Consider the following 288,358-nt stretch of genomic DNA (forward strand, 5'->3'; position numbering starts at 1 on the left):
CTGGCTCCTTTGTGAGCTTCACAAGCAATTGTGTGGCGGTGGCTTTAGGTCGGCCTCTGGTTGAGCCATGTGGGCAGCCCTTTGACATGTCTGCGTTGCTTTTCCTGCTCCACCCGGTTTTGTTTTGATTCTCTTTTGAGCTTCCTAAATACGCAGCCTTGCTCTGCAGATTCCCTGGGACAGTTTCATTCATGGGTACTGACAAGGACTGCGGTTTTGCCAGGGCGCATGGATCCATTCTTACAGTGGTGCTGTGTGTTACATTAGCCGACAGCTGCTTTTGGCAAGTTTTTTTCTTAAGAAATCCTCTTAGAGAAGGGAGGAGAGTGATCTCTGGATAGCAGAGCTTTCAATCTTCAAAATAAACCACGCCAGGTTGTTGGAGAATTTATAACCACTTGTGAGCCTCCCTGGCACAATAATGCCTAGTGTGTTCCTCCTGCCCTCTTTAAACAGCTGATGCCTGGCTTTTGTCTTCTAGGTATATTTATGGTAAAAAAAAAAAGCTGGAAATTCTTTTCTTACTTCCCTGGGTATTGAGTGATCCGAAAATGTGTTTTTAGCCTGATTTACATGAATGCAATCATAGCAGATGTTTTGCCACCAAGATTGTGCCAGCTTGTTGCATTTGGCGTAGGAAAGCGGTACAAGGGTGCAGGATACCTTGGCTTCTGCTCCCCGGATCCTCTGGGCAGTTTGGGCACCGTGCTCCAGACACATGCTCTTGCTCCTATCACTGCGAGTGACCGAGAGGTGACCACCAGCTGAGCTGCTCCTGAGCTTGTCCAGCCACGGTTGGTGTGGGCGAGGAGACGGGCAGGTGGGGAAGATGCACGTCCCCGCTGGGAAGGCAAGGACGACCGAGCTCGGTCCTCTCCTTCCATATCCTTATGCCGTATGAAGAAACTCACCTGTGTTGTATGCATTCATGACATATGGAGAAGAGGGTCCCTGTCTCCTCCTGGTGACCAGCAGGAGGAGGCTGCGCTGTGAGCGGTACATCATGGAGATGTGTGCTGGGCAGTACAGACCTAAATCACCAAAAGATGTGTTCAGGAGAGATCTGTTGGCTAAAAGAGTATGGAGTGAGCAGGGAGGATGGAGTAGTATGGAACTGGTTGTTTGGACAAATTGGATGACGCTGAGAACAGTTTACAAGTCAGGAAGCTGAGCTGTTTTGGAACAAAGTAGTTCACGTTAATTACAATTAGGAAAAAGCTTGGCTAAAATCAGTGTTTAAAGAGGAGACCATGGCTGAAGCATATTTAAAGAGAGGATCTGGAGACCGTGGCATTACTGCATTTAGTAAGCTGGCTTTCTTTGGCATGAAAAGACATAGAGACTCAATACAAATACAGAAAGAGAGGGTGTGCATGCGATAAGACAGAGGGAGGAGCCTGTGTATCTAGCAAAATAACAGCAGTATCAGAAACATCAAAAAGCACTACAGTACTATTGAGAAATCCAAAATAATACACTGGGGAAGACAACAGTCCGAGTACAGTATATCTGATCTTGTAATGCCAGTGGAAAGGAAGAACAAAGTAATTGGTTCATTTGCAGCTAACAAGTTGAAGGAAGAGCTATTACCAGACTCTTTCCATGTGATGATAGATTCCCCAAAGTGCTTTATCAGTTAAGCATCTCTAAAGCCATCACAGCTGTTTCTTTGCAGAGTGGAGCCACCGCTGGTGTGAGATACATGCAGCAGAGTGTGTCAGCATGCCCAGCAATGGAAATGTTATCAGGCAAATGGAGATGCTCCCCCACTCCTCGGTTCCCTCCCACCAGCACAGAGTTTGGTTTCACATTGCTTTTGCTTTCTAAATTGATCTAACTAATGTAATCAGTCAGAAACACCCGGTTCCCATGTCACTAATGCCTTCCAAACTAGATGGCCTAATTAAGGACACTAATTTCATTGACTAAGACAATTTCTTGAGAGATATCTAAGTGGATACAAGAATAGGTCATATGATTCTGTGAAACAATTAGCAGAGAAAGGCTTAAGAAAACACCCATGTCAACTGGAAAAAAAAGTCTTTGGGTGTTCAAATATTACAGACAGTGAACAGATAATTACAAAAGATGAAGAGTAAGGTGAGAACAGAGAAAGCCTATTCCCAGAACTGAACCTATTGCCAGACTCAGAACCTATGGGCAAATCAACGGTTTGCCCAAAGACAACAATTCATGGCGAAACGACTAAATGGGATGATGCTCTTTTTTTTTTTTTGCTGTTTTGGAGCCTACATCTGGTTGCTGGAAGATAAAGCAGATCAAAGAAGAAACAGTACTGATCTGTATTAATGGGCCACAATGGAGGAGGTGTCCTGTCACTCCCTAAGCCTATTCACTTGCCTCAAGATGAGCTTCACAAAAGGGAGGAGGTGAAACGTAGGGTGGGATCTCTGGGGTTGCAGTTAAACCACCATAAAGCACTATGCCCAGGGGCAAAGTAAAAGCCGGATGAATGCTTCATATCTTGAACTATGTTGGTTAGAATCAGCTGAGAATATCATCTTCACCTTTGCAAAAGCAGTAGCCATCTGAAATATGAAGGTACCAAGAAATCTTGCTGGGGTAAAAAATATTCAGAATAAGTAGAAGTCTCAGCACTAGTAAAAGCTCTTCTTAAGAAAACCTCAGGCACATTAACTGATCTTATATGGCCTCATATAAAGAGGTAATGACTGAAGTGGTCATGCTGTAGTTGGAGATATGTGAGTGACGTCTGGCCAAGGGCTGCTTCTTGGGCTGCTGCTGCCTATCGTTTATAGCTGGTAGGGCATGGCAATGCAGGAGACTCAGCTGAGGCATAACCTTCTTTAATCACGTCCAGTCTGCCTTGGTCACTGGCAGAGGTAGGAGTTGTGCAGGTGCAGGAGATCTCCATGAATGTTTGGTGACCTGGGAGAAAGGAGTGTGTCAGCCCTCAGGAGGTCCCGTGGGAATCCTTCTGGTACTGACCGTCTGATTTGGAGAGGTAAAAGATGTATGGGATTTGAGTCACACTGGCTGAAAACCTTCAGTGGGACACATGGGAATAAAGACAAGCAGAGGGCAAGATAAGCAAGAGGACATTAGATAGATCTAATAATTTCTGTAATGCATAAATTGGTTATGGTATCATGTTTGAAATACTAAGGATCCAATGCATCTTTGCTACCTACTATTTAGCAGCATTCATATTGATAATAACAATGTGTAGTAGGGCTTGAACAAAACCAGTTTAAGATGGAGAGACTGAAAGAAATGCAAAAACTTCTAGACCATCTCACAAACACAGAATCATCTTTGTCCCACATGGCAAGACCAGGTATCAAACAACAAACTAACACTTAGTACATAGCTATGACTTTTTTCGTGCCGCCATTCACCATCATGATGAGATTTATGGATGCAAATAAACGGAACAGCTTGTGAAATGCCTGCTTGTGAAAGTGAGGGCGGAGGTGACCCAAGCCACCAGATGACTTGGGTCACCAGGAAGATTTCATAGTATCATTGACCACACTTGGAGTTTGTTTCCAGGCAGTTTATAGCCACCAAAGTACACTATATTTCAATCCCTTACTTTATCCAAGTTAGTTGTGTCGCAAAACTATAAGTTGAATCTCTGGACATTTGTAATGAAATCTGTCCTCTCTCTGAACTCAAAAAGCAATTCTCTGACATATTGTACTACAGCCAGCTTTGAGATAGATATCTGGCTGGTATAGAATACTGAATATCCAGGACATCCTAAATTTATGTTAATGGTAAACTGGATCGTTTCATTTTCTTCTGTGGGTGTGTAACTCTGGCCATCTTGATAAAGTTTTCATATTAGTGCTAAAGTTAGAAACCCAATACAGGCAACTGCTCAGTTCCAACAGCAGCGTCCAGGTCAGGATCAGTTAGACTCTCAAAATATATCTAATTAAGACAGTGGTAGGAGTGGCTTCCAGGGATAATGAGCTATACATTGCATGGCCCTAAGTTTGCTAAGAAAGTTAATGCCAAAGCTGTGTTAGTAATGAGGAGTTTTTGCAAGAACGGTGTATTGTAAATGACCCCATGACTTACATTTTAACTGAACATACAGGCAGCTCAGTCTTAGGAGAAATGCTTGTTAATTAGTCTTTGTGCAATTATTTTCTGAAATTTTGTATTATTTGCATAAAGTTCACTAATTCATGATCTTTGGCTCTGATAATTTCATGTCACCTGCACCAGCAGAAACATTACCAGAAACATCACTTCCATCTATACAACACAGGACAAGAGTTCTCTCTGTACCACCAAAAGGGTATATAAAGGGAAAAAATATAGGAAGTATTATGAACAGATCAGAGAAAAGGCCAACAGTCCTTCCTACCCCCAAATGTCTCAGATCTTGCGACTAACCTGACCTTAAACATTTCAATATAACTTTTTAAAAAGCTGCTGCAGTCTTAAGTATTTCTTTGGCTTTCATTAATTTCCAGCATACCCCAAATAACACAGCACTTTATTTCCACCATAAAGCACCCTAAAATATGAGCTTATTTTTATCTTACAAAACTGCCAAAGATGCTTTGAAGCATTCATTTTGTAACCATGACTGACCCTTTTTTCAATTATGTCATAAGAAAAACTTCTGAGAGCACTTCAAAAATGTCTTCAGACTTTTTAGATGTTCTTTGCGCCTACAAGACCCAGCCAAGAACACTCTCACACTCTCAGTGTATGTCAGTAGCTTTATTTTGCATTAAGATTTTTTACCAATCAATCAGACTGGTAAGTGAAAATGTGCTGCTTTGCATGCTTGAACATAGACATGACTTTTAGCAAATCTGAGATCACTCTTGCCAATAACCCTGTTAAATTGTTTTTATCAGTCTGGTTGACTGGAATGTTTGAGTATTTACAATAGACTCAAGAGTATTAGGCTGAAAGTCTTTCTAATGTACTACCAAATTAGACATGGCTAAACAGTTGCATAGCAATTTTTAGCTGCTTCCTCCAAAATAAAAAATTAAGACTTAAAGTGTGATGAAAAAAGTCTTAAAAAATATATTTTAATTGAGAATCTCCAGGATTTTCCCCTCCCTTTTTCTTTCCTGTCAGTGTTCTGAGAAAAGAGAGAAAGAAGCAAGTCATTAAGTCATGTGGAGCCCTGATTTAAGTCATCTTAAATCTACTCCTTTCTTTGGAGACTAAGCTGCTTTTGGTAAACCAGTACTTATTGAGGAATAAGAGCATGTAGCTGAGCTATTCCCGTGGCTTGCTGCTGTGCTGCAATGGTGGCGTGTTCATACACCCATCCATCCACCCGTCCATCCGCCCGTCCATCCCTTTAGTGTTGAAGGCACACATCTGGTTCTGTGCACTGGGTTTGTCATTTATTCTCCCATAACAGGATGGTTCCCAGAAGCAACAGAGGAAAAAGCTAAACTGGAATGGGGAAAAAAACAAGTGCATGAATTTGTTGGGGGAAAAAAAAACTTACAGCATTTAAACAGGAAAAGATAAAGGATGGTTAAATAACACGTTGCAAGTGATTGAAATTGGAGGAACAGAGGACCAACCAGGTGAACTGATTGGTCAGATGATGTAAGAAAAGACTGAGTCAGGAATGGGGTTTGACATCTGGAATTTGTTGGGTTTACTCTCAGGGCTTGTCTACATAAGACAATTGGAAGTTCAGAAAAGGTCTAACTAAAAAAGCTGAAGTAATATTTGGGATTCACTCCATATAAATAGATAGATAGATAGATAGATACATATGGTACATAAGAAATCTCTTTTTTCCTTCAGGCTAGGGTATGATCTGGGGAAAAAGCCCTCTCATTTCAGCCCAGGACAAATGGCATGCCACTATTCCAAAATATTCCCAATTGCACCCTCAGGTGCACAGAGGTAGATCTGTTCTGCAGCTGGGGCAGCGGTGGCTGATCACACCGTAGGTGGCACAGCTACACACGGTTTCCATTACCTCGCCTAAGATGCTGCTGCAATTAGCAGTGTAAATTAGAGTAGCTTTTAGTCTGCTCTTCCGTCTTTCTTTTGAGCTACATCCACTTTTGCTTCCAAGTGGCATCTTTGGTTTACACTCCGATAGGAACTGTCAGTGACTGGCTTGCAGCCTTAGGTTACGGACTAGGACAAGGGCTTGGCAGAAGGGTACTGCCCAGACGACTGTGTGGTCTTGCTATAACAATATTAAACCTCTTGGTCAAGTCAGTACACTGGACACTTCATTTGTCGGTAGTTTGAGGAGGGGGGAGGAAGGATCGTGTCTACTTTTGAGTATTACCTGGCCGTGGGCCAGTTCCTCAGAACTTGGCAGGAGGAGCCCAGCTTCTGACCAGCTTGAATCTCGCAGCCATTTCTCACAGCGATTACATTTTGAGCCCGGACTGGTGAGGAAATAGAGAGCTTTTAGGAGGGTCTGCACTTATTCAGCCAGCAGCGGCTGCGCAGGAGGAGGGCGCGCGCTTCTCGTGCAGCTCTTCACGCAGAGAAGCGTGAAGTTGCAGCTTGCATCAGCTTGCAATTAGCTTGCACGTAAGATTTGACTCACCAATACTGCTTAGCTTCAGATCTGGCATGGCAGGATACTGTTTCTTAGTTCTCTTTGCAGAGACTGCTCGGGAAGCACCTGAGCTCGAGTTCCTGCGGTGCGAGGATGGGAGCTTTTCCCTATTTTCTATGGAGTCGGGAATTTCTCCGTCCGACGACGCCTGGGTGTTGGGGCTTGCTAACGGACAGAGCACCGTGCTCTGCCCCTGAGCCTCCCCCTTGATGTGGTGGGTGGGGGAAGACGTGTGTGGGAGTTGCCTGGCATTTTTGTGCTGCAGGTGGTGCTTTAGTTTGGGCGGCATTTGTTTCCTGGCTTGTTCTTTTGTGTACGTCAAATCTTCATGAAAGGGCGCAGCGCTCTCTCAAGTAGGGCAAGCAAAAGAAACATAAACACGTGAAAACAACAAGTTGAAAGAAATATGGGCACGTACTGAGGCCTGAAGCCACCAGGCTTTTGCTCCACTGGTTTGCTTTGCTAGGGGAAGAGGCATCTCTGGAGGGGGAAGACAACCTCCCCAGTCCCACCGCAGCCCTGCCTCCCCTTCTGCACCCTCCGTCCACGCCAGCAGGCAGCTGCCGCAGCACTCACCAGGCTTCCCAAATCCCGTCCAATGCTGACCACGGGGTCTGGATCCTACAGACCTCGTCCGAATCCAGCACCGCAGCTTTCTCCGTTGTTTTTACCATCATTTGAGCAAGACCTAAAGCCGAGCGATCCTCTAGGTGGTATCACCCCACATATGCTGCTCATGGAGATGGTTGCTAGCCAGAATATGGTATAGAGTGATTTAGATATGCTTTGGGTAAATACAAGTCATCAGGCTCAATACAGGGGAGACTAGATGAAATTTTATGGCCTGACTCGTGCTGGAGGTTGGACCAGATGATATAATGGTTCCTTCTGGCTTTAAAATCCACACATGCAGGAAAAAATGCTTACGCTAATCTTGACAATCTTATGTTTTTCTTTCACTTGTGCTGGCACCGTGAGTGTGTTACAGAGCTGCTGGGAGGCTCTGCCCTGAAGGAGGTGTGCATCTGTAGAAACTGAATTTTGGACTCTGCTGGCTTTAGCCATTTATAGAGTTCAGTTTTTCATTCTGTTTCTCAATGCAAATCTCTGCAACAGCCATGCTGAGCTTATCCAGTCTGGGGCTAGGAACAGCCTCATGCAACTCATCTGTCTGGTCATAACCGAACTAATAGCTTTTTCTGCTAACCTGCAGGAGTGAAAAATGTAGAGGAAAAAACAACAACCCCAAACTACAAGATAAATCTAAATAATGAATAAATTTGGGGAAATGGCGATCTGTTCATGGAAGAGCCATGAGCAGAAAAACAAGCTAAATTAGTCAGATGATTTATTCATTGTGAATGATTCATTCCATTACTGGCTGCTTCCTCCACAGTCCGTAGAAGCTAATATATAAACTGATAGAGGAAGGGTGGGATCGATAGAGAGCAACCTCTCCTTCCTCTCCAAGGAAAATAGGTCACCTGTCCCTGCTACTCTGCTCTCTGGGCGCAGGGCACATCTCAATAGACCACGCATTCATTTTCAGCTAATGAAGTTTGGTTTTTTTCAGGGCAAAATTTTCCTGAGGAGTGTTTCCTTTCTTTCCATCGGCTCTCGAGCCCGCGCTCGCAGTTTGGCCGGCTCCCTTCCCCCGTCCTGACAGCTCTCATTGTTCCCAGATGATGGCTGTTTGCCGGCCTATGCAAAAAAAAAAAAAATAAAAAAAAATTTGTGGTCTAAATTCGGTGTCCCTTACACAGCTTGTGCTGCCGAGGAAGGAAACCTCCCGGCACCCTCCGGAGGAGTTCAGCGCGCGACTGGCTGCGTGCTCCTCAAGTGAACCAGGATGGAGGTGGCCCCTCCAGGTTCTGGGGTGGGACTGGGTGGCAGGGGCGCAGGGATGCTCTGCAGGGCTCCCCGTGTGGCCATACAGACTTGCACCCCATTGCTGTGGGATGCGGGTTTTCCTCCTCGCTCCACATCCCGTGCCAGCCCCGGTACCACCCCAGGCGCCGGGAAGCCCGGCAGGGAGATCTGCTGTGGTCCTGCCTGCGCAGGAGGGTACCGATCTGCAGAAAGCTGCCACGCTGGGAAACATTTCTGAGGCCCCTTTTAGCTCCTAATAAGCAATGATATACTCTGTGGCGACATCTCTGCTGAATTTTCTTGCACACAGCACAACCCACTATTTATCATGTGACTATTTATAAACTGCTGCTGAAGCTTCATAAATAGTTTTTGCTCGTCGCACAAATTGGAGCTGAACAGCTGGAAACTGTATTGCAAGTACAGCCCGAGCTGAGTCTACGCAGAAATTATGCACAAAACTCCTGTGGATGGTATTTATTAGGGAGTTGGTGGAGAAGAGTTGCCAGCTCTGGATGCTGAACGCATTGAAAACTTGGGAGTGTGGGGTTTATTTGCCAGTTCATCTTTAATTAATTACAGAGGACAAACAATTATGGGAAGAGGCTGCCGGCTGGACTACCTGACTCATAGGGCAGCTAACGTGCTAATGGAGATGTTTGCTTCTGTGCTGCTGGTCTGAGCCCATGCCAGGCACGGGATGCCATTCCCCTGCCATGACTCTTCTGTGGCCCACGCGAGGTCAGGCAGCTGGGTCCAGCTTTTAGCAGACAAGTTAAAAACCCCCAAACCAAAACACAAAGCAGTTGGCGCAGCAGGCAGCGGCCATTTCAGGTAGGGAGCTGAAGAGTGGATGGGGTTGGAGGTGGCACGCTCCCGGCAGTGGTTCCTCCACGTGCCCCAAAGGGAGTTTTGCAGTGTTGTGTACTCCTGGTAGAGTTGTTTGTGAGTGAACGTCAGCCTTTATGCTTCTGCTAACCTGATGGTTTCTGAGCAATATACTTGTAAAAGAAAAAAAAATATTAAAAGGGTGCAAACCAGGTTAGTGTATACTCAACCTTAAGTGGTCAGGGATAAAGAGCTCTGGTTTTGCAGATTTAAGAGCTTTTTCAGTCTGAAGAAAAGAATTTCAAAGATTCTGTTTTTCAAAAAGAGGTAGGAATGGATGAAAGGAAGGAAACATTACAATCATTTTGTAGTTGACCATAGCTTCCCAGGCAGCTCTGGTATGTACAACATGGTCTCACAGGTTCTCGAGCAAAGAGAAGACCTCTACATGAAAGAAGAGAGTGTGTTGGGTCAATACATTGGTTGTGGAGTCAGATCTTAAGAGCTAATGTTGTACAAATACACAACCACATTTGATGGCCACACCTCAGCTGCTAGAGGACTTTTGTCATTATTAAACCATGATTCAAGTTGAGTTTGGTTCAGGAGACCCAGGGTAGATGTACTAAAGCCTTCTGCTGAAATTCAGGAGAAAGGACTTATCTGTTACAAGGAGCTTGAATCATGCTCAGCTTGAATGAGATCCAGACCCAAACCAATAGCCTACCTCCCATCTTTTGGGAAAATTTAAATCCAGAGCCATGCCTCAATTTTGTGGCCCACATCATATTCACACTTAAAAGATTTCTGCAAATACCTCCAAAACCTACTCCAAAAATCTATCTATTAAAACATAATCACTTCCCGCAAATTTGGGTCAAACTGTAAAGAAACAGACAAACCAAAGGCAGAACCCATAATGCACATCAGGATTTTGTTTTCTTCGGTTTAACCAAATTCTTACTATGTAGTTAAGTAAAGCAGATGGTAGTCACCAGGTGCACTGAGCCAAAACACGCCACATGGGCAGATCAGCACAGCTCATAGCCAGCTCTTGAAGTCCCCAAGCCCCTACTTGCTCCCACGCAGTGACCTGGTCTGGGTGTGCACCACGGTATTGAGGATCCTCGGTCTGGGGGGGGGAGAGAAAGAAGCAGGAAAATGGTCAATAGACATGTTTTTTTCCTCTATTCTTCCTTCCTTTTTTAAAAACCCTAACATTAGAATAAGTTGCGTGGGCAGAATAGGAATATACAGTTATAATACATGACAACGCAGCAAAATCCTGGACTATGTCAATTACTGTGGTACTGTGTATTTTCATTTTATTCCATTGGGGAAATATATCATTCAAGTAACAAATCATTTGGACAATGCAACTACATGGAGAATATCCAATGCATGAAGACACTCCTTTGCAATGAACTGCACACAGAGTGATATGGAAAACAGTATTTTTGAGGCAAAATTTCCTGGTCTAATTGGTGATACAGTGCTGCCAAATGAGTGTCTCTCTAGAACACACTTGTTGGCATAAGTCACCTTCAGAGATCACTGCTGATATTTGAAGTTGCAAGGGACACAGCTGACTCTTTTCCTAGTAACAGTACTCTGAAGCAGTGGAAAAAAAAAATCCATCACACCAGCCAAATTGAGTTGGGTAGCAGAAAGCCTAGCGCCTGGGAGGAGGATCTGCTCGGGGAAGTATGGGGCAAGGCTGAAAACCACCTCCAAATTACTTCCTTCAATACTAGAAGAGCTGCCCAGTTACATGTGCTAGGCAGCCTTGAACAGATCAGAGCAAACTGTTTTTGAAAGGAGGACATTAGCCGAAAAATGCATTTTGGTTACCTTGCAGTGACTTCAAAATTAAGATTCAATTATTTTGAATTGTCTGGTTGGAGGTTTTTGAGTGAGTTGGTAGAGAAAAAAGAAGAAATAAATAAGGAAGCGAGGGATGGCTTGTCAAGTCGGTTTTTTGTTTTACTCACTAGCCCAAACACGGAGCCAGGGAAGGGAGACCCCAATTCCCTCCTCTCCCTGGGGGACGTGGACCTCTGGGCTTCGCTCCTGGGGGACCTTCTGAGCCCAAGGGCTGGGACAAGGGCTGCTCCCACCGACCTCTTCCCATGCGGGTCTGTTTTGCATAAGTGATTAAACATCTCTGGATGCAGGGAGCTGGATAGGGCTCTTAGGCAGACTCTTCCCTGTGGATAGGTTAGTCTAAGATGGGGCTTTCACCTTGTCGACGACGCTTGTTTTGTACGGGATACTGAGCCAATGTTTAGCAATGGGGGAAAAAAATAATAATCCCCAAGTAGTGGGATATTAGGCTTGAGGATTTCATTTTGGGTGGATGACACTTTTCTTCCTCCGCTGACACTGCCAAGAAAGGATCAGTCAATTCCCATAATTCCTTTAACAATTTTGGCCTTCCATCTCCATTTACCTTCATCTCTTTTTATTAAAAAATAGGCACTGTAATAACTTTTGTTTCTTGAGAGATACTTATGAATTGTGAATTACTGAGTTTAATATAGCACAATCGTCTAAGTCTGTCCATGCTTTCAGGACTTGGTATCCAGGTCTGTATGCAACATGTCAGTTATTTTGCCCTTTCAGTATCTACTTTTTTTTTCCTTTGGCTTGTGCAATATATTATTAAAAATTGGGAATGAAATTAATCTATTTTGCAGGCAATAAATTAAACAGAGATGACTCTGGAGAAAATGTTGCGCATTATTTTAACCGCAAAATAAATCCCAATGAAGATGACATGTTTTCATATTCAGGCATGTAGACCAGTCAGTGTATCTAAAAATACACCCAATATTTTAATTATATCTAGGCTTTGAGTAGTCATTTCTCTAATGGTAATCAAAATGTTTCCACATGCAGAAAGAAAGGCTTGCACCTTTAAAAAAATATTTTTCTTTGAAAAACTAGTTAACCAGCTAACCTGCATCCTCAGATAACTGACGGAAAATGAGCAGCAGGGGCAGGGGCTGGCTGTGGGAGAAGCAGGGGCTGTGGGTGAGGGTCGGGGCTGGGCAGCTCTTTGCAAAGGGAGGACTAGGAGGTAAAGTTTCCCTTGTCCCCTTTGCATATGCATGTGATGGACCTGGCTGTGGAATCACAGTTTTGCTTTGCTTTCTTCCCAGATTTCACTGGGTTAATTACTTGGAAAATTTGGTAGCAGTGTATGTAGCATATATCCAAACTCTTCCCTTCTAATAAATTAATAATTCCTTTAAAAGCCCCAATATTTTGTCATTTTCAAGAGAAGGCTCAAAGGTAAATGTTGATTTTATATACGGTTGTGGCGATTCTCCTGTAAGTTTTGCGGGTAGAATACCAACGTGTCTTTCAATGAATACTTATGAGCTATTGATTAAAAAAAAGTAGTTGCAGAGCTTGTGGTGCAAGATATGCCTTGCATTTGGGAAGCTGTATAGACATCTTTATATTAAACGTATTCACACCACCTGAAAAGATCAAGCTGGAACTGTAAATTGTAGCCCTCTAGCAAAAGTTTAATGTTTATTTAAAGGGGGCATCTTTCTATTACATTGTTTGAACAGATCTCCTCAGACAATGATCATAACCTCGTTCCCTTTTCCTTCACACATAGGTTGTGATATCTATACTCTTCTTATCGCACGTGACTTCACTTTTATGAGCTATCTCTGGCTCTCACCTGATTTTACGCTCGAAGTCAATAGGGATAACGCGAAGCCCTGAACAAAATGACAGCCTCAGATTTTTGAGAACTACTTGCAATGGTCAAACGTTTGAGCCTGGGCTTTTTTTTTTTTTTTTTTTTTTTTCTTTTTTTTTTGAGGCACAGTGGCTGCAACCCAGGCGGGTGGAGGGGGGGGAGCTGGAAGGTCCCTGCTCGGTGTCAGCACTGCCCCGCGTTAACGCGGTGCCACTCGTGCCGGGGGGGATGGGGTCCGTGTGCCCCCGCGTCCGGGGGCTGGTGGGACCTTTGTTTCTGGGGGTGGGATGGCCGCCGCGCTATGTACGAGGCTTGTGCTCTATTGCTGGGCTGCACGACCCCGTTAGGCTGGGGTCTAATTCGCTTCCCCTGCTCTACGCCTGATCCTGCAAACGGTCCCATCTAAACAGGCTTGTATTGCTGTTGCTCAGGCAGCCCACGTGCTGCCGAAGTGAATTACGCTCGATACAAAGCTGCCTGTACAAAGAGGCATATTTTTCCATGCGGAAATGTAAGTCCACGCTGATTTTTCATGCACGGTTTAGAATCTTTGCCTTTGAAAACGTGACTTGCAGCTCACTAATGTAAATACTCATATTTTTTCACTCTAGGTCTAAAAGCAGACATTTTTCAAAATACCATTGGGCAGAAAAGCCTCATCTCTGATTTGCATGTCAGATTTTTTTAATTGACAATGTCCTTTAGATCTGCAATTGCCTACAACTTCTACATATTATGGAAAGGAGGCTGAAATCTGCATCTAAGCTGTGTGTATTAACAAAGATGAGCCCACCAAAATAATTCAGCAAAAAGTTCAGACATTAAGTTGGTCACCAAATAGCTGTTCCAGCCTATGTAAAACAGCTGCTATCCACTGTATGACCAAGAAAAAAAAAATCTCTCCAGCATCCCAATAAACAGATTTTAATACCTAAGGTATTAAAAATTAATAGTGCTACCTTTTAGAAATATTTAGGAACATATAAGCAGGTTTTTACAGAACGCATATTCGGACAAGAAGAAATGCCTCAGCAAGGAGGTAAAAAAGATCTCAGTCTGTACATCTTTGTGTGTATGGGAAAGGCACGTAGGACCTGGTTCCCAAGCCCAGCAATTCCCTCTCACTCACTGTGCATTTGGTGAACCTGCAAGGGCAGCAATAACAATCCTGTACTACAGAGATTTCAAATCCTCTTCTATCTAGGTTCTCGTGCTGTGCTCTCATCACTGGGGTTTTGCACCTAGGAAGGGCTAATAGGTACTAATTATGATTATAGCAGCAGCTATTTTTGCTATACTTAGTATGGTCCCATATGCTTAGGATTCTAGAAGACAAAGGGGACAAATTGAATGATTTTGGATGTGAAATTCATTTGCAGTGCTTTAATTCCTTAATCTAAGACTAAAGGGTGTGTTGGATATGCTGGCCTAAGAGTGAATATGCACTGAGCCTCCTGGGGATTTTGTCTTACATGAACTGCCCCCAAAACCTCAGAAAATAGAAGAAACAAGATTTTTCTTTTCTTTTTGTTTCCTTTTTTTTTGCAGCAGAGTTAAATATAATTGTGCAATCTATTCTGTATACATAAGGAACTGAGGGGCATGCGTAATGTTATTGCACATTTGAAAAATGCACACAGTACTGAAGAATCAAATTCTCCACTGAAATAATTCCACTGATTTCAGTGGAGTTAGGCCAGTAGGGAATTTGATCCTTAACAAACTTGTTCAAAGCCTACTGAAGTTTCATGCTGGAACATATTCACAAACATCTAGCGTGCCTTACAAATGAAAAATTTATTAATTTGATTAAAATGCTTATATACTGTGCTTTCCGTAGATATAATTTCATATGTTCTATAAAGAATTTAGTATAAATTCTTGAAAATTCTTTGGCAATTGTCTAAAGGCTTTTAAATAAGAATGGAATACTGCTTCAAGCTGGAAAAGAAATGAGTTAAAAATCTAGAATTAATGTGACTAATTCCAAATAAAGGGATACTTTAAAAATATATCTTGCCAGGATAAAACTAAGCTAAGGTTCCATCATACTTGTGCACAGTTTCAATTTTTCTCTCCCCTTTTTTTTGCTGCAGGCTCAAGCATAATCTTATAATACCAATAAATGAAAAATATGCGTTGAGGGAATCAATATACTGATTGTATGATTTTTTTGAACGAGGTTCATTTTGCGGTGGCAGATTAATTTGTGTTTTACTTAACATAAAATTGTCTTTAGCCTTAATTCAGAAGTAAATTGCTCTTTTAAGACTTTCGATTTTGTTTTTAAATAATTAACAGAGAAAAAGGAACTTTGAAACAGTTCAATTAATTTAACAACAATAGCCTTTTGAGGTATAAATACAACCGCTTGCTCCATTCAAGCAATAAAATTAGCAATAAACGTACAATGTGAAATAGATTTTAGTATATATCTCAACCGAGGGACATGCCGTCCTCACTGCAGCAGGAAAACGCTTACACTTTCAAAGACTAACTAAATCCCAAGAATATTCAGGTTTCCTCAAAAGCCTGTGTTCCTGAGCAATAATTTAAATTACAAGTAGCTATTAAAAAATAGCAAATGAAATGTGGAGATTCCTCCACTTAGGCATGAGGGGAACAGCGTTTTAAAGTTTCCTTTTCTAAACCAGGTTTTCTTTACCTTCCCCTCGTCCCCCCCATAGCCTTCCTATGGAATATATGCATCACAGCTACTTAAAAGTTCGACAGTAAGAGCACAAATGTCAACCAAAGGGCATTATTCAGCATGAAACATCTGCAGCAAGTTGTGAAATCATGGTAATACTATAAGGAATAAGCTGAGCAAAAATTCCTGTGTCTAATATTGTTACACAATTTTATGTGATAAATAGCCAGAACAAATGCTCGTCAGAATTACGTTTTTGTTCTATCTTATTCTGCAAAACTAATTTGTGAATGACCTCAAAGATAGATGATTTGTTAATTTGCAGATGTCTCTCCACTTTCCTCTCTGTCCCTGGCTGTTTCAGGAGATTGCACATTTACAAACTGTATGTGCATGTATAAAATATCTCTCTCTTAGGCATTTCTCAATCACTCATCGTACCATGTTTAAGTGCTAAATATATGTATTAGGCACACACATGCCCACCCACAAATATGAGATACATATACATATCTACTAGCTAGACATTCAATTAAATATGTATTGTTAAAGGCATAAGTGATTCCAAAGATTTGAAGACAACCGTGATGACAGTATATATTACTGTTAAATTCACCAAGGCACATCTGCAAAACAGACTAGGGACTTATCTGTAAATCTTTTCTAGGAAGCTAAAGGTAAACATTATTTGTTTGCCAGAACAGTGTGGAAAAAATATTTATGATTTTGAGAAACAGTTAGTGAAACATTTGCTGGGGGAGTATTACATTTGCTTTTTAAATGAATTCATCTCAAGTAATCAGGATTTAGTTAAATGGACTAATGCCACTGAACATTTCAGACTGTCATTTGGGGTGTGAACACTGGCACTCAGAGGATACCTTTTAAGCACAATGCATTTATGAACTCATTTTTTTTTCCCTGAGGATTAAAAAAAATAATTTTTATGCACAGTATCAGTGGCCTTGTTTAATAATTTCCTCACTGCTGCAGCTCACCTTTAGAAAGGATGGAGACTTTAACCACATATGGTAAAAGTTTTAGCCTGGGGGGTTTATTATAGCAATATTCCTTTTCAATGCACTGTCCACCATAACGGGTCTTAACCTTTCCTCGCTAGACAGACAAGCAGAGAAGTACAAAAATGAAACAAGCTATGTTTAGCAGAATTTTTACATACCATAATCTCTTTACCATGGTCAGGCAAGGCTGGAATTTTCGAGATGATCTGTTATGGCACGAATCCATTGCAGGACAGAGCTGATTTACAGCTTAGCACCATTCTCCACTCTTCACTGAGAGTAAGTTAAATGACCCAAGAATAACATTAATATGTACTATAACTAGATAGAATGGTGGTCTAAAGGGTGGTCTAAGGCATTAGCTTTCACCCAAGGAAACTTAAGCTCATATATTGCCCAGAAATACTAATAAGGGTCAAGTATCATTACTATTTTAAGAGGTCGACAATGCAGTGAGTTATGGGGTATGATAGTGAAGCAGGGCTCTTCTCCTGCCTTCTATCAGCCCTCTTGTCTCCCCACTGCAATGTTTTGAACAAATCTTGGCTAAACTCGGACTCGTTATTTTGCATGCTATTTCGTGGCTAACCTGGTTTAAAAATACCTGCTGACCAATTTTTTTTGCTTGGTTGGGCCGATCTGATTAACCTCAGCTGAGTCCCACAACAAACTTTTTCTTCTTTTTCTCCCTTTTCTCCCTTTCATTAGGACAGTGGCTTCAGAATAAAAAAAAAAACCCAAAACCCAACTTGGGGGAAACTGAAGCTGCAAGTTTAAAATCAAGTTAGTAGGGGCACTAAAATATTTCCCCAGTAACAAGAGAGATCTGACAAAACAATAAATAGAAAAGTAAGACGTTGAAATTATTTTAAGACAGATGCCTTTTTAAACTGTATTAAGAACACCTATCATGGAGCCTGATTCCAGCAGTTCCTCACACAGGAGGTATTTTATCTTCACAACATCTGGCACTGTCAAGGAGGTACAGTTGTAGACCTTACCAGATGCAGACACTCCATACATAAAAGTACACTAACAAATCATACCATTAATACCAGCACAACACAAGTGTTTCTTATACATCCATGAAGAGAGCTATTCCGTGGCTATGGGAAAGCTTAAAGAAAAAAAGCCACAAAAAGCCCCACGACCCCTAACAGAAATTTCTTGCAATTCCTAAAACATAAAAATAAGTCTGAGAGCTTTATTTTCAGCTTTTTTATAGATGACTGACAAGAAAGCTTCTTTCTTCAGGGTGAAAAACTCCTTGTCCCATAAATCTGTGTGGTTGACATATCTAGGTAAATTTGTATCCTTGCTCAAAGGGATCACTGGTTTTATTCTCTATGGATTTTTCACTCACTCTATTGTGGAAAGTGAGTTGAGGCAGAAAAAAAATTGCTTGATATTTGAAGAAAGGTTTACATTATTTTATATCATCCACACTGTTCTGTTGTCACTTGGCTTCTTTTATGAACTGTTTAAAACATGATACTATACTACATAAACCTTGCCCATTTTTGAGTATGTAGTTTGTTCCATACCCTGAAGGTCTTGAGCCTGATACTCCTCTCTCATCCTCGTTTGTTAGTTAGACATAACTACATTCATCCCAACATAAAACATGAAGGTATTTGGAAGTTAGGTATTATATTTATATAAAACACATGCTATGTTGCCTATTTTAATATTTTATCTTTTTTTTTTTTTTAATCAAGGTGTCTCTGATATTCTCTCTAATACAAATGAGCAGTCCTCTGTGTTTCAAGTAAGCCTCCCTTGAAGGTAAATATGAACATCAGTGGCATTAACATAGTTGCCACAAACCAAGGATTTAGTTTGCACATGTGTCACTTGATCCTTCCCCTTTATATTTCACCAGCAATAATCAATATGCTATAGGACTCGTCAGTACTATGCATAGGACTTATATGAGAGGCAGAATTTCTATTTGTCTATTTTGTTTCTCCTCTTGTGAACAAAGTCCCCCCCCCTTTTATTAAATGGTTAAGTACAATAAATAGGTCCTAGCCAAATACTCCTTTAAGATCAAAGCGGTGCTCGATGTTTTGTATGATATTATCATAACAAAATGCACAGAACAGCAGCAAGCCGCAGTCCCAGGGAATTCTTTTAGTATATATAATACCGCTCCTCACAAAGCTGGAGTCATAACATGTTGTCAAGACTATGTTTTCTATTTCTGCAACATGCTTTAAAATTTAATTTTCTCCAAAACCTGTGCTGCTGCTTGGAACCGAAGTGATTTTAAGTGCATGTGCTGTGTTATGACAGCAGCGATGGTGGTGGTGCACGCTTGGCAGAGGGATTAGATATGGGTCAAATGTTTAACCATCTGGATTTACCATGAGCTAAACCTTATTTTTGATACCTCTGTTTAGACTAACTGGAAAGTGATTCCCCCTTCGTCCTTTCAGAAGTTTTTCTGCTCCTCTCTGTGTGCTGGTGGGGATGTGGAGCCGCACTACTTCTACCACCCTGTGGCAATCTCATGCCATGACAGACGTTCCGCTCCGCCTGGGCTTCTGGCAGCCAGCTCCTGTGCAAAGTTATTTGTCTTCTTGGGATTAATTCTAGGAACAATTAAAGTTTGGTTTGTCTTGATGCAAATAATACAGACGTAGGTGCAGAGTGATAAGATGAGAGAATTCTTCTGTAAAAGAGATTACTACTGCTAAACTGTTTTGGGTGCGTAACTCAAACCGTATTAAAATAACTCTTAAACCAGGAATAGACTCTGGTTTTGTACCTGAACTATTAATATATTACAGAGATAGGAGATCTTAAAGAAAATAACTGGATAGTACATTACGCACGTCTATTTGCTTTACTTAACGTGTCAGGAGATGATGAATACAAAATGTTATCTTGATCCAAAAAGAAAGGTTAATACAATTAAAATTTTCTCGCTGCATGCACATTTCACAAATTCTCTGAATTTTATATGTAGCAGATGGCGTTCAGACAAATCAAGAAGCTGAAGCTAAAAAAAACACACCAATGGAGAAACTCATATATATCTTCAAACGATAAGATGAACTGCAGATGTTTGTTGAAGAGCACTGCTGACGCAGGCGACCTAAAAAGCAAAGGCTTAAAAAGAAGAGTCCAGTTGTGTTTAGCACTGGCCAACCACACTAGCTGTCACTGCATGATTTATGAAGGTTGCTTGCTAGATTTTATGTCGACAGAGAAATTGCTATTAAAAATAGTCCGACCAGTTACCTATGTTAATAGGGAACACGGCAAAATAATAGCTGCAGCATACCTTGCACCCCACTTGCCAGTTTAGCTTTTCTGCACATACAAAGATATTTAAGCAGCATAACTCACTTCCATCAATCTTTCAAAGTTTTGACCAACGTGCCTTCATGCTTCTGCATTTTGTCCACATGGTTCTCGGTAGTGCTGCTAAAATACTGTGCTTATCTGACACCTGCAGTCAAATTAATCCCAAGTTAAGCCTGACAAAGTCACTAAAAGGGAAACAGTTGTCTGTCTGAGAACTTGGGAATCAGACACAAAGCCAGCTGCTTGATAGATGGTTAAAAATCATTACTGAACATTTAAAAATTGATTTCAAGATTATACTTGATAATGTTTACAAAACCTACAATTAACTCGGTGTTTTACTGGGAGAAAGTCGCACCCTTATGTGTCAGTGTTTCCACTCAGAAAATCACATATTCTTAGAACTTGTTGCAACTTGGCTGTAAATATTTACTCTAGACAGCAGCTTAGTATACAAGGTTACAGCCCAAAAGCAAATATCTCATACCAAGTTTCAAATATATGGATTTTCCCATTTGTAAATGATTCAGGCAGCCTTTCCCCTCCCTTAGAACTGCTAACTCAATCTATAAACATAAATATACCATTTCAGAGGAGAAAGGATGCAAATTACACATCAGTACAGTAGTCCTCAGGGAGTTTATTATGGGGTAATTGGACCAAACAAGGGCCAACTTCTGGCCTGATTTACAGTCTCAACATGTCTGTTGACATCAGCAGAGGTCTAAGGCAAGGAAGAATTTGGCTTTAAGGGGTTGGAAAGAGTTTTAAATTATTCCAGCTTAGCCTCCCTGGGCTAACTTCTGCTCTGAAGGGGCACCATTCTAAACGTGACTCGCGAGCAACTCAACTCGCTGCCTTCAGATGGGTGTAACGCAGAGCAAGGCTCTGCCTCCTGAACGATGCTTACTCATCAATTCTGAATTTGGCTTCTCTAAACGATTATAAACCTCCGCAGATATTGGGTAACTTCACGGAGCATGTGTGGTTTTCTTATGTAATTCCTTGGGCTGGTTGCAAAGCAGAGCTCCAGGCTAGAGGCCAAGTCACACAGAGTATGAGCAGCTTCAGAAATAACCACCATTCAGGTTTGTTTACTGCAAGGAGCTCAAGAGGGAACCATCAGCTTAAGGTAAAAGAAGTAAGTAACCAGTTCGTGTTGGCGTAGTTTTTATAAATCCTTCCTAAGGTCGCTCATGCTTCCGTGGGGTTAGGAAGAGGGTGCGGGGGGCAGATTACTGAGGCTACCAAATCCTGCGTTGCTTGCGGTCTTCTACACGGTGTTTCCGCGCTGCCGTCAGACTAGTCTGCCCATCCCGGAGTGCACTGGAGATGTTATAAAACACACCAAGGAACGGGAGGCCAAGACTGCAATTGTCAGCGGGTGACAGCTCCGTACGGCCGTGGCTGATGCTGGGGACGGCACCGCGCTGCAGGGCTGCAGGGCACCTGGGTATCACTGCGCTCACGTAACCGTGAAAGACCATTTTGTAAGGTTTGCATGGGACTTTTGCACCATCAGTGAACATCTGCCTACCTACAACTCAGACTGGAAGTGACCCAGAGCGACTGTTTCATAGGCCATGGCGAATTGCTTGGAGATTTCAAAGCACATGTCCATATCATTATATCATACATATATCTCAAATCACTGTTTATGTGGTCCCAGAATGGTTAACTGAGACTAAAGCGCAGCAGTGTCTTCATCTCAGGGTTGATATGAAGTAACAAGGGCATGAGGTCTACCTTTATTTTAAATTAATGTGTAGGTCAATGTCTCTGAGCTTACAGGGAGCATTTTTCTCATTTATTCATGTGCCTTAATTGCCCAAGGAATTTCTCCAGTAGCTGCTCCCAGCTGCTCTGTGGTTCTGTGATTTTCACTGAATTTACTGTGGAAACAAACACTGACAAGTTGAGTCTGAGTCAGATTTAGGTTCTGCCAGCCACAGAGTTTATGAATGTACCTAATGACTCAGTTTTCTGCAATTCTTGAGCAGTGTGCCATCAGAAATAAGAGAGAAGTTTACAGTGTAGTTATGGTTATTGTTAAACACAGGAAATATTTGCAAACATGTCTTAAAAACTCAAGGAGGGTGCCTGGATCTACCCTACAGATGGGCTGTTTCTGTCAGTCTGTAGCAACTACGCAAAAGCACAAGTCTGTACTTACCTTCTTTAGATGTTTGGTGGCAGCAGTGGGAGCCATCGGGTGGTGGACTGGCTGCACAGAATTAAATCTGGTGTGCAATGGGACTATCCTACATGCTTTTTGATAAAAGCGAGATCCAGTTAAAAGCTGAAATTCATTCAAAATAGTGCTTCATACGACAGGATTGGAATTTCTCCTGTGTGCACTTAGGCCGTTGCCTGCCTGGAGATTTTCCTTTGCTTTAGTGTGTCCACCTGTGAGTATCTCTTGTGTCTTGTCCTATATCTCTTCAGGGCAAAAGATTTCTTTTTGTTTTCTGTTTGCGTAGGGTTTCAGAAAATGGGATACTGGTCCAGTTAGAAGAAGAGCTCTCAGTTCTCCCAAGGGTATGAGGGATGTTATTGCTAGGGGTTACAGTAATACCAGAAAGGTATAAAACCTCACCTTCAGGGAATGCAAAATCTGCAAAAGTGACTGAGATACAGCTCCAGCTTCAAGTATACTTTCCCCTCTCCTGCTTTCTTTGCTGGAGAACGTGATGCCAAGTTGCTTTTCTGCCCGAGACTGTGTGAATGCTTGTCTTCCACCTACTTCTGTGGGACACGCACATGGCAGAATCTGACTTTACGAACGCTTACCATCCTTGGTAATGTCATTCTTTGATAAGTCACTGCATTAGATACGTTGCCTGCATTTCATATGTCATTAAAACTTTGATTAAGAAAAGTCATAAATATAAATAAAGTATTATGCTATCCCAGCAAGCTGCAACGGCATCTGTTTAGTCCCTGAAAGTGTTCACATAATAAACAGTGCTGTAAAACTATTGTTGGTAATGCCTGTGTTATTCTTGCTCCTGATAAATGCACTATTGAAATAAACTAGCTCTCTTAGCATTAATGATCATTTGATTAAAGAAAACTTTCTAGTTAACATTTTGTAACAATGTAATAAGTAACTTTCAATTAAATTTTTCTATATGTGGAGAAATGTGTAATGAATAAATCAGTAAAGACTACATAATGGAAGCCTATTAGCAGCGTGAATATATTCTTGTAACTCAAATTTCTATACCACTTTAGTATTATCTTCTATCAGAAGAGAAGGTACAATTACCAATTTTATCTTATCTTAGGCTTATTATTAAAGAGTAGTAAAGGAAACTTCATTCCAGAAGCTATAATGTGATTTTTGATTAATGGTGGGATTTTTATGTGACAAGAATATTTCTCCTAGGCAAAGTATGCACATGTATCTTTGCCTGAACTGACTTGTTTCTGGCAGGCTTTTCACTGACAGAAAGTTTTGCTGCTTTATAAACATATGTATTTTTCTGTATGTATAGCAGATTTAAGTGTACAGGATCTAAAACAGTCTGAACAGAATCTATGCTACCTGAAAGGACTTAAGATTTTACTTCACATTTTAATCTATTTAACAGGACTTACTAAACAATATACACCTTCCACTTTATCTTATGAAATGTCAAAGTTGCAAAGGGCAATGTTACAAATATGAGCAAAATTAATCATCACTTGAAGTGTTGTAAGTGGGTCTCACACTTGTAGGTAGGGCCACTAGTTGCTGTTATTGGAATCTATGTGCATATAATGATGGCCAATGGGATGTCCGAGAGAGTATTTAAAATACATTTTCAACCTCTAAAATGTTTTTTACTTTTATTTGTAATTAACGGAAAAGGACATCCATTCAAGATTTGCTGTTCTTCAACTGATGTGCATGATACTTTGAAAAAGGCAAGGTTTGAGTGTGTTAAATGAGAGCTAAATCAAGCTCTTGCTAACATCAGATGAAAGAACCAGGTCAGATTTTCCATTTGCTAAGCCTTAAGATGTTAGCATTTGCTTGCCAAGTTGCAGCTGATATCCACCTGTACGCAAGGGACAGCAAATAGTCCCAGCCTATACTGACAGTAAGCGTAAGGCATGGGAACACATCTGATTAATACATTACCTGCTAAAACCCTTTAGTCATGCACAAATGCATTAAGAAACACAAGAAGGTAGACCAGCAAACCTTCAAGGCAAGCCCTGATTGTCTGTCAGTGCTGCATGCAGCCAAGTCAGCCCGCAGCCTTGGGTTGCCTTCTCAGTCCCACCTTCCAGCACCACTGGACTCCTCTGCAGAGAAAACCAGCTCTGTGTGAGGCGGCAATGGAGAGCCTTGCTCAGTTAAATGTGCTCTGCATCTTATCTGTCCTTGCAAAGAAAGATATTGTGGGCTATTGACCTTGGCGCATACTGCGCTCTTCGCAGTGGAGGACCTTTGGCCAGAAAAGGACTGACTGTAAGTCAGCAAGTCCACTCTGCCTCTTTGGTTCTCAGGGAATGAGAACCAAACCTCCTGTAGATTCATTCCAGTATGTGACTTGACATTTTAGTAATTTTGCCTCTACCATCTTTTTTTCTTTTTTTTTTTAAAGAGGTTGTTTCCATTCCTGGCTTGAACTGCCATTAAAGCACTCAACTTTATTCTTAGCCAAACTTAAGGGAGTTGCACTGGATTTCCATAAAAGAACCAAATTAACTGAATTGGGCATGGCTTCTACTCCAAACCCTCTATTTTCTTTTTTTTAATCAATTTATGTGATTTTTTTTTTTCTGTTAGTGTACACATGGAACCATTTCTCCTGTTCTTTTTACTTCTTCCTTGGACATACCAGATTTCTTTTTCCTAGATTCTCCTTAATTCCAAAGAGCACACAGGTTACTTTGATCTCCCTTTTTATATATTTTGTTTCTACATGTGCATCTGCTTTCATATAAATACATTCTTATGTATTTATATACATGCATTCATATATGTGTTTATGTAGTCAATACATAAATATACATTCATATGTATTTTTTTTCATGCATGTGTATAGGTATTTAGATGATAACTCCAGGTTGGCTCATTTCTAACCAGTAACCAGTAAACTGGTACTGAGTGGTATATTCTTCTTACTCATCCACTTTTAGTCTCCACTGCCAATATAAATTTCATAGGCCACTGAAACTTCATAGGGTCCTGAAGTATGGTGCTGCTGCTATTTACACTGTACTGGATATAAGGTTTAGTTCAAATTGTACAAGTCAGTTGATATTATTCCATGGAAAACGAGTGTTTCTGTCAGTTGAGGCATACATGTAATTCTTTCAATTGTTCAAAACAGGACCGTTTTTGCTGATCACTTCAAATACCAATGGGTTTGCTTTGGAGACAAATCTCAGTCTTCGCAAGAGCCAGTGGGCAGACAATAAGGATCTTAGCAAGTCCATGGTGAATAAAGCTTCCGTACTGTTTGGCAGAAACAGTCACTTGGTTCTGCAGACATAATGTATTCGACCCTTCCCGGGTTTTGTGGAAAACGAGATATGTTTGTTCTCAGAAGAAAAATGTAGGATAAGAGCTTACGGCAGCAGTGCAGTGGGTGTTAAGCGAACATAGCCAGCAGTTTTTGAACATCCGTGTTACTGCATACAAAACTGATGGTGATTCACTAGCTACTCCTGCTCCATTCTCCGCAGTATCTGTAAATATGCACAACATGGGAAACACCTTTGGAAAGACTCTTCCAGCTTGAAGACTTCCTACTGCCACATAAAAACCTGCTGTTGATTCAGATGCGAGATGGACTACCAGCATATTTTCCAGGGCAACCACAGGATTTATGAACTCTGAAAAGTGGAATCTGCCATTCAAGTTTCCAGCAACACTGTGAACCCAGTGCAGATCTTTATAAATCCCTTTTAAAATCAGAAGAAAAAAATGGGCCTTTCAATTAACCCCACATTAGTACAAGAAAGATGATGGCATAATTTTAAATGTGTGTTATCTCACATAAAATATAATGTCTGCACAGAATAATTTCCATCTTCCGCTGCCACTAATCTCTGAACAAACACAAACAAAAAACAGTAGCAGGTCAGAGCCACTGTAATTTATTCATTTCCCTTCCACTGAAACATTTTACAGTCCTTCATTTATTTGTAAATTTTGTTCTAAACCAGAAAGCCTCTTGAGATCTGGCATCTTGTTTGCAAGAGCGTCTGCAGGGAAAACAAGGCTGATGGCAGCCTCGAGAACAAAAAGGCTAAAATGAAACGGAAGATGACATCTTCAGTTGCTGTATAGATGTCTGCAAACGCATTTAACGAGATGCACTCATTTTCTCTTTAAAACCTCACAGAGGCTTTTCCATCAGGCAGTCTTTGCTCTTGCATCCTTGTTGTTTGCCTCCCCCCATCCCCACGGTGCATCCTGCCCATCGGTGTGTACATCTGCCCCATCCCCGTCCGGTGTCTCTGCCGTGCTTGTAATCCAGGCCGATGAACTGTGATTCTAAGCAATACCCAGGCAAGATAGGTATCCCCTCAGTTACCTGCATAAATTACACAAAGGGCAGGCACAGATCGCCTCTTCTTGTCTAAGGGTTCCATGGGAAAAGGGGAGCAATGATTATGATCTTTTAATTAACACTGCGTTTAACATAGCACGAAAGAAAAGTGTTTGTTTGGGGGTTGACAAAACAGTCTCAAACCCAAACCTGAGTTAATAACAGAATTGCAGACTTGTAGTCTGAGAGGAAGGGACATCTAAGTAGGGTCACATTGTTCAAACTCCCTGCACAGGGGTTTGCAAGCACAAAGAAAAGGGTTTAGAAACAACAAAAATGCTACTGAATTTCACTGCTCAGTTGGTGCCCCAGGAGCTAGACCCTCCTTTGCCATCTGCAATTTCACAGAAAGTTTCTGCCAAATGAATCATCTTCAAATAAATGAGAACCAACGACTCCTTGTGTCTTTTCAATATCTTACCATGCTGCCCTTAGCTTCATTAATGTTCAGTTTTTCAACAAATTATGGAATAGATACAAACGCTGCAGTTCCTTATGCTCCATTTTGAGGCCTCATTACTGTGAATTGATGAATCTGGTAATCACGGGACTGGTCCAACGAACTTATACAAAGTCATTTCACCGAATTAAAATTTGAAATGGCTCCTGTTACATTGAGTAAAATGTGGATTCTGGGGACATTCCTCACCCCAGTGAGGGTGCTCATATGTAAAATCTCTGGTTTGGAAATGATGCCTACGCATTTCTTCCTTTCCTTTCCACCCTTACCCCAACACAGCCCAAATTCCAGTAGGAATTTTGCTTGGACTTCCTGTAATGTCAAGTGTTGTGCCACAGACAGCTCATCAGCAACATTTTACAAGTGTGAAAATCTCTGCAGGATTTGGGACTTTCACCACTGTCTGGGCAAAAATAGTGTCCAGTTCAAAAAATTAAAGTGCTTTTAATGAGGTTAGAAAATAAAAGCCGAAACGGTCTGCAGTCCCGTGGTTCAGACCCGTATCTCCTCCCTGCATGCACGGGACCTTGCACACCTGTGGGGTGACAGAAGAAACCTACAACAGCCAAAAGTAATAACACAAGATTTCAAAATAAAATACGAAGGCAGATGTGAAAACAGACCATAAGGCCTGTGAACTATTACACCGGGTGTGATCTTCCTCTAACTTACAACTGGTGTAGATCAATTTACAACTGATGTAGGACTGATATAGACCTGATGTGGCGCAGATTAAACCCCTATTGAAATCAATGGAGTTAGACAGGTATAAAACCTGAGGCAAATGAGTGGAGAACTAATCCGATTATCTTAGAGTTATGAAAACATCATTTATTTGCAGAATTGCCATACTTTGTGGTTTCTGCTGCTTGACTCTTCAAAAGTTCCTTTACACTGAAAATGCACTTAAAAACTTTGAAGATTTATTGCGCAGCCCTCAGCCTGGGTAGGTAGTTAATTGTGATGACTATTTATTTTGGAGCTGCTTTTGTATATTTTTGGAGGAAGAAGGAAGGTTGCTGCCAGGCAAGAAAGAATCTTTGTTTTGCTCCTTTATAATTTGTGGCTATGTCACGGGCTGACGCATGAAGTTATAGCTGCTGTTGCTTTTCCTTTGTGAAAATGCACTGAGCACTTCGTAGTCCTGAGTTTTTTGTTATTTTTTTTCACCTCCCAAGACTTTGGCATCTGTTGCTGTCAGATAATTTGTAGCATGGCCCACTTGACCCTTAGTTCATAGGTCATCAGAATCTATATGAAGGGGGTTATTCTCTGCTATTGTGGAGCAAGGGATTTACATCCTAACTCCTATTAATGCTTGTAAATCTCTCATGCATCAATGACAAGAGGAGGCCTAAATTACAATCATATTTGCTTATCAATACTACCAGAGTACTGACACAATCTGAACAGGCATAAAAATGGAATATTTGAAGAATATGAAGTTTCATGTGAAGTCTAATAGGAATCTGATCCTGCAGCCTTACAGGAGTGCAACTAGTGAGATACTTGGAAATATATTGTTAATTGTTTTGAGAAAAACAAAATGGTTAAGAGAGGTATTGCAACCTCATGGCAACCAAGTCATACACTAGAGAAACAGTTGCCTGACCAGTACGTGCTAGCAGAGTGAATTGCACCAAGTATTAGACCTGCTGAAATCAGGCAGACAGCTACTGAGAGGAACTCATCATCACAGGCAGTTAAGCGGTTCATGATATAGCCTAGGAAAACAAGCAAGGTGAAATCAAATCTGTTATAAATACTATAAACTGGCATTTTGCAGCCCACTTCCTAAGATCTATTTTTTATAATAACCATCTCCAGTCTTGGTTGCAGGCATCTGAAGTAAAACGGATATTTGTTTATGATTATGGGTTTGCACAGCCATAATCACCCATGTCACCTTCCTATGGTTGAGTGCTCCTTGCTACTTACTCGGCTTGTGGTATCTGTCCGAATCTTCTCCAACTTCCAGTTTCAATGGAGAGATTTACCCCCAGTAATGACCTCAGTGCTGTTAAGTGCCAGATTTACTATGAGCACCATGCCAGCTGCCAGATCCCAAACTGTCATCTTGAAATGTGGTGTAGTAGAGTGCTTGTTGCCTGGAAATAACAGAAGGAAATGAGTTTCTCCTTGAGTAGAAAAAGGTACTGTTACAAATGTGCTTAGGACTATCACAGTGGAAGGCTAGGTATATCCTACTCAACTACCTGATAATAAATGTAATTTTACTCCTCTACATAAGTAAATTGGCACATTTCACCTTGATTTACATGAAATCCGATGTACCTGTATATTAAAGGTAGTAAAGGCTGTTGTTACAGGTATTTCTTCAAAGGGGAACAAATCCTATGACAAATCCTTTGTACACTGCCTTTATTCAGTTATCATTAAATCAAAACTCATCTTGATTCCTTAGAGTCTGTATTGAGGAAGGAGCTCAGAATTTGGATGACAAATTGATTATGAGTGATTTAGTCACTCTAAATGCAGAAAAGTTCTTGGTAACCATAGAAAAAAATTATCTCAACACATAACAAGCCAGAATTCAGACTCAAGTCTAAATCTTTTTACTAATTCTGCAGATAATTGTATACATTTGTCTTCCATTTTTTTTTAAATGTCAAAGACAGTACAATCAGTTAACCTGCAATTAAAACCGGCATATACTTACATATTCAACTCTTTCCATGATAAAATTAAGATATCTAATGACTGCACAAATCAGAAGAGAACTCACAATTTTATCTCTGGCTTTATCTTGTCAGAATTATTTACTGCTTTTTTTGTCCTGGAAGAGCACACCTGCACATACTCTACATTTCCCTAGATGGAATATAAAGGACATTCTCCTCAGGTTACTAAATTGAGGCACTAAGGGCCTGAACAAGCAGTCTTGACTCATGCAAGTAGTCCCTTTGACTCGCATGAGTTAGAGTTGCCGGATCAGTCTGTTATATATCACTGCATTCATCGCTACAAAGGTTACAAGTTCAAAAATGGAACAAATTTGAGTAAGCGCTACTTCCTAGAAGTAGTAGTCTATTATTTTAAAGACTCCTTCACAATGGGTTTCTCTTGTGCCTAATAAATGTTTTTTCTTGTGACTGAAAAAGCTGAAATATTATGTAAAAATTTGTTATTTATAATTACTATTTATTTATTAAGGATTTCGTTTCTTTCTTAGAGATTCATGTATAGTTGCTGAGAAATACTTTGATAGCTTGTCCCTTAACTTAGGATCTATCTGTTTCAGTTTAGATGTTCATTATCTGGATGTTTCAAAGAACAAAATGGATGCACCTATCAATGTGAGTAGCAAAGACTGGACCCACTCTGGATGTCTTGTCTTATTCTTGATGTATGGTGAAATATATGTTACCTACATAGGGATGTATGTACATACAGATAATAAATCCTATATCATGTGATACGTGATTAAGCCAGTATAATCACAGAGAAACAAATAACGAATTCAAAGAAACACTTAAAAACCCAGTGCTGTGCAAGATGTGTACATGGGTTTAAGACTCTGTCCATTTTACAGCTACTATGCCCCATCATTTAATCTCCAGGTTAAATATCAGACTGAGTCACTCTTTTGCGGGAAATAATAGAAAAACAAAGAAATGTAACTTAAGCACAATTCAATTAGATGCAAGGGAATTGAGCACCTCAATTCTTAATGAAATTAATGATCTTTTATAATCACAAATGGCCAGACCTTAATTTTACTTGCTATTTAAAAGATGACACCTAGAGTAAAGTCATGTCCCATAAACCATTAAGTGTCTCTGGGATTCAGAAAAGTCTGTCCCTTCCTGGATTAGTAGGAGAGTGTCTTGACACACCTTTAATGCTTCCAATACCAAGACAGCTCAATTATGACTACAAGATTTTGATTAAAAGGTAAGTGGAGCATCCCAAAGCCAAATGAGATCAAGCGAAGGGCACTCATTAGCTTCGGTGGAATATGGCATCTGCCTAAAAGTCTCATCAACAGCCATTGTCATACATGATTGCTTTGAATTTTTACAAATTTGGTTATAGATAAGTGCAAGGAAACAGAGGAGTGATTTTTAGATTGTGTTAAACTTAGATAAATATTAAGAAAATTTTAATAACTGCCTAAGCAAAACCTACACGTTTCTCTACAACACCATTACTTTGTGTTAACCACCTGAAGAATAGCATATTTTACTCCTTTTTCCAGCTATCTTTTATTAATTTTTATGGCTATTAGCTAGCTTATTTAGGGGCTTATCAGAAAAAGTTTGAAATAATATATTGCAATAGTCTGTTCTAGATGTCTTTGAAACAGAAATCTCTCCAGCAACAACCAGCTGAGTTAGCATTGGCTTCCGAAAAAAGACTCTCCCAGTGATAAAGAAAAATAACCTTCCACTACCTGACTAAAATCTGAGAAAGCTATTAAGATGTGAAAGTTGCCCCAAAATTTTAGTTACTGAAGTTGGGAGGACAGGGATTCTTGTGCAATGTAAGATTGCACAAAAGGAAGAGGCCAAATATCCTGGGATTCTGGTTTGACCCAAATAGCTACAGACTGACTTGTGGCATTGACTTCCAAGCTTGTATGAAAGACGTAAAATGAAAAAGTGAATGAAGCAATATTAGAAATGGCAATGTATCACAGGCTGAACAATAGCAATATTCTGGCAAAACTTTTACTGTTACTGAGGAATAATGACTATTTCTTCATACCCCCTCTTTATACCTTTCTTACAAATAGTTCTTGACAGTAGCGTCATTTCCCAAAACTTCTAGAATAGAAAAGATTATATATATTGAGAGACTTTTGTTCTTTCCATGTGACCCTCACATTATAACCATATGGTAAATTACTGCATTTTTCCTCTTAAAGGGCTGGGAAGACGTAGCCCATACTGACTTAATCTGAGGCTGATGAAGTGGTTTGTGTTTGAGACAACAAGATTAGATTATCGCAGTATATTAGTTTAAAGTCTTTCTGACAGTGCCTTGTGTTACCTGGTATTAAACCATGAATCATCTCTGCATGCATACCATGGGCCAGATTCTCCCCTGGCATAAAATGATACAACTCCATTGATGTCCCCGGAGCTGCCCTTGCCAACACCAGCTGAGGATCTGGCCCTTATCACCCAATACGCTATTGAAATGTCAGTCTTTAGAGCAATTCACCAGCTTGATCTACCCCACCAGTCCTGGTTAGTCATGCCCTGGGGGTAGCTGTGATAATCTCCATTCAATCTGTACTTCTGGAATGGAATTGTTTGGAAATAATGCTTTCAGCTGCACACCTTGCATTTGGGAAGTTTGCCAAGAGGCTTCTTGCTCTGTTTTGAAATAAAGGCTCACATCTCTACTGAGATTTTGGCTCTATTCCCTATTGCAGAATTTTCAGTAAGTTATTAGGTGCATCATTACTCCATTTCATTTCCTGGCTGTTCTGACTACCATCCTAGTGCTTATACACTGAAACTGCCAAGATCCTTTCCTCAGCCCTTTCTGTGAGTGCCTGATCCAAATCCCACAGAACTCCATTCAAAGTTTCCCGGCAAACTTACCAGACTCCTAGGAGAAAATAAAGGTAGATATCTAAAGTTTTTGATCATGAAGTCTTCTATGCCGCTGGTTGAGATGCTGAAGTGGAGCACATGGGAGTAACAGGGAGCTGAGATTTTCATTCCCACAATGTCTCCTACAGGTTTTTCCTCTGTCTCTCTACCTGCAGGAAGATAAGCTCTTGGGAAGGACCTAGATATGGACTTTTTTTGGTTTCTTTCAGAGCATACTGCTTCCTGCTGTTAATGAGCAACTGATTTCACTGGAATCTTTCTACAGATTCCTCAGGTTTGTGTTTCTCAAGTAGAGGGAAGACTTTGAAGATGTGAAATAACTACTTGTGGGTCTCAAAGTTTACTGTGGGTGTCTGCAGTTCTTCTATAATATCCCAGAACAGGACATCATGCTGATTCATATTTCTGCATTCTCTGTGTTCAGTGTCATAGAGTGGTGCCTTATTAGGATCAAGAGTGAGAGAAAAGATAAGCACACAGGCAGCTTTCTCTGAATAATGCACACGGTTCCTCCTTTGGATTCAAGCAGCTGCCTAAAAAAATAAGATTCTTCTAGAGAGAAGGAAAAACTGGATGCACTGGGAGCATCTTCCATACAAATTTGCATACTTTTGAAGGCTGATAAAGTCTAATTTTCCTGACCACAAAGAAATCAAACAGTATGAGACATTTCCTTAGCCTATGCCTCGAGTCCACACCTTGAACTCTGGCAAATAATCTCGCTCCTTTTTTCTGGACTTTGTGCTTGACTTCTGCTCTGTCTCTGTATGTCCTCTGCTTCCCTCTCCTCACCCTAACACACCTTTCTATCTACACGATTCACATTCCTGAATGTCCAGGCACTTGCCTTTGCTTTTTGGGTGATGACATGTTTCTTGGGTTTGATTTGGAGACTGCTATAGTTTCATAAGTGACTGTAACTGCTTCTTTACGGCTATCTGAAATGAAGGACAGCTGTTACACCTCGGGCTTCAATAACATTTTGTCTCGCCAACAACAACTTCTTCATCACCTCATTGAGCCAGCACTGGCCCTAAACACTCTCTCTGTTGGCTTGTTCTCTGGACACTAACATGCTTCTGAGTCTGCTGTTTTCCTTTTCTCCAGCTGCTCTGGTATTTCCTTCATCTCATACAGACACAAAAGTGCTCGTGAACAATGTCAGTGAAATCCCCTCCAGAGGTTGCCTTTCCTTTGGGTTGTAAAACTTGACTGTGTTTGGGATGGAGATTGCTGTTGTTTCAGCTGTTTGGTTCCATAAAGGAGCTTTGCTGCTACTTATATTAACTGTTTTAAGTATAGGACAATTATTACTCCCAGAAACTTGAATTTGTTTCAATCTCTTTGCTCATAGAGCCTAACAGCTTGGATGCCTGCTAGTTCCTGAGCAAGAGGTTTCACCAACCTGCCCTGTGTGACACCCTGTGCTTTTTCTAAAGTTATTCTCCTTAACATTAATGGTCTTCAACAGAGAATCCCTGAAGCAAAAATAGGCAAAAGGAGCACTCATAAGAAATCACGTAAGTTTGGTCCATCCAGCTTCATCTTTGCACGTCTGTAAGGCAGCTTGCCTACGTGTGCTGCCTTGTCAGGAGCAGAAGCTCAGGAGCAGAGGTTGGTTGAGCTTTTTGTCTCTGACTTGATAGGGAGCTGTTAGAGGGCACATCAGAGACAAAGAGCAGAAGGATAAGTCAGGAAAATAGTGCTAGAATTCCAACTCTGAAAACTCTTTTTTTGGGGAATAACACTAATTCTTAAAAGAAAGGAATGATGCTTACTTTGCTTACCAGTGTTTGAGAATGTTAATTAGCCAGTCTTTGCCAAATGTTTGAAAATATGTAAGGTGAAGTCTGCTCAACAAGCATTCTCCCTGGGAAGGCAGTGGAGGGTGCGGTTTGAGAGTCAGGAGAGAGTCAAGGAGATATTGCCATCATCGGTGTCTGCACACTCAAGGTAATCTGCAGCGGGGAGGAATACCTCTGGCATCCCTTTAGCTGGCTTAGAGAGACCTGGTGGCAGCTGTGACAGTGTGGTCTTCTGTACGTGGTAACTACTCCAATGGAAGCCCTTGCAGGGACCTCACATACCCTGCGTGGCTGCTAGTGGGGACTGCTGCCCACGTCTGTGCTGTGCCTGCACACACAGCCTTTTGGTCTGCTGGGGGCACAGGAATAGTGGTGCCTCAGGGAGCATGAGCAGAGGCAGAGGTTGTCATATGAGGACCCAGGCTGCACGAAATCTGTTGGTTATTAGTGTCAGGGTGGCTTGGTCACACTTCTTCAGACCCCCTTGATGCTGCAGTATGTCTTTGGCTTTGCAAGGCTTCTTAAAACCACCCCCCCCATGTGCCTAGAGCTTGTAGTAAAATTCCAGATTGATAAATGCAACTGCTTGCCAGCAAATGCAGCTCTGAAAGTGAAGCCAGGGAGAATGATTCTTCAGGTCTCCTTGTGGCTTTGGAGGTTTTAGCTTTTCGCTACCAAAGACTCAGCCCCAGCAAGTCACTTAGGAATCCTCCCACTGACCTCACTGCAATCTAGACCAGATCACAGCAGAGATTTTAAAAGATTTTTCAATAAAGTATCAGAAACAGTTTTGCTTTCAGCCCTAGGAAATGACACACTCGGCACTAACAGACTTAATATTCATCTTGTCATGTGCTAGGTTGCCCTACAGATCTTTGAGCTGCTCATACAAAAAGCTCCCTATCAAGTTACTGCTGAAATCTCTTAAATGCTCAGCAGGATGACCATGCAGTGGAATATCGAGAAGAGTTTTAAAACTGTTCCTTTAGAACAGGAAATGAATTTTTTTCCTCCAAATTTTGATGTGATGTTCATAGATAAAATGGCAGAATGCAGTAAATATATGTTTATACACACAGTATAATGTGTATTGTGTACTTAAAAAAAAATTATCTTGGAAATATGTTACTTAAAAATTCTGAATATCAAAATTAAAAGTTAAATGCTCTTTCTGATTAAAACATACCCCAAATATAAATGAAATGTTGTTATCTATGTATATTTATTTTGCTTGGATGTTGTCAAAACTTCAGCGTATTTAATCAATAATACTTTAGACTTCTAGAAAGCCTAGCAGGCTTCATTAGGGCTTTTTCAAGCTCTTCATAGACATTAATTAAAGCTGTGTGAAACTCTGTCTTCTTCGTACTAGTTACACTGATTTAATACTAGCTCACGTGCCATGTCTAAGGTCAAACAGCAAATCAGTAACAAAATCAGTAGCAGAATTGTGATGCCAGTACTCCTGAGACCTGCCTGGGCTGTTGAATATTATCTTCCACCAGACCATACTATCAGTTATAGAAAATAACTTTTGATCACTCAGAGAACGATCTGGCTGTAGTAGCTATTATTACCATCACTGTAAGGCTGTGTGAACTTCAGCAATTGGTTTTAAGAACAGATAAACCCAGACTGAAGGAAAAAACCCCAAACTTGTGAAAGTGCTGTTGATGGGCAATTTCTTTAAATCTGGTTTCACTTTATTTGGGTTATATATTCCATTTCATAAAAACCTTATCATAAAGATCTAAATCTGTGAAGAATGACATTAAGCAATTCTTTATTACCTCTGCTGGTCCATTAAAATAAATTACATCTATCCCTTCCCCTATTATTTCAGGGAGTGCAAGGACTTTGATATATTTTGACATAATTGCTTTGGTATCCAAGGTTTATTCTGTAATTGCTGTTGTTTAAATGAGACATTTAAGGAGCAATCAGCTTTTTTCTATATGGCCCATCACCACAGTATATAAGCAATGTATTGTCTGCGTATTTTGTAACGTATGAACTTTTCAGCAATTTTATTGGCACCTTTTTGATAAAGACAGATGTCAGACTGCACCCAGTTTATCCATATACTGTAAGATTTTCCCTGGCTTCCTAATTTATTAACAATGGTGGTTCATTACAATGACAACTTCGAAAAACAGATTACTTGGAAGTTATGATGAGGTAATTCTGCTTCTTAGAGCCTCTGTACTGAAACACCATTTTCCCTCCCTCCCTTGACCTAATTTCAAAATCATATACCTGTGTAAAATATTGTGATGAGAATTGTGTCTAATTATCTTCTAACTTTTTCTTTTAATTGCTAGAAGGATGCCCATTCTTGAATGAGGGAGGTATTCATGATGTAATAGTGTTAGAGAGTCCTTGAAATCTAGATTAATTATTAGTTGTGTGGACTTCTGAGAGTTTTTGATGTATTCATTTGCATTCACAAAGATGGCTTTTTAATTAAAGAGAGTTTTTGAACTTATACAAATCAGCCTTTTGCGAATTTCCCTAGAAACGTGAAAAGTGTTAAAAGTGAGAAGAATCGAAGTTTTCCTGAAACATTTCTTCCTGTTACAAACACTGAATGACCAAAACCATTTGAAATACTGGTCCTCACGTCAGCAGCTCTAGCTGATATCTAATATAAAGTAGAATAATTAAAGCTTGCATTTGTTAACTAGAAATGCCTTGCTTTCAAATACCATAGAAATGCTTCTGTAGAAAAAAGCAATATGAGAATATCTGATTTTCATTTGAGCATCCATTACGGTGTATGTTTCTGCCTTTACCTGCATGCTTGTTTCTTCCTCTTTGTAAATTAAAGCCTCTTTTCCAAGGACTCCAATTTTAAATGTTTCCTCATTGTAACTCTTATGATCCCTTGTTGCCACCTGAGACTTCTGGTTTTTTTTTCTTTCTTTTTCTTTCTTTGAGATCAAGAGAACAAACCGAAAGCTCTCAGTCTCCAGGTCTGTTTCACAGATTTATAAATGGTACCATATTTTCTGTATTACAGCCATTCACTTCTTAATGCAGCCTAACATCTAATTTACAATTTTGACTGCTGCTACATATTGAATTCGAGCAGATGTCTTTACTGAGCTGTCCACAGTGATGCCTAAATCATTTCCCTCAGAAATTCACAAGAAATTCAGATTCCAGAAAAGTGGATACATAGTTTAGATTGTAACTTCTAGCATAAATGAATTTGTAAATAAGTGGAATTTCACCTGAGAGAATACTGTCTGATTTCCTCATTTTGTGAGACCTGCCCAGAGGCACTCTACCCAGGCACATCCCTGCCAGGCCTGGCTGCCTAATTTCCGTGTTCATCACATGAATAACACCAGCCCTTCTCCACAACTGTGGTCCCATTCCAGAACCGTGCCATGGTGAGACTGGGACCTTTCAATCTCCTCCACAGTCCTGTCACCTCCACAGTTCCCAGTTACACACAAAGCGGTAATGCAGACTTCTAAGTGTCCTTAATTGGGTCTTTCCACATCTCCTCTTGTTTAAGACTTTGCAAATACCTTAGCTATAGTACAGTAAATCAATTCATTTTTACAAGTGATACCTCTATATTCTCATAGGAGGATTAAAATATACTTATTTGCATTTTTTTTCCTCCTATGTTTTTCTTGAATGTAAACTAGTTCAGGATGCCCAACATTATCTCAGTAGTTTTTTTTGTATGTCTAAACTAGCCATTATAAGTAGCTATCTGGCAAAGTATGACATTACAGCTATTCTGCTTCATGTTTCATTTCCAAAAGACATTTGCATCATTTCTTGGAGAATTAACGTTTGGTCTTAATTTGCCCAAAGCCAACTAAATATTTGACTGGATCAAGGACATTTCCTGTTTGTATTGTTGTTCAGGTATTCTGTTTTCAGGTATTTTGTCTCTGATGATGTCTAAACTTCATGACGTGTACAGGATCACGGCAATGTAGATACTAATCTTTCAGTGTCATGGAAAACGACCTCAAATGCTACTCTGGTTCTCGTCTTTTTTCTATAATTATTCATGTTTTCATTTTTGAAAGTGATCTTCTATTCTGAAGCACTCAATTTATTTCAAGTTCTGTTTACTTTTTTTCCAATTTTCTTGCAGTTCTCAGAGATGGCACCATATATTCCCACCTTCCAGAATCCTTTCCTTCTTGGCCTCACTTAGGTAAGTTTAATTTTCAAATTATATTTCCTTTAGCTTGAATAGATTTTTGAACATGTAGCCACTCACTCACTTCCCCTCCACCCAGTAAAAAAGGTAAAACTCGTGGGTTGAGATAAGAACAGTTTAATAGAACAGAAAGGAAGAAATTAATACTGATAACAATAACAATAATAAAATGACAATACTAATAAAAGGATTGGAATACACAAAACAAGCGATGCACAATGCAATTGCTCACCACTCGCCAACCGATGCCCAGTTACTTCCCAAGCAGCAATCCCTCCCAGCCCCACTCCCCCCAGTTTATATACTGGACATGACACCACATGGTCTGGAATACCCCTTTGGCCAGTTTGGGTCAGCTCTGCTGGCTGTGTCCCCTCCCAACTTCTCGTGCCCCTCCAGCCTTCTCGCTGGCTGGGCATGAGAAGCTGAAAAATCCTTGCCTTAGTCTAAACACTACTTAGCAACAACTGAAAACATCAGTGTGTTATCTACATTCTTCTCATACTGAATCCAAGACATAGCACTATACCAGCTACTAGAAAGAAAATTAACTCTATCCCAGCCAAAACCAGGACACCTGGTAGCTTTCCTGCTCTGTAATTTTACTTGGCAGTGAAATGTGAACACTATCCATGGTTCTGTCAGCATTTCTTTAAACATATTCTGAGTTGATTTCCTTTCCTAAATTTTCCCTTCGCTATATTTCTATGGCAATAAACATTTTAAATTTTTTTCCCCTTTCCTTTTACATGCATACACATCTAGGTATAAACTGCCTAAAAACCATGTCATGCTTATTCATACTACGATCACAGTGCTACTTAGGGTCTCACTTCACGAACAAACTTGTATCCCACAGCAGAGGACTTGTTCTGAGAAGCAGCACCTCATGCCACCCAGTTACTACTTTTCCTGACCATCTTCTAAAGCAATGCTCAACCACCCTAAGCTGGGACACCCAAAGGCATTTGTTCTTTACCAGCCTTTGTGCTTGTCCACCCTCCCCAGTGGCTCCCAATGACCTGCAACGACAGAAGAGCTGCTATTGCAGTTTCTGCTGCTGCTCTCTGTCTTGCTGTGAATTGGGAATTTTACCCGTGTGGTTTCTACGTCATGGTCTGCATGAAGGGGACCTTGAGAACTCTCGAAGTTCTCTGTGAAAAACAAGAGGAAGGAAAACACATGCCTGAATATTTAACAGCCACGTAGTCAGGGCCCAGGAGATGAGACCCAGAGGTTCAAGTTGCAATTGTGTCTGCTTTGGAGGAGCAGCTTGAACCTGCACTTCTGACAGCTGGGTGAAAGCTGCAGTCGACAGACTCTCGTGGAGGCTGTAGTAGAGCTGCCCCTGCTTCTCTTTTTTTTTTGGAATAAAAGTATAAAATGTGAGTGAGTTTATGATCACTGGTGTCTTCACTAATTTCTGTCTCTCTCACTTCCTGGTATTCAAACTGGTATTTTTCCATGAAAGATTTTGCTTTTTACAAACAGACTGAAGTGGGAATGCCAGACGGTCTAAAAATTCCCCCAAACATGCAATTCCACCCAGCCACCTTCTTTTAACCTTGGTTAGTAAATATCTGCACTCAGCTTCAGAAGACATTTTGCTTCCCCATTGGATTGCAGACATTTACCCATCCCTGATTTTAAATATAGATTTTACTCATATGATTAGACCCACAGTTGGTCCTGAACCAAATTACTTGATCTAGCACTTTTATTGTGTACAAAGTTCATCTGGTTTTAACATTTCCCCAAATCTCCAGTTTAAATACATCTTCCCAAAATATCCGTCATCTTCCTTGAAGGCAGTCTGTTTTCATGTTGCTTAAAATGTAAACCATCCGTGCAATGTAAATGTAAACCTCCAGGCAATTCATTTTCTAATTTGTTTTCTCCCGCATTGGAAACTCAAGAACGTGTACTTCATTTACATCTATTATTACTATATTATAGATATTGTTATTGTTATTAACATTATTATTATTATTTACTCTGGGGGTGATATGTACCCTCAGGCAGATACATTGTAAATTGAAACCAGATGTCCAACGAGTTGATGACACATAGATTTCCAAGCAGGACTGAAATCTTTCCCTAAAATTCACATCGCTGCAGACGAACTAACGTGCATCTGTGTGACAAACCGGGAACAGACCATGGCAAGTCTGAAATAATGTCACATATCACCTTGTGATTACACAAAAAAACTTTTCACGGTTTTAATTTTGCTCTTCAAACAAAGAGCGAAAATATAACAAAACAAGCAGGGAAGGTAAGAGGCTACGGTAAGATTAGAAAATAGGGAAGGTACATTCGGAAGCCATTAACAACCCAATGCTACTAACTAAAGCTAGCTTTAAGATAGTCCCTCCAGGGAGGCTACTTCAAAGATACTCAAATAAAAAAGGCAATTTATTGGCTAAGTGATCTTCTTAGAGGCCCCAAATTTCCTACCCAGCCCATTTGTTTTTCATTCCTCTTAAATTTTAAAGTCACCTTTGCAATTGCTCAAGATCTTTAAGGAATTTTTTTTAGAAATTATACTAATTGGCCTATTTTTACTCCCCTCTCTTTGCCCTTATAGACTATGAAGCTTGGTGCCTAAAAATAAGTCGGAGTGAGCTGAAGTCTGTGATCTCCAGATGGCTATCAGCAAGAGAATTTGTTTTACACCCTGTGCTTTGTGTGCGGTTACCTGCGCTCTCGTGCACCAGAAAGTTTAACCATTGCAGCGTTGTGGAGAGCAGTAACACCAGAATGTAGGGCACAAACCAGCCCCTCGCTACGGCTATTTCCTACTGAGACCAAGAGGTCTGAATTCTCCCATTAGCCCCCGTTACTTCGATTTGGTTCAAATCTGCTCTGCAATATGAAATGTTGCAGCAATTTGAAGAAGAACTGAACAAATCCTCCTGCAAAGCTCTCATTGTGAGCCAGGGACTAAAACCAGCATTTAACACCTAAAAGCTATTATTAGTTTTATACTCCATTAGAAATAAAAGCACTGAAAGTGCTGAATCTATAAGGATAGACCTATAATAATGAAGAGATAGGTAGTATCCCAACAAGCTATTGTTACATGCCTTTTAAAATGATATTTTAATTTTCTACAGCATTTTAAAAAATATTGTGACCAGTACTTTGCCATTGAAGGAATATGGCAAATTATATCACGTGAAGCTAAGGGGCTGTCTCCACGCCCCCGCGCTTGGACATTTAGAGATACCCAAAGCAAGCCGATAAGCTGGGTTAGCTGCCGTGCATTTGTGCAGTGCTCTGCCAAGCCAGCCTGTCCTGTTCTGCTGCAAGGGTACGCAGCCTGTGCCAATGGGACTGTGTTGATTTTCTGCTTTCCCTACACGGCCTTGCGCACGGAGGAGCCAAAAAGCATGATCTCCAAGACCTCTAGCTGGCAAGGAGGTGAGAAGCTATATCCAGTAAAGAAATTAAGTGTGTGCTTAATATTAAATATATGAATGTCACTAAATTTGTATGTGTTAAATAGTGACATTTTTATGGGACCGTAGAGCAGGTTTAGAAGCTGAAAGCTCTCAGCATAAACACGGACTTCTGTTCTTCACGGGACTGCTCCTTTGTTCGTATTTCTTAGAACAGAAAATGGAGAAACGTGTTAATTGAACTGTTTAAAATTACTATTTAACACTACAAGTCTGCCAAAACACACAAATGGGCTAAGTTTGAATCATGCGCACTGTTCTAAGTTGAGAATATGTACAAATGTCTGAAAGATATAAATGTAAACCAGGACATTAGGGCATTACTGTACTGTTGAAATCCGGGAAGAGGCTGGCGTTGGCAGGGAATAAAGCGTTCACCTGCCGCCCTTCACCTATATAACACTGTTTTTATTCTCATTAGAGCCTTCTCATGAGCAGGGAGGAATGGGTTATTAAATTATTCAACCAGTATTTTCATTAGCTTGCTATCAAAAGGGGGATTTACACATGATAAGCTAAGACGCTTGTATAGCTGTAGCAAGAGACAGTTTATTGCCACCAAGTGTTAAATCTGTTGTGGATTAAGCCCAGTTTATTTCCTAGATATCAAAGGTCCTTTCTTATTTTTCCCTGTTATGTCCGTAATCTCCTTTATTTATACATTCATGAATTGCTGGAGCCCTCCGTGGATGCTGATTTCTGCCTGCAACACAAGGGCTGTAGGGTCAAGCGCAGCCCCATGCAGACGCCCACCACCGCTGCCGTGCACGGGTGGGTGGATGCCCGAGAGTCGGAGGATTTAGCCCCACTTGACATCATTTAATCTAATTTCTACTGCCTATCTCCTCTTGCAGGTGACTGAGGAGGAGGGGGACAAAGCAGGATCAGTACCAACGTGGTGTCTCCTAGTACCAGTCTATGAGGAAGAATTTAAAATGACATTTCATATGAAGAAGAAAAAGACTCCCCTTGTCTAGCTTGTGCTGAATACTTTTCCCCTATGCTCTTCCTCATGTTTAATTTTTAGTCATTTGCACTCTGATAGAGATCAAAGACTTCTGTCAAAATACGGTTTGCACTGAAGTAGGTATTTTGCAAACATACAGGGAGACATTTTTCTCCTCTGGTGTCTCACAGTTTAAAACTAGTCCAAAAATGATTTGTGAGAGGAATGATTCCTACAGATTTTTGCCTTTTGATTGCTTGCATTTTTAATAGAATTATACTAAAATAGTCTCTTTTCAGTTTATGTGTCTATAAAACACACCTTCTTATAGTCCTTGACTTGCAGAGTAATTTAGCAGCAAGAAGCAAACATAGGAATGCTAATTCATAAACTGTTACAGAAATAATCAGTGAACAGGTTCAAAAGATCTGAGCTATCATTGCACAACGAAATACCGTTCTCCCGCTAGAAGACATTTTATGGGGCAGAGGAATGTTCCATAGCCTTTGATAATTTTATCTGAATGAAATAAGACAGTAAGTTCAAAATTGATTAGGAAACCAGGCAAAAACTCCAAAACAAACACATCTAAGAAAGGCAGAATAGCTTAAAGCACTCAAGAGCAGAGTCTTCAGGTATATCTCTGTATCATTTTATTTGCATGAAGGAAAGATCCCTTGCAAGTTGGCAGGAAGGAATTGTAACCTCAGGAGAAGGGAGTCTCTCCTCTCCCAGTCAAAGAGAAATACCATCTGACGTACTAGCACTTCAAGTCTCTCTGCTTTCTAAATAAGTTAAGATGCTTCCTGTCTGTTTTTTTAATAAGGAAAGGGTAAATCCACTAGGTAAATTTCAAGTCCAAATCAACCTTGGCTGTCCAAGCTAAAAGGAGGATGCGTTTCTGTCAAGATAGCCATCTGTAACACCGATGAAATATTTCAGAGATGCTGCGTGTCCATTTACCAAAACCAACCAAGCATAGGACCAAAGAGGCTCTGCTGTCTCTAAAAGATTTTTCTGTCCAAATTATTTTTCTGTTTGCAGCTAAGGTCACCCTCAAGCCTGTTTCCCCTCTGCTTCTGAGAGACGCCGCCTCTATCCTCCACTGTTGGAGAGGTCCATGAGCCAGAGCAAGATTTTTTCTCCCCTCTCCCGTCTCTGAGCTTAACAACCCATCGCACTGACAGCAAGCGGGATGTCCCCACGGCTGTCACCGACAGCGGCTTGATATCGTCCCGGCAGGGCCGTCAGCAGTGGTGATGCAGGCAGGCTCCTGGCACTGGGAATCCCTGGCAGCCCTCCTCTATCAGAAAGCACCATACCTGCCACTCTTTGTTGCAGCGGTTCCTTCTCAAAAGCTCACACTTATCCCTTGCAAGCACATTTGCCACTTCAAATCTGTTTCCCCATGGGACGCTTTGCTTTATCGTAACAACCTGTTTGCATTTCCTCAATTGTCCAGGCTTCTTTATGCAGCTTGGGGAAAAAACCCTCCACCTTTCCCTTTCAGATTCTTATTTCTCTATCTGAGCTTTCTGCAAAAATTCCCCACGAGGACGTTGCTTTTATTGCTGCTGTATATTTTTATCTTGCCATTTTATACCCAACAAAACGCAGGTCCCCCCCGTGCCACCTGTTCTCACCTCCGGCCAGCACTTCCTTCCATTTTTAATTACCATTTCACTTACCTGTTATGACTCTACGCAGAATCACTGACACTAGAAAACACGCTGCACATTGCTCTCCTGTCATTGAGATGCTGGCTAGACTGGTTGTTGTCTTGGCCATGGGGACAGGATTCCACCCAGAGACCCTAAGCAATTATCTTTCTCATTCCCCTTTGAGGTTGGAGCATAGTATTGGTAATTAAATTCATACTTCTGTTTGTTGTGATTTTTTTTCTATATGTTCCCATTTCCCAGAAACCTTAGGCAAAAGATTTTCTATCGGGATGAGGAAGCAGGATCTGAGGCTGGTTTGGTTTAGCTCTGGAATTCAATCTGGATTTAACAGTTACATGGCGAACCATTACATAATGTTATTTTTTGCAAAAAAAAAAAAAAAAAATGCCCTAGATGTTTTGCCGAGCAGTTGAGAATTTATTAGGTCACATTCACAGTTTGCTACAAGAGGACCTGCCTGGAATGTATTATTTTTAGGGAAAGTTATTCAGAGGCCAAAAATGAACTCCTGGCTAAAACCAGCAAGTAGTGGACAGGGGGAAGGGAAATCCCCTGGGATGGGTCCCCTTGGCTGGAATCATTAACTCTGCTTTCTAGTCAGCCAGGCAGCTGCTCTTTTCTCTTTTGTGTCTCTGGGTCTTGTTTGCTACCGCACGCTACAAAAAACAAGGAAGCAAGTCTCTCTCAGTATTTTCAGGTCATTTGCCAAGCTCCAGCACTGGTAGCTGCCAACCCCTATCTGAGTTTTCCACTGCCCAGGCCCTCTTCTTCCTGCCAGACCATGTTTTTCTATACAGCTGTGCCATCTACCTCCACCACTTCCCAATTTGTTTGTCTCCAAAACTGTTCATTATTTCTCCATTTCATTTCACTGCAGAGGGCTGATCCAAGGCCCATTGAAATGTTTCTGTTGACTTCAATGGGCTTTGAATCAGACCCAGCGTCTTTGTCTCTTCCAGGTGTCCTTAGCTGCCTCTGGGTCAGTCTTTCTTCCCTTTCTACAAGGTCTCTTTTTCCCTCCCCTTTTCATCCAACGATGCAATGTGCCATGAAACCTCCTCTCCTCTGTGTGGCCCACCGGAGCCGGTGAAGGCGATCTGAGGGCCAACGAACGAGAGGAGATGGGCGAGGGTGTAGGCATGGCTGTGCATGAACCTTGGCTGAAGGTAGAATGACCTAAACCTTGGCTGAAGGTAGAGCCACCTTTCAAAAGGCTTGATATTTTCAATTTACTTTTAAGATGGCTGTCATATTTGGCAGTAGTTCTTGGTTTTGCAATGGTTTTATGTCAATGAAACAATTATCAGTTGCATCGAAGATGCTGGGGTTAAAGCAGACCAGACAAGCCGAAGGTACGGTGGTGCATTAGGCTGCTGCTGAAGGATGGGAGTTTCACAAGTATGCTGTGGAAGTGCACAGGCTTGGACAACGCACACCTCCACTGAAATCAAAAAGACTTTGGAGATTTACAGCAGGTAAATATTTGTCCCTGAAAATACAAACATAACTAACTAAATTAAATAAATAACTAGATGTGATTCAGACCTTTGAAAAAAGAAATCCCACTTGCAGTCACGGGCACAGTTGAAATTTCAGCTTATACTGTTTTTTTCTGAATTACACAAAGGATTGTTATATCTCTTTTAGCAAAGTAAAACTCCAGATGCAGGAACTATTTTTGGCCTATCTCCATGAAACATAGTTAAGGATTTTCACTTCTGCTAAATGTCTTTTTCCTACCGTAGACATTTTTCCCCCATGTGGAAGACTTGCCTACCTCTCAAGTATCCTGCCTCTATAGCTGTTTGTTTGTTTTTAACAAGATCGTCTTTTAAGGGCAATGTAAAGCCTTTGTGTTTAAGTCCAGCGTAATCATTTTCCCCTACCTGCTGTGATGACAGCCTTGTACATTATTCAGGTCCAAGCCCATCTCCTTGCTCTCCCACCCCTCTGCAGGCAGGAATGATCTGCATTGCTGGAAGCCGAGGCAAGCACAAGGGCTGGGTGTACTTGTACGATGTATAGCGATACGAGTGGACCATATCAAAGAGCAAACTTCAGCCCTTTTGTAATGCTTTTTCTCTGGTCTAAAAGGTGGAGCTGGTATTTTCACATCACAGAGGCGTTGATAATTTGAAGTGTTAATTTAATCATTCTTGCAAATACTGGGATTGTCTGGGATCCAGTAAACACCCTCCGAGTTTGTGACTGCTCCAAACCCCATTGAAATCAGCAGGAGTCTTTCTGAACTATTGAATTGCAGACTTTCCTCGGGGTTGTGTACAACGCCACAGACTTAATTACCATGTTCCTGGCTGGGATAAATATGCAAATGGACTTTTCAGCTGGAGGGCCTTAAAATACAGGTTGGACACATGGCAACTAATGACTTGATTTGGGCTATATGCAAACATTTGCCAGCCAAAGGCCTTGCGTCTATTCCCATGGAAGCAAAAGGCACAATTATTACCAGCTCCAGGGAGAGCAGGACTCGGATACCTTCTTTAAATAGTGGCCAGTGTTCTCAAGCAGCTCAAATCTGTCAGCAGCCTTTCCTCAGCCTTTCCTCCTTCTCTCCCTGATCCGCTGTGGTAAGAAAACTTCCATGACACAGATTTTATCATAAATGCTAGAGATTTATGCACCTGCAGGTTCACAGCTGCAGGGCAGGCATCTTATTGCAAATGCAGCTCCAGCTATATTCAACATAGGGGTTGTTTGCACAAAGAAATGGGAGCCTTTCCCCAGCAGGAGGAAATCAGCATCTTAAATTTACCAACTTAACCGCTCTCCTCAGCATCTCCAGCGTGATACCACCGCACACTCTCTGTTACGGTGCTGAGCACGAATTCAGGTGCTCTCTCAAATCATTAAAGCTTACTCATATGGCTGGTGGTGAAGGGTAAGAGAAGATTCAGCCCCACAAACCTCGGCTTGCTGACTCAGCTCTGTGGGGCTCCAAGGCCAGCTGTAAGCAGACTTGTTAAATCAGCTTCTGTTACAGGACAAAAACATCTGCTGGAAACCTGATGTCCCTAATAATTCACAATTCCCATACTGTATTTATTGACATTCATAGTCTATTTGTGACTATTTTTTTCTATCAAAGAGCTGCAATCAATAAAGCACCATTTCACTCATATGCTTTTGAGAAGGGTCGTGTCTGGAGACGCAAACCGTGACTGGTGTGTTGCTTAAGCATCTTAATGCCGTATTTTTCATGGGTGCAAGAAAGCCTGGAGTGTGTGCAAGGAATGGTTTCACACTACCTTCTCCCCAAGGGGCACTGCAGCCATGCACAGAGAGGTACAGCGAAATAGCACGAGGAATTAGGATAAAAGGCCACTTTGCTGGCGCCTTGGAGGCTTTGCAGCAATGCGATGGAGGAGTGGGACAGCTGGAGGAGTTGTGGTTGAGAGGTGGGTGGCAGGAATTTCTGGGAAACAAATTTAGCTGGCAGGAGCCTCCATCCCTTCCCAGTTACTGGTGGGACAGTGTCTGCCAGCTCATCACCAAGAGCCCCACAATGTTCTGCGCCGAGACACAGGGCAGAATATGTGGATATCTCCCAGGATTACTGTATTATTATAAACTCTATAAGGTGCAACACTGTGGTTCAAAATGCCCAATTTTGTGCTGATACCTTGTATCTTAATTTTCTGTGTGCCTGCAATCGAACATTGAGCTTTTCTATGTCAGAAAAGTAGCCTTTACTTGGATAATCAAATATGAAAGCTAACGATGCCATTTTTTAGCATGAAGTGAAATACTGTGAGTCCCTTGTGACTGGAAGGTTAAAAAGGACAGGAGTTTGATGGTGCTGCTCCATTCATGTCTGCAAATCAGCAATTAAGTGATAATAATAAAATGCAGAAATAAGTTATTTGTAAGTTGCCTTTTAAATTACTCCAATTTGTATTAGCAAAGACATCTAAAATGGAAGTTTGAAAACATGACAGCAACAATATTACAGCAACAATGCAGTGCACATTCCAAAGAAATGACAAAACCTTGCTGCGGTATTTGACACCACAAAAATACCCTGAAAAAGGTTCAGTAGGCAGAGCAACAAGCAATATGAAGGAATCAAGAAAAGCAACCAATTGACCTGTATTAATTCCACTTTTTTTTTTTTCCTCTCTCCCTCCATACATTTACTCCAGAGCAGCACACAACACTAATCAGACAAAGAGGGGTATTGATAAGCAGAGATGGATGACAGACAAGTGAAATATAATTTATGAGACACACGTAGAGATAAAAGGGAATTAACAGTCTAAGCATAAAGTAATAGTGTGCATATGTGTGTGTCCATGTGTGCATTAGTATGAATGCATGCGTAAATATACAGACATATACGTGTGTATTTGGGCAGTGGTTGAAAGGAGTAAGAACGAAATCTATTGTTGCCTCTTTAATATTATGTTTGTAAAAGAAATTAAATGCAATCATGGCAGTACCTTGGTACTTGGATTGCTAATTCAGCATCTAAAGAACACACTGTCCATAAAAATGGAATACTTTCCTTGTTAATACTGTTGAGAATTAATATACATAGAGAAGGAGAGAGTTTTAGATGAACATAGGAGAATCATATAATGTATATACAGTCAAAGAGAAGACCAGAAGAGGAAAGCTCAAGGTAGTTAGTTAGTGTTGGTGAAAGTTTGTTTTATTTTTGTGAAGTTGTTGAGAACCATACAGGGTGCCTGCCATGCATTAACCTGTTTGGATGAAGATTCACAGCAGGTTGCTTCAGTATATTGGTGTCCTCTGCAAATCATCTGGACAGCTGGGACCATGAAATTTACCCAGACCCAAAAAAAGTTGACCCTCACCAAACCTCAGTGCCCTCTAAGGCCATATGTGCAGACCACTTCACATTTTGCACTTGTTTTGCCACTGTGGAATGACAAAAATGCTCTTGTCAAGTGGACATGAGATTTTCACATCCTTCCACACAGAAAACATGTCAGCAAAACTTGTCAGATGTTTTTTAACTACAGCATTATAGACACATTTTCCCTTTGTTTTTAGTGTCATCTTCTGTACTCTGAAATAAATAAATAAATAAAAGGCAAAAGCCCATGTGACTCAATTTTGTGTTTCTGAACCAAGTATAATCCCATCAGTTTGGTTCCAACATTTGTAGTAAACTATTCACTAATCTAAGACAGGTGCCCCTGGGTGTTAACATTTAGTCTTCTAGTAGAAAAGTGGGTGCAAAGTTAAACCACATGTTCTACTTAAAAATAAGTGAGGTGTGATTAGGCAAGGTCTTTAAAACATGCGCTCAGACACACACATGCACACACGCACGCACAGTTTGCAAGGAAAAGATGCTGACACTTACAGGCTGCGTTGTGTAGTTATGGTCTGCACTTAACTCTTTGCCAGGTGGATCACTCTGTAGAAATCTGCAGGGCAAAAGGTTATGTTGAGCTCATTACTGTGGACAGCTTTTAAAACAAAAGCGATAATATGGACATTCCTAGGATGATGTGTTTCATTAATATTTGCTCACTGCTAGAGTGTGTGAAGAGCTTTGCTCAAAGGAAACCTTACGGCTTATTAGAGTGATATCTGTTGGAACTAGATAAACTACAGTTGCCTTAATGTACCCATTTAAAAATATGTCTGCATCTATTTTTATTTTCATGAGCAATCTCCTTTCAGTTGAATTTTACTTGTTGTTGATAGGAGGACAAAGTCTAGAAAAAGTCCACCAACTCTCTAACAATTGCTTTTAATGTCATTTCAGATAGAAAGGAGCACTTACGAATGCCTAAAATCTGAAGCAAAGACTGCAGAAACCCAGCAAGTCAAGAACTATGTTCACCATATACTCCCTTACTTTTGTACAAAATGATTCTCAAAGGCTTCCAGTTCCGAATTCTGCCTTTTTTTTCTCAAGGGGATCAGAGGTGTTATTGCTGGCGTGGGTTACAGAGCAGTGGAGGCTCATGGCCAACATGGCACAGTGCAACAGCATTTAGGAACCTGCTTCCAAAATACAAAGGGGACAGAGTACTCTTCTTGTGTTTGAACTAATTATTGAATACTTGATTATTTGGAGAAGCAAAGCACCGGAAACATAATCAATTATTTCTGTAAGAATGCATTTGAGGCTTAAGTTGTGAATGACTTGAAAGAAGGTAGGAAAGCAGATATAAAAAAAAATTTAGAACAGTAATTGCAGTACTGCTAGTAGCTTTAAAGTCTGAAAAGATTTAAGTGTCTTCAAACGTTGGCAAACAAGCAATGGAAAATTAATGATGCAGTATTTCAACAGAGATGTTCATATCATCTGTTATTCGAGGATCACAGCATTCTGAATAGCTTACCCCCATTTTACAGACAACGAGACAGGGAGTTTCCTTGACTCTACTACAACCATTCAGCCTCGCGGTGACACCGTCATGGGTAGAGCTGCTTAATATCTGCTTTCATGTCTACCTATACAAGTTCTAGGCACAGAAGAAACTATTATGGCATATCAGAGGCCTTTGAGTGCTGAATTATTTACATCTGTGCTTGAAGCCTTGTTTCAGAATAAAGCCATTAAAATTTAAATGTTCTCTTACTCCACAAAATTGTATACTAAATTTATACTCTGTAAGTGTAAAGAGAAACTTCACTTATTTGTGACCTCAAGTATACGTTCTTATACTGTCTTATTATAAAACAAGAGAGAGTTTGATCTAGGAAAGGAGATGAAGCTGTTTTTTTATCGGTAGTGAATAGGAATATCCTTTAGGAATAACTAAGATATTAAAAATGGAAGATTTCAATGATATTGTACCAGATGTAGCATGTCAGTAATATGCTTCTGGAAAGCTTTACAGATGATGTCGGAAGTAAAATAAAATTGTTAAATCAAAATTGTGGAATAAAAATTGACTAAACCTGATCTTTTTCAGAATTCATTTTCACTGGAAATTGAAAACATATTCGCTTTTGCTCCAAATCTGAGAAACACCTACCAGAAAGTCGAGCCATCTCATGAAATTCAAATTTAGGCATCATTACTTATCCATCCTCACTAAGCACACTGAAGACCTTGGAGCACAAGCACACCTCTGCTTGCCAGAAGAAATATTTCTCCCTCCCTAAATGAGACTACAGTGCACTGCAGTTCACACTATCGCCACTTCCCTTCACTGCACTGAAATGGAGAAGGAATGGGCCACAGGGCTCCATAATAGGGAGAAATTCATTCCGAGAGTGTAAATGAAGTCTAAACAAGACCTATGAAATACGAATCCATTACAGATGGGTGTTTTTTCCAAGTACAGATTCAGATTTTCACCCCTCTCCTCCTCCTATCATATGTTGCTTGTTTTAGTGGTTGGCAGGAGGGAGGGGAAAGGAACTAACAACATGTGTGCCTATCATCACCCTGACCACTGCGCTTGTACATCTAACTCACTCCCCTTTGCTTTGTCTGCTTTCTGTCTTTATCCTGCTCAATGCTGTGAACACTTACGTGTGTAAGTTCTGCTTGCATTGACTTCAGCTGGGCTACTCGTAAGAGTAAAGCTGCAAACATGATGCTCACAGCGCAGAGCCTTTCATTGTTTCTGTAAGGGAGATTTGCCCTGCAATTAGGTTGGTACAAAAAGAACAGAGGCAGAAGCAGCCTTCTGTCCCCTCCAAAAACCCCAACAAACCCATAGCTCTTCCTTCTAGCACATCAGCACAAGAGATATCTCTCCTAGAATACAGGCTTTTTGGAGACAGAGTGGAAGGGAAGAAAGAGAAAATGTGTGAAAGAGCAGAGACTGAAGATAGATTCTCCCTCTTGCAGCTTTGAGGCTTGCTATGGCCAGAAAATGGGGTGGGGAAATAGCTAAAGTGACTCCCTAAATGGCTGGTGCCTTTCCTGGGGATCAGGCTGCCAGCTGTGCAGCGGATACTCGCATCAAATCTGTCTCCTACCTTGGCTCCGAGAGTGAAGTCTTAGCGTCTCCCAGGCTTTCTGCAAGAAAAATGATTCTTACTGTAATTGTCTAACACCTAGCACGATGGATCCATGTGTGGTGGGTTGACCCTGGCTGAACGGCAGGTGCCCACCGAAGCTGCTCTGTCACTGCCCCCCCCCCCCCCCCCCACCTGGACAGGGGAGAGAAAATATAACAAAAGGCTTGTGGGTGGAGATAAGGACAGGGAAAGATCATTCACCAATTACTATCATAGGCAAAACAGATTCAACCTGGGGAAAATTAATTTAATTTATTACCAATCAAATCAGAGTAGGATAATGAGAAAGAAAACCAAATCTTAAAACACCTTCCCCTCACCCCTCCCTTATTCTTGGGCACAACTTCACTCCCAAATTTTCTACCGCCTCCCCATCAGTGGTGCAGAGGGATGGGGAATAGGGGTTGGGGTCAGTTCATCACACGTTGTCTCTGCTGCTCCTTCCTCCTCAGGGAGAGGAGGACTCACCCTCTTCCCCTGCTCCAGCGTGGGGTCATGACACAGTCCTGTACAAACTTCTCCAACATGAGTCCTTCCCATGGGCTGCAGTTCTTCACAAATTGCTCCAGCGTGGGTCCCTTCCCCAGACTGCAGTCCTTCAGGCACAGACTGATCCAGCATGGATTCCCCCACGGGGTCACAAGTCCTGCCAGCAAACCTGCTCCAACCTGGGCTCCTCTCTCCACAGATCCACAGGTCCTGCCAGGAGCCTACTCCAGTGCAGGCTTTCCCATGGAGTCATGGTCTTCTTTGGGCACAGCCACCTGTTCTGGCGTGGGGTCCTCCCTGGGCTGCAGGTGGAGATCTGCTCCCCCGTGGACCTCCCTGGGCTGCAGGGGGACAGCCTGCCTCACCATGGTCTTCACCACGGGCTGCAGGGGAATCTCTGCTCCGGCGCCTGGAGCATCTCCTCCCCTCCTTCTGCACTGACCTGGGGGTCTGCAGGGCTCGTTCTCTTACATGTTCTCACTCCTTTCTCGGGCTGCAATGACTATTGCACAGTTTCCCCCCATCTTCTTAAATCTGTTCTCCCAGAGGCACTACCACCATCACTGATTGGCTCAGCCTTGGCCAGCGGTGGGTCTGTCTTTAGAGCCGGCTGGTATTGGCTCTGTCAGACACAGGGGAAGCTTCTAGCAGCTTCTCACAGAAGCCACCCCTGTAGCCCCCCAGCTACCAAAACCTTGCCGTGCAAATCCAATACACCATGAGACAACACAAGAAATGTTAAAAGTAATATCTATTTCACTGAGACTAAATTGATGTAGTCCTCTCTTAAATTCTAATTTAAAAACCAGTCCACCTGTACAGCCTGTATTAAGGTGCTCATATTAAAGAGGCTAAGGATCAGTTAACGGGCAGGTCCTTTAAAAGTAACTGTAAATGTGCAATTAGCATGTTCTGGGAATGCTTCCACTGAGGCTTAAGAAGCCTTTTCTTAAGCAATACTATTCATTGTCTGGATTACTAAAAACTTTCCAATTTATCTCATTTGTGTAAAAAATTGGGGTTTCACCTAAGTATTTCATCAAAAAAGTGAAAAGAAATGTGAGAAGAAATGACTGCTGGAAAAACAAACACTGAGTCAAAAGTTTTCAGTTTTTATTTTTTTATCCAGAAAAATCTAACTGCTGGTTCAGATGACTATTAACAAGCCCGTGGTTCCTTGCCCTGATTTTCCTTTCCTTTAGTGGTCTACTGTGAAATATTATCAAGGTGGCCACCAGCACCTTCCAGGTAAGTAACTGGGAGGTCTTTCTTGTTCATTAGGACAGGGCAGGACATGTCCTGTGTTCATTAAGAAAGGTGCAACTGGCCAGATGTCTGATTCATGACAGAGAACATAAGAATGTTTGTGCTACATGGGGCTGATCTGGGTTACTTAAATGACACACATTTCAGTAAAATCCAATGCAGGCTGTAAGCACAGGATCAAAAGGCCTAGATCACTCTTACAGAATAAGTCAAAGAATGCAGTGACACTGAAAAAGTCTTCTAAGAAAAGGAAAATAATTCACTGAACTTGAGCTATAAGTGCAGACTCATAGCTAAGATGTCAACATGGTTATTGGATGGAGAGAGGGAGGATGAGGCGATGTAGATTTGGAATTGCTCCACAGGGTAATCATCTGAGGACCTACCTCCACTGGAAACAATGAGGTAATTGTGGATGTCTACCTGCATGATCTCCAAGAGTTTTGTCACTGAACCCCTCAGGAGCTGAATTAAGTGCAGGGTGAGCACACAAGGCCATGGAGAAGTTAGAAGAGAAGCAGAGGACTTGCCATCCCAGCTGTTCTTGCAATTAGACCACAAATACTTTATTGCCTGAGAGACTGAAACTCAAGCGTAACACACACAGCCATCCTAGATGTGTATAAACTTAGGCAGAGAAACAAAACTGGCTGAAGGATTCAACCAGCTAGGGCTAACATACATACCGGTTAGCAAACTGCTGGCAGACATGAAGAAATACGTGGTTATCTTTAAAAGAAAAAAAATGGACTGATGGGGGCTGTCAGCATGCTTTCGAAGAACCATCCTTAATGTGCTCAGGCTGAACTAGTCCAGCATTTTGACTTCCACAAACAGCTCAGCTGTGGAAGCCCACAGCCAAAACCACAGGATTCTGATGCCGTAGCTGTTACATAAAGACCCTATTCCTATAGCACTATAAATGCAAATGATTGTGAAAGGATACTCAGCGAGGTTCAGTAATAATTCAAATCACAAATCCTTTTGCCATGCAACTCATATAATATGATATTTTTTATGGAAGCCCTTCTCCCCCTCCAGAAGGCATTAAATTGTTATTCATATTTCAGATTAAAAAATTCAGGAGGAGTATTAAAAGACAGACAGTGATAGCAAGATAGATTCAAGGCGTGTGTATACGCCTCACGCCTACTATAGCAAGTGCTCCTGCTCTAGAAATATAAAAAGTCAACTGAACGGCATGAAAATGGATGTAAACATGGAATTAAAAAGATCAATCTCCAAAAGTACAATAGCATTTTTAAGGGAAGGGTGTGTAATTTGAACAAACACAGCTGAAGGCAAGAATTAGCACCATGTGCATAATCACATAAATCAAGATAAATAAGGTTGGTAGAATTACACATGATGCTTGTTTGCTCTGACGAACAGTGAAGTAGATAAACAAGGATGTCTCAGGCTTAGCATGAATTGCTATACTGAGTGGCAGCATTGGTGGACTGCTAGTGCTTTTTAAATGCATTACTAAAGAAAATAATCACGGTACAAGAACTGGTGCTACTGAAACTCTGGCTATGGAGCTCCGCTGATAGCCGTCAACGTATGCAGGTGCAAGGGGAGACATATTACTCTTAAACAGCTCATTCATTTTAAGTCTCAGTTCATTTGCTACTGAAAATATGAAAGCAGTACACTGGAGAGAAAAGCTCTGTTAATATGTGTATCCCAGATCTCCAAAAAGCAGACTTCTTTTAAAAGCTTATTCATGTGGTTGGAAAGGTGGTGAAGTTTTATTTTGGATCCTTCACTAGTGTAAAGTAATGTGGTTGGGTTTTTTTTTTTGGTAATGTGCTGGTTACAAAGTTTGTTTTCTTTCACTTGGAAGTTATGGATAATGGAGAATTGGAAAGATCAAGACCATCTAGGTAGGAACATTATAATAATGTTTCTTCCATGTGGCTAATGAGAAAAGACATATGAAAAGATGTGTAAAGCATAAGAGTTGAGGGCAAAACACTGTTGACATTGATAAATCTGAACTGATTTGGCTTTGGTTAGGTCTCCTCCAGCTGTCACAGAACAGCTGCTATTCAGCATGACTGTATTTTCTGCTTTTTTGTAAGTGCGATACCATTAGCTCCGAAGTTCTTTTATTATTCTAGAAAAGTACTGGTTTCATACTCATTAACTAAATCACTGGGACTTTTTAAGGCTACAGTTGCCTCTTCAGAAGAAACTGCCTACGGCATTATTAAATGTTTTCTTGCACCCTTGTGTCCTTGATAAGAATTGAGATATTGGTCCTGTGAAGCTAAACCGCGAAACTTAGCTTTTATCACCTCTAACATTTTTCAGCGGTCGACTGCTTCAGGCAATAGTGCAGGAGCCTCCTTGCAGCGCTCTGGGCTGGGGTCGGAGGAGGCTGGGGTTGGTACAGAGGAGTTCCCTCTGTGTCTTGCTTCCCCTACAATTGTCAGAAATAAAGAGAAAAAAGGAGAGAAAAGACACAGGAGTGCAGAGATAAGAGGCAGAGCTCAGCTTTTCTTTGATCTCCTTCTCTGTTGCAGGCAGAGGAGATCAAAGAAAAGAGGCATAACAGAAAGCACGTGAGACGGGCATGCCTGTAAGAGGTTGTCACTTGGAGCGCCTTGGCTCTGCATTTTGGGAATATGGCTGCCTATGAACACCGCATCTTCTCAAGCGAGAGCTACAGCAGCCTGGCCAGAAAGCAGGAGACCTATTTTCGCTCAGAGAGCACACGGAGTTGCAGCAGCCTTTCCTCCGGCCAACCTTTCAGCTCACTGGCGTACACCAAGAGCGAACGTGACCTTTGCTGCAAGACTGCAGCAGAATTAGTCTCAATTTACACGAGGGTAATTCAGTCCAGGCCCACACTTGGAAGGCCTTGCTGGAATAGAAATATCCTCCCATTACACTGGAAAAGCAACTTGTAGCAACAAAAGTCCACTGCCAGTGCTATAACTTTTCTCAGGCTTGCCAAACAAAGTAGGGTGGAAACGGCGATATGGTATTTTTGCCGGTTTACCTGCAACGACATTGAAAGCTTTTGCTTATGCCAGTCACAGATCGCACCTCATTCTACCCTTGAACGACACAATTATGCCAGAAAAGTCTGCTGTGCAGGCTTAAGAGGGAAAATGTGGTTCCATTTTATCACATTGGAGTTTTCTCATTAAACTTATTTGGACTGGGATTAGGCTATTAGAGAAAATTTAACCCCAAATGATTGGAATGGAGAGAAAACCAAATTAAAATATTCTCATATGTTACAAAGGAAACAGCCCCCAAAGAAATTACAGAAAATATAAAAATGTATAGATTTATAGGGGGGAAAGAGGTAAAATGGTAGAATAATTCAATAAGCTATCCTAGTCAAAATAGCACAACCTGAAAAAAAAAAAAAAGACATTTAAAAAAGATATTTGAAGTACTTCCTGTACTCAGATAATGCTTCTTTTATTGCTAGGACCTCTACTATTCATGTTTAATAATCCAGAAGGTAGAGTCAATAGGCTTGTTTTAAGGTAGTACAACTTAGATTTTAACAAGACACTGTTACTGCATATAAATAAGATTCAAGGTGAAAATGATGTCACTGTACCTGAATTAAATGTATATGTGGGGTTATATTGAATATATAAGTAGTCAGTATGGACTTTCTTTGCATTCTTGGCTCTTAAGTATTTGTATGACTTCAGAGTCCTTGATTATTTAGTATTTTTTGCTACTAATTTCACTAGCTCTTTTAAACTCATTTTTCCCCTCAAACTTTGATTTGTCTTGAATTTTACAGATTTTTTTATATGCTGAGTGCTCTTTAGCACCAGTGATACACTGTTGGCAGAATGGGGATAAAAAAATTAAGACAGTTCTGTAGACACAGACCACCGGCAGTTGGGGTGGCTGAGAGGTCTGGGAGCAGTTAGGAGGCCCCAGGGGATGGCTTCATCAGGGATTTATTGTTTTACTAGTACCTCCTCCTTCCTCATCATCTAGAGCTTTCACTCTCCTTCTCCCCTCCTTCTTACTTCCACACCTCTGTGTTTTCTTTCGATAACTTCTCTTTTCCTTCTTTCACTTTCTTTGCCCCTTCTTAACTCTTTACCCTTTCTTTTTTCTAACCTGTTTTTATCTCACACCTTCTCGCGGCTTCTCCATAACTGCTCCCATCTCCTCACACTATGGTAATTGTGTCTCAGCTTGACTCTTTCTTCCAGCCTTCCCAAATTTGGGATTTGGACTATTTCTAATTCACCAAGCCTGTCTTCTCACCAATGCATGGAATTATTCAGTACACCCTCCCATCAATTCCTAAATTATTTTTGTTAGCGTTCTTCAGTTACTCAGCCTAGACTGGACCAGCCAAAGGTAGGAGAAGAAGGACCTCCCTACACATTCAGCACTCTTACACTCCTGTAACAGAAGCACACTTTACTCCTACCTTTTATCTTTATCCTACCACTTGCCTTTACTCCTGTTTTGCTATCATCATGTTAAGGCAACACAGATCCAACATTTCTCCTCTCCCATCCAGCATGTCAATACACAGATAGGCATCAGCTTTAATTACCTCTATCCAGCAAATGTAACACAAAATGAAACAGCTTATGCCCAGCTTGCGGAATTGCTGAGCACTCGCATCTTGGGCTTGATGTCAAGGTGATGCAGAGGACTGGAGTGGAACAGCAAAAATCAGCCAGTAGCAGGGTCAGGCATAGGATTCACCTCTCCTGGCTCCTACTGTCAAGGTCAAAGTGCAATAACAGCAAAAGTCAATAATTTCATTCACAGTCCAGCCTTGTATCTGGCAATAATGCCTTGTCGGTGACTGGTGGATAGGGCCACGATCTTTCTCTGTGTTACCAACGCTGGTTTCTTCCATTTGGCCACCAGACTTATGGCACATGTATGTTGGACTCCCAGGTATTGTGTGCCGCTCTTGGACTTCAGGGTGCTTAACATTTTTGACAAATCAATCCCATAACATAATGAATTGGACATGCAGCAGAAGCATCTTCTGGCTGGACAAGTTAATCCTTGCTACTATAGAAATGAAAAATACTGCTAACTGAAATAACATATTGGTCAAAAAGAAAAAAAAAAACCCAGAGCTGGAAAGAAATAAATCCAAGCAGCAGAAGTCTTGTGTATTATGGAGCTGTTTAGACACTGTGTTGATTTTTCAAAGAGTATAAACTAGCAGCCCTTTTGGCTTTGAAATGTTTTAAGTAGCTTTTTATATGACAGTACCATGAGATATTCATTTGTCTGCAGCAGGCTGAAGGAAGGAATGACTGGATCTCCCAGACAGGAAGATATAAACAGACCTTGAAGAGGTCAGATGAATTCATGTTTCATAACAGCCTGAAGGGAGCCACTGCGGAGAGGTTAAAGCTGGTTAAGCATTTTTCCCTATGGATCCAGACACAGAAGTTTAAACCTCACTCCAGACTCGTGTCCAAGGTTTCCCTAATCAACCCAGATGTAAATGGCTATTTAGTACTTCAGCCCAGGAAGCCAGAGGCAGGTGGACAGAGCACTAGATATATCGCTGCTCGTGTGTTACTTTCAAAAGAAAGCTGACTTACTAGTCTGATATGTTTGTGTTGATATTTGGCCCCTCACTGAAAAGAGAAGACCAACTCTGAAGCATCAGTGTCATTAGTCAGACCTCCACGGGACTTCTATGGTTATACACAAGGGTGCCTTAGCAACATAAAAGGACACACAACGCTTTAGAGTCTAATCAATATCTCTCATGGCTAGGGAGTGTTTCCCTGGTGTATATTTTAATCAGTCCAGTTCAGTGAGTGATGAAATAATATATTTTTGTAGAATTTATTGCAGGTTGGAAGAGAAAAGACGGTCAACAGTCAGACTGCCAATACTCGTAACAAATCAAATCCACATTTTGGCTTAACATTTAAAAATATTTACGAATACTAGTTTTCCCCCTCTTAACTCTCTAAGAGGTTTCCAAAGAGCAAAAGAAAACTAAATCATCTTATAATGCCAGCAAACAATTGTAACAAATCTTGTCTTGCATAAATACACTCTTTCTGTCTTGCTTCCCGGGACTACTTCAGAGTTTTTCCAACTTAGAGGTTTTATCCATGAAGCAGAAAATACAGACTATTTTGTGGTGAGAAACATGCTAAAGTCAAGCAGCTGTAGCAATTTGAGACTATTTTCAAACACAGTCATTTTGCTGCTGTATGTGCAGTCCAACACATTTGACAATTTAAAGTTCCCTGCTCAACTGACTATGCAATTTGTTTCCTTCACAGCAGCAGCACGATGTACTGGAAACCACCTATTGCATAGTATCCAAAACAAAGTGATACCAAAGACTCAGTCTCGGAGAAGAAATGAATTCCTTCTCATGCAAATACCTCCGGAAAGTCATAGGTCGTCTAACCAAGCCTCCTAATTATTACCACCACTTGATTTTTCACTTTGGTATTGCATAGGCAGTTCAAACTACTGCCAAGTTCAGTAGCCACACAGTGGCTGATAAACTTGTAAATGTGTGCACCAAATTTGGGAAAAAAATTAGATAGTTTCACTGATACTTTCCCTGCATCTGCAGTCCTTATGTTTGTGTTAAAACTAGACTCCAGGCTAAAAGATGAGCATGAAAGGAAATAATTATAAATTATCTGCATAAAATCTGCAACAAATTACCTATAAAACTATAACTATCTAAACAGGATGACATTTACTTTATAGGTTCATGACTTCCTTTCTTTAAAGTTAGCTAAGAAGAGAGTAAAGTAATTACAGTTCTCTTTTGATTGATTAAACATGACATATATGCTAATATGAAAGTAACTTCTGTCCTTTGTTACCCAAGCTTCTGGTTTAAAGCAATTTTGAAGGTAACAGATATAATCTCATCAGTGCTGCCATTTCTAACATATATGCCAAGAATGTAATTCCTCTGCCTTTTTTCTCCAACAGAGAAAGCATATTTTATCCTTCATGTTTTAAATTTTGGATACAGAAGTCAGATGATATTACAGCCATAAATCCTCTGTTTCTTTGCCATTATATGTCAGGAAAGGTCTGTGCCACCAGTAGAATAAATAGTTCTGCCTTTTCACAAAAGTTGTCCCGCTGACGTGAGGGAGATTATTGGACTGAATAAGGTTGATGGGATATAGTCCAGTAGGGAAAAAAGAAACACCTGCTAAATTTCACCTGAAAGTACTACACGCTGCATAACAGTGCCCATCAGATTCACCTTTACTTAGGTCTGGCTCCAGTACCAGGAGACTCTCATTGCAACTGAGGCTTATGGGACTCGGCCTCCATAAAGTTTGTCCCCTCCATGAAGTTTTTCCCTAAAAATAAAGTTTTAGCCATCCTCTAATTCCTTGCCTCGATGCCTTTAGGCATACTAAGTTCTTTCACTTTAATATCAGCATAACACTTGTATTTATAGAGTATGGATGTGTCCCCTCTTTGACACCTCTCCTGTAAATGATAGGGATTCAATTCCCCAAGTTCTCTGAGGCTCACCTTACAGGATAGATCCTCAGCTTTCACATCATCTGCTTGTGTCCCTTCTTTTTATTCTCTAGCTCCATCCTGCCTTTTCTGTAATTGTTGAGACCAAAACAGAGCATGACATTCTAATGCTGAACAAAAATGAACTTCAAACTCTCTGAACTTATAAGAGACATCCCCCAAAATACATTCACCAAATAGATGTGGGGTTTTTTCCCCAACACTGCATCATATTACATACTTAAATTAAACCCAGTGGACCAAATTCCTCCCTGGATTAAGTTTTCTAATGTCTGTGGAGTCAAGTGAGAGAGAAGTTGGACCAATAACTATTAACATTTCCAGTTCCCTCCCTGAAGCAATGCTCTTTTACTGAATATTAATATTTCCTGCAGCTTATTAACTGCATGTAGAAACATGGGAGGAATGCGATCCCAGTATTCAGTTTCCCTAATTCTCCAAACAAACAAACACCACTCCAGCAAAGGTCTCTCCCTTTTTTATCCCACCCTCACATTTCCCCCCTACAACAAAGACGCCTGGCATTCAGGTTAATGCTGAAGCTGCAGCAGATCACCGCTCACACGGAGGGAAAATGGATTCTCTAATAATATTGGTTTTGGAGAGGATGACCCTCAAGGAAAAGTACAACAAGATGCCAGAGATTATTTTCTGTCTTGGATCGCATACGAGCTGTAACACAGGCAAAATGGGCAGTGGGGAGGGCAGCATGTCCTGGGGATGGGGAGGGAGAAAATGGCTGTGGGCATCCTGCCTGCAGCAGCCTCCTGGACCAGGGGGAAAGCAGGGGCTTTCACGGGGCTCTGCTACCAGAGGAGCTATAATGTGCAACCACTTTCTTAGGTACTCCAGCAATTAAATATCTTTGATTTTTTATGATATTTAGAAATTTAAATGAACAGAGACTAGACTCCAACTCAGCCCTACAGCGGAGATTTCATACATGCTGTTAGGGAGGTATCAGAGCAGCTTGCAGTATTTTCGCCTAAAGGCAAGGACAGGATACACAGGGGCTCTCTTTTTGGTTCCTTTCCTCTGTATTTCTGTTTTTCTTGGCTAGCTCTACTAGCATTGCCATGGTTTTCTGCTTGGAGTGTTATACCTGAGAGGTATAACAAAGATGCAGCCTAACTTCATTGCTTGGAGAATTGCAAACTACTGAAAAAGGCTTCCAAGGAATAAAAGCCTGTGGCTTGAAGTAGAGTCTTTCCAGTAGAGTCTGGAAAAGGAGAAAAGAGGTTGATAATGAAGTTATAGAAACACCAATTATGTTGGAGAAAAAAAAGAGTATTTCAGTTTCTATATTTTTCCTATTATTTCCTAAGGTACAAACACACATCACTTAAAATAAATCAGTATTACGCAAACTGCACTATGCACAGGGCACTGTCTTAGGTCAATAGAGAGATTTGTCAACAAAGGGGAAAGCTTTCATAAATAAGAAGAAAATGTTAAATTTCTTTTTGTAGATGATCTACTTTATGCAACCCTTAAGATCTGTAACGGTTTTAAAAGGCACTATAGTAATAGTGGTACAGAAACACAGTGCTGGGTCCTTGACTTTTGTACAGTATTGTATCACCTCAGTTTTTTCTTGGCACAGTGCTAATTTACACTAGTTAAAGATCCAGACCAGAGCAGTTTTCAGGAGGAGATGACTGATTCATGAAGTCTAAGTGACTGAATACAGAAGTAATTCATTAGCTCCATGTTATATATGAAAGCTTGACCAGAGATGACTGCAAACTACAGCATATGTAGACTGAAAAAAAAAAAAAAAGTAAAAGAATAAAATTTAGGAAAGCTCGTAGCTAATTTGCCTTGAGTTTAATAATAGATTCGCAACTTAATTTATTTTGGTGTGACTTTAAGTAATGCAAGAGGAAGAAATGGAACAGCAACATTCTAGCACTGACCATGCATCTTGGTTTTCCGGAAGAAATGTATTTTATACCAAGTTTACTTTTCTTATATACTGTCCAGAAAAACTGTCTCTGTGTAGTGTGCTTGTTTTCAGTTAAGCTCATCTCTGATGCAGAAAACATAGCTGTTTTCTGTGTTTGTATTTTGGGTTTAGCTGTAGCTCCTTTAGACCATGAGTAGCATGGAGAAACTCCTGCTGGAAGGCAAAATCCATAAAAGCCATGATATGTCCCAGGAGAGTTTATGTTGGTTCCAATCTGGGGACATCTGAATGGTACAAATCTCTGCTTCCTCAATCTACATTTAAATTAATATTGGTGCTTTAAATCCAAAGTCTTAGTTATTACATAATTACATAAACCGATAGTACATAAAACGACCTTTCCTTTTTTTAAGTTCTCCAGGCTTCTGGAAATCATTGATTAATTTATTGCACGGATTGATTAGCTCCTCCCTTCTCCATCCAGGTCTGCATTGGTGAAACATCACTTAATCAAATTTTAAATTGTTCATTAGGAGCACCCACAAAAGAAGTTTAGAAGTAACCCACTGTGTAGTGCTAACAGACCTTATGTAGATGAGCCGCTAGTGTCTGATCTTTGAAATAATTTTGCCTCTTTTTCTCCGGCCACTTCTCAAAAGTCTCTTTTCAGAACGTTGTCAAAGGTGTTTTAAATTATTTTTTCTTTCTTTGTGAGCAATGTGCCTGAAAAGCTCTAATAGATTAGGAAGGCATGTTTTTCTTTGCTAGGTAGACACTGTCTTTATTCTATTATGATTCTCATTTATTTATTTTTGTTTCACAATACCCTTGGTATTAAGAAAAGAAATTGGTGTTCAATTCCCAGGATCATCTGTAGCTCTCTTATTAAAGCTAGTCACTGGTGATCAGGCACAGTAGTTGATTTTAATGAGTCTGAATTTTAGGGTTTTTAGCAGTTCAACCATTTCATTCTTAAGCTCCTTTGGAACCCCTGGAAATATACTCTCCTATTTTAATAACTGGTGGTTCTCTAATTTTTTCCTTCTGTTCCAGTATGTCCTCTGTTGATATTGCAGCCTCTGACAGTACCTCATCTTTATTTCCAGAAAAGAGAAGATATGTCATCCAGCATCCTCTGTCATGAAGGCAAAGGCAAAGAAATCATTTAATTTCTCTGCAATGTCTGTATATTCCTTAATTGCTCCCATTAATCCCTGGTAGTCGAACATACACACAAATTTTTTCAATGACTTTCTGGGCAATCTATCAAATCACACTAAAATATCACTTTAGGTAAGAGACACATTATGATTTGACATATGTTTTCACATTTTTCATAAGTAACCCACTGCAATCTAGGTACATAATTTTGCATAGACAGTCTATATGTGATATTTAACTTGGTTTGAAAACAGATCAGGCCCAATTATCTCTTGTCACAAATAATTCTGGATATTCCTGCTATTAGTTATCCCTAATATTTTTCAGTTCGTGATTTCAAAGCTTTTTATGGACGTGGACAGACATTATTTCCAATTTTATAGGTAGGAAAATGAGAGATATGCAAAAGACCCTGACATTACTTATGGCTTGTCCTGTTGATACTGCTGGTAGACCTCTCACCCCTTTCGCTAGACCTACGGTTTCATCTGACCTCCCAGCCTTCAGTCCCAGCCACACTTGCTTACATCATTAGCATAATCTGAAAACACAGCCATGTACTTCTCAAAGATAACTCTTTTGGCAAAATGAAAACAAGTTACGTTGTTTCTTAATAAGTGATAGAATATTTTTTCCCCTAGACAATTATTAAGGGTTTGTAGGCAGCACAGGAAAATGGAAAAGGAAGACTACGCTCTAACTGTGTAGTCATAAATTACATGAAGTACATTTCATTATAAAGCACTACATTTTTTTCTAACCCTTTATGAATTCTCTCCATTTACCCTGGGGGGTTGTAATGTAAACTGACATCTTATTCTCTTCTCAGAAAAATCACCAGTATTCTCTTAGAACGTTTTGCCTAGGAATACAAACAAGGAAATAAAAGCAACACAATGTACAAGAGAAAGACGACTCTTTTTTTAAGGAAAGGAAACCTCTAACATCTGTATGGCAGTGACTGAAAAAGTTCAAGCATCATATGTACAGAAGTAATGATGACTGTCCACCTATCTCTTCAGTTGTCTGAAAAGGAGTATCTAGATGTTATTGTTGATGTGTAACTCCCTTAAAGAATGAGGAATATGCTAGAAGCATTAACTACTTGCTATTCATATGTGATGTGTATTAGTTATCATTTACATTGCCTGACAATGAAATAACACTTTCATTTCCCTTAGCTCAAATCATTGTGAAGAATTTTCATATTTTCTTATTTGAATCAGTTAAACAGCTCAAAGGCAAGTTTTCTTCACTCCTAGTTTTGAATAACACAGAAAACTGGCTTTGTACCCTTGGGCTACTTGGATTTAATATCAAATTCTTACCTTGCACAAGGTCAGAAAAAAAAAATAAAGCTTATAAAATTGGACTCATATGAAGAATGAACTTCTATCTTTTAATACTACCAAACAATCTGCAAATTATTTAAATTAAGACAACCAGCACTCCAACATCTGCAAGCAAAATGCTTAAATGCCAAATGCAACTTTACTGGCATAAGAAAATAATAAGTGGAGTTCAATTTGTGTCAGCATAGCTCAGGAAAATAAGATATCATGTCTTGCTGTCTGCTTGATGTCAGCTTCTCAGATTCAAACCCTAATGCCTCATCTTAGGCTGTCCTTACTGGAGGCTGCCAAATAGCAAGGTTCAGCCAGAGTTCATGCAGCTACTACAAAATAGCTTTTTTTTCCTTCTCCTTTTTCAATCATTATGAACCTTCTGCTTTATATTGTACACACTTGATTATATCTATCCTTGAAATGTATACAACTCTATTAGCCTCTTCTCCTATTCTTTTAACATACTGTAAATTCCTTTCTGTGCTTAGTTTGTTTTATAGCTTACAGAATTAGGCTTTTAAACTTTCACTGCACAGAGAAGATTAAATTGTGTGATTGGCTACAAGAAGAAAACAAAGGAATGGGAATTTATATTAATACAAAAAAGAAACAGAAGTATGAGTACTTTTCCCACTTTGTAGAATCTTACCACTTTTCTACTAAAATACCAGTCACCATGATAATCAGGTCCCAATATAGCTGGAAGCTGGTTCTTCCTAGAAAGGGAAGATTAACACCTCTCTAAAATGCCCATTCTTTTTCATCCCAAGAAGCCTAAATCTCCTTCTGCCTAAAATCTCATCTCTCATTAATATTGATATTTCAAATGAGACATCATGCAAGCTTAAAATGCGCAATTTCAATTGTTTTATATTCTTAAATTGTTTTAAATTGGCTGCATACAAAATTACTCCAAGTGGAAGCTGGGGACAGATAAGCCAAGAATTTTATAATATATGTAGTTTAGTACTGTCAAAATTTCCAGTCATACAATAGCATTTTAGAGAAGTCAGCAAAGCCTGTTGTAATCTGCTTCCAGTAAAAAACCCAACAAACCATGTGTGGGTTGGAGAATTAAAGTCATGATATACTAACACATATATTTTAAAGATAACATGATCCTTCCCTAAAACAGTGGTTGAAATTTTCTGAACACTTCAATCATAATAAACATGCAGACACACAGATGCGTCTATACACATGCGGAAACACATACAGAATGTAAGACATTTCAGTTCATCACAGTGCTGCAAACAGTAGTTTCAGTAATTTTAATTAAACTGATGAGATGTTAAGAAAAGCAGCTGCCTTAATATTTTCTGAAATATGAGGAAAATTTTAAAAAAAATGTTTGGCTTAGTTATATTTTCTTCCATTTCTGACTTGCTGTCCTACTTTAAGGGAAACAAGTTTCTTCACTTAGGCTCATTCATTGTGAAGTTATCTGGTATGAATTACTGAAACAGATTTGCAATATTCAATGTCTGAACAGATGAAACACTTTAATACCTTAGATGGTTCGTTTCTGGAATCAGCTGGAGTGGCATATTCCCCAAACTTTAAAATATTTTTTACAAAATTCAAAGGCAGTCAAGATTAAAATTCCCAAATGTGTATTCTGGATCCCCTCCAAAAACATTCAGTCATTATTGGATATTGTCTTGATTAAAATTCCTGTTGGTTTGTTCTATGGTTAAAGAGTAATCTTGTATCTTAGCTTTTGGAATGTATTCCTATCATGTGACATCTATGAAGTCCGAATAAATATAAAGAGATCTCTCTCACTACCCAGCATGGGAAAAGGTTTAAAATGTTCAGATTTCAGCAAAAGCAGTTCACAGAATGTGTTCTGCACTAACATTACCACCTAGCTACTTCAAAATTTCCTTCAGGAATAGTGAAAAGTTTATTTCTAGAGATTTGCTAGAAACCTTTTGAAAACAGTATAACTGAGAATAGTATGTGTACTAGCCAGTAGTTAAAACAAGAATTATTTCTTTTCTCTTTTGTAGCTACTCTTTCCACAGAACCCTCATTTTTTATAAAGAAGCTATAGCCATTCCTGACTTAACTCAACTGAATCGCTTTGCTTAGTGTTTTAAAATCTTCAAAAAATAATCTAGAAATGCTCCCATTCCCAGAACTTGTTTCCCATGGACTCCAGGACTCCAAAGCTAAAACACTAGATCTGAGCAAGATGTGATTTTCCCACTCTATAAAGCCATGTGAGATTACATTTCCAGTTTCCAAGTACCAGGGGACAAAAAGCAGGAGAGTTTTCCCCATGACTACTAGATTGCATGATCAAGTCCTAGCCCATCTGAGAAGAGGGGATGCTACTGTGCATAGGCCACTTCTAGGAGGAAAGGCCAGGTTGGAGATCCTGCTCTGTCATTCTCACCTCTAAAACTATGCCTTTAAGTACTAGTTAACTATTGAAGTGCTATTTAGTGATTTTAAGGTGATTCTCATTCATCCCTGATATGTGCTCCTTTAACTAACCGAGGAAGAATCTTGAACCTGAGTCTCTGATATTTCATGAAGTACTGCAGAGAGATTTGGTTCTCAGGTCTCCTAGAAATGGAAGTAGAAATTCCTGTTTGGATCCTATGAAGCTGTCCATGGCAAAGTTTCAACACTCACCACCACAAGCTAGCAGTCAGTTTTGAAAAAATTGGCGTTCTTCTCCCCAAAATTTTTGATTTAGAATTCTCTACCCAGATCTCCAAGTCAAAATTACATCCACTTTAGACTTGTTTCCACACAGAAATTAGAAAAAAAAAATTGTTGTAGGACAGGAAAGGGGAAAAAGAAATATTTTCCAATGTCCCTGAGGGACAGTTTTAAGTATATAGACAGCCTGAAGTAATTGACTTGTATGACAAGTTATCTAAAAACTGTAAGAGTCATATTAGAGTGAATTAGAATTAGAATCAGTCTCTGAACTTGCCTACAGAAAATTTGACTTAATCCATGACACAAAAAATACTCTGTCCTTTCTGAGAAGAAGTTCTCATGCTGTATGTTCTTTTCTACAGAAGGAAATAAAACAAAGCAAATGTGTTCTTCCATGATGCTTACAGTTGCCCAGATTTCCCCCCCAATATTGTGTCTACAGCTAACTGTTAGTATTGTGAGTGACGGATAGGTGCCTTCTTGAGAAGAGTACAATATGGAAAGCTAGTTTTGAAATTTGGGATCTATGTAACTTTTTTTTTTTTTTTTCTTCAGATAGCTACATGGCAATATGCAGAACACATGGAAATCCCAAGTACTCTTACCTTGCTTCAGCTATCCTTAAATTTAACGTGCATCCATTTGTCACTCTAAAATGTGACTTGTATATGCCAGAAAAACTGAAAGACAGCAAGTATGTCAAATTCTATGTTTTATAATCTTCTCCTCCTCCCCCTTTAAGTTTTGAGATTGTCTCTTGCCTTTTTGCAGTCTGTCTGCCTATTTATGTAATTACAGTGCTCTGGTTTTGACCACGTCGTGGAAGGCATATTGCCCCAGAGGAGTTTTCCCATTTCTAAAATGTCATGTTCTCAAGGTGAAAGCTCTCAGAGTTTGAGCAGACAGGACTGTCATTTGGGAGGGACAAGGGCTGCATGGAGGAGACAGAATTCCCTCCTCAGCTTTGAAATAATCTTAGAGGCAAGACACTGGGCTATAATGGACCCAGTATAGGCATTTATTTCCATGTCTTTAATTTATGGGGATTTTAGGAATCTTTCATGATTTGTTGACTTACCCAGATCATAATGTGATAAGAATATCATCCCTAAAGCCTTCTGCATTTTAAAGTGAGACTAACCACGTCTCCTTCAGTCTGTAGAGAACTAAGAAACACACAGCAGCAGTGCCCTGTCTGTTTTTTAATAGAGTATATGCTTGGCCAGTAGGACCTTCATTAGGACCTAAGTACCTGCTGAGGTAGCTGAAGAAGAGATCCGTTTTTTTCTAAATGTTGGAATTGGAACAGTGGAGGGTATTTGGCAGTTTATTCACTTCAGTAATAATATTCCTATAAGTAAGATTTCAACAGGCTTTCTTTTTTTTTTTTTTTGGCATATTTTTCTTGATAGTTTGGAGGTATTTTTTACACATTTTGGATCTGCCTTTTCATGTACGACTGATTATTGCTCATTTTACTGCTAAGTACTTTGTGGTTCCTGCGCGACATAGCTTTGCACGACTAAAAGATTTTTAATGTGCCAGTGAATGGATAGCAAGCGGCTGCGAGTGTTTATTCTAGCTTTTGTTGTGTTGTCGCTTTCTTCCCTTAACACTGAACAGGTCTTTAATAGCGTTGTTTTGATCTTGTTGCTACTCTGTTGAGACTAAGCCTTCGTTTTATAAGATGAAGTGTATGCTCTGATTCCAACTCTAGAGAAGAAGCAGCTGGTGCACTAGTACAGAGGAAGTGGAGATATCACTCAAGAAAGTTAGGGGTGCGCTGAATTAGGATCTAAGTCCTGGGTGTATCTTTAATGGTACACAGACATGGGAGATAGCGATGAAATGCATTAAATCCTGGTCACTGTCTCCTGTAGGGCAGTCAACACTCTAGTTGCTGCTTGTTGAATATAAGGGATATATGATGTAGTGGTAATACACCAGAAAATGCAAAGGAAGTTTCAAAACCTATAGCTGGAATAGGCTGTAATCTCAGCAGAGACTGGGTTTTCAATTAAACACAAAGTTTGGCTTTTGGATTTTCACTGTAAATTCAATATTTATCTCAGGATTTATGAAAGTTTGGTTCCCTACTCCTTTTCTTATCCTTGGTAAGGTGAAGAATGCGTGTGCACCTACAACTGTTGTAAAATAGTGCTGGCATATAAGAACAGAAGAACGACCACGCTGGGTCAAACTGTGTAACCAAACTTCCAGCATCTGGTTTTAACCGAGGCAAGGAGTTCCCACAGCTTCCTTGTGCATTTTTTGAAGAACCACTTCCTTCTGTTTGTTTTGAAGCTGCTACTTGCTGGCTTCCTAAGGTGCCTTGGAAAAGACCGTGTGCAACTGTCTTCTATTTATCCTGCTCAGGTCTCCGTGAGTTTATAGGCCTCCTCAGTCATCTTTCTTTCAGATTAACAATCCTTTCTGTAGTCATTCCATAATTCTGGTGGTTGTTAATGTCCTCTGAACCTTCTCCAGCTCTAGGATAAGCTTTCTTTAAATGAAGGGAGTGGGAATAAGAGGCCAGAGCTACATAAAATATTTAAGATGTGGGTCCACAGTGGATACACAGAGGCATAATGATGACGCATGTTTCATGGTCTTTTCCTTTCCGAATAATCCCTAGCATTTGATTTGCTTTTTGACCCCTGAGTGGTGAGCTGACGTTTTCATAGAGCTGTCTATCATTCCTTGGCCCCTGATTCGTAACGATCAGTGAGAGTCCACCAGTGATTTTACACAGCCAAGATTTTTTTTCCAAACATACATCACTTCACACTTATTTGCAATGAATGTAATCCACTGACTTACATCAGCCAGTCACTCAACATCGTAAGTTCCTTAGGCATTTATCACCCTTTTCTTTATTGACACAATACACAAGAATATCTCCCTGTTACACCTTCACTATCCACCCCAAAATGAACTTTCAGCTCTCCGTTCCATGCAGGTGCTCTTCTCCATGGCTTACATACAAAGGATTTTCTTCACTGAGTAATTAATTCTAGTGGAAAAACAGCTGAACACAGTAAAAGTGCCTACTGTAATTTTTGAGTTTCTGTTCTGGATTTACTTATTTCTTCCCTCTGCCTACACAGAATAAGCTGGTTCAGTTTGTTTATAAACAGCCCAAATATTGTAGAGACTGTTAGCTGGGTTCTCTAGACACTACTGTAATGAATACAACAAAGCAACAACAAAATACATTACCCTTGTGACAAAGCAGTAATTCTTCCTTATAAGTACTTTGCCACTAATATTAGGAATGTATTTGTGTAATTTGAGCTGTTGCTAGGGAGAGAAGAGTTTTGATCTTTTCTAGAAAAGAAAAGATTAAGCACTCTGTCTACATTTGATTTTCATTTTGTCTTCCCCATATATTCTATTTCTTTCTTTGGAAGTCAGCCAGCGACCTGGCTCCATATAACTACCTTCTTCCTTCCAGGCCTCTAAAAGTATTTTGTTTGAAAAAGATGTTTATGGTGCTTGTTGTACTGGTCATTGTCTGTTCCTCTTTCAACTCCATTGTCTGTTTAGGTTGTGAGTGATGGGTTATTATTGTGTGTTTGTACAAAGCCTGGCACAATGCAATCCTCTTCTTGTGCAGATGTTTAGGTACTGCACTAAAAGATATGATTATTCATTGCAATAAATATTAATGCAATTTGCTATAAATCATTTAATTAAAATAATATATCTCTCAAAATCGTATAAATGTATCAATATAGATGATTTAATTAAACCTCCAAATTGTAAAGGCTTTAAGGTTTTAATTAAAACCCCAAACTTGAAAAGGCTTACAATTTTGGAGGGGTTCTGTCTCAGTTCTTCCATAACCAGATCAAAATTTAGAGGTAAACTACTAGGATTACCCAACTAGTATTCTGGATGTGGTTTTCAGTTATTTGCTTAAAATGGTACAATCCAAAGAGATACACATGCAAACCTGAGGCCTACAAACTTCTTATTGATTTTAAGAAACACAGGCTTGAAAGATTTCTTGCACCATTCTGTTCAGTCCCACATTGGTAGATCATCCTTGTAAGTGTACCTCTTCCTGGACATGGCGTGCTCTCTCCAAGGGCAGTCTTGCACATCAGTTATTTAAAAAATAACCCTTGAAAGCCCTGATACCCTGAAGTAAAATAATTGCTTCGAAATTTTGAACAGCTCATGATGTTCTACACTGAAAGACAATACAAATCGGCGCACAAAGATGATCTCCTCTTAACTCAACTCTTAAATTTGTAATATGACATAATCAAAATCACTATACAAATTCTCAACTATTTTCCCTATGTTGCCACTTGGTAAGAAAAAAGGGAACCAGTTCACTTTCTTTACTCGCATGACTTGAAAGCAATATTGGTGATGATCCTATATTTTATAAGTACTCTGGCTAGTTTGAATATATTCTGCAGACTTGATCTCTGTACCTTTCTGTCAATTTAATTTTTTTAAAGTTATTTCTTTAAAAGCATGCTCATTTATAAATCTGGCATTTATTACTCTTTGTTCAGCTAAGTTGGACTATATTTTCAGTGTTGAATCCTGTGTGATCACTTTAAAAATGAATTAAAAAGAAAATAATTACTTTTTAAAGCATGCATGTTTGGAATTCCCTTTGGCTTTAGACTATTTTTGAAGTCATGTTTCTCACGACAGACATAAAGAATTATGCACTTCTTTTCAGAGGTGCATTCAAGGAATATTATATATGCAGCTTCATTGAACAGTCGGTTTGCCTTGTGAATTTTGTGAACAAGAACGATAAAAGCCCAGATTCAGAGCACTTACAAGCCTTAAGAACATGCATGAGTGACATACAGAGATGCCTCAATACTAGATGGTGCTACACCTGGAAAAAATTTTAAAGAAGTAACATGCTTAGAGATAAAAAACTAAGGAAAAATTTAAATTAAAAAATGCCAGGTTTTTTATATATTTAAAATTCCACATCTATTATAACTGCAAAATATATAGGTAGGAAGAAAGTGAAATGAAAAAAAAACCCTGAAGTTGTAGATAAAAATTATACTTTTCTGAGTTACTGTTTGGATTTATGAGGTTCTTAAGATAAGCTTTAGTCTTTTAAGCACTGATACCACTGGGTTTAAAATCTTTGCTAAATATGTTTGCTTTCACAATTATTTCAATGTTGAACCATTGAAATGCATGGAAAATAAAGAAAACGACCCTGAAACAGTAGGAACGCTAGGAAGACTATACTAAAATATGCAGAAGAGACTCTCACATTATACCCAGTTTGCCCAGACTGCAGGTAGTGAGAAGTGCAGAGAATTCCCATGCAAGGTCTGACAAGTTTGTAACTCGCTACTCCATCCTCACTGCATCCTGCAGTTTCCCTCACTTGTTGCTGATGGCAGGCAGTTATGGAAGCCTAGGAGCTAGCGTTACTGTGTTTTCTCTTCTGGGGATACTTCCATGAGGGAAATCTGCTCCAGTGCAGAAAGCCCATAAAAAACTCCAGTGCATTAACCTCCTAAAGGTTAACCTCCTAAAGCGCTGCTGGGTAAATCTCTGCAGCTTACAAGTGATTCTGTCCAGCTGTATGGAGAATCCGTGTTCATCTTTCCCTGAAACACTCAAATAAATGCACCATCACATCGGTTTTCATCCTCTGGGATGGAGCCAGTTTTTGAGAGCAGGTCAGCAGCTCCTTTCCAGCCCGATTCCTCCTCTGCTTCCTGATACTGTGTCTCCTAAATAGTTGGACACTTAGGGACGCCTAAATACTGGCAACAAACTGCAAAAGTGGGTCCGTGAAGAGAAACTTTATCAACAGACCTACAGATGGTGCTTTGAGGACAAAAAAATCACGGAGGTAAAGAAAACACAATTTACAGCTCGGTCCCGAATACATATGTTGTGAACTGCTCTTCTCTCTCTGCAAAATCTCCAGCTACTTCAATTCCAGAAAGTTATTTGGTGAAGACAGAGCAGTCTGGATTTAAAAGGCTGCTGTGTTGCAAAACTCGGACCCAGAATTTTTTAAATGCCTAAAGTTTCCTAACTTTTTTTTTTCAAAGAGATCTTAAAGATCATTAAACTTAAAAAAAACCACAACATTTTGTGTGTGTGTACACTAACATGACACAGATGCAACTGCTGCTGTTGGAAAAGTCAACATTTTCCAAAGACACTACACAGTGACCGTAGCTCATTTCTCTGCTAAGTGTATTGGGGTAAAGAGTGGAACATCCCATTTCTCTGTTTTAACTTAGCAGATGCTATTTTTTAGCAATGAGAGAACTATAAATAAGTTTCTCATTGTACAATCATACTGCAGTATTCACACAAGTTGGAACGTTTCCTAATTCCTGCCTAATATTAAACAGCAACAATACAGATCAAAGATAATGCATACAAATTTGGTATTTACAGTGTCTCCATGCCTACAAAGAAGAGGAAAAGTGATATGACTGTGTATAAACAAGAGTTATGGCATTTTCAAGGATCAACTACCTAAATAGTCAACATGTGCACAGATATAAGTTTAATAGCTGCTTATTAAAAGATGTAGTAAAATACGAGAGTGTACTGGCAGTAAATAGATTAAAGGTCTATTAATCTATCTTCAGAACAAAAATATTTCGTATGCAGGCACTATTAGATGGCGGGGTCTAGCACATATATCCATCTACCATTTTTGTAGAACTGCATTTGTTAGGTTTTAATCATGCACCATACTTACTTCCATTAAAATAGCTGTTTTGTGTAAATGAACAATAGGAAGTAATAAACACCCAGTCCAAACAGTGTATTGATACCAAAATGTGGGTGACTTATAATTGAAAAACACATTTACCAGTCTCTGCAAATAAACACCAAAATATGAACTGACAATTGGGAAGCAGTGACATTCAACACCTTTAATGCATGTCGGCAGGATGCCTGATGCCAGAAACCCAAATGAAGTGTTTGCTGGTGCTTAAGACAAATATTGTCTCATCATCAGTGTATCAAGGTAGAGAAATACTCAGAAAGAAGATCAAAAGAAAGCAGCGGATTGGAGCTATAATCAGAGCACTAAAATCAATGTTGACGAGAATCAAAGTTGGCTACAGTTCAAGTTCATGTTAGGCAGATGTTTATCATTTTGCCTTTCTCTCATTGGTGCTAAACAGCAGAGCAAGAAGGAAAACCAGAAGAAAAAATCAGAGCAAAATTTCAAGAGGGGTTTTCTCTGGGAGATCAGGTAAAAGACAAACAGCTCACATTGGGGCAAAAGTTCAAATCCTGTGGAAACGGAGCTTGCTGTGAGAGAACCCCACCAGACTAGCTGTGGAAGACTGACTACGCTGCTCTTGCCTTTACCAAAGCAGAGGCAAAACCACCTTAAAAACTGCTTTGCTAGCTACTAGTGTGGGGATCTACTACACAGACAGAGGAGGAATGCAAAAACTTTTATGTCTCATCCCAAATCACATTCCACTCCGAGCCAGCGAGCCTGTGAAATGGTCATCAGATTGGTTCCAATGAGAACAATTCGCATTAAGTAAACCAGTTCCTTAATGCTGTTGCGGGACTGTTATCCATAAGGGCATTATGGCAGGAATACAATGTTCATATGGAATGAGGATAATTTGGTTCAGTTTCAGCAATACCCTGCTAAAAAGTATTCCCTGAAGATCCCTTAGTAGAACTTACCTTGAACACACTTATTGTGACCAACCTTACGCTTTGAGACTACTATATCTTTTTCATATTCAGTTTATTGACTACATAAAGAATTGTGTTCCAGGTGCTAAAATTTCCCTCAACAGTTTCAATTCCATCGAGAACATATTTGGTTTTATTGACTTTCCATTCTGGTAGTTTTCTAGCTTGGAAATTAATCTTCATCATGTCAGCAGGTGTGCCTTTGGCCAGAGGTGAACCCTACTGTGTTTGGGAGGGAGACCACAGTCTATAGACTTATACGGTGCCATCACAAAACTATGTAAATGGTGGTAAAGGTACCTGTAGAGACTGGTGAGTTTCAAAAGAACCCGGTGCATGAAAAATAAACATATAGTATTAGTGCCCTAGATTTGCTAGACCAGTCAGTTAAACAAAGGTTTCAAAGTTTTGAGCATGGAGAACCATGGGGAGACACTAGACTTCCCCATGCGAAAGTCTCCGAGATTCAGAACTTCATTGCTGGGCACAGTTGAATGTCCATCTCTGAATGAATCAAAAATGGTATGGAAAGATGCTGGGATAGAGTGCTAAAATGAAAAAAAAACCAACCCCAAACAGTTGTTTAATTGTGAAATATGTAGCTAATTGAAAACAGTTTGCACTTGATTTACACATGCTTCTGCATTTCGAATGCTTGGAGTACCCTGCCCACCGGAGGCACTGACAGCCAGTTTGTGCTGTTGGGAGGACACTCGCTAGCAAGCAGGGTGGGCATGTATTCCTACACAAACATGCTCTTGCTGCTCCTTCTTGTTTTTTAAATAAAAAATATCTGCAGCCTATCTTTTTCTGAATGGAGGGAAGGAAGAAATAAATATTGTTGCTTTCTCTAAGTAGAAAGAGGGACCTTGTCTTCCTTCCCTTCCTGCCTTTAAATTAGACATAGGTTAGTATACACGAGAAATTATAAGCAAGTTAAAACCTAAATGTCTTAGTTGGATTTTAAAACACGTCTCTGCCTCCTACCTGCCTGAACCTCTGATGTGCTAAACAACTTCTAAAGTCTTCTCCTGACAGCTCTGTGTCCTGCAAAGGGTTGGTCCTCTCTCTGACATACCAAGGGCCCCCAGTTCTCACTGGTCTCAGGTTGTCACCCAGCCCTGGCAGGATTTGGCTCTAGGTCTCTGCCCAGTCCTCTGCACTCTCCTGTTTTACAGCAAAATGAAACTTCATACAGTGCTGTGCTAATACTGGTCTGACCCCTTCACACTCCATATACAGTTAATTAAAAGTCTGAAGCAGTTTTGACAGATATTTTCTTGAATGTATATAATTAAGTTTTAAATTCTTTCGTTGCAGTGCATGTTTTCACCAGGGTCTCACAAATCATCTGGTTGTTTCTGGGGTCCTGATTAGGATCTTTCATGGGAGTGGACTAAAATGCAAGGAGGAAAGAAAATGGTACACGTTTTTTGCCAACATATTAAAAAGTACTTTCTTTCTCCCTTTTTTCATTTCTGAAAGTACACTTAAAGCCTATGATTCTCACCAGAGAAAAACAAATATGAAAAACCTATCTTCAGATTTAGTGTGAACGAAACTAAAAGTTTACTGTATTTGAACTAAAACCAGGAAATCCATTAGTATTAGTGGTACCAGCTGTTCTTTGTATTAGTCCAAACTCTGCAAGGGGACACTGGAAGTGCTGCACTACGAGGTCAACACAGAATGGATAACTTTTATTTTAAGTGAAGGAAACAAAGAACAAAAAGAAGTCTCAGAGAAACAAAGCTCTGTGCTTGTAACTCTTTCTGTAAGAGCAGCCATTTTTAATGGATCTGAAGAACTCATGGAGCAGGACTGCCCCATTGTTTTGGAGAATTCTCAGTTGACTTCATTCTACCCTGCTAGGACATTCCAGATATCCTGTATTTCATCTCAGGGTTATAATATAATTCAGTTAAAAAAGACCAATATCTCAAATTCCTGGTTCATTCTGGCTAGAGTTATGTTATCAGAGTTGGTGGAAATCTGAGTAATGTAGGGAAAAAAGAAAAGAAATAAAACTTGCAATTTTCCAACTGTTACTATTCTTTTACACACAGTGGTCTCTTTGCCCTACGTGTTCTTTCAGCCTGTTTCTTCTATCCTGGGAAGAAAAAATAATTATCCTGCTATAGGGTAATTACCCAACAAGAAGAAGCACCAACTTGAAAAGGAGCCAGCAATCCCATCTTACATTATGAGGGCAATGCACAGAAAAAGCTGGTAGTTAAAAACCTGTGCCCGTTCCAGTGACAATTTCAGTGACTTCCAACTCCAGTATCAAATGTGAAACTCATCTTTTCAGAGTTTGTATTCTGTGCCCTCCTTCATCAGGTATAAATAGTGGCTTCAGATTTTGAGTCCTGCAGAACTGGGGGTTGGATTTAGTGTACTAATTCAACCCTGGCTCTTCTAATTTGTTTTCTTCTTTACTGATATGTTGAAGAAACTGAACTGATATGTTGCAAGAAAGATTAAAGACACTTTGCTTCGCATCTGCTTTAAATGTCTGCTAGTAAATAGTGCTGATAAGTAGAGATACAGCCTAAAGCAACATTCAGATGACTAAAGGGTTGCGTTATCTCCAGAAGCTCCCACTGTGGTGTCTTAATTTATATTGTGCAGCAATGGTTTCCAATTCTGCACAGTAATAAATGTGCAGGAGTAAAATTCACAGAAGGGAAGGAAATATTGGCATCCAACTTTACAACTTGGACAGCACAGTGATAAATAATATCTTCTATTTTCTGCAAATTGAATATTACACAGATTCCCCTGCAGTCCCTCCTCATAAATAAATAGTTGAAATAAACACTTTTGGGCTTATTCTGTACTAAAAAATGCATGAAGATTCAGGGCATGTCTACATGTGCTTGACATATTTCACATGTGTAATTTATGCAGCTCCCATAGTCTTGGGGCAGAACCCATGTGTTTCGCACATGGACTGTGCAGTCCATATTAGCTACGGTCCACCTAGGTATACGAAGTGGGCAGGCTGCAGATGCAGGGTTATTTGCTGAGCCTTTAAGCGTGGTAACAGTGAGAAATCCTACAGGAAACTTTATTGCTGCTACTCGGGACTGTGGACAAAACTCTGCAGAGACTTCAAAAGGGAGTACCTGGATGTAGCTCTACCTCGCATCTGTGTGTGTGTCTCTGAATGTGTATTTCAGATACTCTATTAATGTCACTTCCCTAGGAGTCCTTTTCTGGCCATACGCTCACTTTTCAGACCATAATTGATTAATTGGTGGGCAAATGTCAGAGGTCATCTGAACAGAAAGAGGAGGGAGAGCCTGCCCTGTGGGTCCCAGCGTGCAAACAGGTTTTGCTCTGGGAAGGAAGAACATTGTTTTATCATAGGAGAGAAGGGACACTGAGAGATTTTCTGAACCTTTCCCCACCCCAAGGCAAGATCAGTGACCCTTTTGCAATTCTTGATGATGTTTGTCTAGCCTGGTTTTAGAGCCCTCCCGCAAGGGAAAATCCAGTCTTCATGTGCCTCATTATCCTTAGTGTTCCAAAGCTTTTGCTGACACCTAACTATATAACTAAAATTGAAGTCCGTTAGTTCTTGTCCTGTCTGTGATGGATATGGAGAACAGATTATTCGCAACAGAAACTTGAAGACTGTACTCCTGTTCACTTGTTCAGTCCTCCCTTCTGGCTAAACCACCTCAGCCCTTTCCAGATTATGCTTTTTTGGGGCCTCATTAGAAGTTATGTGAATACCACTTTTATTTTACTTTCTTACGAGAGTATCACAGGAGCCGTGTTAAAAACTCTCACTAGAATTAAAATATATGACAATAACAACCTCTTCCCTATCCACAAAGGCTGTTGCCCTGTCACAGAAAGAAGTTGGCTTGGGTTGGCATACTTGCGATATGTCATACAACATGCTCTATGTTACATAGGATCCTATTAATCTTTTTGCTATATTCCAAGTGCTTACCTGGAAAATATGTCTGAAACAGGTTTTTGTTTGACTCTTTGTTCTAGCATTATTACAGGAATTCATGTTAATTTGGCTGGTCTATAATGCCCCCGGCCCCTTCTTTTTGGGGAAGGGGTTGTCAGCAGGTGAGAAGCTGTTTTGTTATACATTTTGCTTATAGTAAGACGTTTGCATGGTGTTTTCTATGATGTTCTCACCATGAAGCTAGGGAACCACACTGGTGAGAACAGCACACTTGCTCCCACATCACTGCCGGCAGTCCCTTTGTGCAGATCTAGCCTGGTACATGCCTTCTCCCTATGGGGATCTGCCAAATCAGGACACGATTTTTTTCTGAAGTCCTTTTCTCCTTCTCACAAGACATGGAATTTGGATTTTGGTTGGCTGAGCAGGAAAAAAAATTAAGAAAAGTCATTGTTTTACTTGCCTTTGCCAAAGCTGAAATCCTTGTCTTCATTTCCTACTTTACATATTCATACTAATGGGTATTTTCACCTCTGAATCTGCCAGCCCACTGCTAAAACCTTGTTATGCCACCAGGGGTAAAAACACAAGCATTTGGCTAACATCGCCATGAATATGCTGGTACAAATACAAAGATGCAGAAACGATTACTGGATTTTTGAGCAAGATAAACAAACTTGCAGTTATAGGAATGCTCCTCTTGTACTTCATGTATGTGCCTTAAAGCCTATTCCTGCTTTAAGATTTTCCATGGTGTAACTGTTGCCTCTGTAAGGCAAATATATTCTTACTTGGGGTACAGCTAATAAAGTACTGCTTGGGAAGCTTGCAAAATCAATTTGGACTCCTTTTCAGCACCTGGAGATATAGTTAAGAATATCTTCAGGTTTTTGTATGAGAAACATTTCCATAAGATGGAGGGGGAAACCACCACAACACAGCTCTTCACAGAGGAGAAGACAAGAAACATGAAACTACAGAAAGAGCAAAATTCTTGTCAATTAACAGGTGCTAAATGAGGAATAAATTTTAAAGCAGTGAAATAAAATATATTTCTTTGTTGATATTCAGAATCCAAGCATCATCATGATGTTTTATCATCTATTCGTGTCTTTTCTCTTATAAAGCACTTGAAAAATCTTCCCAGCCTTTGTTCCAAGATAAGCTTTTTGTAATGACTTTGGATGATAATCCACCTAAGGATGTAAATTATTGCAGAGAACAGGAGAGAATTCTAACTGATTTCAGACTCAAATATGTTTGACAGACTTATTTATAAGGTCTGTCATTTCTATGCACTTCTCCAACTTTCTTCTAAGCTTACCTAATAATAAAATAATCTGTGATTTAAATGTCATGGCATCTTCCTCCAAAGCAAGTATGTCCTTTAATAAGATGGGTAAGCAGATTAAATACTTCACCTGAAGGCAAATAAAGATACAAACTTGTGAATAGATTCAAGGAATAAAAGCTTTCTAGCAAAAAATATTAAGCACTAGACAACACTGTGTAACAGTTTCGATGAGATACAGTCTATGCCAATAGGAATGTTCCTTCCAGCAAAATTTGCATTTTCGTTCCATATTCATCTATCAGTAACCTTTGTTAGTCCTGGGGTATTTTGTGTACTTGATTTTTGTCTTATGAATTGCAACAGTTGTTCTGGCAAATTGACCTATGTGATTTACGTGACACAACCAGCCTGCAATGTAATAGCAGTTTGATGAACTTCACAAACATCTAGAGAGACCTCTGATTTCATAATAATCTTGAAAAATGTGATTCCTGTGAGTGAAGTTGGAACAAATGACAAGTATGGGGTTTTGCTTTAAAGAGTTATGAGCAACATTAAAGAGTCCCTAATATTACCAACTATTCAAGACTAAATATGGGGAGAAATTATCTTCAGATGGTTTATATCACAGTTGCCACTACACTGAGATTAAGCATATTCAGTACGAAGAGCCCAGCTGCTACTTTTCTATATTTGTTTCTTTAATTAAAAATAAAAATGGAATAAAAAAATTATACCAACTGAAAATTCACCTGGCTAACTAGGAAAACATATTTTGTGTATAACTTAATTCACTTAGACCACTTGGAAAGTCCTGCTTTGCAGGTATTGCAGCATTCCCAAAACTACAACTCCTTATCTTGGCCCAGAAACTTTAAGGCCAGAGGGGATTTTACTAATAATTTCCTAACTGGTTTTGAGAGAAATACCAAATAAGGACTCCTGTTCCCTCATTCGACTTCATACCTGCTTTTTTACCAACTGTGCATTTTTTAAGAAAGATACTAAGTTTGGAACTAAAGAGGATAAGTTGGGAAGTGGTCTTAATTCTAGACCGCATTTCTAACCTTACAAACCAGACCTTGCAGTATGTTTTTTTTACAGTGCAGTTGCACAACAACAAAGAAAAACTGTCCATAATGAAAAAACCAACCTTTTGAAATAAGTTCTCTGAAACTTATTTCACCTTTTGGATGCCTCCCCACCTCCCCAGTAAACTGTATATAGACCTTCCCAGTACATGGTATATAGTAAATGGACCTTCCCAGTCTCAGTATTCATCACCATAAAGAATAGACCTATCCCATTTACAAATGAAGGTGAAAGATAGGGTACAGCTGGTGGTGACAATCAATAAAAAAATGCTCTTCTAGATCTGTTAGGTTATGGAAAGCTCTATGAATATTATTAAGGATTGTTGTTCATCATTAATGTTGTTACATGAGTTTGGACACATTAGGCATCACCTATCAAAAGCACTGCTGAAAAAGTTTATAATGACAAACTCCTGGACTAAAGGGAAAAGTTTTGATTAGATTTATGGAAAATTTGCTCTAATTCCCCTGGAAAAAAAAACCCAAATGCTAGTATATTAACAGTGTTATACTGAAAGATATTTATAGCTGTTATCAAATGGGACTTTGATCTATAAACAATTACAGGTTTACTGAAAAATCATGAGAAACACTCTTCTTTCAAACCCAGCTGAAGAAACAGATATGTGCTCTCTTGTATATTGATAGTTCAAACAAAACTTATGGTGTTGGGTTGCATGATAAAGACACATACCTAATCCCCTGAAAAAAATTCTCAAAGACTGATGAGAAGACTGGTGAATTCATTCTTTTTAACTGCAATTATCTGAGCATGTGGGGGAAAGAGAGTGAGAAATAGTCAGAAAGAGAAGTAGTTGCAAGTATTTTCTGGGGAAGGAGCAGGGAGACAGGGCTCCTTGGACATTGAATTAATCAGAAAGGAAGCCTTACAGGCTCCTGATCAAGCAAATTGCCTTCTGCTGGTAGTTCTTTTGCATTTAAGAAGACAGGATTTTGATACTATCTCTGTAAATAATGGAGAATGCAGGAAAGAAGGGTGTTGTTGCTTTATTGTTTGCAAGGGAAGAATCCTGCTTATTCATTTCAGTAGTAATCCACTGGGAGGAAGATGATTTTACAGAGAGCTTGCCATCCACTTTCTCTCAAGCCATCATTTTGTGACTGAGACCATAAAGAATCAAGGAATCCCGTTACCTGGTTGCATTGATGCCAGGTCATGGAAAGCTAATCTGAGAACTGCAGAGGCAGCACGTGCCATTCCAAGAGGGCATAAGAGTATGGTGGGTACAATACACCAGACAAGAGCGTTGGTATAAAGCTTTAGGTGCCAAACCATCCTACTGCCTCTCCCCTACAAGAAGACATTGACTGTGCTTGCCCAGGTTGAGTTTTACTGGGAGCCTTTTGAAGTTTTCACTTCTAGTGTGAGTCAGATGAGCCCGAGAGTCATCTCAAGATCTTCTGTTTTCTTGCTCGGTCAGCATTTGGAATAAGAACCTCCAATACAGACTTTGCAATAGCCAGTTCAGATAAACTAGGGTGTCAGCAACTTAGTAACAGGCCTTTCCTCTGAGTTTTACACAAATTTATAAGCTTTATTTCTGCATCTGGCTTGCTGTTGTCAATCCCTCTCTCTTTTCTTTCTCCTCAGTAATGTCTCTTGCTGGTTCGTGTGACCCTGGGCAAGCAACAGATTCCTTACTACATGTTAATAGAAGTTAGCAAATGACATATTTTCCAAGTGAAGTCGGTGGAAATCCCCTGTCAGCTGTGAATTGTACTATTTAAATTATACTACTGTGCTGACAGATTCAGATTTGCTACTAACCATGTTTGCAAGAAAAATCCAGGTATGGTAGAAAATTATTTCTTACAAGCAATGCTTTATCTTGGAACAACTATAGAGAAAGGCTCTTGGCTCTGTGAATTGCAGATTTCAGTGGCATTTCACTTAATCTTTATGGTTATCCATTTGCATAAACTGTGAGTGGGTTTCAACTTTCCACACTGCCCATGAACTAACCCGATGAACTTCTCATGGTTCCTGTTTTGGCCTTTGGTTTTCCTTTATGTGCTTTCACGTAATGATTAGGCACCAGGTTCTTCTCACGTGTCCAGATATTTCTCCCCAGGTTGAGGGGCAGCCCTGTACAGGGTGGTAGCTGCTGCCTGCTCATTGATGGTGACGGGGCCCAGAAAAGCAGGCTCTGGAAAACTAATTGGGTGTCCACAGCCTGGGGTGTTGAAATAAAAGCCACTAGCCTGAGTGGTTATGAGGTGCCTGGGCACCTGTTCCAACCACTGCCTTTTGGCAGGGGACACAATATCCCGTGCCTCTGTAAAAAAATGGTCGGTAGGGAGATATGGAAACTGGTGCTGGCAGGATCTTTAGGGAGATAAAATGCAGCCTTGCATCTGCAGTTTACACATGGATGGAGCTTGGTTCTTCTTTAAGATACCTGAATCCTGCCCTTTCACATGGGTAAATGTAACCGCAGCAGAAAGCTGTGTTGTATGTAAAGAGGCCAAGACATCATGCAGTCCAAACCAGAACTGTGATGGTTGCTCACTTATGAGGGGATATGGCCACAACGTGGGTCAAACGAAGCTGTCATGAGCTCCATGTGTCCAAACCACCATGTGCTCAGGCAGCTCCACCAACGCGTTAAGCAGGAAGACCATCAGGAAGAAGCTGTGGCAAGACTTGCGCTCACACCTGAACCCCGGTCTGGAGAGCTGAGTACACATGCTCTGGCTGGAGTCAAGAACTGGAGCATGGCTGCAGTTACACACAGTAGTCGTGCGAGCAGCAGAGTTTATGGAGCCTGGTTTCCTGTGGGTCCTCCCGTGTGCCTTCTCTGGTGTCTAATAATGGCACTGTGTCCACGCCACAAGATGTCCCTCTTGCAGGGGCACTCTTTTGTGTCTCTCTCCCCAGTCTATCCACCTCTTCACCTTCAACTTGTGGGTAGATAACATCTTTGAGCCCTCTCTGCCCATGTCAGAGGAGGTGGAGGCTGGCTAGCAGGGCCAGAACCTGGGGGTGGAGGGGGGACCGACTAGCAGACGGTGGGTGCTATTCCGTACAATTTGGTCCTGCAAGAACCGGGGTTAAAAACCGGTATGAAGCTGGAAGTCTTTTCTAGATGACAATAGCCTGATTCTCACACCAGTATAGCTAATCACTGTTTTCCCATTGACTTTGGTGCCCTTTGGAGAGGGATCTATGCCAGCTATTGTGGGTGTCTGCAGAGGAAGGCTGCGCTAAACAAGCTCAAGTGCCTGATGCCCAGGCTGCCAAATTTTGTTTCGCAATACTGTGAGAGAGCAGTGGGGTGGGGAGAAATAATCATGGTGCTTACGTTAAGCCTGTACAGTCAGGGTGTCATGACTCCTCACCGTTGAGAGGGCAGGATCCAGGATCTGGCAGCTGTAGACAGTAGGTGGTCTGAATTGCTCATTACCCTCTTGAACTTTGGTGCGATAGCAGGCTCTTAATCTTGGATGCTATAGTTGGCAGTCTGTATAGGGCCCTTATATCCTGCAGCTTAAGCAAAGACTGTAAGAATGAAAAGTGGTATAGTGTAATCCACAAAGAGGGAATAGGAACAAATATTTAGGAATCAATCTTCTTTATTTCATAAGCAGTATCAAGTAACCAAGAAGTGCTCAGCAGAAACTGACCATGGAAGCACCGGAGAAATGCTCAGTACTCAACCATAATTTAATTAGCTCTCAATAGCTTCCAGAAAAAAAATGTCTAAACCTGCATATATTTAAGATAAGCCTTTTGTTCCATTTGTAACCCACAAACTGACAAGGAATCTAGGTCCCTTCCCCCTTCTCAGACTCCATCCTTTTTTTATTTTGTTCCCCAAGTCACAGAGCTTGATGCTTTTTTTTTTCCCTGCAGTACTTTTCTTTGACCTCATTCCCCCCTCCAAGTAACTCTATCCTGTGCTGCTATGTTCATGCCCAGCCAAAGCTTTATAGATGGCTTAATTATTTTCTTTTCTCAAAGAAAATTCAATCTGATCCCCAATACGCATAGGATAAAATAAAATGAATCAGCTGGGAAGCTGCATTATAAAGGGGGAGGGGTAAAAGAAGTTATGTAAAATTTCATGTTGCTGTCAGACTGTTTTCATAGAATTTGTGTTTGAGATTAAATTAAATCTCTAAAACTGCTTTGATAGCTTCATACTTAGGGTGAAACGAAGCAGATGCATTTTACCCCAATACTATGCTTCTCATCTCCCCTTGCAGAGAGAGAATGAACTGCTTTGTGGAACAGTTCTATATACTTACAGTATTAAGCAATTCTTCTTTTCCCCTGGCATTGGTATTCTTTTATTCAATTTATCTGTACTATAGCTTGGATAATATTTACCAGATGTTAAATAAATAATTTAAGATAACACAGTCCTGCATGACAGTTGTAACATTTTGGGTCACCTTTTTATTCAATTTTTAAAAAAAATCACTTCAGTTCAAGATTTCAATATAGTTCAACTCAGTGGTGACACTTAATACTTTTTCCTCTCCTTTAATTCGAAAGTAGTGCTCCCCAAATAGTTCATTTGCAATATTGTTTTTATCTTTAACAAGATAAAATAGACGTAGCGGGTTTACTATTTCAGCCTGATGCCGACAAATATGAAACCAAAGAATATGAAGAGCCAATGTTTTGTAAAAGCCAGTGTTATATAATGAAACCAAATGCACGGCTTGGAATTTAGAAAGAAATCCTAGTGTGAAGATAAAAGGACATGAAAGATAGTAAATGCTGAAATGATACACCACATAATGGTATACTGTCAAGAAAGAAAGATAACATGATAACTTACAGAGCCATCTCAAAGCCTACATAGGTACTTGACCTATAGTTTGCAAGGAAACAATCTTTTTGTTTCATCTGGCTCATATTAAAAATAGGAAAAACAAAACCCTTATTTTTTTCCACTCTCACACATATGGTTTAAAATCCATGCAATTTTTAACTGTCTAAAATTCTTTTAAGCAATTTAAGACAGAAAGAATTATTAAATCACTTTTCCATTTCATTTAATGAAAAACTGCACCACTGCCGTTGGTCTATGTACTATCAATTTTAAAGCTAGTAGGGCTCCAATTGGTCCTACGTGCAATCCATCACGAGTGGCATCAGATTTGTATTGTCCAAGTTGGGTGCTGCTGAAGATAAAACTGAATAAAACCTAACCCAATGTGTAAGTTAACTTTGAGCAAAGCTTAAAATACTTCCCTTCTCCATCTCTTCCCAGGTTTTGAAATGTGACTGTTTCCCAATCCTATCTCAAAGAGTTTCTGAAGCCTAACAAGCCTCGTTGTCCTCAGGCCACCTGCACCACCCTCTCTTCTGTGGGACTGAGGGGCTAAAAAGCTAAGAAATTCACTTTCTTGTAGGAGAGGAAGAAGCAACCTACCAACCCAAATAATCTGGTTTCCAGAAACTACAGGTTAAAATACCATTAGATTGAAGTCAACCTTTCATCTATCCCACGTATACAGTTTTAAACAGCTGTGGTCTGCATTGCAGCTGAGACTGAAAATCTTCTGTCAATGGTTTTTTTGATAGCAAATTGGGGTTTAGACTTAATTCAAGTTCTTCTGGATGTTATTCTCCTCGATATTTTAGGAAGTGTCCACAAAGCACAAGAAAGAATTACCTCAAACCTTTCTACCAGTTATGCTGAACTTAACCAGGTCTGACACCAAGCTTTTGGTTTTCAGCTGAAAAAAATGATTTTCATTGTCTGAAAGCCAGAAAATCTTTATCTGGCGTTATCAATTAAGGATCTTAAACTTCAACTAAAATCTCCATGATAACAATTTTTCAAGAAAACAAGGCCTTATCTGTCCTGCAATTAAAGGCTATTGAACAAGCACTCTTGTAAGATGAACTTGTCCCAGTTTCCTTGGCTATAATGCTCATTTTCACTGTAACTGTTCAGGAGGTTGTTTCTCAGAGGCACTGCATTTTTTTTACCCTGTTCCAGAGCCTGGATCTGCTAAATTTTATACTCTCATCTCCCACTCTTCACAATAGCAAAAAGTGGCCATATTACTTTGTAGAAGACACTCTTGAATGAGTAGGTAGCTAGAAGAAAAGGAAAACCATGATTTCTGGAAACATAGGCTCTCTATAGTGGGAGCTGAAGTGCTCAAAGCCTTCTGAAGCCTTCAGAGTTTACCTGTGAATCCTGTTTCGAAGTGTTATTAGTGACCCTACTACCAGAAAATATAAATCTGAACCCTAAAGACATGACTTGCTTCTTCACTGGGATCGTTGCCAGAGAATAGATTCAGCACGACGCATTTCAAGGGCTAAACAATAATGGGTAATTGCTCACTTAATTGAGAATTATGTGTTTAGCTGGCAAACATGATATCTGAAGACCCACTCACAGCTGTTTACAGGTGTGCTTTGGTATTTATGTGCAGATATTTCTTGCTGTGGGGGTCCACTGTTAGCTTCTGGCTGCTGCCTTGCCTTGCAGCTCAGGGTACTTGGGAGGGAGGGAGCAGAGGAAGTGTTGCTCAGTGCTCATCGTTAAAGCAATTCAGGAAATAAAAGTGAATGTCTCTCAGCACAATATATTCCTGGGAGCCTAATCTGAATGAGCAATTCATTGGCATGTTTCTATTTCCAGCAGGGGCTGTGCCAATTAAGAGGGCTGCATATAAACCCTTTTAGTGATGTACACCGGGAGGTAAAAATAATGATAAAATATGGATTTATTTTTTTAGCTATTCCTTTAGTAATAGTGGCAATGGAGCAAAGCGAGCCTACTGTCCTCTCCTTTCACAGGCTGTTTCCATAAGTATCTGGCCAGCTAAAAGGTAAATTCTCATTTGGAAGTGCAAAGAAACTTATTTCTTCTCGTGCATCCAAATGGGAAAATAAATGTTCCACCGCAGCCAAGATGTGTTCTTGTATTTGAAGAATTAAAGGAAACCCTTGCTCCTTAATAGTGAGAGTGTCTTTTTAGCTGAGCATCTATTGCTGGCTGTGAGAAGGGTAGGGGATTCTGGATTAGGTCTAGCTACAAAGAGTTAAGTCCTTTTATTCTTTTAATATGAAGATGGGACGGGAGAGGAGGGCACACCTGAGGGAGTCAAGCCTGTGGGATTCTGCTCTGTTGAGCAGGAAGAAAATAAAGAAAACAGCTGGAAGGACTTTCAGAGACCAGCAGCTTTGGGATCCTCTCTGCATTGCCTCAGTCAGAGCTGCAGAACCGCTGTTTTATACATCCAGTTGTGGTTTTATGGTTTTTCCTTTGCTACCTCATGGTTGCAATGATGCCTTCACAGTAGCTCTGCTGTGAATCCATGAGCCTTGAAGGAAGGATTTCAGCCACAAAGTGGGGACAAGTACTGCCTGCCCTGGGAAGAGCAAGAATTTGCCCTCCACTGAGCAAGAGACAGGAGTTTAAAAAACACCGGTCCCATAAGAGGGAACAGGGTATTAAGGTACTTGGAGCTTTCCAAAGAGCTCATCCTGGGACACATCGACTGCTCCCAAGTCCCAGTGACCTGCTGTACAGTTGGCAGTGTGGGATCGCTGGGCAGTGGGCACAGTGCAAATATGGTATGATGATTCCTCAAGCTGAAGGCTGCCGAGAAAAAACAAATACATTTCCAATTTGCTGAAACATTTTAAGTTCCAGCTCTTGTTTTCACTGTTACATAGAAAGAATCCAAGACCTTTAGAAATTTTCAGTATAAGAAAAACCAAACAGATTGTTTTCACACTACTTTAGCACAGTAAGTGACCCTCATTCAAACCCTTGCTCTAAGGACTTAATTTGAAGTTTCTTCTGCATAAGGGCAGGTGCCAAACCACAAAACTGTTTAATGTCTAGTAATGGGAGGGTAGTGGAAAGGAGCAGAAAACATCTCTCTTTCTCTGCTCTCCTAACAGGATTTGTGTCAAAAAGATTACAGCCCTGGCCAGCTAGGATGTCACAAAAGCTTCTTTAGACCCAAACCTGAAAACTAGGAGAACTCCTCGATGCTGGTGTGTAGCACAGATTAATTGGCAAATGTGTTCCTTATAGCACTGAACAAGCCTGCGTGAAAAGTATTTAAAGAAACATTTTTTAAAAGTACCAAAAGAGCAAACAAAGTAGTCTTTGGATGACCTCTTGTTTCTCTTGACTAGCAGTAGCATTCATTAATCTACAGCATATGATAAAGTCAACTGTTCAGCTGGCTCCCAGTAAGCTAGACTCCTTTAATTGACAAAGCCCCTGCCATCTAAGAATTTGGTTCTCTTTTTCATATCATGCTAAAAGACTAAATAAAATCCAATCTTCTGGAGCAATATTGAGATATTACATCCAGATGAAGGGTGGGTGTCATAAGAGAACAGGCTGCTAGCAATATTCTCTAGGCTTCTTGCCATCAACTTGGGTTAAAGTAGTGAAGCTGAGGTAAAAAGTAAAGCAGTTTTTATTCCTGCTGACATATAAAAAAAAGGAGTAGAGGGCACTTCATCAAGTTTTTTTGTTATATGATTATTGACCTGGGAGTAAAATGTTTATTGCATTCTTTGCTTCCTAATACAACACTTGTTTCGTCTTAGAAAATAGTGTGCTTTATGTAGTAAGTATCCATGCTTTAAGATGAGAGGAGAGAAAAAAAATAATTCAGATTCATACTCAGATCAGATTCCAAATGTCCATGAATGTGTGTAATGGAAGGTGGAAATTTCATATTTCTCCCCTGCTAATTTCATCAGGATGAGACTGCACTATCCGTTCTGCTTTTCAGAGTGTGTCAGTCCTGCCTGGAAAAGCTTTTTATTGTGTAATGGCAGAGCGTTGTCCCTACTGTGCCGGGTTATTGAAATAAGAAGCAGAGTTACTACAGTCAAACAAACGCAAACCTTTGTACCAAACTGACAATAGCATTTACAGTTCTCTTCAACTGATGCAAAAACATTTACGCCATATGAAAGCTATAAGGCATTAAATGAAGAGCACATTTAAATGATGAACTGCACAAAGAAGTCCACCTAACGACAACCTGATCAGCTAGCATGGCAGCGGCTGCAGGGTTTTTGCAGAGATGGGACAGCTTACACTGCACAGCTGGTCACACAAAACACAAAGACCCACTTCAAAATTAATCTTTCCAGGTCAGTCCTGCAACTACACAAAACTATGGCATGGGTAAGTGCTGGGGATCCTCTGGCCGTATAGCCTGTATGATCACTAAAGCATACACAATATACAGTGCAGCATGGCTCAGGGAACCGTTTTCCTGATTTACGAACACAGTTTCATGAATAACTGTCTTGGTTTTGTTCCTCTTCTCCCATTGTTATTCTATTTTCTATTCCGCTCTTCCTCTCCCCACAGCAGAGAAGGGACTTTCATAACACAAGAGATACCCAGGGAATACTGAAGCAATGGTAACTAAGGCACACCAGGGAAGTTGAGGGCAAACACTGTACTGATGGCTATGTGCAGCAGAAATATTCTGTATATTGTCAGTTCCATCTCGTCCTGACCTTAATATTCCCTCCAGGGCTTTCTTCCCTGGCATACACTGCAGCAAATACCTAGGGAATATTGCAAAAAACCAAGGGAACATTATCTAGTTACCTAAGGCAACTGAAAAGTTTTAAAACTGACCAGTGTAGTTGTGTTTCACAACTCCCATTTAGCAGACAATGCCTGTCCCTCAAAATATCCACATGGAAATGCAGAGCCAACAGGGAAGTTTGAGTGCTCTGTCTGTGTGTCCTGCCTGCATCCAATTAACAGCCAAACTATTTGAAAGGAAAGTGATCAAATGGAATGAATTAATTTAAAAAATATAAATGGGTATAATGTTTTTACAATAGAGATTTATGTATTTGCTGAAATGGGGTGGTTTCTAAGCTTTTGAAAGCTAAGCCCATTCCCTTGGGAAAATAACATCTTTTATTTATTGTTTGTATTAGATTTGGGACTTCTAGGCGCAGTAAGGGATATTTTGCCATGTGTTGTACAAGCACAGAACAAAAAGTCCTTCTCAGAAAGAACTTACAGCCCAAGTACAAGACATAAAGCAGAGAGTTACAGCTAGCTACGAAGAAATAACGAGCTGCTCAATGAGTTCAACTTAATGTCTCCAGCTTCACCTTCTGTCTTCAGTTCTACTCTTCATGCACTGCCCTCCAGCAGATGCCCCATCTAGTCTTTGAAAATGCTGAGATCTTCAAAATACGATTCCATTTCTTACACGCTGTAACGAATGACAAATTAGTTATCTATGTCTCTGTTTGAAACAGTCAGCGTGCTTCTTACTGGTTTCAGGATATGCAGAACTTGGTAGAGAAATTAATGTGTCATGGATGTGGTTTCAGGCTCTCTGCAAACTCAAACCAACGTTGCTGAGCTGGTTACATTTGGGCTATGTCTCCAAGGGTGGTTTTAAATTTTTTTCCCTGGAACTGGAACAGCTGTATTTTAAATGAAAGGCTAAGCCTCAGGAAAATTAATTAAGAAGTTGAGTCTTTACAGTCAACTGCATTGTATGTGTGTTCCTCATGCTAGTTACAGATACTGTATCTGGCAATAATTTGCACTCTCAACAATTCTATTTAATTTTAATTTAGCAGAATGATTCTGTTTAGCTACTAAAGTCATAAAACCAGATTAAAACATCAATCCAATGAAATATATTTAAGCGTGTATTTAATTTTATGCATACAATTGCTTCTATTGACTTCCATTTCTATGTTTCAAAATAAGGAAATGCTTAAGCGTTGTAACACTCTATGATTTTAGTACCAACAACAGGGCCAATGGAATTTCGTCAGCAATGAATTTGACCCACTGTGTTGAAAAAAGGTGAGAAAAGCTTTTAAGAATTCAAGAAGACTCAAGACTTTCCAGCTCAGTCAAAAGATTGCCCAACATACGCCCCTAAGCAAACTTCTCTTGAATACTACTGTTCATTTTCTTTGTCCTGTTTTGCATGTTTCATCCTGGCTGAAGGGATGACCCAGACATCTTTCTGCTTGCGACAGAAATAAATAATAATGGAAACCATAAGGGAATAAGGGATATTTAAACATTTACAGTCACAATGGGGACAAGCCACACTTTGCTTTGGAGAAATGGCAACTCAGAGCTATTCAGACAAAAATAAAAACCCAAGACTCTTCCAGATTTTCAGAACCTATTTTTCTTGAGGGATTCAGCAAAACTCTATCTTCTGTGATGTTTCTTTCCATAGCCTATATAGCTATTGGAGAATAAGTCATAATTAAATATGTATAATAGGAAAACATCATGTTACATACATATTCAAGAGCAAATGTTAATTGATGGGCATAAGGGAATTTCTAGTGCAGAATCTGACCCTCAGAGATGCTGTCTTTGAGAACTAGCTATCTAGATACTTATATTACTCCCAGCACTATGATATCTGGGGGCCTTGCAAACGTTAATGAACTTATCCTCACAACCACCTTGTGAGGCTGGGAAGTTTTAGCATCGACTTTAAGGGAGTACAACCAGGCCCTAGGCATGCAGTAGCAGCCACAGAGGAGCTCAGAAGGAATCATGCTTGCTTCAAACAACATTAACTACTTGTTGGATAATAGCTGGGGATAATGGCACATACAGCGTCTGGTGGGTTGCCCCTCTCCCATAAATAATTTGGAGAAGAGAGCCTATGAAACTCCAGTGAGAGAGGTTTTGCAAGGAAGTAGGGGAAATAATACTGCTGAGCTATGGATTCCCTTCTCTCCTGCCTTCCCATCATGAAAGCCTGATGGCTTTCAGTCATTTGCAGTTGTAGAAATATGCGTTTTGTGCGCATGTGCGCGCGCGCGCATGTGCTTAGAAATGAGGAATGACATTGAGGAGGGAAAAAAGAGTATTAGACACATTTCCTATGGGTTCAGACAGATACATAATGAAAATACAATAGGTATATTGTTGACTTACTTTGTGTCTAGTTTCAGTCATATTGCCCAGTGCAGTAGCCATCAAAACGCAACCTTCTGTCAACTCCGGCATGCGAAAGGGCTCAGCCCATACACATGCAATAAGCAGCCACCTTCAATTCCTGAGTGCGGGAACTCAGGTGAGAATTGCACAGGCACCTTTGGTCATTTTTCTCCATCAGAAGGTCACATATCCCATACAGGTGTGGCATACTGTTTGAAGGAGAAATGACTTTTGCACATATCCAGTTCACCTTTTGGGATGTAATTTAAGAAGGGACTTTTTGTAAGACGCGGTGCATATTTGGGCACAAAGGAGGAAGCAGCCTGACAAACTGAACAAAGCAGAGACATTTTCTCTCTCTCCTGAATGTAAAAACAGGGAACTTGCAAAGCACAAGCATGCTTCATAAATTCCAGCTGCTGTCACTCAGCGCTGGAGAGGAATACAGGGGAATATCTGTTACAAACAGGCACCACGATGGTGGATTTTTTTCCCCTTCCTGGCAGTCCAAGGCAGGTTTATGTTTAACCCTACTCACTGTAAAAAGCCAGTGGCCAAACTAATTTTGACTGCTCTGGGAATGAAATGTGAATATGCAGTAAAGAGCCTCAAAGCATGGTGGTGGGAGGAAATTCTCCAACGCTCTGCTTCTGGAAGGTGGAGACGTTTGCAAGGGGATCTCCAAAATCAAGGGTACATGAGCACAGCTACTCCTCTCATATCCAGAGGGACTACACCAACCTCCAAGGACGTCTGATATTGTCCTCACGCTACAGAGGACCTCTTAGTGCCTGTTCCTGCTAAAGTGCAAGCGTTTGTCCCCAGAAATTTGGTGCAGGACTGGGGCACTGAGTGTTATGACCACAGTCTAATCAGCAATTTCATTTCTACTCTGCAAAACTATCATCCAAACGAATTATTTCTGCATTTTTGCAGTAAAGACACTCTGAGCTACTTTTTCCCTTGTCTTTCTAGAATGGGAGATTTCAAGTTGTTAAGTGTGCTGCTAAGATGAACTTAATATATTGTACATATGGCACAGAAACTGGGAAAAAGAAAGCTACTACTCCCCCTGAGCAGCTAGAAAATACACTGAGGTTCAGCAGAAAGCAAAACATGGCATTTGAGTTTTTCTTGTCAGGGAGGAGAAAATTGCAGACAACACATAGGGCAGATGTCATTTTTCTGTGAGCTGTGTTGTACAATTCCTTAAGGCTCTTTTTTTTTGTTTTTAGTTAATACGAACCCCCCCACTGACTGCAGTTGGAGTTGCACGTGTGGAAAAATGACAGGATGAGCAAACAGCAGGAAATTCAACAAGCTGGCTTGATTAAGCTTTCGTTGAGCTTTGCAGCACCTGCCTATCTGTGTCATGAAGCCGTTCCCTAAGTGAAGAGGAATTATTCCTTGCTCTTCCCTATGTGCCTTCCTATGCATGGATAAAGGGATGAGGACAACAGCCTCAGTGCTGGGATCTGGGGAAAGGGCTAGTTAGAAAATATGCTAGTTATATGATTTTTTGAATAAAAGAATAAACTCTGCTTTTTCTGGCAACATTTTCATAAAGCAGCTTTCAAATATTTCCCCATGATTCTAAGACTGTTGGTTAGAGAATATTTCTTCAATTTTTAATCTTTCTGGGACAGGAGTTTCGTTTCTTGCTTTTTGATGACTGCACAGCAGCTAGCGCAATCGAATGCTTGGTTTCAGGTGAAGAAAAAAACCCAATGCAAATGAATAAGAAAAAAATAAGATAACATTAATAACTCTGAAGCCAGAGAAAGAAATACACAAAAAAAGATCCTAGGTCCTCACAGAAAAAATCTGGGAACCTCACTTAAAGGATGATTAAGAAATCAGCTCAATATTTATAAAGCATTTTGAGGTATATCTAAAGGGAGATGGTATGCAACCACAATGTACCACATAGGGATTTTATGTATATTTAAAGATAAACCATAAACTAACATCTTTCTTTATTCTTTGATGGGAGCCAAAATTTTGTTCTTTGTTATTACATAGTTCCATCTCCCTGAATCAAACATTTTTGCCACTGTTTAGCACATCACAAATAGCAGCCCACGTTAGATTGGGATGTTCAGTGTGGAAGCTTATTTATCAGAGGCACATTGTTAAAACAAAACCTGACTGAAGGTCTGACAATTTCAACATTGGATTAAATCAACCATTTGCTCCTAAAGAAGTGGAAAGGCAAACTCTGTCTCTGTTAAATACATGAAAGTATATGAAATTATTGCCATATTGTTCTGCCACAAATTTGTGATTCATTATACTTTTTCTTTTTGGAGTTGAGAGAAAGGAGGTTTTAGTTCACACTGGCTTAAACCCCTAGAGTCTAAAACGTTAATGAACATGCAAACAAGTTTTGCTTACAAAACTGTATTGTGTTAGGGGGTTTGAAATGAAACTAAATCTCTACCCAGATTAAGATGGTAAAAATGAGCTTGTTCAAAACATAACACAGATTCATTTAATTCATAACAAAGGGTTCACATTAACTCTGACCATTTTTTGTTTTCTTTGAAAAAAATGCAGATTTAGCAATACTGAAGTGCTTTCTAAATTCATTGTAGCTTTGCCAAATTGTCTGGAACAAAACTGTAATGTTGAAAATGCTGTAATGTTTCATTTCATCATTTTAAAAACAGAATGCTTGAAATCTAAATGACTTTTTGTTTTGAAATTTCCTTTAATACACTTAAAAAGTAAAATTGCTTTAAAAAACTTCTTAAATTTGGAAGGATTTGTTCAATGTGAAACACTTTTTTTGATTCTGCAAAACCACTGGCAAATGACAAAACTGGTTTTCAGAGAGTTTTAATTCCTCTGGCTTTAATGAGAAATGAATTCTCTATTTAGAGGATAAAAGGTGTGTTTCTTACTAGCATTAGTATAAAGAGGCCTAATAAAGATAAGCCATTTCCTAGGCACAACTGTCAGCAGGTCCAAATAAAGGCAATGTGAGAACCTAGGACTCATCTTGACCTGCAAATCTACATGAAAACTATCCTCACTGGGATTTTAACTTACATCTTTTATAGCTGTTTTTCCCTTCACAAGGACTAATACACATAAAATGAACTTTATTTTTTTTTGTTTTCAAGGACTGGGCTAAATTTAAAAATTCAGCTTTAAATGCAGGTTTTGAGTCTTTAAAGTCTGAGGCCAGAGGTAGATATTCTTTTATTAACTAAAACTTTCCCTGCTTCTTGAAGCCCCCTTTGGCTGTCCTCCTCTGTCAGTCTAACATTATCAGCAGTTTTATAAGCCCTGGTCTCCTCCTCTTCTTTATCATGCTGTGCTTTTCCTCTTTATTTACTGCACGGCAGCATTTCTTTTTCTAGGTGGGGCATGTCTTCCTCTCCATCTTTGTTCTCCATTTCGGGAGTTATTGAACCTAATAATGTTTGTCTATAAGCACAGCAAAATGTGTAACCTGGTAGAGCACTCCCACTTTCAGGTAAGAGCACCTCTTAATTATTCTTCCATCATTGTCTTCACAGGAATGAAAATGTATCGATGAGACAACCTAGTAGTCTGCGCATCTTTTGCATATACCACCAGTATGTTAGCTTAACCACAGAGGTATTGACAATTATAAATCTTTTATCTGTTCTATAAAGGGAGGGAATGGGACTAAAAGCAGGGAGAAAGAGAACAGGGCAAAGCAAAGTTTTGAAGACTACAGTTGTGAAAATAATATCTGAAGAATATACAGACCAGGGCTATAATTACAATCTCAGCAAAAATAAGAGGCATTCAGCCAGATCTTTGGCTCATGTTAATCTGCACAATGTACAAAAACCATTAACACAGGGAAGGAGCTGGCCAAGTGCCTTCTGCTTGAGGCATAATATTCATGATTTAGTAATCTCTGCTCTCAGTGATGGAGCTGGGCTGATATTCACCAGGTGAGAATCCAAGCCCTCATCTTAAAATCAAAATGGCTGTTGCATACCTCAGGTAAATTCTGTGCAACTATTGCTCAGAAAAAAACCCCTACCCTGTTATTGATTGTTATTATTTCACTTTTGCCTCAAATAAAAGTGTATAAATCTGCCTGCCTATCCCGGGCTCAGCTTTCAGAAAGCTCAGTGTACTTACTTATGGGTAGTTATCTGTTACCTTCTTGAACTGCTGCTTGAAATTTTATTGGCCACCCAGAAGGGTAATAGAGCAAATAATGTGCTGATGTTAAAATGCAACTCGGGAATAACATTTTGGTATGTGTATTTGTCTGGGTGTGCACATGTGTGTTTGTTTACAAGAAAACCTTTGCAATGAGCATATTAAGCACAACTGGACCTGAAAGACAGAACTGTGAATTCAGCCAAGGGTTCATTATTTTCTTCCACAGTTTAGATTCAAGCTGAATGAGACCAAAGCAAAAATCCCCTACTTGGAAAAAGGCTGCTATTATTTCACTTCAGAAGCTCAAATCCCCATGTTTTCAAACAGCCCAGTCTCCCTGTATCCTTCAGATGCTCAGCAAAACTGACACTAATGTCACCTGGACAAAGCAGCATCAGGATCCAGCCTTGCTGTGCCCTGAACTTGGATCTTACCCAAGACCAGATCTGAATACTGTTCTGCAGCAGAGCTGGGAGAAAATCTGACTCCAGGTGAAATACTCAGTGTTTCTTGCATCCTGGACTTGGAAAAAGATTTTTTTTTTTTGGCGGGGGGGACCAGGGCATGGACTCTGAGTTGAATTCTGCCTTGGTTTGGGCAATATTTCTTTGGACCTAACAGGTACCGTGAACTTCACCATTTCCATTAAATTTCACCATTTCTACTGAAACTTTGTGTCATCAGAAGGTTTCTGACCAGCCTTTCATACAGCCGAACTCCAAATCTGACAAGCTTTGGCTGTTTTTCACAGCACATTTTAAGTTCCTTTGCCCAAATTCTTTGCCCCTACAAAAAGATATGGCGTCCTCTTCAAATACACTTTGCTTAGAAATATTTCCAAGAAAACATCATGTTCTACCAATGGTTTAATTCTCACGCAAATTTGTATAAAACATATCATATAAAAAATAGCACAAATTTTAGCATATGTAGTCAAGTGCTAACTGCATATAGGAGGCATATGAAAGCATTCTGCTTTAATTTGAAATTTGCTCTGTTCAGGATCAGCTGGACTTTAAAATCTGGGATCACTTTGGGTGTTCCTCAGCTGAACCAGAGCCACGGGGAGCACAAAATAGTAGAGGCTGCTAATATAGAGCTTGTGAATATTCAGTGCACTTTAGCCTATGTCAGTGGATTTAAAGGCAGTTTGTAAATCAACTTCCCATTCTGTGACTTCCATTGCTGAGTCCAGAAGTTTAGTTCGGGCAAAACTTCCAAAAACAACAGATACCAATGACTTATTCTGGATATTTCAATGCTAAATAAGAGATGAAAATTAAATCTAAATGGTTTAAAAAAAAAAGTGCAGTCTATCTCAATGTACAGGCTGTAAACGAATGAGAACAAGGGAGGCAAAATCAGACATTCAACGTATCAAAGGTAATAAATCCTCTGAGGCTAATCAGCCCTCCTTCCCCCACTAACCTCAGCTCCAAGCTACGCCAAATAGTGAAAGCAGATGTATTATGAACAGGTAAAAAACAATCTGAATTCCCATTCCCCACAACTGAAACAAAATGTAGGGTTTGGGGTTTTGATTTGGGAAGCTTCCAAACTGAACTGCATGAGACATTTTATCCAAAGCCCTTCAAAGAAACAGCCCAAAAAGAGGAATTCAATTTAGCTGGCACAAGGAGAGAAGATCTATTGTAATATGGAAGAAATTCAAACGCTATAGGAGAGCAAAATGACATCTCAAATTGCTGTGATTTATCTTGCCTTGCTTACCTATATTTCTTCAAAATAGCAAGCTAACAAACCCAGTTGTAATGCTTAATACACAGAAATCCTCCCCTTTCCTTGTCCCTTTTCCCCCTCTAATTTTCTTTAAGGAATTGCAACCAAAAATGCTCCATCTTTGGGCTTAGAAAACAAAATCTTTCCTCTAGAGTATACTATGATCTTTGAATTATTGCTCTTGGCATCAATCTGTGCATAAAGAACGTATTTCTAAGGTGCTTCACTCCTTGAGAGAATGTAAATGAAATAAGAAAAATATTATATTGGAATAGCTGAGACAAGAATTTTTCAGGTCTGTATGTGTGTATTACAGGTTCATTTTCCTGACTAAATACTTCAGGAGCCTACCAGTGTGATTTACGTCCATCACAGAGACGGGTTGGGGTAACACAATATTGTTCCTCGTTCTCTGACTCACAGCCTGGTTAGCTAGTTTGAGATGAGTCAAGTTCAGCAGGCATAAGCTGACACTTTCAATAGCATCCCGCCTGTTTATACACGCAATGAAACTGGATGGAAAGAGTTGTTTCCATCTCGTGGCTTTTTAGTGACCGGTATGAAATTCAATAATCTCAATTCACTACCAATTAGCCAGATAGTTATATCCGCTGTCTCCTAGCGTGCTTTGAGCCAGACACAGCCTGCTCTTTGCCCTTTGCTTTGAACAGACTCTGGCCAGGCTTCGGCGTGCCAGACAGGCAACTTTTTGTATAGCCCTTGCCGGTCTCTCCTGTCCAAACCACAGGTTGGCACTAGGCTTGGCACCCGTCCTGGCAGTAAGAGTCTGTGGGCAACCCGTTTCCCCCTGTGCAGAAGACCAAGGGCAATATGTGGGTAAACTGGTGCTTGTGTCCCTCCTCTGGGAGTACCTGGAAGAGCAAAACCACCAGATGAGGCTGCTTTTCTCTGCCTGAATTTTACGTCTACTTAAAGGCACTTTTGGATCAAAATAATGCTTCCGGGGAAATGATGTATTGCGGGTTAGAGCAACGTGGCTGGACAAAGCTTAAGGTGATCATTGTACCGTTTCCAGCCCTTTGTAGGACTGTGGAGCCTCAATATGTTATTAATAGAGTTTTGCAAAGGGATGTTGGAGGTATTTTCAGAAAATGGCTGAGGAGAATGCCTTTTTTTCCTTCCTTTTTCTTCTAATACTTGTACCACTGAAACAGCCCTCATCGCTGGAGCAGGTCTCATACCTGCATCTGTACAATTGTCTCTACAATGCCTTCTGTTGTTTGGGGATCTGCGGGGGAGATAACTAGCAGGAAAGGAATCTGATCTCAGTGGGTCTTTGTGAGAGTTTTGATGCAACCTTTAGCTAATTAGTTTCATTTAATATAAATTCTCATGGCTGAATTTCTCAGGAGACAGGAGGACTGTTCTATGAAAGGAAAAAGCTCTTCTCCTTAGCAATACTTTTGTATGCTCTGTCTTCTTGGGGGAAAAGGGGTAAAAGGTAGGCTGTGAAAAGCCACTATTGCCAGAACATAGTTGGAGGGTTGAGTTTTGTACAGTCATTCCTGTGTGATATAAGAAACTAGTTTGTAAAACGTGTACCCATAAAATTCCCATTGATTTGTAGAACAAAATGAAATTACCCGAATAGCTGTAGAGACTCCACCTAGTTGAATTGATGCTGCATTGTACTAAACTTTTAAAGTCATATTGACCATAACATCGCTATGAAATGTTTCCCTGTCATGGCTTCCCTTGACCACAGCCCTTGCAGTCAAGAAATAGGTCCAGAAATGGAGGCGAGACTTGAACTGAAACCTTGAGAAGTCAGATCTGCTGCAATAGTCACAGGGAGCTCAGGAGCTCAGACGTATTTCTGTAGGTAGCTGTATTGCTCAGCCTGACATCCTCTGTGTTAGCTGTTTCAAGCGAGCCCTACGAGCAGTAACCTGGACATGTTTATGTAGTATAGGTAAAGGAAAAACAGAGAACCACATTCCTGTCTGATGCTCAGAATATAAATCTGTCAGAGGAGCCTTCGGAAGAGATTTTGGCCCGGGAGTAATGAAGTGAAGGATCTGTAGGTGAGTACAGATGACTTAGTAAACTAACATAATGGCTGATTGGGGAATTAGCAGCACTGGGGAAATTTGGAGTGAAACATACCCTGAACTTTCTCTGTGGCTATGCCACTCGAGTTCGCTGAATGTATTTCCTCAGAATTAATGGAGATACTGTAGAGAAAATTATCTGTTGCATTTTGGTGGGGTTTTTTTGCATCACTTGCAAAGTTCCTTCCCTCTTGCTCCCCCCGGCTTTGGGTGAACTGAAAGTCGTGCTGGCCAAGTGTTTGCACTGTGCCCTGTACGCAACTGGGGGGGGGGGGGGGAAGGGCCAAAAAAAGAGTCAGGCTCTCCCTTCTCTATTGAAATTTAGTCTGCCTTAGAGGAGGGTTGGCACAGGGTAAGCAATGCTCAACAAAATCTGTGGCAGCTTGGAAAGCCAGAGCTTGAAACACAGGAACAGGTTTCTTTTCTACTGCAAGTCCTCTGCTCCAGAGAAGAACTGGGATTTAATTGATTTAAAGTGAAGCTGGATTTACTTGGTTAAAAAGGAAGCTGATTTGTAGCTGGTTCAGATGCTAATCTTTATGATCTTAAGACAAATTGAAAAAGAGATGGCAAAGATGTCATTCTACTTCATAAAGCCTGAGCTTCCTAGGCTAATACACGAGGCAGTGCAAAGGAAGATATTCTGCCTTTTGTACCACATTGCTCAAAGATTTTCCAGTAACCAAACACAACTAGAAAATGGACAATGACTTTCTGAAAACTAACACTGTGCTATAATTTTCTTTTTGAGTGGCTGTTTATCCCTTTTTCTTCCCAACATTTTTTAAATTTCATCTCCATGTCTTTTCATTCCTCTTTCCCCATCTTTTCACTCATTTCCTTAATCCTATGCCCACTGAGTCCCTCTGTTCATTTTCCTGCTCCTTTACTCTTATTAATTCTCCCCACCCAACTGTTGCCTGGGTTAACTATTCTGGTTAAGCAGTAGGATTGGAAAAGCCAGCACTTATTTTGAGAAGACCTTATGGGGAAAGAGGATTCATACTGTAATCTCAGGTGAGGGTCTAAACATTTCCCAAATTCTCTGACCCCTAAATATGAATATCATTTGACTTTGAATAATGAGCTACTCGTTCATCTCTATATAAAACCTCATGTATCCTGACAGTTCCCTATTGCCTTCCTGTCTGAAGTGGCTCAGGAGTATAAATTATTCTAGCGAAGGTTGGCAGTAATTTATGCTCAATAAATTGACTATAGATCTGCTTGTTTCAGTAGGTAGCATGGGAAGGACTTATACATTTTGCTAAATTCCCTCATTTGTTCTCAGACGGACTACTCACCATCCTGGGGCTGATCATGAGTCCCAAACTGCCGTGATAGGCAGGTACTCGTATGCCTTCTGTAAAACTACTCCTGTGAGTAGCAAGTTACTGGTGTAAGGAAGAGGTAACCAGGCTGGCCATTGAAAAGTCACTGGCACAACAATGTGGAAACTGGAGGTCATATTTTGCAAATTATGTAAAGGGCAACTCATGAAACGGAGATGAGCAATGGCTGTTCTTAAAAAAATCCCCCTTTGACTGGCAGAAATTTACTGTATCTCTTTAGAATGATTTTTCTCAAAAGAGCATGAAACAGGCCATGTAGTTTTTTGTTTTCTGTTTTTTCTTTCTCTTTTCAAAATGTAAAATGGACTAGTTACTTTGTAGGACTTCTGCAAAAAAAAGGGTGATACAATCCTCTTGTCCAAGATGTAAAAGACAGAATGTAATTCATCACCTTTCGAGAACAATTTATTATGGGTCAGGGAGAAAGGTTTCACTCATGATCATTAGGTTTTAGCAGTGCAGATGCTGGACATGATGAACCAATGAGGCTTATCAGGTGTGATAATCAAAACAGATTTTCTTTTGTTTCTGCTGTCATTTCCTCTCTCTCATAGACAAATCTAGGTTTCGGACACTGACTACTATTTCATAAATATAGACATATTCCTTTATTGTTCTGTGTGGAAATTGTCACTTGATATTTTAAATCGGAGTGACGGGAACAATTATCATGCCTGAAGTTTGATGCAAGTTTTGAACGTGCATTCCCGGGCCACGTGGGAGCAGCAAGGGCAGCTCCACCTGCCTAGGCACGAGCACTGCTCTTTTCCTTCCACCAGTGCCTATAGCTGGGGCAGCTGCACTAATGCAAAGCAGTGGGCCAGGCAGATGCATCCCATGGCCCACATGTGAGCAGTGGCCCCCTGGCTGGTTACCCTACATTAAGCATATGCACAGAATTTTAGGGCTAGATCCTGCTGTGAGCACTGCACTGTGCAGTCTCACTATAGACAAAAGTCTTTGTGTGACTGGAGGGATCTGTGTGCACGTAAAAATCTGGTTTATGGTAATCAACATAATTAAAGGGCCAACCTTGCATTGTGGTGTAATTCTGCCTCCAGGAGTCAATGAAAATGTGGCTGTTGAATTCAGTGAATCCATGGGGCCACCTCTTCCATCAGTCCAGCTACCCACATAATTCAGCTTTGCTTTGCTTTGCAGTTTTATAAACTTTACTATTATCATTGCATCTGAATGTCTCACCCGTTAACAGCTTTGCAGCATGGTGAGATGCTCACAGTGAGGGAAATGGAAAAGCAAAACACGGCACTGAGCAGGTTTGCTGACAATGTGTTTTCAGTACTTGTCAGCCCTATAAACTGGGGCACCGTCAGCTCCAGGTACCTCAACCAGCCCAGATAACGGTGGGACAAAGGCAGAAACGGATTCTCTGACACTTAGGAGCTAAACTTTACAGATTAATATTGAAACCTCTAAGTTTCCCCAAAGGCAAAGAGAAGTACAGACTTTGCTGCACTAGATGCCTCCTGTGCACCTGTATCATTAAGCCTGTTGAACAATTTTCCAGTGGGGACTGAGTTTATCTATCTATACACATATATATACACAGTCTATACACACACACATATATATATGTATGCACCCATATCCATATATGCATATACATAAACATCTGTATTTCACAAAGCTGCCTGCAGTTGCAATGACAACTGGGGATTCAGAAGTAATGTCCCAAATGCTAGAATAATCCTGGTCTTATGGGAAATCAAAGAATTTGTGACTGCAAAGCCTGATAGGACAACAACAATATTGGTCCCATTCTCAAATAACATCAATCAACATTTATAACAAAATGAACACAAGTCAGTTATATGCAAAAGCAGTTGTTGCAGGTTTTTGGCAGGGGATAATTGCCCTCTCCTCTCCTCTCCTCTCCTCTCCTTTCCTCTCCTCTCCTCTCCTCTCCTCTCCTCTCCTCTCCTCTCCTCTCCTCTCCTCTCCTCTCCTCTCCTCTCCATTCTTCTTCCCTCTTTCATTCTCTTTTTCTCTCTCTCTTTTTTGTTCCATTCTTATGGTCTGAATACAATGACACTTCTTTTTATCTCTTTTAAAGGACATGCTTCCTCTACAGAGTATATGTTTTCCATCTGGAATTGCATGTGGGCTGTAATTGGAGTTACCTGTAAGTTTGAGAATGTGAGACTCTAGCAGACAAGTGTGAATATTTCAAGGGAATAAAAAGACATCCCGTATTTTTCTAATCACTTTACAGTGATTGTTGCTTTTTTATGAGTAAAATAATAAAATGAGTCATTTCCCCCCTCACCCCACCCTTTATATCAGTAGCTCAGACATCAATGAAGATGTGCTCTCCAATGCCAGGATAATGGCCAGCTTTTACTGCCACAATGTCAGAACTTCCCTTTTCTGCCCTACAACCAAAAAAATTAACTTCAGAAAAAGGAAAATATCTCCTCTTCCACTGCCCCCCCCCCCCCCCAAATAAAATAAAAATTCTATTGGATTAGACATATTTAACTCACTCAAAAAGCCTAGGATTAGGTGTCCTCCTTCGTATCTCACACAAATAAGCCAAGTTAAATAAATGTCTGCTCATCATTTCATGTAGGAATGAAATTAAACCAGGTGTCTAATATGACCGTAGCTAAGCTTTGGGCTTTGCTGCCAGATTCTCAAGCAGATATGGCCGCCTTCTTAGGAAGCTGCTGCAGGGATCAGTGCAGGGAAGTTCAGTTTCCATCCCAACCAACTCACATGGGCTCTACATACATTATATCTCAGTTAGCTGCTCTTGGGGATGTTTCTAAGTGCATAATACTTACCAGATCTGGAGTTTGTAGAGGATTGTATGCAGCCTAAATACAATCATCTCACCTGTAAGGACTAATCCCATATATACTGAGATACCCTTGTGCAGATAATGCTGATTCATACAATGCCACCTGCCCACTGAGCCATGCCAAAAGGGCTCACTTTACTCCCCAGACCATCTTTACTCATATTTTTTACATAGTAGTTCAAAGTCAGTGATTCTTTGACATTTCCTCTTGATCATTATCTTTTTGTGCCTTTAATTGTAAAACAAGCACTAACATGTTTTGGCATTTTTTTTCCAAATAGTTGGCCAGTGACTGGTATAAAGTATTATCAAAATTCCTTCAATGAATGGACAGTGAGACTGAGGAAATGTTTTGTCAGGGAAAGGGGGAGGAAAGAAGAAAGATAAGTTGCTGTCCTTCAAACTCCATATCAGATAAGGATATCTCCTAAGGAAAAAAAGCCTAAATTGTAACAGGAGCAGAAGTATTATATATTTAATTGCAGCAGCTACTGGTCTTTCATGAAGAGACCCTCTAATCAACGGGTTTGATTATAAGGGACACAGCTGAGATAAAAATCTTATACAACATTTTGAAAAGAAATTCCTCAACCTGGTCTTTTAAGAACACATTAAGTAGTACAAACTACAACTGTGTTGTGAATCAAGTCTACTTTTCAACAAAGACACTTTTTGCTTTGTTTACCTAAAATGTGATATAGTGTCCAGGCTATAGAAAAGATAGTTCATCCAAACACTGGCACAGGAAAACGCTTAAACAGCAAGAAAGGCCATTAGGATGAACTCTTATACTTAAATGAGACGTGCATTAAATATGTTGCTGAAGTAGACCCACCAAGCTGGGCCCATCTTCCTTCAGTGGGAAAATTCCCTAGAGCCACAGCACAAGGACATATCCCAACTCATAATGGTGAGTAAGAAGTGCATAGTCTTCTCTTACCTCACTTTCTTTTCTCGTTTGTTTTACCTCTTTTTAAACTGAAGGTTTCATCCTGCAAACTCTTAAATCCTTCTGTAACGTCATACATGTAAATCGTGTCATTCTAGCAGTGTATGGGTCTATTCATGTGAAGCAAGTTGTGAAAGTTGTTGAAAATTAATGGGATTCTCACAGAAATTGAGAAAGTCAGTATGACCTAGAGCCCACAGGAAATTTGTACAGCTTTTAGAGCAAGGAGTCTCCACCTGTGGCTAGCGTCCATATGTCATTGTAAAATGTTACAAAATTGAGTTGTCTTTCAATGGAAATGTAAAGCACCCATTTCTAGGTTTGGTGGGTTTTTGTTTTGGTTTGTTTTTTTTGTTTTTGTGATGCTTGGGAATATTTAGAAAGAGGCAAAACAAAATACACAATTGAGAACAAATAAAAACAAAGTTGGAGCCCATAACTACTCTACAGAGTCTCTTTAAAAAGTAAGCTATGAAACAAACTCTAAGCTGAGATTAGTCTAACCATCTAAGCTTCATATCAAAGAATGGTTATCCATCTGTCATCTATTTTGTAATCCTTATCCATGCCTACGTGTGAAGTCCTCGATCACATCCATTTCCTCTGCTAACCAGCTGCCACTTGAGGAGTTTGGCCTGTCTTCAGAGCTGTTTTCATCAGTTTTAACTTCATTTTCTTTAAGCCAAATCTGCATGGGTTGTGTACATGTAGTTTTGGGATCACCAGTCCAGGCACTGAGCAGCTTATTCTGTTTCCTGACAATCACATTCCTATTGCTGTATGATTTGTGCCAAGTGCTGAAAGTGGCTTGTGCCTAAGTGATGAAAGAAATGTGCTTGAGCCTGAATGAAACCCAGTCCTTTGCTGCCAGCTCGGCACAAGGCAAACATTGGAAAACCTGAATGGTAGAGCGCAAGTCAAGTGTTGCATAGCTGTAAAACTAACCTGCGGTCAGAAGATGAATTGCTTCCACTCGGGGTCTGATCCAGGCTGAGTGAGCTCAGCAGGCCTCTTTCCGGTGGAAATTAATTCTGGACTTCACTGATTTCAGGAGGTGACTGGATGTTACCACATCTCTGATTCATGAATGAGAACACAGGATGGTTCCTTTTGCTTTTACTGCCTTTTTCTGTCCATCTATCAGAGCTTAGAAGAGACCTGTTGCCTAGATGCCTTAAGTTCACAGAGTTAAACCGAATGCTGACATTCCCCTTTGCCTTTGTGTGAACGTGCAGCTGTAGTTAGCAAAATACTGACTCAACAGATCCATTCAATGTGGGGACTCATTTAAATTGTGCTATATCTACTGAATTTCCTGATAAAAATACTTTTTTACTACTGTGCTTAGCCCAGCTAATGGAAAGGGAGCTAGACTCTCTTCCATCATCAACAAAAGCCTGCTCCAGCTGCCCAATCCTTACTACAGGTGATGAAGTGTGAATCAGACAGAGTGCAGCTCAACTTTCACGTGCAGGATTAGCTGGCAGCATTGCTGGATAGAAAAATAATCTTTTCACCATTAAAATGAGCAAATTTGATCTGGAGTCAAAGGAGCACCCTACAATGCCATTTTTCACAGAGTGGCCTTTTAGCACAGAAGCACACTTGAGCCCATTTCCTAGTTGTTAATGGAAGAGCAACTCCATTACTCCCTTTGATACATAACAACAGAGACTGGTCTGTTAATACCTCTTTTGCCCAGTTTGTTGATAATTCTAGGACAGTTACACTGACTTTTTTTCTTTCTTCCCCTCTATTTATCCATGGCAAAAATCCCAAACCAGTTATCTCAACATAGACCACCACCTGTTGATTTACATGCACTAAACGTTCAATGCAAATCTAAACTATAAAAAGGAAGACTCCCTTTGTTTAACTTCAAGGATGGTTCCTCACTGAGTTGGAAAGAAGAGGAGAAAATGGAAAGCTGTTTGTAAGAGACATCTGAATATAGTGGGCCAAATTCTGCTATCAGTTCTGCATAAAGAGGACATCAGATCTGGGTCTAGCAAAAGAAATCAAGAACATGTTTAATTGCTAGCAGGTAAACAGTTCTTTTTGCCCTTCTTGGAAGGGCTACATGATATAAAATATGCTTGTGGGATAACCACTACTTCCATGCTCCAATTTAACTACATGCCTATGTGTCTTGCTGGAAAGTACTTAGCACTTGAAGGACTAAAATTCAGAAAAGATGTTGAGCACCTAAGTCTTCCTGAAGGAAACATGCTTGTTTCCAGTGTTTTTTAGCCAGGGGCTTTTCGCCAAGGGTTTTAAATATTCTTTAGAACCGGATTTAAGCCTTGAAATCTAGACTAAAGTATGGGCATTGAGCTGATTTTGTTTATCACTAGCCTAAGTAATTAAAGCTAGAAAAGATCAGCCTCAGACTCTTTCACATTGTTCGCATAACAAAGATCTTTATGGGAACAAAAAACAACTAAACCCATCTTAATCCTGACTCAGCTATTTTATTATTTTCTGAGGAGCAATTTGAGGTCTAATTCTGATTTTGAATATGAAGTTGCACGTCACAGCATAGCTGTGGATAGCAGCTGGTTTTTACTAGAGAAATGTCACATGCCTCTGAAAACAAGCACACCATCAGCGTTAAACATGAAAAGTGGTAATATAGAAGCAAACTAGGCACAACTATTTCGTAATCCTACAGTTCAAATACAAAAAAAGCCTAAAGCCCTCTCTATAGTATTTATGTGGTTAAACATTGCACAAAGAAGACAGGGCTTCTTTTATGATAGTTAATGAACTATCTCCCAATTTTTGGCTTGTTTGCCTAAGACTCTAATTTCCTTCAGTTTTTTTGTTATTAATAATCTGTAGCTACTGAAACAGAGACCAAACAGGGTTGGGGTTTTTTTTCAGGCTGGGTCATACACCTTTCCAGAAGGCAAGTGTCTATGTAAATATATCTTGTTGCTACCCACTTATATTTTGTGCCTGTGACTCACCACACTTTACGTATCTATCTGGCATAAGTGCTTCATGTGATACTATTCTACAGCCAGCTAAAAATCAGCTGTTTGGATAAAACACTTAGGAATCTTTTAGAGAAAAAAACAACCTCCACGCACGTCTGCTAGCTCAAGATGTAGCGAGCCTTTCTCATCATAGCTCGAGGACTTGAGAGAAAACTTTTTCATTGAGATCCTTTTCCTGGTTCCATCAATATGATCTGTTTGAAGACAGTCTCACTATTTCAGCAGGCTGGGTTTCTATAGTCCACAATTCAAGCCCTCTGTTTCTTCTTCCATCTAACTGCCCACAAAAGAGTTGAAGGAAATGAGCCACTAAATACCCCCAAAGAAATAAATTCCCAAATCAGCATAGCAATAATAGTCATAATCAAATAAAGTCTTACAGTAAGTAGATTTCTAAATTAATGAGATTTCATGAAGACTACCAGAGACTTTTTGTTGCTATGGATTTTAAACAGAACTTGGGCAGACGCTGCACTGATAGGAGATAATATAAAATCTTTGTGATATATAGGTAATTGACCCCCACGGTAAGATTAAAATTAGTGACAGGTCTGCACCAAACCTCTGGGCCTTTAACATCCCAGAATTTGTGGAGGATGGTAGGCAAGTCCTGAATGTGAATCTGTAGTTCAGCATCCTGCCTGACACTTTCCAGACCCAAACATGCATGTGCTATGACTGTGAGGTTCGGTGCTGTGATTCAATTGGTAGAGACACCTTCTCTAATTAAACCACTCCATTATAACCTCTTGCAGGATTTGCCTTAATCACAGGAACAGTTGACTGACATAGAAAATGGGATATTTTGTTTAGGGTAACTGCTGTTACAAGCTGATTATATATGATACAGTCTACCAGGATATATTCAAGCAAGTTCATTACACCAAGTCTGAATTTTAAAAACCAAATTCCTTCTACAGCTGTAAAATTTGCTCATCCTCTGAACACCAGAGCTTAGCGTGCTCATTCAGTCTAGAAGAAATGTGTGACTCATAGAAGGAAAAATCTTCTGGCATGATGCATAATTGTTCCAGTGAACTCACTGCAACTAGGGATTACTGAGTTGGTCTGAAATCATAGAATAAACATTTAATAGGCAACAAGAGTATGTTGTATGCTTGTATGCTAGGTTGGCTTAAATTACTGAGATGGACATCTCGGTAGTATCAGCTGGAATTACTGGAGGCTGAATATGGTAGATCATGAGTTTTCTCTGACATAATAAGGAACATATTCAAAGCTAAATAAAAATAATACTTCACCACCACTAAACAAGAGTATTTTATATGGGTTTCACAGGAATCAATTCTACCAATAATTATATTCCCTTTTCCCTTTTCATCGAGGTTGTGAAGATAAATAAAAAATCTATTTGCTGATAAAGTGCATAGATTATGCAAAGGTTGGTGGAATAGTAAATACTAATAAGGAGAAGATAGTCACTGAGAGGAATTAGGTAAAGGAGGCAAATCCAAATGAAGTGCACATCAACAGATTGAAATGCAAAGGCAGACATTCAGGGACCAGAAATGGAGGCCATGCTTTTAGAAATAAGGACTGGTATCCTGGAAACTGGTGATTCTGAGAAATTTCTTGGGTAATAACTCATGAACAACTGAATCTGAGCTCCCAGCTCAATCCTGTGGCAGAGAGGGCTAGTGAATAGGCTAGTGAGGAGAAGGGTGTGCTTCTCTGCAGAGATTAGACTTCTTAAATGCAGCTGTAAAATCCTTTTACTAGAAAGACATTGCTATATCACCTATAAAATATTGCCTCGTGCCTTTAGAACCTATAGCTCTGGTGTCCACATTTTTCCAAGGATGTTAAAAAATAAACTGATTATAGAAGGAGGAGTGCAAAAATCGATTCAAAGCCTAGAGAAAATGCTGAGTGACAGACTTGACGTTCAGTTTGATTATCTTATCACTTGATCATAATATCTAAAATACCTTTTGGAAAACTCGGGATTTTTAATTTACTGTAAAAAGGAGTATAAAGACTGACAATTTAAAAAGTATATCAGACAAAACTAATAATAATTTAAAAAAAATATCAGACAAAACTTCTTGGCAGGGAAAGCCATGAGAACTGAGGGTTTCTTCATTTCTTGATGTCTACAAAGTAAAACTACATTCCATCCTGAAAATGATGCTTTGCCAAAAAAAAAAAAAAAAAGCTTTCATCAGGCTCAAGTGATTGGTCTCAATGGAAGAGTAACTGGATGAAAATCAGTTGAATGTGATACTCAGGAGAATAAACCAGATCATTTAATGGCACTTCTGCCCATAACTCCATGAATATTCATATAAATCAGGATCATGAAAATGCAGTCAAACTCTGCTTTTGCTTTGCCTTTGAGCTATGTTCACATATTTCTTGTGCACTAATTTAAAAAATCTGAGCTCAAATGAATGACCAAGTTTCCCCTGGTTTCCCTATGCCATCCAAAACCTGTAGACTCAGATCTGAACTGGCTCATTTTCTCTTTTCTTTTTTTTTTTTTTTTAAAATTTCAGGTAATTTCAACACTCTTTATGTAAGTTTGCAAACAAACTTGATCCTGTCAAGTTTTAGTATGTGCAATTTTCAAAGTGCTGCTTTTAATTGTATCTGCTGTCATCACGTCTTAGGGCTGGAAACTGGGCTTCTGGATACTATAATAATACACACTATTATAAAAACAAAGAGGAAAATAGGAAGTTTTGGGTCACAGCTGCAAGGCTGTTGCCAAATCACTAACCTCCTCCCCCTCCAAAACAGCAATAAAAAATCATCTCTAGAGATTCCAGCACTGAAGGCAACAAAGTACAGTAGTTACATTTTGAGATGGAATCCAGAAACTGCCAAAATGAAGATATGCAATCTCCACTTGGGAAGAGGCGATGAAAACCCAAGTACATAGCCTGACAAGTGAATCACGTCAACAAAAAGAAAGCAACAAAAATCAACTTGTGTGTCAAATTGTTCAAAGCAGTGGACACATTGCTGAAATGAGTTCAGTAAAGATGAACATCTCATGATAGCTTTCAGGAGTTGAAGCTGCATACCAGAAATGGAATGAAATTCCATATCATTTTGCAGCTGGTAACGTAGGGGTGATAACAGTGTGGAAACACCATCTGCACTGGGTCCAGATCCTCTGCGCTCAGGAGAGCAATTGTGTTTGATGTCCAAGGCAGTCAAAATACATACGAGTACATTTATTCTTAGAGGTGCACTAAAGAATCTGTATCATACACAAGGATGTGGGAAGGAGGCAGAGTGGGAAGGATGCAGACTGGTTGCTTATGAGAATGGTGGGAAAGTCAGTGAGGTTTCCTAAAATCTCTTTGCAGACTAGGATGACTTCTGCAAATCAGCTTAGATTGGTGACATGATTGCAAGACAGTATTGTTAATTCCTGTAAATTCCACATTCAGCCTGCTGCAGAAATCCTGCTCCTCTACAGTCATAGGTAGGTTATTGGAGCTTTGGGGAGTAGGACCTTTCACTGGAAAATAAAAATGCCTGTATGCTTTCTGGGAACTGTTCCTTATCATTGGGACTATTGTGTGTTGAAACAGTCTCTGAGACAACTACTTTTTGGTTTAAATGACAGTTTCAGTGAACCGAGAAGCAGAGGAATCAGCTTTTGGTAATCTTGCACACTATCTAGTGTATGGCAAAGGTATAATGGATTGGATGGATTTTCAACAACTTTGAAAAAAAGCCACTATAAATAAATCAGTGGTGATTGCTTTGAAAGGATGTGGTGTATGGACTCCATTCATCTGTTGTGTAACTGTGTTGCCTTCATTGGAATAACAGAGAATTTGGTTTATTTTCTTACTTCACAAAATAACTAGATGCGAGAAGGTCTGTAAAGGTGGAATACATTTGAAAAACACAACTAAAGCAAGATGTAGTAGCTACACAGAGATAAAAACCAAAGATGAGGCTGAACAGTGATTTAGAACAGCATTATTACTTATTGCTCACATGAATATTTTCACATTTCAATAGTAAAATGTACTTGAGCATTCAACAGTACTTGGATTACTGACCTAAGTGCTGCTAGTGATAATATGCCTGTTCCATTGATATTTGCTCTCATATGATTTACTCTGAATCTGAATATCTCTGAGCTTTTATACAAAAATATGAGAATGCAAATTACTAGAAGTTATGTAAAGGGGGCTGATCAAATTACAGATAATGTGGAAAAACACATTAAAACTTAAATTAACGGTATGCAAGCCAAAGATGAAATAATTTCACATAAAAACCCAACCCGAACCAAAACATCAGCAAAGAGAAATAAATTTTCAGTTGACATGCATTAAGGAAAAATAGTGCACATAATTAAACCCACTTCTTAGTAATGTTTTTGCAAGTAAAAGAACCATTTTCTATAATTTCCACACTCTGAAATAATTTATTCAAGAAATTTTGCTTGGTGCATTCAACAAGGAGTCCTAGAAATCATAGGAAGAGCACTTTTGAGAGCGGTGTTAGGAGACTGGTTCTGCCAAGCCAAATGGAGGCACGTCAAAATGGCACCAAGCCCAGCTAAGGCTTTTCTGTGTACCAAGCAACATGAACATTGTAGGAATGCAGCCAATTCAAACACGCTATGTTTCTGCTGAAGGAATAAAAGCAAATGAGAATTTGTTGCTCCTATTATTCTCTCTCATTGCTCCACACTATGCAGTGGACAAAGTATTCTGCTTTATTGCTGTTGCATTTAAAATATATATAAATACTATTAGTCTCTGTGGCTCTGAATTGTTCAGCTTCTCCAGCACATGCCTGATAGCATAAATAGTCCCAACTGAATCAACAGGATTATTTATCCTTTTAAAAGCAGGCACAGATTTAGTAACTTTACCAAGATGAGATACTGACTCCCATTTTTTGTGGCTCAGTTATTTCCTCTGTCATTCTTTTCTTTCACTTCTTTTTATTCAAATAAACTATTTCTATGTAAAACAGGAGTTACGCTAATAAAAACTCCGTGTCCCAAAATGTGCAACTTTCTCACTCAGGAGTCACCTTAACTTGCATGAACCGGCCCATTTCACTTCAGCATTTTTAGTGCAAGTAAGTACGAACACTAAATGTAAGTCAGGGAAGCACATTCAGACCCTCAGCTGTCATTTAGTCACTGATAACTGATAGACTCACGGAGTAAGGAAACAAAAATTGTAAACAAAAAAAAATAAACACAGCCCCATTTCCATAACAAGCTAAGAAGCTGGGTGCAAAAGGTCAAAATCTAGACAGAAAGAAGATTAATATTTTCTCTGTGTCCTTCTGTTGTCTGTATCACCTGGAGCAGGCAGACCTGGACTTTGTTACAGGTAAATAATTACAGTTGTATCTGCCATAAATATCCACTTGAAGGGGCTACTGCAAAAAAATTGAGATTGTATCTCCAAGCAACTGTCAAATGGCTAGAATAAATTTAGAGGGCTTGAAATACTGATGTACACTTTCTATCATAGATATCTCTTGGTCTAGACTTTCAGGCTGCATTTTGACAGAACACATTGGATGACTGAGAAATTAGGGACTCAGGACCAAAAAAATTACATAGTGTTGGCACTTGTGGTTTGTGTCTTCTTTACCTGTGGTACTAGCAAACAGGAAGTCATTGCTTCACAGCAAAACCAGAAATATTAACAGGACATATCCTTTTGCATTTTAAACACAGAAGGTAATAAATCTTGGACCATGATGGCAAACCTAAAGAGGCCACTGAGTAATGGTAAGCATAATATCTGTACTTTTCAGTGCTATAATAAATCTGACAGTGCTCTTTTTTAAAGTTGGGATGCTTCTGTACAGACTGAAGATCAAAAGTTTCTTTGCCCCCCAAAAGGAAAAAAAAAAAGCACACACATGCACGGCAATCACCTGTTTTTCATTTTGCATATTCGGTCGAATAGAGAGTGAAAATAATATGCCTGTCTCTTTTAGTGTGGGTGATATTCTCATAAGCCCTGACTGAATGAGAAAAATCTGTCCCTTATTTATAAGAATAGATAGGAAAGTCATTCAAACTTTGAACTTCCTTGTGTGTTTCCCCCCCCTCCTACTTTCCCAAACACACACTAAAATATCATTATGGGGGTTCCTTCCCGGGCTGACCCAAAAGCTCTGATTTCAGTTTAGATCATCACTCCAGCGCAAGGACCGCTGACCTCCCCGTAGCCATATTTGGCCATACCTGTTTTCAGGGGTCATTCTATGCCTACTCCAGAAGACTCCCCTGAACATTTCTTGGGTCATATTAGATGTCCTTTGGGCTACAATCTAAGGCATTAATGCTTCGGAGCCTCCAGCTTGGGAACCTTTTCCCAAATACGTAACATATGTAGATATACTGTGTTCCTTGGAACAAACATTTTGCAGACACATAACGGTCTTAGCAAACAGACCCATTTCCACTTGCACTTGCACCACTGTTGCTGCCCCCACCGAGGCTGAACTTAGCTGCCTGGCAGTGCAAAGCTATATAGAGTCTGTTTTTGTAATAGCTAGCGTAAAAGTAAGTAGCAAATAGTATGCATTGACTTTTTTCTTGGTGTCTGTAATTATGAATCTAGCCAAACTCCTGAGACGATTTCTTTATGCTAACCTCAAAAACAAAGTAAGTTAATAAAATATAGACGTAAAAGGATGACAACTCTGTTACAAAGGCAGCTCTATAACATCTTGTAAGATACTCCCTTTCTCTTTTCATTTGCCACTTGCCATGGCTCTTCCCTGAGTCATGACTTACCTAGTTTACAGGTCAGGCCACGTGTTATTGCTTAGCAGACTGTGATAATCAAAGGAAGAGTAATAATCCAGGAATATTCAGCAGGACAAGGTGAGAAAAGCAGCATCACTTAGCTACCAACTGCAGAGGGTGAGGAGTAAGAAGACAAGAAACGCAGCAGTTGAAATGAGTTGCCTGTGGGATGTGTACATAGATACCCATCACTGTAACTGGACCTTAGGACCAGCTTTGGACCCAGGCGATGGGTGTTTTTCAGCGTGCCTGAAGTTGAACTGCTGCTTGAGTATTATCTGTCTCACCATCTGTGAGACTGAAGATGCATAAAGGCATGGTAGAGAGTTTTGTCTGCAGCCTTTATCTAGACTTTGGGAACTATTTATACTGCTTGCTCATATTAATCTTTTCCCACTTCTATGTTACAGCAAACAGAAATCGCTTGTTGTAGGGAACCATCTGTGTAAAAGGTTCTCACAAGAGAAAGCTGTAACCCATCGCTGTGGCTCATTTTTCGCGCCGATGTCTAGTAAAGCAAACCCAGTCTCCTGGGCTCTGATGACTGCTGAGAAACATGCCCTCTTCACTGTCCAAGTTCTCCGCAGCCTAGTCATCACCTCGTCTACTCTGAAACATCTGCTTCTCCCACTTCTCTGATAGTGAAACAAATGATAATTTTTCAGTCTTCCAGCAATTATCTTAGCACTTTTTCTCATGTTACCATTTCAGTGCAGAAGGAGCTCCCTGGGAACAACCACCAAGCCACTAAATCGTCTTCATGACACTTTACTGTCTGCAGATGGTGTGTGATAGACTTTGCTTTTCAAAAAGAGCATTTCATCCTTGGTAAATTGTTTCGACTGCATCTGTGAAGTACATCCATTGTCCTGGATAACTAAGGATAGAGTATAGATTTATATATTACCTAACTTTAAGGACTAAAATTCACAACTGGCCATTAACTATAAATATTATAATAATACTTGCTTTGACACTGGTCAAATAACTGCTTCAAAGTGCACTGGTATTGAGGGAAAGATTCCCATGGGCGTCACATGAGGTGAATAGATTCTCTATCTGAGTCATGATCTAAATTAGCACGAATTTTTATCCATATGAATTTAGGTTGACAGAATTTGTACATTACTCATTTGCCACTGTATTACAACGGGACAGCTCTTTTTTCACCAAGCAGTGATCGCATCTTCAAAATCTTGTCAGTGACTGTGGGGCCTGCAGCCAGATGTTTAAAGGTTCCCAAGGCAGTTAGAAAGTTTTGCAGCCTCTATTTGCATTGAATTTTGAAAAGGACATGATTAATTCAGTCCAGGACCACGACGAAGGTTAGTAACACTGTAGCTGGAAATACATGAATTATTTTAAACCTCCTGAACTCTATTATTCAGGAATATCACCAACTAGTAAGTGTAAACAAGATAACAGGCTTGCTTTCCCCTCTCTCTTACCATGAGTGATACGCCAGTATAATGCATGAATACTAGTGTAGCAGAAGATACAAACAAGCCCAACTGCAACTATTTATTTAGATTTGCCAGGCAGCAAGGTGGCAGATTTAATTATATCACCAACAGTGAGGCTTATAGAATGACTAGAAGGAAACTCCACCAAAAGATACATAAGACCAAGCCACTGTTTAAGTGCTATTTCTATGTTATTTTCCAATTCAGAAAGTTAGAAATCCTTTAAAGAGATTTAGCTCTTTACGGATGAAATGGGGAGAGCAGAGGAAGTCTCTGTCAAAACGTGCAGCTGATGTGGGTCATTAGCACCTACGGACATGTAAATGTCAACAGGTTACCAAATCGCATATCTAAATTCTGCCTGAGGGTAGTATGTTAGTAACATAGACTTATACTAGCCCAAAGTAAATCAATATATATATTTGACACTGTGCATGCTTTTCTAAAATAAACGCTTTACAAATCCAATTTGCTTTGTTGACAGTTTTCCAGACTAGGACAAAGACAGCACACTGAGAGTCCCCTTCAAACATCGGTGTCCTTACCTGGGATTTGCAGAGCTCATTGATCACTCCAAGGCACTGAGCCTTTACATGCACTTTACTGAAGTTGTCACGGTCTGTCTCCTGTTCCTGTTGTGCTTGTGAGTATGGGGAATAAGAGAGACACGTAGAAGAGTGTAACTTCTGCATCCACATCCAGGAATTGCAGCTGCACTGAGGTCTCTAGAGCTTAAGCGCTGGGCTGAGACAACTGGGCAAGACTTGAGGAGCACCAGCAATTGCCTGGTAAAATGGGATCATTTCATTCCCTTGTTCCTTGGGCTGTTCCAGACATTCGATGCCACTGCTATGAAGCAAACTGAGGCAAAGCCAATTCAATGTAAAGGTCAAGGTGAAAACTAGTTTGCTAGCTGAAAGATTGAAGAAAGGATTATGTGTACATCTGTGCAGCCAGTGATGTGGGGTACTCTGTTCTGCTGATTCATTAGGCTCTGTCTGGCTAAACTTTTCAAAAAGTTTAAACTATAACTTAAACTCAGTCTAAACTTTCCTGTTTTAGCAACAAATGAGAATAAAAAATAGCATAGGTTCTATTAAATAAAAACGTTTGTTGATTCTCAAATGAGCTCAATAATTTTAAATCTTTGACAGATTTATTTGGTAAAGCAGCAAAGTTTTGAAATATTAGCTAAGTTCTGTTACAGATTTCTGAAGATTCCTGCTCTACCACTGAAAGAAGCTGAGGAATAACTTGTTCTCACCAATAGTATGAATGGTACTGTGGCCTGGAAAACTTTATCCTCAGCAAAGTGCTGCTCCTGGCTCTTGCTTTCTCGTGAAAGATTGAGCAATCTAGATAGTCCCATTAATTCTGTTGTTTCTTTGCATTGACTAAGGCTACTCATTACAGGCACTACCTGGGCATTTTAGGCCAAGTTGGTAAGATGAAAACCGAGGGTGTGAACCTAAGGGAGCAATCACAGCCCATTACTTGGGTAGAAGATTGGTTGCAAAAGCCATTCTCCTAAAGGGTGAACCAAAGCCCTCTTGTGTTTTCAGACTGCCAGAATGTGGGAATCCAAATGTAAGGGTGTGGGCTTGGCCTGAGCTTGAGTACAGAAATGTGAAAGTCAGCCACCCTCAAAATAGCATGTGGGTTTAGAGACAGAGATACTCATAGTGTCTACCTTAAGCATGTCATTTAGGAGCTCTCAATCATCCTGTGGAGAAATGATCTCCTTTTTGCTGGTGCCTGTGCAGCCCCAGCAGATTGCCTGCAGGAAGCACCCTGACTGGTTTCCATTTTGAATTTCCATGGTGAAGGAGCAGAATGGAGACCTGCCATTAACTGCAGGAATTCCCGTACGAGGAAGGTTATCTGAGCTAGAGCACGAAGCAGAAAGAACATCTCAAATGTTGCACCTTCAACATCCGAAAAACAGTTACTAGATCCACCTCTCTTGCTATTGCCCCAAGAAGCAAAGCTTAGACAGTAGGCTATTTGTAGACATGATTTTCATAAAATGCACAATTCTACTTTTGGAAAAAGAAGTTGGGTGCAAATTGATGACACGTATCCTCTTCCATCCTAAATAATCACCTTTGGTACAGATAGAGGTACCTGTAATAATACTTTGCAAAGAAGTTCTTATGGCAAGAGCTTTTTGAATTCACAGAGTGCTGTCCATCCAGGGACTCCAAAACACTTTATCATCATGACTTACATTATTTTACAAGGCAGAAACTAATGGACAGAATATTCAAGACCTATGCCTATAGTTGTACAGACAGTCAGTAACAGATGGGAATAAGCCCCATCTCCCAACTTAGGGTTGTTTTACATGATCACAGATAACCCTGTGAAGGGAAGAAAAAGAAATTCCCATGTTTCTGCACCAGCTACACTTTTTGTCATCAAATAGTTACAAAGCCCACTTACACGAAAGCTGGCAGAAATACAAACACTGAAGTGGTCACTACCTAGGGCACTCAGATAAGTAATATTCCTATTCAGTAAATTAGCACATTTATGAGTTATATACTTTTGTTTGTCAGCATTTTTTCTCAGCGTGCATAGACCAGATTTCCACTACATCATTCAGAGGTTAGCAGGAAACAAAATTAAACCCTCAGTGTTTTCACCACCATACAACTTGCAAAGTCATTTTTCAATGAACTTAACAGGTTATCCTGGAAAAGACTAATAAATGGTGAGTGTTGCCTTTGACTTTCCCCTAGCAGAACTCACTGTTGATTAATTTTTGCAACAGATTTCCTACCTCATTTAAAGCTTCAGCTAGAAGCGTTTTCCTGTTACATATTGCAAACAGACACATACAGTGACTCTAAAGCTTGGATCGGGTTGTGTAGTCAATATAGTTTTTGGCAAAAGAGTGGGGAGCCTTTTTCTGGCTGAAAACTAAGAATGATAAAAATAGATCCTGATTTTACAGTCACTGTGACAAACCAGCTTCCAAAAGCTTCACAACAGCACAAAGGAAACAAACTGGCAAAAAGGAAGTGAGCTGGAAAGATATATATTTTTCACCAACAAGACTTAAATTCACCATCTTTTGAGGTTTACAATGATCTTATATCATTGCATATGGCATGCACTACACAATGGCAACCAAGAAGTCAGCTTAGCTTGCAACCAGCCATTCTTTTCCAAAGCTTTTCTGTGAGCTCAACACATTTAATTCACAATCACTTATAGAGCTTATACAACCTTATAAAATAACCTAGTCTCCTGAATCACCTCTTACCTACAAGATATAATTTTATTCTATTTCATATGATTTCATTATCTTATTTTTGTCACTTGATCTCATTTTTCTTGGAGTTCTAAAGGATTTAACAACGAATGATAAGAATGAGATTATCAGCACAAAAATAGACAATAATTAAATGTCAGTCATGTCTGTGACAGAACAAATACAATTCTGTATCTCACTACTTTTGGTGCTGGCTAGTGCAATACTCATTAAATATTTTTACCGTTAATGCTGATAGTTTTGCAGTTACTTCAAACAGATGAAATACATTTCGCTTACCTACCCTTCATTCTTCCTCCTCTGCAAATAAGTTTTTTCCAGTGAAAGATTAGCATAGTTAGTACCAGGAATTTCAAATGGGATTGTTTATGCATCAAAGAGTAAGTATTAATAACAAAAATGCACTCACAGTATGATTGCTTTGTGATGATTAGAATATAAATTGTTAGTTCTATATATACAGACACACACACACACTGAATTATATGCCTCACGATGGTATGTCTTTTGCATTCCTCTAACATCTGATAGTCAGATGCCATGTCACACACATACTTGTCAATTTGTTTTATCACTAAGAAGTTTGTCTATGATGTTGCATGGAGCTGACAACCCAGCACACTCAGAATCCACCTGAAAATTGTTACCCAAAGAAATATCTTGCACTCATAAGGATGAGGGGGAAGGATGCAGGCTCTGCCCCAGGATCAAGCAAGCAAAAGCATTAGCTTCACACAGAAAACTAGTTTTCTCATTGTTGATGATGAGAGGTACATGCTAAGCCATAAATAAAGTGAGAATAGTCAGTGGTGGACAGAAATTCCTTTCTGCAGGCTCCGCTCCACCACTTATGAGTTATGGGGTCATCTCTAACTTGTGAAAATAACTCACATATCACACTCTCCCCATCTCTACGCTTCTTACTACTACTGCCAGTGGAGCTGGTGCAAAAGCGTTGGAGCTGGACAAGGATCCAAGAGGCAGAAAGTGACCATTTAGCAGTCTTATGGCAACTCTATCAGGCTCACGGGGCTCGTGGAAACGCCAGCCGGGGAAAGGCCAGCCTCCACCTCTCCTCTGCGCTTTGTCGTTTCTGCCCTTCATCTAAGGGGAAGATGCTCTCGAGCACAACAGTACATGGTTATACAGGGCTGGAGAGGGGCTGAAACCGCACCTGTGCTGTGGCCCTTCTCAAAACCCCCACCGACCTTCAGAGGAACACAGATTTCCCAGGAATACAGCAAGCAAAACAACCAGATAAAAAACCAAGCTGACCGTGAAAGCTATGGGAATAAATAACACAGTGTTAAGCACAGGCTAGGCTAAGTATGTGAACCTTCAGTCAAAGTTTTGACCTCAGCTTTTGCAGACAAACCCAGGCTCACTTTAATTGCCTGGTTTGCAGACTGGAAGCAAAGCAGCTGCTGCAGCCCGGAGCTCAGCGCAGGTTGCAAACTCCCCCTGAACAGCAGCGCTGAGCTCTCTGTTGCCGTCTGCTCGGGTCGGCCCCGCTTACCGGGCAAAATAAATCTACCCGTCGCATCCACCAGAATTACCCAGCTGATAGCTGAGCAGTAAGAAATTGCACTGAGAGAAGAACTACCGCTCTGGTTTTGGTAATGCGGGCAACTGCCCAGCGTGCCCCTGTGATGGGCTGGGGCTGGCTTTGATCAGTTACACTGTTATTTAGCATCTGAAGCAGCTAGTGTATAGTGTCCTTCTCACTCCTTTAATAGGAAAGGGCTGCCTTTATCCATGAGGCAGAACCATGCTTATTATCATGTTAATTAATACATTTCTAATGAGAAGCTGTTTCTCCAGTTTACACAGAGCCAAAGTGAAAATTGAAACGATTTTGCTAATTTAAGAAGAAATTATTTAAAAAATAAGCAAGGAAGTAACTTCAAAGAGCCAAACAAAAGGAAAAATATTGGAGCTAATGAAATGTTGGTTAATAATCCTTTTGTTCACTCCTTTATATCTTTTCCCCATTTTTAATTGTCGCATCTAATTAGATTATAACTATTTACAACAGGAATTATATTCTACTCTGTATTGCATATGGGATCTTATAATACAATGCAAATAAATACTACTAATAATAATTAATGAAGAACTTTTGCACTGTGAGTCTTTCCAAGCCATGGACCCCAGCATGGGTGTAGCAGCCAAGTGTAACTGGTTTCTGAGCTTGGCTTTATCAATGATAGAGGAACAGAGCTGCAAACTTGGTTATTTCTACTCCTCCTGTGCCTGGCCAGCTTCCTCATGCCTAGATCACAGTTAGACCTAAGATCATCACCTCAAAGCAACCATTCTCCGCAGGTTAACCCTCTTTGGTATTTGCTGAAGGGAATGTGTTGCATTAGGCAGCATTAGCTGCTATCTTTAGGAGGACCGTTCCTCTCCTTTCTGAGGCTGTCCAAGAAAAGATTTGTCCTTCTGATCTTGACACCCCCAATACCTGTTCAGAGTCCAAGAGAACAGTGAAGCCACTGCATTTCTGGTGCTAAAGTGCAATGTGTGGTGTCCTCTGGGCAGTTACAGCTTCTTCTAGGAAGGTCAACAGTCCCTCTCCATTCCTCAGAACCTGTCATCTGGGCAGCTCAGTGTTGCATAATATAATTGTTAAGTAACTGGATAAATTATTCTTTTTCATTTTAGTATGACAGGGATGCTTCAAGAGAGGCTGAGGGCTCATTGAGATAGTGGCTCCATGCGCTCAGAGTCAGAGCTTTAAAGAACTAACAGAAGACAGATAACATTTCCTTTCTGCCACCTGTTAATTCTTTTTAACAGATGGAGAACTGGAGAATGGTGAGATTAAAAGCTCTGATACAGGAAACCATATTTTTTCAAGACAGTGCTTAAACACATGCTTCTGCAAGCACAGGCTTCTGTCCCAGTGAAGTTCAGCACGCGCTTAAATAGTTTTCTGACTCAGGATCTAAGTGACTCTTTCAGGGTCATAAAAGCAGTGGAACAAGCTGCCCCTGAAACGCCCAGTTCACATCGCAGCCTTGGTCCTTTCTTCACACAGTCTGTTTCCAAAACCGTAGCTCTGGGAGCATTGATAACTTCTTAGGCTCTCCAGCTGGAGGTTGGCAGCCAAATCTCCATGTCAGTTATTTAGATAAAAAGGTTACTTCAAGTTTGGCTACAAGTTGCAGATGTGAAACCAGGTAAAGGTGAGAAAAACAACGTTTGCAGTGTAAGTAAGTCAGAAGCGAATCAGATCCATCACCAGTTACAATATTGTACAAACCTTTGTGGCACTTCTACTCAGATTAGCGTTTCATACCTTCATTAATTTACCATGAAAATTATAAAATGTTCAGAATTAAATAATAAATCTCTATCAGTTCTCAATATATCATTGGCTTAGGAGGCAAAATATTGCTTGTGAAGCTGAGAAAGACAGTCTTGGGGAAAGACAATGAACTGAAAGTAGGGAGAGGTCTCCCACAAGCTGCTTCTTTGACCTTGAGCAAGACCCTTAACTCCCCTGTGCCTCAGTCGCCCATTTGTGTATTCAGGAAAACAATCCTCTCTTCTTCCCAGGCTTTGCCTGCCTTGCCTACTTCAACTTACTTTTAGAAATGTGAAGGTAATGCTGTTCTTAATTACCACAATCCCCTTCTTCCTTATCTCAAATTAACTCCTTGCAGAACACCACCTATTCAAGCTTTCCCAGAAAGCGTTACGCAGAGCTGTAACCTCATAACAGCTGCATGTCAAATCTGCCAGTAAGTTTTGGACAGTTTTCAGAAAAGCGTGCTGTACAGTTTCTTGCAGTATGCTAAACAACTAATGCACACATTGCAGGTACTATAAAAATAATCCACAAAGCCTTCCTATGCAGTTACAAAGAGATTTTAAACTGAGATAAGCAATACCATAGCTTGTACCTGGGCCCTTCCAGATGTGCTGCCTTTCTCTCCGTTACCTGTGCATGCAGAGGTGAGACCTCTATGCCTCCTTTATGCTTTATTTCTCTTTCTCTGATGCATAAGCTGCTTGGGGAAAAGGGTGTTTGCCACACTGCCCCACACAAAAGGGACATAACCTTTGCAGGGGACTTTCTTTACCCCTGCTGTATGTTTAGTAGAAAATGTCTTTCATCTTTATTTCCAAAAGTCTCTGTCTACTACCGTACATACACTTAAAAATTAAAAGCAGGAAAGATTTTTTTAAATAAACCTTCACCTAAGCATTGGAGAAGTAAAACAGTTAATATGAAAGGTAGACTGTTAAACAGCATAGTAAGAGGAAAATACTTCAGTTACCAAATAGATGCTCTTTAGGTTCTTATTCCATTAAAACCTGTGTCTGTGCTGCTTTCATGGAGGATGTTTTTGCTACTACATGCAAATTCCTCATTTTTCAAGGAAAGCTTTAGATAACCTGCCTATTTGGCCTTTGTTAGTCATGCTACAAAGATTTAAAAGCTTTGAAGATTGTCTTAACTAAAAAGAGCCACAAGAACAACAATGCACTTTCTTCCAGTCACTGATCAGGCTTCTAAAGAGTAACTAATAATGTGGATTTTAAAGAGCAAAAGGCAACAAGAAAATATTTAATAGTACAGCTAACAGTGCAGCATACCTTCTGCAGAAACCTGTCTGCTTTACTTTCCTTTTATCAATATTGCCAAGAAAGTAAATTTGTCACTGTACAGTTGAGAATGTCTCAAAGATCTACTTTAATGTTTCACGCTACGTTTGCAAAACAAGAGTAATAAAAATAATGACACCATTATTACTCTTCCCTCTTTGTTTTCAGTTCATCACTTGCATATTTGAATAATGAATTATATTCACATTATCTCTACACTTTTGCTCTTGACTTCCTCTGCTGGCTGAAAGTAAAGCTATTATCCAGTTGTCAGCTCTGAAGAGCCATTCAACACAGCAGCCAATGGTCCTGACATGTAGATATACTACTATGCAAAATTATCTAGAGTACAATTTCAAGCTATATATGAGAAAATTACCAGCCAGCGTAAAAATGAATCTTCAGCTTAGGTGAAATATTAAAAATTTCATCAGGGCCACTTTAGAACATAAATAAGTAGACAACAGGATTAGTTGTGAATTAGGCACAAAAGGCTAATTAACACTATTGTATCATCTTGATTGACTTAAAGTCTATTAAATCACTATTTTATTGTCTGAATCTCTGAACCTTACAGGAAAAATAGAACCTTCTTCTATTGAGAGGCCCCTGTTCATTCTCAGATCTGCAGCTTTTGACTGAATTTCATTAAGACTCATTCCACTAACCAATACTTTGCACATGTAATTTCCTGATAAAAGAATGATTGTTTATATCAGTTGATTTATACAGCTTTTTTATTAAGTGTCATGTTAAGTTATAAACAAATCACATAAAACAAAACCCACACAATTTTACTTTAGTGTCGCATCCCTTCATGTAATTATAAATATAACCGGAGCTTCAGATGAAGTCAGATTTTCATGATGCAGTGGAGGGGCAAATGCAGCCTAGCAGCAAACATTCTCAAGGGCAAAGACTTTCTTCTCTTCATGCTCAAGTGTTTTTGTCAGGAAAGAATAACTGGAGGTTGGGAAGGTGAGGAGGTGCCCTCTACCAGACAGAAAGCAGCGTCCCCAGGATGACATTAAACAAAGAGGTATAAGAACAGACGGGAAATCAGAGCAAGCTACTGTGCTTGCTTCAAAGAATTGTCTAAGAGAAGAGCAGCTGCTCTCTCTGTGGTCAACATTTATTCTTCTAAATCAGCTGCCTCAATTCCTTCTCTACCAATTAGACCTACTCCTGTTTGCATCACTATATTGGTAATGCTTTTCAGATTTTTGAAAGGGAAGAGACAAAAGCTCGACTAGTCTTTAGTGCAATACAAAATGGAAAAAAACTGGTTATCTATAAAGAGTGAAAAGTATGTCTTGTGGATCTCCTTTGGGGATGTCTCGGAGCCCATCAACTTTTATTGAAATTTAGAGAGGGCTGCAATGATTTGAAATGTATTTTCATGGATTACAGCTCCTGAAAATTTACAGCTAGAAGAATTTTAGCTCTTTACCAACACTGTTTTATCTCATAATATCACTTAGTGTAACTTAGCATTGTAATTGCCTCAACTTAGACATGGATGTGTAAGCAATCAGATGAAATGATTTATGTAGGATCATGGAATGAGGATAACCACTTGTCCAGGAAATTCAAACATGTCCTCTTTCTCCTCCTGGAAATCTTGTTTTTATGGGATTTGAGGACAGTAGCCATTCCTGGATATCTGGCAGCTTGGCAATAGTAACAGTACCTCTTTTGCTCTGTGGACATCGGCAAGTCCTGGACAGAGGAACACCTTCTACATATCAATTGCATGGTGCAGGCAAAATGAGTCAGATGCGTTCATGAATGTGCCAAAAAATGTCGACACATGCACAATAAACCTGATATGCCTGGCTTACTGCACACTGGGAATCCATCTCCATAATGCATGCATGCATATTTCTGCCTGGGAAATCATGGACAGCAGCATGGCAACCCTACATAGAAAGTCCTCTTTGAAAGCCATGCTCTCAAGCCAATGTTTAATTCATTAGGTTAGCCTTCCTTAATCAGTGATCAGTAGAACTATTTAGCTCATGATGCATTAGAAGAAGGTCTAAGACACTCCTTCCAATATACAAATGTATTAATTCACACATGTTACAAAGAAGGAAACAAGATGGAGGGAAATTAAAGTAACACATCTAAAGTTTAGCTCAATTGTTATTGTTTGTAAATGAAACCACTGTGGCAGCACAATTCGGGATGTGGACTTATTTTTTAGTTGTTAGATGTGGCAAAATGAACTACAGATGTTGAGTAAAAATTAAATTATGCTGGTTCTTACTCTGTTGATCTGCTATGAACCATAGCACTGTCCACCTGATAGAAACAGCAGTCTGTGCTGTTGACTAAAGTCTGGCCCACCTCCCTCAGTGATCCACTCAGTGTGCTTTCACATCCAGTTATCATGTACTAAAACTCTTGCGGTGTAAATGGTTAGAGAATCGAGCAATGGTTAGAGTATAAGCAGTCTGCCCCTTGCTACATGATCACTCAGTCACAGCTTGCATGTCCTTCCCAGCAGCATCTTTGTCCTTTTAAAGAGTCCGAGAGTGCTGATAGTGGGCATACAGATGAGTAAGAAACGTTAGAGCAAGCACATATGCTGACTTGGAAACAACAATAAAAGTTAGTTGGGATCCCTCCTACCTAACTTCTGCACTGAACTAGGCATCTAGATACCATCTATGGGGTGAAAGAGGTATTTCAGCAGCCTGATTTACCTTGCCCACCTTAGACAGAAAGCACCCTTGAAACATCTTTTTCTGGACTGAAGAGGCAGCAAGACAATTTACTCAGATGTAGTCACCTACAGCACAGACATCTTAAGTTAGATGAGAAAATCCCACACCTAGAACCTACTTGTTACTACTTACACTTAGATATATGCTTAGAAGTCCTCGGCACTGAGAGGAGCTCTAATATTGATTCCCTGCCTTCAGGGTTGTAAAAAAGAGCTGAGAGGAGTCAGGTGATGCAGTACTACAAGAAGAGGCAAGGGAGTCCTGCTACCTGATGTTTGTGTTCGTCTGGGAGCTGGAAGGCTTATTGCCAAGTCTCTGCCTGGCCACGGTCTTTCTGCAACTGTCCTTGGGCATGCCACTTAGTTCCTTCTCCTCGGTTCCCAGTCTGTAAAGTGAAAGCATCAGCACTTAACTACTTCACATGGATGTTGCCAGAACAAATATAAGGCAATTTGAAGAGCTCTGATGATATAAATAATGCCACTGATGTGGGAAAGAAAGAAGATCAAAGAAAGGACAGCAAGAGTATGCAGTCACATTTGAAATTAGCATACAGACATTCTAAGTTTCAAAGGAAATCGTTTGGGTCATTGAGTATACCATTCTACACAGTAAACATTTTCTTTTATATAAATATTCAAATGTATTCCCACCATAATATGGTCTTTCTAGGATTACTTTTTTCTCCTCGTGGCTAAGAAGTTTTCTGTAATATTGAATTAAATAAATCTTAAGGTTTCATGATTAAAAAAGAAACAAGATGCATTAATAAAGGAGCTCAGACATACAGTGACAAAGTAGGGACTTATTTTCATCTGGACAGAGGTGACAAAACTTGTATTGCTGAGCTTGTCTGAAAGAAATTGGTGCAGTATGCCAGTAAATTTTAAATGGAGAAACAATGTTGGCCACAGCTGTCTTTGGAAGTCCAGAAATATTGAACACCAGCTTGACTATCAAGGAACAGTCATGAAAAAGTGATCTTTTTGTCCCAGCGTTCTCCTTTTCTAGCTAACGTCATCCCTGATGTGCTCAGATCTATCTGAGCCAGTTACTCTTCATCCAGATCCCAGTTTTATTCAGAACATAGGCAGCTGGGAAGATGCAACTTAATAAAAAAATCACAAGACAGTTAATACGGTCCTGGTAGCTCAAACCTTTCAAAAGAATCCCTTCACCCAAATCAACAGTACAAACTCATTAGTCTGGGTTTTTTCTCTGGCTATTGGCAGGTAGCAAAAAGTGCTTTATTAAACTTCTGTAGCAGCAAGTGAATGTACCTTTGAAGATATATTATTTTTAATTTAGTGCTACAAGACAAATCATGGGCTTCATATTGAGCAATCAAATATTTTCATAATATTTTGCTTGTTCAACTGTTTTTTCTATGAGTAAATCCAACCCCAAAGCAAACAAACAAAATCCCTAGACTTTCCAGAAAATAAAAACAGTAAAACTCAAACTACCTGGAATAAAGTTGGTAGCTACTGCCCCCCACATTTTCCTAAATAATTGTCTTCCTTGCCTTTTGTGCTAAAGTAAAACCTAGAGGCACGGAAAGTGGTAAATGATGGAATTTTTTAAAAAAACCCACACCACAACAAAACCCAGGTATATTATTGTTACTACTATTTCTTGCATCACCATAATATGTGATGGTTTCAAACAAACACCAGACCCCCATTGTATTAAATTCTATACAGACTAAAAGACGGGCCAAGGAAGCTTCTGGCAGAGCTAGGAACTGACCTCTATTCCCACCACCCTTCCCAGTAACTATCTTTCCCCTTCATCGTGCACACTTTACACAAGTCACTCAGACCTCAGGCTCCATTTAAAAGGAGAGTTCTATTTGCTAACAGTAGTTTCTCATTAATGCTCATGTTTCATCTAGAATCCGTTCTTCTCTGAGTTTTGTTTCCTTGCTGTGGTGGGTTTCACTGGGATAGAGATAATATTCTTCATAGTAGCTAGCATGGGGCTGTGTTTTGGACTTGTGCTGGAAACAGTGTTGATAATTCAGGGATGTTTTAGCTATTGCTGAGCAGTGCTTACACAGAGCCAAGGGCTTTTCTGCTTCTCCCCCCACCCCACCAGCAAGGAGGCTGGGGGGGCACAAGAAGTTGGGAGGGGACACAGCCGGGACAGCTGACCCCAACTGACCCAAGGGATATTCCAGACCATAGGATGTCATTCTCAGCATATAAAGCTGGGGGAAGAAGGAGGAAGGGGGGACATTCAGAGTGATGGTATTTGTCTTCCCAAGTCACCGTTAGGTGTGCTGGAGCCCTGCTGTCCTGGAGATGGCTGAACACCTGCCTGCCCATGGGAAGTGCTGCATGAATTCCTTGTTTTGCTTTGCTTGCGCGTGCCACTTTTGCTTTCCCTATTAAACTGTCTGTATCTCAATGCACGAGTTTTCTCATTTTTACCCTTCTGATTCTCTTCCCCATCCCACCTGGGGGGAGTGAGCGAGTGACTGTGTGATGCTTAGTTGCTGGCTAGGGTTAAACCATGACACTTGCTTATTTCTGTACCTAAACCTAGGACCTAATTAGTCCTGGGGACAATTTCAAGCCTGCTTGTCCTTGAAGGCAATTTACATAAGAATTGAACCTGGCCAGAAACACTCTCTTCCTGTAGGGTTTGCGTGCAAGGTGGAAAATCCAAGCCTTGTGGTCCCACTGAGGCCCTCCACATGATATCACAGGAGGGAAGGGACACACGTGCATGGGGACCCCATGCTGCAGCAGGGCATGGCACAGACCGATTGCTCCCAAAGGCCATCTATGCTGCACATACAGCAGTGCCATCGGCCCCTGTTCCCCTCCATCTGGAGCAGTGCATGATGTCCAGGCTGGGACTGCCCTGCTGGAGCAACCCCGGCTTTCCAGAGAAAATCCTGTCCTGCAGCAATCACATGGCCACATTTGGCTGGCCATCCCTTGGGTTCACCTTTCCCTAGAAGTCAGGGAAGGTTGCTTCAGACAGCTTGGAGGACTCGAGTCTCTTCCACCTGGTCTGACTATGAATTGCTTTCTTACAGATTTCTTTTCTCTCCAGAGACTCCTTTTTCAATGCCTAATTTCTCACAGACCTTTTAAGCACTGAGTTCTGCCAAAAAAAAGCTGTGTAGTCTTGCCCTGGGCCCTGAAAGTGGACCTTGGTCTTGCATTTATTTATATAGTCATGTTGCTCTCCTGCTGGTTTCTCCAATAACTAGACATATAAAAATTTAAAATGGATATTGATATGCTGGAACGATACTTCACCATCAATCACATGCACTGTTGGCTAAATTATACCCCATATTCCTAGATTATTAAATACTTACTCCATATCCACCACATGGTCTACTTATCTAACACCCCATTTACAAAAAAATATCCAGCACTTAAAAGTAAGGACTTTTATAGTTAAGGACTTCATAAATCTTACATTGCCCATAAAACAATACACATGCACACGGCCACACATTTTACCGAGTGTAAGCTCTGGTCCCTTGTTTCCAGACCTGGAGGGTTTTACTTCTTGGCTGTTGTTAACAGTCCCCTCCAGAAATATCTTCATCATCTTCCTAAGCAAAAAGAGCGGTGTGTCTTCACAGACACATGGTAGCTATTCATGATCGCACTAAGGTTGGCGACAAAAATTCCCATTTCTATGCAAGAAAAATATGACCCATACCTGACATGAGTAAAAGCAGACTCAAGTGCTAAACTCTCAACAGAAAAATTTTGTAAATAACCTTGCTTTACTCTGATACAGGTTCTTCCAGTATAGCTGGCATTTGGAGTTTCAGGAATATTTAATTATATAGAAAGCCTTAAGGGGCAATAACAAGCTGGTTTCTGAGCTAATGGGAGAGAAAAGAATACGAGATTAAAATCTAAAAATTAAATAGAGGGTCATTCTTTTTAATGACTAATAACTCTCAAAGAATTTAAGTTTCAGTTAAATTCTGACTCCAAAGGTATTTATGTAGTCATGAAACTATTTTTAAATATTTCATATTCAGAGTGCTCCAGTTTCCTCACTGGTTCTGGCTAATATCAGACACCATTATGATATCTGAGCAACTTTGCAGAAGCTCTGTTTTTTGCTTTTAACCTCTTGTTCACAGTAGTGTTTTTATTTTCTATTCATGTCTTTTGAGTTTTTTGTGATTTCTTAGAAAATTCTGCTGCCTGTAGGATAAATAGTGCAAAATTTAGGCCAAACCAGGCTACTTCCACCTTTAAGTGCTGAATGAGAAGAGGAAGTTAGAGTTTGGTGACTAGAGCATTCAGGTGGGAAAATAAAGTAAGACAGGCAGTGAACTGGACATCAGGGAATTATTGTCCGTCCCGAAACAAGGGAAAAATGGGGTCTTCTCCCTTGCATGTCAAAAATGTTCATTTCATATGATTGCAGAAAAAGGAGATATGAAAAGCACCCCTTTTCATAACAGAACACACAGAACAGCATAAGGTAGCTGCTGGATTAGGTCTAGGAATGCATAAATATATTACAAGTCTAAGAAAATATAAATGCTCTCATTTGGCAACATGCAGACATGTAACGCTCAGATGTCAAACCCCAAATCTTTCACACACATTAAGAGCAGAGCTGTATCAGGTAACATCTTGCATTAATTTATATAAGCAGCTGATGGATTCCCAGGTTACAAAGCATTGTGGTTTTCTAGAAAAAAAACCCCAAACACCTTCACTTAGAATCCAGCTAATGTTGGAAGTGAGAGTCATGGTTCACCCCACTTGTGCCTGGAGCACTGAGGTCCTCCTTGCGAGCAGAGGTCTCCTCTCACCAGTTTGAGAGTGGGCCTAGTCTTCTCAGAGAACACTACAAGTCCTTTACAAATCTTTGTTTTCTAAGATATTACTGTGTCTCCAGAGTCTACAACCTCGAACAGGTTTCCATTGCATGAGACAGACACCTACACTTTCCTGTAGGTCCAACAGCGACTGTAGCTTAGATATGCCAGCAATGAATTTCCTCTCCTCTCTCCCAGCTCGAGCCATGAATTTCTGTTATGGCTAACTACCCAAAATGGACACTTTTTTCACTGTACTAACACACTGCAAGGAAGAGATGCAGCTCACATCCATAGTACTTGAGGTTTCTTCACCAAGTGACCGAGATACCTCATGTTATGTTTTCCTCTTAAAGACTAAACTACAGAATATTGGCAACAGGGTCTTCCAACCCAGTCCAGACTTGGTGTGGTCTAAACACTAAGGCCATTTTTTAGTCTGCTGGCTGATGGACGTAGCATATCAGATGATTATGTGGTCCTCTTCCCAGAATAACTGCTAAGCAATGAAAAAAAAATCCCTAATGTTGGAAGAATCTTGCTGACCAAGAATGACTTTAAAAGTTATTTTATAAACTGGGTAGGCATCCCTGGTCTGGCATAAACCAGCACATGGGCTGAAGCTCTTGTTTCTCACAGCCCAACGCCCTGATTTGCTGGTGTTTCCTTTTACAATAACCATGTGATGAAGGTATGCCAGCTCTATCCAGACAGCCTTGACTTGGAAATATGGGGTCTTGAGAAGAGGTCAGAAAATAACTCCTCCTTGTTTCGGTTTGCTGCTTTATTTCTTTATTTTCAGGCTGAACTGTGGTAGTTTTTAGTTGTAAGAGACTGAATTTTAATTTCACCTTTTTGGGGGAAAGAAAACTAAAGAAATGTGGAGGAATGCAAATTCCTATTTTCATGAAAGCGTAATTTCTCATCCAATCTCAGGTGAATAATAATAAGAATAAAAACCACAGTAATGGAAAAATCCATTTGAATCAAGAACATAACTCTATCACTAGTCCCAGGCATATTGACATTTTTTGTTTGCCCCTATAACAATCTGGACTAGGCATCTTTGCTGGGTAGTCGATACCTCAGACCTTCCCCAGCCTATTAAAGACAGAAGGCAGCATATATTCATTGCTAGAAAAATCCTTAAAGGAATCTCTGTAATTACTTTAGGAATCTGTAGTTCAGAACTTGTGTCTCTCTAACAAAATTATAAAGAGAAAAGATGCACAGGAAATTAAGAATAACTTAGTCCTATGTCATTAAAAGTATATTGGGCTAGATACTATAAATTTTTATAGTGAGGGATTCCTGGATCCAGTGAGTAAGAAAGAAGAAATTACATTTTTATATAATTGTATTTCATGTGTATATATTTATAAAGTTTTATAATTTGTCCATTTTACCAAATGGGAATTGGGGATTAGACTAAGGCTCTATTTAATAAAGGATGAAGCTAGGTGTTAAAATTTCAGATGCAGGAAAAAGCAGCTTGACTCTCTGTGAAATATTTGGAGAAAAAATGCAGCTCTTTACAGTAGAGGCAAGTGACCCTGCGTGTTGAGCAGTTGGCCCTTTGGAGACCCAAGGGACATACGGCACACTGAGCGGCTGTCTTAAATGTAGAAATTCACTCCAACCCGCTGGAAGGGGCTTTGTCCCCTTGGCCTCAAGCTGGGATTTCTTCTGAACACAGACACATGTGCCCATTGTGCCAGAATTTGAGAGAGGATTAAAACCCCTAGACGTCTGAAGCCCCTCACCTCTCTATCCTTTAGGGTGTTGGCTGGACTTCTTCCTCAAGAAAAAGAGAGGCCTGGTCTTGGTTTTGTCCACTGTCAAAAAATGTATTGAAACGGACCACTGTCATGAACTCTACACCACAGCATGCCTGTGGCTGCAGGCACCCAGCTCGGAATAAAGTACCAATGGCAACTGGGTGCCTACAGAGCTAGGCAACGGTTGGGAAAGGGTTTTCAGGTTTACAACTGTATATATCCTCTAGATTACACCTAAATGCTATATTAAGGATCTAGACCAGATTTCCTGTCAACCCCTGCAAAGCAAAACAAAGCAACCCTTGGTGATAATCCCACAGGCACTCAGAGAGTCCATAGCATAGTTTGCAACTGAACGCAAGCAGCTCAGCTCTGCACTCATGATCCCGTACTGCCTCCTTCTTCTCTTACTGGGGACACACTGCAGATGCAACATCAAAATTTAGCTTTGGGTCTCAAAATTTAAGATGGGATGTTCAGAATCCATTAGCTTAAATATATATATACATATATAATGGTACAAGGGGAGCAGATAGTCTATAACACAACTATTCAATAGATTAAGCAACACCATCCTCAGCTGGTGTACATTGGCATAACCATTTACACCAGTGAAGGCTTAGCAGGATTTGTTTTTTCTAAGAAAGAAACTGCAGCTGAACTCATAATCCAGTTAGTTTAAAAATAGCAGACTTGATAGAGTTTCTGCTTTTAAAGCGGCTTGTGATTTTGGTTGTGAATTTGATGCAACACAGCAGGAGATATAACAATTATGTCTAACACACACATGCACATGTTACATACACACAATGTACACATATATTAACATATCTCCATTTTCTTCATTCCCCACGAATTAAAGTGACAATCTAGATGTTAGTCCTTTCTGAATTAATCCTATCCGAATCGCATTAGTGTCATCTTCACTATACACCAGTAACCGCTAGCCTATAAAATTTATGATATAACATTCAGAATTAATCTGCAAATATATACTAATTCACACTGACCTTTTTTCAAGCTGAGGCCTTTTTAGCACTCACAGTAGGTTTAACATTGCCCTACTGAGTGTTATTACGAAGCAGTCAATGGTTGTCCATAATTACATCATGCAAATGACATTTGCTTTTTTGTTTGAGCTTATTCCCTCCGATGTTTCCTTCTTTTATCACACTCTTCACACATCTGTGTCCCTGAAATGGCACTGTAAACTCCTCCTCTTTTGGTCCCCAAGTTCCTTTTTCTGTCTTCCCTGACTGTCACGCAGTCACCGCCAGCAGTTTGGGCTGGTGCGGCAGTGACATATCCCTCTGACATAGGTTATGTCGCCAGCTGGTTGAAACAGGTGTACACTGATTTTACCATCAAATGGCAACACGCACTTGGCTTCCTACCAGCGCACAGGCATGAAAAACCTGTTCCCTTAAAATTTCTTCCAAGATTGATGGGCTGTTCTTTGACACAGCATCCAGCGACAATTTCAATTCCCAGATTATTTCTCACCGTTCAGGCTTGTTCGACAATAGCAACAATAGAAAGTCGTGGAGAACTTCGTGTTAGTAGAGACAAACTACTTGGTCTTTTCCTCTCTTTCTTCAGCAAAATAAAATACAACTTCGGCTGGAGCAGCATGAGTACCCAACTGATTGCAAAACAACACCTGACCCCAAATGCCTGCCTTTTAGAAAATAATCAGTGCAAAATATGAAGTAACATTTTGTAAAATTCCCATCGAAAAGGCAAACAAGGTAACAATAGCTCTTAATATTAAACTGCTTAATCCAATTAAAAAAAATCAACACTAGGATATGCATCAATAGCCATATCTGGTCACGGCTGTGTCCTGCAAGTCCTATTAGTAAAAACATAGCAAAGTTGAGGATACAAGGCAGAGACCAAACGTACCAGCTGATGATCTTCGTCTTCCCAGTGTCACCCACAGTAACAGTGCACTTATGAAAGTACAGGGCTCAGCTCAGCTCTAAAGTACATTTTTGAGGCTGAGATCATCTTTTTATTCTGTTCCCAGAGTAATAAGTAATGCTCTGATTAATTCTGCAATAGAAAATAATCTAATACTAAAAATATCTCAACTTCCATTAAGCCAATTCTGTAGTCTTTAAAAATCCAAGGCAATTATACTAGTTTATATCTGACAATATGTCTTGATTTGTGAATACTTTGGGAAATCCTTGTTCTTCACAGCTGAGAAATTACACTTTCCGTTAAAAGCCATTGCTTATATTATCTTGTTAGGGCATCCCACAGTAAACATTGGACGGGAAAGCAGACTTTTTAATGACAACTGATCAGAAGGTCAATGGCTGCAAGTCACAACTAAAGTAATCGAGTTAGTAAGACAATGTTATTTTAGTCTAAAACCAGCCGAAAAGCAGAGGTGTAGGAGAGAAGTAGTGCACATTTCAGCTGTCCCTGTTCTTAATATTTCTTTTCCTACCAGGATAATTTAAAAATTCTTTTTCCACAGCTCCTTTTTAAGTGATATTTTTCCCAGGGAAATTCCACACATCACATTCCTAACAAACTGTCTATCAAACAAAATTACCTGACAATGTATTTATTAGAACTATAAAGAGACTTCCTTAAAAAGCTTTTATATTAAAGAAAACGTGTTTGTTTGTATTAAGTATTTAAGCCTCTGTACCGATACACAGCATAATAGGGCTGGTGCCATGGTAACTACCGTGTTGGTTTTTTAATTGAACAGCTGACTTTCAGTAGTGAGAATAGCTACCTACTTCCCTGTTTTCTACAATATACCAAGGCTCTGTCCCAAGGAAAAACAATGAATTAGGAGCTGTTAGCTCGTGCAGACTTGACAGCTACGTTTTGTCAATACAGTGAGTGCAGTTCATATAGAAAAGGTCTGCAAAACCTGCCATAGCGCACACATATCCTTCTTCAATAACTTGATTTGAGATCAGCTTACAATTGCCTTTTTTTTTTTTTCTTGGTCTGATATTAAGGACAGGAGGTGTCTGAAAGAACTCATTATGTCCATATACAGCCTAGTATAGGAAAAGACCTACATATTATTATGTGTTATGTATAATTGTACCACAAAGAAGACTTTTTCCTCCAAATAGTTAATTGGGATGCAATACTGGTTATTTCAAGCTTTACAAAAGAGTTCTTTACATAATAGAGTGGCTGTTTCTTGCAGCTCCTATGATAAAATTCTCACCAGTCTTAAAATGACAGATGTAATATTACCTTTAATAAGTGTCTACCGATGCATGCAAATTGAATTAAATAGTGGGAGTACAAATTTGTCCGATAATTAAGATAAAAATTCATGTCAGCTTAAGCCCTGGTGTATATTAGTAACCCTGTATACTTCTTTTTCTGTGTTCTCTACCAATTACTTTTAGTGTCGAACTCTTGATTACTATAATACGTAGTCCTTTAAAAAATTTAAAAATGGTGTGTAGAAAGTATTAAGCAAACAAAAGTCTTCTTTTTAAAGCACTTTCAATACAAAATATTATATCCATAACTTCAAAATCAGTCTTACAAATTGATCAAAGTTCAAAATATCCCACATTTGAATAAATTCTCACAGAGTGTAATAGAAACATGAAATAATAAGTATAGATGTACAATAATAAATAGAGCGAGCAGCAAACAATTTCTCCAACCCGTGAAAATGATCACTATTTTGGAAAAGGTCTCTGTTTCATGTCAGGGCAAAATTCTACCATCAGCCCAAGCTTTCCACAGGCCAGTTATGAAATTTAGCTATTGGACTTTCTTGTTAGTCTCTCTTTGAAGATATACTTGGAACTGGAAATTCAACATTTTTATAGTTAAGAAACTCACCTAGGACATGAAACAGACAGCTCAGGTGCTTGAACCTGGGTTTAAATGCTTCTTGTAAATGTCCTAAGTCATGAGCTGCTCTTGGATAATATCATACGTGCTATCATTTTTGACCTGAGATTCTTTCTTGGATGTGACGCACCTTATAAAAATGTTATTTAAACTGCTACAACCCCACGTAAGTTGTAATTACAATAAAATGTTGTTTTTCAGCCAAACCCTATAAAATCTGTAGTAAAAAAAAAATAAAAATCCCTATCAGCTCTTGGCATAAATGGATGTACTAAAATTGTCTGGAATATGAATTTATATTTTTCTAGGATTCACTTCAAATCAGAAGTTTCTTATCTAAAATATTTTTGTATTAGGAATGTCACACCCTTAAAGAAAACCAAAGTCTGGGATCATTTGAGGCTAATCATTGCACTGTAGAAGGGAACTCATGCTTGACATCCACAGTGATCTTCAGGGTAAAGAATTCAAATTCTGAACACCAAAAGCCTGATACATATTTTGGAAATGAGATAAAATTGGAACTTTGTCCTGAAAGAATTACATTTTTGTGAGAATCTATGACCAAGATTCCCAGGTCTCAGTGTTGCTCCTGTTCAGGGCTGAGCTCTGGAGCAAAAGCCCATAATTGCTTTGCTGATGCAGTGAGGTGTCCCATGAGGAGAACCCACCCATCTGTCCCAGACCAGTGGGAGTCTCCTGAAATTAGCTGGCCTTCCAAGTATTGCAATATTTGAGGACAAGATATAAGAAGAAGACTGTTTGGATCTTGGATTAAAAAATGTGTTTACAACTTATGTTAATGCTCATTTAGCACCAAGTGACAGAAGATGTGGCTTTTGATGCGCTTGGGATGGGTTTAGTCCCTTTATGTGTAAGATATAACCTGTATGTATTCTCCAATGATGGATAAACACCCCTAACAAACTTTGTAGACATTTAGTGATGTTAAACATCTGTCAAAAAGAAATATTGGCTGGTCCGAAAATCCAGTCACTTTTGTTTAACTGCTTCGTTATCACTTGAAAAAAGCAGCCAGTCATCATATAGGCTTACAGGCTACATAGGTAGAACAGGAACAATTAAAGTATAAACCCAAACCAGACGAGAAACACTGGATAGACACAGTTCAGTTACTTAGATCCACCCTCAGACTGGGAGCTGAAGACCACTCCTCTGCTGCAGGCTTACAGCATAGCTCAAAATAATTTCGGACAGGCCTGCACACCGCTGCAGCACAGATTGCCCACCTGCTCTGGCCACGACGTCGCACCGAAGGCGTGTTTGTTCTTACAGGAGCCTGCCCTGCTGAAATCCCTGACTGTGCGCCTAGACATACCCTTATTATTGCTCTGCCCATCTGTAAAATGGAGATAATAGCACTACACTAGCTCAGAGGGATGTCGTGAGGATAAATATATTAAAGATAATGAGGTGCTCAGATACTACGGTAATAGGAGCCATATGAGTAAGCTTTGTTTAAATTCGTGTATGTTAATAACAGTGTTCGTTCCGTCTCTGCTATAACACTGTACTTGGCAACATTTTAAGCATTATAGAGAGTCGTACTGTATAATGAGTGAGATTATAGAGTTGAATGGATCTGGAAGCCAAGACTAGCCTAATAGAGCAAATAACGCAGACCCTGTCATTAACCCTCGCCTTCCTTTCCTGCCGCACCCAATGGGGCAGGCACTGCATCATGGCCGGGCAGCCTGCACCCGGGCTGCAAGAAGAGAGGCAGGATCCACGCCTGGCGGAAATGAGTGTAACTCTGGTTAAAATATTGGTTTGACCTTATTTAAACCAAGATAAGATGTTGTTCTTGATATTTCAATATATTGGAGGGGGTAGAATCACATCCCACGCTGAGATGCCTCCTTGAAAGAAATGGTGCTGGAAGGGGTTCTCATAACAATTCGTGAAAATGCCCAAATACTGGGTTTTTTAGGTCCTTTGACAGTAAAGAACATTTTCCATTTTTTTAGCCTCAGTATAGAGATAAAATCAGAGAAGCAAGATGGGATTTATCACTGTTTGAAGGTTCAGGAGTCAGCTCGAGTTTTACTTTAATATTTGCAAGCTTGTAAGGAGTTCCAGCCTCAATCAATAGAACCCATCCAAGGCTATTATAGCTTTGCAGTATGAAAATCCGTGCTTCAGGTAGGTGTAAGAAGGCATGGAAACAGGTCCCCTGTAACTGTGCCAACAGCAGCTGGAAGTTAATGTCTAATTTAATGCAATCTCCTGACGCCTCTTGCCACCAGTGTAGATACAGTCAGATGTTTGGTGAATTTATTTGGTTCATCCATTACTGTTCCAGTGGCCTCCATAAAATGATGTGAGGGAGAGATGTCTGTACCGCAAACCAACAATGGCACAAGAGCAATGCAAGAAACCAGCAAGCCATAAACACCGTTGTAACTAATGACTGCAGCAGGTATCATAAATAGTTTCCTCAGACAGAAGGAGCTATAGCCATCATCTTATCTAAGGGCTGAAACAACAGGGCTTTTAGGAATCTGGAGTTCCTGCTACCCTTTCCTGAAAAAGGATGGTAAAATACCTCTTCTGGGTCAACGCCCTTCTGTTCAGCATTTCTATAAGGGGTTACACTGGCCAATATATAAAAGAAGTGTTGCTTTCTCTGAAAAGCAACAGCATATGATAGGAGAGATGCTTTTAAATGGGTTGAGCACAGAGGGGCTGAGTTTCCCCCACCCTGACCTATGTGAGGAATAAAGTCACTGGAAGGAGCAGCCCAGGGTTGTTCCTAGTGTTGCCCCGTATTGCTTTTCATTGACTGCAGCAGAAGCTCTACCTAATTACACTCGTGATGAATTTGTCCTATCTGCTGTAGACATTACTAAGGAGTGTTTATTACAGATTGGTGTGTGATGGTGTCTTCTCTCTAATCACTGCAACAAGGTCCCATAAAATGTGAGTTGATGACAAGGATCAGCCTAAGATTTAACATCCTTGTCTTTGCTGGGCTTCTTGCCATTTTTTTTTTTTTAAGTAGTGTGGTTGGTGAGTTAATATACACAGCTATTCAGAACTATAAATGACTATTTATCCTGCAGCCAGCTAAAAAGGTTCAAACTATATCACAAATGAGGGTATACCGGGAAAATGGCTAACTGTGGTCTTTAATTTGTCAATAATGATTTTAGACCATGACCCTTAATAGGACACTGTCACTTGTGCTGTGATTTATGCCTAGTGTGATGACATCAGTACCAATACTGCTGATAAAAGAACACTTATATTGAAGCAAACAGGATGATGAATGGAGTACAAGTCTACTTACTCATTTCATTACTGACTCTTCTGTTCACCACAGAGCTAATGTAGCGAGTCATTGTCTGCCTTGGGAGTATTTTGCAGGTTGAATTCAATGGCACAAGTGTGTGATACATACTTCAGTCCTGGTGCTTGAAGTGGCACAATTATAGATTAGAAATATATGCATGTTAGATAGTTTACTTATCAAACAGAAAATAATTTTATGTCAATTTTTTAAACAGAAAACAGCTAGAAGGTACTTCTCTTGTTTTTACTGCAGAATTTCCAAGGTTTATGAGAGCACTTAATTCCCCAACAAGTTAAATTTCTGTGTATGTTTTATAGAGTGGACAAAAATAGCAAGCAACATTACCAACACAGTTAAGTATGACACACATGCTTTTTAAAGGTGCACAGCATTGCTTTTTTTCAAAAAGAAGTTTTCCACTGCAAATGCAGAAGCATTAATATATAGCCATTTTAAAGAATGTTTTTATTAGCAACCATTTGATGCTGAAACCTTTGCCGAAGTAAACAATGTAAATGTTAACATTAACCTTAATCAGACCTATTTCCTAAGATATAAATACTATACTAATGAAAGAGTCTGCCAGCATAATCAGGAGAGCAAAGAAATCCCCTAGGACTCTTCAAGCGTGTGTATGTCACCAATAATTCTGCTAACCCTTGAGTGCTAGTGACTTTGAATGTAGAGAAGGGGAGGTAAATGCAGTTTTATTAGTGCAGTTTTATTGCTATGGCCAGCTGCACTCTTTTCTCTATAAAAGGTAATTACTTCCAATAGTAACAAGCTAATTGATTGCTAATTAAATCAATTGGCACACTAACCGCTGTCAGAAAGTGACAGATTAGCCGGTCACATGACAGTGTGTTAGTAATGAAAAGTGGACATGGTCTGAGTGTGATTGACACAGCAGATGAAAAGTGATTTGGGATCTCCTAGGTGGTCATGAAGAGGGCATGGAAAACATGATTGATTCAATGGTGACTGTCAGGGAGGAAATGAGAATTGAATGGGATTCAGTGTTGCCCTGGAACCTCACCACATGATGCTCCAAGTTTTTTCACATGTAAATAAGCTAGACAGGGCTTTCTGGCAAATGAAAGGCAGGATGGGGGAGGAAAGTGGGTGGAACAGAAAGTGAAAGTCAAATCAACGGGACTTAGAAACTTCAGTTTGCTTTGCAAAGTGAAAACAGACCTACAAATTTTTGACGGGTATAAACTTCTGAGTATCAGTGTTTCAGTGACTAAGAATATGTCCTGGTGTTTTCATTAAATGTGAAGGTTTATGAATTAGTTTAGGAAGGCCTTCATAAAAAGAAAAAGAATTTTTAGTCTCTTGCTTTAGTTTGCAAGAACTCTATATACTTTATAAAACAAAGGAGAGGAAAATGGAAATAATTTGATTCAATTAATATTGCACTAAAAATGCATATACAATTACATAGATATCCCTCTTGCTCTGTGTCTGTATCTTTTATATATATATATTTATATAAAACTATAGCAAGTTCAGTATCACAACCCCAAATTTATTTCCTAAAGATTAAAAGCTTATATCTAATATTTAACATGCATTTATTTCTAGAACTTAGTACTACAAAGTAGTCAATATTGATATCTCAAAGCCCAGCCTTTTAAAGTAAAATGGGAAAATGTTGCTAATATTTTTGCTGGAAGACATTCCATACTTGCTATATAGTTATTGCCATCAACTTTGAGTAAGAGTTTCTGAAACACCAAAATCTTTATGTAGTCTTTGCATAAGAAATACTCAGTTAATAGCAGCATCTCTTAACAAATGCTGACATTTAACTGTAACTGTGAAGGTATTATCCAGACACATCTAAGAAGGAGACAATTATTACTGTTTTATTAACATCTAAGATGGTATGAGCCAGGGCATGCTTGTGTGCTTTATTCATCCTTTCTGAAGAGAACTGGCACCGCTAAGGACAAGTGCTGTTTGGCGGTGCACCCAAGCCAGCTATTCCTCAGGGTGTTTCCTATTAGTAGAACCCAGACTGGTGGTGTTGAACAAGATGTGTGGACACAGTAATTAAAACCCACCACTTTTTTAAAAGGAAATGGGACTTCTGGCCTCATCCCTTTTCTCATACTGTCTTAGCCAAGTGCTTTCAGGATGGTGTGGGAAAGAGGTGCCACTAGTTATGACTGATTTTAGTTTCCCTAATAAAGAATAGAAGTCAAAGTAAAGATGCACCTCTTTCCAACACCATAGCAGCTAGTCAAGTGATTGAATGAGGCCATGACTGGGTGGGAAGAGATATGTACACCATCTAGAGGCTTTTGTTTTGTCTAACTGATGGGAAGTGGGATTAGAAAGATGCAGGTGATGTTTTGTGCCTTAGTTTTTGGCCAGACTGTTCACTGGTGCAAATTAACATGGTCTCACTGCAGTGAGTGGTGGGATACAGGTCTGCAACAGGGTAAAAGGCAAAGTGGTGCATGTTCTGCCTCCCTTAACTCTTGCTAAGTCTCCTGTGCATGCGACACTGTCATCAGCTTCCTGTAACTTTGCTTTTTTGCTTCCTTTTTCTGTTTTTGAATGGATGTGAACTGGCATCTCTTCTAAATGTAGGTACTACCCCAGAGGAAGGAAAGAAGAACCTTCATTCACAAGAATTTTAATTCATTTAATCCAAAGAAGCCTAGACTTCTCAGTTCATTTCTCCCTCAGACATGAAAATTAAAGCAAAGGGAAAAATACTGGAAAGAATCCTACCCCTACAAATTATCCTAACACTTTAATGCTATGCCTGAATCTATGAGTTCTTATGTAAAATTATGCTCCAGATTATGCTGTAGCCTTAGAGGACCAATAGGCACCACCCCTAGTTAGGTAAAACACATGTTATATGAATATAACAGTATTTTGGCAGAACATGTTATGGGGTCATTACTTCCTCTGAATATTCCTTTTTTAATTACAGTTTACGAAGGATCTTCCCTATCAAAGAACTGGCGAAATTATTTCTTGATATTAACTTTTTCAAGGATGCAAATTCTTGCTCTTATGAATGATCTTTGCACTTTCATGTGTCTCTTTTTTAATCACTTACACAAATGAAGCCAAAGTTCATGCACACAAATTATTAGATATTATTTTTTTTCAAGTACTCTTAATCATGCAGCATTTTATCTTCTATTTTCAGCCAAGTCTTTTAGATCTATAAAAAAAAATGGGCGTTACATATAGATATATGTTTTGTCATTTATCTCATTTGGTGAACCAAACCCCAGAAGTTATGAAATATTACCAGCAAAAAAAACCACACAAGCATTTTGGCACTGAATTTGAAGCCAGGCTAACTTCTAAACATGGTAGCAGTCAGTAATGAGTCATAAAAATCTTCCTTGTTGAATAGGAAGGTATTACAAAATGCTCTGGAAGTTCCACAGAAAGCATTAGACTATATATCTGTCAGATACACCCTCCCCAACAGGAAACGAAACTTCTCCGGGCAGGGAGGAGAGGAAAAAAAACCCCAAACCCTAGAGGCCGCAGGCTGAAAATTGAACTGACCAATTGAGAAGTGCCAGGTACACAGAAGAGCTGACCTTTTGGCCAATGGGGATTAAAATGACCACAGATCAGATTCGACAAAGGTATAAATGGGGTCCTGCCGGAGGACATTTGGAATCAGTCCTCCTCGGAGCAGTGGGTCTGCAGGTGGAGACTCTCCCCTTGGTTGGGATGCTGCCCAAGGTAACTCCTCCAGGTTGAGAGCCCTCATCTTTTAGGTGAGTGTTATGCACATTTTGAGTCATCATTTTAAATCTTAAGAATTCTTAAGTCAGCGGTGTAGTACTAATTCCCCTTACATCATTGAACCTGTGGTTCACAAATGTTATCAGAGTTCTAACTAACTTTTTTACTGAAGAATAAATCTGAGTTTTAACACCTGTTGGATTTGATTGTGTGAGCCTCCATAACAATATCTCAACTTCACAATGTATATTTTTGTCTTTTAAGGTGAACTACTGAAATTTCTTTTCTTACAATGATGACTTCCTCCCACCTGATCACAACACCATTAGTGAGGATGAAATTACCACCCGCACTCCAGATTTGACCTGCCAGAACAGCTCAAATCCAAAATAAAAAATTCCCATATTCCCACCTCAAAGAACACAGACTTATGAGTCAGGTCACACAGAGCTCAGACTGGTACAGATGCAGGGAAAAGTCCTTTTTATGTGTTTTCTATCTTTTTGCATTATCCATCAAATCAGCTTCCTTACTCTGGGATGTGTGTAACAAACCCTACATGTAAGAGTGGATCACAAGACACATACCAGGTGCTCAGGCAAGCTGAAGGGAATGGTGGTGGTAGAGGTCTGTAAGGAAGTTCACGGGTGAGATGTCCACCACTGCGGGTGGAGCCTGCCTGGGTACCAGCTTGTTACGAGATCCACCAGCCCCAGCAGTTCCTCCCCATTCCCATCTTCCACAAGTGCCTATTGGCATTACCCAGCGATGCTTGTGGCCCCACTGCTGATCATGCAACATGTGTGTCCAACTTGGAAAACACACTTGAGCCTGTATTGGAATGTGGTCAGCTCTCTTTGGCAAAGTTTTCTTCCAAAACCATGGAAGCTGGAACAGTAATCCCCCCCCCCCCTTTAAGGTGAGATGCTTGCAAACTGAGTTGATTTTAGGAACTGCATGTGGGGGGGCTGCAATCAAGTCCTAGATTTGGCATGCTGGACACTGTCCTAGACCTTCTTCCACCAGCTTTCTTGAAACAATCAGTACACTGATTTACAGACCCGAACATGGACTCAGGCTCCCCAGGTAGGCACAAAAGCATGAAAAACTTGACCCTAGCTGTTTACTCAAAATCCCAAATGGAAAATTTGTCTTGTAGTTTGGGAGAGAAGTCATGTTTCTTGACACTTGGTCCAATGTTTAAGATCATCTTTCCTCATGATTAATTCAATCACTGTACAGGAAGAAGCTGTAACAAGGATCCTGCCCTTCAGTGTGTTGTAAATATGTCCTTTCAGCAAACTAACAAGGAGTGGGAGGGGAAAGATATTATCACAGCTTGACATACTACCTCATGGATAGAAATAAATTTGTGTGAATTAAGCTTGTGTGGATTCAACAAGGCTACTGTTTACAAAATAAAACTAACCACACTTATGACTGGGTTATTTTAGTTCACAGAGCTAATTCCTTAATATACTGATCAAACTGTAAATGTAAGAGTTGTTTAAATAAATCTGGTGGAATCTGTAAATTCAAGGGATTCGTGCTGTTGAGACCAACGTGGTGTCTGGTTGCCTGCTTCCATGGGTATAACTACACCGTTTTGTCAATTATAACCAATGGCTTGTCTAGTTGATGCACTTGGGAAAGATAAAGCAAATCCATTAATGGTGTGAAGTCAATACTACATAAATTAAAGCATGTCAAATCCCCATGTAAACGCTCTCAGCTAAAGGGGCTTTAGATCAGATGAAGCCTTCATACCCAGATTAAGCACTTTAACCTACACACATTGACATCATAAGTTTCCTTTATTTGCCTTATTTTTTCTGAGCATCCACAAGCAGACAAGATGTCTTATGCTCACATGCTGTAGGGAAAGAAAATCCTATGATTTATATCAAAGATTTTATTTAAGCCCCACAGTGATACCCTATATACATTTAGAGACAAAATTCCCATTGATTTCAGCGGAGTCGTGTCTTTTACCTCAACCTGTTTGAGTTTATTTTAGCAGAAAAGAGTCTGATGAGCTACCAGAATTTATCTACTATCTATTGTTCAGCATGAAATGAAGAGTAATAATCTGACCTTGTTTATCTGAGCACCAGGATTGCCTCTCACTAATGATACAGAAATATATTCTGAAAGGATACCCAGCCACAACCTTCGGTCTAATCTGACTTTTTTGGTAAGAGTTCTTAAAGACACAAGAATTAGTGCTGCCTGTACATCATTTAACAAAGCAAAACCACATGAAATGTCTGTGTCTGCTGGGTAGAATGAATCCCCAAAGGATAGCATTACATATAGGTGGAGCTTCAATAACACTCTTACCCGCTCTCAACCTGCTTTGAATTCTGCCACTTGCTCCCTGTTGTGAAATTCAGTTTTTTCTTCTTTGGACCTGATCCAAAACTCATTAGAGTCAGCGTGAATTTAAATGAATGGACTTTGCATCATGACTTTAATTAAAGCCTTTTACAACCCCAGCCCTCTGAATGTTTCACCCTTGCTGAAACACTCTTATCTTTGCTTCTTCTGCTATTAATGACACCGATCTTATCCAGTCCCGCATAGCCTGTTCAAAGATGACTTTTTCAATTACCATCAACTGCCATCTCTATGCTAATAATTCACTGATCTACATCTCTCTAGACCTATGCCTGTGTCCAAGTTAAGGTCTTGGTCTCTTTAAGGTCTCTTTAACATCCTCTGGTGTTTACTATCACCTAAAGCTCAGCATGGCAAAACCATAATTCTTAACCTTTCCTTCCAAGTTTTCTCTCTCACTTTGTTTGTTATGAGCAATATCACCATCTTATCTGATTCAAACCGTTACCCTGGTGTTAACTTTGACTCATGTCAATCCCTAGATCTTTGGATGCCTGGTTTGCCTAAATCTGGCTGGTCTAGCATCTCTGAAATATGGGGTCTCTCCAAGTCACTGAAGTTCTCATCATCTTACCACTCAATTAATGCAATTTAATTTTCTCAGTAGGCCCCAAAAGAGTGCAAATTTACTCCACTCATATCCAGTAAGAATGTTACTGAAAAGAACATTTTTCTAGCCTGTTGCTTTGACTATGCCTTTTCCTTCCTGAGTTACATATGAACCACACTTCTTCACTTTCCAAGCCCTTCACAGACTCCTGCCAGTGCATCTACCATCTCTTCCTCACTATTGAAACATTAGCCCACATCTCAGTTCCTTTATAACTTCTTCATCAAGCGTTTTTTGTTCTTTTGCTTCTCCATAACTGGAAAGAGCTCACCAAAAATATGCATAGAGGTATCACATTATCCTCATAAAATTTATTTTTGTTGGAAAAAAGAAAATTGACAGGGGTCAGACTGCTTGATCATTCATACACAAAGTATTTCATTGCTACTTCTTATTCTCTTTTTGACTGTATCCATTTGCTGTCTCTTATTACATAGCTGTATCGTAAGATCTTTGGACAGTGTCTGCTTTTTACTTTTGCACTCATGCAGCCTCAAGGCAAAAAGGTCTTTAGACACTGTGGTAATATTAATCCCTAGGAATATTTGTTAAGATTTTGAAAAGGTCAGAAAGCACATGATACAAAAGAACATATTTTTGGTACTCTAAATCATTGGCCCGATGAGTGAACGTGACTAATATTTAGGAGTAAAATAAATAAATGAATGTTTGTATAGCACCCAGGTGATGAGTCCCTGATCTCACTGGGTCCTGCAGGTACCCAGGTACAGTTAAATAACAGAATCATCTCACCACCGAAAAGCACAAGTTTTTAATGCCAGTGCTTTATGGCAAAGGATATGAGAATGAATGAAATGTTTGCTTAATGTAACTTCTGTAGAGAAATGATTTATAACAATGCACCGTGTAGTCTACATTTGTGTAAGGCTTTGTTCAGTGCCTCACATACCAGGCTTTAGGCTTCAACATTGTGTGGCACAAAATCATGAGTTTTATATGTCACAACATACAGTCTGGTCCATACTGAAGGGGGACCAAACGTTAATTTTAGGGATATCACTGCCATCACCTTCTCCTGCCCCACATTATTGCCTTCTGCTCCTGCCCCTGCACCTGAGCTGCTCTGGTCCTGCCTTGTCTGCAGACATGATCAGTCCAGGCTCTGTGCTGTACCTCATTTCTGATCTCCACGTGCTCCGCTGGCACAGAGGGTAGAACTGTGTAGTGACCTGGCTTTTCTCTATGTTTATCCCTGTGACTGCACACCCACATAATCTGGTATCTTATAGTTACTAAGACAGAGGAGATTGAGGTCACAGGGCAATAGCTGTCACAGGGCTTCCCTTCCCACTCAAGCTTTTGGAGTCAACACTGGAGAAGTCCTAGAGCAGCAGAGTCACTTCTGCGAGATGCCCTTGTCTCTAAAGGAAATAACTTGGTGAGGAGGAGTGGAATTGGCATTTCTAATGATAGGAAGTGAAGATGCCACCTCTGTTCAATCCTTATCAATATATCATTTCCTTAAAGTAAATACCTGGGGTGATTTTTCTATTAGGTGCACAGTAGGGAAATGTGTGATGGTGAGGTTTGCATATTGGCTTGTAAACAAATTTCACTATTAAGTATGTGTACCAAAACTGCTTTGACAACCTACTCAGCAGATGGTAAATGATGACAACAAGAGGATCCATTTCAAAATAGCTCCACTCTGAAATGAATTGGAAAGTGCAGATACAGCCTGCAAAAATTTCTATCCCCCTTTTATATCCTCCTCAACATCACGGCCAGAAGTTCCTTGGCCTATGCAACACATTCCTTATCTTCTGTGTTCCTCATCTTCCTTCTCTGACCTTTTCTAGTTTCTGCTTTATGGTCTCTCAAATATAGCATTCAGCATTCAAGAGGTAGGAGCACAGATCTACACAAGAGTATGAAGATGTTTTTTGTTTTGTTCTCTGTTCTCTCTCTAATAACTTTTCACTTTCTACTTGCTCTTTTAATGTGGAAAGACTATATTAGTGGTTCCTTTTCCTGTGCTGTGGCTGATACTGAGAGAAGAGAAGAGAAGAGAAGAGAAGAGTAAGAAATTGTACGAAGGACATTGCTGCAGGTCAGTCCAGCCTTGGGCTCGCTTGGATATATGACAAGGAACTGAGAGCTCAGATACCATAATGATGGGCACAGGGAGAAATCCAGATTGAAACAGTACAGATATAAAAGCAAAATGTAATTAAGGAAGGATTACAGGTAGAAAGGGACAGTTAAATTTTTGTAGAGAGAGAAAGTGGCCTGGGTTAGTCCGAGGCATATGGTGAACATGCCTGGAGTCCATGCAGTAGTTCTGCCAGCCCTGCTGTATTCCTCCTCCGCCGCCACTGCTGGGCATCCCCTGGGCACCGTCTGCCGTTTGTGCCAGATAGTGCGGTGGTTTTCTATGACACAGACAAAAAAGCCTGCCAAGGATCTAACTCAACAAATGCTTCAACAGAGTCCCAAGACAGCTTTTAAAATTAGATTTCCATGTTGAGGGTGTAAATCTACAGAAACTACCCGCTGCAGACTTTTAATGAAAGTACAACACATCGAGTTCACCAAAGATAACTCGATTCAATGCTTGGGCTAGAAAGTCCATCATTCATCCAAGAAAGCATGCTGCAGACAAATCTATTAATTCTCAGAATGAAAACATGCAGAAGACAGTTTGGTGAAAGCTGTTTTGGAAAGGGTTTTGGACTGCTTTGGGCTGGGGGGAATTGGAGGAATTCTGTTATTTAGACAACTAATGGCAAGTTTCATTTTGGAGAGGTCATCTGGTTTTATTTTGAACCCAGCCTTCCTTGGCCTAATAGCTGCATTACATCCTATTTGCTATAAAGCAAATTGAACAGATTGAGAGAGTCTAAAAGTCAAGATGACTGCATCTTGACTGTGAACATTTGACTTCCCAGTATGTGTCCAAAAATCTTATTCTGTGGAGATGTGGACTTACAGATCAGCAGCTGACTCCTTTTCCATTTTTTCTTGCTTTAAGCTGAGAACCTTAGTTTTATATTCCTTCTATAGCTGGGTAATTGCTAGACTCCTGAAAAGCACCAAACATTATCAAAGACTTTAGCGTAAACAGATTTGCTTCTCAAAATCTGCTTTTAGGCATCCACCTCCATCAGCCTCCATCTTTGTGGGACTTCATATCAAAAAAGTAAATTCCTTTTGCTTAGGAAGAGATTGGCCTTAAACAATCAAGTATGTAAAAGAAGAGAGCACAGACCTTTAAAGAGCATCCAGAGAAGTTGCTAAGCCTTTGTCCAAGAAGTGAGATATGAAGGAGGAAATTCTCTCCTCTGCCTGAGAGGTTTCAAACCAACATTGCTGACCCAGCCACTAAATTTTATCTTAAACTGCCAGGAAAGTAAGAAATTTTCAAAAACAAATTTGGGATTAATTTGACCAGAGCAAGCTGAGCAGAAAGATTCAGGATTACAGGTTTGGATTTAGGGCTCAGGTATATTCAGATACAGGCAGAGCTCTAAAACAAGCTTTGGAGTACCAGTAGCTGTTTTACACAGCTGAATTCTTAGCCCACTGTAAATGCAAATGCAAGCAAATGAGCTTGGCCTTCCTTGTTTGAAAATGAGGAAGAAGGCTCTGCTAACTCAGTGTCCACAGATGTCATGAGATGCAAGTGCATATGTTGGCAGTTATCACAGATGAGTTGGTGCACCGTTATTGATGATTCTGCATTATGTTTGAGCACTCTGGTGGGTAACTGGCTCCAGTCTCTCATGAGAAGGTCAACTCTTTTATTTGGAGTGAGCCATCAACCAGTTTGTTCAGTAATAGGACAAATTCTCTTTTGTATTCTCACAGAAACATTTCTTATACCTGTTTGTCATTTTGCCACTCTTTACTCTTGCCATTTCTTTAATTTCCACTAAAATTTTCTTTTAAAGAAATTTGTCTTCTTTAGATAAGTGGCTTCAGTACAGTTCATTCAATACTGTTAAGATTTTCCTGTAGTCAGCCTGTATTAATGTAGATAATCCAAGGCAGAGTAATTTTGTGATGACAGGGAAGTTGTAATGATCAAGAAGAGACCACAGCTGGCATTAGCAAGGGGGTCAAAGATTAGAAACTCATTAACGGATGGTTATGAAGCTTCTCTTGAATGTGACATTCAAGCCCCAAATTGTGATATTTATTATCCTTATTTGATGTTGGAGAACAATCAATAACATTTGCTTATTGGTTATCTACCAAGATTGAGAAGTTTCCATTCATAAGGGATAATGAATCACACACTGAAGAAGTCCCTCTCCCCTGCGAGTATAATTAAATATTGCATTAGCTGATCAATAATAACTAGATTTAGAGGGGATATGGGACACTATGCCATTAGCCTGATGACAGGAGCAGTTTAGGTTTTTTTAAATTTGTCTTTGAGAACAGATAGAAAGATAGTCAAGATTTTCCAAAACATAAATCTGCATACTTTCTTTAAAGACCTTTTTAAGGCAGGGAATTGAGTCATTCCTCAGCATCAAACTGGCTTAAACAACCACTTTTTAACAAGAACTAAATGTCAACTCTTATTTTGAAATCCTTGCTCTACTTGAACATGAATTAGAAAAAGAAAGGAAAAAATGACATTGCCAGTAAGAACAAAAATTAAATTTCACTTTGTGCCCCCAGGAGGGTCCCCTTCAGCACAGAGAGGATTTGCACCTGCTATGAGAACTGACAGCAATACCAAAGCTCATGCTGTGCACACCCCAGTGAGGACATCTCAGTCCAGGGCATTTTTGTGCCCACAGGGATGGAAACAGGGACTCACTTTGCCTGGCAGAAATTACCCACATGGACCCACTCCATTCCATGGCCTTCAGAATTATGAATTGCTTTGCTTTCCAATGTGGACTGGGTCATTAGCCTTTTCGATGAACAAATAGCTAGCAAATCACCGCCATACTATCAGGAAAACACTAGCCACTGCTGAAGTGCTATTAAAAGTAAGCTCCAAAGTTTATTGATTTAACTTCCCATTTTAAAGTAAATCTTTTTTTTAATCTCTGGTGTCTATTTTTACCCTCTTTGTGCCTGGGGCACAGTGCTTTATACCTTCCTCTGCCATATACAGGCATACAGGCAGGGCGGAAGATAGACCCAAAAATCCTTTCCTGCAAACTACCTCAGGCTATTGCTGATGATATAGCCTAATAAGATGACCAAAAATTTTCTTAACTGAGGACTATACCTTACTCAATAAAGTAAACAGGAGATGAATTTGGTTAGCAGGGAATAGTAAGCTGCTGGAGGCAGAGTTATAAATCTTTTTTTTTAACTTCAGATTTGATTTAGAGTCTTGTAAAAGTCTTTTGCTTTTAGAAATACAAGTACGCTCCCATACTGAAAACAGAAAAGCCATTTAGTGCACTGTCTTGCTCAGCTACAAATATTCATCAAAAGCATCATCTTCCTCTCTTCACTTTCTCTTGCTTCTCATAGTCTACTGATAGACAAATGGTTCGTCCCTCCCCTCAAGTCTTATCTGCCTCTTCTGTGCACTATAGTCAAAAGATAAGATTTAGTATCACAGTTGCATAATAATTTAATAAGCAGACCTTGGAGAACAAGAAAAAAAGAAGAAAGAGAAATGCTAAAATATTGCTCAGAAAGAGAAAGTGATGGAGCTGTTCATAAAAAAAAATCAGCCTGGGAGCTCTGAGGAGTGATACGGACTGAAGACAATAGAGCTTCTGAATACTACCTGCGCAGACTCCCCAAAGAGCTGATGATCCCCCAGAATAGGGGTCCTTAATTTTACCCAGTTAAGGGAAGTATTTTTGCAACCCACAGACTCCTCAGTCTATCTCACTTTCCTCAAATTTGGGCCTTACAATTGACAGTTTACCCAGTGGTGTGGGTTAAAGCGAATCCTTGGGTCACGAATCCCTAGGATCATTCTGATGTCCAAACAGCCCAAACACTCATTTTTAACCCCTGAAGTTTTACTCGTGATTTATACTTCACACTCTCAGGGCACAAACTGCCTCTCTCTACCTGTGGTCCCCAAGTACTGCAGAAGAAAAAAAATTGTTTTGCAACACAGATGAAGCTTTACTTAATACAATATTATCAGCATGGGCAATACTCTGTAAAACACACCATAATTAATCACCAGTATTAGCTAGGGATAAGCCTAAACTGCAGACTACGAGACTGAACTAAGCTGAGGTCCAAGGGCTTTTAGGTGCCTGATTCCAGTTCAGGCTTTATTAGAAAGTTAAACAACAATAATCACACTTTGGGCTTCAAAAGCGCAGGCCATGCCTGCTCAGAGCTCCAGGGTTTCAGAAATGACACTTGTGCAGATTAGTTTCTTCTACACAATATGATAAAATTAATGTTTTTGTCACCCACAGGTAAAAAAAAAAAAAGCAATTAAAAAATATCAGTATTTATTGTTATTTAAAGGTAGCAAGTATAAAAACACTCTGCATGAAATGAGGTATATGGTCAGTCTTTAAAACTTTAAGTATATCCTTCCAATACATAAATGGTTGGGTTTAAGTAATTAAAATCTACACGTACATTGTCTTTTGGGCATAAATTTTGTCTCCCATTCAGAACACAGATGATTTCGACACATAAATTGATTCCTTATAAGTTGCAACTGGTATTTTATTTGGAAAAGATTAAAAGCAGAATTTGTTAGTAAAAAAACCAGCAAAAATGAAATTAAAATAAAATGTGTTAAATTTAATGTAATACATTAAGGGTCCTCTTCGTAAAAACCTCCATTTTTTAATTTACTGGGACTAGAGGATCGGGTCATAAGTTTTATATTTTTATTATGGTTTTCTTTCAAGATTATTATAGTTCTTTTTGCTAGTTGCTTGCTTTCAGGGCATCTTCACTACGACTGGGTGGGGAAAACAAAGGAAGAAGCCTTATCAGTTATTTAAGCTGATATCTTGCACTACCACTGAAGAGATATTTTGATGATATAGTTTTCATTACTAAAATGCTATAGCATAATAAATTAATTCAATGTTGTGCACTTATCTATTAGACACATTACTACAGAAAAATAAAAATGTTAATTATTCATTATCATCTCCCTGATTATTTGTTGTGGCTGATAATTACATTGAATGTATTTTATATCAGTAATAACCTTCTGTCTACATTTACAACATATCATATCTGGGGGGCTTGTCAAGCTTTTTCCCAAAGCCTTTTCTTTATTAAGACACAGACCTCATGAGTACATAACCTTTATGTTGAAGGCTGATTTTCCTTTCATATAAAGAACAAATATTATAGATTAATTAATCCAATGTGATTATAATTTAATCACCCTTCTTCTGCAGTCACAAGGGACTTTGTTATTATTCAGTGGCTCATTTGTATTGTTATGGAGAATAAATGCAGTCATAAAAATATTTGTGTGTCACTTAATTCATACAACTAAACAAAACTCATATCAGTAAACAAAACCCACTATTTTTCTTTCATCATAGAAGCTTTGTGGTCTCACAGGCACTTACTTTCTACCTCTTAACCATTTGCATCTGTTCAATGTCTTTTGCTGTAAAGCCACCATTTCCAAACAGAGTAATACACTCTGTTCCTTTTCCAAACAATAATCAACTTGATTTTGTTAAGAGGCTGTCCCAAAATTGACGTGTGGATCCGGCGCACACCTGACCCATTTTTAAAGCAATGACTTATGCATTCCACTCATGTCTAGCTTATTCCACTTGATTTTATTGTCAGTGAAAATGATTACTTATTAATCTAACTTCTCTAACATTTGCTTTTATGCCATTTCCTTAAAGTGTAGCCTGGACCATATTCCTATCACCATGGAAATCCTTTTGGATTATTTCTATCTCAAATTCTATGAGCTCTTTGAAGGCTGAATCCTCTCAACATTTATTTTAGAAGGACAGGGGAAAAAAAAGAAATTTTTTTTCATGAGACCTTTGAACAAAGTGTAATTTGAAAGTGTGAATGAAACTACTGTTTAATAAAAATGAACATTTGAACTACTTGGCCCTGGGACAATGTTGTTTAATTAAATTAATCAATTTTAATTTTTTACGGAACTTTGAGAAACTAAGGTAATAATTCACAAAGGCACTAGATGGAAGCAAAAGTTATGAGAGATACAAACCTGATGTCTCTTCCATCACACCTAGAAGTCTTAGTAAATGCACAGTTCAGACATTACAATGCCATTGTAATTCTATATAAAAATAAGTAAAACTACTGCTTAGAAAGCAAATATCAAGTGTTAAATAAATACTACCAGTCCAAATTAATTGACATAAAAAATGACATAAAAATGTAGCCAATTCAAAACAGAGATTAAATGCACAAGAAACACACAAACAACTAAAATAATTTTATGAATATGACTTGAAGGAAGTCTTGGATCTGTGCAAGGTATTGGTAGTGGCTTATGGCTGGTTAATGATCAGAATCAAGTATTTTTAAAGAAAAAGTTTTCATTAAACCACATGAATTTGTACACTGAACGTTTCAAATCTACTTTTCCTTCATTTCAAAATGTACTTTCTATCCTGAAGTTCCCATCTACAGTTTTATCTTGCACTACCATGAAAATCCAGATGACTCTGTGGATATGAGAAATGCATATTTTTTAAAATGTAGTTCTACTACTTTCTGCAGAAAAAGCTTATGTAGGAAAGCCTAGGTATGGTTGGTTATGTTAGGGGTTATTGAATTCAGCAGCCCAACAGGGGTGAGGCTGGCACAGCTCCATGCTCACGCTTGTTCCTCCCCAAACCACCCTGATCCTGGATGCTGCCTCATAGACAAAGCTTTATTTTCCCCTTTTTTTCTAAGGCACTGAAGTTCTTTCAGCCAGTGAAAGAAACTTACAGGCATAGAAACAACGGACAATAATTTCCATACGGTGGAATTCCCTAGGTACAAATTGATTTTTCCTCTGGTTTTCTTGTCTGCTAGTGGGATACAAGTGTGAGCAGTCAAGGAGCTAGGACATGACTTGATCATTTAAAGCTTGGGCAAAGAACACTGAAATTGGAGCAACTGTGGCTTGGGACTTTCCAAGCTCTTCACTGCCTCAATATTCAAGTTACATGGGTGGTCCTCCTTCTTCTGCTCTATCCCAAGCACTGGAGCAGTCAAGAAGCATTTCTCCTACTGCGTCTGACGTTTTAGACACATGTTACCAGATTAGATGAGCAGTTTCTGCACAACCAGTTACACAGGTATCCTAAATACCAAACTATAACTTGAACTAAACTAAGCTGATCTCAGATTGCATATGATATGCAAAAATCATGTTTACAAGAACCTTCCAGACATCATCAGAAGTGAGTGATAAACCTAGATGGGAAAGAAGCCAAGTTGGAAAGATCAGAAGATAGCATCAGTAGAAAAGTAAGATTATTATGTTTGAGTGTTGTATAGACAAGACTTTCTTTACATGGGTACTGCTGAAGACAGAGGTTCACATCTACTGAGATCTACGTAGTGACCTTTCTTTGTGGTATTTTGCAACAGATTTCGGAATACTGGTTTTGAACACCGAGTGCAATAGCATGTCCTTGAACTAGTACTTCAATTGGTGCATAGAGAATCGCAGTAAGCACCATCCTTCTCCTGTCCTTTTACATGCCTTTTAATGTTTGCTTTTTACATGTCTTTTTAACATGATCAGTAGTCTCCATTTGCCAACTACAGGACCCAGACCTACTGCAATTTCTCACAATGTTCACCAGCTACTTATAAACACAGATTGTAAAGGACAAGCCTTATATCCTGGGCTTGGGTACCAACTCCAAAACCAACCTCAAATCCCACCAGGTTTGGGAATTCAGCAGCTCAGCATAACCTATACTCTTTTGTTCTGTTATTATCTTTGCACAGTGGCTATCTGGGCAGAAAACATAGTTATTTATGTAACACTAACAATACAATAACAACTTCATATCCCACCCATAGTTGTCCTACACAGTTCTGCAAAAAGAGTAAGAAAAATTTCTCCACCTCAGAGATTTCATGTACTAGATATGACAGTCTAGTTGGCGAATAAGTCGATTATCTTTCAATCTCTTTCCCTTAATACCTAATCTGTAATGTGAATACAAAATTTCTATACAGAAAAATCAAAGAGAAACCTGGAGACTCAAATTCCAGTGCAAAATTCTTACTTGTGCAAGTGATTTTCGCTAAGTTATTCCCTCTAGAACAGGAATGCACATGATGATTGAAAACCACTTTGGTCCAAGTACCAGGAGAAATGGATCTATCTGTGAAATTGAGAGCTGTGAAGATGCAAGCCAAGGAAAGTACCTTATGCTTGGGAAAATGAAAACCACATCTGACACAAACACAACAGAACTCTAATATCATCCTTCGTACCCCTCCCTTTCCTTCTGTTCTTCAGTCACATCGACTGACACTCCTGTGTTTAGGGTGCAGACTGTATACTCTTTGGGGTAGCTTTCTTTGCCTTCAATGAAGCTGCATCATGCACTTTGTCAGTATGCTAAATCAGTAATTTTACTGTGCAAAGAATTGATTGTTTACTGACAGTGAGCAGAGTTTTTTGCTTTAATTCATGCTGCAGTGGCACATGAGGACAGTTCATGGGCTCCTGGTGGTCTGTGAGGGCACCATGGTGGAGGAATCTGGATTCAGATGGTTTATTTTCTTAATCATTAGCGTCGTTGCCTGTTTTCCCATCCTAGTGCTGACCCAGCCCAGCCTCGTTTAATGTCTGCAAACTGACAAGATCACAGCTTAGGGAGATAGGGCTGTAAGGAAAGTTGTGTTGCTTTTCAAGTATAGTTTCTTTTAAACCACCAGCATGAGAAATGTTTGCTGGTGAACATGTTTACACAGTTCTTCCCCTTTCAACATAAAAGGGAAGCTATTGCGACGGTACAAAAAAGAATGGTAAAAGTGAGGTCCCCATGAATACAAGTGGTGGCCATTGTAATAACAGTGTTTTGCAGTTACAGAGCCTTTCATCTAAGGATTTCAAATTCCTTGCAAAGATTGATTAATTAAGGCTCACGGTGAGAGTTCTGTGAATCATCAAACCACAAGCATTTCACACCTCACTGACTTGCAACTCAGAGAAGCTCTTGATGAACATGAGCTAAGTTCCATGAGACTTGAGGGAACCTAGATCAACTCCAGTGGGTTGGCGCTGAAGTCATTTTTAAGATGTGTAAATTTAAAGGGAAGCCAGGTGAGCAATCCAGAGCGCTCTGTTAAGAAGCACAGTGAGTGATCCTTGGGAAAAACCTCCTCCTAGATACTGAAACTGCTGCGCTCTTGAAGTTGGTAAGGTGCTAGCAAAATCAGTAGTGCACTCTCATTGAGAAGAACCCTTTAATGCTATTAAAAAAGGTCAGTCTTATTTAATTGGTACTTATTTTACTTCAACGTAAAGTTGTATGTCACATCCCTTCCTTTTTGCAGCACTTGTTGCTGTTGTCCGTGACCCAAAGCAATACCAGACCAAAGAGGGCCTTAGTAATGAGCCAGTCTCTCTCCTTCACATTGGAAGACTTGCACAGCACCTGAGGTCTCCCAGGAACTCTCCCACCAGCCCATTCCTTCCCACTGGCACCATTGCATCACCTCTCTGGTTATGCACTTCTCTGGAAGCTATTCATTTTATTTTCAAGAACATTTACAGGACTATAACTACAGACATTTAAAATCCTGATTAGTATTTTCTCTGTCTTAAGCTCGGTTGTAAAATATTCCCTGGTCATGTACAGCTTATAAAAAATGTTTTATACATAAGAATGTAGGCGCCTATTTTTTTAGTTAAAAATAATGATTTGGTTAGTCATATTTTACAGTTGCTAATTACTCTACAAATGCCATAACCTGTCTGAATGGTAACTGCTCAATAAAAGGTTTTGTTTTGTTTAAGAGATGCTAAGTAATGCAGTGTAATACTACATGTGTCAGGCCAATATATTACAAAATTTAAATGTAATATATATATTCACCTCCTTCTTTCTGTTGTTGTTGGCTGAGGAGATCAATTCCATTTGAAAGTAAAATGTTTCCTTGATTTTCTCCAAATTCTAAGCTTTCTCTACTGTTTATTTGGAAGTAAATTGAGCGTAACTCTGCGGAAATTGTGGTGCGAGAGGACCATTGGGCCTCTTGCTGATTTTAAAGACAATACAGTGACCTGTTGGTATACCAAAAGAATGGTAACTATGTGAAATCTGTGTAGCTCATTTGATTAAGATCTTTTCAGGCATATATCTGGCACAGTCACATACTTTGCATACAAACACTGGAAATGTGTTTGGCTCCACGTTACTCTACTGCAGAGTTGCAGAGAAATGCAAAATATGCTTTTTCAGCCATTGCTTCATCTTCCTTTCATTTGTAACTCAGTAAATGTGCTGAAAATGGTTGATGTTGGTAGCACAGAGCAGATCATAGCTTGGGAACTCTGCACTTCTGTAGAAGCTGCTCTCTCCCAGATGAACCCAGCCTACTTGGTGCCAAGTTAACTTTGTGGTGTCCCCCCGAGCCCAGAAGTAAGAACCTATCCCTCCAACCTTGGCCCCTTCCCTATTAGCAGCAAAAATCATGTTCAGGAGGTGGCCACAGCCAGTTGGCTGAATCAGTCAGACTACTCTTCCCCATTCTCCTCTAGTTTCTTTAGTCTTGCTTTCAGTGTCCACTTTGGAGAATCCTTCCAATCTTGTTCCGCAGACCCTTCATTGGTTGTCTTCTCCTGCAGGCAAGCTCAGCAACAAAATGGGAATTGTAGGTACTATAGCAGCAGTTCATCAGGTGAATAGAGGAATCAGGTTTCATCAGCATCAGTTAATTGAGGCAATGTGTCTTCATGGACAAAGAACTGGACAAAGGGATCAGTGTTTCACCCCTACCCACCACTGGTCTACTGGCAGACCAGGCAAATCACCTCACCCTCCAGTGGCCCAGCTTCCCAACATGAAGACAGGAATTCCATCAGCTCTTTGTATAAGTCACTAAAAGTTATAATGAAAAGTTCTGGATATTATTAATTATAGCAGGAACCCAAGAGGTAGGGAACTTTAACTCTTATAAAAAGCTTTAGCAAATAATGCATTACAGATACAGGAGTGAGGTCTCCTATATTATTCCAGAATCCAGAAAAAACTACTTTTAAATAATTTTCATTCAGAAGAGTGGAGCAAGCAGTGATAATAATGAAACATAGCAAAGTCATAAATTACTGAGTCACATATAAATTGTTTTCAAGACATTAAGAAGTACAAAAGAAATAGCACAAGAAAAGAAAGTTGTGGTAACACTATGAAGAAGAAAAAACCCCACCAAACCACCTCTTCAGTTCAACACCCTAAATCCATTCCCCCTTTTTAACTGTTACGGGTTTCCTTCACCTGAAGACACTCCGGAGTATATGGCAATAGCATGTGTCACCCAAAGCTTATGCATGTCCTGAATGAAGGCCTTTTGAAATCAGATGAAGGACTTGGAAAGTAAGTCTCAGCTCTCAGTAGAATAGCAGAAATAATTCAAATTTCTTTTCATATAGGACCAGAAGCCCAAATTAGCATTCATGCTGAAAACAACCATTACAGTTTGATGTGAAGGTGGTTCTTTTCCTGGTAAAATGCAGACCACCGCTGAGTTATATATTGTCAGATATTTTTAAGTAAAGAAAGGTTTTAGGTGACTTTAGGGGAGTGAGGAAGGGTTCAGACTTTCAACAAAGATGTAGTGGTTTCCTTTCATGCTAGGTGGAGTAATACTATCTTGTCAGGATTTCCAAGGCTCTTCTCCTAGGAAGAAGTTTTGATTTAAAAACAAAACGAAAGATACCTGCATTGCTTGTCTAGAAGAGCCAGTTAACTATCAAAGAGCAAGACAGGTACCCTACTTTCACCAACATGCCCACAGACAGTGATCATAACCATGAGGTAGTGCTGACTCAGACAAGCAGGGTCTGAGCAAAGAGTTGCCTTGACATGTAGAAGGAAGACCCCACAAACACCCTGCCAGTACTGCAGGGTCAGTTCAGCTTAGACACGTGCATCACAAGGTGCAATGCCACTCTGTACCGTATTCTACCCCCAGATTTGTCATGCCTGGTGCTAGCAGTTTGGCCAGCTCTCACTCCAGTTGAAGTTAAGCTTATTGTCACAGACTCCAGTAAAGCCTATTTCAGCCTTTCTTATTCAGTTCTATTTAATTTCTCTATGTAGGATCCCTCATCAAAGGCTGAGTTTTATAGGTGAAGAAAGGTGGATGATCTCTTACACTTACCTCTGTCATGTGGAAAGAACCACCTGCATTTACCAAACAGACAAAATTCTTCACTGGTTCAGCACCCACAGATCTCATGGGGTTATGCTGAGGGCTGGTTTGCTCTTGCTTAATTTGGTCAAATTCTGCTTCATGGGAAGGAATGTTATTCACATTGCTGTGAACTACTCAGGTCTTCAACGTCTGTGGGAGGCTATTTCAAAGGGAAGGCTATTCCATTTTTAAGATGTTCTCAATCTTATTTTCATAGGGGTTTTATTCCCACTGGCAGTGCCTCACAGGAACACTTTGGCACAAGACAGTTGAACAAGGCATTGCCAGTGTCTGTGGTGGATGGAAAACCTGTAAACCAAAAGCATTTTCTCCTGTCCACTTTCTTTCCCAAATTTCAGTGAAAACCAGAAATCAAATTTCCTTTGTTTAAAATTCTCTCCTTTGTCCTATTTCTTGTTTGCATACACTGCCACAGTTCCTATTGCCTTTAACAGGAATTTTGTCTCCAAACAGACTGTAGAAAAAGGTCCAACATTATAAACATCTCTTAAGACAGCAGGCCATTCTGGAAACCACAAAACTCTCAAAAGCAGCCCTACCCAGTAAATTTAATAATTTTCCAAGGAGGTTGCAAATAATCTTTGGTCCATGAACTCAAAACATTTGTGAACTCCAGCTATCATTTGCTTATCATCAGCAGACACCAGGAAAGTTGGCTGTGCCAGCATTACATCCTAACATTATTCAGAGCCTTTAAAACATCAGAATTTGTTTTGACAAGAGCTCCTCTCCAGCTCAGGTAACAGGACCTTTGAACTTGCTGAGGAGCAGTTGCACTTGAATCATTCTCACCACTGTGAGTGGCATTAGCAAACATGGAGGAAACAGGATATTTTGCATTATTAAGGCAGAAGACAAAGGGATTGTTGATCATAGTGAGAAAATCATGCATGTATAAATGATTACTTTGTCTATATTTCCTCTTAGGCAATAGCTGATGCAGAGACAATCAGATATTTGCAAGATACAAGGCAGATATTCAATTTAATTAAAATAAATATTCCCAAAAAGATATCAAAAGCCAAGCAAGGTCCCCATTCAGATAGATAACTGTATTCCTTTGTCAATAAGGTCCATGATTTAGGGACTCAGAAGAGGGAATTAACTTCTTATCATAGGATAATTTTTCTCTACTTACTGCTATCAACTATGACATATAAAAACAGAAACTCTCTAAGGTGACAGAATTCAGAATTTTTGAAATTAGGTATTTTGGATATTTGCTGCAAACAAACCTTATTAAAAATACTTGATGGGCACTGACTGTAATGATTTAAAGATGGCATTTCCAACACTGTTTTTCTGGGTACCGTTGTCCCCAGTTTTCAGCCCTTAGAACTGTGATGCAGGCAGGGGCTCCCAGTTGGTCCCACCACCTCCTTGGTCCCCAGACCAGGCCCCAGGCTGGGAGAATTGTGTTGAAGCTACTTATATAGGTAAGAAGTTATTTATATCAATAAATGATAAGGAGTTACCCTTTGCAGTTGTGACACGGACAGAAATATTCTGGCCGAGAGTAGTGATAACTTTTTACTATTAAATACAGCCACTGGAAATAGCTATGACTGAATATTTCCTCAGCACAGATGCCATTCTCCTAAAGAGAAAAACATAGCAGAAAAAACAATTCTGTGGGGTAAAATCCATGGCCGGTGTAAGTCAAGATAGACCCTGGACTGCAAATGGAGTTTACATGCAATTTACACCAGATGGGAGCCTGACTTTACAAAGCAATGGCTGGAGGCTAAATGATATTCTTGAAAGTTGCAAAGCCTGGGATTATGAAATCTCTCTCAATATATTTCCATTTCAACTCCTTCCAGTATCGTTTGCTCACAGCAGTCTGAATGCAGAAGAAACATCTATTTCATTATCTCAAATAGCTTATAAATGCTTTTTAAAAATTCCATTATTTGCACAGTGTAAGGACCCCAATGCACCCTAACAACTGTTTGACCTGAATATATTAAAAATATTGTAATGTTTTGTTACATATCCCAAGGTAAAAAAAAAAAAAAAATCAGGCTATGACTTATTAGTTTTCTCTTCCCTCCTTCTTATAAAGGTTTATTTGACAGAGCATAAGATAGTGGTAAAATCCTAAGGTAAAGGTTAAACTCTGTTTTATTATGTTTACAGGATTTAAAGGGTAAATCAGGAAGTGCTTATTTAACATCAAGTGAAAGTGGTGGATTAGTAACCAGACCGAGACTTAAAAGCATCCTTAATCCTTAAAATCTCTGAGGGTGAAAGGTCACTCTTTAACACCAGGTTGTGTAAAGAATGAAGCAGACAGAAGCTTCTGTTTCATCATTGCCCAGTTAATCCACTGAGGAAATGAGCAGCATTGGTTTTTGCTAGGTAAACTCCTCCTAAAACCAAGGAAACAGAGGAAAGCCTGAACAGGAAATAATTAAAGTAGGTTTATTCCATGAACACAGCAGAGCAGTGCAGGAGGTATTTTTAAACTGTTTTAAAAATGACACTTCTGTGACTATTAATCGTCTATCTTGATTACATTTTCATCACTCCTTATTTTCATTATTCTTTTAATGATTAAATTAATGCTCAGTATTTTATTTGGAGAGAGATGCAGAACAAGAGAAACGTTTTCAGAGGCACAGTGGGTCACTTCCAATAGACACTGTTTTATGTTCTGTATCTTTTGGTGTCTTGTGGATTAGAGAGCACAAATGGGGCTCATAAATACCCTATCTCTTTTAAACTTACAAGTTCTGGAAAAACAATTAAATGCAGCTTTTTTATTGTGTTACCAGTGATACGTGTCAAAGAAATAGGTGCAGGGGAATATAGTTTGCAACATTTCTCGTCTTTTATGCTGTAATCTCTACCAAGTGGTAGGAGGCAAGCATTCACTAGCTGTTTCAGCTGAAATTAAAATGAGTTTTGAAGTTCCCAGTAGCTAGGATAAAACATTGCTCAAGAAAGCTTTTCTCTGCAAATGCAATATAAAGTATAGTATGTTACCGAAAATGGTTAGAGCCCACTAGTTAGTAAATATACCCACTTCTTGTATAGACAAATCTTAACTTTTTGTTTTGGAACAATCAATATGAAAAGACAAAGCTCTCACATATTTCAGCTACTAGGGAAAAGAGTATTTTCAATACTAGCAGCCTTTCAATATTTATATTGAGCTTGCCTTTATTAAATCACTGGTGAAAAATAAGAGGATTCACCCAAGCTGTAGTTTCATCACATAAAACAGCACAGACATTTATCTTATAAAATTGCAGAAGTGTAGCTCCATGTAGACTGATGGAGCTGAGCTGCATTTGGCATTAGGATCTGATCTTCTTGCCTAAGGTGTTTATGACGCATACAGTTGCTAATAGCTTATGCAGTTCATTTTTTACAGAATCTGTGGTTTAAGCATAATGCCGAGTATTTCTGAAATATTACTTTTCTGGTTTAAAAATTGCAGAGTGTTTAATGTGAATTATGAAGATCGCTTAGTTGCACACATTTGAGATCTGCCTCAAATTTTTCACAGTATTCATCCCTGCCTTTGTGGTTCCATTTTATCAAAACATTTTCTCAATTAAGCAAAAATAAAAGCAGTAAAATAACATTTTGAAAACTAAAATGAATGTTTGGGTTCTTTGGGGCTACTTTCCAACAGATATGCATGCTCAGAGCACTAGCAAAGAGCTGAAACAGCCCTTCTGTAATTAGAGGGATCAAATATAAAAGAAAATATTCTTTAATGCAAATAAAGGGACCAAAAAGCTCATATAGCATTTATTCTATCTCCCTGGATATTTTTAGCTTGATTTCCTAAAGAAGTGATGTTTGTGTGACTGAATCATCTATCTGGCTTTACCCCTTCTTGTAATTTTCTACCCAATGGCCACTTCTGAATGTATTTATTTGACAAATGCACAGTAATCCCAAACTTCCTAATCAGGTTCCTACAAAATTCATTAGAATAAATCACACCAGAGAGGGCAGAGATGCTTCAGCTGCCCAACCCATGGAAAAGTTGAATCAAGTGCTTCTGAGAGTTCGCAGTGGGGAGAAACCTCTGAAATGCCTGAATTGTGAGGAAAAATTCAAAACAGAGCTGACAACCATAAATTCATAGGAAAGCAGGATTTGTTATTTCTGAAGCTCATAAAACTGTCTATTTTGTTTGCTGAGATACTACAACTTCCTGGCCCATCAACACACATACATATTCAGAAATAGTAGCACATAGTACAGAGCCATGAAACAAAATGATAGCTAAAACACACTAATTACAGGCATCAAAAAACGTTAGCTATTTCTAGGTGTCTGTTAATTTTTTAGGTGAGGGATAATGGATGGTTTCAAAGATTCTGTTTCAATGCTGTATTTGAAAAAAACTATCTAATTACTATGAAGCATTTAATAAAAAATGTAATGTTGGGAAACAGAAAGAATGTTATTAATTTGTCTGAATAAACCAGATTGTGGAAAGAACCAAAATAATTTCAGAGCAGCTTTTTTTGGCAGAATTACCAGAATTTAGCATGTAGATGCTACCTGGCATCCCTAAAAGGTTTTGTGATTGTTTATAACAAATCCTAGTACTCTTGAGTGCTGAAGGCTGGTCTTCAAACCACCGCTATTGTAAGAGTTAGAAAAGGAGCAGCAAACTAACAAATGGGGCTTAAAGCCACAACTCTCATGGCCTGGATTCTTACACAGACCGCAAGGCAATAATGCCTCCCAATTAGAGTTCAAATCACAAAACTGTACTCTTGCCTGATCCTACCTACTTCAGCACATTTACAATATGAATGGGAAATGAAGTATAAGACCACTATTTTCAGAAATACTTAGTTCGTAGTCCACAAGCTTTGAGGCAAACAGCTTGAATCCCTTTGACCAGTTTCCTCTTTGTTGAAAGAAATAAAAAATAAATTCATCAAGCTGTGCAATGAATTACATCAGAGCCCAGCAGACAAGGAAGTAAGTAACTCTCCAGAGTCTCCATGCTTTAACAAGCTGAAACACCCAGTACTACCACCATACTAGAAACAGGCATGTAAAAAATTACTTGTGTTTATAAATTATCAAAAAACAAGTTGTGGGAAAAATAACTTTACACATATTCATCAAAGTAACTTAGCTTCAGATGTGGCTTCCTCATTTCTCTTTAATTTACCCTAATACTAATACAAGAGGGTCATGGCATTTGTTAGTAATGTAACGTAGCAAAAGCAGGCAACACTATGTTTCCCAGTTAGCAGATTTCAGATATGATTAATAGCGAAGTGAACTTCAGCGTCCGTTCATGCTTAGCGGTGTTTGTGTTTTATCTATTTTGAAAGAAAATCGGTATAAATTTTCAATAAAAAATAATTTTATATGATTTTCTACTAATAATTAAGTTCTTTTATTCAGTAGTGGTTTAGAACACAACCAAAGCATATACTTGGAAATTATTCAGTTATTTTCACGTGATTTGTTGCATTATTTATGCAATTCAAACAATAGCTCACCAGTAATTTTTATACATTAATGATCATCATGAATCAAGAAACCAATATAGTTTTATTGGTTTACATCAAAAGATCCCCAAAGATCACATCCAAACACATTTCTACATTGAAATTCAGAAATGTCATAGTCCAAAACCAGTCTACGGTTCAGAAACAAAGTCAGTAGAACTTTGGGATTCTGAAAGACAGCAAAAATCTCTAGAAAAGTTAGAAAAGAGGTAAGGGTTATTCACTCAAACAATCCTTATACCAGTATATTATCTGAGTTCTGTGCTACCGTTCACACGAGCAGGAGCTAATTCTGGGAATCCAGAATTGAAGGGATGATAATATATTTCCCATACCAAATACTTTGTTAAAAAACTTAAATGCAGTCCCCAGAAAAGATGTTCTTGTCACACTTCAAAAAAACCCAAACAAAATTAAAAATAATTGGAAGCCAAATACAAGCGACCAGCATCTCAGTTATAATAATTAACCAATAAAAATATGCTGCCTCTCATCCTCCATTTTTGAAGACGCAAAGTGAGAAACTAAACTACAGCCAAATAGTATTACAACAGAATTAATTTATCCCCAAATACTTTTTCCAAATGTAATAACACCATCCAAAGTAATGCACTCTGGAACCATGCATGCATGCATGCACCTAGCGCACTCAAGGGTACATATTCAAGCACCCAAATTCTGCTAGAGTGAGGGTCACACAACAGTTGTCTACGCCAACCCCGCACTTCTTCCTCCAAACCCACATGGAGCCCTATTAAAATTTATGGAGCTCCATATGGGTGTACATGTCTGCCTAGGTAAATGACTGGCAAGATTAGAACTATAATTATCATTATTGGGAGTGTCTAGTACATTTTATATGCTAGCAAAATCCACCGAGTACGCTGACAGTAATGTGCACACTTTGCAATGCAATATGTATTTAGTCTGAAGGGCTCTTCAAAGTCTGGTCCTTCATTTCTTTCACAGTCAACACTCCCCCTGAATTCTCCAGTATCTCTGAAGCTCAGATATCTCTGATACAACACTAGATGCAAATAATGAAAACTGATCTTTTTTTCATGATTGCTTCTAGGCATATAGGAGTGGAGGGACCAAAAATAATAATTTGCTAATACAGGAAAAAAGTTACAGAAAGAACACCCCTGTTATTAATTTGAATAGAATTGCTGGGAAAAATAAATCTTTCTGTGCTTTATCAAAAAAATCTCCCATGCTATTCAAAGTCTTTAATTTTGGTTGTGTTAATGTATTTTTCATGTAAGTCATAAAGTATGATTTTTAAGTTTATTATGGCTTACACACAAAATTGTATCCAAAATGCTTTATAGGTGCTAAAGTATGACATCCTTTACTCCACCACACCCTAATAGTGAGAACAATAATTCACTCATAAAGATTGATAGCTGGCATTTGTCTTGAAGTTGTCCAATGATTGCATGAGAATTAAAATAAAATTATCTTCTCACCAAAGGAGTTAGTTATCCCTGCAGGCCAGGGCTGAGGTAGAGTTATGGTGAATCATGCATTGGGAGGATCTCTAGCTTTCAATGAAATTAGTAACTTCCTTGCAAATTAATTTAATTACACCTAACAAAAATCTCTGTTCACAGCACATGCACCTTTGGAGGTCTAAAAATAGAAGAAGCACTATTCAAGGCAACAGAAATTTCTATATTTTCCTCTCTTTCCCCACATATACTTGCACACACTCTTGGATGGATGGAGGAGGAAGAAGTGTTTCCAGAAGAGCCAACAGAGAAGTTGTTCCATGACTTCTAAAGTGTAAGTTGGTTTCTCAGCATGTATGAATCCACACAGTGTCTTTAGCTTGAATAGAGCTACCCTGAGTCACACTGGCATGGGACCTGACCAAAAGTCTAGGCTTCTCCTAATAAAAGGAGTGAATTAGAAATTTTGAAACAATTTGGCTCCAAGCAATGTTTCTTACAGGTAAGATTTATGACAACAATAACAACTACTGGAAATTTTAATTCAAAAATTCATTAGCAGTCCACAGTAATCATGGTCCTTTTTCTCTTTTTCCACAAACAGCATAAAAGCCAAGTCTGCTTGAATGAAAAAAAGAATCTTCCCTATTTCTGAACGCTGCATCTGCAGCAAGTCTTGGCATTGTCTACAGAGGAGGTTTTGAGCGCAAAAACTTCAGTGGCTGCTTCTGGTTTAAAGCAAGTGTTTGACACCCCCAGTATAACCTTCCCTTTGCTGATATTCACCTCCAAGAACACTGATGTTGTCCTGATACACTGCATGCAGGTCATAGCTGCTATGACCGTGCCAGCAGATTCTTCCCTGTCTGATGCCTCTCACTTGGGGGTAGGGAGGATGTTGCCTTTCTTCTAATGCTAACGTTGAAACCTTCATCAGCCATGGAAATCTCTTAATGGGGACATTCTCTGAAGCTTGTTTGTCACAGGCAGATTTGCTCTGAACTTTAACCAAGTCTCACCTGGCTGGCACCTTTTATTATATCAAACACAGCGTTATGGCGAAGGATAAAGTTCAGTGCTAGATAATGAGTTATAAAAGATTCAATACCAAGAGATAGCTCATTTATTTCTCCACATCTGATTCAGGTTAAAAAACTTAAGGAATGCTGGTGAGTTTTCTTCAGTCTGGACAGACAAACTTACAGATGGATAAACTACAGAATTATATGCTAATATACACACATTGTTGAGCATATTGTGCTTATAAAAATATACCTTTTCTGAAAAAGGCATTGTTCCTATGCTGTAATGAATCTGTGATTATCTGGAAAGTATTCAGAGGTACCTGCTCCAAAAGTGTGGCTTATCTATAATTTAAACAGAAAGAGACTTTCCTTTAGGCAACACAGACTTTGTGACACATGAATGAACAGCTCTGGCTGCATCCAATAGTTTACCACCAGTACTGGAGCCTTTGCAACATTTTCACCTCCCTCAAAATAGAGAAGGTTTTCATTTGCAATGCTCAGAGGAAAACAATCTTGTTTTTGTAAAAGTAGCCTAGCAGTTTTGTACTAATCATTGGCAGATAACCTCTTTTTCCTGCTTCCGCAGATGGGATGCCACAACATGCAGAGATGAGGAAGGAGAGGTACAGGGCTTGGAGGAGGCAGTGTGGAGTCAGGCTGCAAGCACAAGGCTGAATCGCGAGATATAGCTGCAAAACCTCAGGAAATCCTTGTCTTGTTCAAGGCCAGCTTTGCCTTAGAAGCAAAACATCCCCCTCACTTTATTACAAAGCACCCAAGACATGAAGCACTGGCAGCACTCAGAGGTGGCACCTAGGTAATTTAACAACATCATCAAACTATGAGAGTTAGAATTTGATTTATAATGATGACTAACCCAATAAAATGGTAAAGCAAGTCAATACGCAGGCTCAGAGACTTCTCCAATTTTTTTTTACTCCCTAGTACTTTGATGATGCAGTCATCATAAAGCATTCCAGACATGTCATGCTCAGTGGAAACTATGGAACAACAAAGCCTCATGTGTATCCTTCCAGAGATCAGGTCATTCTTCATTAGAGCTTAGAGCTGCGTAAACCCATTTACAAGATCAGCTTTTTTTTGTGGTAACAATGAAAGGAGAGGGGAAAAAAAAACCCCAACCCCCAACCTCTTGATCACAGCATGTATGAAAACAGTTCCTAGTAAGAAGGATATTTTTCCGTGAAAGTGGTAAATTTTCAGGTGGAGCAAAAAAACCCCCAAGAGTTCAAATCCTTGTAAATTGACATTGCTATGCTGATTTATGCCCATTGAGAGTTGTCCCTTCATAATTTGTTCCAGGTTGGAATTTTACTATGGAGAAATATGCACATTCTTGTAAAGCCAAGGAAAAATACACCCATCTAAAAGGATAATTTCCATGTAGTTCTATTTTTGATCACTTTAGATATTTTAGGCTATGTCTTGCAATCATCCTATTTATGGGATCAAAAAGAAGTAACCCAGATATAGGAATAAAGTTAGTAAAGTCATTGGTCCAGACAGGACTCAGGCTGCTAAGTACATGATGATTGATATTGGACACATTTCTTTCTTGGCAGGGAGTTTTGGCTTTCAGCTACACCGTGCTGACATCAGGCACATTAAAAGTGAACCCAAATATCTGCTGAAATTCACAGAGATGTTGAAACATTTTCAACTCTGAAGCCAAAGATGTGTCAGCTGAGAAAGCTGAAGTCTACCTTCGACTTCTTTCATTCTAATTTGGGGAAGAAACGCTCAGCAAACTTGTCAAGTCTAAGCAAGCTCTTTTACAACCCACTTCTCTATTTTCTTGTGGCAGGAGTCCACCAGCAACAACCTTCATAAAAGCAGTAGAAAGGTCAGCTGTCACATGCATTTGCCAGCCCTGGATACAGTCCCAATGCACAAAAGTGGGTTCAGAACCCTAATCTATATTTCACTTTCTGTATCAGGCAAAGAAGACAAGTTTTAGGCCCATCTTTTGCTGAGGCAAGTGATTTCCAGAGAGAAAGCCTACTTGCTCAAGAGATGTATTACAGAACAGAAGCATACTTATTATCTTCAGACAATCTCTCCTCTCTTGCAGGGCTCTATAACTTCCTAGTCTCACGTCTGTTAATGTATTTTCTGCTTTCAAGTTCCCCTCCTATTGCCACTGTATTCAAGTGCTGATCAGACCCCATCAATCGGCCACTGCACCATGAGCTGTTTCAGGAGCCCCAGTAGAGAAAACATGGTAAATACCTGGAAGCTTTCACACTAAGAAACCACAAGTCTTGATGTGTGTGCTGCTTAACCAAAAAACCACATTCAAGTTGTAACTGGTTGCTCAGTTGGGTATCTGTGTTAACACAGATTGGTCAGTTTAATTATTTTGCTCTTTGGTGTGCAGGTTGCATGTGGGAGTTCTGTTTTCTTCCGTTACTTCAAATACTAGAAGGGTTTCAATAACTTGCAATTTCTTTATAAACTTTGGAGAAATGAACCCATACAGCCTTTTAAGACACTATCTTTCAAAGACCCAACAAAATAATTCCTTTATCTTTAGCCGACAGTTTCGTACATGTTGGAAAGATGATAAAGCAAACTGCTCTCCCCAGACAAAGTCTTTTTGGAGGAGCACAGCATTGGTATGGTTTTCATGTAGGTACTTTGTATTTTTATTATTGATTTTTCTTAGCTTAATTAATCAGTTATATGTTTATCGGCTTCACCTGAGTGTCTTGCATTTTAATGTTACAATGAATCATTTGTTCAATAAATTCTTTTTTTTTTTTTTGACCACCATGGTTTATATTTTAAATAGTTATTAAAGCAGGTTCAAAAAACAGTTACAGAACAAGTTCTAAATTATGAACATGATGATTCAATTAAATTTTCAGATAAAAAAATATTTTGGAGAACCACATTACAAACTTCTATTTCCTCTGTATGGATGGAGTTTCAGATGTTCTTTCGAAGCTCACAGGCAGACACAGACATTAATATGGCATTGCAGCCTTGTCTGGACCAGGCTACGGTAACTCCTGGTGGATATTTATTAAGCTACCTTAGGGACAAGAGCCAGGTCTGCAGCAAGAGCTCACCAACATGTCCTTACAAATTGTTTCCTGGGCTGCATGAGGTTGCACTGAGCCCCCCGTTCCAAGTTTACATAATGGTTCATGCAGGAGTATCTCCTCTGGAAATAGAATTCCAGGTACAATTTCCATTTGAGTTAGTTCTATAAATAAAATTTCAAAAATAATATCTTGCTTTCAACTATTTAAACATTTCACTGTTTATACTTTCATTAGGATTTGAAATGAGAGTAAAAATCATTGAAGCAGTAGTAGTTTTTTGTTGTTTTTTTTTTTCTTAAACCAGGTCCATCAGAGAGGAAATAAAGGTGAACCGCCTATACAAAGAAAATTTGCAAAGTAAATTCTGAGAATAGAGTACAATTTAAAGGCATTTTGTGTTAACCTTTCACACAAAGTACCTCATACTGTACAAAGAGCAGAAACAGCCTATGCACTCTTAACAGGAGTACTAGCCCTCATTTAGAAGCTATTCAAACAGCAAAGTGTAATTATTTGAAAAAGCAATTTAAAGGTTTCCCTCTAAGAATCTCATCCACAGATACTGGTAAGAAACAATATGTATGAGTACATATACTAAGATAAGAGACAGTTTTGCTCATGCTGTGAGAAGGGAGAAAGCTGAAAATGAGAAGTATTTTGTGTAGCAACAGCATGAGAATAATATCATTGTTCATATACTTTTTTTCTTTTTTAAAATCATCAAAAGGTTTTGTTGTTTTTCTGAAGACCAACCAATTTACACCAGGATAAGAAACGAATATTGACCTTATTGTCAGAAAATGGGCAGATACAAGCACATTTCAGCTGACTTCTTTAACTAAAGGAAACGTTTCAAGCCACATAAAGAATACAGCGCATATGAATTAAGATGTGTACTAAGAACAATGGGAAAAGAGGCACTGAAAGATAAGACATTGTTTAATGGCTTGTGTAATCTGATAGTTCACATCATGTGATCTAGAAGCTGGATTTTGCAAGGTTAAGATATTAATATAAGAATGCAGAACAAAATGAATATTATAGTCTCTAATGATGACACCTACAATGAATAGTTAAAGTAACTTTCAAGGAAGGAGCTCTTAGGAGCTTGCCTTTACTACTGAGTCTGAGTTGAAGTCCTAAGGGAAATCTTTTCCAGCAGCAATGAATTTCTGAAGTACACATCTGTACTTTGTGCAGACACAGAATAGAAAGAACAGATTGCTGGAAACTCAGAAGTCCATTTTGCTGAAAGTGATGAGGTTTCCCAAAGCCAACTAGAACAGTTTAGAATATCTGAAGACTTATCTGGTAGGACATCTGTTTTGCATATGTAATTCAATATCAATAGCCCAAATGGGCTTTGGACACTTGCATAACTCAGGGTTTAAGTCCAGGCTTTTCCTTATTCAGAACAGACTTCTGAGGCGGGCACAGCTATGTCTTATCTGAACCAATTGGCCACCAATTATTTTGTAGTGGGAATGAGGGGCAAATAAGTACCTTTTGAGGAAAAAAATCCCTTTGTGACCTTATAAGTTTTCTGCAGAAAAGTTCAGTTCCAACAAACTGGCATTTCCCAGCAAAAGACAAGGAAACCTCCTGCCTGCCTGCCAGCCCGATCATTTCATATGAAAATGTTACCAACAGAAGAGTGAGTAATTGTTATGCTTACCCTCAGGTCTTGATCAACTCAGACTTGGACACGAGATGACAATTCATCCTAGAAAGTGAAACATTTCTGAAGTTATATGACTCATCCTGCACACCTGGCAGTCCCAAACACAGAATTGACTAACACAAGAAGACCTTCAGTATTGATTTCATCACATTATCATTTTTTGTGGTTACATCTCATCCTTTTCCCCTTCTTTTTCATGACCATCATTTAGGTTACAGCCTTTCAGAAAGGAAAACGGAGTTCTTTTATAAGAAAACACAAGCATGCTTTGTCTTTGTTATCCTTCTGTAGAGCAAAGAAATAACAGCACTAATATGATATGAGTTAGTTTTATCCATTATCTAACTTATAAGTTACATGGCTATTAGTTCTGATATACAACCAGGTTGTCCCTTAAAATAAAACAAGTTTAACAGATAATAAACCCCATAATTAACTGAAGTCAAATGCCAAGATACTAAGACCCTTATAGCCAACAACTGAGCCTCATCAACTCTCCTCATCATTGGTCTTATTGTCCATACCAAGAAGTTAGGAATTGTATAAAAGCAAGTTTATAGCTAGTTAAGATGTTTTCAGTGAAGAAACAAATTGTTTAGCAGGATCTAAAGCCACCTGCTCCAGTCACCATGTGGGAAACACATCAGCCTTGTTGGTGTCACACACCCTACTTGCCCACAAATGGCCACAACACAGGTATCACTCAGATTTGCTCTACTATGCAATTTTTCTACCCCAGTAACAGTGGCCACTTCTGTATTCTCCAATAGTTCCTGCAACTTGTGTGTTTCCTTTACTGATTTATATCAGTGAACTCCATAACATGAATATCTCAGCATCATGTTTCATTTGATGACAGTCTTGACTAGAAATCTGAACTATTGAATTTCATATCACAAGGAATACCAAGCATGTGAGGGTTGTTTACAATGAACACAGGATATGGAACAAAACTAAATTCTGGCAAAATAAAATAATAATAGTAAAAAAAGACAACTAAGAAATCTGAGTTTGGGGGTAGCTAGACCCATCAGTAAGACTTCAAACACTGTAAACTGAGATATGCATATGCTGAAATTAATTTACTGTCCTTTTACTCTCATCTCTTCCTTTCAATGCAGATATTGCTGCTTTGTGACTCAGTTTAAATTACAAGTTGCAACATGAGGATGACTGTGCAAACAAATGAAGAAACTACATCTACCTCCAACCATAAGACGGTGTTCAGTTGTGTAGACCATATCTGTGGTTCCTTCCTTCAAAAATGACAAATGTCCTTGCTGGCTTCTCAGCATGTTGCCACACCACAAAAGTGTGGTCACAGCTGAGGTCACGGCAGAGCTAAGCTTGTCCTGCATCAGGAAAAAAGGGTTTTTAAAGAGCAGAGGTTGACTTAGGGTGGGGTGTGGAGGGAAGGAAATTCAGCCACCAACTCCTGCCAGTCCTTGGAGTCAGAGCTCGAGGAGAGCAGGGGTGACGGATCCTGCCACAAAACAGCAGCCCCTTGCTGCAGCCCTCCTCTCCTCCCCAGCTCCCTCCATCCTGATATCCCCCAGGCTCCCAAGAGATGCAGTAAGAAGACGACCTATTTCATTGCTCTCTCTCCCCATGACTCCTCTAGCTGTCTGCTACCCCAAACATCTGCCTACTTTGTACAGACCCAGAGCTGATCTTCAGAAGAGCTGATTTTTACCTCAGAGCATCTCTGTCCTGAGTAGAGTCTACAGTGAAATACAAAAACAGACTAAAAAGAAGATAGTTTTTATATTTATGTACACACATACGACATGCTGTTCCATGTAGTAAATGTCTATACTGGTCCAAAGCTGGGTCTTGCAGTATTTTCATACTTACTAATTGATATGGGTCAAAGATTAGATTGTTATGTGGGCTTAAAAATATTTAGGATTGATTGAAAATATATACCTGAGCAAGAAATTTCTCTATGAAATTAATAGTGCAGCAGCACCATTAGGCATTATTTCAACACAAAAGTAATAATTATGTCTACAACTTTCCATCCAACTTATTTTTCATATACTCTTCCTAAGTAGTTTCTTTGGTCTAAGACGATTCAAGGGAAAAGAGTAGCAGCAGAAGAATCAGAGTAGCAAGACACAAAAGAAAAAAACACTTAAAATAGAAAAAAAAATTTTCAACTTCCTAACCAATCATCATCTCCTTGAGATCCTGTAAAACCTGACTATCGTAGTGATGGCTTTATGGCAAAGAGGCACAGAAAAGAATAAACTGAAACATAAACCCTCTTGCAGTATATATATTTTTGCCACTATGGTCTCATGTCCTCTACAGCCACAAACTCTCTTATCCAGGTTTGGGGTTGTAGGGGAAGGAAATATCTTGTCTTTGTTCTTTGGTTTCTGCTGAACCATTTCACATTTCCCTCCTGTTCTCTCTCCTGCCGTTCTCAGAGGGCAACCATGGACCAGATGTGAATGAAGCAAGTCACAAATATGACCATAAGTACTTCACCATGCAAATGCAATTTCTTTAGCCACATATAACAAAACAGTGTACATATCAGACTGCTCGTTCACACTCCAGCTTGCAACTAATCAGCACTAATCAGAGTGATCAGATTCACACTTCACTGAGCTTTCCCAGATTTATACTGCAGAGGACTTGGATTTTGGCATTCAGAACAGGAGTACATGTACACTCATAAGCAGGGAATAGCTGGCCATATGGGGCTCTTAGGAGAAAGAGAACTGAAAGTGCAAGGCAAACTTCAAAAAAAAGAACAAATTGATTCCTGATGCCATCTTTTCCTCTTAAACTAGTGAAGGATCCAGAAAATAAAGCAGCGCCACTCTTCATCACTTTCATATGATAAGTGAACAACAACATGACATTACCTGATGTTACCATATATTCTATGTAAAAATTATTTGTTTTTGATAAATCTCTTGTAAGGCTTTGATCTTCAGGTCTCACGAGTCATATTACAGAGGAATTTACTGTATTTAATTTAGAAATCATTTGAAAAGGTCTACCACATTCATTTCTCTCTGCACCCCTATGAAGAGAGAGTTCTAAACGAAAGAGGTAGAAACCAGTGAACTCTGTGTATGAACTAACTGCATACAATTATTTGTTCAACATTAAAAAAAAATCAAAGTAGAAGGAAACAATTTAAATTGCATTGCTTGAAGCAGCTATCAGATACAAAAGATACATAATTAGAGTTTTTAAAGGTTTTGTTTCTGAGTGAAGTATTGATTGAGGAAATTGTTGGAAAGCATGAATAGCCCAGAGGCTAGGAGACTTCAGTAATCTTCACATATGGTTTTCTTTGCTTTAGAAATCAATTGGCAGGCTCAGTCTAAGATCACCTTCTTTCACCTCCATTCTAATCAATTATTCATCTCATCTACCTGCAATAACCTAAAACTTGGGCATTTCATCTAAATACCCTTTGTAGGTAACAGAAAAAAATGGTGTTGAAAGACAACTGATCACCACTTCTGTGTTGTCTGTGGGAGCTGAGCTAAAAAAAACCTTAGACAGTGTGATCATATTTTTGTCAGTCAGCTAGGTGAGACGAGTCTCAAGTTTTCTGTCTTCCTTTAAAAAAATAAAAGTGCATGACTAATTTGGGAGAGTTCAGTGGTGCAGATACTGTGTATAAACTTGGGCAAATTCTCTGGAAAGGAAACTAGTAATGCCACCTATCAAATACTACCTGTCAACTACACATTACTTTGGTATGTTAAACATCGGAGCTGGTTGAAGACTAAGGTTTGTGAAGAATCTCTACATTTGGGGAGAAGGAAGAATGTTGCACTTCCTGGGAAGTGATGGTAAGACTTCAGGATTCTCTGTTTTAAAAATGCTCTTTCAGTTTATTCGTTTCCAAGTTATGAACATAAATACTAAAAGAACATTTGCTTTCATTTTTAAAGTTTTCCTCTGGAAAAAATTATAAACAAAATTTCAACATTACATCAGTGTTCTATTCAATAAAGTAGCCTATTCTTCTGGAGAAATAGAAGCACACTGGAAATCATTCATCTTCCCCTGAAATACAGGTGAAACACCCTGTGCTGGTTTTGGCTGGGATAGAGTTAATTTTCTTCATAGTAGCTAGCATGGGGCTGTGTTTTGGATTTGTGTTGGAAACAGTGTTGATAACCCAGGGATGTTTTAGCTATTGCTGAGCAGTGCTTACACAGAGCCAAGGGCTTTGCTGCTTCTCACCCCACCCCACCAGCGAGGAGGCTGGGGGGGCACAAGAAGTTGGGAGGGGACACAGCCAGGACAGCTGATCCCAACTGACCCAAGGGATGTTCCATGCCATATGACATCATGCTCAGCATACAAATCTGGGGGAAGCAGGAAGGGGGGGATGTCCAGTGTGATGGCGTTTTGTCTTCCCGAGTAACCATTAGGCGTGATGGAGCCCTGCTGTCCTGGAGATGGCTGAACACCTGCCTACAAATGGAAGTGCTGAACGAATTCCTTGTTTTGCTTTGCTTGCACGCGTGGCTTTTGCTTTCCCTATTAAACTGTCTGTATCTCAACCCACGAGTTTTCTCACTTTTGCTCTTTCGATTCTCTCTCCCATCCCACTGTGAGGGAGGTGAGCGAGCAGCTGTGTGATGCTTCATTGCCGGCTGGGGTTAAACCATGACACACCCACATACTATGGAAGTGGGAAGCATTCCTGTGCTTAAGTAGAAATATCCCAGACCTGGATATGGATTATATCCTCTAACTGGTATTTATTTAGATATGATGTGTTAACTTACACCATCTTCCCGATATGCCTTGCGTGATTCTTACACTTTTATTGAGCCATGATAACTATAAAATCACTAATCTTCCTTCAAAAAGTTCAGTAGATATTACCAAATGCGTGAACTTCTTATTGCACTTATATAAATCTCTATGACAAATGTTAACGGAGCTCTTAGCTGTACTTAAGTAGAACCAAATCTATCAAACATTTGCAATCAGATGTACAAGTTATGGCATCAGAGATGTTTAACGCCACCACCACCACTGACCATTTATATTCTTCTACAAGTTCCTATGCAAAGGAAGATGACATACTACATTTTTCATTTTGAGGATGTGAATTTGATATTTCTTCTGCTTTGAGGTGGGAGAAAAATCAAAACAAAGAGAACCAGAATAAATGTCAAGTTCAAAAGTAAATTACATCATATGCACATGGCACTTTTAGGTTAAGCAGAGTTTTCTTTTATACCTTTCACTCTAACTAGTGATCAAATATCAAAGTGAAAAAGTCATTTTAATACAGAAAAGTGGAGCATTTCTGTTGCAAAATATTTGTCCATAGCGAAATGCTCACTTTCAGCATTTATTTTTTTAATTTAGATCCTGAAGCCACAGACGAATTTAGCCTTCAGTAAAATAGCAACTTCCAATGGGAAAACAGCCTGCCTGAAACACATGTGCTTTTCAGAACTGACCAAACTGCTCATCATTGCCATGAACACAAGTTACTAATTTCCTAAGGAAAACTGTCAATGACCTAATGAGATTGCTAAGGATTTACAGGAGGACAAGAGTGGGGCACAATGAGACATGATGAGAACAGGACACGTCCCTCCCATGCACACTCGAGCCCCAGGGGGAGCTGGGAGTAGACAGTCCCAGGTGAAAGCAAAAGAAATCAGATGAATAACTTCAGGGGTGCCAGGAGACTACCCAGATACACTGGCTATTTGGCAGTTCATTAACAAATGGAGGTTAATTAGAAAAAGCAGGTGTTTTTTCCACATTGAAGCCTCCCAATAGATATCATGCTGACCCAAACCCAAGGGAGCATTTGCTCTTCAAGAGAGATACAATCCAGATCATTCTAAAAGTATTCCCTGTACCCCATAGCCCCTGCACAGGTCCCACCAGCCTGATGAACCACTTCCCAAAAACCTAGAGGATCCCCTCTGCAGTCCTCAGTAGCATCTCCTACATCATACCGTCTCTGACCAGAGCTGTGCAACCAGGGCCACTGAATCCCTTCAAGGCTCGTTGAGGCAAGGGACCGCAGTACCAGCAGCCATGGACCATGGGAGAGAAAAGGCCACAAATCATAAATACCAGTCTAGTAGCTTATGCCAGATGCCACATCCCAAAGAAATCCTCACCTGATATGCAGGTCAGTACAGTGCTAGACTCGTCCATGCACTGGTCAGACTGATGGCTGCCTTAGTATTCTCAAGCTGGTCACATAATTATGTTTTAAAGTTATGTGAGTGATGTGCTAAAAGTAAGGAGGCCTCCTTTCATTTACCCAGATCTTTCATCATCAGAGATACCAGGACTCCCTCCTAGATCATCACGACTCAGTTCTGACAGCCCCTGGCAGAGACCCAGCCTCATCTGAATTATCCACTAATAAAGCATCATCTGCTCTCACTTTCTCCACACTGCAGAAATGGCTCTAGCTCTTCTTATATCGACTAAACCTGCTAATGACCCCCTACTAATGATATCTGCCAATGGCCCCTGGAGATATAAGCTAATGATATCTACTAATGAACTGCAATTGAACTGCACCTTCTGCTCATTAAAGGCCAAAGTCCACTAAGTTTACTGCCCTTAGGTAGAGTCTCCGTCTATCTGGTCTCCCTGGTATTAGCAGGACAACGTGCAGAAGAAAAGCACTTTAAGTAAGAAGGTGGCAGAAGTGGCACCTGTAGGTTAAACTGAGAGTTAGCTTTTCCCACCTGTGGTGCTTTCAAGAGGTACGTTTCCCTAGAAGGAAAAGATGATCCTTTGACTAAAGCAGGGCATGAGAGCCCTCAGCTAGGTCTGTGCTCTATCACTAATGTCTTGTGAGACACTCTGAGATGCCCCTCTTTGCATCAACTTAGATTCTTCAACTGCGGATATCTTGTCAAAAAAGTGTATGTTATTTTCTGAATATGAGATACAGTCAGTGATGAGTCTCTGAGCCAAAATATATAATGAAGGAAACATAGGACCTCTAAGATGGTGGAGAATTGTTCTGGTGGAACAGTATTTTGTTAGTATTTAGTATGCTAACGAGAATCCTTACAAGCTATGGTGACTGAGTTTTTTAATCATTAGAAAGAGATTGAAAGTGAGTGGAAAGTTGGGGAAAAGCCAATATATTACAGTCAAATAGGAATACTATCCAAAGGCTCTGTGATACTGCCATGATAAAGTGGGTTTCTTCCCAGACCAGGTGAGTTTCAGGATACCTCTTTTTAAGTATCCTGTCTTTTTGGCTCCTGAGTCATTATGTCTCTGGTAGATTTAACCTGTGCCTGGGGGTGCTCTTGCAGCAGGGCAAGGTGCCTGGGCGGTTATTAACTCTGGAGTCATCACAGCTAAATTCAGCAGAGTCCATCAGGCAGAGCCCTGAGCTGATGCCATTCGCAGTATGGTCATTGCGGTAAACTGAAATCAATGACAATTTGTTAATACCTGCAGACATGCAGACACACCGCCGTTCCATGTGCCTACTTTTGGCAGCATCAGTCTCCAGGGTTTTGTGTGTCCAAGGGGACAGACATCCTGGAGCAGAAGCCACTTAAAATGTCTGTTAAATTAACAATAGAGTAAGTTTGATCCCTCTGGACAAGGCACCCCCACTTGTGCTTTGCTAATGATCAAGTGTGCAAGGAAGAGTTTTATTCCCACTTGCTATTTAATTGAATGAAATCCAAAGCATCCAAAACACCTGGAAATAGAGGGGTTTCTTGCACACGGCCTCTTTAGTCTAAGTTCTGCCATTTTCACTGAATTTACCCTGTGCTTTTCTGATACTGATAACTCAGGTGACTGAGACTTTTCCATAGCTTAGCTGTATAAATGAGAAAATGAGAACACAGGGGGCTCTACTCTCCGAAGACAGACATGGCTGGCCAACCACATATATGGGATATTAATATAGAGCTAGCAACAGTGTTTATTTCAAAATGTATAAGCAAGCAGGAGCGGTGAGGGGGGAAAGAAATCCAGAAAGCCCAGAAAACAGATATTTACTGTGCTTCCCTGCCATAAACATTCCAGCAGCACTGCCCTGGGATCCTAGGACCATTATACAGCTAATATTGCTTGATTACCCATGCACCACCACAGCTTCAGCCTCCCAAGAACTGAAATCGAGTTTTCTATTCTTAGCTCGTAGTAATTTAAGCTCATTATGGAGGTGCTTGTATTCCATGAGCACAAGAGATAAAGGAAGCAATATAACTTTAATGAACAGCTGAAATAGCAACCACAGCAGGCTCTGTAGGAAAAAAAAAAAAAAAAGAAAAATTTTCTCAGATGTTGTCTTGATTTTTGTCCCACAGGTCTGAGTAGTTAGTGCTCTCTGTATGTTTTATGAAGATATTCACACACACATGCTTGATGGAAGCAAATATGATATGCTACTTAATAAGAGCAGGTACATACTAGCCTGGAAGGTAGAACCACTCAAATTATGGAAAAGGAAGAAAGGAAGAGTGTTAACCTAGATCCAGAACAAATAATGATAAATCATTTAAACTAATACTCAGCTTAAGCTAGGCAGCCATAGAGGTTTCCTTTTTACATAAATAAATGTCTTATGTGTCTAATGATTCTCACTTAGAGTGAAGAAAATGGATGGATGCAGATGTAACTGTCAGAAGCAGTAAGTGGAGGAATAAATGCAAAGCATTATGGGTTCTTTCTGATAAATGTTTGCACACCCCAGATTATTGATTGGGTGCTGCTTTTCTTTCACTGTTATTCATTAAGGCTCTAATCAAATCATACGGTCAAATCCTGCAGCCCCCTTGGAGGCAGCGGTTGTGTTTGCTGAGCGAAGAATTCAGAGAGAACGTGAGGTAGGCAGAGGCCACAAGTTTGGAGCTATGAGTTTAAGAAAACCATCATCTTTCAGCAAGGATGGCAACTAAAGGACCACTTCACATAAAATATCACATGGATTACTATCTACCTGCATCCAGAGCTCCTCCTTCCTTTGTACACTCCCTCTGCCATGAGGTACAGAAAAGCATTAACCTCCAGAAGCGAAAGGCAAGACCTGGAGGCAGCTGTGGAAGAGACCTGCCTTCTTCTCAACATTAAAGTTTGTCCTTCTAACTATTTTGAATACCTAGCTCATAAAATAATCACATAAAAATGTTCAGAAGCTAGTGTAACTGGTCAGAATCTGGTATATTTTTAAATAAATTTAGAAATTAAATTTGGTCCGGTAGTTTCAAAACAGAGCAGTTCTTCATTAATTTATTTTTCCCTAACAAAGTAATTTTTCTGTGTTTTTCACATGGTTTTCAATTTTCTTTTGGCACACACTCATCATTCCTTCCAATGAGGAAAGAGCAGAGGAAGGAAGAGCGAGGAGAGAAAACATCTGCTTAGGATAAAGGAAAAAAAACCCCAAAACCCGACACTTTGACTATTAAGAGTTTATGATTTCAAAATAAAGGGAATATTATGTTGAAAAAAATCTGTGTCTGAAAAGCTTCTGACATTGGTACATAATTAAAATTCAGAAAGTGTTTAAACATAATTATTGCCGTGGCCCAGAACCTTCTCATAATAACTACCTATACACCACCTCTGAATATCCCTGCACAGAGTCAAGGTTAAATTTATCTCAGGAGCATACTTCCCCCTTTGTATTTGGGAGACAGACTCCTACATGACTGTATATGGACATTTGATTTTTGTAGCAGCTGGTAATTATCACAGCACTAATTTGGAGTGGTTTTACTATCAACTTTATCCAACGTTTAACTTCATGTCTTCAAATTAGGCTGGAATTAGATCTTTAAAAAATAAAAAATCCAATATATTTCTGCACCAAAATACGCTAAAGGCAGTAAAGTTTCAGCATTTCTCTGAAAAGTTTTTTGTTCTTCCATTTAAAAGAGAAAAGAAGGAATATTTGAGGCAAGCATTCTCCACAACAACAACAAAGCTGTTTTTGAAATATCCTGCTCTGTGTTGGAAAAGTTATGACAGAGACTTTCCTGCCAGCTTTTATGTTCACCCACATTCCTCATCTGTGCAGGGAATTTCAGTGGTGTCATTAGAAATGCAGGCTTGAGGCCACCAAGACCTGGGTTAACACCTGAAGATGACACCTGAGGCCTTTTCAAGGAAGTGTCATTAACATTTTAGAAATGTGGGGTTTTTTCTGCCTAAATTGACACTGAAGATTCAGTTGGGGTGGGGAGGGGAATAGGGTGGAAGCAGCTGGAAAATGATAATAAACATATCGCTGTGGCTTTAGCCAGTAAGACTACCCTCATGATCCACAGCACCAAGCATCCTTTTAAAGGCTTTATTTCTGCCACTCTGTGAACTGAGAAAGTGAGATGAACCCATAAAAACAAATGTATGGACAATCTTCTTTCATTACCTGTCACACACTCGGTGGTCCGACATCTGAGAGACACAGGCAGCTATTTCCACATAATAGAGGAGATGTAAACTGGGTTCCCTGGCACATGACCCGGAGGTTGCTATGTTTGTCCCTGGAGAGTTTTCCAGGGAGCTGTTGCGCAGCTGTTGCACCACAGAACTGGATCATAAAATATTCCCCCCGTGCCATTTATTTTCACTCTGGAGAAAAGTCAGAGGATGCCACCAAGAACCAGGGTGACCACCAGATTACAGTGCTTCAATTTTTTAGCCTCCCAGGAGGACTTTTGTCATACCTACAGCAGAATGCTAGACTTGAAGACTGTTTACAAACACAGCAGCCAAAGACAGCAGTGGTTACAAGCCAGGAATCCAGGGATCAGACACAGCCGCAGGAACCTACCATGATTCTTGCCTATGGGTCCAAAAGAGAAATCTTAAGCTGCTGACTCCCTCTTTTTTGCAGGTTTTCTCATGAAAGGGCTTTACTCTGGTCTCAGGTACAGTATAAGATCTGCTCAACATGACTGTACCCTTGCCTTTGAGTCTTCAAAGATGTTGACCTCAAGGGTTATCCTATGTCCCTGAGCCAACCCTTGACTGGACAGTAAATTCAGTCAAACCTCATGAAGTTTTCTTCTTTGAACAGGAACGAAAGACCAGGCAGTTGGTTGATTTCTTTCTCCTTGGCTCAAAGACCTTGTGTGCAGACGACCACAGTGATGAGAGCTTGCAGTCAGATCACTGAGCCTAGCAACTGAGTCACTGTTTTCCTTTGGCCAGTTGAGGTCCCAAACTACCTTGCAGTGGTAAGTGGTGGATTGGCTCCCCAACCTGGTCCCTTTCTTATCCCATTCTATGTCTGCTCCTGTGAATGGGGAGAAATCCAGATGTAGGTGAGAGCTGAATCCAAGCTCCTTTTCACGGCCCAGCTCACAATCATGGTCCCAAGCAAGTTCACTGTTTTCTTCTGAGCGTTAGTGTATTTGGTCCAAATTTCATGCCTTGCCCGTAAGGTAACATCACTCAGGGTAATCAGACTGCATTTGCAAGCCATAAGAAAGGTCAGTGACACATACTTAAAAAGCTATTTTTGAATGTCTGGCTCCACACTTTTATCTCTTGAAGTTCCCTTCATGGCTTTCTATGGCTCCAATCAAACTCCCATTGATTTCCTCAGGAATTGGATCAGGCTTTCTGCGGTTCCTGCCAAAACAAAAAAGCAGAATGCAGTCAAATGTATGCATGAGAAGAGCTGCAATAAAACCTGTTTAGATGAAAATGTGGTTCTACTCTGAAGACTGCCTCTGTCAGTGCGGTTGTGCCTTTCCTTGGTTGACTCTTAATCATTTCCTTATCATCAGTGCCAAGTTTAATATTTTAAAATTTGGATTTTTTTTCATGAGCTACAGCCCTCTAAAATCAACCTGGGATTAGGGGAGGAAGCATGGTCTTGTGGTTAAGACAACAGACTAGTATTCACTCCCATTTCTGCCACAAACACCCACCACTGACCTTCAGCAAGTTGCCAAGGGAGTGATTTTCAAAAGCACTCAACTTTGGCCTGACTCTGCTTCCTAAGATTTAAACGGAAACAGAAATTTACACTAATGGGAAGAGAGAGAGGTCAGACCTAAGTCTCAGAGAAAAAAACTGTTTTCGTTCCTCATTTCTTTCCATTTAGTAGTATTATTCCTTATTATCTATCAGGTCCTTTAGAAGTGAAGTTTTTCAGCATGGAGAGACACTCCTACACAGGGATTGTACAGTGCCTGGTCTAACAAAGCCTCAGTCTTGACTGAGTCTTCTAAGATGATGTCAAGCTGGGACGAAGCAAGGGTCCACCTTGACTGCTATGCTGCTTCTGGCTTTGTCCGGCCAAGGAAGTTTAGACACAAACATAATAAGGGAGCATGTTAAGAGTGCTCCTTCCCCAGCTCCTTTGCCCAAACTTTTAACAACATGTTATTTAACAAATGATTATAATCATCATAATAAAAGTTATTAAATAATTCAGTCTAATGGCAAAAATGTAATCTAGTTCACATGCTCCTGTCTATATTAGGAGGAAAAATTGAGGTTTTTGTAACATGACTAAACACACATCTGCTAAATAAGTTACAATTTTCTAGCCATATATGCACTTTAGTAAAGTATTGAGAAGGTAATATACTCCAACTATATCCTGCAGTACCACTAGTTTAAAATGTGTCCTTGGGCAAAGCACTTTTCTTCTTAGCAAATCCATTTTCTTCTTTCCTTCTTTCCCAGTTTCATCTAGATAGCTGTAAGGACTTTGGGGTGGTGACTGGCTTTCCATTATTGTTCCTGCAAGGCTTCACAGTGTGGTCCCTGGTCTTGAAAGGAGTTTCCAGATGCAATTGCAATGCAAACAAAGGGATGATTACTCTGAATATATTCTACATAGAACAATTAAAGGAAAACCTTCTATCTAGAAGTATTTCTACTGGTCTGAGAGCACCATGGGCACTAGAAAAAAATGGATGGGCTTCTGTTATAACCAACTTGGAGGAAATCCATTAAAAAAATCAGATGTCTTTTTCTGTTTTAAGTTTACCAAGAATTGGAACTAAACCCATGCCTTCTGAAGAAATCCCTTTCTCCCTCCAGCCATCACACTGAACTGAAATAAAACAGATGTGCTCAAATAAAAAAATCTGTGCTTACTTGTTATTTTTTTCCTTGCCCTTATTACCAACACATATGACTTGCACCAATACAGGTAAAAGCAAGGAATATTCTTCAGAAGTTTCCCATTGCTATATTCTGCCAATACCTGCTGTGATTCCATTCTTATAAATAATGGGTTTCTTGTGTTATATTGTCAGATCCCAGCTGCACAAAAGCCAAACTCAAAACTCAGATATTCTTATAGATTTAAAAAAACCTAAAAAACAAGCCCTCCAAATCCAAAACTAATACATACAAATTCAACTGGAGATGAATATTTTCAAGATTTGTGGTCAATTAATGCTTATTGTGTGAAGACAAAAATGCACTCCTCTAAAAAGTACCAGTTTTGATATAGAAATATAAAGTATTGTTTAAAGCTTCATTCAAATATCCTTTCAGAAATAAGTTCTCAGGATGGGGCTTCATAGTTTCACCATTACATTAAGAAAAATAAGTTGTTTGTAGAAGACTATGCAGTTCATAAGTTACCAGTTATAAACTAATCCTCGATATCCAGTCCAAATCCTAAGGGAGGCTTCAAGGCAGCCACTTCTTTTTGGCAATACAGTGATGAAAGATATATTGTTGAAAACCATAAAGCCTTGGGAAAAAATTTAGCAAACTATCTACACAGGAATGAAATGTTGAGAGCTTGGCTCATCAGCTGGAGCTTTCTGGAGAAGGAGGGGCTGCAAATATTTTTGTACAGGTTAGCTAAGCAGTCTTGAAAACAAAGAAAAATGCTGTTATGTGAATTATTAGAAAGGTTTTCTTGTATATCACAGAGACTTGCTTTCCAGGGATCTATGGGTAAAGATTAGGTGTTAAATGAATATAAACTATCCTTTTGCAAGTTGTTCATAGACATTATTACCCCAAATGAAGTCTGCATTCAGAAAACATGTATGGGTATATGTTTACAAATTCCCAGGAACTTCTGTTCAGAAGGAGGGACCATCGCTAGCATACTTTGTTGTATACAAACACATGTATGTGACACTGCACAAGCACCCATTGCCCCTTACTATGCCAGTCTAGGTGAACGCAGAGGAATATCGCTTTTCCATAGCACAGACAATAGCAGAGGATTGCCCAGAACCAGCTGCCCCTACCCTCACTTCTTATCAAGGCAGAGCTCTGGCCAAAATAAAGCCTGCAGGATGTAGTGATGCAGCTAGATGCTCCCTTCCCAATCAACTGTAGGAGAAGCCAAGGCATTTTAATGAGAACATTTCAGTGTACATGGCTTCATCACAGGTCATTTTATAAACCAGTAAAATTTTCCCAGACATAAAGAACAGTAGTAAAACAAGGTTTCCTAAAACTTTTGTACTAGATGAAAAAGGCTTAATTGCCCTCTCTGATGCTAGGAAAGTAACTCCCTGAAAAAGCCTGTGACGCCCTTCACGCAGCCAAGGCCACGGAGTCAGCAGGACCTGAGTCAGCCTAAGCCTCTCCTTTTTCCCAAACCTTTGTGCATCCTTTTACTCACCTTATAAACACTTGGGGCCAGCCCTTGTGGGCTACCCGGCATGGGAGGTGCAGCAGTGGTGCCTACACCCGCTGCTGAGGACAGCCTGGCACGCGGTGGATGGACTTGGTCTCCAGTGCAGCTTTTGGGCACCGGTCTGCAAACACAGACCCCCATGCCTGAGCACACCCCACCAGCAGATACACCATAGGCAGGCCTAAGGGTGGCTGGCTGAGCTCCAGGGACCTTATTTTCAAGCAGAGCAGACCAAGCCAATGTGCCCTTTGTAAGGACATTCTCACTGTGGCTGGAGGTTTCTGGGTGCTGCTGTAGTACAAATGGTCAGATTAACTGAGACTCATACCCGGGCTTCAAATACAAACATTGGAAGTGACATGATAATTTTGCCATGTTAACACCTCAGCTAGGCATCAGAAGAAAAGAAACCAAAGTCCTGGAGCTGAGCAGTCCCAGAAGCTGGAGAACCTGGAGTCAGATCTGAAGTTTATGGCAGTGTGGGTTCTGTACACAACTTACTTATACAAGATGATTTATTTTTAATTGCAGACTAATTCATGGAAAGACTTCAGAAAGCATTTGATATTTTTGGCAAAATCCTGGTCCCACTGAAGCCAATGACAAATTCCACATGACTTCAATGGGACCATGCTTTAAGGCTTTGTTCCTCCCATCTCAATACAATAGCGCTTTTGCCAATTGCAGTAACAACTTTTGGTTATTACTGAAAAGAGACATTATTAACAGAAGAATCTTCTTAGTGGGTTCATCAAATGATTGTACTGAGGAAACTTTGATATAGTTCAGTAGCCACATCCTTCTGAACATGCACTCAGTGGCAGTTAGAAACATATGTTTTTTATAAATTTCTCATTCAGAAACAAAGACTGACAGTAAAAACCAAAAGCTTTGATATTTATATAAATTGCTAAATGGTCGCACTGGAAAGTACATTTCAATTAATGTGTCACAGTGCATCACAGTTGTTTTAAAGTTTGCCGACTCAACTGACTCTTTAGCCCTATGTAAGTAGTTTAGGTTTACTCTAAATCTGTGATATAGAAAACAGTTTGCCTCAATGAGTGCTCTCCAACAAGTGGAGATTTTTTAGGTCAAATTATTTCACTGGGATCCAGAACATGCAATAACATTAGTATTATTTCCACCCTGTTACCTATTTCAAAGCTATGCCAATATTCCCTCTTGGGTTTTATGTTAGCACTATATTCCAGTAAAGCCCTTTAGTGAGATTTTATATAGATTAACTACTAACCAAACACAACTTTGCCCATTTTTGTGTTAGCTTTTTTTTTTCTTATGTACTCTGCTGCCGCCTCTAGGACAACATTGTAAAACTAGGTTTTGTTCTATGGCAAGCAGAGGTGAAAGTTACTTCTATACCTCAAATAATGCTATAGGAGAAAAGTGAGACAATTCTAGCTGTATTTTTTGCTAATTTTGGAAAGTAAAATGAAAAAGTGATAGCAAATATCATGTTCAGTTAAAGAAAAACAGGTCTTCCCAGCAAAGACACAATTGTCCTATTTTAATTCACTGCCTTTTCTAGATTTAGATAATCTATTCAGCTCTTTGGTCTGCGGGCAAAAAAGAAAAATCTCTTAAAAACTTACCTAGCTTTCCATTTTTCCACAGATCCAAGAGTCAGGTAGATTAGCATGTATAAAATGCCCCTTAAATGTCAGCAATTGCCTGCGAGGTGGGAGCCAGACAATGCACTCTGGTTCTAAGCCTTTCGCTCTTCTAGGAATACATCAAAATGCATTGACCAGCTCACATCCCAAAGGACGCTTATATTCATGGAGAGATTACAGCATATTTCCTGCTATTGATTATACTGGGTTGGGGGTTGGTAATCTCAGAGAGGAAGAATGGTTGTCCTTGAGCAAGAGGAAAACAGTGAGTGTCATCCCATGCTCCTGTCACCAGCCTGGACAGGTGACCTGGAGCAGATCTTGATGGGCAGAAATCAGTGGTTAACATGTGCCTTTGCCAGTGTATCTTTCCTGGCAAGTGTCAGTAATGCTAGTACTCAGGAGACCTAAGATAAAGAAAATTGGATAAACAGTAAGGGAAAGCTATAAAAAGGTCAATTTGGACTTGGAATTAGCTAGCAGAGAGCTCATGCTACACATGCAATTCTCATTTCTCTGCAGTATTTAAATAAAATAGCTACCAATCCTGAGAAAAGCCCCTCTGTGTTTGAGATTGTCATCTCCATGGCCCCACTTGGCTGCTGAAGGGCTTCACTTGCCTGCTTGGCTGCTCTAGGCTAGCAGGACACATTTGGAGCAACGTGACCTTTTTTGCCTGATTCCACAAACAAGAGGGATTTTACCTTCATTTTCTAGCACATCATTGGACAAATGATATGCAAAATTGGCTGAGAGGAAAAAAACCCCTCTGCTTACTGTTTTTTGGAGGTACCTTATTCAAAGATGTAAATCTGCTATATTCACATTCAAGCTTGAATTGACATTTCATCTCCCTTCCCCCAAAGTCACAGCCAGCTACAGTTCCTGCAAAATGCTATTACCATATTAATACACCCTCGCAATATTGACTCCTCTGAAAAAAAACACCCACTAATTAGTAAAATTGACTGAAACGGAAAGACATGTATACACAGTTCCTTTCACCTACTTGTGCTTCACTCACCAGCCCTTTTGCCCTTCAGATGCTGATGTTTTCCTGACTCAAGCTCGCCTTGTCTCCATCGGTGCTCCTTGCAGTCCCTGTGACCATCTGTCTGGACTTCCAAATCTACCCCAGCCTCCCAAGCGTTCCTCTTATCTCATGTGCCTGCCACTGTCACTTTTGTTCATTCGGTGGTGAGATAAATATTTTTTTTCTTTTAACTGTTGACCCTGCATGCTAGCTGACCTCCAATTAGGCTGTGGCCAAAGCCTACTGAAATCAATGCGAGGTATACGATGGTCTCCACTGGGGTTTGGATCAGTCTTGTAAAGACTCACAAAGCCAGTGTGCCTTGCTCATGTGGGAAACAAGTTAAAATATTGACCATTCCACCTAAAATTAAGATCCCAGTGAAGACAGTGAGTGTTTTGCCGTTGACTTTGCTTAAACCAGAATCCCATTCTGCTCAACTTTCTACAGGCAATCTGTGCATTTATTGTACAGAAAGTAGGATTACTGAGGCACTGCTGTAACCAGGATTTCCCCATGGAAAACAAATGGTTTATTGAATCCAACTTCCCTCAACATTAAAAACAGAAACATGTATAAATCATGTTAGCTGAAAATGTGTGGAACACCTTCAAATCTTTTTTATTTCTTATCCAACAAATATTTCCTATGTACTTAGGTCTTACTTGAGAAACACTAAACCCCTTCATTTAAAACTGAATAAATAAATTGCAACCATCAGAGAATGATTATGGAAAGTTATGCCAACACTCGGTGTCTTGCGGTCATTCCACAATAACAGATTGCTTATGGTGCTATGTTTTGTTTCCTTTTTCATTATTATTTTAAAGGAGGCAATTATTTCTGAAGTCATATGGAAAAAGTTTGATTAAAAGTATATTTATACAAATTAGTATATTCCCGAATAATGATCCCTTCTGAATAGGGGCAAGTCCATTTTGGTTTGGATGTTTTATTTATTTATTTGAAAATTAAGGATTGTTCCTTCAGAGTTTTCCCATTACACTAAATAGTGATATATGAGCAGTATGAAAAATGAAAGCTGGCACAAGCAGTTGAAGAAAAAGAAATCTCCATAGGAGTCTGGATACAAAACTACAATTGCTGTAAGTGATGAATGCAAACCAGCATTCTTTTTGAATGCTAGCCTTTGACAAATGCATACTTGAGAAGGATATCTTAAAATGCTCCATGCATGAAATACACATTTTCCCTTATTTAAAAATTATTTAAAAATCAAAGCTTTAGGCAACTTCCAACACTTTTACCTACTCATAAAAATTACTAGTATTACTCCATATTTGTGCAAAGACTTTAAAGAAACTTAATATTACAGCAGTGGAAATGCAGAGCAAGAAGAAAGTCACCTCCAGTACTATTCCCAGGTTTACCACAGGAAAGAGCAACCCAATGCTCTCTTTCAACATGCAAAGAGGAAAAGAGGTATAACAAGCAGAGGAGGCAAATAGGAGCCAGGATTCTTTGGTCAGATTTTGTTCATTCATTTTTGAAATGGGAATAGAAACAACTTGCATCCCCTGGGTATTGCTAAAGACTTAATTATGGTTTTTTTTTATGATGCTTCAATTATACTTGCATGGAATGATAGCTGCATATTGCCACACACACACAATTATTCATTTGTAGTCTAGTAACACATCCAGCGTAGTCTTATCCTCTGAGAAATGATAGACCCCACCCTACAGAGATTACAAAAATAATAATAATAATTCATTATTGTTAAAAAGTAAGATAATCATATCTACCAGATGGGCAATTTGTAGGAAGTTATTTGTTGCTTTTCGTACAGGAATACTTTCATTTGTACATATAAAGGCTAGTTTGTGCAAAGTGCCAGTAGATGGAGCTAAAGAATATATGCACATTTTCAGGTTTTGGGGGGTCAACAGGAGGGAGTATGTTCCCTTCTGCTTTGTAATTTGTACCAAGATACGAGTGCAGTTCAGGTGCCATTGAAGCTGAACGTGAAATCTAGCCCTAATTACAACACAACTGGTTCCCAATTGCACGGGAGCGTCAGCTCTGCCAGGAAGTGGGAGGTGACTGCACATCGTGCGAGGCTCCCTGAATCTTCATCCTTCTCTTGACTGCCATAGTCCTCTCCCACCGCCTGTCCAGACATCTACTGCCAGGTGGGAACTGGGTACACAAAGAGAGAAATATAATGAAGTAAACCTAGACTAAATGCAGACAGACCTGGGAGGGAGAGGGAAGGGATGGGGCCAAGGGGGATGACATCTGCCATCATGGAGCCTCGCAGTATTCAGACACCCTGAATATCTATGGTATAATTACAACTGCTTTATTTGGGTTTTGCTCCAAAAAAAGGTCCAAGCAAGGCCTGAAAAAGAAAAAATCCTGAGAGAAACTTTTGGGTTTGATATACTACTTCAAAAACTTTATTTCAGAATTTAGTTCTTTCCAGCTAATTTTGTCAAGAGATTCCTAAATTCTAGTTTGAATACCACTGAGCAATACCATGCTCACCTAATGTCGCCTCATTCATTGCTGATGACCAGAAAGGACAAGACATAAATATTCTGTGAAGCTTTTAGGTCAATGCACCTCAACAAATCAGGAAAACTGATACCTAATACAAGAGTTTCAGAACTGTGCAGGGCAGGAATCTCCCTCTCTCCCTTCCTTTGGGTGCTGATATCCTTCTGTTCTCATAACATCCAAGCTGGACAAAAAGCTATGGGCAATTCTTCAAAGGAGGAACCTGAAGTGAAACCCCTGTCATTCAAAGGCAGTGTTTCCCATGTAGCTGAGATTTCTCCTTTGGTTTTATTTTTGTGTGTATACTGTTCATAAACAGAGAATACTTCTAGAAGAAAGCAAGGGGCTGGCTGCTGAATTAAGATATTGGTTCACTTATTGAATTGTTACATTACCAACACACGTGCATTCAAAATTATTTTAGAAGTACTTTGCTGAAACTCTTTATCTTTCACAGCTTTCAAGATCTGGCTCAACAAACATGTTCCAACAGAAGCTGTTATTTGAGGTTTATATGTATCAGCAACTTTCCCAACTGCAATCAGTGATACACGTCAGATTTTAAAAGATAGACATTTTCCTCCAGGTCATCTTGTTTATGTTAGTTTCCCTCTGCCACTATAAGGGAAATTTAGTAGAGCAAGGAAGACAAAACTTCTCCAAATCTCAGTGCATTGCTGGTGCTGGGCACCAGATTAGAGACCACGCTGGAGCAACATTAGCACTGCAGAGCTTGGGGGTCTGGAAAGCCCCCTTGGTGCAGCTGGGAGCAGGCTGGAGCCAGGTCTCAAAGACATGGCCCTGGAGCTACAGTTGCTTCAGGTTGTTAAAACAAAACCAATGCTAATTTACATTTTTGTTGGGGGTGATTTGCTTTAGCTTTGTGCCATCCTCTTGGAGAGAAATAAATGCATGCAAACTGCTTGCTCCTGTCCCCATGGTGAGGTTTCTGCCCCTGGAGTCAGACTGGCCATGCACAAATTAATCTGACATCCAGCACAGCTGAAAGGAAAGAAGTCAGCATCTGCAGAGTGAGGATTCTGAAGACGTGGTGTGGGTGGTGGGGAGCATGCTAGGAAACACACACAAATGAGTCTGACGGCTGTGAAGAAAGCTGCTCATCCCTGTGTAGTGGATGCATGCTTCCTCCCTTCTCATCGTCCTTTGTGCCTACTGTAAGCGTCTGCCTGCTCAGCCACACAAATTGTGTGTGTCTCACCTGGCAACTAAATAAGGACAAGAAGCTTAGGTGGAGCGATTTTTAACAGGCATTTTTAGACAGATTGCCACAGGAGTTTGGGGGTAAAATCCCCTGGCATTAGCTGCATGAAAGTTGCTGTTGCTGCTCTACACACTGCTATGCGCTGACCTAGCTGATAGCTCTTCATAGACTGCATAAACCAAGAGTGTATTTGTAGCAATATAAATACATATAAACTTCAGTGGGCTTAAACCAGGCCATCAAGGACTGCTAAAGGAGGAAGCGACAACTTTTTCCAAAGGCAAATCCTAGGCCATGTAGGTCTTTAAAGGCCAAAACCCAGTGCGAGACAACCACAGATCCTTAGGACAGAGCTTTTGGAGCAACAGGTGCTAAAAGATGAGGAGACATGACAGTAAGGGCAGTACCTGTCTAGTAAGTGGCATAACTTGCTTGCCAATTAGGATTGCAAGGCAGTATCATTCCCACATTTTCCTCTTGGTACCAAAAATGAAAAGGAAGAGAATGAAAAAGAGGAGGTTGGGTCAACAGTATCTTTTTTTCATGGGCATGTTCCTTGCATCCCTCTCCCTGGGAAGGTATATTAAGAAATGCTTTTCCTCTTGCTATAGTGCCTGCCTCAAAGAGATAATTAAGTGACATCCTGGTAACTGCTTATGAGTACAGAGTAAGATTTTGAATGCTGGCACATGGCACACACTTTACTATGGCAATTGTGCAAGCTCAGATTTATTGGGACGGTTAGTCATATCAGTCCAAAGACTGTCACATCCCGTTTTCACTAGTGTCATGTAATTAATCTTCCCTTGACTTAGAGTCAGACCTCATCATTCTAAATACCATAATAGATTTTCAAATGAGAACATTAATAACAAGGTCTCTCTATTATTTACCTTGGCTAGAGTAATGAAAGCCAAAAAGGAGATGGCTACTCCCAAGGGCAGGCGAGGAGAGGCGTAAGAAGGAAATGAAGGTTGCTGACCTTCCTGTAGAAGAACCCAGGGAAACAGTATGATTTGCAGAGCTTCACTTCGTCACTGAAAAAGAGGTTGTTGTTGTAATTTCTATTAAGTACTTTGGAGGCACTTCCATATGATGGTGATGAGGGCCATAGGCATACTTAGATATCTCTATTAAAGAAGCATAAAGGTATAATATGCCAGTCTCATTTAAAATAAAGATAACTATGTTGAACTGGATTTTTTTCTACCAGTAATCGGACTAAACTGTTTATTTAAAATTGACAATGTAAGAATGCTGAGTGGCTTCTTTGCAAATCAGCTCTCGTTTTCAGGTTGTATTACAAGAGTTTAAGCAAAAGGCCAGAGGCAACAATTTCATCTGAACAGACTTCAGAAAGCTGGGAGAGTGTAAGATACTTTGAATTCTGTGCCTGTACCTTTACTTTTTCTGAGATGTATGTAAATGCAGATATTTCTATAGATATGGGAACACAGTACACAAGGCAATGAAATTGTGACACCTCATTCACATACCAAATGAGAACAGAAGCAGCATAATATTAATCCAGCTTCATGACAATCACTGTGAAGAGAATAAGGTGGTAGAAAAAACACAACCTTCTCTAAATTACAGGGTTAAAACTGGAGTCTCATGCTACTTTTCTGCCTCTACGCTCCATTAAAATGAAATGGCTAATAAGAAATGCATTTCAGAGTTCAGTCCCAATTATCCAAACACCACAGAGGACACGGAGTGAATGCAGATTATCATGATTTCAAGCAATCAGTGGCTTTTTCAGGAAAACACAGAAATGGCATCACAACTAGAGCTTTTCCAGAAAGTTAAAAAGAGATTTGTGTTCCTGGTGTGTCTCAATCTGAGCAGCAAGAGGGAAGAGAAATACTCTTCTATATGGACAGCTCAACTTGGACTTGACTCTTCTGGGGTTAGATGCTGTGACTGCTGGAGAAAGTTATTCTCCAGCTGTTTTCTGAAAGGCTTCAAAGCCATTCCAGAACATGGAATGGCAAGTGGAGAGGATCAGGCATCTTCTACCAAAGATTGCATTCTTTGGTACTTTACTACCCTTTACTACCAAAGGTTAGGTTATTCAGCTGGAAGCACAGGACCCAAGCCAGGTTTGTTTGTATGTTAGTGGGGGTTGGATTATCCTCCCTGTGAGCATTGAGCAAACACTAGGGGTGCAGAAGAACATTATAGAAAAAGTGGAGTCACACCAGGGTGAATATCCACAATTGTAAACTGAAATTGTCAGAAACAGCAGAAATACTACTCGAGGGTCAAGACCCATTGAGGGCAGGTACCTGAAACACAACGGAAAGCTATTCCTTGCTCCTGCTTAACAGTTCAAAGGAAAATATCCCTGAAAGACTATAGAAATATATAATAGAAACTGGCCACAAAGAACTTACAATGTAAGTGCCAGAGAGGTGCAAAAGTTTTGATAAACAGAGTTAAGCACAGTGCACAAGGAAACGCTCTGACTAGAGTCATCAGCAAGGAAGACCTAGGCATACAGGCTGTGCAGTCATATTCTGAGATAGCTGAAGTCACCAGACAGTATGAGAGATTTGGAAAATGTTCACAGGACAGTGTGCTGGTCTTGATTACTTTTTACAGGTGAATCCTCCAGACAACATAGAAAATACCTGAGTGTTTTATTGTTGTACACACCCTTACAATATCTCTATCTTGTTTTGTTTTCATACCATCTCTTTTAATAACAATGACAGCAGTACCACAGCTGGGAGAATCAGAAAAGGTGACATAAAATATGGTCAGTCAGAATGACACACTTTACTTTTATTATTTCAAATGACAAATTTGATTTGAGAGCTTTTGGGGGTACTATTCTTAATTTATAACAAAAGAGGTTGAAATTGATGAATACCATAGATCATTGTATTCCAGAATGGCACCTTGAAATGTTAAAAGTATTAATCTAAAATGATATACTATATCCAGAAACTGAAATGGGTGAGTATGACTTTTGTTCGTTCTAAAAGTTCATCGAATGAAGTCTGTCACAAGACAATACAGCTTTCTAGTAGAAGTAAAATTTCTTGTCTCAAATTTCATGTAATTTCTGTTATTTCCCTTTTGACCTGTAACTTACTAATAGGAATTAACAGAGCCAAATTTCATAATCATATCATTGTCATTATGATATCCCTTTCTATGGCATATTTTCTGTGGTGACTCCTAGAGCATTTCGTAGATTAAAAAGTGATATAGTCGAGCATGCTGTCAGTTCATGACAACAGCAAAAGGAAAGGGTCATGCTGAAAACAGCTATTTGGTTTCATGTCTGCTGACCAGAATGAAGAACAACCCATGAAACGGACTAAAAGAATGAACACAGAATAGTCAAGACAGGGCTGCCTAGCATTAATGCTTGATTACCTCAGGCTCAGAATGGATAGGAGATATTGATAGGTAGAGAGAAATTTACTGTCATCTTTTAAAAGTACCCAAACACCCTTGCTAATCTCAGGGATAACTATACAAGATACACATACCTCAAGGGACACAAGCTGTCCTAAGGAATTTCCAGTTTAAATAGATGTGACAGTCAGAGAGTAGGAAAGGAGGAAAATTATCATATCCAGTCATAGATAAGGATTTGAAGCACCTACAGATTATGTGCAGTCAGGCACATGCTTATCACTGGAGGGAGATTGGGGTATTTTAGCTCCCTTGTGTGCCACATGGCCCTGTGTCACACGCGGTGACGCCCCTATGGTGAGACCCATCTCTGTCCACTATACAGAGTAGGTCTGTGGCAGATCTGAGAAAATAATCCCTCTTCCAAGCCCAAAGCACTGAATGGAGCCACAGGCAAAGCAAAAAAACCCTGTTTGTATGATCCAGCTCCTCCCATAACAAATTTTCACTATGCCTTTAGCTGCTACAGGAGACCATACACACAGCTCAGAGACTAACTCTGGAGAAAAATACACCACTTGTGACTGCAGTAACATTGCTATTGTTCCTCCAGTTCTTCCCAAACCTGTAAGGAGTGGCAGGTCTTCCTGTGCAGCTTTTTTTCCTCCTCAGAGAAAGTCCCAGAAAAGACAGTAGCAAATGCTGCCAGGATGCAGGATAAGGACCGTGTGCTTTGAATGGTTCTGGAACAGAATTGTCCTCAGTGGGACTAAATACTCATTTCTTTTCACTATAAAAAATGGGGTTTAAAGCATCCTGAAAGCATACTGTGCATACATGTATACACAGAAGGCTTTCTCCTTCAAGACTAACATCCCCCAAAAGTATATATCAAATAACTACAAACTTGAAGACACTAACAGTACAATGTTTCATTCTTGCATGCCTCTTTCCTATTACTCTTCACAAAAGCTATTGCACCCTGTTCTTTGGGCTTCTTCAGCAGAAAAAGTGGGTGGCATACCCCAGAGCAAGAAGCAGGAGTGGACCTGTAATAGTGATTTAATGAATGCCAAAAATGATCCCTTGCCTACATAAGCTAATTTATCATGCCAACAAGAACAGGAGTGACTGTAGCAGTGGTACAGGTCTGAGAGTGCAAAACTGATCTTTTTGCCAAATTCCCCAAAGAGAAAAGAGCAGCTCTGTTTAACGGATCATGATAAGTCACAATTGTCATTACTGCATTTCAGGGCAACATGCTTTATTTAGCTCTTTAACCTTGGCCTATTTGTTATCAGCACAGTTGGGAATAGTTTGTATTCATTAGGAGACTTGTTTATTTTGTAACATAATCCTTTTCTTTGTTAACATGAAAGCACAGAGCAGGAAGCGCTGGAAGGACAGTTCATCCAGGTCTGCAATGTTGTTCCATAAAAAATGTCTCTTGATAAATGATTACCAGGATTAGATTTTATGGGCTAGATTCATAAGAAATTTCAGTCTTGTTCCCATATGTTTCTTACATAATAGGAAACATGCAAAAGATACTTAAAAGTGCAATTCCCGGTCATTCATTAAGTGCTCCCCTTCTCTCATATTTCTGGGAAGTATAAGACAATTTTGTATATTTTGTGGATTTACTCATCTTGGAAGAATTTGTTTCAAGCGTGTCAACTTTTTCCTGTAATTTGAAACCAGATTTTTACCTACATTCCCTAAGGATCATTTAAAGCAAAACAAAACAAAACAAAACACGTTTTTGCTCCTCTCTCATCTTGCTCATACTCAGCTCCAGGAAAGACTTCAGCATGTGGAAGAGAGAGAAAATTTACAGTGGAACAGGTGGCTGCTGTTTGATGGCACCGAAGTCTTGCATTTGCACAAGTGGCTTGTGATTCCTGCTGCCATCCTCAGGCCCTCAGGTCACCAACAGAGAGAAAAAGAGAAAGCCCACACAAATTTGACACTTCCCCCAAAATCCAGCTTCTCTGAGCCTCAAGGTAGGCTGGAAGAAGTGGAAGTATGCAAAAAGTTTCTAGTCATCTTGAAAATTTATATTTTGATTACATCTTCAGTTTGTCCTTGAACAGACACATTTATCAAGTAAGTGGAAAATGTCTCTATAGATAAACAAAATATAATACTAATATGAAACATCAGAAGCACTGTCTTTCAAGACCATTGCACTGGCTAGTGCTTGGGATCACGTTAATGAGGGAATGTTAACTCTTAGAAATACAGGTATGTGATCATGGGAATTTAATACAGCTTCTAAGACAGAGAACCTGATTTTATTGTTAAGTGCTCAAATGTCTTTTTAAACTGGTACTACCCCATATTTACATTAATCCAAAAGATAAATGGATGATTTTTCTGCCATTTTTTTGATGTGACTCTTTAAAGTTAACAGAGGCAGATCAAGTGTGGCCGTTCTGCACCTCAGGAAGGTATTTTTCTGTGTGGGCTATGAGCTTTACCCTCCTTCCTTCCTTCTTACTTGCGCAGAGGAGATAGTACATTTGTATTTCAACACCTTTCCTATGTTTGGAGATCAGCAGACTTTTGCCCTCTGAGCAGAAGTAAAGACAGACCAAGAACCCATGCACACAGGCTGCTGAGCACATTTTACATGCAATAAGAAAGAAGTATCTGTTTGCTCTTTGTGCGTGAAAAAAAATCTGCAATGTTCATATTAAAGCTGAACTTTTGAACCTGAATTGCTCATGTTAGGAATATCTTGTTCACCTATTCCTCTCCTGGAATGTTTTCCATAAAGCTTTATGATGGAACACATAGTAAACAGAAACAATCTTCATCATTCACAATCATTTAATCTTGCTCACAGCACACAGTTCATCCCTGCTTCACCCTGGATTTTGGGTTTCTCTCCCCCTGCCCTGCCCTGGACAGATATATTTAGGTAGGCTTTGATGTGCTTGGACTTCTGCTTCTGAAAGAGGCAAGGGAAATGCACCTGAAACAAAGTAATTTCTGCTTCTGCAACAAAAATATCTCATGTATAGTCAGGCTATTGAGTCTTTTTCAAAAGAGGAAAAGTAGGATTCAATTTACAGGTTTAAAAGTGGTGGGATTTTTACACTAAAGGAACAATGATGTAGCTCTTTGCCTTGTAGGTCAACATGTATGGCTCATAGTACAAGGTTACTAGGTGAACTTCCTAAAAGCTGGTTGGATTAAACTGAGTACAGAGTAGGTGGCTCACTGCACAACTGACTCTTTTCAGGACAGACAGAAAGAGGCTATGTGAGACCAAAAGCTCATTTCAGCCATTCTTCTACATAAAAAGCACTCTGATTCCAGCAGGATTTGGGTTCCACGGGAGGAGGCATCTGGAGCTATAACCACACTTAAGCATCACTGGAAACGCCTTGTGGGTATTCTTTGTGCTTCTGGAAACCCAATGCCATTGAGAGACTTCACAAACTTTTGTTCTTTAATGGAGAGCATAACTGTGGTTGATGGAGGGCTAGTGGGCCCAAAGGGCAGTTGAAGCACAGTAGCTTCTGTAGCCGGTGGCACACAAGGGAGAATTGTGTCTTGCCTAAGTGTTTGCCTGGTGCCGACTCCTGACACTGGACAGGGACCCATTTACAAGGAGTCCTGGGCCCGTGCCAGGGGCTGTCTCAAGGCTGCAGCACACATCTCTGGGACACTAGCAAGATGCTTTAACCATGCTGCCTCAGGAGCGAGCAAGCCATTTTTCACAGAGCATCCTACACTTTCCTCTGGGACAAAAGGACACATGGTCCTTAAGAGGAGTGATTTATGCTTTGCACATAAAGGGCTATGGTAAAAAGCTGGCTTTCTGCTAAGATGGCACCCATTCCTGCATTTATCCAAGTCCAGTATTGTTTCAATTAGATAAACCTCTAGGTTTGGCGTCATTTAACGAAGAACAACTTCATAATGAAAATTCACTTCGTGTTGGAACTTGGCATGTGCACTTTTATGCCTAGGAGCCAACTTCCCTTTTCTCCATATGTATTTTAATAGGTTGATCTGTTTTCAGGCAACAGGGATCCAAATGGGTCAATGTTTATTTATAAATCCAAGATCTGCCCTTCTGCCTCTTACGTTAAAACTGGGTTTGTTCCAGGATCACAGCTTTATTTCAGAGTGCCCATAAATTAGCAGCTATCCTTAATTCCACCACTTCAAAAGGGTTTAAGATCTGGTTTGGTTTTTTTTCTGGTGGTACAATGCACCTGAATGTCACAGTGGCATCTCTAAAATTAAAAAAAGATAAGCCTGTGTTACACATTTGCAAGAGTAAGGCACTGTGGATTTTTTGATATTTTGTTGATTTCTGGATGAAAAAAAAATTGAATTTAAAAGTCTCCTCTTCAAAATTGCTTTTTGTGTCATGAAGCATGCCTGGCAATCATTAAGTATAAAATGAGAGAATTATTTAAGCCAGCAAGCTTGGCAAAACCTATACAACCTTCTCTCTGTTATGTTCTGCCTATATTTAGCATTACAGACCATAGCATTTTTTAAAAACACCTTATTTTTCTCCATATTTGGAAGTGTATTTAAAAGTAGCCATGTCAGAGCAGAGCTACATACTTTCCAGCATCCCTACTTTGTACATATATATATAGCGCAATCACAGTCAGGCAGTTTAGGCAGGGTAAAACCAGTATTTTGGGGAAGGATCAGGCCAACTGACTATATGCAAAGCAAGCAGGCAGCCAGCACCTGCAAAGCCCAAGGTTTCCAAAAGGTTTCAGGTTTACTGTGGATAGGCACAGTAACATGGATGGGAAGTCTGGTCTTCCCTGAAAGTGCTGGCCTGGTACCACCAAGCCACTGCACAGAGCAGCATAGCCCTTGGCTTGAATTCCATATATGAATGAGCTCTTGTGAAAAAACCAAAGAACCCCAGTCCAGGTCACTCTCAATAGATAACATGAGCACGGGACTGTCTAACCTCTCATAAGGACACTCAGAAAACATGGACAAATATGAAAAGTTATTGCTGGAATTGAATTATTGACTCATTTGATAGCGTTCTTCCCTCTAAGACAGTTTGAGCAACATGCAAGTCCGAGGAAGGAGGTAATGAGATCAGGGAGTGATAATGCACATCAGATTAAGTGTGTGGTTAAGGGAAAATGCAAAAAGAAAATCAAACAGAATTCTGGGCTGCATGACAAAAGCAACAACTCCTTTCCTTACGCATGGATGAAGCTGCTTTTAGGATACTGTGTATGACTTGAGGCCTGCCTGATGTGGAGAGAATGATCAGCCACTTCTTTCTGTTAAATCTCAAGAACTATTTCCCTCAAGGTCTTGAGAGGATGAGAAAAGTAAGTCCAAGTGTTTGAAATTCAAGGAAGTTTGGTCAAATCTTACCTCTTTTCTTACTGCTCCTCTTTCCTTCTCTTGGGACTCAACAACATCTTGTGCTAGGCACTTTCGATAGGCCAATCACAGAGATCACATATTGTGATAGAATTTGAAGATGTAGGGTTTAGAAATCCCCTATATCTCAATTCCCAAAGCCCTCAAAAGTCAAAAGAGGCATTAACAACCAATTCCATTGAAATGGAGGCTGAGTTCAACCCGGAAACTTCAACCACCAGCTCTAGATTCAGCTATCATTATGAAGGCACAAGCTCTACCTCCAGTATAAATAAAAAAAAGTTAAAAGAGAGAACATTTTTTCCTCTGAAACACATGAAATATTTCTTTCTTGGACCAAGAAGAGGAAGGGAAAAGAAAGGAGCTGGGGAGCATGCTTTTGTAACAAAGCACTGCAATATTAGCCAAGCCAGAGCTGCCCATTGCCTCCTGAGTGTTACAGGTCAGTGTCCCTCCCACCTCTCTTTCTTCAGTAAGCCACTTTCCCGAGAGACTCTATAGTGCCTATCATGTGTTAGGTCAAGAGAAAAAATACTGATAGTAATGGCCCATAAAGAGCACAGGGGCATGAAGCATCCAAACCACATCTGCCTCAAAATACTGCTATGGCTTGCACAGATACTTGACTGTATCAAACCACTTCCAACTCAATATTTCAATTCAATGCATTTGGAGTTTTAGATGTGGGTCAGTTAGATTAGAAATGATACATTTTATAAGATTTACCCCACTGAAAATTTGAAAGAGTAGCAGTATTGAAAGTTTTCCCCAGCTAAAATTATAAATTTTGCAACAATTGAGTGTTGCCAGAAGGTTTTTGAGAACTTGTCAGTCATAAAACAGAAAACAAAAGATCATATGACCATACCAACAAAGAGGTCCAAGATGCAATTATTAGGGCTGCTGACCTCTTCTTCACCCTTTGCCTGTGTAAGGGGAAGATGAATGCCACTTGCTGCACTAAAGAGAGAGGTCAGGCTGTACTTGGCCTGAGAATAGAGCAATCAGGACAGTCTAGACTTTCATCTGCATTGAAAGTTGGGAGAAGAAAACAAAAACAGTAAAGCTGAAGTAACATGACAGCTTGAAAGTCATGATGAGAAGACTGAACATGAACAATCAATACAAAGCATCTGTTTTTTCCTCTGCTACAAGGCTCATTTCTGTTTTACTGGCTATCTCAAGTCCTTTTTTTCCCAGCTCATTGTTTTTATTCCTTATGCTACTTTCCACTAATTTTGGCTGTGCAAAGCCCTGTCAGCGAATTAGCAAAGGTTGCCTTAAATTGAGGTGAAATACTAGATCTTAGTCTGTGCACAAGCATACTAGTAGTAAGGTTGACTTCAGCATGCTTAACTGCTTTGCTAGACTGCACCCCAAGAAAGGAAACGCAGGACAAGACAGGATTATTTTAACAGTGGTCTGTAGCCCCTGGATCTACCATTCCCCTGTAGCTTCTCCAATAAACATCCACCCGGTGTGACGTGTGTCCCCAGAGCCAAATACTGAGAGAAGCCGTGTGGCCGCACAGCTCTCCTGGCCAGGCAGTGAGTCTCCAGTGATGCACTAGCTTGTTGAAACTCTGTTAGTTCAGTGGAGAATAGGAATCCACTTCGATATAATCTTGCTGACCTGGTCCCGGCTCCTCCTGCTCACAACTGGCTCTGGGAACATTTTTATGCTGACAGTGTCTGTACTTGTTTTCATTTGACTGCCATAATCTCCTCCCCAGCGGGTAAGCTATGGCACAAGGGAAATGAATTTTTCCTGCATATGGCTGGCTGACATTAATACACAGATGTTTGAGTAGTTGGGGTTCCCTCCACCTTTCCTCTTCCCCCTCTCATCTCCCTCTTATTTTGTAACCTTGCATTAATTTGGCTAGAATTAGAGAGCTCACTTCGCTTAACTGCACAGAACACATGGCTTAACATTGGTGGTAGGTGAGTGCAGCTGTCATTTCAGAACAGGATGATTCACTCCTACAATACAAAATAAAAATAAAAAAATAAAAATAAAAAGCAACGCCAAACCACCCAGCATCACGCAAGGCATGGTCCCATACATGAAGTCCAGATAATACTCTGTGGGTATCTGCTGCCAAACACCCCCCCCACCTCCAACCATCAGGCATGAAGAAGCTGAGATGTCATCTAACAGAACTGTCTCATAAATCTGTTCCATCATTTTTTGATGGTCGCTTTTCGGGGGGGGGAGGGGAGGTGTGCAGAGGGGGTTGTTCTTCTGCTTATTTTATTTTTCAGTGTTTATGGAGCTTTTTGTTCTTTTTACATAGTCGATAAACTGACCTTTTGACTTCTGCAGCTATTCTGCAATAACTGAAGTGCAAAACCTCTCTTGGCAGGCAGTCACTTTGGATTTTCTGATATCTACTAGCACTCCAGAATTTCAGAACAGTCTCACACCAGTTAGATTAGCATATGCTAAGAAAAACTTTCCTTCATTGCATTTTTTGCCTATCATTTGTCATCTGCAAGTAAAGTAAGAAAGAATCAACTTCCTAAAAACAGCAGTATGTTCTGTATAGAGGGCAGTATTGCTAAAAATATATGGCAATAAGGACATGCAGTATAGCCCAGTAATCTGGGCTGGGATCTCTCCAATTCTAATGCTGCCTTCACCAACCCCTTCCTGCAACACTTGGTTATCTGAGAAACCCAGTGAAAGCCATGACGAGGCTCACCTGAACAGGGAACTGGCACCCACTTGCACCCCAGGACATTGTGCATCTGACGTGATACTGCTCTGAGTGTGCTCACGGACAACCCAACACGCTCAGCTCCTGGGGAGAAAAATATAGGCTTTTTGCATTTCCTAATTCCCACTTGCTTTAGCTACACACAGGTTAAGCTGCAGTGCTGATGGTCCCAGCATCCAGAGAGAGTGAAGACACCACAGCTCTGGAGTTAGGGGAGGCACCACAGCAGCACAGAGTCCTTCAGGAGTTCCCCCAAGGACACTGCACTCCTCCACTGCTCCATGGGGAGCTAAATCTGTTTGTCACAGGCCAGAAGTTTGTCTCCATTCCCAATATGTAAAGTAAGGATAATACTATTTATCCCATGGGGAAGTTCTGAGGGCTTAGGTAATGTGTATACATGGCTTTGGAAATATAATCCACTCCAAGGTCAGCCCTTCGTTTGTCTTACGGAGCTGCATTTGCATGTGCGCACACACATTTCAGAGGGAGCTCCGAGGTCACCCCAGAGGTGGCCATCCCCTCGCCAAGAGCCACCCCATTATCAGCTAAAAATCGGAAGGGGAAGAGGCAATCAGATCAGTTACGCTGGCACGATAACGTGCATTTGATATATAGCTGCGTACCGAGCAACATCATCCATCGTAGCCTATTAGAACATAGGGAAAAGCGGTGAATTAGCCTCACGCTGAAAATGAATGGTTGGTCCGGGCACCCTGATAAGGTGAGATGCACATCCTGGTGATTAGCTGGGTCGGTACTAAAGAACATTAGGAATTCACTTCTGCTGCTCTGATTGGTAATTAAGTGACTCGTCTACTGGCCGACAGTCCTGTATGCTTCCCCAGGCAGTTGTTAGTTCTTCGAAAACCACTCCTGACAAAATGAGGTTTGCCCTTGGTACACAGATAATGAGACTCAGCTTGACAGGTGTGGCGCGATTAGAGCGCCGCTACACGCGGCTCTTTCTGCTATAGCCACTCCGCAGTAAACACACTCATTACAACCCACTGGTCCCTGGAGGCAAAGCATGTTTGACATTATTAATTGGCTTTTCTGTATAAGGAGTCAAATAGATGAAAAGGTTTATCAAGCTGAAATAATTAATTTTGCCTGAATTCGCTGACAGTTCAGTTCTCCCGCAAAAGACCATTTTAAGGGTTTGGATTCTTTTTTTTTTTTTTTTTTTTTTGAATTTCAAAGTTCAAAAGACATAATAGTGGTAAAAGTGGAGCTTTTTAGTAAATTATAATTAAAGGGAATTTAATTAATTTAGACCTGAGAAAAGGGTGTGTGCGGGGGGGAACTCCTATCTTTGTCTATACAGAGGTCTAGATGGTAGAACATATCATGGCTTAATAATGCATTAATTTTAATCTAATCAAAATATAATAAAAGAGGTAATTATGTTTAAAAATTATCATGCTCCAATATTGGTATATTTAAACACTTAATACTTACACTGCTTCCAGTTAGCAAAAGTTGTAATTGTTGCACTCAAATTTAGCTTATTTAATGATAGGGCTTATATTCATGAGGTTAATTGAATAAATCATTGTAATAACTCATAGTGAAACTATGATTATCTGTCAGGTTCTAATTTTACTTTCTAAAGGAGAAAAAAAAGCCTCAGAAGTTATTTTTCTTGGTTTCTCTCCCCAAAAGGCAGTATATATTCTCCTCAAAAAACTTCAAGCTAGCATTTGATTTAAAAAACCCAAAACATACTTCTCATGTGCTTTTCAAATGACACACTCTACAGTTTATTTAGCCTTTTCAAAGCATGCCAATGTCACTTACCAAATGTTTTAAGCCTTCCACATTAAAACATTCAGATAAATATTGTGTAATTAAGTGTGTTTGGTCTGTTTACAAGCCCTTCTGTACTAATGAAAATATTCACCGTATAATTACAAAGGCATGGGATTTGAAATTTCAGAAAAGTGCCAGTAATATGGAAGTAAAAAAGAAATAGAAAGCCCGGGAAGAGCAAGTGGGTCAGTAGTTGCTTCTACGTAGTTGCTTTTTAATGCATCTGCTAATGCCCTTATTTGGACATTTTAAAAGGACATCTTCACACCCATCTTTTAAAAACCCTTTTGACCTTTTTTGACAGACTTGTGTGCATGCCACTGAGCAAAGCAATGAAAAAAGTTCTCTAGTAAACCAGTTATTTTTGCTGAAGCCTCAGTGGCCCATAACCATCAGACCACTGCACTTCATATAGTGCGTGGACTGTTCCAAAACATTCAAAATGTTTCAAAACAGCAACAAGGGAGTTTTTCTACATTTAAAGCAGACTCTACCATCAAACACTCCAGAGTTTGTTCAACAGTGTTATAATTCATCAACATCTGTTTATTTGTCCCAGTTAAACAGAGAAATTTAAGAAGACTTGATTATTCACCTAGCAGAGGATGAGGATCCAGGAATAACACACAAGTGTCAACATGTCAATATATTTCTGTTGCCGTATGAGAATATTTGTGAATTTTATAGTCTCTCACGTCTATATAGATGTATTTCTGAAAAGACTGATAGGAATCTGGATAACCAGTATTAGATCTGTAAAAGTGAAAGCCAACCCACCAGTCAGTTTTCGTGGAGGAAGATACAATCCCCAGTGGAGAGAGCAGCAGATGGGCTCCTGGGGGTACCTCGCAGTTCATGGTGTGACCCATGGATCTTTATGGAGCCACATGGGCAGGAGAAAACATAGGGAAAGAGGGGAAAGCAGTGGGACTCGCTTTAAAAATCACATCCAGAATAAGAAACCTGGAAGTCCTGCACAGTAACAAATTGTAATATTTACCAGCAACTTAGCATTTGGTTCCAGAAATGTCATCTTCCAAAAATGCAAACATCTGTGCACTCACAGTGGAGAAGTCAGCAAATGCATCAAAGGGATAAGAAAATAAGACCATTTATTAACAGCATCATTTTTCTCCCTTTGTCACACTTAATGATAGTTATCATATTTTATACTTGCATGTACTATATTAAACTTACTAATTGGCTACATAATAAAGCTCAGAGGACATAATGTTTAAGTAACTGGGGAACTGAGAATCAGGAGAGGAACAGGAAGGATGGGTATGAGCTGATCTATGCTTATTGACCAAGTTTTTTGAAGATTTTAGTTGGCATTTTCCGTAAGTATGCTTAATTCTTGTGTCTTACAAAAATGAATTCACATGCTAATTCTAAAAGTAATTTATTTGGGATTTGTAATGACTTATCTCACAGTAACAAATCCTGTCTTAAAAAGTCTGGAAAAAACCCACACACACTAAAGCAAAGACCCCAAAGCCATATAACACATTGTTCTGCTAATAGAATTAATAATTCTACATCTTATAATTCTTGTTTTCAGCAATTTTGTTTGATAAAATTCTCCCACCTAGAAGGATTCTGTGTCAATGTGGTCAGTAGAAGAATATCCTGGGGGAAAGCACATCTGCCCAGCACCTCCCTTTCATTCATTAACCCACCAGGGGCTAACACTAATTAGATCAGGCTGCTCATTTTAAGCTGATAATTGATTTAAATAGGTTGCTCATTTAAAATAGAATAAAAACCTGCTAAACATTTGGTGCTTAGGTTTTTTTCATCTGCAACTTTCAATTGCTTGTGCAATGTAGCATAAAATGTAGAGGTCTCCCTTTGCTAAAAAGGCCATAAAATTAATTACAATGAGTATGAATTGTGCGGGGTGAGAGGGTGGGGGAAAATGAGTGCTGAAGTTAACTGGTGATGACTAACTAAGAATCAAAAGCAATAGAGCTTGTTTCTTTTAAGCAGAATTTTTAAAGTAACTTGGATATCTGAAACACTCAGTTTTACAGACTTTTTTAACCCATAAGAGAAGGAACAGTTTAGCACATCCAGAGATGCTTCATGCATCTTCTAAGCTGCCATTGCTGGGTGTACAAACGTTATCGCATACAGCTAGAGGTTTCCGTTGTCTCCCTTCAATTAATTAACATCTCAGACTCTGTCTGAGCATGTAAATACGAAGTCTTCATTTTGTTATTAGGACAGTATCAAGTTTCAGTCAACGTAAAAATATTCACTTGGTGAAGTTGCACATCAAAAACTTTAGTTGCATGTGTCCGTAATTTACAACTTGTTTCTTCCAAATCTAACTAAATCGTTACCTTTTCAGCCAACTATAACCACGTTTATTTGTACAAGGCTCAGAGTTCAGCCCAGGCTAACACCCAGCATTTGCTGTTTATTTAGCCTGCGTAAGTGTCTAAATCTGCAAGCTAGCATGCACACGCACACAAGACAAAACAAGTAACAGCAGGTACAAGTAGGCTGAAACAGAAACTCCTGATGAAGCTGCAGATATTTTAAAGCAGGATTACCAGTGGACAGAAATAAAAGTGACTGCGAGCTGCAGAGATTGTCAGTGCTGTTATTTTCTTTTTAATCCCCCTCACTAATAAAGCCAAGTCCCTGCCAGTCCATCCGCTGCTGCAGCCCCGTTTCTCGCCCCGTTCAAGGAGGTCCCCTCGCACCGGTGGCACCGCATTTCCCCCCTTATAAATCACATTCTTTCTCCTGCTTCCAAGAAATTCACCCAGAGGTTCAGACTTTGCAGTTCACAGGGGTTCAAGGATTCTCTGCCTTGAAAAACTATTCAAGAGCACTCACTAGTGGCTGAAAATTAAAACAGCACCTTAACAGGCCATTACTCAGCCTGTTTCGTTCATGCCTTTTTAAATCGTAGGGAAGACAGCAAGAAGACAATAAACACCCTTTCGATAATTCTGTATTCAGGCACCAGTTCATTTTCTCAGTTAATGGTAAACATTATATACCAGTAAGCAGTTTTTCAAGGCAACCAGTTGTGAAATACACTGAAAACAATACCAGTTTCTCAACCGCTATCAAGGAATATTGAAGATAATTCAATTGCTTATATTTTACGTAAACGCCTGAATTTCTCCATTCAGTTTTGAACAAAACACATGTTAATAAAGCAAGCTTTTTTCAAAGTAAGATGCTAATTTATTCCCTTGCATTTCAATTTGTCACTGAGCACATGCTTCTCATGTTCTCCTGTTAGGTGCACTAATATATAAGCATGCAGCACATGAAAATGCATGTGAACAATCAGTTTAATTGACAGTCTGCTGTAACAGGAGCACACAAATAGGATGAACTTAATGACCGTACGCGGCAGTGCGCGCAGTTTAGCTGCACTAAAACTTTCAGTGGCAGAAGGCATTTGAAAACAGATAACCAGGGTGACCAGGTAAAACCGCAGTCCCCGGGGTGGCTGATTTTACAAAGTTTCCCCATCACACCTCTCCAGACGGCAGTAACCTGTGTTGGTCACCTGTGAATGTGCGTGAGGACCGGCACCCCGGTACACCGGGGTCAGGACAGCCCGCAGGAGCCGGGTGTCCGGCACAGGGCAGGGGTCCCTGGCCAGGAGGGCCGGGACGTGCTGCCTCGCCAAGGGCGACGGGCTCCTCGTTGAACCACAACACTGTAGAGGAACAGATTGCCTGCTAATATGGAAAACTGCCTGTTTCCTAGATTAACGATGAGGTAATTTAGAATTTACATATGTGTGGAGAGGGACTGTTTTGATCCCAACGTAATGCATCTGTGGTATAATAATGCAGCCAATAGAGAAAAGGTGAAGCAAAGAGGCCAGATAAGCGAGAAGCGAAGTGTCTCTGGTGCCGGTGCCAAGGAGAGACCTAACAAAGCACCGGACCCAGCTCAGCGTTAAGTAGAGGCGTTGCTGGAACAACAGAGATGCGGCTGAGCCGGGGAAAGGCGAGTGCACAGCAAGGGACGTTGCAAAGGTCAGTGAAGCGGTTTGCACAGCTGTGCATCCAAGTGGGCTCCTCTAGCCCCAAGTCCTTGCCCCTGACATTTCAGTAGCTGAAAACCAGGCTTTGCTGCTACCTTTTCACTCGCCTCAACACCTTCAAGTGCAACTGGGAGCTGAGAGGTCTTAGCCAGGCAAGGCTAAATGCACTTGATTCCCCCTTAGCCCTGTATTCAAGAAGCTTTAACACTTTTGCTCGCATAGCAGCGAGTTGGATGTGCTGCCTCAAACCTGAAACCCAGAGAGGCAAAAGAATTTGCCCGCGGTTGCATGGGCAGTTGGCAGCATAGCGGGGAATCGCTGCTGACCCCTGGCAAATGTTTTGAGCAACAGTGTCCTCCCCAAGCACAGGACTGGGGCTGGAAACGGAGAAAACAGGCTTGCATTCATCCACCAAATCCTCAGTGATAAGGCGAGAGCTGATGGCAGAGAAGCAATCAGCTGCACAGTGAAAACACAGCATCATTCCTGAATCCTAGTATACAAAAAATATATCTATTTTTAATACTGGCTGTCCCACTCTGGCCTCTGTTTGATGCATGAGTTTTGGGGGTCAGGGAGGAAGCTTGAAATGACCATAATCTCTCTTTTACATTCTGATTAAGATTTGTATCATCTATCCCATTTGGAATAGCAAAAGTAATTATATTGCAGAACTATAGTACAAACCTCCACCCATTCTTGTGCACTGCACACGACCTAAGCAGAGAGATAAGTGGGAGTAGCTTAAACCTGAGACACCGGTTCTTCCCCATTCAGAAAATCCTCTCGCACTGAACTTGCCAGTATTAAATGTCATCTGCCACTATAAGTCCAGAGATTTATGTATAAGTGAAGGCCAGTGTATTTACACTAATGACAAAGAAAAGGTGGCAGCAAACTGAGTGCCAGAATAGCCAGTCATTCAATCTGTATCTCATCTCCTTCTATTTCATGCTTTTTCCTTCTTTTTAAGCTGTCTACCTTATTTTTGCTGTCTGCCTTTTCTCTCTGGTACATTTCAGTGCCTGTATTTTTCCTTAGAATACTTTTCCTTAAGGTATCTTTTAACTTGGCTATAATTTCCCTCCTCTTTCTATGCATGCCTTCGTCTTGAGATGCAGTCTTTTACAGCTTTCAATTACCTCCAAAAAAAATTTTCTGTGCGACTTCTGTTTCCATCTCCTCTGCACATTTATCTTAGTCTCATTTCTAGCTGTTTTTGCAGTTATTTAAAATAGCATAATAAGAAGAATACACATATTTCTTCTCTCCTTCCATTTTCTGTTGATAACTAGATACCACTGTTAATTCTCTTTGCCATCTCCTGAAGACCATTTCTAAACAAAACTCCACTTGTCTTTAGTGGAGCTATACTTTCTGTTCTTGTTTTCCTTCTGCAGTGGTAGGACAGGAGGGGACACACTGCCCCTTGTCCAGGGAGCTGATAAACCCTTCTGTGCTTCCATGGGGGAACCATCCAGATTTCTAGGAAACCTAGTTAAGTTTCTTTTATTTGGAAGTCCAGCATATCATTTCTAACTTAGGATATCCATCAGTAGCTCTAGAAAAAGGCTTCTGCCCAGACTGCTGCTGTAGTCACTGAGGTTTAGTAAAGAGTACCAGAAATGGGGTTTACAACCAAATCCTCAAGGTCATTCCAGGCACACATTTTGGAGAAGGTTGCCTCGCTTGCAAGCAGTAATATCGCTTGCACAGAGGTCTGCTGTCCTCTTGAGAGGAAGTAAGGAGGTAAGATGACTGCTGGGCAGAGTTTTGCTAACACTGCAGTTTGAATAGGGATTAAGGGCTATGAGGATTTTTAAGTGCTTCTCAGTCATGGTTCTTAGACTCAAGAGCACTTAAAGTGAATACCTAAAAGATTTTTCCTTTCTGTTTCCTCTTTCTCCAAAATGGAAGAGATTATAAGGAGTTCAACTTTGTTTGCTTTTTACTTTTAATTCTGGGGGATTTAAATTACCTGTATTTTGGGGGCCAGCTCAGCAGAAGCACACAACAGGAGCAGCGTGCCTGCAAGCAGATTGTGCAACTGTTTCTTTTGTGGTATTTTCTTTTGTATTGCTGTAGTCTGTAACTGCTCTGGATCCTGTTCTAGGACACAAGCCAAGAATGAGAAACAAGGCTGCAAGCAAGACAACAATTCACAACCACAGTATTGTTTGACTTGCAGTACTCACTAGGGTAAAACCTACAACGGGAATACAAGATCCTTTAAGAAGCAGATGCTGATTTTAGTCTTTCTGGTAGTTAGGAAGTCCACCTTGCAGAGCCACACGCGGCCCACGGAGCCACGAGGGACCTGGCAGAGGGATTTCCTCCTGGTTATGTCAGTGAGGAAATGACAGCAGGAGCAAGTGTTGATAAGCACCCAAGGTGATCAATAGAGTAAGTAGGATGCATATGAATATATGTTTTGATAGAGAAAAGGACTGTGCTATCAGTGAAAATACGCAGCAGCAGATTAAGATGAATGGTCAAAATGGTTAAAAAATACCTGTGTTCTAGTTTGCTAGGAATTTTTAGCCAAAAACACGATAGTCTTTGAACATACACACTGCATGAGAAGGAAGAGATAAAGCTGTTTTCCACAATTTGGAAACAAAAGAACACAGGCAAAGAAAAATGGACATTGAGGTTTTGATTCTGCTTAAAGAGGAAGAAAAACATTAAAAAATGCTGCAAAACTCCAACATCAAAGTAAGATAAGACAGTAACAGATAGTAAGGGTCACAGTGCTCTGAAATAAAGATCTTAGAAACACGTATCCTAGATTTTAAAGGAAATTAGTGTAATACCAAATAAACTCTTAAAGAGAACTTCTCTTTAATTTTCTGATGATTGGTAAGGTTTATGATGAAGCTTTAAAATTATTTGGGAGATATTATGGTATGAAAATTGAATATGGGAATGTAGCAAACATTACTGTACAGGACAATATAAACTCTCTGATTTCCAGAGCAGTTGTTAGAGCTGTTCAGAAAATGCTGACAAAAATTAAATTTTTATTAAAAAGAAAACCTCTCTCAAAACTGTTTGTGATTTCCTAATCCAACCCACACTCCCAGTTCCCACCCGTCTTTGAGAATGCTCTGGGTGAGATCCAAAGCCTGTGAAAGCAATGGACAGGATCCCACTGGCATTCAGCAGGTGGGACATGAATGCCAAGTCAGTGTCGGGATGTCTCTTGAAAGCCATATCTCTCGCTGCAGATCCCAAATATTATATCTCGGCCTGTGGTAATCCTCTGTAAAACAACCTACAAAGGCTTTGGATATTTTTATGGTCAAACTTGCTAGTGCAAACAAAATGGCAAATAGTAAATCTGTAAGGATGGCAATAATAAAACGAAAATAGCCCAGGCATATTCAATGGGAAAGTTATGTACTACACTGTCCAAGAAGGGAATGCAAATTTTCCTATTCAGAAAGGCCCAGAACTATCAGCTCAAGCAGTGTTTGTACCCTGGCCCTGCATCAGCTGCAGTTTTACCATGGGAGGGAGGCTGAGGATCTCCAGGCCCAGCCCCACAGGGCGTGCACAGGCTCCCACATCACACAACGCATTCGCAGCTGCGTGCCCACGCAGCCCACCTCTCCGCTCAGCTGAGAGCCACATCCTTCCAGTTCGCTTCACATGCAAACTGGAGTGCTCCACATACACTGTCTCACCCAACACGTGTGCTTTTTCCCTTTTTCCCCCTGAAATTCGACATAAAGCAAAGTAGGAAGGGCAATGGACAAGTCCTAGAGGAAAATGTTACAACCGCAAACCTGCTGTCACTGCCCACCAGAGCTAGAAAGGAGACTGCCATGTGTCTGCTCGCATAACCTGTGCAGATAATCCAGGCAGTTCTCTGGCACCTCCACAGCTATACTGTTTTCCAGAAGTAGCTGGTCTTTTGTCTCAGATGAAAATTATTTGCGTGAAAAGGACAAAATACAGAAGATTCAATGTCATTAAGATAAACCGAAATTATCACTAACAGCAATAGAATGCTAAGAGCAAGATTTACAGAAAATCGTCCTGAAAAAAAGGTTAAAATTAAAAAGTTTATAAGCAGGACAGGTTCAGGACATGAAATGCTTAGCAAAAGCAGAGCAGATCAAAGATTACATTATAGAAAACTTAACAGCAGGTGTAGTATCAGAAAGATGCAACAGACATTCTAGGTTTTGAGATTATGCTGTTCTTTTATTAGGCACAGGAAAAATGTATGCAAAGTGAAAATGGAGCCTGCAGGATGGGAACCATCTTAGGTTCTGTTACTTGTGTTACCTAAAAGGACTGCCATAATGGTATTTTATGGCCTTAAAATTTCTGATTATGGAAGAAAATTTTCCAGTCAAAACAGTCTGTAAGAATCACAAATTAATTCTGTTTGCTGACAATTTCTATCAAAATGAGATGGCTTTTTGCTGGAGTGATATTTTTAAAGGGAAAATTGTTACCCTTGCTGAAAGAAACACCAAAACCCTGCAGGTATAAACATTTCAGCCAAAGTGGGTCAAATGGTTGAGTTTCCACCCAAGGCCTCAATTTTTAGCAACTACATTGTTAAACAGCTTTATAACTCATGTCATGAGATGCAGAATCACAGTCTGAAGAAGGAGGTAGTGAACCTGCACACCCTGCAAATTCATCTTGAGGCGCAACTTTCTTGGGCTATGCCAGAAATAAACCTGTAAGAGCTCTGTATAGCAGGCACTGATACCTAGCCAGTGAAAAAGAGACTTCAATACTACACTAACTTTATACCCTGGGCTTTGTGATTCTTTGACTGAACACCATCCCACACGTACAAAGCAGAGATATAAAGAAGAATGAAATGCCAAGGAGGTGAAAAAATTTCTGTCATTTTAAAACAGGAGGTAAAATTTCTAATACTATTTTTCTGCATGGTGACTTCCTAAACTAGATCCAATTTATAGCACTGATTGTCCTCCGGGGAGGGAAAAAAAAAGCGCTTTTCATTTATTCTTCTTTGTGCTGTTCAGTGTTGCTCTGTGACATATCTGGCTATGCAGTCACTAGCAGTGCCAGCAATCATCTGATAGTCCAGGATCAGGGCTAAGGAAAATTTTCAAATGGAGAAAATGCAAATCAACATAGAATCATGGAATGGTCTGGGTTGGAAGGGACCTTAAAGGTCATCTAGTTTCAACCCCCCTGCCATGGGCAGGGACACCTTCCATTAGACCAGGTTGCTCAAAGCCCCATCCAACCTGGCCTGGAACACTGCCAGGGATGGGGCATCCGCAGCCTCTCTGGGCAACCTGTTCCGGCATCTCACCACCCTCACAATCTACCATAATCAGATTTTTAACCAGCTTCTTATATGCTCTAAAGCAAGGAGTCCTATAAGCTTTGGATAAAGCAAATGGTAGAGATTCTGTCTCCTGGTTTGTCATGAGGTCTGATGACACTTCTCCCTGGATGAAGTTTTTTTAAGTTTCTGCCCTGTTTGGGTTCTCTGGTGTGCTGCAGCCCACCTGTAGCCATTCTCCCTACCAGTGCCTTCATGGGGCATTTTTTCCCTATCATGCTACATGTTTTCACTGACCTTCATGCAATATTTATCCCCTCTCAGATTTAGTTAAAATGGGTCAGATTCAAAAACTGTTGGTGAAGAAATGGCATACATACACACAAGCAAATACATACACGAATATTTGTCTACAGCTTCTTTTTTTTTTTGTGAGGCAATCTGCTTAAAATACTATCTGGCAGAATGACATTTCCCTCCATCAGTCATAGTGAACACATGTACTCCTATTTCATTCATAGTTACAGGAAATAATAATAATTTTTGTAGTAGGAAAGTTAATCTGTCAGGATTATAGTATTCAAAATGAGCTGCAAAGAGAAGGAAAGAACCATAAACGATAAATACATGTAAACTAATTGCTGGTTTTATTTTATCAAGCCACAAAAATGTAAAATACTCAGCTCCAGGGACTCTAAATGGATTGAACAATATTTTTTAAAAGAAATCTTTCATTTGTTTTATTCCAGGATAATGAATAAGTGCCCCCAGGACAGTCTTGAAAGGAGATAATGCACCTCAAGAACTGATTTCCTTTTTCTGGCAACATACTCTAACTGTAAAAGTATTTGGATTAAGCAACTCGACTGACTGGCTGTCAATACTGCAGAGCAACTTTACAAAGCTACCTTAGTTGCACTGTTCAGCTGCAGCTATCCTTCAGAATTCAAAACTGTCAGGTATATTTTCTTCTCATGTGAAAACACAATTTTCTCTTCAAACTTCAGGTGCAACATAGAGACCAGCCAATCCAGGCAGTGAGCTGCCCAGGAATCCAGACGTTTGTTTCCCTTAAAGCCTTGGCAGCTCATTGTGGCTTCCAGCACTCACTGGGGGGACAGTACGGGGCATCCAGATCATCACAAAAATACTAGTGATCTGGCCATTTCTGCAGAAGGGAAAGGGCACATCTAGTGTTTGTGACAGACTGTCAGCAAGCTGAAGAGTAATTTTTTTTTCTTTCAAGGTAGGGTGTATAATGGAGTTGGGGGCTCAAAGCTTGCTGAGTATGGGAGGTGGGCTCCCAGAGGACTCAGGAGAAGGGCTTGGGAAGTTAGCTGAACAGACACGCAGGGGAATTTTGACAATGTGAAAAAAACCAAACCAAACCAAACCAAACCAAACCAAACCAAAAAAAACAGAAGTAGGATTATAAGAAAAGAGGACAGAAGCAGGCTTGGGATGACTGAGTGCTGATCCTGAGATGGCATTTTTGGGGGGGGTTGAAAGACAAAATTTAGCTCAGGTGTTACTTAAGTGTCTAAACTAATACAGAAAACACAAATACAGGGATTCAAAATCCAGATATTGTAGTGCCTGGAACCTAAAATTTACACACAACAGTATGGAGCCCAATCTTACAAGTCCATTTTACTTATCAAATTCTTTCTTAAAACCTCTTTATGCATGCAACACACAGATGACCATGACTGGCTGGTGTCTCTACAACTGTTAACAATTCTATATGACGAAGGGAACAAAAATGCAAAGCCAAATGGAGGAGGCAATATGAGCAAGTGGATTAGAAAAAGAATTGGTGATTGACAGATATGGGTTTACACATGGCTCTGCCTTGCTGAATGATGGCAAATCAAGCTCCTGCTGCTTTAGAACCCCAGCTAAGCTGGGTGGTGAGCCTTGAGGACCTCAGACAGGAATTTCTGACCTACTGTGAAACCAGACACTGCAGCAGCTACTGCAAACTAGGAGCTTCAGCGCTGCCCTTGAGCAAACAGCACTGCACAATAACCACACAGAGAGATGTTGCAGTCTCACCTTCACCCCCAGACTGAGGATGGTGTATTTCCCACTGAACCCTGAATCCTGAAGAGGCCCACCTGGTAGCAGGGTGGGCCATAACTGATAGATATAGTCCCATCTTCTGTAAGGAGGGAGATGAAAAGGGTACACTTAGGATAGCTGCACACCTGCGGGTGCTTCAGGTAGAGCAGTTCTAGAGCTGTGTTTCGTATTGCCCCATGGAGCCACAAAGCCTCCTAATTCTCCTGGCAGCCCCATTAAAAAGACAGTGAAAATGTTGGGGAACACATCTAGTTATGTGTTTAAAGGCCTGGGGTGTTCAGTTCTCCCAAAGAGAGAACAAACCATTGACTTGGTCCAGTGATTTGTAACACCTCGTTCAGAAAGACATACATCTAGTACTGCAAAGTCACTATTGCTGCTTATGGAATCCTCGTAGATACCTATGTCCCTCCAATGTTTTGACTTCAGTATAAAGTCAGAGAAAACTCTCCATGGTGGCCAGTTCAAAACAGAAAAGTAAACCTGTTCTCTAAGGCTTAGGTGCCTTTGGACCTCTATAAAAAGAAAACTGTAAATGAGATTGTCAAAAGACTTGGGATCAAAATACTTTGCTGCTTTTATAGACATCAACGGCCATTTGTTATACAATGAAATTCACAACCTAATTATGGTTACCTAGTATATAGTATGTATATATTACCTCTTTATATATACATGCCCCTGCAAATACTCTTTTGCTAGTATGCCTCAGTTTCATTGAATGTGTTTATTTTTATAGCTTCCTTTTAAAATCACTAACCTTCAGGAGAGAGAAAACATACAAGTACCTTAAGAAATGTTGATTTATGAACTATAGTGGTCTTTATTTTTCTTGTAAACCTGGGTGGAAAATTGATCAGTTATAAGCCTGCTATAGATCTCACAGGTTTGCAAGATACATTATTGTATTTCAAGATTATCTGATATTGCAAAAGATTTTTTTCCCCTTCTTTTTTATTTTACCATGGTCATACATTTTCCTGTCTCCAATTTTTTTCTACTCTTGTTAGAGTTAGGGAAGCTATCAGAAAATAAAAATAAAGAGGAAGAAATCATCCTAGAGAAAGTAGCTTTGGGCCACCCCAGGTTTTCCCAATCCATCATAATGTGGGTTTTATTTCATATCCCACTGAGGTGGAATTTGCAGAATGTTTCTTGAATTACCATAAGGCACTCTTATAAGACAATTACTGTCTTTTTTTCCCCCTTTTGCTTCACTCTGCTTTTGACAGCTGTTGGCGTTTATTATATAACCAATGGATCCGGCATTAATTTTCAGTGAAGAACCCTTCTGTAGGATACAGATCAGTTAAACTGTAAAGTAAAATGTACAGACTAGGATTGCTCAAAAGTAGGATATCCATCTTGCAGAAAACAAAAATATTTCAACATCTTTTGAAATCCAATTTTGGGCAGAAAGATGAAATGAGAATTTTACCAAAAATTTCTAAAAAAATAATGTTTTTAAAATTTTAGAATAAATAGGAAAATGCTGACATTTTTATCGGAACAAAAATGTCATTTCAAAATGCCAACAATTTTGATAGTTCAGAATCCAAGTCTGTTGCTCCAGCTTTTTCTGTTTGGGGTAATATCAGGGAAATAGGGACCTCTTCATAATATTCCCCAAATGTCACCTGTCTTGAGAATCTCCCAAATGATGAAGTTTATCAGTAAGACACCATCATCAAAAGGTAGTACATATACCAAGATAAATTATATTCTGAGTCACTTATATTTTTATTATTTACTCTAATAATCTGTACAGGTCCAGATCATGTAAAAACTTTGGTAAGTATAAAGTTAGATGCAAGTTTAAAAGGCACATTCGATGTATTTTTGGAGTTTTGGAATGTTCACTTGTTCCAGATTCCTTAAAATAATTGCGTGCTCAGAGTGTGAACAAGCTGCCCTTTCTCTGACTGGATGGAGCTGAAACATCTGACCTTATATTAGAGAATGAGTTCTGAGAAACTGGTCTCCAACTCAGTAACACCAGTAATGCCCAAGTCAGTCACAGTCTGGCTTTAGCTCCTAAGTCTCGAGCTGAAGGCTAGGTAAGAATTACAAGCTGTATTTTGGCAAAAGCAACAATCATCACTTCCATGATATAGCTCTAAAGCTCTGGCAGTTCAGTTCTGACCATGAGACAGCTATCTATCTAAATTATCTGCACCTTTCTTGATCGTTTTCCACGTTCACTTTATGCCTTTGCTGAGATGCTGCTTCCCTTTTTATGTTGTGCTTACAGCACTCTCTAGAAGCAATAGTTTTTCTCTCACCCTTGAATCAGGAGATAACAGTAAGGGGAAAGTTCCTTCTGCTCTTTTCTAAGTGGAGGGAAACCTTCTAGATGTGAGCCAGAATGCAGATGTACTGCTTCCTAAGCACTGCCCCATTAAGGGTCATATACAAATTATTTTGCAGATGTTGAATTTCGGTTTATTCCACTAGAATCTCCATTGAGTGACATCAACAAGATTTCTGGAAAATTATAAGTTTCTTAATTATTAACACAGATGTTACATTGTAGACTGAAAAGCAGAGCTGTGGCCTGAGACAAAAGGTCAGGACAAAAGTTTCAACTAATCCTCACATTAATCAAACCTAAAGATGTCCACCATGGATTTTGACACACATCTGAACCAAGTCTTCAGAGGTGCATGGAATGGCTATTCTGCATATGTTAGTCTTATCAGTTTTATGGGGTTTTGTTTTGCACAAACAGTGATTTTCTTCTGGTCTCAAATTCATACCTCTCCTGTAGAAATCATGGAACACTTACAGTTGGAAGAATATGTATCAGAAGAAATCTCGTGTGCCGAGGTTTCTTATTCCCATGTAAAGTCTAGTACAGTCATCTACTGCATGAGACAAGATGGGCCAGATGGACCACTAATCCAACCCAGCTAGTTCTAACATTCTTTTTGCCACCTTCCTATCAATAATATGATAATTATGCACACTAAATAAAAAATATCTTTGAAGAATTCCTTAATCAAGAACCTTACTGATACAGCCTCCTGCTGGAAACATTCTTCTCCTTGACATGAGCAAGTTTAAGTGTATAACACCATGATTTGTTAGGTGGAAGAAGCTGTATGACAAAACACTTCAGAGATGCAATGCTTTTTGCCAAGCAGCTGAAATTGTTTTGTTGATAAATGTTCAGGTCTCATACTATTAACACTGTCACACAGGTAAAGTTTGATCTCCTGACAAAACCTCTTGTGGCTGTCTCTTAATCTATTTAGTAATCAATATTAACACTGTCAAATGTCTCAAAACATTCCTTTTAGCTTGTTTGTTTCAGTATGTGCTATGTACACATACACATATTTCACTCCATATATTCATTCTGTATGTGTATATATATTTCATTCCAAGTGATAATATACATTTTCTTTAGTAACTGCAACAACCTAGAATGTAACAGAAAGATGAACGTCCAGATACCCTGGCAAAGAGCACATTATTAAAGATTCGGAAAACAGGAAAGGCAGCTGCTTACATAAACCTGCAGTTCGTACTGGCCTTCAGGCTCCATCAGGATCTCAATACAGTCTGACAGTTTTGTTTGCTGTCTTAGGAATCTGTTTGGCATTGTAACCTCAACTCTGCCTGACACCAGCAGGAATGGACAGTGCTTGGTTTGCTATGGAAGATGGCCCAACCCTCTCACAACCAAGCCTATCACATCTCAGATATTTATGCAGCCAAGTAATAAAAGATGCAGTTCTGTGATAAACGATAGATGGTTTGCCTGTTCCAGCTGTCTCACAATATTTAAAATAAGCTGTGATGATGCATAAACCCAAATACTAGGCTGCTCTCACACCTAATCACTCCACTCCAAATGCTAGTGAAGAAGACCTTTCCAGATTAATCACACCAGACACTTCGACTCCTTCACAGTGCAACAGATTCCATTTTTCTCTTAAAGACATATTTCCTTAAGGCCATCAGAATTCCAAAGTTAAAAGAAAATTAGCATGTGTCTTGGCTTAACCAAGACCTGGAAAGATGGAACTGTTATTTCTTGGAGACGAAAAGAGCGTAACTTTGCAAAGTTTGAGTTTTCACAAGCAGACACTGCATTTTAATACTTTATCTTCTCAGAGGAGCATATTGTACCTTGAAGTAGAGCCTGAAAGGTTTTACCCTGTAGGGAATGCAGCTACAATAAAAGAAGACTGAAAGCCATTTGGCTGCTTGTGACCAACTCAGAGTTCAAATTGGCCAAATTCCACACACGAGCACAGAGAGACACATACACACAGCGGCTGCAACCAGCTCACAGTGCCAAATTGCAACCATATTTATAATCCTTTCAAAACACTTGGGTCCATTTTTGTGGGAACAACAAACATAAAAATAATGAAAAAACAATATTTCTTTTAGGAAGCGAAGTGTCCTCTCTCCCACGCACCCAGTAAAAGCAGTCATGTTGCATTTCCTGCTATTGAGCTGAACAATACCAGCCGTTAACATTTGTAGTTTCTTGTAAAGATTTCTTTTGAAGAAACATGCTAAAAAAATAAGAACCCTTAAAGTTTTGATATATATTGTCTTTTCTGACTAATTCCAAGAAAAATCGCTCATGCCTGACCGTGTGGGCAAATGCTCTTCCTCATTTAAATTATACCTGTTCTCATGAAGCTATTGTTTCAACATCAGAAAACTGGTTTACACTTTAATATGCATGCAAATTCCATTTAGTGGTGGCATAGAGTGAGATTTTGTACTTATGCTATGTGGCTATTAAACTTGTAATGACAACAAAGAATCTCTCTTGACACTCAAACCACTATTGTAAAGAACATATTCATTTTTGTTGATATTAGCATCTCAAAATCACAACAGCATATTCATACATGCTCATGAATATATTCAATATATAAAAATATTTTACATTTATATGTAACCAGTTTGAGGGCAGACCATTAGCTAGTGACATCAGTCAACACCATTTAAAATTTATACCACATTAGTCTCTCTCCTTTACTGTTGTACTATGTTGAAATTTAAAATTTCCTGTTTGAAACTCTTTTTGAATAGAGTCCCACCATTCTGAAGTTCCAAGAGACCAGCTCCCTCCACTGCTGTAAATCAGCCTGCAACAACCAATTTCATCTTCAGAGGGTAAGTCCCACATTATCCAATAATATTTCTAACAGCATCAGAATCCCAGATTGAAAGTTGTTTTCGTATCTGAAGTAGCAAATATTTATTGAAGGGAAGGTGCTGATCCAGCAAATAAAAGGAAGGAGACAATATTTTTCACTGAAATGTAGAGTAAAAAGAAGGAAGGGAGAAAAGGGAGAAGGGTTATTCCCTGAAACCGGGCAAATGTGGACTACACGATGCCACTTACAATTCTGAAACATGAAGCAGAGCTGCAGTAAAACGACATTAGCAGCTTTCATATGATAATTTGTATAGAAGAGAAGGTTGTTTCTGGGTGGAGCACTAGCCAAGACCAAGTTCACTGAACCTAGCACACCATTCAATCAACCATGGAAAAAACAATGGGAGACAGAGATGGGGGAGACTTTTATTTTGACTTGGTAGCAGACGTGAAGGCAGGGGGTGAGTATAGGGAGGGGAAAGTATGCAAAAGTGAGAATTCAAGCAAACTAAATATTTGAAATGTCTCTGAATGCACATATATTATTTATAACAATAAAATAACAATCATTCCTGCATTGACATACAGGACGGCAAACCAAGCAAACGCAGATTTATATGGTACGTGTAACATACGAAATAATGAAAGAAGATAGTGGCAGTCTGCCAAGTCTCCCCCTCCCCATTACCCCCTTCCCCAGTCATTGACTTTCAAAGAGGAAAAGATTTCATACAACAAAATCTACCCTGACTTCCAGGAGATGCAATGAGAAGGGATTTACACTTAGTTGTATCTTCTAAATAGTCCCAAATAAATTCAAGTTTCAAGTAGTTCCTTGCAAGAAATAAGTCTTTTTAGCTTGCTAGGACAGACATACAAGTTAGGATTTTCTTGCCTATGTCTTTTAGCTAGGATTTTTCACCCATTTTATTTGCTGTCTTTTGGCATCATTTTATTCTTATTTTAAAATAAAAGCTACAAAAGGCTGTTCTATTTTCATGGAAATTGCCCAGCAGTAAGAATTTCAACTCATTTCCAGAAGAATAATCTTTGTGCTGGTCAATTCAGCCAAGATAGTTTGCTGGCTTTCACACAGCAATTTACTAATTAATGACAAATTAAATAGTGTTCTATATGAAGACAACTTCAGAGGTGGTGCATAAAGTTTGGGATTCCTGGAATATCTTCACACTGGCTACAGTCCATTTGCATGAAAATACAGCTGTTAAAATCGTGTTCAGTTTTTTGTGCTACTCAGCACATAAATAAACCCTTATGATGAATAAGCATGTTTCCTTTAGTCATATAGATATTTACATTGATTCAATACTCTTGGTGTGCCTTAAAACATGTTTATAATTCAAACCCACAGAGCTATCATATTAACACTTTGCTGCACTCTTTGGGAAAAATCATTCAGGCTGCTCTGAGAGATGTAAGCCATGCTATCAAAATGCATTGCTTTACAGCATGGCTTCATTTTGAAGGAGTGTGGGAATCGTTCACAGTGCTGCATTCCTCAGGGTTTCTCACCGTGGGCATCATTTCAGAGTTAGGCATTTTCAAGCACTCAGGATTTGTATAATTTTAATCTCACTGAAATGTACAGGTAGCTTGTGCTTGACTTTAATGGGACCTCGCTGTGATACAATGCTTATGAAAGAGTCCTTGAATTCCCATTGTGAACTGCCCGAGACCCACAAAGTCATTTCAGGATGCTTTGGCCTTTTCTCCAGCAGCATCAACCTCCCTTGAGCCTGGCCACACCAGCGGAGTCCAGTGTTTCTGGTAGGGTGGGGGCACAAAGCAGCTTAAGGAGTTGCAAACTGTCTGGACTATGCAATCAGTCCTACACCAAAAAAATTCAGGCATTACCTAGCAGACATTGGATGCACGTCTGATGCACGCGTAGTAGCTTTTGACTTTGTGACCTGATGCACACTGTATTTCCAGACTGGATTTACTGGAATATCATTCAGAAGACCAGGAATTATTATATTTTGTCATCTAACGCTAGAAGGGACCGTGAGTCTGTAAGGTGGCAGAGAAGACACTGCAGTGGAATGTTGTTTAGGGGAAAGAGGCATGGCTGAAGACCCTGTACCCGAACCATAGGTCAGCTACTTGGTCTAAAGCAATTTTGGTTGCCTATCAGCTGCTTCGTACCACTACAGTTTTCCTACACAGCATACATTAGGTGTTAAACAATTGACTGCAAGAGACTATGTTTTCTCTAGTGGTAGATCGTGCAGCATGCTGGGCTAATCTCCTCAGACCTGAGGAAATGTGCAATAAGGTAGGAAAGGTTCAGTTTTTAAAATAAATTGAATGTTTGATCACAAGTTAGCATTCTGCAAAGCTGTGTGCTGTTACTATGACAAGTTCTTAAAACTAGAGCTAGCTAATAAAAGAATTTTATTGATTGTCATGCCACATCAGGTCAGAAATTCATTTAGTGTTTTATTGCATTCTTAGCACCAGATGTTTCAGAGGAAGGTGTGAAACTCCCATAACAGAGAATTATGCAATAACTTGCTTATGAAAGAATCTTATTCCTATGCCCAGTGCTTAATGGTTAGCATTATTGTTCTTCTTCTTATATACTATCATCCTATTTAAAGTGGCTGCAGTTGTTCTTTCCACATATAACCAGTGAGTCTTGCAGTCTTTGTTACGTTATTCTAATGTTGCCCATGTGCAATGAGTTCCACAAGTTAACATACATACATACAAATGGTGTTTCAATGGTTTTCTGCCCTTTTTAAAAAAAATTTCCTTTGGTATAATTCATGACCAAAAAAAAGTATCCATCCTGCACTAATCCTTACTGATGATTTTTCTTATGCTTCCCTCAGTGTTTTCCTCTCCAAATTCAAACTGGTTCAGTAGCAATAAAGATAGTAAATGAAAAATGAGTCATATACTTGCAGACTTTTGCCTCTCTATACATTCCTGTGTTAGGTATGAACAGGTCACGATTTATTTGAATTTATTTCTGTGAAAGATTTCAGTAACTAATATATGCTCAGTGTTTTATTTAGAAGTTTTTAATCTGGCTAAGCATACAGGTAACTCAAGATATTTTCATAGTATGTAAAGAAGAATGGGCATGCATAAGTCCGTGAATGAGAAGCCAGGTTACAAAATCAAAATAAAAATTCTGCAATTATTCTTGAATATCTACTAAAAACCAGTGCTTTCATAAACTTTCCTGACAGAAGCTCCCTTTCAAGAAAGCTAATGAAACTGAACCCAAAGCAGATGGGAATACAATCAAGACAAATTTGTTTTCCAATTCCATTCAATTGTTGTGGATTTTTTTCCTCCACTCTTCTACTTTCAGATTCCTCATCTGTTTTATGGGTTGCTACTACTTACTCTCCCCATAGTGAAAGATCAATACATTCATATTTTTAAAGTATTTTCAAATCTCCGAGTGAAGGGGGCGACTATATCAAATTCATTTTGTGTTTATAAAAAAGAAACTTAAAAGTTACTTCAGCAAAGGCTTCAAAATCCAGATCAATACTGATCTCAGGACTGAATATAGTGAATCCGAATACAGTGTTGTGTATGTGTTACTCAGTTTGGCTCTAACCCAATAAAGCACTTAGACTCGTGCCTGGTTTTACACACTGTAAGTAGCGTCTTTGAACTCCGAGGCACTACTGAGCCTTAAGTGCTTCACTGGATTGGGGCATTCTTGCTGTGGGGCAGAAAGGGAAGTGCCACAACCATTAAGATATGCAGGAATCCAATTACATTTTTCTCCCAATAGATCTGCCTATAAGCTCTCTGTTTATCACCCAACTATATTTTCTTAAGTCCACAAGCAATGCTATTTAATTTACCAGCTTCCATAAGGGCAGGTGTTATGTGAGCATTCCTTTCAGCAGCTTTGACATCCTTAAAATTAACCACTAAGTTTTCAAATGTATGCCAGGAGAAACAATTTCAGAAATAAAAGCCAAAATGTCTCTCTCTCTAAAGTAAATGAAAGTCAATGGTATTCAGCTCACATTGAAAAATTTTCTTCAGTCTAGGTAGGCACAAGACAAGACTTTGCACAACAAAGCTTTCCAGTGCTACTGAAATACTACCTTTGGCTCTTTCTTCCTGCAGGGTAAGAATAAACAAGCACTCATGTTTCATTAAGGATTTGAGAAATGCATCTCTGTCCCATTTGGAAGACAAGTATAAACTAAATAAAGAGTTGACCTTACTGGCAAATACTTTTCATCAGTTTCAAACTCATTTGGGTTCACATCCTGGTTGTCTTAACTCATAGAAATATGGGAGTTCGTGCTCCTCTACTTGAATATATCAGGTATCACCTTGCAACACAGGGAGTTAGATTTCCATAAGGGCAGTAGCTCACATTTATTGCATTGCTTCCCACAGGCCATGGGTGAGTCTATATTAGTATTTTAGTTCAGACTAGGGACTTTAAAAGGAAGTTTCCTAATCATACTGACTTACCACACCTTGGTTCAAACACAGAGCAAACTCAGAGCGCACAAACAGGCTCCTTTTTGGATGAAGCTGATGCAGAAGCACTCCAGAGCTCAGCTTATGCCCTCCAGGCACCAATGGGCTAAGACAGGAGTTAGTCCAGAGGAAAAACCTCCAAAACACAGAGTGTGGACCTTTCATCCTCAGCACCAACAACATCCCTCTATAGGTCTTCTCCTTTTGCACTGCATTCCTCAATAGTGTAGATGACAGTAGTAAGCCATAACTTACAAATTAAGATAATTGCTATTCCACCCAAATGTCAATTCTCTACTGGACAGTAAAATCTGATCTCATTTCTGAATGATGCAAAGCACCTCAGTGAACTATATTTCTGCTGCAGCAGGGTACAGGCACAGAGATGCTTTAGGGAGCTTGCAGTAACAGGCAAGAGGCACTGCAGTAGGAATTTAGATTTTCAACCCAATGTCATTCTGTTCTCTTCTTTCCAGCTCTTGCACCTTGCAGTAGGGGAACTCCATTTCACACACATGGATGGGATTCATATTTGAACCCGTGTGACTACATTTTTCTGGGCTTTGTGATACAGAAGGCTCCAGCATTACAATCAAGTTCATAAAGGTGATCCTGGCACACATGTCCTGATAGAACAATCCTTTGGACTTCTGTGATTTCTGGTCAGATCAGCAACCTGCCCACACAGCAGCTATGTTCAACTCACAGGTCAGGGAGGCAGGCAAGCATGGTACAAGCCTGTGCCTCTCCTAGCCCAGTCATAAGGCAAGTCACTCTTCACTTTGCAAGTGTCACCTTCCTTCTATTTCCTCCCCTATGTTACATGCACATAAATACTACCTGCATTCCATGAAAACTCTTGGCTCTATACTATTAAAATTTATTTCATTTAATTTCATGGATCTGTTTCATGTACTGAAACTTTTTAAAGGGATGATATAAGAAATTACCTTACCTCTCTAAAAGATCCCATGCTGTATGTTTTGTGGAGTGGTGTACCCTCATTTTGGCTCCTCCTTGGTTCCACAAGAGCCTTAGAAACTCTGAAAAACAAAGCACAATTACAAAATCATTATGCTTTATTCAGTATTATTTTCATTTCTATTTACCCAGAAGTTTAAAGCAAAGCTCCAGCACTTAAAATATTGTATTTCAACCAAAAGTTTTTCCTGCCTGTCTTTTTTTCAATTACATCATTAGAATATGTTCACAATTAAGCCAAAACAAACATTTTTTCCCCCCTGCATGCAAAATAAAAAAATATTTACTTTACACTGTGAAAGTAGAGATCTGTTCAAATCCAAAAATTTAACCTGGGGTATTTGCAGTAGAAATGTGTCTTTTATAATTATCCCCTTGTGTTAGAACAATCCTAGTCAGTCCAGAATCAGTCTGGCTGTGAATTCCTCTCTCCCTCACATGAGGCTGAGTGGAAAAGCAAAGATGAAAGCAAGGAAGAGGTTTTATAGTGCCTCTTGCAGTATTTTCTTTCTCCAGATAGAATATGATTAAAGATATCTCACGTAAAGTGGGAATAGGCAACACTTTCTAGCGGCTATTTCAAATTCTGCCCTTGAGGATAGTAAAAAAAAATAAAATATTCTTACACAGCATTTTTCACCCAAAGATTTCAAAGGCGTTTCTTGTCTCACTACTAGAGCACTCTGCACTCACATGGAAAAGTTTTTTCTCTCCTTGCTTGCTGGCACCACTGAATGCCTGGAAGGTCATGGAGGAGGTGGGGGTTGAATGGCTGGACGTGATCAGAAAAGGTGCCATTAGAGACCTTTCACTATCATATGCCAAAACACATGGCACCGTGATGGCTGAGCCACTGTAGCAAAGCCTGGTGAAGCTGCCCCAAGCAGAGGGCATGCTGGAGCATCATAGCACCATGGTAAAGGGGCTCTTTATCTCAGAGGGGCTCCCTGGATGACTATTCTCACTCTGTTACAGCTATAGCAGTGACTACTGGAGTTTCCAAGAGAGAAATCTTTTCTTCATCATCCTATAGTGCAAGTCCTTTTTCATCTGTCTTCTTCACTTCTAAATCAATTCTCACTCAATGTATTCTTTTCTTTGTTTCATTAACTGATGGTTTTAAGGACTCTCAGTGTTGCATAGTTAATAACTTTTCTGTAGCTTGACTTTTTCCATCAGTTCACATTTCCAAACCAATTAATTCCTTGTTGTTTTCCAATGGTTATTAAAAGGTAGAAAAATCCAGTTTAACCCAGTCTACCGTCTGAGGGATGCATCTATATGCTAATTACTTTTCCAGTTTGCTAGCAGGAAACTCTGCATGATAGAAAGGACCATTTTCTAAAATTATCAAGGGCCAGACTTTTAGAGGTAGTTAGGTGCTTAAAGATGTATAAGTGCCTAGTGGGGTTTTTAGAAGTGCCTAGAGATTTAAATCCTATTGAAATCAGTGTGATTGAATTAGGGGACTGAATACCTTTAAAAGCCTAGCTCCACAAGATGTAAAAAGAGCGTTTTAAAAAAAGGTAGTATTTAAAAAATATTTAGTCATGTAACAAGGAATTTAATATTTAAGAGTGGGGTGATTTTTTTTCTGCTGTTAATTAAATTTTAGGTTAATCAGCAGGATTATTCAATTCATGGTGTATTCAGCCAAGTGACTTTAGCTAACCAAAAACCCTAAATATATTTCATTATTGCTATTTCCAAAAGATAAACTTTTTCCTGTTTTGTTTGTTACTTAAACACATTAATTCTTAGAAAGGATAATAATCTGTGAGCTAAATAAAATTATAATGTTTTCCTCTTTCACCAGGAAGAGCTACAGATAGTATGTTTTCAATTGAACTTCACCCAGTTCTATACATACTTGATGGTTTTTTTCCCAGAGCTATGCTCCCATTGACTCATTTCTGTGTAAGAGGCTCCAAGGCTGAACTCATGGCCAGCTTCTTGCCTGTTCACATTGCTTAATTGAAAGGGCTCTCTCAGCACTTGCTCTGGCAGTTTTTATCTGTCCCATCCACTTCTGCAGCAATATCACTTGAGGAACATCAGACAGCTAAAAAACAGCCTGAGGTCCTTTTTCAGAAGGGCCCTAATAGCACAGGGGAGAAATGGTTTGCAGGTGGTCTGAATTCCAGCTGAATTCAGGATTTGTACACAAAGCACCACATCTCAGGAGAGAACAGAAATACAGGTTACTCCCAACACCAACCAACTATGTTTTTATAAATAACTAGATTTTGAAGATTAATTCTCCTAGGTGTGTAAAGAAGGATACATTGTCTTGCATCACTCCTAATGCCCTTAAAAATTGGACTATGGGTGAAGTTCGAAGAGGGTCTCCATAAGAGTATTCAGAAGTGACATATAGCTGCGAGTCCAGAACACCCAAAGGTGTAGGTGTTACGTTAAGCTATAGATACCTTCTGGATCTCATTGGAAAACATAGTTTGGCTAATTGTAGAAATGGTGAGCAAAGTGCAGACTCACTAGAGATATGATCACCTCTCAAAGAATTTTGGTTGGAGTCACCTGAACAATATCTCCTACCATCTACTGTATGAAGAATTTTAAAAGTATTTTAACACTTTAGGATAGACATCATTGATGAGGTAGTAAGACAAGGTTTATAGCCTCAATCTATGGTTTGATTTCATCCTAGGACACAATGACCATGCATCTCTTAAAGCTATCATCTCATAGCCTTAGGAGTGCAACTAAGCAAAAACACAGGAAAAATTTTATTTCAGAAGAGTGGTTCACTACTTGTTTATCTGATTTGTCCCTTAATCCACAACTTGTATTTATTTCCTCCCCAGAAATATTGCAAAATTGCTTAAGGACAGGATGGCTCAAGGTCTGGTAATGGGATTTTTAGCCTTTCACACCCAGCTCATTTATCTGACCATGGGTAGGTCTTCAGGTCAGTGAGTTGTTACCCACTGACTCTTGTCCAGTGGCCTCTGAAAAAAAAAATATGAATGAGCAACTTTCTCACAGCAAACAGTTGTCTACCCAAAAGTTATCTGCCAAAAGGGGATAGTAACAGAAGAAAAAACATAGCTACACAAGAGTAGAGCCCAAATTTCTTTATGAGCACAAAAAAGGGTTTGTCCCTGACACTTCTGAATTATGCTAGTAAGGAGATTTGTGGAAACCAGCACCATTCACCCCATCTCTTCTGGGTAGAGACATATTTTACTATCCCACACTGAATCAGATTTCTGCTGGACTTGCTCAGTACTTTTCTTGGGCAATAGATTTGGAAAAAATAGGAATTCCCATCCTTTGAAGAAACCCCCAGCATTATGAAATAGAACTTTGAGATCAATAAAGTCCAGTATTGTAGCTAAGAAACACTTATTTTCTTTTATACTGAACACTGTAATAAAAATAGAAAATCATAAGCTACATATATACACACATTCACAAAAATAGTTGAATAAGATTTTAAATTAAGGATGTAAAAAAGAAAGCAATCAAGCCATATTGATACAAAAGGAGAAAGCTAAGGCAAGATATTTCATTTTGTTTAAAACTTCTTGGTTTATTTTTTCCATTAAAAACATTCTGAGCAGCTCTTCCAGGTACAGACTTTGAGAGGGAAGTGTAGACAGTGTCAAAACTGAGTCAGGACTGCAGAAGCTGACCTAGCTGGGATTTCTAGCTGCAAGTTTTACCTTTTGCTTTTTATTCAGTCTCATACTTCCCACCCCACAAAAATAACTACATAGTTTAGCCTGATCTAGAGCTTTCCAAAAGAAATGAAATTTTACTATTTATGCTACTTCATCAGGTCAAGGATTAAATCATACTCTAATAAATAAATGCATCTGTTACATGTAAGCTGCAGCTGAAAACAATCTGTCCATTTACAGGCTGGTTTTAGTAGACCACCACAGACAACCTTCAGCAAGCCAAACCTGTTCCCATGCATGTTGTTAGTGCTCTTTGAGCATGCTGCAGAGACCTGCCAGAGATACAGACACCCTAACATAGCAGTACAGGCAGTTCTAGCAATTCCCCATAGAAAGCCACCTTATTTCTTCCAAAGCCTCTACCTCACCAACACAGGGATAACCTCTATTCATAAGAATGCTCCTTCCGCAAAATGGCATGCTCTAATTAGGCATTTGAGTACTATGTACTTCCAGATCAAGAGAAAGCCTCCTCTGACTGTATATATCTGGTTGTCAAATACCATCCCCTATTGGAATGCACTCTGAAAATCAGTAAGCAATTATTAACTATAAAGGAAGGCAGCGCTACTCTGAAATAAGTGCTCTTAGACCACTACCCCAATTGCTGCCTTTGAACCATGCTCATTCACCACCAGGACAAGATTGCCCATGGGCCAACCAACACTGAACTGGGTAAGCTCACACTAGAGAAACAAATACAAAACCTGTTCAAACCTCAGTAATAAATACCCATGAGAGCAGGCATATGAAGGTCCTTATGAATGATAAACCACAATCTACTTCAGCCAATGCAATAAAATTAATTAAAAAAACCCCAAACCCCCACACCCATGCTGGATGAAACCAAATAAGTATAATGTAACAGAAAAGCTTAAAGAATAGCTAAAGAACAGAAGCATCCAGAGATTACTTAAAAATAGGTGCTTTATCTTGGTTTTTTCATTCCTGATTATCAAAACCAGCATGCCAGTATCTGCAAAATACAACCTCAGAAACTAAGATTCATAATGCTGAGATGCAAAAAACCCTACCTCATTAGAGAGGCTGCTTTTATGGTTTATTACTCTTTCTCTCATTTCTCAGTTCCCACTAAGCCCTAATTGTTCCACAGGTGTGAATTAGATCACCTCTAATGATCTAATTGATTAACATATTTAAATTAAAGTAATTATCACCTGATACTTAATTGAAGTTTGATGCTTTGGTTTCAGACCTCAGAAAGACCTCAAATGTGTCCATTTTTTCCCACAAATATATTAGCAAGTCTATAAAAATACTTCTCTAGATTATTGCACCTGTACCAATGCTAATAAAACAACAACAACAAAAAGCAAGGTACTTGTTTGATCATTCTTCTTCTGTAATCAGCAAAAATCATACGCAAACTTGATTGATAATTGCATGTACAAATTAGGTATGATTTGGTTTGCATGGGCATTTGTTTGTATGTGAACCAAAAATTCATGCCCCCTGTGAATACAATAACACTTAATAAGATTTACTGCATACCACATTGCTATGTATGAAGAATATTGCAGTGTGCTACTTATTCAATGTATGCAGACAGTTTTCCTAGGAGACTGAATGTTAAATATTTAGTATCATCCATTATACAAGGCAATATTTTGTTAGATATCTAAGTATTTGGTTTGATTCATTAGAACAGACAGAACCACAGAATAACTTGGCTGGAAAGTCAACCAGTCCAACACCCTACCATTTTCTGGAAAAATATAATGTATATAACTGTAGGATGTCTTCATGAAGATGTTACAGATGCATGGATGATGCAAGGAAAACAAAATGCAGAATGTGAGAATCCAGTCCTGTGTCACTTACAGTGTTAAATAAAGACAAGACAATTGCTGGCAGTTTCACAGATTTCTGTACTCTACATTACTGAAAATCCCTGTGCCTTTGGAAACGTCTGTTCATTTGTTTAGGTTAAAACAATTCGTAGCACATTCAGCTAAGCTGAAACAATCCTGATTTAAATAATAGTATTCATGCTGAGATGTAGTTCAGTAGTTCCATAGTTTTAAAATGATATTTCAAGCTAAAGCAGTGAAGTTTTGTTGTGCAGCGGTAAGAAAAAATACCTAGCTGATACCTAGCTTTTACACAGAGCATTGCAAATCTCAGAAGGTAAAGGCCTCAGACCAAAGTTGTGCAGAAGCTGAGGCACTTCTCCTGTAAATCAGGCAATTAATTTCCTCCTAACAAGCCCAGTTAAAGCTCAGTAAATAATTTGCTGACACCGTCTGACACCAGCTAGGGATTTGGTACAGGGAATGCAAAATCCATAGGTGCCAAGGACAGATTGCATGGCTGTGTGCAGGTGGAGGGCAGTGCCCCTGCCATCAGTACCTCGGCTCTCTTCTGACATCTGCTCATGCTCTGCATTTTAGGAATGGCCCAAAGCCCATTAGACGAGCAGTATGTATGTAGCATTGCATGTCTGGCCATAACATGACTTCCAGATATGCTGTGCCTAAGGGTTAACTTCACCCTCTAAGCAGCAAAAATTCCCAGCATCTATGAACGGCTACAAAGAGAAATTGCTGAAGTCTGCAGAGCTGTCGGCCTCTTTTAAGCAGAAACTCCCTTTGCTGTAAGCGCACAGAGCATGGCTTTAGGCTGAAACTGGATGTTTTCATTTGCATTGAACAGCCCACTGCTGAAACACTGGGGACACTGAGGTCAGCGATGAGTATCCCGGATGGAAGTGCTATAGTAGATCCAGAGCCTGCTGCAATCGGATCACGCTGGTGCGGGCCTAAGGTGAGGGAAAAGCCAATTTAACAGTATTTCAGCAACGTAACATCAGAGCAAAATTGTGTGCTGCTGAACGGCCATCTCAATAACAAGTCATGCTCGGGGTGGGGTAAGCGCGTGGGTGGGGATGAGAGAGAATAAGTCTTTGTCAGAGATCACGCCAGGGCTCCAGATCAAAACATTCTTCAGCCTCGGAGGGGATTCACCATCCAAACTTCAATGCAAACCTGAATCTCATTGCTACTCTTCTCAGCACACTGAGCTCAGTCAAATTCCCATGCGCGAGACTGAAACATGAATCCCAGTTGCATAGCTTGGCCCCTTCTCTAATTTGTAATATTATCAGTAATAAGCTTTCCAAGGAAAAGTGAAGGGGCATCACACATCTATCACGCTGTACATCAAACATGCTGGACCAAATTCTTCCATTTACATTTTGCTGTCGAAGGCTACAGAAAAATGTTGATTTAAGCAGTAGGGGCTCTGTGCCTATGTCTCCCCGTAGATACGCATGCTGTCTCTGTGCCAAAGCTAGAAATGAAGTCTTAGGGTTATTGAGGCCGAGGAAGCTATTGAACTCAAGAGACATTGGAAGAAACTGGAATCCTAGTGTTTTTACTAGGATTTCTCTCATAGTAATGAAGGCTTTTGCATTAACGATTTTTCACACAAAGGGGTGGCCAGTCAGGATACATGAGTGTGTGTGTGTGTGTGTGTGTGTGTGTGTGAGGGAAGAGAGGGATAGAGGTAAATGTAGGTAGCTTTACACTAAAATTAAATCAGGCTTTTCCATAAAACAGATGTTATGGCTCCCTTTAAAAAAAATAATTAAATTAACAGTGAACAGAAACGCTCAGGAGAAGGAATTTGGGTTTGGGATTTTGGCATTAGTAATTCCCTATACTTAATCCATAAAAGTTTTCTTTTATGTTTACAGAAGGGGGTTAAAAAAAGGAGCAAGTCTGTTACTAAAGGATTTTAAGATACAGTGGAGATGTGAAAGGCACAGAAGATTTTCATTTCCTGTGTTATAGGGTGCAAATAATATCAGTATGAAAAACCTGGCAGGAAGATTTAAGATAGCAGTTTTTACATTGATAAGTATTTGTTCATTTCCTGACAACAAAAAATATAAATCTCTTCAGAAATTAAATACCCTGGCTTGTTGAAGCACTTTTGTGACGTTCTGTGGTAGACTGGCTTCCTTTCATTGGAAATCCACAGCTAGAATAATAATCACAGCATCAGTTATTATACTTGTATCAGTTCTGTGCGGCAAGAGGCTAATACAGTGTATGGCCGAATTCTCCTACTTTTGTGTCACTTATTTTCTCTGTGGGCCAGATTTGCATTTTAATGGAAGTAGTTTATAGACTTCTTTGCTGCCTTCATAGTGCCACAAGTGGCATCATTAAGTGAGTTAAGCCGGATTAATGCTGATAGTAAAGTCAGATAATACAATAACAGAGGCCTTCATTTCCATTTGGATTAGGTGAAGAGAGCAGGCCTGTCTGGTGCAGGGTGATAATTTGTAAGCGCGATATGTTGTACTTGAGAGGATAAGATTAAATTTAGTGGGTTTAACTGTCATCCCAGTAAGTCAATTACTTCATCTTTTCAGGCTTTGAATTTATTTTATAAATAAAATAAATGGAATATTGAGCTGCTCCACAGCCATTTCGAGCTTCCATGAAGAAGAATTACACATGCTGGGCAAAAAAAAAAAAAAAAAAAAAGAGAGAGAGAGGGGGGAGGGCAAAAATGGTTTCTGATTCGGCTCCATAAACCAAATATAAACTGCATTCAAGTGCCAGCATGGCAACAGCTTGGGAATATTGTCCATCTCTCATATCACAAGCATGACAGATTCCATTGTGACTTTAGTTTATCCATAATAGGAAATATTTATGTTGTGCCTGGTCTTTTCTATTTGTATCTATTAGATTGTAGAAGGAATACACTAAAATGCCGATCCCTGCTATCGTTTAACTCTTTTACTTTTTTTTCTCTACTTGCTATCTCTTGTATATTTAATGCTTAACATCTTGCTGCTAAGAGAGTCTTAAATGGCAATATATAAAGGAGATCTGTTCGATTTTGATCAGTATCAGATAAAATCTTTTTTAATTCTCCTGTCTTCTCTCCCCATCTCCACCCCCATTTGGACACCAAATCCTGCAATACCATTTCTTGGGCTCAGAAAGTTTCACAAGCTTTCTGTAAATTAGATACAGAAAGATAAGCACCAACATCTTCATTTCTATCCACAGATCCAGAATACAGGTTATGTCAAGGGATGCTAGGCATGTCAACAAGGGAGTGCTTATCCATAACAAGAGACTATTTCAGAAGCCCCCCAAACTCTAGATACTTTCATAACATCATTTATAAGTACTTAGCTTTCTCCTGTGATTCCTGCTGTGGGGCATTATCACATGCAATGGGAAAGAAACCTCTGCTAGTCTCTTTTAAGCTATTGATAAAGTTCAGCACTACAATGAACTGAAGCCTTCAGGTCTGGTGTGGCAAGGTGCTAGGCACCATTACCTCCCACTGATGCCGAGAAAGAGCTGGCATTAATCTCCTGGGAGGGAGGAAGGACATAGCTAAAGGCTAAGACAAGTGCTCTTCATTCCCATAAGAATACTTGGCACACGGACCATTAGCTAATTCAGTCAAATGAGCATCGGAAGACCCTGGCATTAAGGGCACTTCACAGAAGATGCTCAGCAGCCTGCAGGACTAAATACATTGCATGAACCCAGATACCCCTAAAAGGCAGGGCACCTGGAGAGCTGATCAAGTGTGATGGATAGATTCAGACTGGTCTGCCTAGGACATGTCTTTTTATTTTCCTGCAGCTCTCACACGTGGCACCTCTCTGATTTCACTGGGAACTATAACTGTGGTACTACAAAGCGAAAGGCACCCTTCTGGGTTGATGTGGGTAGGATAAGTATATACTTCGACACTTATTCTGTGCCAAGGAGCAAGATATTTTCCACACAATTAAGCTGACACAAATCATAAGTAAATAACTATTTGCAATGGGCTTTTATGGCATGTTTGCCTCTCTTTTATGCTAATATATATCACATATAGCTCCCCAAAAGTCAAAGGAATCACCCAGCGACCAAACCTGTAAGGCAAAGAACTGGGTCTTTTCATGATACAAAACTACATGAAATAAAATGGGATGTATCAAATCACAGAATCTGTATCTTAAGTGGAGGGCACCATTTAACATACAAAGATTCCTCTGTAGGTAGGAGTTACTTAACACAGAAAGTTGTGCTTTGAAAAGTGTTAAATAATACTGATTTCATAATTTCATGCCACAATCTGATGGTCAATTTGACTTTCAGGTATCTTAAAATCTGACTAACCTCTTTAAATTTTTCTTAATAGCTGACATTTACATCTTCCCATCTTTTGTTTTTGAACGATATGTGTAATTACTTATATAAAGATACTAAATGACTTTAATATTCACAGGTTTGATTTGCTGATATATGGAGTCTATAATCAAAATCCCAACCCTGAGTGTTCTTACAGATATCAGTGTCCTATTTTCTCTCAAATTAGCAATGTCACGCAAGCTTTGAGAGACTGTAATTACAACCTCAACAGAGCAGAAAAGCCCCAGCAGCCAGCCAGGCTCATTCTGCTCAAAAATGAGTCTTCCCTTGTCTTTAACACTGGGGAGTTCTTCCTTCTTGCATCTGAGTGCTGTGACTATGATCCAAATTCTGCCTTTTTTTGGACCCAGCAATGCCACAGGTTTTTGTGCAAATGTCAGTATGGCAGAATTTGACCAGCTTGACTTTAATCTGCCCTGATTTGTCACACAGTTCTGCCAATTGAGTTCCTTAGATGGTATGGAAAATTGGTGCTGCTTTTCTCCAGAATGCGTGTTCGCACACTAGCACAGCGTACAAACAGTCAAGTGTGCAGTAAACAAAGAGCACAATAGCTCAATGTGTTTGTCACAACCAGCTGGGCTACCGGTCTCTAGTTACTAGGTTAGCTAAGCTCTTTCAGGGAAATTAAGATTGTATGCCAAAATTAGGTACCTAGATGTCTTCCTTTGCTGTGCTATCTGAGCACCTCAATAATACTGTGAAATAAGGCAGTGTTAACCTTCATTTTCTAGGAAGTGAGTCACAGAAAGAGATAAGGGCAGGTTTAAAGGTAGTTGTGATGATAAAACATGCAGAGAAGCTTGTAGCAAGTATAAGTTAATAAGCCCTCTTTGCTGACTTCTTCCCCCTCCTCTTCTCAGGACTCAACTGACCTGCTTAGACTGGGATATAAATATCCCAGGGGACACCTGCTTTATATCTTTTGCTATTTAAATATTCTTTAATCAGTTTTTAAGTGATATTAGCAAGCAGTAGCCCTTATGTCCAGTGAAGCACCTCAGTCACTATGTTATGTTACTGTTGGTAAGGCTGAGCAGAAGCTCTGTGACTAGATCAGCGAGGAAAGACGGATTTCTACAGAAATCTGCAAGGCTAAAATCCATTAAATATTCTGTTTGATGAACAGCTTAGTCCAAAACCTTGGCAAGCTTCAATTAATTAAAAAGAAAGGAGAAATGTGTAGAAAGCCTTTGCCATGCAGGAGTCCAAATGGACTGCCATTGTCATGATGAACACTAAAGAACAAAGTCAACGGGGTTGTACCAGTACGCATGAGATCCTTAGGGCCAGCTTTCACCCCACCTTACACAGGTTTTATGGAAATGTAAAGTCTCTGAGGCTGATGAGGTTGCTTTGGGCTAGTTACCTGAAGGTACTTGAAATTTATGTCTGCACATGTCATACAGGGCTGGTTGAATTAATACTTGGCCAGAACATATAGAAGTATTAAGTTCTCTAAGTGCCAAATATGGCTATTTCTGCATCAGTTCTCATCTGATAAAGGACAGCTTTGGTCTTACTGATATCAGAAGCAGAAGCCTGTATATGTCATCCATCAGTTGTCTTAGAGTATATGTATGTTTTAAAGAGAGACAGAGGCAAAGACAGAGATGAATCAAAAAAGGCTGCAGCAGTATCTCAACTTGGTTTCAAGTAACTCTATATGGGCAAATATTAAATTGTATGACAGGGAAGGTTCTGCCCCCACCAAGCTTTAGCTAAAAGCAGGCCTCTCCTTACTGTGTTCCTGTTCTGCAAAGCGCAGAAGGTTTGTTAAGTTTGTATTAGCAGCTTTGACAAACAGTTGTTCAAAAATATTTTAAGCCTCCTAGGCACATGATAAAGAAACGTGTATATTACAAATGCCATACAAAAACGAGGGTTCTCAGGAGCTGAAAGCAGAGACTTGTGCCAGCAGGTCTCAAAAGGAGAATTTCTACCCATGAGATCATGTTATCCCATTCACAGTACGGAACAGAGGGAAAGTTTTGGAATTCAAATCCTTTTGAACATGATACTGTACCTGCAACAGAAGGGGCAGACTTATAGATCTGTAGAGTGGTTAATATGCTTTTGTGTTTACCAAAGCATTATGTCTTGTACATTAGGTCAAGTTCTCCAATATAGAACAGTATGGTTTTATCATGCAGTTAGTAAAATACAGCATAAAATCCATTTTAGCTACCGCAGAAGAAGATCATTTGACACTAACAGCAGCTCCCAACAACTGCTGAGTTGAAGTCAGGTGCTTCCAGACAGCAAACCTTTCTCCTCCAAGACTGAAGGAAAGCAGGTATGGCAGAAAGGAAAAAAATCACAGGCTGGGTATGAACGTGAGCCCAGCTGGGATGTGCTGTCCTCTGAGGTTGGTATCAATAAGGAAGCCACTGAGCAGCTCTGAAGAAACATATGGGACCAGCCTTTAGAAAGCAGTGCAAGGGTTAGGGAGAGTAAAAATGAGTTTTAAGCAACTGCAGCCAGCTATCCCATGAACTGCCTGAGCACTGCATATGCATGAAGTGTTAGCAGTAACATTTGAATCTACACTGGGCTAAGACCACTAAATACCAGGCTCATTGTACATGAGCATCATCACTTTCTTCTTCTACCCCTCTTCTTTTAACATATATTCTTGTTTTAATATGCAGAATATACTGGCTTAAGAAAAGGAATAAGAAGAATTCTTTCAAAGAAAGAGGAATAAATGGGTGTGAACTGGGTAACGTAGTCTGATTTACATGTTGGGGAGGGTCAACAAGAGGGTTAGCAGGATGTGTGTATGCAACTACATTACTTCTGCAGCCAGCTAACTTAATCTCTAAACTGCATCTAAGAAAAGTCTACCTGCCAGAAGGAAAAAAGTACAGTACATTGCAACTGTGTACTGAGGAAGCTAATAGAGCATTTTATGGATGAAAAAAGAGTGCAGCAAGCCTAGGTCAATAAACATGGGCTGAACTCTAGGAAAGAAATTAGGGTAAATATACAATAATAGGAATAAATATTATACAATCATCCATTTGTGCAGATTTGGATGCAGAAAATAAGTAATATTATGATGTTTCTTGAGCATGTGATCATTCCCCTAGTGACTGTATTATAATACACATGTACAATGTTAGTTTTACAGTTGAATATGCTGCCTTTTCTTCTGCATCTTTTAGTTTTTGAAGGTAGAACCATGACTTTTCTGAATATAGGTCTGTCTGGGGAGTTTTTAAGCTTAATATTATATTTCCATGTGAATGGAACAATGTCCATGTGTACCTCATGACATTTCTGCATGCCTCACTGCATATGATAGAAACTCTTTCAGAAGATGCTGTTACTTTAAGGATTGACTTGTCATATAATAAAATTATATCTGTCAGATTGCTGAGATTTAGAGAGACCTTTGGACTGAAAGTGCATGGATTGCCACTTACATGTTGGTTTAGAAGATTTTATCACGTTCTACTTGCCTGGCAACAATTTAACCAATTCTCAAATTTTGTATCACACTTTTTTAGAAGATTTTCTTTCTTTATAAAGAAGGTTAAGGTATTTTACTTCCCATGTTTATTATATATGAAGTTGTTGAAATAATGAGGGCAATAAAATTGAATTTAGCATTGTCTTTATTGGTATGAAGGTTACATTCATAAGCTTTGTTTGTTTTAATAGGTTTATTGTACAGTCTTAGGCATATGCTATTATGCAGCGATGGATATGCTATGAATATTTTTGTAATTGTGGGTAGTATAAAAGTCATTTTCTGTTAGATTGCACAAATCCATTACATTAGTAGAAAGATACATTATTGTAATAGGATTAATGTGCAACACATAAACATGATCAGTAATATTCTTTTTGATAAATTATCTCATTTTAATCACTTGGAATGTAGAGAGATTTCAGGATAGTTCCATCTTTGATTTGCATAATTGTATTACAGACAGACAAATTGCATTATATTCTTCATTAACAATAGATGGCTTGTATAACTATTGTATTTTTGAAGACACTGCTCTTATGTTCATCCTGTAATTTGTCATTTTATGACACCACTGTTTAGCTTAGTTTGGAAAGAATAGAAACTAAAAGATTATTTGATTTTAGCTGAGTACAGTAATATCTTTGCACTCAACTGTAATGCAGTAAGCTATTGTTTGTTTTAACAAATTATAATTCAGCAGCTAAAGTTAGTAAAAAAATATTCTTATTTGTGGCAGATCCCACATTCATGGCTTTTCACAGCAAAGTGTTAACACTCGTAAATGAACTTTAATATAAAAAACACAACATAAAATTAAATCCGATCCATCAGAATTTTTTCTACTTCTCTGCTTGGGCTCGCTCTCCCCCTTTCATGTTTTTTCTCCCTTACACATGCGCACACACACAAACACATGCTCTGTCTAGCTTTCACTGAGTTCTTTAGTGGTTTTTAATTCCATGGGCTAAATAAAACAGCTGAATTGCAAATTATATCATAAAACGTATTATTCATTCCTTCAATGGCAAATCCTTCTTTTTCAAGATTGTGTGTTTTCTCTATGAAAAGGTAGTGTCAAAGATATTTTAGGATAAAACAAATCATTTTTTCATTTTTCTCTAACCAAGCCTTCTTCAATCATTTCTGACTGCTAAGAATACCAGTAAATTAAAAGTTAGTAGCTTGAGACAGGTTTACACTCCTACCAAATCAAAACCAGCTTCTTATTTTAGAAAACCTAATTGTTGCACTTTATTAGGGCACCTTGAGCATTGCAATTCTTTAAAAAGAAATTGGGTTTAGAAAGAAATTATTATGGCTAAATCACAAATAGATACCTTCGATAACAAAACACAGGACTTAAGTTCCTGATATAAACGCAAGTGAGAATTCAGGCCTAGCTCACTGAAGCTTGCTATGTTAAACAGAATTTTAAAAATCTGGGCCAACATTCTTATAGTTTAGGTTCCAATCCTACAAGAGCATATTTATTGTTGCATGTAATGAGTAATTCTATCAATGCTGATATAACCAGCCTCAAATGAAAGCTTGATGCTATAAAGCCAATGGGAGTATGGCTATGAGTCCAAAGAGTCCAGGATTAAAGCCTCTTCACCCACCTACTGACACCCACCACAGCTCTGGCCTTCCTAATAATGGGGATTTTTTACTCCAATACACACTGGAAATAAACTTTATGGAGATGGGAAAAAGAGAAAGAGTTTGGACCAGATTTACATGTTCCTTTAGCAGCTAAAACATATTATTACAACACTTTTGAGGCTTGTAACATGGCTGGTTTTGTCAAAATGGGTCAAAAATAAAATAAAAATCTATATCTTGTGTTTTTTCATTCTTCTGGAGAAGAAACATATAAAATTACCAAAACACAAGTTCACACAAATTTGTTAGAACTCCATGCATCTTCTATAGAACAAAAGGGATAAACCAGGTACAACAAAGGTAGAAAAATATAGCTAAATCTATTTGCAGGGAACTGAATGAAAACTCTTAACTTGATTTGGTTATGCTTTTTAAGGTTATTCTTTTTAGTTTTCTCAAAATAGCATTCATACAAGTTGTATTTGCCCACCCTGATCCTGAAAGTGTTATCAGATATTTTTGCAAAAGGCTGAAGGTTCATATTTTGCTATTTGTCTTCTTGAAATCTCTTTGAATGTCTCCACTGTAGCTTGGCAAAATCTTAGTGCTTCAACAAGGGAGGATAAACATTATCCGCACCATCACGTGGCCTCCATGGCTGACTGCATACTGAGAATTAACAGTTAATGAACTCTGCATATGCAAGGACAGTTTCTGAAACAGACTGGCAAAAGGAGATCACATCCTAGTGGTGCCGAATGAGAAAATGTATAAAATTCAGAGTCTGCTTGCAGATAATTCCCAAACACGAAATAGAATTACATTTGCAAGCAATTTATGACCAACAAATTGCCAAGCAATGTGTACATTTACATCAGCTCTGTCAAAAGTCATTTTCAAAAATGTTTCAGCACTGATATCTACAGCTGACCTCCCCAACCCACACAGCATCACACATAGCTGATGTGTCAATCTGAGAGGTTTTTATACTGCTTGACACCTCGGATCAAACACAGAGACATACTGGTTTTTTCAGTTCCAATGTTTTGTGTGTTTGTAAATGTGCACATTGCAACACAATTGAGATTTAGGGTCATACATATTTAACACTCCAAAGAACTCCAGGAAATTTCTTTTTGCTGCTTATACTAAATAGCCAGAAGTCTTACAGAGCAAGTAATGTGAAAAATAAGCTTATGCTGTTATTTACCATCACAATAACTCATCTAATCAAATACAAATGGGCCACACTTTCTCAGAAGCACGATTCTTTAGACTGTTTGGGCAAGGGCAAAACAATCACATCCTCACCACTGCATCAGTTGCATGCACCACAGCTCACTGCCAGATATGCTCTTCCAAATTATCTCTCTCTGTATTCTCCAGATGAAAAGCCATGCCACTCTGAATGAGGTTTCACTCACCATAAGTAGCCTGTGTGACCATCTCACATACGATAAACTGGACTTGGAAATAAGTATGGAGACGCCTGACTTTTGGTCACCACTGACTCATCTTCTGACCTGAGAAAAGCATATTCTGCTTCTACCTCTGCACGTATTGTTTGTTCTCTCCATTAAGATGTCCCACAGCCAGTTTGCCTGCCTGTGTGATTTAACTATGGACATTAGAAAGATAAATAGGGAGCAATATTTTAGGATGTGTATTTATTCTCCTCCTAATAGCTTGCCTTCCACCACCTAACTCTTAGTAATGCAGCTGAGGAACTTTCCTCAGAGTGTATATATTACAGCATCAGTGTTTTTAATTCTTGAAAGTTTTCCTTGCCCACCAAGAGGATAATTATAAATATCGACAGGAATAAAAGCCACCACATGTAAAAATATATCAAACCAGAAAAAAAAACCAAAACCCCAAACCAATTTCTCCTTTTTTAACATGTTTCCCTTAAAATAATTCTTCTGTCTTCTCTCCCTCTTCCAGAGATCCCTCTGAACAGAAAAATGGGATGCATATGCTGTATTGTCCATATGGAAACTAAACATAACCTCCTTCAGGAATTAATAAGATTAAGTTACACTTCAGTGGGAAATCAGTGTACATAAATTAATGAAAATTTCCTGTGGATGGTGGCAAAGAAAGCCACTCACTGTGTTAGCAAACTGATGCAAACAGACATTTTATGATGAGGAGATTTACTGAAGAAGAATTAATAGGACCCACCTACTGTCTATGACAGAATATAGGTGACCTTAAGTGTCCCCTATGAGTCAATGTTTTCTGTTGTGTCTGTAAATGAACCAGCAAGTATGTTCTGATGCTTTCTACCTTAGACATCAGGTAAGGATTTTTTCCAGTCATGAAAAATGTCTCTTGCAGGCAATCATATCCGTGTATGCTTAAAGGTAAGAATGTGTTTAAATGGTTCTGATATTTGGCTTCAAAAACTGGCCAACACCTGCTATTGTCTTACACACTCTTCTCTGCAGGAAAGCACCAGCTTCCGTCAAGTAAACAGTCATTAGAAATTCTCTCTTGTCCTTGGGTATCTTACTGATGGTTGTACCTCTCATTCCCTTTCAGAATGTTACAACAGGCCAATGCTGGTGTCTTTTAGGGTCCCCAGATTCTCTCATTTCAGGCTCACCGTCAGCCAGAGGATGCATGGAAATTCATTTCATCCTATTACTGGGAGGTTACTTAGTTCTTTCAGTCCTAGCATCAGCCTCTGATTTTGATATTGATAGCAAGGATGCTTTTGAGCCACATTTTTAGAGGTGGTTCTTGGAGTACAGGCTTTATCTTGAAAAATTTTTTTTCCTCTACTCAGATATCTCCGAATGTGGTAGTGGACATCTCTTCTGTAGGTCACCACATACAGATCTGGGGAAATGGGGTTTCTTTCCCTTCTATCTTCTACCTGCTATTTTTGCTTGCTGATGAACAGTGTTATTAAGTACAGTTCTTTGAATACAAGCTATACCCAAATCTTGGCTGTTTTAAGTTAAATATTCTTCTAATTAGGTTTATTCTTTCAGAATCCAAACAATTTTTCATACAACCAAGCAAGCTAAAGGAAGAAAATGGCATTTGTGTCATCTGCAAGATGTCAAATTTATTAATGTGTTGTCTAGTGCACATCAAAGTATCAAAGAAGAAAGCTTCCAAAATTTCCATAGGGATTCTATTTCCTTATTTATTAAAGCTCTCTTAGAAAGCATTTTCCAGCATTTGCATGTGCCTATTTTTATTCTATTACCCCTAGTTATGTAGTACCTAGGATCACTAACTACTAATTTATTTTGATGGTTAAAGCTAACCCAATAATATTTGATCAAATAGTCATAACATATTTAAGATTCCCAAGTCTGAGATTATGTTTGGTACTTTAACATTTATTGTAGCTGTTGGAGATCTTAGTGCTTTTAAAATTCTCCTTGTGATGTGCAACTGTTATGTGGAGTTTAAATATCTCACCACCAAATGAAGTGACTGTTTTATATACTAGAGAAGTATCTTAGAGATACAAAAATGTATCGTTGCCCTCCTATTCTTTTCCCCAAGGTGCCCTAAGAAGCATCCAGTCACTTTAGACAAATGGAACAACAACTGTTAAAGGACTTAAGTGCATTTAGAATTCAGAACTGAATAAATAATTGTTTATAACTGTGGGAAACGTGAGGAAGTTCCATTGTTCCTTTCAGAAGTTGTGTTATATACACAGATCGAAATAAAAGAAAACCTCTGAAATGGTTAGTAGCAGCATCCTACAGGGAATAAATATAACCACAGGAACAACAGGTATTTTTTCAGAGCTCTCATTGGAACTAATACTTAGCTCTAGATCAAACACAGGGGCTATTCTGGGATCTGAAAAAGGGCTTCCCAAAAAACCCAAATGCTCACAGGATTCGTGTTTCCCTTTTAACCATCAAAATAAACACTCCATAGACTTATAACCAACGGGTTTATTTCAAATAACAGTAAATGGCCTTCTAAGGTCAATATATTAGTTTTCCTCTATATATACAGTTTCAATAGCAAGTGATGCATGAAGTCTGTTAAGCCTTTTGAATTGTCTATCAGTTCTGGGAATTATAGATTTTAACCCATATAGATACTTGGCTCAACCACAAAATGAAAAATCATTAAGAAAAAAGCACTGTATATTATTACTCCAATATGTATTTGTGATCTAGAATTGGCATTTCAATACACAAAGAAAATTCCTAGAATCATCCAGCTAAATGCAAATGGGTTCTATAAATACTTTAAATAACAGAAACAAAAAAGCTCATCAGAATTTACTACTCATCCAAGTGTATATAGCTTTTTCTATTACACATCTGTAAACACTCTTTGTACTTCTACAGTTGATTGAATCAAAACATGAGAAGATCTGAAAACACTTTTGTAGCTTTCTTTAAGTTGTACTACTACCGTAATATCTTCCCTGGTAATGCACAGCCCATATTCTGTAAATAAATGTGTGTTTCATTTTCAATTGGAATTTCATTAATCAAACCACAGTAATAGTGGAGTATTTAAAACACATTTCTCAAAAAAGGGGGTAGAACATGCCAGCAAACTACTGATACAGTTCTACTGCACAATGATTTAAACCATCTGAGGAGATGGTCTTCTGCCTTTGGATTTCATGACAGCCCAGGCTTGAACTCCTTCCCTTCTTGGAGGCTCTCAAAGCAACTCCAACACAGTACCGAACTCTTCTATCTCCCCTTCTGGGAGACAGACATGTATTTCTCCTCCCCATTTCATTCACAGGGAAATTCAAGCAGAAAGAGGTAGGTTAATGCATAGGTGCTGTATCTATGAATCAAACTCAAAGGCACATAGGTTACAGTGACCTACCTTTAGTAACAATACCTTCAGATGTACTTGGCAACTGCTGACATAATATACAGCATTTCATCTGAAGATGGAAAAGTATTTTAGCGATGAAGAAATAGGAGAAGTGAGAAGAGAGTGACATTAAAATGTCCTTCATTCACTGGGCTGAGCAAACACAAAATATCCAGTATCCAAAACCTTTGCCCTCACCTTCAGAAGGTAATAATGGGGAGCCAGCAGACTGGACCCCAGATGCTATCTAACATGGCAACTGCAGCAAAACCATCAGTAACTGCTTCCTGTATAAAGATGGGTTGTACATGAAGCTTTCAGTTAAGGTGTGGGTAGCTAGAGCACAACTGCACAAAGACTTTCCTGATTCCCAGAAATACCTGTGGCCTTTGACGTTTGCAAATTTAGGACAGAAATCAACACTGTATCCATTAAAGGCAACTAGCACTTGCTATTAGCTTCATATTTTAGTCCTTAATGTACAATGCTGCAGGGAGAGAGAGGGATGGAACAAAAGGGAGAAGAATTACTTCCCTAAGATTCTCTGAGGATTTCAGGCAGAACAATAAAAAACTAAATTGACTTATTCATTTTTATCACCTGATGAGCATAATTAGCAAACAGTGCATAATGACAGCAAATAATGGTTCTTTTTCCCCTATTAAGATAGCTTAATGACTCTATTTTCCCACAGTCTTAAAGCTCTGCTGTATTTACCAGTTGTACTTACCTGAAAAATGTTTTGTCTGTCAATATTGAAGTTAACAAAATGCTTAACTACAGCACATAATGATCCTAACACAAAGCAGCATTCGAGCTGAGCATGGAGGCTTTTGCAGCTCTCACTGTGCTGAAACCTCTGCGACAGCAACTCAGGAAAGAAATGTGATGTAGCGAAATTTAATAATTCACCTCATCTTCCCTGTATGATGACTAATAAGCAACCTTCATTTGTGACGTGCTTCTTTCTTTTATGAGTTTCACTATCCATGTATGAATCCCAGAACAACCATCTAGAGAAACCTGATGGTAGAACTGCATTTTAATGTAAGCACTTTAATATACAGCTTCAGGATCCAGGTACCCTTTGGTAACATTGAACTATCCCTTTGGGTTTCAAGGTTGTGAATAAGGTTATCAAGCTGGCTTGCTCTATACTCACACTGAGAGACCTTGCAATTAAACTTGGGGAAATGGATTTGCTGAATTTGCTAGTGTTGAAATCAGCTTTTTGCAACAGGAATGAGATGCAAACTGTCTTGTCCAATGACAGAGTTTTCATGCTTTATCTTCAACACCAAGTGACACTGATGGCATTGGCAGCTATTGCTATCTACTGCCAGACAAAACAAATTCAAACGAATTTGGATGGAGTATAAAATATACCTCTCCTCAGGGCACAGTCTTGCAAGACCCCTGGAGACCGAACTCCCATTGATTTCCCTTGATTTAAAAGGCACAAATGATTCGCATGACCAGATCCAGAATGGATAAAGATGGAGAACAGCGGTGATTCTGATATCATCCTAAAAGCCTCTCTGACCCTCACTGTATGGCCATCCTTTGATTCATCTGTCACAGCTGTATCTAACAGAAGTATTTACTTTCAAGGGTCTTTCCAGTTTATTGTATTTTACCTACTGTTTCCCAGTCACAGCCTAAATATCAACCTCTGTCTCTTCCAGATATCTATTCCTCCATTTTCTTGTTGTCATGTGAAGAGATCAGAAGTATCTCTTAGTTCTCTTTTTCTACAGCAACTTGCCCAGCATGACAGTAGTCTGTAAGCAACACTCCATGGTCAATTAGAGCAAACACTATACCAGAGATAAACCTACAGAAGAGAAAAAGTATTATTATTCCTTCTCAGATCAAGTGTGTTGGGTATCTGGGGAATAAAAATACCCTAGCTGATTCTTTGGGGAGATTTAACACTGACTAACAATATATCAGCACCCTATTTTTTTTTTCCTTTTTATTTCATTCCCTGATAATAGACATTAAAAAAACCTCTGCAGCTTTACAGAAAAACAGCACATGGCACTTTATCATCACCTGGATGATTATGGTGGTAGTCCTTCTGAGACTTCTAAATTCTCTGTTACTGCATAGGGTTGTATTAGCTAGATGCACATTATGCAGGTGGATGTACAGCTTTGCTGATGGAAGGAGCTTTCCGCATGCCTGGTGCAGTATGGGAGAGAGAAATGTATGCCAGGAGATGTAGTGTGTTTTGCCATTCTTGGAAAAAGTGCAAAAGTTTTGGACTTTGTTGTTGTTGCTTTGTTTAGTTTTCGGCTCTTCCTGCAAAGGAAGAACTTTCATCACTAATGCCTCTTCCAAAGACCCATGGGTCACATGGGTCCACAGCTCACCACATGACTCATTCCGTAATTAATTTACTTCTTTGGAAGGATCTATGATTGAGTCAGTAACAAAAGGGTTTGAAACTACGCTTGTAGTAAGTTTACCTACTTCTAGAGGTCACTACATTAAAGATAAGATATTTGCTCTTATCGCCTTTCTTATTACTTCTTTTACCGTTTTGTTTTACTTCTTTCACGGTTTTGTTTTACTTCTTTCATCAGCCATCAGTGAGGTGTGATAGGGTGATGAGAAATGACTTGCCAGCCACTCATGCTTCCGTTACAAAGAAGAACTCTAAATGCTAGGCCCAAACATTTAAAAAGTAGGCTTTATTGTACAAGGCTTTTCTGTGTGGCTAGAAAAGAGAGACACTGAACTTTATTAGATCCGGTTGACTCTATCCTGTCATTACAATGAACATGTGGCCTTGATGATCTTACTGTTTGTAACAAGAGCCCACTGAAGAAGCTTATTTAACAGCAGAGGATAATTCAGGGAAGAATCTCAGAAGAGCTCAGTCCTTCAGCAACTGGATTTTATGCCAACAAATAATCTGACAAGTAAAGAAACCTTGTCAAAACTAAGCTCGCGCGGCTTGAAGTATCTATCATATACTCATCCTTTTTTTCATCTTTGTCATGGCTATTTCTAAATAGACTTTAGAACTAGGGAAAAGACTCATGGCTTCTGGACCAAGTTTTTCTGGGCATACTGAAGATCAATATGCCCGGTATCAAATGAAGTATTAGTACCTATTGCAAAACTTGAATCATGTATCTTGGGTACAAAGGAGAGACTGGAAGAATGAGTGAGAATCCTGTATATGTAGATACATACTTGCAAATACACACACAAATGCCTACCGATACTATAAATTTTATATAATATGCTGGCACTTGTTCAAAACTTTGAGGCATTGGCATTATTTTAATCATTTTTCCATTGAAGTAAAGAAACTGCATGTATAATTAAACAGTTGTATTGTATTGTAGAAATAACCATGTAATGACATAGTTAGAAATTCTTGGTTTTTCATGGTAATACCAAATATAATTACCATGTAATCTGCAGAAAGCAAACAAAGCTGTAATTATTCTGTAATCCAATTTAATTACAGGGTAACAGATTTGTTATTTCTTCCCAATAAAACCTACATGCAAAGAAAAGAAACTGGTAGAGAAAAGATATTTTTCCTCTGAAGAAACTTATTTAGTATAAACCCCCTCCATGGTTCGCTAGTATTTCTATGTCAAAAGACACAGATGAACCTAGCTGTGGACATCACTCTGACCAAACCTTGCAGCGTATACTCTGGCATCACTCCATTAGGGGAGATACCTTTTTTACCTTTTTCTTTCTTTTTTAGCTGCTAAAGCTGTAACTCCATATATTTGTATGATTCTATAGGAAGATACTGAGTTAAAAGCATAGAAAAAGGAAATCTTATAATTATTCCCAAAATAGGCATTGTGTGGGTTTGGAAGTCTTAGATCCCTTATGCTATCTGCCGCAGTCATGTGGGACCAGCAGAGGATGAGCTGATTGTGTCTGTTCCATCCTCTGCCCCGACAGCAACCACATCGTGTCACTGAAGTGGGCGGAGACTGTTCCTTTCATTTTTGCAAAGTGTCCACTTTCAGCTACTCAGAGAGTCATTTTGGTTTTCCCAAAGCTAAACCATAACTGAAACAGCTAGTTCTACCCCAAAAAACTGTTAGAGGTCAGATCATCCCCTAGACAAAAATGAAATATTTCTACAGGCTGTATGTACTCGGGGTATTTTGTGATCCCACCCATATTCCCATTTCAGTTCTGTAATTCCAGTCAAGTTAAATCTTCTGATCTAATTTTTTATTTGTTTTTAAAATAATAATAATAATTGTGAAGCATGCCACAGAAATGTGGAAGTAAATTGCTGAAACGTTGTGCTGCATGTACAAAAGGAGAGATGAATTCAGCAGCTCCCATCCATTCCCGCTGTAAGTTTGAATGACTGTCCTCTATAGTCAACAGGTTTATGTCCAGCTTGAAACTTCCTAAAGAGCTTGACTATCATATGACAGAAAATACTGTGTTCCTTTATATATGATATAAAGTGACTTTTGAAAATGCTGGTTCTAATTTTCTTTTGCTATCCTTAAAAAGAAAAAAAAAGGGTTTGATCCAGATATTTATTCTAGCCCACCACCACTTTCAGACCACTTAAAATCCTAGTCTTGTGATGCCAAGATCAGGTTTCTAAGGCAGCAGTGCTCCACTTTTCTGGACTGTGTATGTTAAGGATATATCCAAAGTCAAGACAAAGTCACCAAAAGTCAAGCTATCATCCTCAAGTGCTTTCCTCCTCTATTTCTTTGCTTCAGAATTTTAACTGGAACAATATCAGAGACAGTAGGTACCCTTTGCCCTAACAGAGACTGAGCTCACCACTTGGTGCTAGCCCCATGGTCCCAACAGCCCTTGGTCTATAAGTGTAGCCCTACATCCTTTTGTCCACAGTGCTGCTCTGTACAGTGCCATGGTCTAGCTCCAAACGAGAAGCTGCAAGACTTGAACAGCACCATTAGATCAGAAGGGCAGTAGGTCCAACCTACTTCCATTTACCATGCAAGCAAAAACAGTCACAGAATTCAGTGGCCATTGGAGTTATAAATTACTGTACTGCAAATAATCACTTTGCCCTACTCTTGTCTGCCTGGCCTGCTCTGATCTCCTCTTCCCTTCTAAACTTGCACCACTCTAATCCTCAGTGTTCAGTTGTTAATCCTTTTGAGAACAAGATGAAAAGTGGTGCAGTAAAGCAATGTTTGAGGGCATGCAAACAATTATATTTCTGCCCTTAGCAGGTGCTGTTTCTATTTCTGGAAATTGTTTAAAGCTCTTTAAAGTATGAATAGATGGAGAGTACTCTTTCTGCTCTGTTTCCTCATACACAGCACCTTCTTAATGAACAATACATTCCACACTAAAGGAGTCCTGGGGGTCAGGTTTTCACTTAGAAAATTTGGGCACTCCTCATTAGATATTAAATAAAAGCTCAAGACGTTTCTTCTATTTTGATGCAAATATAATTTTGAATGTGCATAGTGTTCATTTTTAGAGCATGAAACATATATACCACTTGAATGAATTGGGACAATAGACCTCTGTCTCCTAGAATATAAGTGTGAATTTCTGGGGAGGGGTATAAGAAGCAGCAAATTTCAAGGGTCACACACTCCTGTAATACTTTTTTCCTATCTGCCTCCTGAGACAAGCTTAGAAGATTAAAATAAGGAAAGGCTATTACACAGCAGTAGTTCTGAAAAGGAAATACTTATACCAACATGCCCATGGAGAAGCAGTTTAGACAGTCTGCCAGACTTACACAGAATTCTGCCCCAAGTTTTGAGTTTATGGATATTCATTTTTGGATAAAGTACATCAGCCTGGATGTGTGGAGCTGATTTTTTTCCCTTGGTCAAACTGTTGTAAAAGTTGCAATTGGGGAACCACACTGGTGTAGGACTGGTGGTAAGATCCATTCCTGCTTTAAGACCACAAGTCCTCTGGTGAATGGCTTGACAGGGTGGAGAGGAAGTCTCTGCCTCTTGCATGTTGCTTTCTCTCTTTTCTCTTAAGGGTATGAAACTTATGCAATCATGTCATGTCTGAATGTTCCCTCACCCTTTCATTTCACAAATTATTTTTGAGCCTATTAGGCAATGTCAGCCAAATTTAACAGAAGGGTAGGTATTGAGACTCCACAAATTTCTACAGTTTCTATTCTATTCAATTCTAAATATAGCAGCTGAGAAGGGTGAGAGATTGTATTAGTGCCCTATGGAAGGTAAGACGACAGCCTGAACTTATTTTCTATTAGCTATGGGAGAAGCCATATGGGTAAGAGATGTTGAGTACCAGGGCTAGAAAACCATTGAATAGGTCTCACATCAGTGAGTGTAACTGCAGTGCACAGGTCCATAGGGAAACAGGTTTCATTGATTCCACTTGCACCACAACTTCTTGATCCCTGCTATAGCTCAGGTTTTAGTCTCACACAACAATCTGTGAAAAAAAGCCTCTTGGCATTATCAGAGCAAAACTGCATATGAACAGATGCACTGAAACCACTATCAAATAACACTAAAAGGACATCACGGTGACAAAATCAAGCTCTAAAAATATTGGGAATGACAGTTGATTCAGCATGTGCACATACATGGACTGTAACAATATCAGTACACAGGGTCTGGCTTCATTTTGATTCAATCAATTTTTTTACTTCTTTATTTGACAGAGCCCCACACTAATATTGTCTATCCATCCAGTAAAGATTTGTTTTTTTCTTTCAACTCTGTTTTTGTGTTGCACTCTCTAGAGTAACCAGCAGCTTCACAAACATACAGCCCATTGCACTTCATAGGACTCTGCAGAACAGGTGTTATTAACCCCATTTTTACAGCTGCAGAACAGAGGCACAGAGCAGCTAGTACCATAACTGTAAAAAAGTGTCCACTAATCCCAGTATCTGAAATCAGTTTGTTTGGGATTTTTATTCTTGGGTTTTCTTTTTGAGTATCTGGCATTGTTATTGCACTTTTTACATTCAAATCACAGCTCAAGTTGACTTCTGTTACAGCTGTAAGAACTCAATATCTCTAAATTTGGCCACAGATGAACTGCACTGGGCACCCAAAAAATGAGAAACTCATCCTAAAGGGCCAGCTGTGCCGAGACTGAGGATCTGCCCAGTTTTACAGGGCAGACAGTGTGAGACAGCAGCTGGGATAGAATCCAGCTTCCTTAACCACAGGACACGGCTTCTCCTACTATTGTCCCATTGCCTCCGCCATATGCCTTCCAGCACTGGAAAAAAGGGGGTGATGTTCTGCACAGAGAAGAGCTTCATTGATTGCACAGTACTAACTCGCTCCCAGGGCACTACCTGCACGGTACACTGAATAAAGCAGGGTTATGGTGAAAACTTCCTGGTCCAAAATATTTTGAGCATGGTATCACTATTCAGATGAGTGAAACTGCAGATTACTGCAATACAGTGCTCCTAACTGCATGTATGTATTCCTTAAGGACGCTAAATCTTGTTTGCTTTGCCACTGAAAATGAATATTCAGGCTTAGCATGAAATAATGATTTTTAAACTCTGTGCAACAAACCCCAAAAATCTTGTGATGACAGGAGCACTTAGTGCTCTTCTAATTGAGTAATGTGGATTAGTGAGCTCTGGAAAAACGGTATTCCACTGTACAGTATGGGCTCATGTAATTAAAGACTTTGTAATGCATACAGCCATATTAATACCATATAAGCGGAACATGCTAAAGCCCTGACTTTTCAATATTAACATTCCTTTTTTTTTTTTTTCAATATACTTTCTGGATGGAATTCAGAATTAAAAAATAAAATTATCTCCTCCTTCATCTTTCTCCACACTTCCATCAGGCAAAACCACATTGACTCCACCCAAGGTCAGCAGGAGGATTTGGACAATAGATATTTTACTATTTCTCTTGAACTGTTGACAGCTGGGGACTTAAAAAACCTACTAAAGCCATTGAACAGAAGTTGGTCAGCCAAGGCAAACACTGTTCTCCGTAGAAAAAGTAAAATATGGAAGACTGGGTGCTCATTTCTTTGCTCATCTAGAATGAAACCTTGCCACGGATACAGTTCATGGAAGACTGGTTAGAATATCGTTAAGACTCACTGAAATCAGTGCTTAGCATGTGCTAATGAGCTTTGATGAATGAACTTCTGAGTAACAGTACTGTATTCAAACTACAGCTTGAAGTATGCCTCAGCCTGACCAAGTGTCACAACTTTCTGAACTTCTTGTTCCCTAAATGTCATGTTTCCCCCCTTAAATCAAAAACAAGTCATTGAATCTTATTTATAGGGATGAAAATAATAATCTTGCCAAGCTGAGTTTCTAATAAAATATCAGCCACCTGAGTTTTGTTTGCTGTTGTGTTGCTGGCTTGGAGACTCATTTTTTTATTTTCATTGAGGACTTCTGTACATAAGCTAAGTTAAAGGTGCATTTTGGATTCAGTGGAGTCTTAATTCAAATGACATTCTCATGCGCATAACCTTCAATTTTTTGAACAGTGTTTGTGTTCATTGTGTGAGAGCACGTGCACACTGCTGTGGGGAGAAAGCAAGAGAAAAATTGTTTCAATACCCTTGAACTCTTCTGAATCTAAATGTAACATTAAAATACATTTCTATGTTATTTAGATACAGCACTTGTCCAGACTTTCAGGAGAAGGAATAAGGAAAGTGTCGTGGTTTAACCCCAGCCAGCAACTAAGCACCACGCAGCCGCTCACTCACTCCCCCCCCATCCAGTGGGATGGGGGAGAAAATCAGGAAAAGAAGTAAAACTCCTGGGTTGAGATAAGAACGGTTTAATAGAACAGAAAAGAAGAAACTAATAATGATAATGATAACACTAATAAAATGACAACAGTAAGTAATAAAAGGATTGAAATGTACAAATGATGCACAGGGCAATTGCTCACCACCCGCCGACCGACACCCAGCCAGTCCCCGAGCGGCCAGATCACTGCCTCCCCCTGCTTCCCAGTTCCTAAACTAGATGGGACGTCACATGGTATGGAATACACCGTTGGCCAGTTTGGGTCAGGTGCCCTGGCTGGGCATGAGAAGCTGAAAAATCCCCGACCATAGTCTAAACACTACTGAGCAACAACTGCAAACATCAGTGTTATCAACATTCTTCACATACTGAACTCAAAACATAGCACTGTACCAGCTACTAGGAAGACAGTTAACTCCATCCCGGCTGAAACCAGGACAGAAAGGAAGGACAAAAGGTGTGACTAGAAAGGTGTAGAAGACTAGAAAAAAAACTCAAACAAGCAAAAGCAAACAACTGACTGCAACTGGCTCCTTCAGAGCCATTCTAATCCTTTATGTCAATGCATACTGGTAGAGATCCTTAATTGATGGATTATTGACACCACAAGCAGTAACGGCTCCTTTGGAGTTGTTACACTCAGTGCTGTTAGTGGCTATTTAAAGAGCTTTAATCTGCCAATTATTGACGTGACAGAAAGTAATGGCTCCTTGGAAACCATTATGTTGTGTTGTGTCAGGGCAAGTTTTCCTGCCTACCAAAAGTGATATCCTGTCCAATTCCATGCTTTAATGATGAGTAAGAGTGCTGCAGATAATACTAAGAAATACTGCAACACTGCAGCACCATAACTTCAAAATCAATACTATAGGCAGCAAAATATCCACCAAAGGACTGTAATAATTCATGCTCTGCCTAGTTTCATCTGCCTGTATAATGAAAACAAAATAAGAAAACCAAAGGGAAGGTTAGGGTGTATTAGGTTCATATCCAGTGTGGAATCTGTAAAAAAAATCTCAAACGGTTCCTGTGTTTGAGATGTGCTTCATTCCCAAACCTCCTGAGCAAGCACAGTGGTGCTTAAAATGCCCAGCACTTCTCAGAATGAGATAAGGAGTAGTTGGTTACCAACACCATGGTATGTTGAGCAAGTGCCTGTGATTGAGACTTAGATCTAGATAATTACCTTCAACACCACTTCTCTGATGACAGTGCCGGCATTCAGGTAGAAGGCCAAACACATGCTTAGGGAGCTCTTTCAGCATAGCTATTCTGGTATCTCCATACTATACTATTGTTTTGCCAGTACAGCTGTGCCCGTGTCAGGAGATTTTGCCAGCATGTTTACATTGGTCATAAACTGCATATCGCAAAGCTCTTAACAGACTTGCTGAAGATCTGTGCATCTGCAGTGCGGTTCCACCTTCCCTCCCAAGCCTTGCATCCCCATCTTCTCCCTAGTGACAGCATTAGTGATCACGCATTTGGCTGGGAGCAAAAAATTACCATTTTTTGGAGGGAGGGGGTACTGTTTCTTTTGAGCTGGATCTGCTCACTGATCCAGCCAACTTCACAGCTGTCCCTTGTTAAAGCCAACACTGAGAAGGAAAGGGAACACACAGCAGGACCCTGGGCTTTCTTTGTCTTAAACTGCTTCATAAACCACACTCTTTGAGTGGTACAAGGAGTGATATCTCATCCAGCATAAAGATCACTGGTACAAAGTCATCAGAAGTGACAGCTCTGGCCTAACAGAGAAAGTCTATCCAGGCTTGGTGTTTCACATCATTCAGTCACAAAATGTTTTGATTCAATACTAGAAAGCAAATTTATTATATCATTGAACTGTGGCCTCAGTCTGTACGCCAAACTACTTCCAGTTTGAAAAGGCAAGTAAAAAAAAGCTAGAAGAAAGGATGTATTATCTACTCACTTTCAGTGGAAGATGTAAGGTCAAGTGACCTGACCAAGGTTGCACATCAAGTCTACGGCTGAGTAGGGAATTTAATCTGGATTTTCCAAATCTCACTTTGATGTCTTAACCATAAACGCACCCTTCCTTACTCTTATGCATATCTTTTTCATTCGAGAGACAGCTAACTATAGGGTAGGATTTTTCAAAAAAGCCTTATCCTTTTGAAGTACCACAAAACATGTTTGAAAATCTGACCTTTCTGCAAATACTTTAGTGAAAAGTGAAAAATCCATCTCAATTTACATATGCCATGCATTTGGAAAATCAACACAGAATGGTTGCTTTATTGCTTCACTGCTTAGGTAAAACTTTGAAGATGACCAAAGTTTGCAAAGTCATAGAGCAAAGACATAGGCAAAGTAGTGAGTATTCTGCTTTCTTCCATTTCTAATTGTCAAATATGGTTAAAAAGAAGATTCAATACCTAATACCTGACTATTACAGAAGTGGTAGAGTTTTCTGGGTTTCAAAGTATTGGCATTGCTTTTCTTATATTGAGGAAAATTAAGCATAATTGTGATATAAAATTTTTGTTTCTAATACAATTGTCTACTGGCAAAACTATTACTTTGTACAAAATAATGTTATTCTAATGAATCTATTCAATCTAATCTTCATAATCATGGTATCTCCAAGGTAGAAAATTAATTGGATGAAGTTAAATATCCCCTTTTCATGTCAACAAAATTGGTTTTTCTGGGGATTAAAGGATTAACGTGGTGTTAAGTCCCTAAAGAGGTTAAAACACTTTATTATTCATTACAAAACACAAAGATTGGACTGTTATTTTGTTCTTATGTCACTGTTTGTCATTTCATTGAAATAAGAAAAACAGGACAGGAAAACTTTAATGATTAAAAAAGCACCTAATGTGTAATTTTAAAAAAGGTGTTGAAATTAGTAAAGTTTTTGTCTATCACAAATTACCAATCTTTTTAAACAACGTGTATCTGCAGTTTTCAGACTATGTTAAACGTATCTATAGATGAGGAACAGGAGACAATACAGCGCAAAGTTGCAGTTCTGCATTGATATGTTAGAATTTCAGATAACTCCACAAGTATTACGAAATTAATCTTTTCTTTTAGTTATCTTTCTTAAAGCTATAGAATGAAGAAAATGGTCCATTAACTCTGTGTTCAGAAGGAATTCTTGCTGAGGGGAAGGTTCTTTAAGTAGAAGAATTAATCCTCACAAAATACTTCCCTCATCACTCTGGGACTGATCTAATACCCATTAAAGTCAGTGAGAGTCTTTCCAGTACTTTCAGTGAGCAATGGACCAAGTCCTAAGAACTGTGCTTGGTCAACATCATTAAAACCTACATTTTTTTTAATCTGTCACAGAAGCAAAACTTTGCACTAAGATGTTCTTTTGATTGACATCCTTTATTAAATTTAAATAGATAAAATACTGCTTACATTAACAGCTTCTTCTGCTAAGTCCTTTTGCCACTCCTACTCTGGCCAAATCAATGCAGTAAATAGCTCACAGTTTAACGGTGCCAAAAGCAGGATCGGTGTATGGATTTCCTGGTGGAATTCAAAGATAGAATCCTAAAGCCTGTGAAAAGCCAAGGGCATAAATGGGTATGTGATTTTAAAACATCTAGATTCATGGTGGCGTCTCACAGCCAGCCGTAGAAGCCAGTGGGCTAGACATATCTGCAGAAAGACAGATTTACATTTTCTAAGTGTCCCTAGTGCATGAATAGATTCACCAGATCCAAAAAACCTGCCTTTTTTCTAACCTCACCCTTAAAACGCCTGTTTCCACCAGCTTAAGACATATCATGAAAGACATTTGCAATTTGGCAGTTACTTCACAAAAAACTTCACTGACACAAGTGAAGTGACACTTGTGACACTAGCTAGCAGCATCTGGAAGAATTATCTTTGATCATCTGTCAGTTAGCCAGTAATCAACACTTCATTTGTACGGAGCACTAAGAGAAAGTGCATGCATGTAGGCATGCCTGCTGAAACACATCACATAGCTACCTCTAGTCCTCTTATTTGTTCTTAACTGGAGAAGGTCCTTGGACACAGGAATGTCCACATGGGAGAAGTATAAAAAAACTGATTGGGTTGTTTTTTGTTATCTGTTGCACGGAGGGTTTGGCTCAATATTACTCCACTAACAAGACAGTGCTGGAATCCTTGGCACCAATAGGCCATTCCTGGAGGAAAAAATGCCTTACAGAAGTACTTTAGCTTGTGTGAATTCAACCCAAATTTTAATCTGTATCACATAAGATACAGACTGTGAACCCCACAATACTTTACTACATACAGCATAGACCCAGCCAAGGTGTAAGTTCAAGCCAAAATAGAGCAAAAGCCAGTTGCATAAGGGTATTTTAGAGAGCAATCAATACTAACCATAGGGAGAGCAAAAGAGAACTTCAGGGGCACAGCTTGGGGAAGAGAAGATGTTTTCAAACAAGATTTGAAGGGAAATGGAGAATCAGGGAGTTGGAGACATGGGAAGGTTGTTCCAGACATCCAGAGCTGCAGAGAAGCTCACCCATGCATATCATCACAGAGTGGTGGGAGGCAAATACATGGGCATTTAAATGGTGTCTAAGAAGCCCCATGTATTGTGTTGAAACAGATTGTCTCCAGCAGTCTGAGTGCAGATACTCATCTGCTTTCTCAGAGATGCTCAGTACCTAACTGAAAGCCATGCGGTTATATCTCCATCACTGTTTTGGATACAAAAGCATATGCCTAGGTTGTGCTTTCCTCCCAGATCTTGCTGCTGGCTGCGAAACTATCCCAGTCCCATTTCCTTAACTGATGCCACTCTGATAAGAGCAGTAAATTCCTCCAACTCCCACTCCTCAAGCTCTTCTCTAACCTCAGTGTCCAATTCAGTCAGCCTCATCTTGCCATCTCCTCTACAGAGTTTTTAGTTCAGGCTTCAGCTAGTGAAAAAGGAATGCCAAAGTACAAATAATTGAGAAATGAAAAAAAAGTGCCAAAATATCACAAGAAAGCTGATCTTGGAACATTTCCAGGCTGAACCAAAGGAGGAAATTCTTAAAACTTCATAATAGAGATTATCTTCTTGATATCTCCTGCCAAATTTTGGCAGTCCAGTAAATAGAAATAAACTGACAAACTTTGAATACTTATCCACTGAATGCAAGCTTTGACCCATATTAGTTATACCCATCTTTAGTCAAAACTCAGCTCCACCAACCCCCTGGGGCTTCTTTCAGTCCTGCCGCTTTGATGTCTGTATAAGGAAGATTTATACTTAGAGCTTCTGGAGTATCTCACATGGTTCAATTTTCAGCATTGAAGAACAGCATCTTTTCTTTTCTTAAGTCTCACCTCATTTATTATATTAATGAGGGAATCTTCTGTGCTGCTACTGACTCCACTGCAGAGGAAGAACTTTTCCACATCTTTCCCAGCAACAGACACCCTCTTTATGGCTTTGTTTCAGGAGACTGAGAGCTAAGGGAAAGGGATGAGGCTCCATGGAAACTTCCCTTTTGCCGGCCATTGTCATCAGCATGGGTGAGAGTTGCATTCCTGGCACTAAAAATCCCATTGTTGCAATTATATCTGAGTGTTTGTATCACCTGGCACGATGTCGAAACAGATGCTGACTAGTACATGCATATGACATACATTTTGAACAAGGCAATTTCAATATTCACATCATTTAAAGAAACAGAATAATTTTTGAGTGGGGGAAAGAGTAAAACCACTGATATGTATTGAAGGTAATGCACATTCTTTGGCTCTTTGTTGTGCTCGGCAGGTGGTAATCAACGACCTGATAAGATTAGTGAGACCTTTAACATTTCAGAAAAGACCGTAGGAGCCATGAAAAAGTCTTATAATTGACGAGTATTGCAGCAAGCTCACCCAGGGCAAGAGCGTACTCTGCTCATTTTTTGTTTATCTCATCCCTGACAGTAGATATCAAACTTGTAATGCATTTTCTGAAAATAATAAAGTATCAAGACAATACTCCTACAAGCCTTTTCTTTTTGGCTAATGATGGATACTCTTATTAAATCAAAGACTATCTGCACTTGCAATGGAGAAAAATAGAAACCCAGAAAGTTGTCACTTGATTTTTAAAAACTTGTGCTGGATTCATCTAGCAGTGCTGATCTCATAGCAAAGAATAAATAGTTATGAAAGAGATAAGAAATTCTGAGGATAGATATATTTCCTGGTGTATTTAATGACAGCAATGTTCTACAATGATGATGGCTGCTGTAGTTTTCCCAAATTAACCCATGGATCAGGCGGACTATCATAGTTTTTTTTCCAAAAGGTAGTAAGTGACTATTAAGAGTCCTGGACACAACTAACCCTTTCACTTTGTTCAGTTGCTGTATCCCAGAATTAGATATGTTGGAAATCATCCAATATTACTTTTCCTTGCAAACAAGTGTCTTCGGTGATACAGGAATAATATACAAGTATGAATAGAAAGCAGGTAGTTTTTCTGGCTGGAAACAGAAAAGAAGAATTGTATGGGCTGACATTTTTTATAGCTGCTTCGTGTGAGTTTGGAGTGCACTGATTTCAGACTAGAAGTCTGATGGTGAAGCTGGTTTAAGATTTCATTCAAGATTCAGAGCTGCAGATTTCTAACAACTCTGAAAAGTTTCAGTTGATGTTAATAAAATGATACTGATTCACATCTACCATAAATAGAAGGGTTCTGCAGGCTATCATGCCAATATAGTCTCCATTCTCACCAACCATATCCATGTGCAGGAGTGTCTAGCTGCTGAAGCAGTTGCCTCTGCTGCAATAGTTCCAGACATCTTCAAGCACACGTCAGCAACAGCTGGATTTAATGAACAACATTTTCTTTATGTGTTTGTGTTATATGATGCAAAATTAATTTTCATGTGGTAATGGGAGTAAAGTCTGACCTTTTCTTAGATTCTATTTCTGTAATTGAAATCCACTACATTACTTCTTTAATTGAGTTATTCATGAGTGTGGGGTTGTTCACTTCTCTTGCATGTACAGGTTATGCGAGAATCTTGGCTTTGAAAACTACAGAGGAAGGTAAAGGAATAAGATTCAGCAATGGTTGGAAGCAATTGTTTGTGTGAATACTAAGGATGGAGAACTGTTGAACTAGAGGTGGACACAGCTTTATTCTGGCTAGATTTATGGTCTATAAGTTTAATTTTGTGCAATTTTCTGGGAAGGAAGAGAAGAATGTAGCTTTTCTCTCTACTTTATGCAGAATCAGCTTCCAGCCACCTGGAGTTAAGATGGTGGATATGGTTACACCTCTGGTATGTGACAGGATGTTTGGGGAAAAGGGAGTGTATTTGAAGCCCCAAAATGGGACAGAAAATGAAGACAGACTGGAAGATCAGGACTGAATTATTAAGTGATACAAATGCAAAAAACAACACATTTGGGAAATTTAGGAAAAAATAAGATTTGGACTCTGTGCAGTTTTAAATTGCATTATTGGCCTTTTCCCCAGCAAATAACCCAGTAAAACCTCACTTAGTTTGCCAGAACTCTGGTATGATTCTCTACATGAAAGAGAAGACCTCTCACATGAGAATAGGCTGCTTCCTCCAGAATTAGGCCCTTTGATTTATCTTTCCTCTCTCACACAGCCACAGCGTAACCACTTTGGTCCTTGGCCACATATAAGCAACCCCTGTTGAAGAGTAGAGATGTTGGACAGATAAAAGCAGGTCCCAGATCAACACTTTCACTACCAAATGAGGTAAATCTTATTCTTAAGTCTAGGGGTCCCTTCCAATCTGAATTATCCTATGAGAAAACTAAAACATTAAAGGAGAAGGCAACCAGCCCAGACACTATCTACTTTATTTTGCAATTCCTGCAGGCTGTGTACTACACTACAGCCACAACTACCTGCATAGTCCTTAGCATTAGTTATATACATCTTCAAGTGACTATTGTGCCTGAGATGTGCAGTGGTAGGCATACCTAGTTTTGAAGCAGTTGGACAGAGTACTGTTAACATTATACCTGGAGGGTCAAGACTCAAACACTTATTCTTCTCTTTTAGCAGATTCTTATGTTTGCCCTCAGTCCTGTGCTGCTCCAGTGGGACTGAAACCCATACACAGGCCAGACAGTTTAATGCCACTGTGGAGGTACCTGTGCTGCACTTCAATGCTAGTGTGGCATCCCCACCTTTTTTACCATGACTCCTTTGGGAAGGAAGCAATGGACAGAGCCCTCCACATTGCATGAGCTGCAAGAGCCCTAACATGATACAGTCTGTATCTTTCTGTGTCACCACAAATGAGAGGCTTTGGCAGACCCATGACAGACATGAAATATTCTCTCCCTGCACTGAATGGCTTCACAAATTCATGCAGAAGACCAGGCTTCAGCCGGGACAGGGGTGAGCCACAAGGTCTCTGGAACCACCTGTAAGGATGACTAAGCAGGGTAAATTCACGGGTCATCTGTTTGGAGGATGAATGGGACAATGACACCTCTGCCTCTCCCTGGCATACTATCAGTCATTGCTCTGCAAAGCACAGCTCAAATGTTTTTCAGCAACTTTGACATGAATGGAAGTATTTTAATTGACTTCAAAAGTCCTTGAATCTGGGTCATAATGTGCAACTGAACTTTGGACAGTAAAATCCTTAGGGCAGGAACATCAAGTTTTTATTAACCTGGCAGTCACTTAAACCTCCACCCACTTTCACTTAGAGCACTATAGAAATGATTAGTGTGAAGATCTCAGCAGTGCAGTACTCTGCCTTTGAACATTACTACCTCTGGCCGTGGCTTAGCTGAATTAAAGGTTCACCAGAGTCAAAACTTAGCCATATTAATAGAACCCAGGCACCACCGTTCCACCTGCCAGCAAAGAACCCCTAGCTGCTATAGAAGGAACCGGGCTTGGAGCTTTACACAGGGGACAATACAACTGGTCAGATCTTCCACAACCTTGTCTTTGCCCTGCTAAGAAGAAGGGGTTAAGGGGAGCATCTCTGCACTGCATAAGGAGAAAGGGAGCCAAGTGGGAAATGGACGCAGAAGAAAATGTAGCAGAACCTCCCTCTGCGCCAGCTCACGGAAATTGGTGGTAGTACTAATTTTGTGTGTGCAGCTATATTGCTCAGAGAAGCGTGGTTTTCATTAGAGGTTGAATTGTGAGCTCCAAACAGACAAGCTGGTGACTGTCAAACCCATACCAGTCTCTGTCAGCTTTGCATGGAGAACCGAACAGAACACTGCTAACAGTGCTCCTGACACCATCCCATGGGGGAAAAAAGAGAACTGTCTTGCTGAGACTACCTTGCAAGTGTCATGCACGATATAAAATGTCTAATTTTTAATTTAAATTATTACATTTTAAGGATAAAATAATTAGTAATTGACCTGATTTTACCTGCTATTTTAGTATTTTAAATTTAGGAAATAATATATAAATCTAAAAGAAGCCTCTCTGATAAAACCAGCTTTGATACTCATCCATAGATTTAAAGCTATAAAGTGTTTTGTTGGCCAAGGAGAAGTCATTATTCCAGCCAAGACGTAATAAATTTCTATGTTGTAGTTCCTAAAATATTTTCCTGGAATTTATGGCATCACTGGAACTTATTCTTTACATTTTTAAACACATAACTTTATTATTTTGCCAGTAATTTTATGTTTTACACTAAATCACTGGGTTACGAATGTTCCCATTCTTTTTAGACTTTGTCTTTTGTAAATCAAATTAATCACAATTTGGAAGTACATAAACTTGATAGGACATTTTTATAACTTTGTTGAACATTTCAAACTGGGTGTACACAAAAACAATTAAAGTGAGAAAATATCTTGAATCAATATTATTGCAATTCATTTATCAGTGGTATAGAATAAATCAGAGTTTCTAGAATCTGATTTAGGTCACTCTGTAGCTTCAGTGACAACCACAAATCACGTACACGCATACAGATTTCCTTACATCTCCCCAGTCTCCTCTGCAAACAAATCTGTTTCCTTTCTGTCCACTCAGCCTTCTCAATTCTCAGTCTTTCCACACTTCGAGCCTTTGTTTTCTATTAAAACAACACGCTCAGCTACTTAGCAGTGAGCACTAAGAGTGAAGAAGTCTGTGTACTCCTTTGGTGCTGCCCTAGAATTATCTTTCTGTACAAGATGTAACTTTCTCTTCTTCACCTTCTCCAGCTATAAAATGCCAAGCCTCTGCAGCTGAAGAGAGGCAGAGATTTATTAACCTGTCTAAACCAGACTTTGAGAAGCGCAGAGGAAATTTCTGCTGAGCAGATGCCCCGCAGAAGGCATTTGCAACACTTAAAATTAACTTAACATTCCTTTTCAAGGGACTGAGCAGCCCATAAAATTCAGTCCAGCTTTCAGTTCTGCTGCTAATGTTATTTTAGTTATAGCTCTTGCTTACCCTTGATGGTAGAGTTTTAATACATACACCATACTTGACAGTTGCCACAATCAGCAAGAATAACAAATACAGCTTAGAGCGCGACTCATTTTAAACACAGGGTGCAAGCCCCATCACGCAAAACGGCTGCCAGGGAGGTGCTGTGGATGCAGTCCACAGAAATGGACTCAAAAGAGTTACGAACTGCGTTAGTCCACTCCAATCTCCGATTTCTCAGCAACTGTCCGGTTTAGGTCCTTCTGAACCTCATACAAACACACTTCGATGAAATCCACAAGAGCCCTGCAATTCTAGGATCCTTCTTGTCTTTTTTAAGGAACAGCTGGTTTGTCAGCATGCTTTCCGCAGAGCTACTTCTGTCCCAAGAAACAGTTACGGCCCAAAGTTAATTCGATGACTGAACTATAAAACCTGAAAAGAAGGATTTGTATAGGATACGCTGAGAGACTTTTAACAAAGACACTACAGCAGCAGCTGGTGTGATAAAAGTGATACTGAAAGATTGTTTGAAGAAATAAAACAATTCAAACAGTTCACCCGATGAGGAAAAATGTATTTCACCACTGTACATCTCAGCGAGCTGGTTTTAAATCAAAACCAAGTAAAATATTGAGAAATATATATATATATATAAAATTTATATAACATATATTTTTTTATTTTTATAATTATGTGATTTTTTTAGTCAGATCATTCAGAAAAAAACATCTGAATGATAGTTGCAGAATGAGACTCTTATTTTAGTGAGTCTATTGCACATGATCATGGAAAATCTGTCAGGCTTGGTATTTATTATTAAAGGGCTTGCACAGCAGCACTGGAAACCTACAGATGAATAATGTTTGACGCATTGCCCCATCTAAATAGGGTCCCAGATAGTCCCAAATAGGCCTGTTTCCTCGGTGTGGCAGGTGTCAGAAGTGAGCATGACACCTGGTAGCAATAGCACTTGCAGAATCAGAACCAGAGAGCAGGCGAGCATTGTAAGCTTTCGTTAAACCTGACAGTTTAACCTACTGCTGAAAAAGGAATTTATGGACTTCTAGTTTTGATTTAAATCACTGATTTATCACTTTCATTCTACCCTGAACTTTTCCCAGTGAAAGACTTTGCATTAACAACTCCACTTCTCTTAGCAGAATTTCTTGGTGGAGATTCCTTATGTGAAGTATTAATCGAGCTCTTCTTTGAAAATCCAGCTTCTGCCAGTGTTTTACAGTCACACAAGGTATTTCCAACACAGCAGGGTAAAATTTTTCAGACAAATAACATACTCATCAGGAAATGTCATGCTGTGGCAATATGTAGAAATATTTGAAAATTCAGGTCAAATTCAGCAAATTATTTGAAAATAGCAAAGTGGAATGGACAAATAATGTCTAAACATTTTATTTAAATATTTGCTAAATAAAACATTTCAACTGCTGATGTCAAATTATTGCCTTATCCCAGGAAATTAGCTACTTTTTCAAAGAAACATTTTAAAAACTTTTTAAGGGTAAAACAAAAAACTGAAATTGTTTCTTTTATATTAAAGCTGTTGACTTCAAAAAATTATTCTAAGCAATTACATGAAAGAAAGAGTTTTAAAAAGATTGCAAGAAGTCATTGTGGATTGTGATCCCCTCAATATTTTGATTTGGTGACTTACTAGGAGGTGGGGAGGGGGACAAGCTATTTGCCCAGCTCTGATTATTACCACAGGCCTCCACTTGATACTGTAGTATGCAGGCAAGGATGGGTGAACACCACATTTCATACTGGCACAGCAATAATGGCCATGATCTATCTGAGGCTGGAAAAGTACATGATGCGCTAATATAAGGACTGGTGCACATGGAAAGAATTTGAATTTAAATACATACACAGCATTAAGGTTTAAACTAAAGTTTTGTCCTCATATAAGTGGTTCCACATATTTCAGCTACCCACAATATCTTAAAAAAATTATTGCATTCTGAGACTGCATATAAATGATGTGCAATACCTGGAATGAAGTGCAGGAAATGTCAAGGACATCCATCTCAGCACTGCTTCATAGGATTCCCCAAGAAGAGACACGAGTGAAAATCTGAGAGCAGATAGGTGCATGAAAAATGGACCTGCTTTCAGAAATCCTGAAGCACTAGTTCCTGGCTGCACCACAAATGCTCTTGACTACATAGCAGTAAGCAAAAAAGATACTGAATGAGAACAACGTTTAGTGGCTGTTTATTATCAGAGTTACAGCTGTTCTGTCAGATCTAAGTTACTTCCTTTTGCCACACTCCTGGAAGAGTGACTTCTCATGCCTACAAAGGCACTGTACTGTCCACAACACATAGCTATTAGCACACATTTGGATATCCTGACTGTATTCTTCTCTGAATATTATCCTGATAAATCATTCATTGTTTTTAGAAGTTCATGAAAGCACAAATGAAAAAGGGGAAAAAACCCAACAAATCTTAGGAAAAAATCTAATGCCAAATACTGCGCAAAGGCAGAAAGACTTTATGCCATTTGAAAAATCAAGGCACCAGTAAAGATCTCCATATAGCATTCTTCAGCCTATGTTGTATGTGGTTTACTATACTACCAGCAACACACCTAAACATGAGGTGAATTTTACCCTCTTCACAACACTACATGCACTGGTTCCTTACATTCTTAAAATAGACCCTAAATAATACATGATATTGTACTCTCTCTCTGCATAGGAGCATATCAACTAGCATAGGTGTTGTCTGGCATATAATCCAAAGGATGTGCCTTCCCCTTTGCAATCTTCCAGTTTACCCATTACTGAAACTTGTTCCACCACCATAATTCCATAAATCTAATTACCAATGTTCAGACTCAACTCAGCTAAGAAGGCAGGTATGTCTGGCAAAAGAATGAAAACTGAAAAGAGAGAGAAATAGACTTTATCCATGCCACTGACAATGATTTGTCAAGCTTACCCAAGCCTTGCACTCACTCAGTGGTAGGAAGCAGCTAGACAGATCTTATACCGAATCCAGCCCTTATTCTGCTCTTGGGTTATGCAATATATTATACCTTGAAAACAACGCTTATGTAAGTAAAGTTACAGTGGACTCACATTTCATATGTAGAGAAACAGCTGCTTTTTTAATTTAAAAAATCCAAATTAAATCATAACTTAAAAGCTATGTTTCGTCATCTACAGAACATGCCAAATCATATGCCTGAAATATAAAACTGATGCTGAAATTCTGGTAATATTTAACATGTTCTTTATGAAGAAAACATTCTTCTTGAGCTTGGAAACTGACTGAACAATAGCAGCTTTAGGACCTCCAAAGCCGAAGGCGTACAAAGGTTATGAGAATGTGTCTGCCCAAAACTACAAATCAAAAGAGTAACAACAATACCATATGTTACAGAACATAAAGTATCCTTCACAAACACTATAAAACCCCCACATATCTCTGCCTTGAGAGTCCCACTGGCCAGTGGAAGGTTGTGTTTCATTATACTATCACCATATAAGAACATTTTTTCTCCATTTTTAATGGCATGCCAAAAACCTAGCGGTACCACTGAATGACTTTGGAGGGTTAAGATTAAGTAGTAATGACAGAAGATTGTCTTTGGCCTAATACTATTTAAAAATGCAGAAGCTGATTTCATGGAGAATGTCTCCAGCTGGCTTTAAACTGCAGCCAAAACTGGTCTTTATTGATGTTGTTAGTTTGTTTTATTTAATTTAGGGTTGCTGTATGGATTTGTCCACTCCCATAAGACCCATTTCTTGTTGGAGTATTTCTCTTCACACAGAAGTACTGTAGGTCCCTGTGCTCTAAGGTATTACAAGTAAAGAAATGGACACATCTAGACTGGCACTGAGACCCTGCATCCAAACAGGGAGGAGACAGAACTAGTGACCTTCCTTGTTCAACTGCACAGAGCCCCCAGATTCTGAGCTTTATAACATAGACATGTACCCACCATGTCACTGGGCAAGGAGTGACTTGGGAGAAAGGCAGCTTCTCTCACAGCTCATTTCAGCAGAGGGAAGATTGCACTGGAGAGCCACCACTTCTGTTAACAGATTATTTCTTTTCTTCCTTGCGAGAGAAAGGAAAGTGGCATGGGAGCAATGCCTTCAAGAATCTATATGCCACAGATGTGCTGGAGCTGGAATGGTTTTGCTCCAATAAAGGCACCGAGAACTTGGTCAGTCTTTCAGCACTGATTCCTGCAGCAATGGGACCTTTATGAAACCCTGAATTAAAAGCACTAGATGTGGAGATACACCTACAGTCCATTCAAGACCTCTCTAAAATCAATGAATTAAGCTTTACAGCAGTCCTGGGAGAAAGCACAATGAGACACAGAGGAGTTCAAGCTTTGAGATGTAAAGTGTATGCACCTGGGGCCTGGGTTAAAGTGTGCACAGACACAGCCTTGTCCTGCACATAGCTCTTTGCTGAAGCTCACCTCTATTTTGAGAAACATTAATACAAAACTATCTTAAGGTTCACTAAACATAAACATCAAACATAAACTTTATGCTCCCCCAAATTTTAGGGAGTATCTGGAATACTCTTAAACAGCTCTTTAACTAGAAGATAATGAATAATAAAACTGTCAGCCTCTCTTTCCTGTATTAATTTCAGAGAGAATTTCCTTACTCCGTTAAAATTACCTTTTCAGATTCTCAGCAGGAACATTCAATCTTGCTCAGCAGAACTTAATCACAGCCTATGTCTGGTTTACATGGAAGCTTAGGTAGACCCTTTCCATATCGTTATGAAAAGAGAAATTCCCTGATCACCTGTACAAATGCTCCAGTCTCATACTAACTTGTGGATTTCTCAGTACACTTTCTCTAATCAAAATGAAAATTACACAAAACTAAAATGGAAAACATTTATAACTACATGAAATAGAACAGAGAGGAGCATTCCTGCAGAGCCCTTCTCAGTACAAAGCTGTCTTCCTCCCAGGAGGAGGAAGGCTAGAGGAGGCATTTACAGATATTCCCTGTACTTAACTCTTGTATCTATTATTGGACTTAGCAATATAGAAAATTACAACTTTAAGCAATTAACGGTGATTAAAAGTGTTATCAGTGTTGTGGGTTCTAGAGAGGAGAGCTTTTGCATGCCTCTTTGGAGATGCCCAAGATCTAGGAGGTGGGTTGTAGATGGAAAACCATGCACAGGTTTCCCCACAGCATGGAGGATCTGGAAGGCAATGTCTGTAAAGTTCAGAAAAGCCCAGCACTCCGCATACCCAGAGCACAATGACCGAACAACATCCCCTTTCTTTGCCTCATGCCACATGAACAGACTCATCTGTAGACAGGGCTGAGAGACAGTGATGAGAAATCTTTCCAGGCTAGGACTTAAATCCTCGTGTTTCTGATTGAACTACAGATTACTGTGGCCATATGCTGCCTTTCCACAACAGGTGGAATACACTTTATCAGATCTGCCATTGACAAGACAGCTATCATTTTACTCATTTAAAAGATTTATGCCTCAATTGTCCTATTTCTCTCAAACGGAGGGCTTGTCTATGTGGGAAATTTGGTGTGCAGTAAGCCAAGCCACAGATTTTTCAGCGCACATGCTTTTCCACAGTAATGCTCTGAATGCATGCTTCTAGAGCCTAGTATTGTTACTTTTTTTGTTGGTTTGTTTTTGGTGTTTTTTTAAGGCACTCTGAAAGACTATATGGTTGGAAATTGGTGTGGAGAGGTTATGTAAAATTCACGGCCTCCCATGCCACAGACTGACTTTCTCTGGTGAAAGTTAGTGTAAACAAGCTCCAATAAAACCAGTTGAAAGAAAAAAAAGGTGCGTAAGATCCAGCCTTCCTCTTCCCTTCTCAATCTGAAAGCTCTGGACCTTTCCTAGCGTAACTGCTTCAGAAGTCTGGCAGACCTGAGACTTACTGCTGTGGTCTGTATTCAGACAAAGCAATAAAAAAAAATAGTTCAGTATTCCACACTGGGTTAATGGAGCTAAAATACTTTGGGCCTACAAGGAAAAGAGGAGCGTGAGACCAAAAACTCTGATAGGACTGTTTCTATTGGCAAAATGCAGTTTCACCAGAATAATGGGCTCACTCATCTCTGTCACACTGGTATAATATAAATATAAATAATATAAATAATATCGCACTTGGGAGAGTCATCAATATGGTATAAATTGAGTGTGTCAGGAAAAGAGAACAGACAACAGTGCAAAGGGAAAGGGAGCTGGTACCTGCTGTTCAGGCAAGCGGTGTCTCGGGTGTATGAACCAGGCCAGCGTACACGAAATGCCTCAGAAATGGACGTCCCCACGATTCTTGTTCCCTCAACACTTATTTTTGGACTAACGTCCCTGTCCAGCCGTTCACCTCACACAAGAGGGAAGCCGGGAGCCAAGCGGGCCCTGCTGGGCACAGCCCCACTGCCCCAAGGAAGGGAGCAAGGCAGGCCCCAGGATGGCGGCTGGGGTCAGCCCAAGTCCAGGCCCACAGGCGGGTTCACGGTGATGGAGCAGGGCCGAGGCCAGGCTGAGACATCGGTGTCCCTAGGAACCGGCATCCTCCAGCCTCGCTGGGGCAGGGAGGAGGGCCCAGGCTGGGCTGCAGTGGGGTCGTGGGCCGCAGGCAGCCAGAGGCCTGTCCTGGGCCAGTCAGGGCCACGGCAGCACTGGTGTCCCCACACACCAGTCTTACTGGTACTGAGGACAGGTCGAGCTGTGTGCAATTCAGACAGAAGTACTGCTTATTCCAATTGTTACTACTTTAATTTTTAAGTGCCCCTTTCCTTGCATGCTGACCACTAGTAGTCTTCATCCCTCTCACAGAGAGATTCCTCCATCTTAGAGCTTCCCTCTGGAGCCACCTCTTGAAAATCTACCTCAGCCTGCCTGCTTTCGTGTTCAAACTTTGCAGAGGAGGAGGCATCCCAGGACAGAAAGTGCGGCCTTCATGAGGGGGGGAAGTAAAAGTGGGTGCTGTACATGGAGTCTTTGCTCCAAGCTGGGCTGACATAAAGTGCCACAGACAGACCCAGGGTCAAAGAAGCCCCAGGGGATCCATCACGCAGGGTGATAATGCAGCTCTGCCATGTCATGATCAGACAAACCCTTGGGAAGAATCTTCTTGTGCTTGCAGCCGAAAAGTGGGTAGTTTGTGAGGAAAAAATCCCATACCTCACTCCAGCTAATTGTATAAAGAAAAGCATAGACCACGGTAGGCAGATTTATCATCGAGAGCACCCACATCCATTTAGTTTCAGTAAGAGGTAATTCTCCTTGTTGACTGGAAGTATTGCACTATCACATTTATGGCAGTGCCACATATGGAGAGCATAAGGTGTTGCTGTGCCAGGTACTGTACATTATTATTATTTGTACTAGCACCATGCCAGGAACCAGGTGCTGTACAACATAAAACAAAAAGTAATTCTCTCCTGCGGACAGGTTACAGAATAATAGCAAAGGTGACCACTCCTGACCTGGGCAGCTTAGTCTAGATCAGGACAAGAAAACATGCATCAGATGTCATGGTTAAATAAAATATTTGTTTTCCTCATGGAAAGGGTCTTTGTGTAACAGGAGTCAGGATTACTGCACCTGGAGACAGTCAGAAGGTAAGGTGAGAAGAGACACCTTTATCAAACCTTGTTTATTCAGGGTCCTTTTTGAAACATTTCATCAGAGACATCAAACTGCTGAAGAGCCCGACTTAGAAACCAGCTGTGAAAAGTTTAGTCCTGCAAGGGGTACAAATAGCCACAAGTCTCAGCACAGTTAGACACCAGCATTTTGCTCTGAATAAATTCTTCATCTACAAACATATATGCAAAGCGCAGCCTAGCTCATACACTGAGAAAGCAAACATTATAAATATATCTTAAAAGCCTGGTAAAGTTGTTTCTTCTGCAGGTGAAGATGGAAGAACATGCACCCTGGCAGACAGACAGGTTCTGGCTGCACTTGTGTGTGGCCTCAGCACTGCCAGCTAGCTTCTCCATGGAAATGGACCAAATAATCCTTTAAAGAAAAGGGGTTTCATCATGTTAGACTTACAGCTCTTTTCTAAGGCCTGAAAGTTAGGGGGGAAAAGAGAATCCTAAATCAACATAGGAGGTTTAATGCTGCTTTTGTAAGTAAAAACTAATTTACCAAGTGACCTTGCAGTAGTGACTATGCCCTCACCATCTGCAGCAGCCAGGAAGTAAGCAGGTCCAAAATGACTGCAAAGTATCATGGAACAAGTGAGATCTAAATTTAAACAGGAGCAAAACAAGACAAAAAAAGGGAATGATTAGTTATTTTATGGGGAGGAGGTTGCTGTGACATAGGATAGTGCTTCAGACATGGATGGAAAGCTAACCTGGCATAAATGACATCAGGAAACCAAACCTGCCTCTACAGGGACTTGACAGCGACACCGACGTCAAGCTGGTACACATGGCTGAATAGAAGAGATGAAACAGGGAAAACATTTAAAGAATTTGCTTGACCTTTTTTTTTTCATGTGTATCCAAATTTCAGATTTTAAAGTTTACAATTATGGAGGGGTTTCAACATGATTAGCAGCAAAGTGTGGGATTGGAACTTGATATTTATCTTCTTTGCCATACAGACTTTTTGCCTCCTTCACAACTGGAAGGCTACATTCAAAGCCTCTAAGATAATTTCATCAAAATGTCAGACCTTACAGGTAAATGAGGATGTTCTTTTTATTCTGTTAAGAAGATCCTTTAAGACTTGCTTTGCCAGAATGAGTCTTCATAACACAGGTCTTTCAAAGGAAAGCTATAGTAAAGATAAAAATATCCTCTTTTTTGAATCATAGAAAGCATACCAAAAGTGTTCATCAAAAGAAAACTAAAATTCATAATAAAATATGCATATAACTTCAAAATCTGTTCCGGTTTTTCAGACCACGATACGCTCTATTCACAAAGAAATCTGGGTAAAAACTAACAGAAACTCTTGTAAAGGCCTTTATAAAAAACTGATTGGCATGCCTATCTTTTGATTTGGCTGAATGCAAAAGGGAAGTTTGAGAAATTTGGGTTTAGGGCAAATGTGCCTAGGAAGATCCATTCAAAGCCCATTACAGAGGCCCCTGGGTTTTGCTGTATGGTCCCTCCCCCAGCACTCCCTTCATCTTCGTGCTCATTGTCATGTATCTCAACTCCACACACAGGGTCCAAACCAATGAACTGCAGTTTCGCCATTGTCCCTATAGGTTGATGGATCACAGTCCTAGTCTTTTACCTGACTAATCCTTTCTCACAGAGGGATGCCCCTAATTCTAATTAACTGAGTGCCTTTGGGTCCCTAATCTATGCAAAATCCTCTTCAAAATTGGTACTGATAAAAGTGCCAGGAACGTATGTATGCGCCAAGATCCTACATGTAAAATACAAGTATTTACTTATCCAGACACAGTCCTTGTGAGTATTTCTTGACATGTGTGAATCTTGTACTTTTAGTATAGAAACTGCAGGTGATCTGAAAACAGAAGACACCCCCTGAAAGAGTCTAGTATTGGTTTTAAGATGATGAAGGCTAAAACCAAAATATTTTCTAGGCAAGGGTGGAGAAGGCAAAGACTAAAAATTCTGCTTGCTGAAAGAGAGATTCACAGATGTGTAGAGATGGTCTCAGGCTGGTTGTAGCAGCTGGCATTGATTATCACCTAAGTAGCAAAAAAATGAGCACAAGGGTAGAACTCAAAAGACAGCCCCTCCAGGACAAGACTTCAGGTGTCATAACTTAGTATAGTGTTATCAAAGCTGAGATACCAGAGCACACACCTCCAGAGCAGGGCATCCTGAAAAGACAGCATTAGGGGTCTTCAACACACAGTTGCCTTCATAACCTGGGTTGGAGTTAGTTCTCTGTGCCTTGAAAGAAGACACCAAAACCTTTCAACAATGCAGCATATATGACAGTCCCACCTGCCATCCCTCCCTGAATGAGACACTTCAAAAGCCTGACTTTAGGAAAACGAACTAGCTACCAGAATTTAGCCCCTTTTAAAAACATGTTTTATAATTCCTGGAGCTAGAACTTGCCATGTTTACTCCTGGGATCTTGCCCTACAAGAAGTTCCATGTAAAGCGCTGTTCCTAATAAACTATAGATATAAGAATCTGGCTGGGAATGAAATGTATGAAGCAACATCTATTTCCTAATGGATTTCATCATTGGTGAAAATAACTTTAACAAAATACATGTCCCCCCTCCCCCAGCAGTTCTTCCTTTGCGTGCCGAGTATTGTGGGTTTACCAAAGTCCCCTCTGCAAGCTGAATGAGAGCCCTAGCCTCTTGAGAGTCTCCCAAATCAACAAAATGCCCCCTCCTAATTCTTTCTCTGTTAGAATTTGTTTTGCATGGAATTTATTTGCCCGTTTTGCATGAGCCGTTTGGCTGTAATCTCGGCAGCGTGCAGCCTTGCCAGATTTCAGAAAGATGAGTAAACTTCTGAATCTGATAGCGACTTCAACAGAATACCAAAAAGGGGCTTCTTTGTTCTCCATAAACAGACTATTTACTTTGATCTGGTAAAATGAATTAATGAAAGGAAATGACACCTTCCAATTTTGTGTGTGCAGGAGAAAGAGAAGTGGGCTTAATTTTTGTTTGAGGTTTTTTTTTTTCCTTCCTTTTTCCAAGGATATTGTAGGCTAAGGGGCATCCTTTCGAAAGTACAGCGATCTTAGAAAAAGACAGATCTTTTCTCTGGTAAAAAGTCTCCTCATAACACTGTAAGGTCCATGTATATGCAAGCAGTTCAGAGTTATTACAAATCTAAAATAGGAAGCTATTCACTTGATCTTTTGGTTCAATCCTATTAGGACCCCCCTGGAGCTCTAAATGGATACCAGCCTGTCACAGGCCTGTTGCTGTGACGACCCAGTCTTTACAGAACAAGAAAGAGAAATGATAGTGATTGGCAGACCTTCCTTGCCCTAGTATGTAACACAAAAGGAGACAAAATGAAGAGGAAGTCAGACTCTTATTATAGGTTTGATGCTTCTTAACCTTACAGCACCTTACACCTGGTAAGTGTCACCCTGCAAACTTAAACCCTTGGAAGACTACTGTTACATTTCAGTATCAGATGTGAAGAGCTAAGTCAGGCATTAATTTATCCATCCTCTTGTTTTAGTTGATTGAAATGCAAACAGCATTCCGAGCAAAGCCGCATTTGCAGAAAGAAGAAATAAACACAGAGGGCCGAACCCTGCTCGCCATGCCCTCATAAGTAAGTTTATGGGTGTAAAAGCAGTAGGTCAAGCAGGATTTAGCCCACGGCATAAATGAATGAGTGGCTAGCAAAGCAAGGACTGCAAGAGGGAACTGTCTACGGCCCCTATTCGCCCTGCATGAGAAAGGAAAGAATTTGATAAATTCTACCATATGGTGCCATACTGTATCTTGCTAGCTATAAATAATAGTCTTTCTGTTTCTGGTTTTCTTTAGCTTTCCTTGGTAGCTGTGACAGATTTTCAGCAATGGTTATAAAAAAGTGCAAAATGCAGTTTCTTCACTTTTTTCTTTTTTCTTTTTTTTTTTTTTTACCAGCTAAACAAAAGAAAAAAGATCAAAAGAAAGGGAATAAAATAGGAAACTTTCCCTTAGCTTAACAACATGAAGATCCAGATAAAGTCATTATGATGTTAGAATATTGTACATTCAACTGTTGCTATCAAGAGCTGTCAAAGAAAATGATTGCTTAAGGGTGATAGATGTACACCTGCATCTGTATCTGCATCTGTATATCTGTACCTTATGCATGTTTTCCCCAAACTTAATTATAAATTTTGTTACTATCACATAATAGTATTGAAAAAATCCCAAGAGCCAAACAGCTTTCTCATAGTACCATAGAGAAAGTTAATGTAAAACTTTTCTATTTTCATTGCTTTCCGGGTTCTTTTAAAAGCAACAAAGTTTTTACTCATAAACTTTCAAACAGCATTTCTGACATTTGTAGTACAGTCTTGTATTTAAGAGTGTCACTAAACAAATGTTTGCTTGAGTAGTCAGATGAAATCCAATAAACCATGATCCTTAATGATGGTATAAAAGTTTGCTGCATTAGCATGCTCAAAAAATGATATTCTCTAAAGATAATAAGGGAAAGTTAAATTAGCAAGAACAGAAAATCTGCCTATATTCTGAAATGGCTTTTTAATATCTAAGTCACAGTTCAAAATATTAATTTTCTTGAATAAGCAAAGCTGAACTTTTAAAGGTTTGTAGAAAAGCACTTGCACTTAAAATAAGATTCAAAACAATAGCACAGATTCTTAGCTGATATAAGCCAATGTAGCTCCACTAACTTCAGTGAAGTTACACTGATTTAAAGCAACAGAGATTCTGATCCAACCTTCTAAAAGCTTTTTGACTTGAAATTTAGAATAATATGCTATTGAGTCTTTTGGATGATGCTTTGGATATTTACACTTATAGCTCTACACCATTATTCCTCTCTAATCACTCACTTCCAAAGTGACATCCACCTCCAAAGCAAAATGTAAAATAAATATGTATATGTGTTATTATTAAGGTAGGGATAAAAAAAAAAATCTATCCAACATTTCTCAGAATTTTAAAAAACAAGTAAGTTAGCACAAATTCAATCCTGTGTTTTCTTTTAACCTTCATATAACTTAATTTCCCACATACCTTAAAAAAGATTGTTTAATAACACGTTGAACAGAGATATGCTTATTACAACATATATACCTATTGCCCAAAGAAGTCTGCATTCATAAAAACAATGCAAGCTTTTGTACCTGGAACATATGTAAAATTTACATGAAAAAATATTTTTTAACCAGGAGAGGAAAAAAGTTAAAGATGTCAAAATATAAATTCTAAAAAGATTATATTTCATCTTGTTCCAGAGAAAATATGCTGAAATATACTGCTTTTTGTATACTGGCAATCTAAACTATCACAAAATAGGCATTGCTAGTCATTGCCAATTGAGAAGCTGAAATGAATGCTTCTTTTCCATACCCTTGTTCTTTAATAAACAAAACAGAACTTCTGTAATATGAGGAACAATAAGCTGAGGCTATTTTTTTATTTTCTGTGTAAGCTGAACTCAAGTCCATATAATTTTTTTTCTTAGAGTGTAAAGCAAGTTTTCACATGACAGCTTTGTAATCATAAACTGAGATTTTAAAAATTAAATAAAAATTTCAGTTTACCTGAAACTAATTTATTTATTTTGCTAATGTTTCAGTAATTCAGCAATCAAGCCATGTTTTACACAGTTTTGTCACAAAGACAAATAAGTTGTTTTGTTAAATTACCACCAAAAGCCATATAATGTATTTACAAACTACTTATTACTAATGTACAGTATTTCAGTAAGGAGAAAGGGAAAACATTTAGCAGTGTCTGTTTTGAGTAAGAGATAACTGACAACGCACTTTCACGACATAGGTTTTTAATTTGTTTTTAATTAATACACATGGACACAATGGTTTATGAAAACCTATTCATTTTTACTCTTATTAATTTATTTTTAGTATTCTTTTATGAAAAAGTTTAAAAAAATAAAGAAGAACGCAGTTGTACAGAATGGAAAAAACAAGCACAAAGAATCTAAAGTCTGATCACATTTTTGTCTGCATTCTGCACAGCAAGAATCATTTGTCCTAGAAATATAATACTTTGGAAGTCATTTGGTAATACCTTTATTTTATTACCATTATTGCAGCATGATAACAGCAGTTAGCAGTACAAAGTTCCCCTGCATTTTCTTCCTTTCGCACAGTTAATATTGTCAGCCTCAAATACATACCAAAACACGAGAGTTATAGAAGCATGCTGGGGAGGGTGAAACCTCTAGTATTTTTCCTGGGTAGTACAAGTTGGAGAGTAGTCCCTGGAAGAATGGAATTTGTCTCCTAGCTGTGGGATGAGCAGGGGCTTTGCACCACCTCCTGGTGCACTGGGGAACAGCCAGAGACGAGTGCTCTCCCTGACTGATCCCTTCCCTTTCTGTTTTTCTCTTTTTTCCCCACTGTTACCCCCTATTTTCTTAACCCCTCTTTAAAACTTAGGGCCCAATAGCGCCCAAAGCCCTTATCCTGCCCTGCTCTGCCTCACCCCCTAAAACACAGGGATAAAGCACAGGGTCTTTACATCCACCCTCTTGCCGCCCCTCTGCAAGAAGACCTCTGCGGATAAAGCCAACGTATGCACATTGCTGATTTAACACAGACCCTCGGTCTGGAAACCAGGGAGCTCCCGGAGGGATGGAACCTCCCCAGCTTGCACCGAGAGGTGTGCTCCGGACCAGGGGTGCTGGGTGGCATTCCTCCCAGGTGCCAAGTCCAGGCAGGATCGTTTGAGCGGGGCCTTTGTCACAGCCCTGTCCCCTCGGCCACAGCTGCTCTCAAGCTTTCATCATCCTGAGCTGCAGGTTTCTAGAGGAGCCCCCAACCGTCTGGTCTGAGGGCTTGCGAAAATGAAGAGAAATATTCCTGGGGCTTTCAGGGGACTTTGGGTCAGGCTCAGAGCTAATAAGCGCCCGGCAGCAGACCTTTCCTGGGATGGGCTAGTCCTGCCTCCTCTTATGTTTGTTGAACAGCATCCTAGATAGGTCTATGGGGCTTCTGCCACAGAAAATGAACTAGACAGAACAAAAGGAAAAAATACAAAATCCCAGAGGTCCTGAACTGAATCCTCGTCTCTTGCACTGACAGAGCCACTGTGTGATGGGGATTTGGCCCCATAAGTCTCGTAACAGTCTAGAGCAAAACAAAAGAGCTAAAAAGGGGGTTTCATCATCTGTTTGGCTTCGCACTCCTAGCTTTAAAACAAAACAAGACACGACCACTATAATACCAGAAAAATAAATGCTTTTCTTTCTTAGGTTCATAAAACACTCATTACCCATAATTAATCATAATGACATGCTGTATTCAGGCCTCTAGCTAGGTTCTGGCTCGAAGTGTAAAGAATTGGCTTCTCATAGCTTCCAGTACTTTACCCAGTATGTTCTCCAGGATGCAAAATTGATTATCCAAAATAGAAATCTCTTCATTTCCTTTGTTTTTGTTGTGTTGAAAAACCTATTAGTTACTTGTTAAGTCTCTGCATTTTCTACTTCCCTTAAACAGTTGGCTTTTTAACTCCACTGAAGTCAATGGATTTACACTACAGTCAAGTTAACCTAGCAGCTTCAAAGTCACTAAAAGCTTGACCAAAGATTGACCAAAACTTGACCTGAGCCTCACTAAAGACTTTGGGCCATTGCTGAGATCATTAATAAATTATGTATGTCTTAATACTATCTGCTCACAACATACCCCAGGATATAATATATAATATTGATTGTAATGCAATCTCTTCTTGTCGAAACAGCAATTGATACTATTTATAAATATGATTCTGAGACATAAATTAAAAAAAAACCACACAACACCATAAACACTTTAATAATAAATCTCCAAGGTATATAAGCCCATATGAACATCTTTGATTTGAAAAGTAAGAGTGGAAGGAGAAAGCTAATGTTAGGATATATCCATCACCCCAGCCAACTATGACATTTAAACTAAGAGTACAATTCTGCTGGCGAGATTTTTTTTCACCCTCACATCACTTACACTGAACTCTGATAATGGGAGGTTGGTGCTTGATCCAAGGTCTATTTAGTCAGCAGTTTTCTACTCATTTCAGCCTACAGGTCGAATTGGATCAACCCCCAGGAGACACCATGCCTGTTGGCTTCCTCTATTCCATGTGTGATATCAAGTCAGTAACAGAAAAACA

Source organism: Buteo buteo, chromosome 5 (assembly GCF_964188355.1).
Source record: "Buteo buteo chromosome 5, bButBut1.hap1.1, whole genome shotgun sequence".
Classification (NCBI taxonomy): domain Eukaryota; kingdom Metazoa; phylum Chordata; class Aves; order Accipitriformes; family Accipitridae; genus Buteo; species Buteo buteo.